The sequence below is a fragment of the Pleurodeles waltl genome, chromosome 6 (assembly GCF_031143425.1).
Source record: "Pleurodeles waltl isolate 20211129_DDA chromosome 6, aPleWal1.hap1.20221129, whole genome shotgun sequence".
Classification (NCBI taxonomy): Eukaryota; Metazoa; Chordata; class Amphibia; order Caudata; family Salamandridae; genus Pleurodeles; species Pleurodeles waltl.
In genome coordinates, this window is record NC_090445.1 from 1,669,576,902 (window position 1) to 1,669,865,259 (window position 288,358).

General features: G+C 43.7%; 1 protein-coding gene and 1 long non-coding RNA gene across 5 annotated transcripts; one reads left to right on the forward strand and one right to left on the reverse strand.

Moving 5' to 3' along the window:
- Positions 1–24,425: 24,425 nt before the first annotated feature.
- On the forward strand, positions 24,426–212,353 carry LOC138301320 (uncharacterized). 2 transcript variants are annotated; one of them, XR_011205084.1, is made up of 3 exons: positions 24,426–24,529; positions 183,920–183,991; positions 210,613–212,353. It is a non-coding gene; the product is annotated as an uncharacterized lncRNA (long non-coding RNA). The 2 variants fall into 2 exon arrangements; XR_011205083.1 differs by lacking the exon at positions 24,426–24,529 and adding an exon at positions 92,099–93,635.
- Positions 98,115–227,168, reverse strand: TRAF1 (TNF receptor associated factor 1). Of its 3 annotated transcripts, none has more exons than XM_069241652.1 (11): positions 226,648–227,168; positions 195,755–196,247; positions 184,660–184,744; positions 169,764–169,862; positions 167,412–167,573; positions 151,297–151,368; positions 141,853–141,921; positions 122,825–123,271; positions 119,624–119,801; positions 116,485–116,633; positions 98,115–104,906 (listed from the first exon to the last, which is right to left on the reverse strand). In XM_069241652.1, exons 2-11 carry the CDS (start codon positions 195,961–195,963, stop codon positions 104,688–104,690), a joined length of 1,689 nt encoding a protein of 562 aa, XP_069097753.1. In that variant the 5' UTR covers positions 195,964–196,247; positions 226,648–227,168; the 3' UTR covers positions 98,115–104,687. The 3 variants fall into 3 exon arrangements, with proteins under 3 accessions (XP_069097753.1, XP_069097754.1, XP_069097755.1); XM_069241653.1 differs by lacking the exon at positions 226,648–227,168 and adding an exon at positions 226,292–226,439; XM_069241654.1 differs by lacking the exon at positions 226,648–227,168 and having other exon boundaries at positions 195,755–196,591.
- Between the last annotated feature and the right edge of the window lie 61,190 nt (positions 227,169–288,358).

Consider the following 288,358-nt stretch of genomic DNA (forward strand, 5'->3'; position numbering starts at 1 on the left):
GTGGATGAAGGGGGGTGGGGGTGTCTGGGGAGTGTTGGGGGAGGGGGCCTCTTATCAGTGACAGGGAAGGAATTCTCTGTCACTGATAGGGCCTACCGCCATGGTTTTTGTGGCATTACGAATGTCGGCAGGCAGTCAGGGTTATGATACCGCTGGCAGTACAATAGCGGCCCCTGGGCTGGAGATTCTTATCTCCAGCCCGGCGGCTGCTACCGTCATAGCGGTGAGAGAAAGCCAACCCGCCAATGTCATAATGTGGCGGTAAGTACCGCCAACTTGTTGGCGGTACTACCGCCACATTATCTCCAACCGCCAGGGTCATAATGACCCCCCTATGTGGCTAACTAGCAACATATCCTCTGAGTACCTCTTGCACCTCAAAACTGTGCAATTTTTTTTCCTGACGTATGACTTTTAAGTAGAAGTTGAAAATCATTCACTGTTTCCAAGATAACTGTTGATTAACCTGCTTTTTCCTTCTTTTGCCCTTTCCCTACAGCTCTGATAGAACTCCTCTGTCCGAAAAATCATATTCAATCCTTAAAGTACTTGTGACACAACATGTAGCAGCCCATCCCGTGTTGACTGCCTCTCTGTCCATACTGATGTGACATTTCATTGGTATTTCTTTGAGACTAGACAGCTCTACCTTACTCCAGTCATGACCGCTCCTTGATCAAAGGCAGATTTTCAGTCCAAAGTATTCCTCCTGCACAAATGCAGTGTGGGACTCACTCACCACACTCCACACAAATCCTTTATTCTGGCACTTTAATCAAATTTTTGATAGATATTGAGCTCTTGCTTTCCAACATCTTCAGTTTGCCTCTCGTGCCTTTGTTACTGAACACTATTAACTCAGGCAAAACAGTTCCAGCCTTCAAGCAGCCAGATCCAAATTACATAACCTGAATAATACACTCGAATTTGGAAACCAACACCTGTGACTTAATGCTTCTGGTACTGATGCATAACATTTTAACAACTCATCCAATAGCCTTGACTATTTAAAAAAACAACACCCACATAACATGAGCAAATAATAACAAGCAAATGTAATGATCTCCAGTGGTCAAAATCAGCCTCCATCTGCATCTTGTTCTTGTTACTCTTCTGACAGAAACATCTGCTTTATCTCTTCCTGACACCTAGAAAAATCTTCTGTATCCCTCTCAGCCGCAGGTCAGCCAACGAGGATGCAGACCACCAAAATTGCCATAGAAACCTTTGAAGACTTCCTTTCCCTTTACTAACCTCTTATTCAATAATAGTTCAAAAGGATACATTTTTTTACTATTTCATGGAATGAATTTGTAATATTGTGCTCCTTTTTGTTAGCGTAAACGTTACTGGAGATGAGCTTTCAAAAAAGCTTTACTTTGCTTTTTTTTACCTGGGCTAGAGAAATGCGTTCAATAGCGCTGAGCCCCTGAGAGTAATCCTCTTTTTACAATAAGCTTCTCCATACTTTACAAGTTCACTATATTCAGAGTAAATTAGACATTACATTAATCAGGCTTGCTCCATATATTTTATTGAAACCTATTGATAATACACTTAGCGGTGCAGATGACAGTCATTTTACCTTACTATCCCTCATTCTGCGATCCATACTTTACTTTACCTCTCCCGTTCCTTTTTTGCAGAATTTTCTATTTAATTGGAATATACTGCAAAACAAAGCAAGTTAATTGTCACAATATAAATTGTCCTTTATTTGGTCTGCGTTTTTTTACCCCTTAGAGAGATTTCTTTGTGGCACTTGTTGAAATATGAATTTGGTATTCTAGCCCTCTTTGTAGCTAAGGGAGAAAGACAATTTTAGTTGTCTCTTCTGAGCTTTTGTAAATAATACACAAAGAAATTATACTTAGAGGGTCAGTTCACTAGAACATAATTGAGTAACCCAATCATGCATCAGGAGATGTGTGAATAATGTGAACAACAAGAAACTGCTGAAGAAATTATTTTAAATTATTTGTATGTTATTTTAGAACTGTTGGGTTGATCTTTCAGGATCCAATCAAGCCTATCAATTGATAAGTATCATTTATGTGGAAGAATCTTTCTAGGGCATATTTGATACCATATGAAAAATCAATACTAATATTCTCATAGTAACCATGTATGTATACATTCCATACAATACAGAGAAGTTTCAACAAATAAATTTAAGGTCACATATATAAAACAAAATCCACCAAATAAGGCCTTCAAGTGTCTGGAATATTTGAATTTACAAAAGTTCCTATCTGGTGAAAAATACAGCTCAATCTTAAGAGTAAAAATACAAACGATTGTAATACAAAATGACTACTTTAAATGGGCTGATGTGTGTAAGTTGTCAATGTTTTGGGCACTAAATGGTAAATATCCATGAGACTATCTTCAGGACTATAGTTGTTTAGAGTACCCATTAAAAAACATTTTTAACAATTTGTCTTCTGGTTTGTTTTACATCCTGCGTAGATTTGTTAGTGTACGTTTCTTTCTTGCTGATGGCTTCTTTTCTACATGCATTGTTATATGCACATTCATTTTACTTTTTTGAAGTCGGTTGCATATGAGACAAGTTACATCTGTAAGTGAAATAACTACTTCACTGTAGCAATAATGAGTGTGTTTATTGAGAACTGTTGCTACGGAAAGCCCGGGCAGGTTTAACTGACTTTTTTGGAAAATGGCATGAAGTGTCACGATTCACCCTGGGCTTACCGTTGAGGTTGGAGAGAGGTGGCGAGCGGCCCCGGTTCCTGCAAGTCCTGCTCTGGCCGAGGTAGGGGCAACCCCTTCTGGTAGCCACGGTGTTGTTTGACAATAGTAAGCCACTACAGTCCGTGCCCTCCAGAAGGAGTCCCAGAGGAAAAACCCCAAAAGGGTAAAAAGCCTCCAACAGGAACTCCCTGAAACAGAAGGAGGACACAAGGACGTTAGGACATAAGATTCTGGAATTCAGGAATTCTGGAGACGGAAGACAGATCAAGAACAACTGGCGCCACAAGAGGAAACCAGCCGGAGCATGCCTACCACCACAGGAGTGTTGCAACGCAATGAGAAGAAAGATAGATTCCCCTTATATACCCCTAGACAGGAAGTGGAAAACAGGAAGTAGTAAAACCACCATCTTGGTTTGGGGAAAAGATCATAACTAGAATAGAAAACATGCTCCTAAGAAAAGAGAAATAATGCATGCAGGGAAGAGAGGAAGTGAACAGCATGCTTGGAAGGGGAAAAGCATGCATAAAAATGAGTCATGTGCAGGTATACGGCTTTTGGCCGTGTAGAAGGTAAGTGGTGGCAAGGAGGGGTTCCCGGGAATCCCTGATGTGTTTTAATTAAGTAAAAAGCGATGCGCGCGCTGAGCACGCTGAGCGCGTCAAGGATCGAGACCCGACTCGGGGTCTCCTATCCTGCCGCGCCTTCCCTGGAACTGGCGGCCGGAGAAATGGGCCGCGGCGTGTGCCGCGACCCTTAAGCCGAGCCGCGGCTTTCCCCGCGGTCTGCCCACGGGCTGCCGCGTTCCCAGCATATTGCGCCACAGCGGACCTTGCACGCTGCTGCGGCGCAACTGTAGGACCCCCCCCGAGGCCCCACGGCTTGTGAGGAAAACGCTGGAAAAAACGACGGACCAAAAGAGGGGCATGAACCAAAAGGGCATCTTCCCAGGAACACTCACTCATAGGGTAGCCCTTCCAATGTACAAGATATTGGAGGCGCCCATGGAAAAACCGAGAGTCACAGATTTCATGGACCTCGTATTCAGGCACATTATCAATCAACAGAGGGGGAGGACAGGAGAATTGTCTGTGAAAAGGATCAGGAAGGTAAGGTTTGAGTTGTGAGACATGGAACACAGGATGTATTTTCCAAGTCTGGGGCAGACGAAGACGCACAGACACCGGATTGATCTTCTGGAGAATCAGGAATGGACCATAATAACGAGGTTTAAATTTGTTCTGGGTAAGTCGGAGAGGCAAAAATCTAGAAGAAAGCCAAACTTTATCGTGGACCTGATACTGTGGACCCTCACAACGCTTTTTATCAGCCATCCTTTTCATGCGTCTTAGTGGCTACAAGGTTAGAATGGATAACGCGTTGGACACCCCGTAGTTGCCGAACATATGAGGAAATGGCAGGAAGATTAGAAGTATCTTTCAGAGGAGTTGGAAAAGCCTTAGGATGGAAACCATAAGAACCATAGAAAGGGGAGACTTTCGAGGCACTGTGTACTGAGTTGTTGTAGGAGAATTCTGCAAGTGGTAAATAGGTAGACCAATTACTCTGCGTAGCATTGCAGAAGCTGCGCAAATATTGCTTGAGACCTTGATTTAGTCGTTCCGTCTGTCCATTAGTTTGAGGATGGAACCCTGATGATAAGGCCACTTCTATTCCCAAGGTTTTACAGAATTGTTTTCAGAACCGGGAGATATATTGAGGACCCCGATCTGAGATAATGACCTGAGGTAGACCATGAAGCCGGAAGATCTCCTGCGTAAAGATTTGGCTTAGTTCCTTAGCCGTTGGTAGTTTTCTTAACGCCGTGAAATGTGCCATCTTAGTGAAGGAATCAACGGTCACCATTATCACTCGATTTCCAACTGAAGAGGGTAAAGAGCACATAAAATCAGTGGAGATAGTGTGCCATGGACCTGGGGGAACAGATAATGGGCAAAGTAATCCTACTAGTTTAGTACGGGGTGCCTTGGCTTGTGCACATATGGGACAGACAGTCTTCAGTATCCGTCTTGAGAGTGGGCCACCAGAAGGAGCGAAGCAGAAGCTCTTGGGTAGCTTTCACTCCGGGATGACCTGCAATGGGGGAATCGTGGCACATACGTAGGGCTTCTGTCTGGACAGACTTAGGCGGTCATTCTGACCCTGGCGGTCAAAGACCGCCAGGGCGGAGGACCGCGGGAGCACCGCCGACAGGCCGGCGGTGCTCCAATGGGGATTCCGACCGCGGCGGTAAAGCCGCGGTCGGACCGGCACCACTGGCGGGCTCCCGCCAGTGTACCGCCGCCCCATTGAATCCTCCACGGCGGCGCAGCTTGCTGCGCCGCCGAGGGGATTCCGACCCCCCCTACCGCCATCCAGATCCCGGCGGTCCGACCGCCGGGATCCGGATGGCGGTAGGGGGGGTCGCGGGGCCCCTGGGGGCCCCTGCAGTGCCCATGCCACTGGCATGGACATTGCAGGGGCCCCCGTAAGAGGGCCCCTAAATGTATTTCACTGTCTGCTGCGCAGACAGTGAAATACGCGACGGGTGCAACTGCACCCGTCGCACAGCTTCCACTCCGCCGGCTCGATTCCGAGCCGGCTTCATCGTGGAAGCCTCTTTCCCGCTGGGCTGGCGGGCGGCCTGAAGCCGACCGCCCGCCAGCCCAGCGGGAAAGTCAGAATTACCACCGCGGTCTTTCGACCGCGGAACGGTAAGCTGACGGCGGGACTTTGGCGGGCGGCCTCCGCCGCCCGCCAAGGTCAGAATGAGGGCCTTAGTGTGTAAGAACAGGGCTTTGTTATGGTAATAGTATCCTTGATCTATATAAAGTTGCGGGCGCAACTTGTTCATTTCTGTAGTTTCCAGATGGGAATATTCGGACTTGACCTGGTCTAGAAATGTCTGTACTAAGCCAATGATCTTGTTACTTTCGAATAGGTTCTGTACAGGAGAATCGCTACACTCAGGGTAACACCGAGACAAGGCATCGGCCAAGATATTCTGAGAACCAGGGATGTATGTGATGTAAAAATCATATTGACTGAAAAAGAAAGCCCATCGAGCTTGCCGGCTATTCTGACACTGAAAGTTTCTCAAGCATTGTAAGTTTCGGTGATCTGTCCGGGCTTCAAAAGGTTCTTTCGAGCCCATCAGGAAGTGTCTCCATTCCGTGCACACGGTCTTCAAGGCGAGTAACTCTCACTCTAACACTGAATAATTCCGCTCTGAATCGGATAATATGTGTGAAAGGTAGAATACAGGATGCTCTAACTCATCATTGTCTTGTTTCTGTAGTAATGCAGCCCCTATGGCTCTTTCTGAGGCGTCTGCGACAGTGATGAACTGTTTGTTGGTGTCTGGGTGTCGTAAAATGGGAGCTTGAATGAAGGCTTTCTTCAATTCTTGAAAAGCCAACTCTGCGTCTTGTGTCCAACAAAAACCCTTCCTTAGATTGTCTTTCTTAAGGGTTTGAGTAATATAACTGGTTCTCTGGGCAAAGTCTGCTATAAATTGTCGATAGAAATTGGCCAATCCCAAAAAACACTGAGTTTCTTTGATGGAAGAGGGGGACGGACAATCCAGTATAGCTTGAACCTTATCTGAATCCATGGCAACACCTGTTTGGTTAATGCAATATCCCAGGTATTTTACCTCTGTTCGATGAAACTCGCATTTTTCTGGTTTGCAGAATAAATGGTGTTGTCTGAGCCTCTCTAGGACTTGGAGAACATGTTTAGTGTGTTGTTCTGGGTGGACAGAAAATATTAAAATGTCGTCTAGATAAACAACCACTGTTTGATGTAGAAGATCAGAAAAAATAGAGTCCATGAATCTTTGAAAAATGGAGGGGGCATTGGTGAGCACAAATGGCATTACTCAGTATTCATAGTGACCGAAAGGTGTTCTGAAGGCGGTCTTCCACTCATCCCCTTCCTTTATCCTTAAAAGATTATATGCTCCTCTAAGATCCAACTTGGTGAATCTCTTTGCCCCTTTGACAGCTTCTAAGATGTCCTTAATAAGAGGTAGCGGGTACCGATTCTTCGTAGTGATCTTATTTAATCCTCTAAAATCAATACAGGGATGCAAATCTTTCATCTTCTTTGGCACAAAGAAGAGAGGAGCCCCTGCAGGTGAAGAGGAGGGAGCAATCAATCCACTCTGTATGTTCTCCTCTAGGTATTCCTTGAGGATCTGCTTCTCAGGTTCTGTTAGAGAGTACATTCGCCCAAAAGGAACCTCGGCATCTGGTTCCAAAGGAATGGCGCAATCGTATTCTCTATGGGGTGGCAGTTCAGGTCTTTCTGGTTTCTGGAATACATCGGCATATTCTTGATAATGTCTGGGTACTCCCTGTAAGACGTTAATAGAACATCCCACCTTAGGGGGTGCCGTTAAGAGACTCTTTGGGGACCAATAGTCTCCTGCTAAGTAGCAGTGGTGTTGGCAGAAGTGAGAGGATAAAGAAATGGTTCTTGTTTCCCAGTTAATGTAAGGGTTATGCCGAGTGAGCCATGGAATTCCCAGGATCATAACGTGATGAAGAAATCAAATCAAAAGAAAGGTTTTCTTAATGTTTCCTGAACTGGAGACATAGGGTAGGGGTGGTATACTGTACTGGTCCTGAGGCCAAGAGTGATCCATCCACCATGTGGACTTGTTCTGGTACTTCCTTAGGTATCTGAAAATTCTGTCTTTCCCTGGCCCATGCTTCGTCTAGGTAGATACCACTGGCTCCACAGTCCAGCAAGGCCAGAGTCCTTTCTTCCCAGCCATCTGTTAAGTGGAGGATAACGGGTAAAAGAAAAAGAGCAGTTCCTTCCTCCCTTGAGGAACAAATGGAAGGTATTTCGCAATATCCCGTCCTCACCCTTCTCACTGAGGACGGGAATTGGCGTTTCCCAAAGGCTTGGCTGGACGGACGGGACATGTGCGAATTAGATGACCAGCAGCACCACAATACAGACAAAGTTCTTTCCTTCGTCTGTTTTCCCGCTCACAGGATGATAACGGCCCTCGAGCTATATCGATTTGCATAGGTTCTTCATCGGTAGCACCCTTAGTTTCAGAACGAACCTCCTCGGAAACGATGAGGAAGGGTGCGGGACGTCACTGAGTGTGATGGTAAGCGACTCTTCTTTCTCTCCATTCTTCGCTCATTTAACCGATATTCTATCGTCAGGGTCTGATCCATTAACCCCTTAAGATTCTCTATTCTGGCAGAGTGCACTAGTTCGTCCTTAATGTCCTCTCTGAGACCCCTGCAAAACAAGGTCACCAAAGTACGCTCCACCCAGGAAGTCTCTGCTGCTAATTGTCTGAAACGAGTGATGTATTGTAATACGTCCTGATTTCCTTGTTGAATATCGCAGAGAGCTTCTTCTGCTGAAGACTCAAGTCCAGGGCGCTCAAACATCTGCTTAAAGGCAGTGACAAAGCTGGAATAATTAGACAAGCTAGGGTCGTTGCTTGTCACTAAAGGAGTTGCCCATGCTAAAGCTGGGCCAGATAGGGCGCTAATCAAATACCCCACCTTGGTCTTGTCTTGCATAAACTGTGAGGGGCGGAGTGCGAAATAGACCGTCAAGGCATCCAGGAACTCTCTTAATTTGTTAGGATCCCCGGAGAAGCGAGGCGTAGTGGCGGAGACCGTAGGAACATCAGTGGTTCTAGAGGCGAAGGCTTGTCGGTAGACAGTGTTTTCGGTACGTAGCTGTTGGAGTTCTTGGGCCTGTTGTTGTATAGTCAAGAGCAGGATTTGGCTTGTTGGTTCTGTACTCATCATGGGACTCTCCATGGTTCCGGACAGCAACTGGAGTTTTGGGCGTTGCAATCTGTCACGATTCATCCTGGGCTTACCGTCGAGGTTGGAGAGAGGTGGTGAGCGGCCCCGGTTCCTGCAAGTCCTGCTCTGGCCAAGGTAGGGGCGACCCCTTCCTGTAGCCACGGTGTTGTTTGACAATAGTAAGCCACGACAGTCCGTGCCCTCCAGAAGGAGTCCCAGAGGAAAAACCCCAAAAGGGTAAAAAACCTCCAACAGGAACTCCCTGAAACAGAAGGAGGACACAAGGACGTTAGGACATAAGATTCTGGAATTCAGGAATTCTGGAGACGGAACGGAGATCAAGAACAACTGGCGCCACAAGAGGAAACCAGCCGGAGCGTGACTACCACCACAGGAGTGTTGCAACGCAATGAGAAGAAAGATAGATTCCCCTTATATACCCCTAGACAGGAAGTGGAAAACAGGAAGTAGTAAAACCACCATCTAGGTTTGGGGAAAAGATCATAACTAGAATAGAAAACATGCTCCTAAGAAAAGAGAAATAATGCATGCAGGGAAGAGAGGAAGTGAACAGCATGCTGGGAAGGGGAAAAGCATGCATAAAAATGAGTCATGCGCAGGTATACGGCTTTTGGCCGTGTAAAAGGTAAGTGGTGGCAAGGAGGGTTTCCCGGGAATCCCTGATGTGTTTTAATTAAGTAAAAAGCGATGCGCGCGCTGAGCACGCTGAGCGCGGCAAGGATCGAGACCCGACTTGGGGTCTCCTATCCTGCCGCGCCTTCCCTGGAATTGGCGGCCGGAGAAATGGGCCGAGGCGTGTGCCGCGACCTTGAAGCCGAGCCGCGGCTTTCCCCGCGGGCTGCCGCGTTCCCAGCATATTGCAACATGAAGTCGCCCATTCAAGTGGTGATTGCATTGCACTTATATTATCTGGTAAGCGGTCGCATGAAAATAGTGATGTAGCTTGTTAGGTTGAGCCAACCAGACAGAGCAGATGACTGGTTGTGAAAAATATATTGTGGGCTTACCAAGAACATACAGGGGACTTGAAGCTCAACCATTGCTTACCATTGTTGGCTTTACAGTCACTCTTATGTGCTGGCTTTCTATTTGATGGCTTTCCTTGATCCCGCTTGTCTATCCCTCCCATGGAGCATAACCAGCTCTCTAGTTGGCTGACTCTATGATTTCTCTGCTCACTTTCAGGGAACTATGTTTATCTTTTTGTTTCAGCACTCCATGCATTGGAGTACATGTGTTTCCAGCTGTTTCCCTCATGTTCTCTTCTCCCTGCTCCCACCTGCTCTCTCATGCATGTGCTTCTCTCCCTACCTGCATTTGTGCCGTTCCCTCACCCTTGTGTTGCTGCTTCTACAGCTCGCCATGTTCCTTCAATCCCACCCTCTCCCCAGTCTGTTCATCTTATTCCATTGTCTGTTTTTTTTAAAGTGCTTTTGTAATGTTATCACACTACTTTCCTTTTTATTTACCGAACCATCTCAAAATGATGCAGTGGGTGCCTTACTGTGCCTTTTTATTAATTTTATTTCATGCTATGTTGCCCAGCAGCCACGATGCTCTACAGCATGGCTAAAAATATTGGCGACAATAATAGGTCTCTTAGACGAGACCTATGGGTTTTGCCAATCCTTATTTTCTGTCGGCAGCTCAATGGTTTTCATTCAATCTCACAGCTTGGAGAGCACATGTTTTTATTATAACATAGTTTTAATTAAAACCCTTCAAAACACACTTCTGAAGATCACTGGCCTGACTCGGAAAACATGTATTTATGTATTTTTGGGTTTTGGTAGGGCATCGCTTGGAGGCACTGTGTTTCTAAATGACACTTTTTGGAGGCTGAATTACATTGTGCTTTGGAACTTGGTCACATTTTTCTTTGGTGAGGAATAGTATAATACATTATTATAACCAAAAACAGAGTAATTGGAATAAATAGATGCATTTTTTTCTTGAAGGCACATGACTAATGGCATTTAACCACTGGATTTACCACTAACCTTTGGATACAGAATAGAGTGTTTCTCACCCTAAAGCATTTTAGCGCCTCGTCAGGAGCAGTATGCGCTATATTAATAAACTTACAATTACAACAATACAACAACTCTCCTTTCCTTTTGTGGCACTATACTCTTCACTTGGTCCACTTTCTGTGACGTGGGCTGCAGGGTGTGGTTGCAGAGACACACACACACTGTTTGAGCATGGTTTTCTGTGCACTTATTTTGGGAAAACTTGAATAAGGGATTGTTCACATTTTCTTTTAAGGTGTTTTCTAAACAAATTTAGTCCTGAAGATAGTGTTGTGGATTTTTACGATCTAGTGACCGAAATATTGACAATTTACACCCATCAACCCATGTAGAGTAGACATTTTGTATTACAATTCTTTATACTTTTACTCTTAAGTTTGAGTTTTATTTTCCACCAGGTAGGAACTTTTGTGAGTTCAAATGTATCAGACACTTACAAGCCTTACTTGGTGGATTTTTGTATCTATGTGACAGTGCATTTATTGGTTGGTTCTTCCTTGTATTGTATAGAATGTATATATATACATAGTTACTATGAGAATATTAGTATTTATTTTTCAAACGATAGCACAAAATACTTACCTTTCTTTTTTCTATACCCTCAAAAGATTCTTCCACATAAATTATACTTATCAATTGAGTTGGTGTGATTGGAACCTGAAAAACCAATCTAAAAGTTCTAACAAAAATAAATTTAAAATAATTCTTCAGCAGTTTGTTGTTATTCACACATCTCCTGAGGCATGACTGGGTTGCTCAGTTATGTTATAGTAAACTGACACAAAGCCCTGTTTGTGTATTATTTTAAAAGCTCAGAAGAGACAACTACAATTGTCTGTCTCTCTGAGTTACAAAGAGGGCATTAAATATCAAATTCATATTTCAATAAGTGCCATAAAGAAATCCATCTACGGGGCAAAAAACAAACAAATCAAAGACAATTTATATTGTGACAATTAAAGTGCTTTATTTCGTAGTATCTTCCAATTAAATAGCAAACTCCGCAAAAATAGAAACGGGAACAGATTTTGGAGTAGTTTCAGCCCGCTGGATGTCCCAGCTCATATTCCACGGTTGAAGGTAATTGAAAAAACGATCCCTCTTTAGTTGTCAGAATCTGGCAACAGCTAAATCTCTTTCCCAAATCCCGGAGCAACTGTTAGCAAAAAGTTACAGGCCTTCCTCCACGCTACCATTAACCTACTCCCACCCTCAACCACGCCTTTTCTCAAACAGACAAAAACCTCAGACAGTAGTCACTGCCCCCATCCGTCTTGCACCCCCTTGCCTAATTGTCCCCTCGTGGGGCTAAACTCTCACTCTCTCCAGACAGACGAAGCAGCTCTCAGGAGTCCTGTCGCTTTAGATTTATGTGGGCGCGACATCTTTTTTCATTTTTTTCCTCTTGCGAAATATTTACTTTTTTCTTCCCTCTGCTTATGCAATTAACCTAGAGCCACTCTGCGCCTTCTCTCTCCTCCGACCCTCCCCAGAACGTGGAGACGTCTGCCTGACAGCAGAGCTGCAGCAGACACTGTCACACCCTGCCTCGACCCCCATTTCAGCCCCCTCACCCTCCTTCTCCGTCACACCCCCTAGTCCTTTCTCCATTCCTCCTGCCAGACCCTCTCTCAACCCACACAAGTCTTTCACGAGACCTGTCCAGGGGGGACAGTCCCACTGTTACAATGTGACGTACGTTAATACGCCTGGACCTAGAGGAAGCACGTCAGAATTCTTGCTCAACTTTCATTGGACACTTTCTATATATTTCGTTTTGTCCTGTTTTCGAAATTTATACTGCTACAGCTCATGCACTATTGCAGTGGTTCCCAACCTGTGATTCGGGGACCCCTGGGGGTCCGCTAAGCCTTCTCAGGGGGTCAGCGACTGTTCAAAAAATTTAATAATATTAACTGATTACGTCCTCAGCTTTCATTCGGGGGTCCCCGGAATCCAATATTGATTCAGTGGGGGTCCCGGGATTCCAGGAATGATAAAGTGGGGGTCCACAGAAGTCAAAAGGTTGGGAACCACTGCTCTACTGCATAGAATAAAAAGTTACAACTTTATCCATGCCTTTCTTTTTCACTTGGTGACGTTGGTGGATATGTTTTCCCGCCATGCAGTTAATGCCCTCCAGCCCACCACCAAAAGGCACAATTCACATAAAAAACACATATATTCTTTACTTTCTGTTTGTCCACATTTCATCAGGTTATATAATTCTACCTCCTTTGCAATTTTGTACAAAACAAATAGTTGAGACCCAGTACTCAGTACCGAACAGTATCTGCCCATTTAAAGCACTGTGCAGAGCTATCTTTGTGTTGCTGTTATATGTTGGAGTCAGTGTACTTGTCCGCCTGTCCTGTCGTCTGACTCTGGTTTTCTTGATGTGACAGTTTCTATGGATCGCCTTGTCCTAGGGTGCTTGCCCATTTTGCTCTGTTACTGTGTGTTTTCCAATGTCTCCTATTCCAGTGTGTATATCGGTGTCTTCCAGTTCCACTGTGTATGTGTGCATGTCTGTGTGTTGTTGACTTAATGCACCACTTATAGTCGTGTCTGTGTGTGTCAGCTGCAGCTCCTCCGTTAAGGCGGAGGAGCGTCACCCCACTGCTCTGTCAGCAGTGAAAACATGAAAATAAAATAATAATAATTCAGGTTATTGTCATTTTATTTTTGCTGCTGAGTCGATCCAAGGGCAGGGCCGGGCCGGGCCAACCTGATGACAGCAGCAGCAGCAGAGGGAACAGTGGTGGGCTCTGCTGCAAGTGCGCATGACGGTTTGACCAGCTGTCCTAGGGTGGCCAAACCGACATGCGCACTTGGATCTCTCCACTCCAGCTCTGGTGCACAGCCGGCTGAAACAAAGCGCCTTGAGACTCTTATGGGTGAGTAGTTGCACTTTATAAACCCTGATTTGATTTGAAAACACAGGCTCCCAGGGCCTGTCTGAGTGTCAAACCTATCGCTAAGACGGCCGGCCAAACCGACATGCGCACTTTGATCTCTCCACCCCAGCTCTGGTGCACAGCCGGCTGGAGACAAAGCGCCTTGAGACTCTTATGGGTGAGTAGTTGCGCTTTATAAACCCTGATTTGATTTGAAAGCACAGGCTCCCAGGGCCTGACTGAGCATCAAACCTATCATTAAGGCCAATCACAGTGCTGCTCTCTTGCTGATAAATAGTATTACCAGCATCAGAGCAGCATGTGGATTGGCACTGGGGAGGGGGAAGATTGCTCTGAACTACCAGGAGTCGAGAGTAGAGGTGCAGAAGAGCACCAATGAGGCAGCCAGCAGGTGTTTATTTATTTATTTTATTATTATTTTTCTCCCCTTGCTCTGCCCCACTCTTCCCACTGCGCTGCCCCACCACTTTTGTTTCACTGCGGCCGCCACTGGTGTGTGTGTGTGTGTGAAGTGAGGAGTTCCACAATAGCGCTGGAGTGAAACAGTCTTTAATATTTATAAAGACAAGCTTTAAGTATTAAAAGTAGTATTACAAAGGGCACAGAGGGAAGAGAAGATGTTCACCTCAGTCCGTTGGTATCATGTGGAATGCTGAGACATCAGCAAGCTGTGTCAGAGGATTCCACATGACACAGCGGCATTCTATGCCACATCACAACAACTCCCCCCTTTCTTTAATTTAACATTGTTCTTAATACATTTAGAATAAATAAAACAATACTATAAATATAAACAAAAGTGTCTTACTGAAATTGAACAAGAGTAACTTATAAACAGCACCTAATAAACTATGTGTAATCAGAGTGAAAAGTAACAAACTACTAAACAAATAATACACACATATATCACTTTCACAACATAATATAATCATGAAATTTAACAGGTTTGCGGCATTCCCGCTTACCCTTCTTCTCAAAACTTTTGTGTGCAATCTTTCTCATACATTCAGGAAAATGACTGGAGTCAACTTCTTTTCCATTGGAATGAATGGACAACTTGTGATTACTTCCAGACTCACTTCTAGAATGAACACTGGGATCTAACGCCAAACGCGAGACACCCCACCAATTCCCATCAGCCAGCCTAGCTGCATTTTTACGTACCTCTAGAATTTGCTGTGGTTCTCTAAATTTTGACAAGCCTTTTTTGACTAATAAAGGATCTTTAACTCTTACCCAATCTCCAACCTGGAGATCCTGATTTTTTTTTCTTAACGGTATTGCCCTCAATCTTCGCTTTCCCATTACATCAGAATTATTTTTTGCAATTTGCCACTCCTTCTTAAGATCACACCCCTCATGAAATAAATCAATCATCCAAAAAGGACATAATTCTGTCGTCGCGATCCTCCCCCTCATCAACTCAAAAGGAGTCTTACCAGTAGCAACATGAGTTGTGGTGCGATGAGACCAGATCAATTCTTTATTAGCTTGTCCAACAGGCATGTTGTTCCTAAGGGTTGCTTGTATACATTCCACAAGCACACAATTGAAACGTTCAACAACACCATTACTCTGGGGATTATAGAGAGGAGTTCTGATGTGTTTAATGCCACATCTGTGCAAGAATTGACACATTTCTGTGGATACAAACTGTACCCCGTTATCGGTCATTATTTGTTCAGGCAAACCTTCCCGGCTAAAAACTTCTTTCAGACATTTAATAACACTTTGAGAGGCAAAACCTCAACCCACCTGGAAAGGTGATCCACTATAACCATGAAATACCTCATGTCTGGCGGCAGTACATAATATGGTCCAAGAAAATCTAAGCCAATTTTCTGCCATGCCCGAGTTGGCGATGGAACAAAGGAATCAGTCATTCCCTGGGTAACAAGAACCTTGTCACTTACACAACACCTAGGACACTTTTTAACCAACTCCTCAATTTCCTTATCCATACTAGGCCACCAGAAATTTGATCTCAGTTTCCTTTTGGTAATAGTGGAACCAAGATGTCCTACATGTGCTTTAAGAATCAAATCCTTCCTGAGACACTCTGGAGGAATAAGTTTGTCACATCTAATGAGCATGTCGCCTTCAACAGATAATTCTTCCGATACCTTCCAATAAGGTTGTAATTCAGGCGGAAGAGTTCTTTCTCTTGGCCACCCAGACTTAACATATTGCATAACTTCACACAACCATTTGTTATCTCGCAATGACTTGATCCAAACATTTTCATCCAAAGTTTCAGCAATACACGCTATTAAGCATTCTTCTACTTCAGTCTCCCATTCTAGTTCTTCCTCATCTAATATGGGAAGACGGGATAAACAATCTGCTCTACTGTTTTTTCCTCCCGGAATATACTCGACAGAAAAATTGAACTCTAATAATTTAGCAGACAAACGAGCAATGCAAGCAGTGGAATGTTTAATTTTCTTACCAGATAAGATTTCCACGAGGGGGCGGTGATCGGTTTTTAAGACAAAGTGTCTACCCCAAAAGTACTGTTTAAATTTCTCAGCACTCCAAGCACAGGCAAGAAGTTCCTTTTCAATAACAGAATACTTCCGTTCAACCTCCCTCAAGGTCCTAGAAGCAAACCCAATGGTGCTTTCCTTGCCTCCATCAGAAACTTGTGTCAAAACAGCACCTAATCCATACTCACATGCATCCACTGTTATAATAGTTTTTCTTTCATCAGAAAAAGGTTGTAACACAGGAGAATTGACAATTTGCTGCTTAACCAGTTCAAAAGCGTCATTACACTCTTTAGACCAAAGAAACATTTGTTTCTTTTTAAGAATGGCTCGAAGACACTTAGTGGTCTTGGCAAAGTCTTTTAAAAACTTTGCATAAAATTCGCATAAACCTAGGAAAGAAAGAAGCTGCTCCTTGGTTTTAGGTGCAGAAGCTTCCAAAATGCTTTTCACTAACTTGGGCCTCGGTTTAACCCCCTATTCCGATAACAAATGCCCCAAGTACTCGATCTCCCGTGTCTTGAAGAAACATTTGTCTCCTCTCAAAGTAACTCCTCTATCTTCCAAAGTTTTCAAAACTTCTTCGACAACCCTGTCATGTTCCATTTCAGTGTCAGCAAAAATCAGGATATCATCCTGAAATATGACAACATTGGAACTATTAGGAAACATGTCAGTCATTAATCTTTGAAAGACAGCAGCAGCTGACGCCAAACCAAAAGGTAATCTACAAAACTGGAAAGTACCATCAGGTGTCACGAAAGCCGTGAGATAGCGTGAGTCAACATCAAGTTCAACTTGATGGTATGCCGATTTGAGATCTAACTTCGTAAACCAACTGGCTGAACCCGCTTTGGCTATGAGATCGTCTATTCTGGGCAACGGGAAACTATCAACCCAAATTGCCTCATTCAGGCTTCTTAAGTCCACACACATCCTAAGGTCTCCAGAGCTTTTCTTCGCTAAGACAATGGGGGATAACCATAGAGTTGCCTCAATCTTTTGCTGCTTTTGAAAGGTAAAGTATTCCTAGCAGGTGGAGAGCAATCTTGTTTTTTTTTAGTACGAAGCAGTCTCTCGTGATCAAGATTTTGTGTATTCATCACCGCACCTGAAATAGAAACGTTAGACATAGACAATTCCAACTGTTTAGCATCCTCCAATGAACATTCAATGCTTTTTGCTATATCAATAGCTTTGTCTAATGACGGGTCTTTACATGTTAATAACTTTTTTTGAATTCTTTTCGGAAAACACCTTGCTACCAGTTGGTCACGTATAAGTTGCGAAGTAAAGTTTTCAAATTCACATTTGGCCGCCAGTACTTTTAACGCAGTAATGAAAGAATCAACACTTTCATTAGGATTTTGTGCTCTGGTAAAGAATTTGTACCTATGGACAACTACATTCTTAATCTTAGTGAAATGTTTGTCCAGCTGCGCAACCGCCATCTCAAATTCATCCAACTCCTCATCCACACGTAATTCATAAGCTGGAAGATGATCAAAAATGTTCTGTCCTTCCACTCCTAAGTGATAGTACATAAAACTTTTTTTTCTTTCCGGCCTGAATTTATGACCGTCTATAGCTCCCAGGTATGCCTTGAATGAACGTAACCATAATTTCCACTCTAAAGGAGGATCACCTGGATCTTGCAAAAAAGGTGATGGTGGTAATACATTCTGCATTTTTTTTTTTTTTTAAAACAGTCTCTTCAAAAAAACAAAAGAAAAGGGAGAAAAATAAATAAATAAATAAATAATGGACTTTAATACAAATAATATGTATATGTATGATAGACCAAAGAAAGATGGCCGATTTCTATCTAGAAGGGACCAAAGTTGAAAAAAAAATAGTCCCCCATCTGTGTCAATGACAGGTGAAGTGTCCTTCTTCTATTTCCATTACTCAACAAATGACGTGAAAGCAAGGCAGCGTCGTTTCAATATTGATTGTGGCTCTAAGGTAGCTGAAATGCCGATTAACACAAGGTAGGAGACAACCTTATGCCGTGCGCGCAAACTGAAGAGCTCGCGTTTTAATGTACACGTGCACTACAATACTCGCGTCTCCTGACACGAGCAAAAAAACACCTGTGCCTCGCGTCTTCAAACACACGCGCTACAATGCTCGCGTCTCCAGACACAAGCTGAGGCACCTGTGCCTCGCGCAGTTTGCGCGAGCTGCGAAGCACCAACTGGAAATACCGTTATGCTAACGGTATTCTCCTTAGTACCCTCTGTACCCTTTGTGCCCTCAAATACATACAGGATCGTAGCGATGAGGGAAACACCAAAAAAACAATCCTTGAGATGCCGTTCCACATAAGTCAGTCAAAGAATAAACGATCCCAGGAACACCAAAGTCTTCACACAGCTGGAAGTGGGCTCTTCATGGACCAGAAACTCGTCACCAAACTTGAAGTGAGGAGTTCCACAATAGCGCTGGAGTGAAACAGTCTTTAATATTTATAAAGACAAGCTTTAAGTATTAAAAGTAGTATTACAAAGGGCACAGAGGGAAGAGAAGACCTTCACCTCAGTCCGTTGGTATCATGTGGAATGCCGAGACATCAGCAAGCTGTGTCAGAGGATTCCACATGACACAGCGGCATTCTATGCCACATCACAACAGTGTGTTTGCTTGTTTCTGTCCCACTGAGTGCATCAGGGTCTGTAAAGTTCTATAATGAAAAGAGTAGCATAACTGACATCACAGCCTTTGACCTTTAATGATCCCCTTATCCCACCCTTCACCCATCTAAATTATTTTTGCTACTGAGCATAGGGAAGGGAACCCCTCACTTCACCTGCTTAAGCAGGGGACTACCCCTGGGCCTGATAAGCTAGTAAACTGGGTCAGCATAACATTAATTAGTTGTTTATGGGCCTCTGATGTCTGCAGAAAAAACACTAATAGATAACACTGCTAGGGAATACCTTGAGAGGGCGATGGGCTTTCAGGTGGCATTCACAGAGGTAAACACAAAGAATACAATTAAAATAGGGAAAACAGAGAAAGGGAAACACATAGAAAAACAGTGAGCACGAGAAAGAAAGATATGGTAGAAAAAGTAAGGATGAGAGAAAAAAGATTGCTAGATAAAATGGGAAAAATGAAAGAACCAGAGGAGAAAGGAAGGGTGACAGGAATGAAGGAACATAAAAGGAAAGATGGAAGAAAGGTGAACGGAAGAATGAAAGGGTGAAGGAATGGCTAGATACAAAGGAGAAAGGATGGATGGAAGAGTGAAAAATTTACAGGTTAAAGTGTGAATGGATGGAAGTACAGAAGAAGGAACAGATGGAGAAGAGTGAATGGGTGGATGGTTAAAAGACGGATGGTTGCATGAATGTATTGAAGGGTGGGTGGGTGGGTGAAAAGATGAATGGATGCAACAGATGGACTGGACAGCTGGTGGGCAGATGAAAAGTGAAGTGATCAACAGATAGATGGATAGACAGATATATGGGAGGAGGGTGAAAGGAACTCTTCTAAGGAGGGTTGGGTTTGCTCGCTTTGTGCTCTCTTTCTGATTGGAAGTATGCTTCAAGTGCGGGATATTTCAATGTTTTGGATACTCCCTTGCTACCGAGGGAGTGTGGTAAGACAGTAAGATGTTCTGAGGCCATGGCCTTAATAACTCAGGAGACATACTGCTTTGTATGTTGCTGGGGAGTTACTGGACTCTACAGCCTCCCACAACAGTAAAAAATATGCTTAGTGGTGCCTGTACCTCTTGTAGGGACACCAGTAGGTTCCAGAAAAATCAGTAAAATACTCTCATAGAGAATTATGGGGTCTCCTTGCTTGGAGCAGTGATTAATGAATGAGCTGCTTATTTCTTTGGGTGAGTACTGATGCCAATCTGGGACACCCACATCTTTATTTTTGTTGGACCATGAAGAAAGCGCCAGGGCCCACATCCCTGCTGGCCCTCTGCAAGCATCCCCCATCGCACGGGAGCCTGAAATATTTGCCCTTATTTTCTTAATTAAACTGGGGTGCCCCTGTTGCCCCCTCAGCATTGTTTTTGATTCCCCAGGAACCCTGTGACCCCCCAGCTCCCTGCAAGTGGTCCATGGGATACAAAGAAGCCACCAATGTTTATTTTCTTTTAGGGTGGAATTGGGATGCCCTGGTGTCGGTAATTCAATGTACTCCACTCCTCTCCTCTCTACACCACTACATTGTACACTATTCCACTGTATGCCATTCTATTCTACTCCACTCTACTCTAGGCCACTCCATTGTATGCCACTGCAATCTATGCCACTCCACTGTACGCCACTCCACAATATGCTGTTCCACTGTATGCCACGCCACTCTGCCCCACTCCAATCTTCGCTACTACACTCCACAGCAAGGAACTCCACTATAAACTATTATACTATACTCAACTCGACTCTACATCGCTGCAGTCATCCACTCCACTGTACACCACTCCACTCTAAGATACTGTACGCTATGCTATTCCACTGTACGCACGCAACTCCACTCTACCCCATCTCACTCTATGCTGTTCCACACCATGCCACTTCACCATACACCACTTCACTGTAGCCATTTCAGTGTACACTACTGCACTTAATGCCACTCTACTCTATGCCACTCACCCCTACGCTTCTCCTTTGTATTCCACTCTACTCTTCCCAACTACACTCCATGCCATTCCACTGTGCTTCACTCAACAACACTAAACTCCACAGTTCGACCTTCCACTGTACCACACTATACTCCACTTCGTAGAAATACACTGTACAATAATGTACTCCTGTCAATACCACTGTACAACACTGTACTCTGTAGCACTTTTTGCCACTATACTCCTCTCTACACTTTATGCAACTCCCTCCACGCCACTCCACCCCATTTAATATACTGCACTCTATACGACACTACTCCACTGTACCCCAGCACTGCTCTCTATGCCACTCCACTGTACACTACTCTATGCCACTCAACTGTAAGACTGTCTATTCCCCTCCACTGTACCATACTCTTGTCCTCTTTACTCTACTCCACACCACTCCAATGTACAACACTTTAATCCACTCTGTGAAACTCAACTCTCCGCTCCACTGTACCACCCACCAGTCCACGCTACAACACTTTACTCCACTGTATACTATGCCATTCCAGTCTACTCCACTCCACGCCACTGTACTCTAGAATGTGTTACTCCACTATATGCTACCCCACTCCACTGGACTCCACTCAACTCTATTCCACAGCACAACACTTCACCCCACCCTGTGGCACTGTGCAATGCTCCACTCTACACTGCCCCACTGCACCACACTCTACTTTATGCAACTCCACTACACAAGATTCTACTACACTCTGTGTCACTATGTAACAGTGTACTCCAGTTCGTGCCCCTGCACTACACTGTACAACCCTCTACTTCATTATATAGCCCTAGACCCCAGTGTACATCACTCTACTGCACTCTACGACACTTTCCAACACTCTACAACACACCATTCTACCATACTGTACAATACACTACTCCAGTTTTTAACACTATGCTCAACTCTACACTATGCCTGCCTGCTGTAGTGCACTCCATGCCACTGTACTTTACACCACACCACTATATAACAATTTATTACACTGCACACTACATCACTCACCTCTACTCCACTCTATGACACTCAACTCTATGCCGCTCCACTCTACACCGCTGCACTGTCTGCTATTCCACTGTATGCCTCTCCACTATACCACACTCCACTCTACTCCACTGGACTCTACTCCAGACTGCAACTTTACACCCCACAACAGTGCAATGTGTAACACTCTCCTCCACTCTACTGTACCACACTCCACTTCATGACACTCCACTCGACAACAGTAAACGCTACAATTTCGAACACAATTTTACTAAAAATAAAAAAAAACGTTGTTATAGTTAGGTATACCAACCAAACTTAAAATACACAAACATTACAAATTCTAAATGTTACAACTCACCAGTCTACCATGCACTATGTTGTCACAACTATTTTTGTAAATAATATTATTTTAGATGGTATAAATGATATATTATAAAAGGGTATAAGTAGTGCATGGAGAAAGCAAAAGTTATAGTAAATGTAATGTGGCTACTGAGTTGAATACACTCTGTGTGAAGGTGCTCAGGTTCTAATAACTTGAAGAGTTGCATAAATTATAAATTGAAGGTATAAATATGTTTACAATTTAAATTGTGTGTCTTGTTTCAGGTTGTAGCTAAAGAATAAATAAAGGTATATTAATATAATGGTGGTGGGTGAATTATAAATGGAAGATATATCTATAATGTTAGAATTTGTAATATTTGTGTATGTTAAGTTTGTTTTTTATAGAAAGAATAAGTAAAGATTTTCTAAGTATAACCAAGGTTTACATACACACACAAACACACATATACACACACACACACCTATATGTGTATATATATATATATATATATATATGTATATATATATATATATATATATATATATACACACAGACACACATGTACATCTGCCTCCTTCTCCTAATCGTCCCTTGGGCCCAGAAAGACTGTTGGGGCTTTAAGGGTTAGGTGTATGGCCCAATGCCAGGATGGACCAGCATCCACTCCATTCTTTTTTTTAAAGAGTATAAATCCATCCTTGGCATCCAGTGAGGTAGAATGGACTCTAATCGCCCAATCTCTCCCCCCCAGGGGTTAGAAAGACTGTTGGGCCTTTAGGGATGAACTGTATGGCTGATTGCCAAGATGGGCCAACCCCACCTCAGTTTTTCCAATCAATCTCTGGTGTTGAGTGGGCATTGTGCCCCACTGGAGGAGGGCAGAAAGACTTTTGGGGCTTGTGGGGCCAGGGGGATGGGTGGAGACCCAATGTCATGTCATGTCACCCCCTACTCCTTTTTGTTTATCAATATCTCTGGGTATAGTGGTGTTTCTTCCACCCTCGTTTGGGGAGAATGAGGGTAGACCCCCACTCACCCTCCTGGAAGAGGGGAACAGGGAGCATCAGAAAAACTCAGTTGACATTTTTTGGGTTGGAGTTTTTGCCCATGCCTAAGGGACCATCCCTCCCCTCCCTGCAGGCTAGTGGGTGGATCACTGCTTGGGGATCGCTCCAATGCACAGGTCTCAGCAGGTTCATTAAGTTTCTGAGTAGTCTTCATGTACAATATACATATACAATGCTAATAACTTGATTAGAAAACATATGCAACTAGGTACTTGTTTAGATAATCATACTATTTAGAGTTAGATTTTGGAGCACAGCATAATTTAACTATATTGATTGTAGTTACCTAAACTGTCTCCCTGTGACCACCTCACTGAGAATTCACATTCAGATGCTCAGGGTAAATTAACGCCTTCTCAGAAAATGTGTTCTTTGTTCCCATTGTGCATGTGAGTGGCTGGCATACTTGGTCAACATTAGAAGTTGTCCCTCTGTTCATGCTTGACACATGATTGTGACTTCAGCAACCATGGCAGATCTAGGCTCACCATGCCCGTGGTGATAGAATCATCAGCAGTCTTCCTTTTGCATGTAACCATCTTTACTAAAAAGAGGTCTTTCCCTTGCAAATATAATCACATTCTATCCAAACAAACCTAATCCTGAGCCATCTACAGTGCTAAGCACATCCTCTGTGAATGAAAACACAAGCACCCCTCATATGCTTTAGCCTTGTTGCTTGAGTCTTCTTGGGAAAAACTAAATTGTGGCCTATTTATTGGCACCCATATGTCACTGCCGATGACTTACTTAAATAGAAACAAACTATGGATGGAGATGTTTGGCTCCATATGGCCAACTGGGAAGATATGAATCAATCCCTTCATGTCACGAACTTAACAGGAATGGGTCAAGGAAAAAGTTTATGAATTCCCATCATTTCATGAGTTTATTAGGGTGCAGAACCTATCCAGTATATCTTGACTCTTTAACATCGGTTCTCTTGCCCTAGAAAAAGCTTTACTCGTGTGCATTGTGAAACCATACCAGTGCTTGTGAATTAATTCATTTCACAGTCCATATTCACGTTTTGTGATCTTCAAAAATATATTTCCACTCATAAATCATGCTATTTGGGCGTGTAAATTCAATTTATACGAGCACTGGCTTTGTGGATGAAGCCACATTGCTACCAGCACTTAGTGCTCTGCGTTGGCCGCCTGTAGCAACACTGTTACATTTAAGGAGTCCAGGTTTATTTTCACAAACCTCGCCCTGCAGTAATTTGAGATAGGTTCATGTTTTATCAACCAGATTGAAACCTCTGCTCTGAATTCTACCCAGCAATGAGAATTCGTGGTTTCCGCCACAGCAGGATGGACAGGTGTTCTGTGCCAGGCCGGGGCTCATATTACAGAAACGTGGACTCATGCAAAAAAGCAGGGCAAAAATGCTTCGCAGTATTTAAATAACTGCTTCACATTGGAGTTTAGAATATTGGACCAAACTGAATTACTCAAATGCTTTTTGCCCCACGTGAAAAATGAAGGAAATGGATTGCGGGGTCATTTCTAAGTAAGAGTAACACGTTGTTACAGAATTACTTCAGCACAGGTAAAAAAATATATATGTCATTTTGTGTGTGAAACAAAGATTTAAAAATTAGTAAAATGCTTATTTTGCTGGCTTTTTTGGCTAAAATATGGTATTATTTCATTACAGTATAAATAGAGTGTAATGTGATTTGTCTCTTTCTTGCTCTGGTAGAAATAGTACTTGCCTCTTTCTCTACAGAAAAAAAGCAAGAATTGTGCAAATGGTTTTCCCCTGTGTTTTTTTTACACCGGTGGAAAACTTCTCCAATGTGGCCTTAGGTCTTCCTGCATTAGTGTGAGAATCCACTTCAGTTACATCCAGACCCTGGTGGGTCACCTGGTTACCTCCAAAGACTGCCCTGGCAGTCCACCTCCATGTATGTAGTGTCATCTGGTTAAGGTTATATCCGCGGTGTGGTGTCATTAGCACAATAAATGAACATGTTGGCATATCACGAAATAACATAAAATAGCAGAGAAAGTTGTTGGAATATCCTGGTTAGAATACAGGGAGTGCAGAATTATTAGGCAAGTTGTATTTTTGAGGATTAATTTTATTATTGAACAACAACCATGTTCTCAATGAACCCAAAAAACTCATTAATATCAAAGCTGAATATTTTTGGAAGTAGTTTTTAGTTTGTTTTTAGTTTTAGCTATGTTAGGGGGATATCTGTGTGTGCAGGTGACTATTACTGTGCATAATTATTAGGCAACTTAACAAAAAAAATATATATACCCATTTCAATTATTTATTATTACCAGTGAAACCAATATAACATCTCAACATTCACAAATATACATTTCTGACATTCAAAAACAAAACAAAAACAAATCAGTGACCAATATAGCCACCTTTCTTTGCAAGGACACTCAAAAGCCTGCCATCCATGGATTCTGTCAGTGTTTTGATCTGTTCACCATCAACATTGCGTGCAGCAGCAACCACAGCCTCCCAGACACTGTTCAGAGAGGTGTACTGTTTTCCCTCCTTGTAAATCTCACATTTGATGATGGACCACAGGTTCTCAATAGGGTTCAGATCAGGTGAACAAGGAGGCCATGTCATTAGATTTCCTTCTTTTATACCCTTTCTTGCCAGCCACGCTGTGGAGTACTTGGACGCGTGTGATGGAGCATTGTCCTGCATGAAAATCATGTTTTTCTTGAAGGATGCAGACTTCTTCCTGTACCACTGCTTGAAGAAGGTGTCTTCCAGGAACTGGCAGTAGGACTGGGAGTTGAGCTTGACTCCATCCTCAACCCGAAAAGGCCCCACAAGCTCATCTTTGATGATACCAGCCCAAACCAGTACTCCACCTCCACCTTGCTGGCGTCTGAGTCGGACTGGAGCTCTCTGCCCTTTACCAATCCAGCCACGGGCCCATCCATCTGGCCCATCAAGACTCACTCTCATTTCATCAGTCCATAAAACCTTAGAAAAATCAGTCTTGAGATATTTATTGGCCCAGTCTTGACGTTTCAGCTTGTGTGTCTTGTTCAGTGGTGGTCGTCTTTCAGCCTTTCTTACCTTGGCCATGTCTCTGAGTATTGCACACCTTGTGCTTTTGGGCACTCCAGTGATGTTGCAGCTCTGAAATATGGCCAAACTGGTGGCAAGTGGCATCGTGGCAGCTGCACGCTTGACTTTTCTCAGTTCATGGGCAGTTATTTTGCGCCTTGGTTTTTCCACACGCTTCTTGCGACCCTGTTGACTATTTTGAATGAAACGCTTGATTGTTCGATGATCACGCTTCAGAAGCTTTGCAATTTTAAGAGTGCTGCATCCCTCTGCAAGATATCTCACTATTTTTGACTTTTCGGAGCCTGTCAAGTCCTTCTTTTGACCCATTTTGCCAAAGGAAAGGAAGTTGCCTAATAATTATGCACACCTGATATAGGGTGTTGATGTCATTAGACCACACCCCTTCTCATTACAGAGATGCACATCACCTAATATGCTTAATTGGTAGTAGGCTTTCGAGCCTATACAGCTTGGAGTAAGACAACATGCATAAAGAGGATGATGTGGTCAAAATACTAATTTGCCTAATAATTCTGCACTCCCTGTATTTAATCTGCAGTGATGAATTAATGTAACTGCTCCCTCAGGTAATTGTTGATGGTAGTGCCGTGAGATACCAAAGTATCATTGTCAAACATAAATATTGTGTAACAAACATTAGCAACAAAAATCTTGCCTTGTCTTATCCACTCCAATATTATTAAGCTCACACATTGAGACCTGGCTCTGTGATAAGTAGCTCCCTCCTCTCTCTTCCTGTCCGTTGTAGGTAGTTTTGGCCCCTGTTGTTGGGTTCAGTGCTGGGAAGCCCCAATGTTGGGGCAGCTATGCGCTTTACAAGATATTTGAACATAACATAACCAAGAAGGTCCCTTTAGCCCCTATGGAAATACACCTTTTTTGGAGAAAAGTGGAAGTGACAGAGGTCTCTCGCCTCCTCTCCGGCGAGTTATGCTTGATTTTACAATCTCTTATGTGCAGGGAATAATGAAATGGAACCCCCGCCTTTTCCCCCTCCCCCAAAATCAGTACCACGCACAGTGGTTGGTATTTACTATGACAGTTTATTGTGCAGTATTATTCCACAAATCATACATATCAGAATAACCATAATCATTATAAACATCTCAGCGGATAATATGCAAATAAGGTCGACTTTTACATGAAACGCAATTATTTTTCACCACGCATTCATATCTCATTAGTCATATGGATAAATTAGTTTACCAAGCTTCCGTCGCGCCAAGCCGTGTGTAGTTTCCATACATACCTTATGCAGACGTGGGAGAAGCAGTTATAATTCAGCCAGTTCAGCATCATTCCTCTGCAACCAGTCTGTGTATCCCAATATCCCCACCATCACTTGTATTTTTAAAGGTGTCTTGTGTAGTAAAATAGGGACACCATGCTCAGCTGCTGCTTTCCTGCAAAAATGTGCAAACAATGCTGCTTTGCAGAAGCATATGAAGGCTACACTACCCAGTGCTATTTTACACTTCTTCCTTTGAAAATTGGGCCTCCCAGCTTTATCTTCTTTCTCAGCCCTAGTAACAACATGTGAACAAGACAACTGGAAAGTTTTCCTTCTCTCCATTATTAATGTGAACAGTGTCAGAAACGCTGGAGTTTCTAAACAAAAAATATGGCGATTGAGCACACAATGTTAACATTAACATTCATGCAGTAAGCCTCTAGGCCTTAATCTTATTGCATATATTCCTTAATATCGAATGTGGTCATGTTTCATGCAGTCCGGCCAGTCTTGAATGTAAAATGCATCATTAACATACAAAAGCCCTGCAACACGTGACAAACTTCTTGGGTTTAATGATAGAAAATGTACTCCTAATGGGGGTATTCAACCAGAATAGCTTCTGGCCACAAAACTGTGGTAAAATATTGTAACGACAAAAATACTTTGGCCAAAAAACACTGAAGGTACTGGTATAATTTGTCTTACTTTGTTACAGTCACATGGTCATTTATCATATTATTTGCTATCAAAGTTTGTGTTAATATGTTTGGTATTGTACATTATGCTTTCATTTATTTGCTTACTTTAATGTGACATCTAGTTTTAATGGTTTTTATGAAAAGTATAGCAATGCTCAATTTTTATCAGTTGCTTGGGGATTGGTTAGGTAGTATTTTAATAGTAGCAATACTGATAATATTCTAATTAATATATTTATTAATAACATTAATTGATTACTATGCCAATTACGGTAACTGTATTTTTATTTGCATATTTAACTATCTTTAAGTTGTTTATTTGTTTTTCCCTTTGAGTTGTGAAGTTTATTAAGGGACTGGGTAGGTATTATTTTACTTAAAATATGCATCATTTAATGTTACTTTTTAAAATAGGATTTAATATTCACCAGTTCAGTAACTATCTGTTTATTTTGTATTTGCTTGAGGAGTATGGAGAAAGTGTAATTACTATTTAAAATAAAAATTAAGTAATATGTTATTTTTTATCTGTAAATTTAATAAATTGCTGTTTTTAGTTGTGTAATTAGATTTAGACCATTATACACATTTTTAATAGTATTCCACTTTCCCCATGCTTGATGGACTGGAGTTATAATAGTAGGTCTGCCCTCCCCCCCAAAACATATATATACATTCCACACTGCTATTAGGACTCCAGTTAGAATAGTAAATTTGATTGCCTCCCAAACATTTGGACTTTCCCTAACGCTAATTTGGGCTGGAGTTCAATATTAAATCATCCCCCTAAATATGCACTTAACCTAATCTTTGACTGGTGTTAAAATAGTAAATCTTAAACCCTATACCCCCCAATGTATGCACCTTTCCTAATGTGTGTTCAATTGGAATGGAGTTAAAGCCCTAAATCGGACATCCCCTCACTCCTTTAAATATACGCCCTTTCCCCAACATTTGTCTTTTCCCTTTTTCACCCCGGGAAAGGGATTTACTGGATTGTCAGAAGTGAATCTTCAACCTTTTCCAGTGCAGTAATGAGTGAGAATGCAATGTGGAATGTACTGTGTTTGTGCACACCCATAAACTTGTATGTTTATGGGGGTGCACAGAAACAAACGGCATTGCTGCCTGGAACTCTGACTCCCCAAATATCCTCCCTCTTTTGAGAAGATCTACGCACAGAGCAATCTTTGTGTCAATAAATCCTTTCATGAGTGCCAAACCCACTTTTGTGAATTTCCAAAAGTAATTTTGTGCTCTAAAAAGGTTGTTTGTGTAAACCAAAATGACAAGCAAACAGTTCTGGGAATCAGGCCATATGTGCCTGACTGCAATAGCGCAAGATCACAAAAAAGACAAGCATTTGCAATGCAACAGGTCTCGCAATTGCTTGAGTTAGAGCTATTAGCTTTGTAAACTCCTAACCGGAGTTTTCTTGCCACATTATTGAAAGAAAAAAAACCGAGCGCGATCATGGTATGTAACACCCAGCGCGATCGCGCTGCGTGGAAAATAAAAAGATAAAGTAGTGCAGAAACCAGGCTGAAAACATGGAGCCTCGTATGTTTTCAGTACTTGGTCGGTGCGCTTGAGGAGGGCTAAACACCAGAAAAGGCATGACGTTTGCATGCCTTTCACTAATGAAAGCAAGTGGATTCTAAAAGGCAAGCCCACGAACCAATTAAAGTGTCAGGCGTGACATGGGTGTGGTTAAAAGCCCAAAGAGAGAATACAACAGGGAAGGAGCGCTTGTGTGCTCGACCCTAAAAAAAGACAACCTATGGTATGCTGGATGTGACATAACAGTGTAGTTCCTGCAGTGGCAAGGTCCTCTTTTCTGACTTGCTACACAGACACACAAACTCTACTCCATTTCAGGTCTGGCCCTGAAATGTCGAATCCTTTGCGTATGTACGTTTATTACAAACAAGCACTTTGCAAGCAACCTCTGGTTTATAGCGGTATTTTGTCCAACAATATTGTCGTTTATGGTAAACAAATTTTCAGAAACGCCACTTAAAATGCTTTTCTTACAATAAATCACTAGTTCTATTTAGTTCAGTTTAATTGATCAGGCTGGGCTAAGCTGCTGAAATTTAATTTAATTTGATTTCATATTCAGATAGCCACACTACCGCCCGCCAAGTTGTAACCGTCGCGCGGCCGCCAATGCTGCCGCACTTCCACGGTGGTCATCACAACATCCCTGCTGGGCTGGCAGGGATGTCGGCCGCAACACGGGAGCCGGCTCCAAATGGAGCCGGCGGTGTTGCGGCGGTGCGACGGGTGCAGTGGCACCCATCGCGCTTTTCACTGTCTGCTATGCAGACAGTGAAAAGCTCCATGGGGCCGTGGCAGGGGGCCCCTGCACTGCCCATGCCAAAGGCATGGGCCCCTCGACTCCCCTTTCCGCCAGCCTTTTCATGGCGGTTCCTATCACCATGAAAAGGCTGGCGGGAGGGGGACTCGTAATCCCCTGGGCAGCGCTGCAAGCAGCGGTGCCTTGGTGGATTAAAACCGCCGGGACCACTGTGGCGGTAAACTGCCGGTCCTGGCAGTGCGACCGTGACATGGATTGCACCGCCAGCCTGTTGGCGGTACATCAGTCGAAACAGCCCTGGCGGTCTTTGACCACCAGGGTTGTAATGAGGGCCTAAGTGTCTGACAGCCACACATTCCTTTTTACTTAAATCATGATAATTTGTAAAAACATGTTTTCAGTAAGGATTCAACTTCAATAAAATTTTCGATAACATTTTGTAGGTTTGATAGTTGTGAATGCCTATTTTAATAAAGGTAACTGCAGTTGAGAATGCAGTTATGTGCCACTATATTTCATTTTCCCCGATGGAAAAACGTGGAACTCAATACTGTTATATCCTGGGGCTTTTATGGAGTTCTTTCATTTTCCGCCAAATGCTCAGATTTGCGATCATTATCTTATTTTTCTTCTATTTCCATCTTAATGACTCATTTGGAACTAAAGGGTAATATTTTTAAACCTCTTACGACGACCGCTATGTAAAATATTTCCTTTTGAACTGATTTGCATCCAGGCATCACTTTGACATATCTTTGGTTTCCATGCTTATTACAGTATCCATGTACTAGCCCCACTCCAGTCCGTTATTTATGTTGTTACCTCAGCGGGACTGACCGCAGGTGGGGCATTTCTTTTAGTTTTTGAGTAGCTGGCCCTTGATTCGCTGTTGCTTTCCCTCTTCAGTTTACAGCCATATACTTACCCCTAGTCAGCCCTTTTATATCGTCCTCCCTCCTAACTGCCCCTTGTTTCTTCAACCTCTCCTAGTGGAATGTCTCAAAAGTCAGGAACTAAAGGCAGGAAACTTTAGAAGCATCCACCTGTTCCACCTTCCATGCCTAGGCCTGTAAGTATCAGGTGGTACCCAGGCCAGAAATCCTGGTCACTGACCTTTTCACATCTGTCCTTCTCTTGGCACCAACTCTTCTCCAGGTTTCCTAAACTACTAATCATATCCCTTCCGCCGCACTACCCTACTACCAACGCTACTACTTTGTGGCAGTGCCAAATGCCCCCTTAGTGCTGCCACCAGGTTGTGTGATTGACCCCAAAGAACACCTCCTCAGGCTGCGTACATCCTGAACTATGGTTTGCACCTGTGTCACGCCTCGTAGGACTCTCCAGATTATTTACCGTAGACCATTATCATGGATGCCTGCCTTGAGAGCGTGCCTTGGGTTGACCCTCTGCCACTCCTGGGTGGATTCCACTGAACATGTGCCCTGGAACCTTTACAAAGCTTCACGTGTCCCGAGTTGAAAACTCACATCATTTGCCATGACTGCCTGTGCCCAGCGGATGTCTGGTGTTGCCCTTTGTTTTGTTCTGCATGGACTCCGAAGAGCATTTACCACGACTACCTGTATTCAGTACAAGCATGAGGATTGCCCTTTTGCGTCTCAAACAAAATTGTAACCTTTCCTTAATGTGTCAAGGAGTGTAGGTAAGTCCACTTGTGCAGCCATCTTTGACACTGCATCCTTCCATTTTGTGGCAAAGCGACACAATCACACCTGCAGAAATAGTGAATTCCACTACTTTTCACGCACAACCCCTAGCCACTTCCTGCATATGCTAAGCCCACAACTATAAATTATTGTAAATTGTATGAATTCTCTCTCCCATTCATCTTTGCTTCACTACATGCTTAGGTACTGTGACCTAAGACAATATAAGTGCACCAGTCTGGTCTACCACCCACAACACCAAACACTTTCCACAGAGGTGCACTGAAATTCAACAGCCGTCCCACCAGTGGCTCCCCTAAGTTGTTGTGCACTACCCATCTACATGTCCTCAACAGGAGAATGAAGTGCTATACAAAATGCAGTACAATATTTTCAAAGATTGCAAAGTGAGCTCTTTAAACTTACCATATTACATAATCCGTATGTGTGTACCGCATATTTTTGGAGCCACTAACTCCCCATTTAAAACCGGTACTTATACAAAATGTTGTGATATGTAATTTGTGCTTAATTTGAGCCAGTGGTTTCTCGGGCTTGGCACAGGCACTTCATTTTTCACCACCGGTTCTTGCGACAGTCTGCCACGTGGTGGTGATGTTTATTTACTTTAGTGTTGAGCACAACAATAGCTGTTGATGAATTCATCCTACATTTAAAATTACTAATACCTGCTTCCCAAGCCATTCTTCGATCTCGGGGGCCTGGAATCGTCTGGATTGTCTCACTGGATGGTTTGCAATGTGAGGTGCAAGCTGTAATGGTGTCCTACAAGACCCCTGGCACTTTTGTTTTTAAGCAAATTAAGCCCTGCATCTACTTACATTACTGTGTTCCTCACTACCCTGGTCAAAGGTGTCACAATGTATGTGTCCAGGAAAGCATCATGTTCAGGGGCTGGTGGGGCATGTTGGGATGGATCAATTCTCAATGGTCTTTCTTTTTCTTAATACCTCCTGAAACACTCAAGAGCAAAAAAGGGCTCTGCAAAGGGCCTCTTCTTTCAGAAAAAATCATCTGTGCTCACAAGTAAGTGTGGAGTGTCTCTTACAAGAATTATTAGATGACTATAATACCCTGTGTTACTAAAACAACAGAGCATTCAGCGTCCGGTTTTAAAGACTCACACTGCAATTTAGTTAAGCTGTTTGTGAGATTTTTCTCCAGAATTCCACTCCTTAGTAACGACAATTTCTTTAGTTATCATGACCTTATCTGCGGAGAATGCTACAAAAAAAAGCTGTAGATAATACATAGAAGCCAACGCACAAAGAACCTCTTTCATACCAACATGGCCAAAGCACACAGATTAAATATTCACCCAGCAGGAAGTGCTTCCCATTGTAAAAATGCGCCTTTTGCACTGATATTCACGGCTGACATACTCTACGGTGCTATAAAACAGAAACCCTGCGGCAGTAAGCGCTCTACAAAGACAAGGCCCGGTTCACCCACGTTTTGCACTCTGCGTTTAAAGGAAAACATTTGAGAGTAGATTGTAAGTTTTATATCGCAAAATCAAAGAATCAGGATTTGTGGAATGGTGCCTTCATAAATGTAATTGACACCACTTGGATGGACGATTTGGATTTTGCACCATCCTAAATTCCGTAATGGGTCTGTAAGGAGACAATCCGTGGAAGTCTGGGCTGCCATGCCAAATGCAATAAACACCCACATGTGTGTGTTTCCCTTTGGTAGCATGCACATTTACTTCTGTGAGAGGCAGTAGAAAGTACCTTTGGACCTTTGCGGAGTTTGAGAAGGTGGGAGACACCAACTTTTGAGGATGAGGTATCTTCGTTTGCTTTTAGTGAAACACAAATAGAGTATGTGCAAATGCGCACAGTTTCATCATTTTCAGATGCAGAATGTCCACCTACTGGGAAATGTTCATCACTTGCAATGTTAAAGCGCTCCTGAAAACCTGACTATCAGAGATTATGAGCAATATTACAAGGAATAATTTTGACTCCCCAAAAACCGTTCGAAATCTGCTCCAAAGGTAGAAGTAAAACTATAGGAGGGGACTTGCAACTTTTCTAACCTATGTTGGTGGTTGATGAATGCCAAGTGAACGTTGATTGGTGTGGCTTGGAATGTTTGCTAACTTGTTTGATCTGAGTGACACTGAGTGAAATGCCATGAGGCTATTTGGGTTGAATGCAAGAGACAGGATTGTGCTGCTTGCAAGCCTTGGAGATGGTTGACACATCTCAATCTCAGTGGTGCAGTCCACATGGCTCACTCATGGAGTTCACACGACTGAAGATCACTCATAGAGTCCACATGGCTCAAGGTCACTGATAGAACCTCGATAAAATTGATCAAAAATTAGATTGCTTCCACTGCATCACATACCAGCACCTTGTGATGGTATGTACCTATCTACAATTTGTGTATCACCTTCACTCATACGTGCACAAGACTACAGTCAACTGACTATCGCTCACTCGTCAACTAATTCAGGAAAGGTAAATAAGTGTTAGGATAAAAATGTGCCCTATCTTTGGGTTAAATGATGGTTACCTCGCGAGGGGACTAGGGACTAATGAGATATATCACCCAGCGATATCACGTTATATCGCATGACAAAAACATTGCATCCACTACTTCGACCAAAGTCTAGGATGAGTGTGAGACGCTAATTGATGACATATACTTACCATGACGATGTAGTGGTAGGTGATGCAATGGAAGAAATGTTATTTTCAATCAATATTTTCGACTTCCCTGTGGAGACATACAACCGAGAAGGATGCTATCTAGGCCGAGGGTTCAGTGATAATGCACCCCCTGGGGCAGGTTGATTACAAGCTGCTTGGAAATAGTAGCATACTTCCATAGCATGACACAATATGACATAACATAACGTACACAACATTAATGGCATATTGCACACTACAAGTGCCTCTGACGTAACCCAACATAGCACACCATATGTTGCTATCACATTATGTGCTATGCAAATGCAACTAAAATAATATAATCTTATATAAGACAATATAACACCAAACAAGTTAAATTTTAAGTTCCTCTGTCAAAATGGCCAAACCTCTTTTAAGAAGGATGAAGTTGTGTAGGCTGATGAAGTAGCTGTGAGGGGTGGACTTTAGGGCCCGGGGGCACACCCCACGCGTCAGACACTCCACACCAGCTCTGACATTTAAACCCTCAGCCTTTCCCGGACCCCAGCGTGAGCTCGGTTATGTGTTTTCTTGTCCAATCTTTCTGACATTTCCTGCGAACACTCCTCGGGGGTCTGGAAAGAGAAGCGGCGCCCAGTGAGCACCGTGTGCTCTTCCGCAAAGGGCCGCCCGCTGCTGTGTTACGAGGCAGCCTGGAATTCAGGCCTGACCTATGACTCAACACTGGAGCTGGGAGAACTCCGACATCTTGGCAGCCGCGGACGCGTTCATTTTAAGTACTTTACAGAAACACAGCGGAGTGGGATCAAATATTAGACTCGCCGGATTCCAGCTATGGCGTGTTAGGACGTGTAACCCCAATTATGTGCACATTAGACCTTCACCTACCTCGCGGGACCACATTATTTTTAAACATCAATGCAGGATGTTCAGTCAGATCATAGTTAATTAACAAGACAGCACAGTGGGTTCTGCACTCACTCTTAGTAACCTTGAGGACATAACTCAGTTCCTGCGCCCAAGCCATGCGCAGTTTTCTCATCAATAATTTCACTGCAAAGAGATGATCTTATGAGTGATGTAATATGTGGGGTAATTAGCAGTGCTGGGGAGGAGAAAGTTCTAGTTACCTTGGGGTACAAGTTATAGTTACTTGAGATAACTAGAACTGCTGAACTTCTATGGTTTTGTTTGTGTAAAATCGTAACCTAACTATAATGTCCCTGTAAACTTTGTTTTTTTCCATTGACTTTCTAAGGTTTTTTTTTAAAGCTATTTCCCAACTATAACGTGCATTTTTTTAAATGTTTTTTTTTTTTTAATATAAGTTGTACCACGATTTGACCCGTAAAATCAATTTGCTAAAATACATTTTCACAAGTTTATAAACCCATTTTATTCACACATTTATTCTTATTGTATATTTTTAAACTCAAAATTAAAAAAATAAGGTCAGATAACTTATGTGCTCTTTCTAAAAATGCAATGTATCAAGCCTTTCTTTTTTTAAATTCATTTTATGGATCCACAGAACTGTTGTGAACCCTCAGACAAATAAGGGGTCTGCTGATTGGTTATGTTGCACACATTCATTACTAAAACACAACATACAAATATATGCTATTGCAATTTCTATAAATGTATCCCTGCATGTGTGTGTGTGTGAATGGCTGTGTGAGTGACTGTGTGGTTGTGTGAGTGGCTCTGTGGGTGTGTGAGTAGATGAGTGAGTTGCAGTGTGGCTGTGTGAGTGGTTTTGTAGATCTGTGAGTGGGTGTGCAAGGAGGTGTATGAGTAGTGTGGTGAGTGTTTGTGTGGGTGGATGTGTGAATGGCTGTGTAGCTCTGTGAGTGGGTGTGTGAGTGGTATTGTGGTTCTGTGAGTGGCTGTATGGGTATGTGAGTGGCTGTTTGGGTCTTTGAGTGGGTGTAGGTGCAGTTGTATTGCTGTGTGAGTGGGTGTGTGAGTGGTTGTGCCTATATCTAGTGTGCTGGACAGGGACAAAGTTGCAAGTTCAGGCCGACCGTGATGTGCGGGCCGGCTACAGGGACCCACTTAGGCTCGCTGAACAAAGTACCTTCTGGTTGTGAAGTGTTGTGTGGATCCGTGTAGAAGATACATCACGTAGCAGAGGTGATACGTCGTTTCCAAGATGGGGAGGAGGCTGCGGTACAAAGTCCTGTTGCGTCAACATCGAGGATCCTATTGACAGAAGTTGTGATATGAAGTCCAGTGTCAAGGATGCATTACGCAGTCAAGGCGCTGCGTCAGGTCCGATGAGTGGGTAAGTTGTGATGCAGAGTTTTATCGTCAAGGCTGCAGTCGAAGGAGATGTGAGAAGCTTGCACCAGGAAAAAGGTTGTGCCGTGTTGCTTGCAAAGGTGATGTGTCGAACCCAAGATCCTGCATGCGGCGACGATGCATGTCCTTTGTGCAGGGTTCGATCCACACAGCAGGGGAAATGCATCGGTTCTGCGCGAGGATGCGCCGGCCATGCTCAGGGATGCATTGGTCAGTAGAGAGGATGCGTTGGTTCCACTGGCAAGTACCACATGTCCACTTTGAAGGGTTCAGGACTGGGGTGGTACCACTTGGCAGGGAGACTTACAGCTGGCAGAGTCCAGGTGTAGAAGCAGAGTGGTTGGAAGTCTTTTAGACCCCTGAGACTTCTGATCAAGAGGGCAGTCAATTAGCCCTTGGAGTCACTATGGGTTCTGGGTTTCAAGTGATGCAGGTCCAGTTCCTCTTACTCAGGAAGAGGGCAGCAGGCAGCGGTTCAGCACAGCAAAGCAGCAGTCCATCAGAAGCACAGCAGTCATTTTACCTGGCAGAGTATCCACAGGTCCAGAAGTGTAATGAAGGGATGGTGTCTGAGGTCCAGTTTGTATACCCAGTGGGTGTCTTTTAAGTGGGGGAGACTTCAAAGACAGGCATTTGAAGTGCGCAGAGATCCTGCCCTTCCTGCCCTGGCTTCAGACTCACTACAGGGGAGTATGCAGCTCTTTGTGTGTTTATAATACATTTATATATATTCACTGAAAAAACACAAACTTTAAAGTGACTTAGTTAGATATGGTTATACTTTACATTAGTGAACCTGAGTAATTCTCTGAAAATACCAAGGTTAAATTGATGTTATAGTTAGGTGAAATTGTCAGTTAAATCTCTGTTAAATGTTACATTTTAAACAAAACAAACTAGAATCCACCAGTTATAGTTCACCAAAATACCTATAACTTGCGCACACGCCATGCACAGTCTAATCATCAATGATGTAATTTCACATGTTGCATTGATATTATCAATGATGTCACAGAACATGTTAAGAGTGATGGAATTTGTGAGGCAATAAGCAGTGCATGGCAAGGGCATGAGTTGTAGTTACTCATAGAGTCATAGAGCCCATACAGAGGGATGGGGGATCCACAGGTGGGAGAATGAAAGGTCAAGCGTAGATAGAGAGGGCTTCCAGAAACAAGATGGTGGAGGACCTAAATAAAGACTGCAGAACATGATAAAGAGAGGAGAAGGTTGAAGGAGAAAGGTAAGTGTTAGAATGGAAGAAAGAGAGCTCTAAAAGTGAGGGGAGAAAGTCTGACTGGAGGCAAGAGAGAAAGAGACCGAATGGAGAGGAGAGCCCAACTGCAGAGAGTCTAAATAGGGACAGTGCAAATGGCAGCTACATGTCACCCTCACTGCATGGAGTGTCACGGCAAACAAGGACGAATCATCTCAATGTGGAGATGGCACAAGGAGGTGTTGGGGATGTCACACGTTATTGGTCATCCCAGTGTAAGTGCAGTCCATGGAGGTGGCTACCTAGGGTGCCTCCAGCTGATGTGCTATTCTTTAACCCGTTGAAAATGGGTGTAGCTGTAAGGGTGTCAAAAAATGGGGTGGGGTGGGAGCACAGTGCCTAATTTGTACAAGTGAAGTTACCCAAAGTTTTATTCAGAAGCCACAGTTGGCAATATTGAATATTGGGGGGTGAGGAATACCAACCCCACACAGCCTTGATTCCACCTCATGCCTCTTTCAACCACCACCAGACACTTCCTGCCTCTTTATCTCACTCTTGCAGGTTACTTTATATCCCTGCTTTCTCCCTTTGTCAATGTTTTTCCATTTTTCACCTCCTCTTTTCCCCCTTTTGTGTTTTTCTCCCTCTTGCTCTGAGTGAATGTCTAATGAGGAATAATAAGTTCTAATCCCAAAAAATAAGTTCTGTATGGCTTCACCTGCAACCACTGACTCAAACTAAGCAATAGGCGGTGCAAAAATAGTGCTGTGCTTATCTTAAAATATCTCTGTTTCAGTGAGGTGAGCAGGAGACAACATGGATAGTTTGGATGCCAGGGGGAGTAATTTCTGACATGCTGCAAGGGGTAGCAAGAAGGCGATGTACAAAAGGGGGAACCTTACGGCATGGAGTAGGAGCATTATTCAGGGTATGAGACATGATTCCCTGAGTTTACAAAGTGAGCGAGGGAGGAGAGATAGTTGGATAAGAACATGAGTGGAGAGAGTGGCTGTTGAAGGAGATTGAAATAACATTTGATGAGCTTCTGTTGGGGACTTACAGTGACATAAACATGGCGGGCAGATTTCAGTGACTAGCGTTTTACTGAGCAGCAAAGAACTGTTGAGTGTTTGAGGTGGAGGGCAAAGAGCTCATAAGGGCAGATGAAACATTTACAAAGAGACATATCTGGATGAGTTTTATTTAGGGAGAACATCAGAGAAGATAGACATAGAGGAAGCTGGTAAATTTCTCAGTTGTGACCTTGACTGCATGTTAGGTAGGTAAGGAGATGAAAAAAGTATTGTAAGGCCCCGGATGACTGCCGAAGGTGGGGTAGGTAAGAGATATCAGGTTATCAAAGCATACGTTTTTTCTTTGCACCCAGGATCAGGAACAACAACCATATCCAGCAAGGGCTGCCCCAACATTGCTCCAATTTAGGAAGAAACTGAAGACACATCTCTTTCAAGAATCACACATCATGATGCAGCAACAGAACACGTTCACTTTTAGAAACCAGCCCCCTCACCACCACCAATCACACTTTGGCTGTGTCTTTGCCTTGGACCCACTACAGTGATCCACAGCATTTCATGCAGGTTTGCACCTTATAGATATCACTTACATGCATTGCGTTTGGAGAGCGAAGTTCCACCATTTTCAAAGAGGTAAGCGCATGCCACTCCTTTGACCGTCAATGGTGGGAATCAAGCACAAAGTAGAGAGAAGTGATGATGTTTGTTGTACTTGTTAAAGGTGGAAGCAGAACAATTCCATTCCTGGGTGTTTGACTCAAGTGGGAAGTTGACAAAGTAGAAAGAACATCCTAAGAGTCGTGTGAATGAGAGCGTGAAGCAGACGAGAGGACTGTGATATGTGTGGCCTTGTTTAGAGTGCCAGAGGGTCATCCAGGATACACATCTAGGTGTTTCTAAGCTACTGAATGATGAGCTAAGGTCTTGCCACAGTGTGTGCTGGAAAAGGGTCTGATCTGAAATCAGAGATTATACGAGAAGGAGCTACTGGGTAGCTGGTGGATTAAGGGTGGGCTCTTAGTAGATTATGGGTAGACCAGGGTTCAGAATGTGGATGGACAGGTGACGGGTTTCGAGGATCATATCAAGCTCATTGAAGAATTTTTTCCAAGGTAACTGGGGGTTGAAAGAAGACAGAAATATTTATTCATAGAAGTAGGGATTTTCTTTATTATTTAATGTAAACTTTGACAAAATCATACATACATATACAATCTTTACAAAATTTAATGACAACTCATACATTTATACTTTAAAAAAAGATGTTAATAATTTTCAAATTGTCTAATAAACATTTACAGTGTCTTAGATATAAAATAATTTAACAGCATCAGTAAAAGTATTGATTCATTGATTCAGAATCAGGTCTCAAATCAGTGAGCTTTTGTAATTCAGGGCACATTTAATGAATGTGGAGGCCAGAATTTACCAGTGATTGGGAGACCTTCCTTTTTAAATTTTGCAAAAAAAAGGCACACCTCATCGTACAGATTTGCCTTAAATAAAACTGCATTTTCCTACGTTTGCTGACTGACATACAAGGTCATTTATCTTTATACAAAGTGCTAGATCTAATTCCATGGTTTTCAGCAGGGAGATTTTTTTGTGCCAGAGCCTCAATTAAGCACAAATCTTTTTCCACCGGACGTCCTGGTCTGAAATGCCAAAGGAGTATGTGGTTATATACTCCAGTTTATTAAAGGAATAAAACTGAACATCATCATTCAGTAGATTAGAATTCTAAAGGCATTTCAAGATTTCTGGTGGGGCATAATTTTATGATGAACTACAAATTACCTCCTTAGCTACTGAGGATTTTCCCACCCTGTGATGAGACCTTTCTTTGATGTTTGGAGCACTTATCTGGGCTAAATTTACATTGATTTTTCCACATGTTGGGGATCGTAAATGTACCCATGGTTTGTGGATTCCCCCTGGAGAGAACTGAGAAAATAGCCAAAATGCAGCAACATTTTTTTGAGAATTGGTAAAAAGTGATGTGCGAGAAAGAATGCTTATTGTGTTTTCGAAACATGGAATCAACAATAGATTTGCTAGGCTAAGATATCATCTTCCCAACTTTCAAGAACAATCAGGGTTGTAAAAAACTATTTTTCCTACCACAGGATTTGTATTTTTCTATGTTAGTCATTTGTTTCCATGTTTTATGTGTTGCTACTTCTAGTTTGTGATGGAAACAGGTGTGAAAATTATTGGTGTACCTGGAAGGATATCCTTTTCTCAAAAGTAGGCAAAATTTCATATTCAGCAAAAAGTCATTTGTGGAATTGCTCATGGTTTTCCCAAAGAAACTAATCATTGACATAAAAAAAGGAAATGGCTGACAAACGTTTCATCTGTAATTCTTTGCCCTGATTCTCATTTACAAAAGTAATATACTGTATACTGTTATCCCGCAAGATACTTATAGTCACATATAGTGTTTGCTGGTTGTCCAAAAACAAATGATACCCAAAGTCAACAACCAAGCTACAACTTATAATAATAATTGATTGTGTACCAACCATGTATCAATTCCTAGGGTAAAATATAATTAATGACAATTGAGGATTAAGGAGACCTACATATTTTTTAAATGTGCCAAAAATGAATTTAGGAATAATGCTTATTTTCACAATGTTATATTTGCTATTGCTGTAATATGTACTATTTAAGTAAATGACTTTACTTATGTTTACTTGTTACTTGGAATGCCACTGTGGATTCTGGAGCACCCTTGGCATCGTGGCTTGACAGATGGCAGGTCGCTCCTGACCTTGGAGTTCATTTTCTTGTCACAGGCTCATCCTTTTTGCCAATTAAACTTTAATCATCCTATGAAAGACATTGTGGTGTGTGGTGTGTTACTCTCCACACCAAAGTTACCCATGCTATCATGTGATTCACAGGGCCTTTTTCAAAATGTGTTTTTCTTTAACACTGGCTTACTTTAGAAACCATAACATAGAGAAATCCAATTGATAACAAAAATGTTCTATCATAGAGAAATCCAATTGATAACAACAAATGTTCTACTATTCTGTATTTCCACACTCCTCCCTATCAGAACGGTACCACAGTTGTGTGGCTGTGCCTATCACCAAAAACATGAAAAGCACCAAAATGTAACGTGGAGACATCAAAATCTTTACTTTGCAAGATGACTTGTTTTGACAATGTATTTAGCTGTGGTATTTATCTCCAGGCTCAGCTGCAGCATAGGGAAACTTACTGAACCTAGACATTTCTGAAATGAGAGTCCAGGGTGGTGTTACTAGTTTGAATCTCATGAGGTTTTCTTACCAAGAATGCCCTGCAAACCTCAAACATTGTCTAAAATTACAAATGTTCCTCTCATTTCTGTGAAGGAAAGTTCTAGAATCAGTGGGGATTCACCAAATTCCTCCACCCCTGAGTTCCCACACTTCCCGCAATAAAAATTAGGCCTGGGCAGAACTCAGAGTTTCCCGCTACATAATTCCATGGAGTTACTGTTATATTCAAGTTCTTAGAACGAGTGTGCGTGTGGTGAGAATGTTGGGGAGAAGCATGAGCGTGCGGTGGAATGAAGAGTGAAGGACGGTTGCAGAGGGAGACGGTGGTCGGGATGCTTTCTCTTGGTATGAACCTGTTCTTCTTACAATAAACACACAAACTTAAACTACCGACCTGCTTCCAGCGTCCACTTACCATTCACCGCTATGATTGCAATACTTACATAAAAATTTGGCGAGATTCCATAGAGTTCAGCGAGCAGGCAGTATTCGGGCAGGCCATGCTGCACATGATGATTTTTAGTGCCGGGAGCTTGTTCTGCACTGTAAGATCGGCATGAACTGCACCATTAAGCGTGCCGAGAGGGTACTGCTTCTTTCTGCCAACTGAGTAGATTTTCTACTCGAGTGGCAGCTTTCTCAACATGAACGTCGTGACCGCCTGTGTTTAGAAATCTGACAGGGAAGCGTTCTAAGGCCTGAAAATCGTGCTAGGGGACGAAAATTCTTGGTTGCGTTCACCAACTTAGCGTTGATGAGCCGTACACGAGGAAGATCTCCACCACGCGGCGGTTGGCAGAGTTTTGTAGGAGTACAGATGGGGCAAAACCCTGCAAACTCCACTGGTGGAGGGGAATTTTTCCCCCACCCCTAAGAAAAACGGTACCACACGTGTGTGGTCTTCTCTCACAATATCGATAATGTTACTGTGTGTAAGGGTTAACATCTGATGTAGAGGCCAGGGAGGTGAAAAGGGTTTGTTAAGGATTAACCCAGCCCTGTCCTAGTAGGGGGTCAAGATGCTGTGGACACATTAGGGATGCAGAAAATGACTGATGCACTAATAGATATATGTTTGCTTGGCCACTGTTGACAGGTTGTTAAAGTCTGGACAGATCTTCCTCCAAAAATAGTGGAACGTGCTACCTTCTGACAGTGTGAGGCCCCTATGGTGGTTCAAGACAGGACTGATTCCTCAATTTCATTTCTCCACCAATAATGTTTTTGTACTAGTGAGACCCTGTGCACATGGCCTCTTAACCGAGAGTGAAAATGGAATCTGGGTTCTTGGTGCCAACAAAGGGATTGGTCAAAGGGCATGTCTGGTCTGGGCTATTATATGAAATTATCTGGATGTTGGGAGAGTTGAAGTGCAGTTTCAGATCCTCCCTGCTTGTCTCGTTTCCCCTGTCCCAAGGTTCCAATGTGCACTGCACACTTCTGGATTCCTGATTCAGTCCCCTTACGATCTGTAGCACCCATTGCTTCTCATCAGTTGGGGAGAATTTGTGGCTTATTTCCAGAGCTGCCAACTATGGAACTGGTGAACCAAGTTCTTGTTCCGGCATTGCTAGGCATCCTGAGCTTCTATGCAAATCACTAATCTCTTTGTGCCTAGAAAATGAATCTGATCTTGTGTAATGTAACTGATGCTCAGATAAAGCGCTCCAATGCATTTGGGCCACATTCATGCTACAAAAAAGAATTAAATAAATACAAATGAATTTCCTGACTGCACGCCGCCCGGTGTGGAGGCTAGCATGCAAGCTATGCCTTTCCCTTTGATCTCGAGTCGGGACTGCTGCATCCTGCCCTCTGCTGACTCCTGGGGCTACCAGCAATGGCTCATCCCTGGAGCCAGCCTGAGCACAAGCCATGCAGTTTCAGTTAAAGGGCGATTTTGTTAAGAGAAAAAAAAAAATCTCTTAACCTAGTTCTGTATTGAAAACAATCACCAAAAATAGGCATTCCAGAATGTTCCTTTGGTGATGGCTCCTTGACTTTGGCGACATAAAATGAGCGAACATTAATTGGACGACCCCGTTACCTCCATTTTGAGTGGTTTTAAGTCCAGTAAAAGTAAAGAAAAAATGCTAAAATATTAACCAGAAAGTCAAAGACGTCCTTAAACTGAAGTGTATTTTAGATTTGCAGCCCTTGAAGTATTATTAAATTGAAGACGTCTATTTCCCCACATTGATTGCTCCCCCCGTAAACCCCCCCTTAGGTCCCTCTGCTTAAGGTTGTACTCTTGGACATCCCAGTAACTACCGTGCCTTCGGTTTCTCAAAATTGAAAAAATTGGACCCCAGGATTTCTTCTGTCACCTCGTCTGACTACGCAATAACATCTTTGTCCGAGTAGATTTTTTATACTTTAAATTTCAATCATGGAAGTAATTAGACTAACAAAAAAAGCAGAATGGGTTCCACACTTTTAGGATTGCAATCGTGCACCTTCCTGTCCAAAAAAGGTAAACTGGCATTTGGAAAGCTTACATCATGTTTCTCTGCAAAAATACCTTCAGATGCCCCCCGCTAGGTCAGAAGTAGGATGGATTAGAGCATTGGACTGAAACCATCTGCAGAAAGAAAAATGTCCCTGTGCTCTATTACGGAGACAGCTCTTGTAAAAATCTTTTTTTCCATTCAGGCTAATTTTCTCAAATGTCTTATCCAAATCTTAGCAAAAGGGAATGTATTTCTTTGGCAAGACCATCCTCTGGCTCTAAGGTTCTTCATAGCAAATTTCATTTGAATGCGGTAGAACATTATTTTTCCAAAAGTAACTTAAGACTGAAACTACAAAGCATGTGGAATTGTGTTCCTCATTAAAACAAGCATTTTGTTGACTGTAAGCCCTAGAAGAAAAGGGACAATGCTTTGTTGAACGATTACTTTAAATGTCTGTATGCAGTTTGTAGATCAACCTTGCAAATCCCAGTTGACAGGAACTTGAGATGGTTTTCTGAGTTTCAGGCAAAATAGTATTTTGCCATGTGGAGCGCTCCCTCTACACAGATAACAGGCTGCTTTCAGAATTTTACAGTAATTTACCAACATCTTCAGATGGGACATTAGACTGTTATATCTCATCTTGTGCAAGTGCTGTATTTGCCAGTTGGGAAGATATCACGCACCATTTACTTTCTCTGAAATCACAGAAAGGGACATCACATGACTTATGATCTGGGTCTTTAGCTTTTTAATGATACAATCTTCATCTAAACGTTGAGGCTTCATCATGTGAATAAACAATGATTTATAACAGTAAATAAGCAGCTACTAAACCTAGGTTAACCTAAAGGCACCCTTAATTTCAGATCTTTTAAACCACAGAATGGAGAAAAGCTTCCCTCGTCTCCCAGATAGTGGGACCCTACACATCTTCATATTATTTTAACATATAAAACTAGAATCATAGCTAGGGGCCTCAATAGCTGAAGATAGCCTAACCCTCTCTTCACCTCCGATGGCCAAGCAGCAAAGTACAGTAGGTTGTAAGCCTCGCTAATACTCTGTACTACTTTCAGATTTATCTCAAGTCCTGTTGCAAACCCAACTCAGGAGAAATTTGAATTTCTACCCAAAACCCATATTACAGGTTTAGTGGGCGAATCTTCTCTTCTGACATATTCCCTTTTCATAATTTAAGACAAACTAGTGAAATGTTGATAGGGATAATTACCCAAAAGCATAGCAGTCCTGGCTCATTCCAAAGGTGAAAACTGGCAATAGAGTGATAGAACCGGTAGTGGTGATTTCTGCACTCTTTAGTATTGGTATTTTCAGGTGCCTTGATGGTGTGCTATTTTAACACAGGATTCAAATTCATCTGTAGGTGACACAAATGAACAAGTGAATGTAAGTATTTTCATATTCGGTTTTAAAAAATCGCGACAACTTTTCTATGTATTGTAACTCGAAATCCAGTGTTTGTTCCATGCTGACACTTCTTTCAAAGTATCTGATTACACTATGCAGAAGGTGATTTAAAAAGATGTAAAAGTGTGCTTGCGTTTGAGATAAGGATATCCCTGGGGGTGAGAGCATGTTCCAATACGTGTCATTTTAGTTTTGATTGTGCCCTCCGTTAACGGATCTCTCTAATTTACCAACCACAAATCCACGCCCACCAACATTTCGAAATGCGTCTGATTGTCGCCAGTGAATCCTCTCCACAGCCATTACCCAATGTCCAAGAATAAACAGACCGAAGAGAACACGCACCGCGTGGACTGGTGAGTAATGGAAAAGCACCAGGCTGCAGGTCACTGCGACCCCGTGTCGCAACTAACTTCCCGCCCACGGGAACAGCAGGAAAGACAACTATTGTTGCTTCAGAGAACTTTGTTCTGTGACCTAAAAGGCTTTGCCAAGATATCCGTAGATGTAGTCCCCATTGCCGTTCCCCTCAGCGGAATCTTTGATTTATCGCTTCCTGTGAAAGAGATGTCACTCACAAGGTATGACGCAGAATAGTGACTATGGAATCGCTGCCAACTGGTGCATTGCCACCAGAGGGTTCGGTGGTTTCTTTTTTCTAACCCAACTTATTCACCCAGCCCAAGCAATGCATTGAGTTCTGCTAAACATGCGGGATGCCAATAGCATGGCTTCTTGGTGTAGACAACAGGTTTGGGATATGGCATTTTCAGAATGAATATCTTCCAACTACTCATTAGACATAATCAGACATATTCTACTGAGCTACCACTGTACCTCTGCAATATGATTTGTTTTCTCTTTTGTCACCTTTCTGTAGTTACATGAACTTCCAACAACATCGTTACTTTTTAGGTCTCGACTTCTTGACAGACTATTTTTTTCCCAAAAAATCATGAACAATATACGTAGGCAGGCTTCCACCAATAGTCGAACTGGCGATCCCATTTTGCTTCCACCGATCACAGATTGGGGCAATTGGAAAGCTCCATTTACTCTGAGTGACTGCACAAAAATTCTGGACATTGTTCACATCCACTTAAAATAGTTATTTCTCTTCAGTGACAAAAATATGCCAGAATGTGCTTTTTTAATTTTATTCCTTGATGTTATCTTTAAAAGATGGCTATTTATTTTGATTGTAGTTCAAGTGTCTGGTTAGGTGGTGATTTATTTCTTGCCCCCTTTTTAAAGTTACTCTTATAAATCACTTCGGTGGTATTATGACATTGTAGCTGCATGCAATTTGAGTGCTTCGTTCAGTGATGATTTCCTCTCGTCTCCTTCATAAAACATAATAGCAAAATTCATGGCACACCTGTCAGTGTTATTTTGTTTTAGAAAAATTTATAGTAAAACAGCCACATTAGTGATTTTTCAAAAATGTAACGCTCTTATTGCAAACATTTGTGGCCACAATTATGTGGCTGTCTGTTTTCTTTTCTTTTCATGGCATATGCCTGCATTAAAAAAAAGAAGAAAAAAAGAAAAGAAAAGTAACCATTGTAATTGCATGCTAAGGCCAGCTCTGTTGGCTTTGCCAATGCTTAATAATACTTTTAAAGAACACACATCTTGTGATGGTATTCCAAGTCGGCCAGTAATTAGAGATGATGAAACTGGGCCAGAGATACCAATTCCAGGTTGTGTCTCCACATCAGTTACCACCTGCTTCGCGTTTTCTGTCTCGTAATGAGGAATACCATGCATGACCCGGATTCCAGTTCCAAATTCACATGTTCTCCACTGATTCCAGGTCAACTTCAATGCACATTTTCTTCCTGCTGAAATGTGCGTGAAAACGCTTGGTTTTACTGGGTTAGGAGGGCCGCTGGTTTACGTTTTGAACTTGGTGTGTGATGGCTTAAGTACTAGTTTACGTGAGCACGATTGCTCATCCCAGTTCCTCATTATTTGTATGCTCCCATCACAAAAAGAGACAACCAGCAATTCAGAAAATCAAGAAAAATCTTTGACTTTGCATTTGAGAACCAGATCCTAGCCAGGTTTTCAGGATATACAGATGAGCTTTATTTACATACATTGAATTTACATGGGAATTATTTACATTGAAAATCTAGAATGGATTTGGGTAGGTCAAGGAGCAATAACCCTTCCTTCTAAAATTGATTTCTTTCAATTCGTATTCTCTGAAGTAGTAAGAAAGGGACAGACTCATGATCACCCAAAATATGAAGTAGTTTTGCAGGCAACTTTAACTTGGACCCCTCATGGTAACTAGACTTGTGTAGCAAGAATGCATAAAATATTCAACAAACAAGCATTGGCAAAGCCAATAGGCCTGACATTGCTCAACAGCATTTTGACTTTGTGAGTGCTTGTTTTCTCATGGTTTATGCAAAATATTATCGCTGCTGGACACTGATCAACTTTAAAAAATGCATTGGATAAAAGCAAAAATGTTTCTGGTCTCCAAAAAGCACATATTGCCATAGGAGCCCCTGGCAGGAACTACTTTGTGGGTGGGTTTTCTCCTAGTGAAAGGGCAGAATGCGGTCACTCACAGTGTAGTTAGCCAATGGCGATGTGGAGTGCCCCATGCTAAATACTGTGGAAAAATATGACTGACATTACAAACCAATGGATAAAAAATGCTGGCTGAAAGCCCCTAGAAGTAAAAAAGATATTATATGTACTATATACATGCACACACACACAAACACGTATATAATTTTCAGGCACTCAGAACACCAGTTATAAAATAAATGGTTTGTTACTTGCCAGCTGTATACTTGAGTACTGAAGATGGCATGATGGAAATAAGGGTGAAATAGCAATTGATGCTATTCCGGGAAGGCCACTCATTCCTTCTCCAAAGTTAATGTTCAGCCTTCCTGGCATGTCTTTGACTTTGTTACACAACTTCAGCTCTCATGTTTGCTGTGAGTCATGGTGGTGCCTGGCAGTAGCAACTGTGCCATGTTGCTCTTGAGCGAAGGAATGCAATTTTTAAATTTCGATGAACTCATGCCAACCATTTGCAATCAATTAGTGGGAATTCTTGGAAAGAGGCAAGGCCTCAGCTGTGAGCTTGCATTGTTAGGGGTATTATCTGCACATGTACGGCATATGTGTTGTGTCAGGGTTGTTCTGAAGTATGCTAGTTAAGAACTATTTATCCAAATTTAATAGGAGTACATTAATTTTATATGGCTATTGTGACTGATAGATTATTGGTGGAGCAAGTAATATGACATGGTGGAGAATTTGCTAACCACAAATGATGCTGTCAAAGGCCTCCAAGCCCTCAAGCAGCAGTCATATAGGCCCTGTTACATCTTTTAACCCTATGTTTTGCCTGTTTTAGAATGTAACGTTGTAACTGAGAGATTCACCTAACTATTACGTGTTTTAACCTTTGTGTTTTTCAGTGTGGTCATTAATGATGTCATTTCATAGGTCACACTGATGTTATCAGTGATGTCATAGTACGTCATGAGTGTTTATTCAGTAAATTTCTGAGGTTTTTTTAACGTAAAGTAACATTTTCCTAACAGACCTAAATATAATGTCACTTTAACTTTCTGTTTTTCAATTAATTTCTGAGGTTTGTTTTAACCGTAAAGTAACCATTTAAAGAGATGTCAATTAAAATCTGATTTGCCAGTGTTGATACATTTTATAATGTATAAAGCTAAACATCTATGCAACTATCACAAAACGAACAACAACATTGCTGTAAGCCTTATAAAACAGTTTTATTTTCAGTTGATAAATATTTCCCACCACTTGGTCAGGGGACTCCCATCACCTGTAATCGTAACACTTGCGTGGGCTCCATGGTAGGCGTGGCCAGTGTGCCTACTGTCCCACTGCACCCAAGGAAGCCATACAGGGCTTCAAGACATTGATTTATGTATTTACATTGTCACATATGATATCAGCTGGGAGAGTTGGAGATCAGTGGTTGCATAGTCCACAATAACCAGTGAATTTGAGGGGTTTTTATGTGTTGGTCATAACCATAAGGTCTCATCAACTGAGGTGTTTGTACATGTTTTGTAAAGAGCCAGAAGTTCTCTTCAACAACTTTCCAGAGAATGAATGTTGTTTCTGTTCCTATGTCCTTTGTCCTCTGGTAAAGTATTCCCTGGATGCAGAGCACGGCCTCACCGCGCCCTGTCCCCTTCCCAGCTCACATCCCCAGAGGACACAACATATGTAACATTGCGCACTGGGTTCAGGCACCAGGCGTGGTCGTGCCTCATGCCTTGAGCTCAGTCCACCATCCCTAAACCCCTTGCCCCACAGCTTAGAAGCCGCAGAGCACTAACTAATCAGCTTTGGTAGCGAGCGAGCCCTTGTGCCATGTACAATGCCCAGTCTCCCCGGTGCCCATAGTCTATGGCCTTTGCCTTGATACTGCACAGCATTGGCTGTAATTGAGGATAACAATTTCCTATGTCACTTTGTAAGGAAAAAGGGAATTTCAAGAACCTACCCTCAAACTCCACACCCTCCACTGAATCTACATTACATTAAAAAAGGTAAAAATAAAAATGTTCATTTCTCGATTGAATGTTTTATAAAGATGTAATTAGGAGACACATCCTCAGTCGTGGAAATGAAACTAGTATTCGTTGCTAGATTGTCTTCGGTGTGTCACACTTGGAGGGAGAGAAGCAGAATGGCACATTAGGCATATGTTAAATATTATTAAATGCAAGAGAGATGACATACCGTCACAGGCACGTGAATCAATCTCCTAACTGACTATAATCATGTTTAATTCCACTACGTTAAATGCTCAATGCTAACATCTGCAGCAGGGGGCAAGCTAGCAAAGTCACCGTCTATCACCGGAAGTTGTTAATCACCATTGTGTGAGAAAGTAGCCTCTTTCTAGCCTTGTTACCCCCACTTTGGGCCTGTTTGTGAGTGTATGTCAGGGTGTTTTCACTGTCTCACTGCTATCCTGCTTGCCAGGGACCAGTGCTCATAGTGAAAACCCTATGTTTTCAGTATGTTTGTTATTTGTCACTGGGACCCTGCTAGTCAGGACCCCAGTGCTCATAAGTTTGTGACCTATAGGTATGTGTTCCCTGTGTGATGCCTAACTGTCTCACTGAGGCTCTGCTAATCAGAACCTCAGTGGTTATGCTCTCTCATTTCTTTCAAATTGTCACTAACAGGCTAGTGACCAATTTTACCAATTTACATTGGCTTACTGGAACACCCTTATAATTCCCTAGTATATGGTACTGAGGTACCCAGGGTATTGGGGTTCCAGGAGATCCCTATGGGCTGCAGCATTTCTTTTGCCACCCATAGGGAGCTCTGACAAATCTTACACAGGCCTGCCACTGCAGCCTGAGTGAAATAACGTCCACGTTATTTCACAGCCATTTTTCACTGCACTTAAGTAACTTATAAGTCACCTATATGTCTAACCTTTACCTAGTAAAGGTTGGGTGCTAAGTTACTTAGTGTGTGGGCACCCTGGCACTAGCCAAGGTGCCCCCACATTGTTCAGGGCCAATTCCCCGGACTTTGTGAGTGCGGGGACACCATTACACGCGTGCACTACATATAGGTCACTACCTATATGTAGCTTCACAATGGTAACTCCGAATATGGCCATGTAATATGTCTATGATCATGGAATTGCCCCCTCTATACCATCCTGGCATAGTTGGCACAATCCCATGATCCCAGTGGTCTGTAGCACAGACCCTGGTACTGCCATACTGCCTTTCCCGGGGTTTCACTGCAGCTGCTGCTGCTGCCAACCCCTCAGACAGGCATCTGCCCTCCTGGGGTCCAGCCAGGCCTGGCCCAGGATGGCAGAACAAAGGACTTCCTCTGAGAGAGGGTGTTACACCCTCTCCCTTTGGAAAATGGTGTGAAGGCAGGGGAGGAGTAGCCTCCCCCAGCCTCTGGAAATGCTTTCTTGGGCCCAGATGTGCCCATTCTGCATAAGCCAGTCTACACCGGTTCAGGGGACCCCTTAGCCCTGCTCTGGCGCGAAACTGGACAAAGGAAAGGGGAGTGACCACTCCCCTGACCTGTACCTCCCCTGGGAGGTGCCCAGATCTCCTCCAGTGTGCTCCAGACCTCTGCCATCTTGGAAACAGAGGTGCTGCTGGCACACTGGACTGCTCTGAGTGGCCAGTGCCACCAGGTGACGTCAGAGACTCCTTGTGATAGGCTCCTTCAGGTGTTGCTAGCCTATCCTCTCTCCTAAATAGCCAAACCCTCTTTTCTGGCTATTTAGGGTCTCTGTCTCTTGGGATTCCTTAGATAACGAATGCAAGAGCTCATCCGAGTTCCTCTGCATCTCTCTCTTCACCTTCTGCCAAGGAATCGACTGCTGACCGCGCTGGAAGCCTGCAAAACTGCAACATAGTAGCAAAGACGACTACTGCAACTCTGTAACGCTGATCTTGCCGCCTTCTCGACTGTTTTCCTGGTGGTGCATGCTGTGGGGGTAGTCTGCCTCCTCTCTGCACTAGAAGCTCCGAAGAAATCTCCCGTGTCGACGGAATCTTCCCCCTGCAACCGCAGGCACCAAAAAGCTGCATTACCGGTCCCTTGGGTCTCCTCTCAGCACGACGAGCGAGGTCCCTCGAATCCAGCAACTCTGTCCAAGTGACTCCCACAGTCCAGTGACTCTTCAGTCCAAGTTTGGCGGAGGTAAGTCCTTGCCTCACCTTGCTAGACTGCATTGCTGGGAACCGCGACTTTTGCAGCTACTCCGGCCCCTGTGCACTTCCGGCGGAAATCCTTTGTGCACAGCCAAGCCTGGGTCCACGACACTCTAACCTGCATTGCACGACTTTCTAAGTTGGTCTCCGGCGACGTGGGACTCCTTTGTGCGACTTCGGGTGAGCACTGTTTCACACATCCTCGTAGTGCCTGTTTCTGGCACTTCTCCGGGTGCTACCTGCTGCTAAGAGGGCTCTTTGTCTTGCTCGACGTCCCCTCTACCTCCTGGTCCAATTTGCGACCTCCTGGTCCCTCCTGGGCCACAGCAGCGTCCAAAAACGCTAACCGCATGATTTGCAGCTAGCAAGGCTTGTTGGCGTTCTTTCGGCGGGAAAACACTTCTGCATGACTCTACAAAGCGAGAGGGATCCGTCATCCAAAGGGGAAGTCTCTAGCCCTTTGCGTTCCTGCAGAAACCGCAGCTTCTTCTGTCCAGTAGAAGCTTCTTTGCACCCGCAGCTGGCATTTCCTGGGCATCTGCCCATCTCCGACTTGCTTGTGACTTTTGGACTTGGTCCCCTTGTTCCACAGGTACCCCAGATTGGAAATCCAGCGTTGTTGCATTGTTGGTTTGTGTCTTTCCTGCCTTATTCCCCTATCACAACTTCTTTGTCCTTTGGGGAACTTTAGTGCACTTTGCACTCACTTTTCAGGGTCTTGGGGTGGGCTATTTTTCTAACCCTCACTATTTTCTAATAGTCCCAGCGACCCTCTACAAGGTCACATAGGTTTGGGGTCCATTCGTGGTTCACATTCCACTTCTGGAGTATATGGTTTGTGCTGCCCCTATCCCTATGTGTCTCCATTGCATCCTATTGTAACTATACATTGTTTGCACTGTTTTCTAAGACTATACTGCATATTTCTGGTATTGTGTATATATATCTTGTGTATATTTCCTATCCTCTCACTGAGGGTACACTCTGAGATACTTTGGCATATTGTCATAAAAATAAAGTACCTTTATTTTTAGTATAACTGTGTATTGTGTTTTCTTATGATATTGTGCATATGACACTAAGTGGTACTGTAGTAGCTTCACACGTCTCCTAGTTCAGCCTAAGCTGCTCTGCTAAGCTACCATTATCTATCAGCCTAAGCTGCTAGACACCCTATACACTAATAAGGGATAACTGGGCCTGGTGCAAGGTGCAAGTACCCCTAGGTACTCACTACAAGCCAGTCCAGCCTCCTACATTGGTGGCAGCGGTGGGATAGGTGCTTTGAGACTACTTACCACTCTTGTCATTGTACTTTTCATAAGAGAAAAATATACAAAACAAGTTCAATGTATATACACATTGCCAAAAAGTTTTGCATTTCCTCTTTTCACTCTTTTCTAAGTGCTGAAAAGTACTTCTAACTTTCTAAAAAGTTCTAAAAAGTTTTAAAAGTTTTTTTCTCTGTCTTTCTAAAAGCTCTGACAAACATTTTTCTCTTTTTCTATCACTTTAACTCTCTCTAAAAATGTCTGGCACAGGCCAAAATGTTGATCTGTCCAAACCTGCATATGATCACCTTAGCTGGAAAGGAGCAATGAGTCTCTGCATAGAGAGAGGTTTGAGTGTAGGGAAGAATCCTTCCTTGGAACTGTTACTTAACATGCTTAGAGAACAGGATAAGGCTAGAAGTGCCCCATCTGTAGAAAAAGTAGCTAATGGTTCCCAATCTGATCCAGGGACTCCCCCAGGAAAAGGTTCAGGAAAGAAACTTCTTAGCCTGCCCATTACAAGACAGTCTAGCATAGTTGGTACTGAGGTGGAGTCACATCACACAGATGATGTGCTCTCACATTACACTGTCAGCCAAGCTGTTAGGGTGCCCTCTGTAAGGGACAGGTCTCCTTCTGTCCATACTGATATTTGTTGCACCTAGATATGTGAGCATGGTGGTAAGATACAGTGCAACACGAGTGGGGGGCTCCAGTCAGCCATCAGTCCTGTGTATTCATTCCTACTAAAATGGTGACGGACTGGGATAGATGTATTTTCATAATCATTTAATTATTTCACCAGAGTAAAACTCAACACGTAAAAACACAATCCGGATACAATATTTAAGCAAAATGTTTCACTCTTTCTCAATCCAAATCTCGGTGCTCTCACTAAAAAGTTCCTTTTCAAACAATACTCATTTCAGATAAATAAGATGACAAAAACTCATGCAGTTTTCATCCGAACAAAATAACAAACAGAAAGCAGCATCAATGCATTATTCATTTCCAAGGAACAACTATGAAGAACTCTGTACTTAGTTTGGTATGGTAACTGGCACGAGGCGCTATGTATTACATGATGCTATAAGGCGCATTGATAAAGAGCACGAAAATATTGGTGGCATAGGTTGGTCATTACCAGCTAGTCCTTACCGGGGGCAGAAGAAGGAGATGTGTGTCAGGCAGTGAATATACCACCCATGCCGGGTTAGCACGGTGCTGGCCCAAAGCAAGGCAACCTCGCGAGACTTCCAAGAGATTTGTATAGCGGTGTGACTGTGCTGCCATAAAGACAAAAAGATACTAGAGGGAAAAGCTTGAAGGAAGGATTGATAAATATTCAACGACCATTGTGGTGGGTGTTGACACAGGAGCAGCTTGCTGGGCCTGCTCCACCATGTGGAATGTGTAAAACCTTACCGCCTTGAAGCCACAAAAAGGAATTTAAAAAGAAATGAACCATTCAATGTGAAATGATTGGGTGCAGGACAGGTACTGGATAAGCTAGAATACCCCTGGTTGGCACTACGGGCATCATCAACATGCAAGGGGAGAGCAGCAGAAATGAATGATGCTGTGGAGACAAATCGTAGGACGATGACAACCCTATGAACAAAAATGCATATGTTTACATGAAGAATTAGTTACAGATTTAACCCTGTAGGCCAGTGGTTCCCAACCTTTTGACTTCTGTGGACCTCCACTTTACCATTACTGGAACCTGGGGACCCCCGCCAAATCATTATTGGAATCCGGGGACCCCCCCAATGAGTCATTACTGAAAGCTGGGAACCTAGGTCCAGATGTAGCAACCCTTTTGCGAGTCGCAAACGGCGATTTTCGCCGTTTGCGACTCGCAAACGTGGGTTTGCAATGCACAAATGCATATTGCGAGTCGTTACCGACTCGCAATATGCATTTGCGACTCGCAAATAGGAAGGGGTGTTCCCTTCCTATTTGCGAGTCGGAGTGGTATGCAACTCCATTTGCGACCGCGTACGCGGTTGCAAATGGAGTCGCAGTTACCATCCACTTGAAGTGGATGGTAACCCACTCGCAAACGGGAAGGGGTCCCCATGGGACCCCTACCCCTTTGTGACTGGACCCCATATTAATTTTTCAGGGCAGGGAGTGGTCCAAGGGACCACTCCCTGCCCTGAGAAATCCGAAACTAAAGGTTTCAGATTTTTTTGAAATGCAGCTCGTTTTCCTGTGAGGAAAACGGGCTGCACTTCAAAAAAAAAAAAATGCTTTATTTAAAAGGCAGGTCGCTAACATGGAGGCCTGCTGACGTCAGCAGGCCTCCATGTTAGCGAGTGCCTATACTCGCAATGGGGCCGCAATTTGCGACCCACCTCATGAATATTCATGAGGTGGGTCATTGCGACCCCATTGCGAGTTGCAGTCGGTGTCTCAGACACCGTACTGCATAGCAATTTGCGACTTGCAAATTGCGAGTCGCAGGGACTCGCAATTTGCAAGTCGCAAATTGCTTTTTTTGTACATCTGGCCCTAAATCTGTTAATATTCTTTAATTTTCTAAGCAGTCACGGACCCCCTGAGAAGGCTTTGCGGACCATCAAGGGTCCCTGGACCACTGGTTGGGAACCACTCCTGTAGGCAGCAGTATGATTAGATTTAGAAGTTCCTCGCCAGGTAATCGCCATCCAGGGCCTACAAACCGGACAAAATGTAAAAAATCGAGAAGTGTGAATCCAACTTGACACATTTCTGGAAAGAGTCTGGATGTTCTGACTCCTTAGGTGGAGCAAGATGCTTATTTTAATGGAGCATGGAACTAAAAATCAAATCAAGCTTGTCATGGGGCAGTCCTTAGCTTTGGATGCAAGACCCACGCTCATCATCAGTGGATCCACCCTATTAGCCCAGGGTATATTTGCCCTTTGTCTTCCTTGGCACAAGAAGCAAAAAGAGACAACCTAGAAGGCTTCTCTTCTCCTCCATTAACTGGGATTTGGCATGTATTTACTCTGTAGATGGCCTTTGTTTACATAATGACAATGATGACATCTGTCTGCATTATTGACCAAAGAAGACCTCAATATGGAGTTGATTTAACCAAAAAATGAGATATAAAGGAACCAAGCCAAAACTTCAAAATAAATAACATCCCCAAATCAGACAGAGGTTTCAGGTTAAAGACACAAAAGCTATAGCAATATAAAATGTGTACTAGACAAAGCAAATTTAGGAGGCTCTAATGCAATGCTACTGTTCAGAAGATAATCCTGGTTTGCCTCTGTTTAGTAATAAAGGTAATCCACCTCTAAAGACCAATTTGGACACACCAACCCCAACAGTTGTGCTACAAAACATGGAAATTCATAGAGGAGAAGCTTTGTGTGTTTCTTGTTTGGATTGTGGTTCACATGCAGTTTCATTAGAGGCTTTTGATTTTCTGAATGTAACTAATTTATTCAGAGGTTACAAATGAATAACTGAGAGGACATAAACCGTCTCAGACTTTTTATATGAAGTTCAAATTTTTTAAATAAATGATGCAAGTGACCCCATGGCTTCAAGACCACCTCCGATGAGGCTGACTGATAGCAGAAGTTAAAAAGTGAATAATGAGATTTCGAGGACCTGGTAAGACTAAATATATTTTTCAGTTTCACAAACACTGAGAGTCAAAAGTAGAAACCAAGAGCTGGACAGACCAAACTCATTTTGGTTTCTGCATAGAGCCCAATACCTTCAATAGTTTGAAAGAATATATTATTAAATTGCCATGAAACTGAGTCATGTAAATGGTAATCTGACGTCTAAAGGAAAGAGGAAGAAGGCGTGAACACAAGTGGCATTTGGCAGAAGCCACTAGTCTTCACCAGGGTCTGAAAATCAAAGCAAACCTTTGATAAATGCTCTGACCCTGCAGCTTGGTTGGCATCCAAAATGATCAGCTTCTAGCTTTTGGTTGGCTTGAAGTTGTAAAACTCAACCAAGACAGCACAGGGCACCAAACAACTGCAACATATATGGCATATATAGATGATGGTGGTGTCTGTTGGTCTTTTGTTTGAAAACTTTTATGTGTATTTGATAAATTGGTTGGATATGAGTGTTTTAGGTTGCAGAGAGCAGTGTGTTCCCTGACAAGCAAAGCGTACGCTGTGTTTCTTGATGCTCTTTATGTTAGTGAGACAGACGTTAAGTGTTTTGGGGTGCTTAGACTGGGCTGCTGAAAAGGTTGATGCAGGCATTGCAGTGGTTGGCTTTAGTGTTTAGAAATTCTGCATTAGATAGTGAGCGAAGACAGTTACATAGCACTTTCACACTTCTCTCTGTGTACTGACATAGCCCAAATGGAGCCACATTTTCAGAGGAAATTGGAATGATGTGCATTACAGTGACTGCCAGATTTCTAACAGAGGAGTCCAGGCTAAGCTCCTAAATGATCTAAGGTGCATGAATTGCCAGATGTTTAACAGCTTGGTGCAAGATAAACTCCCAGCACCTAAAGGACTCAAGGTTCAGAGACTGCCAGTTATATAACATAATTCTAACAATATGATCTGGTTTAAAGTTTCAGCTCCTAAAGCATCCAAGATTTAGAGATTGCCATATGTATAAGAGTATGGTCTGAGCTAACCTCCCAGCTCCTAAAGGATGTCTAACATCATGGTCCGGGCTAAGGAGAATGCCCGATGTCTAGTACCACAGCTCAGGCTTAGCTCCCAGATCCTAAAGGATCCGAGGTTCAGAGATTGTCAGATGTCTAACAGCTCAGTGAAGGCTAAGCTCAGGAAGGATCCGAAGTCCAGAGATTTGCACATGTGTAACTGCTTGGTGAGAGCTAACCTCAAAGCTCCTTAGATATTTAACTACCTGTTCACCTTGATAACTAGATAGGCAGTAGGTATTTCAGCCGAGACAGCAGATGTTCCCCTCAGTTCCATGGTAGCCAAATTAAGATTAGCTTTGCCATAAGGTGACAATAGGTCATTGAGTACAGACATTTAAAGTCCAGGCATGCTACTTTAAAGCCAGCCAAGCCTCTCCCAGGAGGCCAGTAGAGTTTGTCACAGTGATAACAGGCAGTATGAAATCTGTGGCACATTGCGGTCGACCAGCAGGTTTTCGAGAGGAATCGCAACGAGATGGACACCAATATACAGCTACACCTAGCGCTAAGAGCAGATCTGGGACTAGGTGCTCTCAATATTTCAAACAGAGCTTCATCTGAGATTGAAGCTCTGCAGTGGGAGGGACATGGAACCTTCCCACAGGAATTCCAGGATTTTTACTGTACAACCTGAAGTCTCTACTTTGCCATACATGGTGGGAAAGGGAGAAATCCTCATAAGATTAACACAGTTGTTGGCCAAATGCTAAGAAATTCTTTGAGAGAAATGTAGCTGCAAACAGCTGGGCGACACTTGCTCAAAGCCACACAGCAACCAGGCCTGCATGCAGCACATCCAGGCCTTTTTTGGGAACTTGAAACATGCATGTGTATGTTTGTGAAATTCTCCCTGAGTGACACATGGAGACAGTTCCATCAGTGAAAATAGAGGCACCACGTATACTTTGATACATATTGCCACTAAAGGAGATACTTGGGAACCTCAAAGGCTCCTTGTGTCTTGGAAGGCATCAGGTAAAGCCAGGGAGCGGGGCGGGCTGCATTGTGGCCCATTCCCAAGGTGGTTTTATCACCTGCATTGCAATGTGTGGAAAAAAAGGGCCCACCCATGATTGGGCAAACCAGGGTTCCACGCAGGAGTTCTGCTCCGCAATACTTGTAAACTGGGACCTAGGAGAAGAACAGGTGTGAGTGGTTGTTTTGAAGTTTTGATATGATTAGGTGGTGAGGATGAGGAGATTTTCAGTTTGTTGAAGCAACTGTTTGCATTGCTGTGAGGTGTGTGTTTCTGAGTGGTTAGAGGCATATGTGTTTTTATGTATTAGCCTAATGGAGATGATTACTACTGGGGTATTTGGTTGTGTGTGTTTTTTTACGCTGGGTGTGCGCGCTAGGGTGTTTGGAAGTTTCTGAATAGTTGTGCCCTGTTGACAGTGTGATGGGTGATACATTCTTGATCGTACTAAGTTGTTTGTAAGGTGAGTGTTTCTGGGATAGTCTAATGAGGGTATCGATGACGAATGAGAGAGCTGCAGCGTTGTTCAAATATTTGTGTGTTTTTTTCAGGTTGCTGTTGGTGCTTGATGTGTTAATTTGTTGGGGTGACGGCATTTGCCATGGTATGAAACCACCAAGGGCAACTGACAGGTGCGGTTTTGTTGCTGTGGCGGAGTATTACTCTGTTGGATCCGTGAGAGGGCGAAGTGTGTATCGTTCAATTGAAGTTGTGTAGCAAGCCTGTGTAGCCGGTACTCTCAAGTGCGTGCTATTTGAGAGATCGCACCGCTCATCTGGGCAGAGTGTAATGTCATCTAGACATACAGGAAGCGAGCTGCCCACAAAGCTACACTATAAATAGCTTCCAAAAAGCCCCTGCTACGGGCGTTCGCGAAGTACCAGAGCTTTTATAAGAGGCTGTCTAAGAGGTGGGGGGGGGGGGGGGGCGGGGGCTCTTCATCAGCAGATATGTCACACAGGCCGGGCATGAAAGAACACACAGTATTCAGCATGGGCCTCAATTCAAAGGACCGCCAGCAGTAGCGGAAGTGACGTCACTCACACGTTGACGTGCCAGTGATGTCACGTGGTTGACCACTTGTCCCAGCTGCGCCCGGCTTTTGCCCAGCAGAAGCCACTGTTTGCTCCTGAATGACTCATGTAATTCAATGGAGTGGAGAGCACAAGCATTAAAGGCGGCTTCCAGAGCCAGGTTACTTTCCATCCTGTTGCTGCCTCATGACTCCTGACACAGGGGCAGCAAGGGGTAGTCACTGCTAAAAGATGCTGAGGGAGGGATAGCAGCCACTACTTCTAGTGACCCCTGGATGATGCCTGTGGTACAAATATGATTGAAGTAGTGCTCATTGCTTCCCTAAGGATGGGGCTATTCTACTTGTCTGATTTGTAGGCAGGTTTCCCGTCCTCCGATGGTATGTTCTGTTATGCAGATTTGTAGAGTGCACTTTTACCCTGGAGAGTATCTTGGCCCTGACCGTGTGTGTGTGCATACCCACTAACCCTTAGTGTCCCTTTAAGAGGCTGATGAGCAGCTGGAATGGCCACTTGGAAACTCCTACAGGCGTCCTGGGGTCAAGCAGGAAGACTACAGATACTGCCATGAGAAGTTGACTGCTTCTGAACGGGCGCTCCACAGTGGCAGTTTCTCTGCTATGGCGGAGGACCGTTGCCCCCCCCACCAGCAGCAGCAGCTGCAAACCTTTTACTACAAAACGATAATAAACCATGTTTATTATCGTTTTGTAGTAAAACAGGTGGGCATTAGGGATGACAGCCATGGAAGGGAGTGCACAGATCACAACCCTCAGTGTGCATGTATGTTTGGCCGGCCGTCTTGGGCCGGCCAAACACACATGCGCACTGTGCTCTCTCCACCCCGGCACTGTGTTGCTGGACTGGGGAGAGCAGGCACAGGCTCCCAGTCTCCCTGGTAGCGCCATGGCTGGGCTCTCCCAGCCAATCCTAACGCTGCTCTGAGTAGCATCAGGATTGGCCGCAGGGCAGGCTGGGAGCCTGTGCCTGCCGCCTGAGGAGACGGAGGAGCAGAGCACGGAGCAGAGGCAAGTTTTTTATAATATTTTTTTTTGTATTTTATTAATATTTCTCCCCCTTGACCGCCCGTGCGCCGCCCGGCCCCTGTAACCCAGGCGAGCTACGACTGGTGCTCCAGTAGCACAGTCCATCAATATCTTCTGTCTATTTGTTATAAGAAAAAAAAAAAATTCAGCCCAGTTTGTGTGGGGGTTAAATGAGGTCCTTCAGACCGCTCAGACCCATTCCCATGGAATGTTCTAGAAGGTCAGTCTCAACACTACCCCCTTCATTCCACAGTACCAACGTGCTCTGATAAACTCAGGGCTTTAAGCCCGATAGCGACCGGTTCCAAGGTCAGATTTTAATTAATGCCAGTCCTGCGACCCGTAAGGCCCCGCCCCCCCTTAAAGCCCTGAACAAACCCCTTGAAGAGTGTCCACATTATGATTAAATACCCCCACCCTGGGTAAACACCTCCTCTTCTGAGTTTCCCCAAGCAAAAATATGGAGAATTACATTCAGGATTAGTTCTTTGACTTGCCAAAATTTACCGGTTACAACATAAGAGGGGTATGGTAATGACAGCAATACTCATAATGTTATTATGAGTAGTAAAATGAGTTAAATGCCATACCAGGGTTTAGCAGTGCACTCATAATCGAGGGTAAAGTCTAGAAAATGCGTCAAGTGGCCATGCCTTCATCATTTCTCACCAAATTTGGACAGCTACAACTCCAAGTCACACCTTTTACCCACAACTGTAAATCAATACAATATGTAAATATACATTGTTACCTATCTAAGATTCACTACTCATAACTTGTCACTCTACTCTTACTTACCACGATCCAAGGTACCACGTCCATACTACTTATAGTAAGTCTAGAGGAAGGGCTCCCAAATTTTCAATAAATGCTAAAAAAATATACACCAGAAGTATTTGTTATTACATTGCATTAATTTTTTTATCAATTTCCTGTAAATTTATTAGGTTGATGCCTATTTTTGTGAAGTAGCCAGAATCAAATTTTATGTGACATCACTTCCTGTGATATCCTACTTTTTTTAATAGAAGGCCGAATAGTGTGATAATAGATATGCATGACAGGACCACACAGGAAAACCTAATCAATGCACTCCCTTGGAGTGAGACAGATAATTTCAAGGCCAAAGGAAGTTCAAATAAGTGTTTGATGCCATACATCTCTGGACACATGAGCATCTTTGATTCAAGGGATAACATGGAATCTTCAGCCACAAAGGCAGTCAATGACCTGAGACAGTCCTGGTCAAGGCATTGACAAATTAAAAGTGTGAGCAAAAAAGGGTCGACAGTCGAAATAAGATCCCTCAATGCATGTAGCTTCCCTCCGGCACCGCATGTTTACTGAGTGGGTGTCATTTAAAGTAGCTGCTAGACAAAGTAGGAGTTTATTTATTCAAAACAAAAATCAAATGTCTCAGGTGCTCAAGGAGCTTTCTTTTAAGGCAAGAAGTAATTATGCATTTTCCTTGTTCATGTCCACCGTGCACAGCATACCAGACACGGCCAGGGATTATGAGTGACAGTCGTCTCATCAGCAGTAGGGTGGGACAACCATAACTGTGACTCGGTGGCCCTCTGAATGACGGGCCACCAACATAGATGCCAACATTTTAGACCAGGAAATTGGGATATTTGAAAAGAAAATTGAGGGTATATATTTTCTCCACTGACTTCTATTAAAGCAGAGAAAGCTAAAATAATACAATATTTGGCTTCAAACATCGGGAGTCTCCTGCCTGAATTGGGTCTGTTGCGACCGCCTCAATGGTTTGCACCAGCGGTGACAACGAAGGCTCCCCCAGCGTAAACAGTTCTTCCACTGGCTAAATAGAGTGGGGAAGCACAATTTGGCGGGACAGGATTATGGGCAATTTACGGCTTCCATTTTCATACCTCTTTTGCATGATAGCTGCACAGAAAATTGTTTGAGAAGTGCTTTGGGTAATCAAAGACCATTATGTTGTGCCAAATAGGTATATATCATGAAAAAATACAGTAAAACACAAGAATTTTCTAAAGTTATCTAAATCCATCATGCATCTCCCCTCCTGAGGGCATCACAAGATGTTGTGTGAGAAGAAGTGGCAGCATTTTCTAAAATATAAAACGTTTTACCAATAATTTTCGCTAGGCAGTTCATGAGCTGATCATCTGTCTCTTTGAGGCAGTGGTCCATGGTTTGTTTTACTGTGCTGATCTGCGATGGTTGAAAAAAACATCTCAACAAACACTTTCAGATGGATAAGTATTTCCAAACTAAGGGCTTGATTTAGATTTTGGCAGAAGAGTTACTCCGTCACAACGGTGACGGATAACCCCCCTGCCAAAATCTAAATCCAGTAGGATATAACGTGATTTACATTTTGGCAGACGGGATATCCGTCACTGTTATGCCGGAGTAATTTGTCCGTCAATATCTAAATTAGGCCCTAAATTGTGGTATAAACGTACCTGAGATGAGTGCAAGAAGAGATTCCTATGAACATTGTGAAATGTGGTGTCAACTGCTCAACTCGACCAGATTATGTGGAGCCTTCTTTAGTAGAGTCACTATAGCTTGCTTAATGGAGATACAAATCATACCATTTTTAGCATACCAGGATTTAGCGGTGCGCCCTATAATCCAGGAATTAACTCTTGAATCTGATGCTGTTTGACCTGTCAGCTCTTGGCATGGTTTCCCCTGTCTTCTTGGCTTCTGACCTCCTGTTTTGATCCTATGCTGAACTTAGTTTTTGCTGGCTTTAGGACTTTGGGCACTTTACCACTGCTGACCAGAGCTAAAATGCAAGTGCTGTCCATCTAAATTGAATTAGTGATTGGTTTCTCCATGACGGGCATATTTGATTTACAAGTAAGTCCCTAGTAAAGTGCACTAGAGGTACCCAGGGTCTGAAAATCAAATCTTACTAGGGGGCCTGCTGCACTGATTGTGCCACCCACATGAGTAGCCCTGTAAACATGTCTCAGATCTGCCACTGCAGTGTGTGTGTGCAGTTTTAAACTGCCAGTTCGACCTGGCAAGTGCCCCCATGTGCCAGGCCCAAACCTTCTTTTTACTACATGTAAGTAACCTCTAAGGTAGGTCCAAGGCACCACATGGGCAGGTTGGAGTGTATTTAAAAGGTAGGACATGCACTAGTGTGTTTTACATGTCCTGATAGTGGAATACTGCTCAATTAGTTTTTCATTGTTGCAAGGCCTATCTCTCCCATAGGGTAACATGGGGATTGCATTGAAATATCTTTTAAGTTTAGTTTCCAGTTGGGAGCAGATGGAGCTATGGAGTTTGGGGTCTCTGAACTCAAAATTTAAAAATACATTTTTGTGAAGTTGATTTGTTTAGGTTGTATGCTTGAAAATGCCATTTTTAGAAAGTGAGCATTTCCTTGCTTAACCATTCTGTACCTTTGCCTGGCTGTGGAATACACGTCTGGGTCAGAATGACAGTTGGGCTGTTTGTGAATTCACTCTAGACAGTCACACAAAGGAAGCTGAGGTGTGTCCGGCATATCCTGTTGGGTCTTCCTGGGCAAGAGTGGAGGGAGGAGATGACACTTGCACCTGAATAGGGCTGTGCCTGTCCTTACACAAAGTTGTCTCCAACCTCCTGGAGTGTGTCTGGGGCCAGGACAGGGAGAGGTAGGGTCTTGTGCACTACAAGGACTTTTCTTTGAAGTTTGCCCACTTAAAATACAGAAACGAGAATAAGTATTGGACTGCTAAACACACAACTTTAGAACAGTTCTAGACTGAGGATATTCTGCCAGGGAGAAGAGCTGGATGCTTGAGGAGGACCTGCCACTCTGCCGGTTACTTTGCTGTGCTGGCCTGCTGTTGCTACTTCTGCCCTGGGAGTGAAAGGACTGGACTTTCCTTTCTACATTCTGCTTTCCAAGGCTCTCCAAGGGCTTAAACTGAGCTTGCCTCCTGTTGTGAAGTCTCAGGGACATCAAAGACTTCATCTGCCAGTGCCTGGGCTCTTCTGCTGAGAGTCCTGACTTGCTAAGTGGTGCCAAACCCAGTCCCTGGCCCTTAGAAGTGGAAGCTGGTAACCTGTGGGGGGAAAATCCACCCAATGCTGTGTGCGCATCAGAAAAATCAATGCAGCGCGTCAACATTTTCCACGCATTGACCCTTGGCATCAAATCTTCAACATTGCAGCAAGAACCTGAAGCTTCATGTCTGACTCATAGTCCTCCTGAGTCGGAAAGAATTGACACATCACCTACCCAACGGGGAAAGACTCGACACAGGGCCTCACTTGTGAGTAAAGGATCAACGCATCGCTTGCTTTTCTGACACATCACCTCTCCTGTGTCTTTATTTTTGATGCATACCAGGTATGTTGTGCTAAAACAATGCATCCATTGATTCCTATGGATTAAGACTCTTTTAACTTTATAAATTGGTATCTTTCTTGTACATGGTGAATTTTTGGCATTTTGGTCTTGTGTTATTCAGACAAATATTGGCTATTCTTCTAAACTGGTGTGGTGTCCATTTGTAGTGTTTTCGTTGTGTTACTGTGTGTATGTGTGTGTACAAATACTTTGCACATTGCCTCTGAGATTAGCCTGACTGCTTGTGCCAAGCTACCAAGGGTGTGAGCAGGTGTTATGTTAGGTTTATGACTCCCTTACCCTGTCAAGAGTGAGGGTCCCTACTTGGACAATATGGAAACTGACTGCAACTAGAGACCCCATTTCTAACAGTTGCCAAGTAGCCATGTCGTCATCATTTCTCACCAATGTTGGACATCTACACCTTCAAGTCACACTTTTTTACCCACCACTGTACATACAGGGAGTGCAGAATTATTAGGCAAGTTGTATTTTTGAGGATTAATTTTATTATTGAACAACAACCATGTTCTCAATGAACCCAAAAAACTCATTAATATCAAAGCTGAATATTTTTGGAAGTAGTTTTTAGTTTGTTTTTAGTTTTAGTTATGTTAGGGGGATATCTGTGTGTGCAGGTGACTATTACTGTGCATAATTATTAGGCAACTTAACAAAAAACAAATATATACCCATTTCAATTATTTATTATTACCAGTGAAACCAATATAACATCTCAACATTCACAAATATACATTTCTGACATTCAAAAACAAAACAAAAACAAATCAGTGACCAATATAGCCACCTTTCTTTGCAAGGACACTCAAAAGCCTGCCATCCATGGATTCTGTCAGTGTTTTGATCTGTTCACCATCAACATTGCGTGCAGCAGCAACCACAGCCTCCCAGACACTGTTCAGAGAGGTGTACTGTTTTCCCTCCTTGTAAATCTCACATTTGATGATGGACCACAGGTTCTCAATGGGGTTCAGATCAGGTGAACAAGGAGGCCATGTCATTAGATTTCCTTCTTTTATACCCTTTCTTGCCAGCCACGCTGTGGAGTACTTGGACGCGTGTGATGGAGCATTGTCCTGCATGAAAATCATGTTTTTCTTGAAGGATGCAGACTTCTTCCTGTACCACTGCTTGAAGAAGGTGTCTTCCAGGAACTGGCAGTAGGACTGGGAGTTGAGCTTGACTCCATCCTCAACCCGAAAAGGCCCCACAAGCTCATCTTTGATGATACCAGCCCAAACCAGTACTCCACCTCCACCTTGCTGGCGTCTGAGTCGGACTGGAGCTCTCTGCCCTTTACCAATCCAGCCACGGGCCCATCCATCTGGCCCATCAAGACTCACTCTCATTTCATCAGTCCATAAAACCTTAGAAAAATCAGTCTTGAGATATTTCTTGGCCCAGTCTTGACGTTTCAGCTTGTGTGTCTTGTTCAGTGGTGGTCGTCTTTCAGCCTTTCTTACCTTGGCCATGTCTCTGAGTATTGCACACCTTGTGCTTTTGGGCACTCCAGTGATGTTGCAGCTCTGAAATATGGCCAAACTGGTGGCAAGTGGCATCGTGGCAGCTGCACGCTTGATTTTTCTCAGTTCATGGGCAGTTATTTTGTGCCTTGGTTTTTCCACACGCTTCTTGCGACCCTGTTGACTATTTTGAATGAAACGCTTGATTGTTCAATGATCACGCTTCAGAAGCTTTGCAATTTTAAGAGTGCTGCATCCCTCTGCAAGATATCTCACTATTTTTGACTTTTCTGAGCCTGTCAAGTCCTTCTTTTGACCCATTTTGCCAAAGGAAAGGAAGTTGCCTAATAATTATGCACACCTGATATAGGGTGTTGATGTCATTAGGCCACACCCCTTCTCATTACAGAGATGCACATCACCTAATATGCTTAATTGGTAGTAGGCTTTCGAGCCTATACAGCTTGGAGTAAGACAACATGCATAAAGAGGATGATGTGGTCAAAATACTCATTTGCCTAATAATTCTGCACTCCCTGTATATGCATTTTGTGAACATACAGTGTCATGCTATCTAAGTCCCAGTACTCATAATTTGGCATCTTACTTTTACTTATACAGTAGTTCCTAGGTACAACTTTCATACTATTTGGAGACTTTACTATTTTGAGTCTAGCAGTAGATGCATGAACGTAGTTCCCCAGCCACCAGCCTCTTGGGAAGTTCCATGGGCCGTGTCATGATGGGTGTTGTTGGCTCAGTACAGAGCTGAGTTCCTGTTTTATGTGCTTGCACTGGTAAAGTGAAATTATTTCACCCAATATTTCCCTAAGTTAGCTCTTTATTTTCAAACAGTACAAATCAGAAACAGTGAGCCAGGTTTGTCTCGTTCTGTTTCTGAGCTGTCTAAAGTAATGCACTAAAGCAGAGAAATATCAGGATAAATTAACTGACATTAGGCACTGCAGGTGCATAAAACAGGCACTCAGCTCTCTGCTGTACTAGCAAAAACTCTCATGATACAGCCCTGGTGCCATATTACATACGGTGCCCCAGGGGTACAACGGGCTTGGGCTCCCATTTTCTGCATACAGGATGTACTATATTATTACAGAAGGGACCACAGATAATTGTGCAGCCCCTTCATTAATACAGACAGTGCCAGCACACATTTAGAACAGGAGTTATCTTAATGGGATATTGCTTAATTTGCATGGGGGCTTTCACTAATGCGCTGTCCCGAGGACAGCACAAGTTTGCAGCTGCTCTGTGGCAGCTCGTTAATTGTAATAGGGCACACTATTGCCTTTTACACCCAGCACACATAGTTAAAGGGACAGAGCCCCCTATCTATAATATCGGGCGATAGTCAATTTCATTGAGGAAACTGGCATTCATTGAAAAGCTAGCTCTGGAAAATATATGCTGTGGTAGAGAGCAGAGACTAAGGGTTAGAGTAGGAAGAGTTTACTTCCTCTGAAAGTGATCCTTAGGAGTTTACTCAAGCGCAGATATCAATTCCACCTTCCTATTCACTCCTGCAGTCACAAACTTGCTCATGCAGACATGCAGAAATGAATTGCATACCTCACCAACAGGCATCTTGAATTAATTGAACAACTGCACGTACGGAAGTTGTACAAAAAAAGAGTGCACTTAGTTGGATGCGAAGGTGCACAGATCGTGATTAAATATGTTCGACTGAGCATTATTTTCGATTCAATTGAATTTACACACCTGCCAAAATGCCGCACAATCAGAAACAGTGAGGACAGAGTGATCAATATATTTGCACAGTCAGGTTTGCACACCACATCATGGCACAAATCTCAATAGCTGTTTACCTTGGCAAGTGGATATAGACTAAAAAAGGCGACAGACTTGCACAGCGCATATCTGCACAGCACACATTGTCCAGGGCCACTGGAATTATGTGATTGTGCAGTCACGGCGATTTTTGCGTAATTATTATAGTTTGCCGCATTTGCCACTTAATCCATCAGTTTGCGCATATTCTGCAGATTTTAACAAAAACGTTTTGTTTCTAGCTCAAACGGTTCAAAAGTTACTATAAGAGCAACAGCACGTATTGCAGCGCACTGGAAGGCCCTTTTCAACGCCGGACTGATCACCTTTCTGTTGATTATTGCTATATGTGGATGTTAAAATGGGACTACTGAGGTGCAGCCAATGCCCATACAGTGTTACTAAGTTTAAAAATGAGGAAATACTGGAGCAATACTGTATATAAAATGTGCCACGTCATGCCACATAATTTGCCTTTTCTTGCGTTCATAATTTACACAACCCTGCCGCATAATTTGGCCCTCCTCTGCCGCATAATTCCAGTGGCCCTATAGCACATATCTTTCATACACAGCCTTTAGTTCACTGGAGCTGGGCTTTTGATAAAATGCCAGGAAACTAACCCAAACGAGAAAGTGGCAATCGACATATTTCAAAAAAGATTAGGCCAATTACACGTATGGCAGCAGGGGAAGTATTTGTAAAAGACATAATGAGCCGTGCATCTTGGAAAATGTGCAATGGAATTCCCTTGCTGAGCTCTGCAGAGGTTTGAATAACAGCAGGAATCAATTATCTATGCAGGAAGGCCAATCAAAGGGGAGGGGGGCGGGCAAGCGTGGGAGGGCGGAGCCTTCAGAACAAATAGAGAGCACTAATGGGCTCTTTCTAAATTCAACAAGTCAGGGACACAAAGCGCATTCAATAAAATTGGACTGCAGACATCATATCCCTTCCTGGCCTACTTTCCCCAGAACCCCGGCTACTCCGAGGAAAGCAAAGCATGTGTCTGACGACAGACTTCCAAGCAGGGTTTCACCGCACTCCCACAGTGCAGGCAAACTGCACATATTGCCACAGTGGCCTCGTGAAACACAAGGCATGTTACTGATTTGTTTCGTGAAATACTGTCCCCTATTCCTATTCGTGAAAACATTTATAAGTATCCGACTCTCAATTAGTGAAGGTGCAATGGAGCAACAGACAATTATTTGGGGTGATTATATATGAATATTTATTGACTTTTCCCATTTTATTCTCATTTCAAACATTTTGGAGCTAGTTCACAAAGGCAGATAAGAGTACATCGCGTCTCAGCGTCTTCTCAACATATTGTGATTCTGGGCAAATTACTTAATCTCCCCGCCCGTACCTAGAACAAACAAATCAAGAATTTGCAATGCAACGGGTCTCTCGGTTGCTCGAGTTAGAGCGATTAGCGTTGTAAATTCCTTACTCGACTTTTCTTGCCACATAAATTGAAAATGAAAAGTAAAACAGTTGACATAAGCATGCCAATTAGAAGCGCCACGGTCGCCATGAGCGGCAAGGAGAGACACAAAAGGAAAAAGAAGTTCACTCACAGCCAAACTTATCGGTAAACGTGCAATTATCCCTGTAACAGGGTCGATAGCCAAGGCAGTAACAAAACTGCCCCAAGGAGGGACAACTGTAAAGCACTTACCAATGATAACCAAGGATTTTTGAAAGGCAAGCCCACAAATGACAGTGATGGGCGTGCAGTGGGCATAGTGAAAAGCCCACAACTAGATTATAACATGTCAGCGCGCTTGCGCGTTCAATCTAAAAATGAATGTGACCTTGTGTAATGTAGCTGGTGCTCATATCCATTTATATAGTGCACATTATCCTTTGAGTGGAATGTGCACTATATAAAACTTAAAAAAGAGTTTTACAAGAGTACTACTTTAAATATTATAAAATGCCCCCCGGGTGTCAAGCTTTTCTAGTCTATTATATTTATATAGTACAAGCCACAAGTTTCCTCTAGGCACAGAGGCATTATTAGCCAACTCAATATAGCTCATGTTATCAGCCACCTAAAAATGAGAGGAAAATTTGGCCCCACTGCACTACGAACATTAAACTCACAGGTTTCACACAGGTTTCTGAAACGAACACTAAACCCAGGGAGCTATTTATTTCTTTAGGATGATTATATGGCCCACGCTACAACAGAATAAACTTTGGCACACAGGGGTGTGCACAGCAGGAAAGGGCTAGTCTAGTGGCACCCGCTAAGGCCATCTCATTGAATTTTTGTACCATGGATCAGGTACACCAGCTCATACATCGCCCTCCCACTCCCTCTATGTTCAATGTATTCCTCATAGAGCAGATAAAAAGAAGGAGTTGGCTGGATAAATTAAGGTTATATCAAACATTACAACTTACTTGTTTATGTATGCCTACATATATACTTGATATATATGTATATAAATAAATATATTCACTTAAAAAAAAAAAAAAAAAAGGTTACGGGGACGTTATAGTTAGGTTTTGAATTTACTCGTACAAAACCATAGAAATTCAGCAGTTACAGTTAGAGTTCTTTCAAGTAACTATAATTTGCTCCCTAAGGTAACTATAACTCGCGACCCTGCCAAGCAGCGTTATCGGATCAATAATTTTACTGCAGCTGTTACAGTGACATTATCAATAATGTTATCAAAGATGTCACAAGTGTTGTATTTTGTGGGGTAATTAGCACTGCACAACGAGGGTGCAAGTTATAGTTACCCTGGGGCGCGAGTCAAACATAAGTGACTATTCCAAACAACTTAACGTGAAATCACAAAGCTCTCAAGTGACCCTAGTTTGAGTGGCTTTGAAAGCCATACCACCGTCCTCTTGTACAATTGTGGGCTGTCATGTTCAATTTTCCCCAGAAAGCTGGAGGCAGTCTATTTATAAAATGTTTTTGATGAATTTCCTATATTATAATTTGTTAAAGAACACCATAAAATCTGTACAAGAGTGCAACGTAATTTGCTGCAATACCTGATAAGCTGAGAGATTTAGATTGTGTAAAATAATAAATGAGAATTCCTTTAATCGTTGACTGTTACAGCACAGAGAGTCAAGAAGACGGAATATTCAAACAAACATTCAAACTTAGCATATAATCATCTAAGAAATAAAACAGCAGCACTACTATTGAACATTAATTATTTACTCTCATCCAATATAGAAAAAGGCGCCCAATAATCAGTAAATAAAAAATAAAGTCTGGAAAGAGCACAAGGTTACAGCATTACACACTTTGGCCCTCATTTAGAAGAAACTGACGCATCGTCATAGATGCGTCAGATTTCCTGTGCTTGCCGCATATCCCCTAACAACACCATAGATGCATTGTATTTACAGTACATAGCTCCACAGCGCACTGTTTCACAGATGCATAGGGAATTCGAACACAAGCCCTGCGTCAATTTTACGCCGGGTCTAAGCAGGCGGTAACATTTTGACACAGTGAAGTCCTGGGGTGACATAGTGAAAAGTTGTGAATCTCACTGCATCAGTTCTACATGACTTTTTCCATGGGAACGCCTGCCCTGCACACATTATACCTGGCTCAGGTATAATGTGATGCAGGGCTTACAAACTGATGCATTGGGCCCAAAGTGCAGATTGTAAATATGAGGCAGTGTAATGCAGTGCTTGCACTGTCGCTACATCAAAAAAAATGACCCCGCGTCAGCACAAGGGGCTTGCAAATGAGGCCTTTGTTCTCAGCCCCTAGGCTCTCCTAATATAGTGTGCAATGCTGCATTCGACAGCAGGGATTAAAGAGTCTTTGTATAATTTGAGTTCCTCTTGTGTTGGGGGCACCCCATATTGGTTGAATACATGCTTAAGTCCCAGTAACTCCTAACTCTAGATAAGTATGAACAAGAAAATAGAAAATGGAGTTTGAGCTGATATGTACCAAGACCACCATCATAGCCATGTGGAGACATGTTTTGCCTAGACCACTTGCTTGTGATTTGTTTTGTTTTGTTTGGACAAACCATAGCCTAGATTGCGTGTGAGGAAGTCATAGTTTAGTCGGCGCAGTCCAATCTCAACAAGCGACCATTTAGTGTGTATGTTGTATTATGGTAGACCAGGAGCTGTAGTCTGCATTCAATAGTAATCTGCTACCACGATCGCCGACCAAAAGGGAGCTTTGAGAGATATTTGTATGTTTTTCGACATATATCCTAAGGATGTAAGCAGTACACTTGGTGAACAAGAGTGGTCAGACCAACAGCACATTATTGCTGGCCCTTCTGCTTAAAAAAACCATGATGTTGTGCTACTTTGTTTCATTTTTAGGTCTTGCCGTAGAGAGCTCACATACTCTCGCCAAAGATATTGTATACAACAAGGGGCTTTAACACATCCCATTACTTACCATCCACTGGCTTCATTGTGACTCTTACTTCTTGGATCCCAATTGGCCAGTGTGTGCCTGCATCACTTCCTCTCCTTTCAGGTGAAGCATGGACTAAGCACTGATTGCTTCATCTCGATTAGTGCCATCTGTTTGCACCATGATTGAGGTACTATTTTTCTCTTTCTTTCTCCTTTGTGTTGGGCTGCTTCTTCCCTCCCACCCACCATTGTCTGTGGTGCTTACTTTAAGCCACTCAATTCCCCTTTGTCTCTGCTGCTTGCTTTAAACCCCTGCTGCCACCCAATTGTCCATGTTACTTGCTACAAACTTCTCCTGCCCCAGTTGTCATCCACGTTGCTCGCTTTACACCCCTCCCATACCCTGTTGTCTGCGTTGCTTGCTTTTAAACCTCTCCCAACCCTGTTGTCAGTGTTGCTTGCTTAAAAACCCTTGCTAACTTTAAACCCATTTCACACTCCCTCCTGGTGTTCATGTTGCTTTTAACCTCGTCACTCCCCCCATTGTCCAGGTTGCTTTAATAACACAATCCCTCCCACCACTTTGGCCACGTTGTGTTTAATCCCTACCATCTCTCCTTGTCAACCAGCGTTAGCGGAAATCATACTGCTCGTTTTACCATCTCGTAGCCTGCCACACTTCCTCCTGTCATGTGTGCTGCCCACCCGCCATAAGAAAAGAAAGCACTATGGTGTGGGCAGTGCTAACCGCCTCATAGCACTTAAAAAAAAAATGTTTAGCCATACTGTGCAGCAGTCACGCTGCTTTAGAACATGGCTAAAAGACATTGGCAATGTCAATGGCTCTTGCATAGGCAATACTTATTGGCTTTGTAAATGCTTGTTTTTATTTACCAAACTATTTCGGATCTGTAAATAAGAAAAATGCCACATACAACATTTTGTAGGCACTTGCACACATGGTGATGCTTACACATGCCTATGAACTGACGCGGCCAGGTGTGTTTACTGAAGTTGAACATGTCTCTCTGCTGCAGTGGGAGCAAACACTGCTGCTGAATGCACTTCTTCCAACCAGTACCCGAAATAAGGCAACAGTATTCACAATAAGAAAACGACCTTTAAAGTACTTGCCGAGTGACCATTCTTATGGACAAATATTAAAGTTCTTTCCAGGCCAATGACGTATTATGTTACTGGCCAATTACCTGTTTTCTTAATGTCTTGTTCCACTGAAGAATGAAAGGCTATGTCAGCCACCCACAAATTTGCCAGCACAAATCACAGATTATTGCATCCCCACAAATGAATGCCAGGAGTAAACAAACTATTATTAGATGATAAAAATCTGTAATCCTGTGCCAAGGACTCTGAAGCTACTGGTTGTGGGCCATCATTGAAGAATGTACGAAGACTCCCTCCATGAGGCCCTATGCGGATCCTCGATCAAAAGGGCTCAGATTATAGCTCCCAGTAGGGTGCCAATGAACACAGTCCCAAATGGTCAAAAACATAATGGGTACTTATCTGTACAGCGTCTTGTCACAATTTAATTGCATTTTAGAGAGTCAAACGTATGTAATCAAGCATACAGATTTTATTTACGCAGCTCAGAAAAATGGTTAACTTCCATTCGAGGCATTCCTGAAATGTAACTCTGATCCCAAGAGATTCTGTACCATTGAAAAGATGCCCAAGCAACAGTATTCTTTCACTTCCCAAAATGGCTGCATCATGGTCAGCAATCTAATTGATGGTCGCATAATACCGGTTTTGGAGTCGTAGAAACACAGTGCCTCACGAGGGACTGTGGGATCCTCACACTTCTGGAGACTGTGGACAGTGGGTGCAGAAGGAATTTTCTCCTAGAGGCTGTTGCAGAGCCTCACACCACCAAAATGCAGGCACATTGAAGTGGCTTTTATCAATCACATAAATCTTCCTTTCTGCCTCTTTCCACATTACCTTCTGGAGTGGCCTCTATATTTTTAATTCTTGTCTTAGGGTTCACAGTCACCATCCCTTTAATCCTGCTAGCTCTGGCCCATTACCTTTTTCATTTTCGTTAAGCGCTCAATGAGCCCCCATGCCCACTCAAGGTTTCTCTGCCCCCATGCTTCTCCCTCGCTGCACGCACTCTGGTGCACACCTCACCAAGAGCAATTGGCAAAGACAATTGGTCCCAAAGGCAAGAGTTATTGGCTTTGCCAGTGCTTGTTTCTTTTACCCCAGTGGGGGGCTGACAACAAGACTGACTCTGAAAATAGGTCTATTTATTCCCTAAAGCCAGGGTCTTTGGCCTTCGCCATAATATGCATGAAGAATGCCTGTAATTGTCAGTGATGTTGAGTACTGAGCGGCCATTGTTCCCCACCCCTCCTGTTTCCTCTCTTGTGGCCGTATCAGAGGGCAACAAAATCTGCAGAAGAGGAAAATATGCATCACACCTGAGCTAGATCAAAGTTTCTTCATTGTGGACAGATGGTCAGAAAGCTTGTCAATTTGTCCAGTGAAAGTGGAAAATAAAGCACCACTAAATTGAAGGACCCTTGAGACATTTCTATAGCACCTTAGATTGGCTCTGGCAGTATGGGTCTGGCCATCAGATGTCAACCCATATACATAGGAGGATTGCACAAGTTTAAAAAAGAACTATGACTCTTAGACTACATGTAGGCCTAAGTCCAACAAATCTGCAGAATTGACCTGCCCCTTGACCTAGAAGAAATGAAAGACCCACCTGCCTGCATGAGCAAGTTGACTGTACCTACCAGATTTTGGAAAGAGAACACATTTAGCTGACAGCATAGACCGTCCCGGGAACCGCTTAAGGAAATAAGACTGCCTACGAAACATAAGGGTACCCCAGTCCAGCTGCTCAAGAGAAGCAAGTGAGATAGCTATCTTGAGGAGCAGCCCTTAGGGTTCGCTACCTAACTCCTTTGCCTCTCCAGCAGGATCAGAAGGCAGTCAGTCTTCAGCTTCTGCCATGTTGTCCAGCTCCATTAGTTGGAGTACATCATGCTGATTTAGAAACACTTGACCCATCATTCCTCCATAATTCCAGAGTTATTGCTACTTAATGGAGGGGTCCTCTTTCATTCCCTACCTGATCAGTAGTCAGCAGCTACCAGTGAAACATAGGACTGCTTTGAGTAGCCCTGCTCACTGAGGGTGCCCCAACACCAGAACATTTCTACATGACTGCAGGAAAAGACTATTGAGGCACATGAAAATGTGTTCTACATTGATGCAGATTGAGACGGGTACCATATTTTTCTGCCTGTTCCCATGTTAAAGCTGAAGGGACCAGTTCAGTGGCCACTTATAAAATGCTACTTTGACTTTAAAAAAAAGCTGCCAAAGATCCTCAAGAGTGGTAACCAGGTTGTTTGGTGATGGGTTTTGGTATAGCCAATATTGAAACCTTTTCCTATTTGTGGGTTGCCTACTATTTTTATTTTACAGCATCTTTGGGTACTGAAGACCGTAAATCAAATTAAGCCTTTGGTGCCATTATCCCTGCCTGAATCCTATAATTCAAAGCTTGTTTTTAGAGACGAGATCCCACATCTTCTGAACATTACTGAGCAGACAAAAGATATTTCCAATGGGTTAATTGTCCATACAGCTAAATGTTGACCAGAGTCTAGTGCCTTGTCAGAAGGAGCTATGAGATTTGGGTTGGATTTTTGGGCCCAGACATTGCTTGGACCTTCTGGTTTCTGATATCTCGATGTGTATGCTGCTTTTAACTTTTCTGTTTTACTTATCTGTTATAAAAGTCAGTTTATGTTTCTAACGCCTATAAGTGACTGGGACTATCAGACATTATAATGCAGGTCTTTACTCTACATGCCTCTACTATGATGACATAATCCAAGGAGTGCATTAATTTTATAGTTGACATAGTGACGGATAACTACCACATTACTTTTCTACCTAATTTTGTACAGCCTTTGTCCAGCTGATAGGTCTAAGTGTTTACAAAACAAATGCATGTTCTCCGGATACATCATTGGTGTGTAGAGGTATTGAACACATTAGAAATCTTTGTATTGAAGAGTAACTCTGTGTGGAGATGACAGTTGACAATGTGTGTCCAGTATGCCCCACACACGTTAGGTAAAAAGAGTTTGCAACAGGGAGATTCTATGTATTAGCTATTGTGGGCCAGATGTACGAAGCTTTTGTGTGTTTGCAAATGATCAAATTCGTAGAAATGAGCCATTTGTGAACACATAAAGGCATTTTCAAATTTCCAAAACCCAATTTGCAATTTATAACCTGTTACCGAATCACAATTTGGGATTGAAAATCGATATATGCAAGGGGCGTGTTTAGGGTGCCCCTTCCTACTACCGATTGGCATTGGTATTTAAAAATGGTTTGCTACTGAAATGCGATTTCAAATCATACTCATTTTATTTGCAAAAGGGGAGGGGTGCCCATGGGACCCATTCCCATTTGAGAATAAAAATATATTTTTTTTAATAGGAGGTAATGGTCCGCCAGACTACTGCCTGCTCTTAAAAACATGAAACAGAAAAATGTTCATGTTTTTTTTTTTTTTTTTAACAATGCATCCTGTTTTCCTTTAAGGAAAACTGACAATTAAAAAAAAAAAAAAAAACCTTTATTGAAAAACAACCACAGGCATGGTGGTCTAATGACCTCAGCAGGCCACCATTCCTGTGAGTTTTGAAATTTCCAGTAGGTCGCAAACTTAGACCTACCTCATTAACATTCATGAGGTAGGTCTATTTGAGACGAACTGGGAATCGCAAAAAGTGTAAAACACACTTTTATATTTTAGTGTCTGAGATTACCAACAAGCGAATCACAAAAATTCACAATTTGGTAATCATAAACACTAAGCTTTCTACATCTGGCCCTAAGTATTGAAAGCAGTCTTAAGCTATTAGACAGAATTGTCACAACAAGACAGTTTAATCATAACATAGAAAACTGTGTGCACCGGGTACTAACGTATGTACATGTGCTTCTTTTACTTCAGAAGATGGGCTATCTGTAAAGCTTTCATGACAGTATGAAGGCTGCAGGTAGTTTGTTCTTTAGCACCTTAAGACCCTGGTTATTTAAGGCTAATAGTGTATTTTTTTGACAATTGTTTCATAGAGTGTACACTGTTCTTACTCAGTACTTTTTAATACACTGTGGTGTATTTCTCATGAGAGTTTCATTGTCTGCAAACACAGTGGTGCAAAGTACACTTGCTCCATATAGTAAACACCGTTTACAGTACCCGCTTTTATTTATGCATTTCAATATTTAGTTTTAAGTGACGACCATGGAAGCTGAAGTCCCCAGGGATTATTAAGGCTCAGGAAGGGGAATCTATGTGTCACTCCCCTTATTAAACACATTGCACATTGGGCCCCCAAAGATATGATCCCTGGGGCTGAAAATAGCTAAGGGAAGTGGGCTGCAAGCCCCCCTCTCTTTAAGCAAGACATTGGGCACTGAGGGATGGGGTCCCTGAGGATGAAAACTGCTCGGGGGGGCACTCCCCCTCCCCTTAAACAATATAACCAGCACATAGGATGCAGTCCCCAGGGCCCATAATTGGCAAGGAGAGGGGAGCCCTAGTCATGCCCCCTCCCACATATACTTCTAAAAAGAGTGTCCTGTGCGATTGCAGCAAAACAAAAACACAGAATTTGTATTTATTTCGGCCCAGAAGGGAGTACTTCTGGGTCCCCCCATGGGGTCTAGGGGGCAGGATATCCTTACCCGGCCCCCTTATATTATTTTTAATAAGTCCCAGAGTCCTTTAATGGCTGGCAGCAACACTTTTCAGCCACTCAAAGCGCTCGCTGCTACAAGAAATGTTTTCTGCAGAACCAAAAACTTGTGTGGAACATATTGGTCACAACTCATCAACTGTCATCTGCACACAGAGTTACTCTTCAGTTCAAAGATTTATAACATGTTTAATACCTCTACACACATATAATGCATTAGAAGCGAATATACGTCGGAACAATGTATGCTGGAACCACGCACGCCGGAACAACAAGGTCGGAACAACGACCTCGTTGTTACCGCTAATGCCTTTGCCACGAATGCCTTAACAACAATTTATCGTTGTAAAGGCATTCCTGGTAAGGGCATTAGTGAACGGCATGCATGGTTCCAGCATGCGTACCCCCTCACCCCCCACCACTAAAATTTACCGCGACCCCCCACCCCTAAAACCACCCCAATCCCCGCCCCTAAAATTACTGCAACCCCTCACCCCACCCCTAAAACCTAAAACCACCCAACCCCCACCCCTAAAACTTAAGGCACCCCAACCCCCACCCCTAAAACACCCCAACCCCCACCCCCAAATACTAAAAATATCCCGACCCCCCCACCCGCCCTTAAAACTAAAAATGCCCTGACCCCCCTCTCCCTGCCCCTAAACCGCCCGATCCCCTTACCCCTAAAACTAAAAATACCTCGACCCCCCGCCCCGTCCCTAAAACTAAAAATACCCCTCCCCCCAAATCTAAACCCCCTGACCCTCACCCCTAAAACTAAAAATACCTAGAACCCCTTCCCCTGCCCCTAAACCTAAACCAGCCCTAAAACTAAAAATACCGACCCCCACCACACAAACCTAAACCACCCCAATCCCCACTCCCAAAAAGTAAAAATACCCTGAACCCCCAGCCCACCCCTAAAACTAAAAACGCCCTGCCCCCTCCCTTAAACCTAAACCACCCGACCCCGCCCCTAAAACTAAAAATGCTGACCCCCGTCCTTAAAACAGCCCCAGCCCCACTTACCTCCTCCTTGATCGTGTCGTCCTCCTCAGCCGACTCCCTTCTTCTGTGCCTTAACCACGCATGTGTGTGGTTAAGCACATGCGTGGTTAAGGCCCCTTAACAAGGAAGTCGAGGTTAACAAAAGCGTTGTTCCACTTTGGTTTTCCACAACTTCGTTGTTAAGGAGTCGTTGTTCGGGATGCTTCCCATTAGAAGCACATGCATTTTGTAAACACTTATACCCATTAGCTGGACAAAGGCTCTAAAAAATAAAGTAGAAAAATAATATGGTAGTTACCTACCACTATGTAAACTGTAACAAACTCATTGGATGATATCATCACTGATGTCATCATTGATGTAATTTAAGATGTCATCAGTGATGTCATTAAACTTGTCCTGAGTGATACAACATGTGAGGTCATAAGCAGTGCATTGTGGGGGTGCAAATTATAATGAGATCTTCTAAGTATAACTGGTGAATTTCTGTGTTAAGTTCAAAGTATTAATGTTGTCGCTAACATATTCACCTAGCGTTACCTGAAGCTTTGTTTTTATCAGTGAAAGATATATGTGTGTGTGTGTGTGTGTGTGTGGCCACTGGGTATTTATAGTTAGGATTGTGCTTCCATAGGAAATGCCTTTTTTTTGTGTTGCTAATAACTCCCAAAAACTTTCCATAAAAGTGCTACTTTTTGACTAGTTTGCACACAGAAATTGTCAGGGGGATCCATCAAATGGGGGCTGAGAAAAGGGGTGGTCCCAAAACGTGTTTTCCACTTTCAGTTTTCTATATGAACTTTAGAAACAGTTACAGCCAAAACTGCTGAATGGATTTACACCAAATGTGTCAGAAATCTAGATCTTGAGCCTGAAAGAGTGCTTTTTGTATTTGGTTGTTAATCTGTTCAGTAGCACTGGAGGCATTAATGTTAAAACAACTTTTACGTATCACACAGCAGAGGCTCTGCAGATCCAACAGATCTCCTGCTGTGATCTGATTGGTTTGCCTGCCACCTCCTCAACCAGGAAGTGGTAGAAGACATCTTAAAACTCAGAACTCAGTCTGAGTCTTAAAAGCACAAAAAATGGGAAAAGCCCCAGGAAACCAGTGGTAAACGGCTGTCATTGCTAGAACTACAAAAAACAAATCGATATATAAACTGGCTCTTTAAAGTCGGCTCATCTGCCAGTGGTGGAGTGAGGAAATGCCCTACAACCCAGTATAACACTCCTAGATGGGTCAAAATAGAAGACAAAGAATATGTACATACATCTTCCTCAGGGCACAATAATCATGGGATTGCACCAGCACTAATTAACAGAAAGAAAGATTGATTATGGAGAATTATAAAAAAGACGTGTGGAATATTGCAGGACTATCCAACTGTAAACAAAGGACTGAAAATTCCTTATAGTCCATCACATACCCTTACAATGCAAAAGAAAAGTTTGCTTCCATTGTATTGCATGGAATTGAAGAGTCCGCTCAATGCAATATCAATGCACACATCCTCTTTATTTAAATGGGGCTTCACTATGTTCACTCAACATAGTCTTGAACCTGACAATCCTGCTTGTTGATCCAAGACATATGATTCTATGGAACTGTGTTTTCAGCTTCAAGTTGATGCTACACCAAGAAAGCCTGAGATGAGATTTCTAATGGGAAGAATTTTAAACTAAAGAAAGTTATGTGCAAAAATGAAAAAGAAAATAATTTCAAGATAGAAATACTTTAAAGTAACTGATTAAGGGCCAGATGTAGGTAGAACACAAATTGCGACTTGCAATTTGCGAGTCAAAGTGTCTCGCAAATTGCAACTCACAATTCGCGATGCAGAAAGGTGTCTCAGACACCTTCTGCGACTCGCTATGGGGTCGCAAAGACCCACCTCATAAATATTTATGAGGTGGGTCGCAGTTTGCGACCCCATTGCGAGTCTGGGCACTCACGGGGATGGTGGCCTGCTGGAGACAGCAGACCACCATGTCCGTGACTGCTTTTAAATAAAGCAGTTATTTTTTTCTTTTTGCAGCCCGTTTTCCTTAAAGGAAAATGAGCTGCAAATAGAAAAAAATACCGAAACCTTTTGTTTAGTTTTTTTCAGAGTAGGCAGTGGTCCACTGAAAAAATAATTTTGTGAGCATTCATAAAGGGGAAGGGGACCCATAGGGACCCCTTCCCGTTTGCGAATGAGTTACCATCCACTTCAAGTGGATGGTAACTGCGAGTTGATTTGCGACCGCTTTCGCGGTCACAAATCAACTTACATCGTGGTGCGAGTTGCAAATTGGAAAGGAACACCCCTTCCTATTTGCGAGTCGGAAACACATTTTGCGAGTCGGTTCCGACTCGCAAAATGTGTTTCTGCATCGCGTGAGGGCTTTTGCGCCTCGCAAACGGCGTTTTTCGCAGTTTGCGAGGCGCAAAAGCCTACCTACATCTGGCCCTAAATTCATACTATGCATTTAAATGATCATTAAGAAATGCGATAATCATCCTGCATGCAGTGACAGAAGCTGTTAGCAATCCGATATGGGATGGTGATGAACACCGATTTGAAATTAAGAGAACTGAGTTACATACACCCTTGTACTCTGGGGATTGAGAGATAAATATAGTGTTTGGCGTCCAGAAATAGACACTAATTTGAGACTAAGATAAATACATCCTTATACACTACAATGTAAACAGTCTCTTCGATATGGAAAGAGGCATCTCAAGGGTAAGATATGAAAAATGAGAATTGAGGATGAAACTACGATGGAGTATGTTGCTTCCAAATGAAAGTGTAATGTTTGAGTGGGAATTTGTTAAATTTGACAATTTAGTATAAAATCTAAACAAGACATGATATAATTCCTTTGATTGATATACTTATTCGCTCAAATAGGAAAGTGGCTAAATTACACTAAATCTTAACAGTCCTGGTGTAATATATCATATCATTATAATTATTTACAGATTTAAAGAAATTGACAAAATCTTTAGGACAGGGCCACCATGGATACAGACTTTTGCAACTATTCTGCCATTTTTTCTCTTCTTTTCCTTTCTTCTCTTTTTTGCTTATTATTATTACTATAGTTAGACTCTGTATCTTTGCAGTTTCTTCTTTTTTCTTTCTTCTTGATCTTCTTGTTTCTTCTGCTTTCATTTGTTCATGTTTGATAACAATTAGGGATAATAATTTACAGAAATATTATATATTGTAGGTGAATCATGTAGTATTAACCTAATAGGAGGTGTGTAAGGAAATTTATACACATTTATTTTTAGTTATCAAATGTGAAATGATATAGAATGCTTAAAGTATTTGTTTTGGATTTTGTAGACTACCAGCTTTGATGGTGTTTTTAATATCTTCTTTTTCAATGTTTTATGTACATACAAGATGTATTTTTCCTATATCGCTTACATCAGTGAAAAACAAAGTTTCTTTGAAACACATGTTGACTGTCTGATGAATTGTATCAACTATAAAGAAGAAGTTAACAATAATATTGGATTATGGCCCATCTATGAAATATGTACTAACTGAGAATATTGAACCAAGATACAGATAAACAATTAAAGGAAATTCAGACATCCTATTAAATGTATTTAATCTGTGAATGTACCAGTGGGTACTAGTGCCGAAGGATCAGGCACTGGGCTACCTATCTAGTCTATACCCCAACTAGGTGTATATTAACTTTAATATATATTGCTTACACCTTAATATATTTTATATACCTTACACTTTAATATATTAGTTATACCTTAGTGTGTGTGTGTTAGACTTTTCATCCTTGGCGTGGTCTCCCTTAACTTTTTGCCTCTGTTCCCCAGGTTGTTGATGTGTGCTGGACTCTGATTTTGCTGTTTTTGTTACTCTGGGCACTTTACCACTGCTAACCAGTGCTAAAGTGCAAGTGCTCCTGTTTAAATTGTATGTAAGTGGTTCATCCATGATTGGCATATTTGAATTACTAGTAAGTCCCTAGTAATGTGCACTAGAGGTGCCAGGGCCTGTAAATCAAATGCTACTAGTGGGCCTGCAGCACTGGTTGTGCCACCCACATAAGTAGCTCTGTAATCATGTCTCAGACCTGCCCCTGCAGTGTCTGTATGTGTATTTTTACACTGTAAATTCGACTTGGCAAGTGTACCCACTTGCCAGGCCTAAACCTTCCCTTTCCGTACATGTAAGGCACCCCTAAGGTAGGCCCTAGGTAGCCCCAAGGGCAGGGTGCAGGGTATGGATAAGGTAGGACATATAGTAATGTGGTTTATATGTCCTGACAGTGAAATACTGCCAATTTCGTTTTCACTGTTGCAAGGTCTGTCTCTCTCTCATAGGATAATATGGGGGGCTACCTTTAAATATGATTAAAGTGTAGATTCCCCTAGAGAGTAGATGGACATGTGGAGTTTGGGACCCCTGAACTCACAATTTAAAAATACATCTTTTAGTAAAGTTGATTTTAAGATTGTGCGTTTGGAAATGCCACTTTTAGAAAGTGAGCATTTTCTTGCTTAAACCATTCTGTGACTCTGCCTGGTTTGTGGATTCCCTGTCTGGGTCAGTTTGACAGTTGGGTTGTTTTTCACCTCACACCAGACAGTGACACAAAGGGAGCTGGGGTGTGATCTGCATTTCCTGATTAGCCATCTCTGCTAGGAGGGAGGGGTGGAGTGGTCACTCTCATCTGAAAGGACTGTGCCTGCCTCTGACAATGCTGTCTCCAGCCCCCTGGTGTGTGTCTGAGGCCTTGCCTGGGCAAGGCAGGATTTCGCAAGAAGGTGTGAGTCCCCTTTGAAGAAAGGTGACTTCAAAGACTAAAATGGGTATAAGAAGGGCACCCAAACTTACAAACTTTAGAAACACTTCTGGAATCAAGAGGAACCTCTGCCTGGAGAAGAGCTGATCGCTGAGGAACAAGTGCTGCCCTGCCTGTGACTGTGCTTTGTGGAGCTTTCCTGCAGTGCTGCTTCTGCCAGAGTAAGAGGGCAAAGACTGGACTTTGTGTGCCTTCCATCTTGAAGAAGAAATCTCCAAGGGCTTGATGTAGAGCTTGCCTCCTGTTGTTGAAGTCTCAGGGATAGCAAAGACTTCTTCCTGCCAGCACCTGGAGTCTCTGGAGAGACCCCTACTCTGCTCTGTGGTGCCCTTCCAGTTCCTGGGACCCTGAAAGGAGAGGCTGGCAGCCTAAGGACAAAAATACACGCACCGAGCACCGTGCGGAGAAAAGATCGACGCGAATCCGATCGCGGCTGAGAAAACGACGCGACGCCGGTTCCGCAGCTGAGAAACGACGCCGCAGGAAACGCGACCGAAAAACCGACGCCCGGAGCAGGAGAAACGACGCGCAGCATCGCTGACGGAGGCTGAGAGATCGCACCCTGCGCCGCGGGACTTTCGGATCGTCGTGTGGCTGGCTTTTTCAACGCGCACCGCCGTGCCGAGTTGTTTTCGACGCACACAGCCGTGCAGGATTACTTTCGACGCACACCGCCCGTGCGGGGTTATTTTTGACGCAAACCAGGTACATTTTCACGCTAGCAGCGCTAGTGTGGTGTTACAACTACCTAAAGACTCTTTTTATTTTAAACCTTTAAAAAATCATAACTTGACTTGTGTATGTTGGATTTTTGTCGTTTTGGTCTTGTTTTGTCTAGATAAATATTTCCTATTTTTCTAAACTGGTGTTGTGTCATTTTGTAGTGTTTTCATTAAGTTACTGTGTGTGTTGGTACAAATACTTTACGCCCAGCACTCTGAGGTTAAGCCTACTGCTCTGCCAAGCTACCAAGGGGGTAAGCAGGGGTTAGCTGAGGGTGATTCTCTTTTATCCTAACTAGAGTGAGGGTCCTTGCTTGAACAGGGGGTAACCTGACTGTCAACCAAAGACCCCATTTCTAACATTGGTGGCAGCGGTGGGATTTGGACTTGTATTTGTACTTGACATACAGTAATTGAGTGTACACTACTGTTTTGATCTCAGACCACTACGTGACCACATACTACTAGTCTTGTGATTTTTGTTTTTTACTTGGACTGTTTTTCTCTGCATTCAGTTTCTTTTTTTTCGCTGATCCCGTGATTGACTTTTCTGAAACTTCATTTGAGAACTTGCTTTTCTGTTTTTGGAACTGTGCATATTTTTTTTTAACCTCTCATCATGTCTCAGTCTGGAGATGCCCTAGCTGAAGCTGCTTTTGACTTGGAGAAATTGGAGAGCTACAAAGTGGCTCAGTTGAAGCAGTTTTGTAGTAATGTTGGCTGTCCCATTAAGAGCTCATCCAAGAAGGATGAGCTGCAAAAGGCACTGAGGGCCTGGGTGACAGCCAAAGCAGCTGAGGGGCACACAGATGAGGAGCCAGAGGGGGAAGAGGAGTTGCAAGTCACTCACACTGATGTAGTGGGTGGGCCTGCTATGTCTCAGGGGAGAATCTCCAGGGCAGGTAGCAGTGTGTCCTCCAAGAGTCTGACACCTGGAGAGTTACAGGACAGACAGGCAGAGAGGGAGTACCAGTTGGAGCTGAAAAGGCTCAGTCTAGAGGTGGAACAGAGAAAGCTGGCCCTTGAGGTGGAACAGAGAAAGCTGGCCCTTGAGGAAAGGAAGATAAACATGGCTCATGAGCTCAGTTTAAAAGAGATGGATCAGAGGAGTCAGTCCAGTAGGGATGGTGGCAGCAATTCTACAGTGCAGCCTGAGAGAAGGGTACACATCCCAAAAGACCTTGTGAGGGATTATAAGAGGGAGGATGATATCTACTTGTGGTTCAAGGGTTATGAGTCAGCTCTCCACATGAACCTGGTCCCTGAAGCTCATTGGGGGGCAGCCCTGTGGAAGCATTTTGAGGCAGAGGGGAGGGACACACTGACGGCCTTAGGGGATGCTCAGAGTCTCACCTACCCTGCCATGAAGGAGGCCTTACTTACCAGGTATGGTCTCACCCCTGAGCAGTACAAGGAGAAGTTTAGATCCTACAAGAGAAAGGAATCCCAAACATGGTTGGAATGTGTTGATTCTTGTTGCAGGTCACTGGATGGTTGGGTGAAGGGCAGTAAGGTAAACACGTATGAGGGGCTTTACAATTTAATTGCTTGGGAGCACTTGTACAGTTTATGTTTTCCAGAGCTGCGCCAGCACCTCATTGACAGCAAGCTGACTGACCCCAGGAAGCTTGCACAGGAAGCGGACCGCTGGGAGAGCACCAGGGTCCAAAAGAGGTATGGGGGAGACCACGCCAAGGGTGGGCAGGGTCCCTCTCAGACGAAAGGGGGGGGGTAAGGGCAAACAGGATGAGTTCTCTAAAGGGCCCCAAACTGATTCCCAGGGTAAGGATTCCCAACCCCCCAGTGAAAAGAAGCCATGGTTCTCCAAAGGGAAGCCAATGGCAGGTGGTCCCCTACGTAAGTGCTATTCATGTGACCAGGTGGGTCATGTGAGGGGGGACCCCAAATGCCCCAAAAGTACACCGGCACCCACTGGTGCACCGTCCCAGGGTTTGGCCAGTGTAGCGCTTGGGGAGGAGTTGGTTTCAGGTGGGTGGGAACCAGCAGAAATGACCCTTGTCTCACTAGGGGACAGTGAGATGGTCCAGAGAAACCTAGTGCCTGATAACACTAAGAAGTACAGGCAATGGGTGACCATCAATGGACAGAGGGTGGAGGCTCTAAGAGACACTGGAGCCAGTGTGACTACAGTGAGGAGTCACCTGGTGTCTGAAGAGCAGATTGATCCCCGGGTACTTCACCAAGTAGTTGCAGTAGACAATTCTGAGCGCCTCTGCAGAGTGGCGCAGGTTCCCTTTGAATGGGGGGGGGTCTCAGGTTCCTGGAAAGTAGCTGTGAGTCCAACCATGCCTGTTGATTGTTTGCTAGGCAACGACCTGGAAGATTCCCCTTGGAAGGAGGTGGAACACAGGTCTCACTTGGAGATGTTGGGTCTGCCTGGGTGGGTATGCGTATCCACCCGGTCTATGGCAGCCAATCAGGGTAGTCAAGAGCCCCTGGAGCCTGAAACAGTGGCCCAGGGGACCGCCAAGAAGAGGAAAGGCAGGAGGCGCGGGAAACCCGCCCCAGAAGTTCCCACGGTCCGGGAGGAGGCAGAGCCTGAGGGTGATGCCCCGGAACCTACAGGGGAACAGGTGGCTGAACTGGGGGAGGTCCCCGAGCTGTCGCAGTGGCAGCAGGAAGGGGGACCCACCAGGGAAGTATTCTGCACAGCGCAGAAGGAGTGCCCTACTCTTGAGGGACTGCGGCAGCAGGCTGCAGCCCAGGCGGCTGGCGGGGCGCCAGGTACTCACCTGATTTATTGGGAGGATGGCCTCCTGTATAGTGAGCCTAAGGTTCCTGAGCCGGGGTCAGCTCGTATGCTGGTGGTACCCCAGGGCTTCAGGACCTTCCTACTGGGTTTGGCTCATGATGTGCCTTTGGCAGGACATCTAGGGCAGGACAAGACCTATAAGAGGCTTGTCTCCCACTTTTACTGGCCCTTGATGAACAAGCAGTCAGCTGCTTATTGTAGATCTTGTCAGACTTGTCAGGCAAGTGGCAAGAGTGGGGGGAAATGCAAAGCTCCCCTCCAACCTTTACCGGTAGTCAGTACTCCCTTTGAAAGGGTAGGAATTGACATTGTGGGGCCTCTGGATCCCAAGACAGCCATGGGCAACAGGTTCATCCTGGTCTTGGTGGACCATGCCACACGGTACCCAGAAGCTATTCCTCTAAGGACGGTCACCGCCCCCGTGGTGGGACGTGCCTTGATGGGGGTTTTTACCCGCATGGGGTTCCCCAAGGAGGTAGTATCTGATAGGGGTACAAACTTCATATCCACTTATATGAAGTCTCTGTGGAAGGTGTGTGGGGTAACCTACAAGTTCACCACCCCTTACCACCCCCAAAGTAATGGTCTGGTTGAGAGATTCAACCGCACCTTGAAAGGCATGATTCAGGGCCTGTCAGAGCCCTTGAGGCGTAAGTGGGACGTCCTCTTGCCATGCCTTCTGTTCGCTTACAGGGAGGTGCCTCAAAAGGGACTTGGCTTTAGCCCCTTTGAGCTCATCTATGGCCACCCTGTGAGGGGACCGCTCAGTCTGGTGAAGGAGGCTTTGGAGAAAGCTCCTAGTAAACCACCCCAGGATGTATTTAGCTACATGCTGGCACTAAGAAACCAGACTGCCCGCTTCAGGAGTCTCGCTCAGGAGAACCTGGAAGCAAGCCAGGAGGACATGAAACGGTGGTACGACCAGAATGCCACTCTGGTTGAGTTTCAGCCTGGACAAAAAGTGTGGGTCATGGCACCAGTGGAGCCTAGGGCTCTCCAAGATAAGTGGACTGGGCCTTTTGAGGTGGTGGAAAGAAAGAGCGAGGTCACCTATCTGGTAGACTTGCAATCCCCCAGGAACCCCTTGAGGGTCCTACATGTCAACCGCCTCAAACCACACTTTGAGCGAACTGAGCTATCCATGCTCCTAGCGACAGATGACGGGGTGGAGGAAGAGAGTGAGCCTCTTCCTGACCTCCTGTCTGCAGGAGAGAAAGATGGGTCTGTGGAGGGAGTGATCCTCTCCCCCTCCCTGACTGAGGAACAGCAGAGGGACTGTCGCCACGTGCTGGGACAGTTCGCCTCACTGTTTTCCCTGATCCCAGGAGTCACACACCTGTGCACACATGATGTGGACACTGGGGACAGTACACCTGTTAAACATAAGGTTTACAGGGTGACTGACAGGGTGAGGGCTTGCATTAAGGAGGAAGTCTCCAAAATGTTAGCCCTAAGGGTTATTGAGCACTCCAGCAGTCCTTGGGCCAGCCCAGTGGTCTTGGTCCCAAAGGCTACTGCTCCTGGTGCCACTCCAGAACTTAGGTTCTGTGTGGACTACCGGGGTCTCAATGCGGTCAGCAAGACTGACGCACACCCCATCCCCCGAGCTGATGAGCTCATTGATCGGTTAGGAGCTGCCAAGTACCTCAGTACGTTTGATTTAACATCTGGGTACTGGCAGATTGCCTTAACTGAAGGGGCAAAGGAGAGGTCAGCATTCTCTACCCCCGATGGGCACTTCCACTTCAATGTGATGCCCTTTGGGATGAAGAATGCCCCTGCCACCTTTCAGAGGTTGGTCAACCAGGTGTTGGCAGGACTGGATGAGTTCAGTGCCGCCTACCTGGATGACATTGCTGTGTTTAGTTCCACATGGGAGGAACACCTGCAACACCTCTGGAGAGTGTTAGAGGCCCTGCAGAAGGCAGGCCTCACTATTAAGGCGAGCAAGTGCCAAATAGGGCAGGGTTCTGTTGTGTACTTAGGACACCAGGTGGGGAGTGGCCAGGTGGCACCCCTACAGCCTAAGATTGACACGATTCTGGCTTGGGAGCCTCCCAAGACCCAGACTGAAGTGAGAGCCTTTTTAGGTCTCACAGGATACTATCGGAGGTTCGTTAAGGGATATGGTACCATTGTTACCCCCTTAACTGAGTTGACTTCTAAGAAGCAACCCAAGAAAGTGATCTGGACAGAGGCTTGCCAGAACACTTTTGATGCCCTGAAGGCTGCCATGTGCACAGCACCTGTGCTGAAGGCACCTGACTACTCCACGGAGTTTGTTGTACAGACAGACGCCTCAGAGTATGGTATTGGAGCAGTACTCTCACAGCTGAATGAAGAGGGCCTAGATCAACCCGTAGCCTTCATTAGCAGGAGGTTACTACCCAGGGAACGTAGGTGGAGTGCCATAGAACGTGAAGCGTTTGCTGTGGTCTGGGCACTGAAGAAGCTAAGACCCTACTTGTTTGGGACTCACTTCCGAGTTCAGACCGACCACAGACCCCTCAGATGGTTAATGCAGATGAGGGGTGAGAACCCAAAACTGTTGAGGTGGTCCATTTCCCTACAGGGGATGGACTTTACGGTGGAACATCGACCCGGTACAGAGCACGCCAATGCTGATGGTCTGTCCAGGTTCTTCCGCCTTAGTGATGAGAACTCCCATGAGGTTGGGTAGTTGCTCCCCACTTTTAGCTGGGGGGGACACGTGTTAGACTTTTCATCCTTGGCGTGGTCTCCCTTAACTTTTTGCCTCTGTTCCCCAGGTTGTTGATGTGTGCTGGACTCTGATTTTGCTGTTTTTGTTACTCTGGGCACTTTACCACTGCTAACCAGTGCTAAAGTGCAAGTGCTCCTGTTTAAATTGTATGTAAGTGGTTCATCCATGATTGGCATATTTGAATTACTAGTAAGTCCCTAGTAATGTGCACTAGAGGTGCCAGGGCCTGTAAATCAAATGCTACTAGTGGGCCTGCAGCACTGGTTGTGCCACCCACATAAGTAGCTCTGTAATCATGTCTCAGACCTGCCCCTGCAGTGTCTGTATGTGTATTTTTACACTGTAAATTCGACTTGGCAAGTGTACCCACTTGCCAGGCCTAAACCTTCCCTTTCCGTACATGTAAGGCACCCCTAAGGTAGGCCCTAGGTAGCCCCAAGGGCAGGGTGCAGGGTATGGATAAGGTAGGACATATAGTAATGTGGTTTATATGTCCTGACAGTGAAATACTGCCAATTTCGTTTTCACTGTTGCAAGGTCTGTCTCTCTCTCATAGGATAATATGGGGGGCTACCTTTAAATATGATTAAAGTGTAGATTCCCCTAGAGAGTAGATGGACATGTGGAGTTTGGGACCCCTGAACTCACAATTTAAAAATACATCTTTTAGTAAAGTTGATTTTAAGATTGTGCGTTTGGAAATGCCACTTTTAGAAAGTGAGCATTTTCTTGCTTAAACCATTCTGTGACTCTGCCTGGTTTGCGGATTCCCTGTCTGGGTCAATTTGACAGTTGGGTTGTTTTTCACCTCACACCAGACAGTGACACAAAGGGAGCTGGGGTGTGATCTGCATTTCCTGATTAGCCATCTCTGCTAGGAGGGAGGGGTGGAGTGGTCACTCTCATCTGAAAGGACTGTGCCTGCCTCTGACAATGCTGTCTCCAGCCCCCTGGTGTGTGTCTGAGGCCTTGCCTGGGCAAGGCAGGATTTCGCAAGAAGGTGTGAGTCCCCTTTGAAGAAAGGTGACTTCAAAGACTAAAATGGGTATAAGAAGGGCACCCAAACTTACAAACTTTAGAAACACTTCTGGAATCAAGAGGAACCTCTGCCTGGAGAAGAGCTGATCGCTGAGGAACAAGTGCTGCCCTGCCTGTGACTGTGCTTTGTGGAGCTTTCCTGCAGTGCTGCTTCTGCCAGAGTAAGAGGGCAAAGACTGGACTTTGTGTGCCTTCCATCTTGAAGAAGAAATCTCCAAGGGCTTGATGTAGAGCTTGCCTCCTGTTGTTGAAGTCTCAGGGATAGCAAAGACTTCTTCCTGCCAGCACCTGGAGTCTCTGGAGAGACCCCTACTCTGCTCTGTGGTGCCCTTCCAGTTCCTGGGACCCTGAAAGGAGAGGCTGGCAGCCTAAGGACAAAAATACACGCACCGAGCACCGTGCGGAGAAAAGATCGACGCGAATCCGATCGCGGCTGAGAAAACGACGCGACGCCGGTTCCGCAGCTGAGAAACGACGCCGCAGGAAACGCGACCGAAAAACCGACGCCCGGAGCAGGAGAAACGACGCGCAGCATCGCTGACGGAGGCTGAGAGATCGCACCCTGCGCCGCGGGACTTTCGGATCGTCGTGTGGCTGGCTTTTTCAACGCGCACCGCCGTGCCGAGTTGTTTTCGACGCACACAGCCGTGCAGGATTACTTTCGACGCACACCGCCCGTGCGGGGTTATTTTTGGCGCAAACCAGGTACATTTTCACGCTAGCAGCGCTAGTGTGGTGTTACAACTACCTAAAGACTCTTTTTATTTTAAACCTTTAAAAAATCATAACTTGACTTGTGTATGTTGGATTTTTGTCGTTTTGGTCTTGTTTTGTCTAGATAAATATTTCCTATTTTTCTAAACTGGTGTTGTGTCATTTTGTAGTGTTTTCATTAAGTTACTGTGTGTGTTGGTACAAATACTTTACGCCCAGCACTCTGAGGTTAAGCCTACTGCTCTGCCAAGCTACCAAGGGGGTAAGCAGGGGTTAGCTGAGGGTGATTCTCTTTTATCCTAACTAGAGTGAGGGTCCTTGCTTGAACAGGGGGTAACCTGACTGTCAACCAAAGACCCCATTTCTAACAGTGTGTATATATATAAACTGTAAACTTTGCATTTATATAGTGCACTACTCACCCGTTAGGGTCTCAAGGCGCTGTACGAATACCACTGTGGAACCCCTCCTGGCTTTTCCCTGTGAGGCACCCACTCCAGGACAGCCCCAGGGTGAAGCCAAGCATCCATGGCTGTGAGGGATGTTGTGGAGATGAAGCAAGCTATTGCCCAGAGTGGGACCCATTAATTAGATTAGGCAACAAGGTGAGAATTATCTGGTCCAAGGGAATTGAACCCAAGACCCGCCGAGGTGGGAATTGAACCCTGGTCCCAGACCAGATCTCTGCATCAGGGTCTGCCACTCTAACCATTGTGCCACACTTCACTATATATATATATATATATATATATATATATATATATATATATATATATATATATATATATATATATATATATATATATATATATATATATATATATATATATATATATATATATATATATATATATATATATATATATATATATATATATAACCTAGTGGCGGTCACCACTAGGTAGTCATAGTTAGGACCATGTTTCCATACAAAAAGTGTTTTTTGACTTGCTTATATCTTTGGCACCATTTGACGAATATTCACAATTCTTTTTTTTTTTAAGTGCCCCAGTGATTCTTGGTACGCATGGAATGTTTTGTAATGATCCATCAACAGGGGGCCGAGCAAAAGGAAGCTCCAAAAACGTTGCAGTTCCCATGTTAATTCCCATTGGATCTGTCAACACGTCTACAGCCCGAACTGCTGAACGAAAATACACCAATTTTGGCAGAAAGCTTGCTGTCTGTACGCAGATTGTGCTTTTAGTTAATTGGTGTAAATCCATTTAATAGTTTTTGAAAAATTTAGGGAAATTCAAATCTCTGGCCACGAAGTATACCCGAACAAAGATGAGCTTGTGCAGGGAAATGCACAGCTCTGATTGCCGGCCAACACTTCAAGCCAGAAGGTTTTGGCAGCCATCTTGGGACTCTTCTTGAGCCGAGTCCCAGCAAAAAAATAAAATAAAAACAAAATGGGCCAGGGTCGAGACACCATGACCACTTAAAATCCTGCGGGGGAGGGGGCAGAGGGACACCAACAGAGCAAAATGTTTTTAAAATTATTTTTTTGCTGCAAGTTCACAATATTTGTGACTTTGCAGCAAACATTTTTAAAAAAACAAGCACGGGCCCCTGCTAGGTTTTTTTTATAGGCCCCAGGGCGGGCTAGATCACAAGGGCTTTAAAAATGTAGTGTGGGGGGTGCTCCCGGCCCCCTCCACAGCTCCAGGAACCACCACCTCCCTGGAGCTTTCATATTTTTATATGTGAGGGGCCTGCTGTCCTGGGGACCTCCATCTCCCCTGGGCTTTCCTTTTTATCTATGTGGGGGCCTGTGGCCCCCGCTGCCCTGCGGACCGCCACCTCCCCATGACTTTTTTTTATGAATATGCAGGGGCCCCGCATCCCTGGGTACTGCCACATCTACAGGGCTTTCCTTTTGAAATATGTGGGGGGCCCCATACCCCCCCCGCTGCCCAGGGACCACCACCCTCCCATGCTATGTCCGAGTTGGAGGGGGGCCATGCAGCCCTCCTCAAGGAGCCACTGATGCCCCTGAGGACTGCCACCCCCGAGGGCCAGCTCCTGCTATGTCCCGGGTCCCAATCCCTGGGACATAGCTGTTTGCTGTGGCTTGGCTGCAGCTTTGCAGCCAAGCCACAGCAAAATTTCTAGTTTAGGCACGATACCTGCCAAAATCTGAAATGTTATCTTTGTCCCATGCATGCGTGAAATGCTGTCATAGCAGCTTCCTGCTTGCTGAAGCATTGGCATCACAAGGGAAGTCTTAAGGCTTCCCCTGCAGTGCCAGGTAGGCCATAAAGGGCTTTTTGTTAAAAAAAAAAATAATAATTTTAAAAATTGAGGACTCCCTTGCGGTCCCAGAAAGCCCATAAAAGGCTAAAAAGAAATAATTTTTAAAAAAACATAGTTTAGTGTGAATGTCTGTGACCTCCATACTGAGCTTTGGAGGTTTGAATTCACATGGACTCATCTCCATTTTTTAAAAATAAAAAATGAATTATTATATTTAAAAAAGAAATACCTTTTTTATTTTAAATTGGAGACAAATAACTCATTCTAAGTATATCAGACATCAAAGGCTAAAAAACACTCTCTCTGTCCCTCTCACTTTCTTTCTCTCTCTGTGTCTCTCCTTCAATCAATTCTCTCGTTCACACACCAACTCAGACACTTACGCACCCACTCACAGATCCACTCAGACAGTCATGCAACCACTCACAGACCCACTCAGACCTTCATGCACTCTCACAGACCCAGTCAGACCCTCATACACCGCCTCAGACCCACTCAGACAGTTATGCACCCACTCACACACCCACCCACTCCTCCCTTTCCCCGCCAAGGTTGCTGAAAAAAAAGTCAACGCCCGCCTATCCCACTTCCTCAAAGAAAACAACACTCTTGACCCCTCACAATCCGGGTTCCGCAAGAACCACAGCACGGAAACCGCCCTCATTGCATGCACTGACGACATCAGGACCAAAGTCGACAAAGGCGAGACCGTCGCACTCATCCTCCTAGACCTCTCCGCAACCCTTGACACCGTCTGCCACCACACACTCTGCATACGCCTCCACAACATAGGAATTTGCCACAAAGCCTTAGACTGGCTCACCTCCTTCCTCACCGACCGGACCCAGAGAGTCCGTTTTCCACCTTTCCACTCCACCGCTACCAAGATCATCTGCGGAGTCCCCCAAGGGTCCTCCCTCAGCCCCACACTCTTCAACATTTACATGATCCCCCTAGCCAACAGCCTCTGATCACGCGGAATCACTATCCTCTCCTACACAGATGACACCCATGCATCCTCTCCCTCACCTGCAACTCCACCCCCGCCAAAACCAACCTACACGCTGCTCTCCTTGACACCGCCAACTGGATGACAACTAACCACCTCAAGCTTAACTCCAACAAAACCGGGATCATCATCTTCGGACCCAACAAAACCACATGGGACGACTCCTGGTGGCCCACTTCCCTAGGCCCCGCACCCACCCCCGCAAACCACGCACGCAACCTCAGCATCATCCTGGACCCCTCCCTCTCCATGACACAGCAAATCAACGCTCTAACCTCCTCCTGCTTCCACACACTCCGCACTCTAAAAAGATCCTTCAAATGGATTCCCCCAGCGACCAGGAAGATTGTCACCCATGCACTCATCAGCAGCAGACTAGACTACGGTAACGCCCTCTACGCCGGCAGCACACTCAAACTCAAACTCCAGAGAATCAAGAACACAGCTGCACGCCTCGTCCTTGGCCTCCCCCACCACGAACGAATCTCACCACACCTCAAATCCCTTCAATGGCTCCCCATAGACAAGAGAATCACATTCAAGATCCCCATCCACGCACACAAATCCCTCCACAACACCGGCCCAACCTACCTCAACGAAAGAGTGAACTTCCACACTCCCACCCGCAACCTCCGATCAGCCGACCTCGCCCTAGCCACAGTCCCCCGCACCCAACGCACCACCACAGGAGGCAGGTCCTTCGCTTACCTCGCCCCCAAAACCTGGAACTCCCTCCCCACCAACCTTCGCAAAACCAAAGACCTCCTTCCCTTCAGAAAGAACCTCAAGACATGGTTGTTCGAACAGTGACACTCCTGCCCCACCTTGAATTCCCCCCCCCCCCCCCCTTGGGGAGAGCGAATTTTAGACACTTGAAAGAACTCTAACTATAAATGCTGAATTTCTATGGTTTTGTACGAGTAAATTCAGAACCTAACTAGAATGTCCCTGTATCATTTGTTTTTTCACCTAATATATATATATACATATATCCTTTTGAATTTAATATATATTTCTTGCACTGTAATATATATCCCTTACACCTTCATATATATATCGTTTACACCTTAATATACACTGCTTACACATTGATATGCTTAACCAAACACTTAGGAGCCTTAATATAATGACAGAAGTATTTTTCTGCTCGATGTGTGTGTGTGTCACAAGTTAATAACTATTTTCTGTAAAGTAACTTGAGGTTTCACGTCAGACACAATTCACTTTAATTTTCTAAATAAATAAATGTTAAAATACAGTTTTGCTTTACATCTTGACATTGGAGTTAAACATGCATCCAGAGAACTTGGCATGCACTTGGTTGCATGGCTGCTGATCAGTTCATTGCATTTGCCTGTCCCCAGTGGCCCAGTTTCACATTGGTGGACATTCTCTCTTAGAAGCTGCTACTGAAGAGTCACTCGCCAAGGCTTGGCTTGTAACCTGCTCTTCTCTCAGTCAACCATGGCTGCTCACAATCTGATAACAATCTTGCCTTTTAAGATTCTTTCTGTTTTGTGGTGATTGAATGCCACTAAAAGTCCTGCATTGATCATTCAGGCAATGGGAACGAGTTATGACGTCATCAGGACGATTTCATTTGCAACATTAACATGCAGGAACAGAGCAAGGAGCCTACTTTTGCAGCATTGATGGACAAAGGCCCATTGACCATACAATGGCTGGAGTCTGGATTCCATCTTAGAATAGGTGGCTGATGTTTGGCAATTCCAAATTGCCCATCCGATAAACATTCCCGGATGCACAAATGGAACTCGCACATCTTGTTAAATGCTCCAGAGTTCCCATAACAAAATGTCATACTATCTTCCAACAAGAGTCTTGCCCCGTTTTATTTTTCAGTCAAGGTGTTGGCAAATGGCACAGGATATATTATTCAGGCGTGGATAAAAATTACAAGTTCAAACAGTGCACTGGTAAATAGCGCCTTACTTAGAATCCCATTTTTGGTGCAAATTGAATTTTGCATGCAAGCAGAATTAGCCCCGTAGTCCTAACTAGGGCTAAAGTCTGCCCATGAGTTGCAAACATGTTTAGACATAAGACTTTAGTGCTCAAATTGGCGTAATTTATGGCTGTTAGGAAAAGCATGTGTAGCTATCATTTATGAATAAAGCAAACCTACATTTTTTCCTAATGTTATGTTATTATTTTATACATTACATAAAGTATGTCATCGGTTGGGAAATTAACACATTTTTTTCCAGTTTAGTATTTTCAATTCTATGTTTTTTTACCCTAGCATCCTCTGAAGGGGAGAAATGGGATATTGGCGCAGCTTTCCTAACAGTCTGCAGCAGATGCACCTGAATCTTCCAGGTGCAGCTCCATGTGCCGAAAAGTTTGAAAGCAATGCACATGTACGGTAGTGACTACCTTGAGAGGATGTTCAGCACATATGCACGGGATTCGCTTCATCACTTCACTGGGCGGTCCACAGAACCTCCATAATCTTTGGGTACAAAGTGTGTAAGGTTAGGAACCTAAGCATGTTGTACTGCTAGTCCCGAGACTTCTATCTTAACTTAGAGTTTGGCTGGTGGACTTTCTGCGCACAAGTGTACGAGACAAACCACCCTACCAAGGCAATCACCACAATCAGAGAATAGAAACTTATCTCTTGATTTAATTTGACTGGTGGACTTTTCACCCACCAGTGTGGGAGACTAACATTCAACCAAGGCAATTTGTCATAGGAGATGTCACGAATGGGTGGAAATCTCTGGTGGAAAATCAACCAATGCCTGCCACACTAGACAGAATGTTCTCCCCCAAATAGTGCACCGAGGTTAGGCTCCTGAATACCAATTACTTTAGGGCAGCTAATCAGATATTGGCACTCACTTCTGTGTGTGCCCGAAAACAAGAATCACTGAAGGCCAATTACTGTTGTTGGCTCCAAGGATTGCAGCAGGAAAACTTGCTGCAACCTTCCAGAGCAAATTGCACAAATTGGATGCGGTTCCCCATTCCTGAAACACGGAATAGAAACCTGGAAACGACAGTGCAGCTGGGGGTATCATAAATTAGTGGGTGTGCAATTTGCACCCTTATTTTTTTACAGCCCTGGCATGATCTAGTCCTCAGCATTTTGTAAACCAGAAACAAATACTCATTCATGTAACACTTTTTTTCCACACATATGTACAAGCACTTACGGGTGGAAATATGTTATGGGAGTTGCGTTCCTTGTTTTCTATTCTACTTGAATGGATTTTATACTGAAAACTACATTGACAAAGCAATGTAGAAACATTCGTATGATTTTATGTCATGCAAAACTTAGAATCAATAAAAGAAGTATACTTTTGTGAATGTGGTTCTTGCTGCCCTGTTGAAATGAAGTCGGAGCCTTCGCTCTTAACACGCACCCAGGCAGGCCTACATTTTAAATAATCAGCCAAGTTTCTGCTTTTAACGCTTCTATTCGGGCTCCTCTCTTGCTCGGTTTCTCGGAATTTGAGCCTTGTGCTGACGCCAACAGGGCTGTATGCTGCTTAGCAACACTGGCTTTATCTTTCCTTTTCACACTGACGCGCTCCCACTTCTCACTGCCCACAACAGCCAGACATAGCTTAGAGTTACAGAGAGCCATCTTGATAAATTCGTACACTGTAGAAATAACCCAAGGAGGAGGGAAACGGGCTCATCTTCTCTAACGGGTCTGATTAATAAAAGCCGAACAAAACAAGCATTTACAATGCAGTGGGTCTCGCTTTTGCTCGACTTAGAGCTATTAGAGTTGTAAAGTCCTAACTGAACTTTTATTGACACAAAAAATGAAAACGAAAAGTGATACAGTTTTACAGAAGCAAGCCGATTTAAAGCGCCACCCCATGAGCGTGAAGGAGCACACGAAATGAAACAGAAGTTCGCTCACAGTCAAACGTATCGGCAAATGTTCAGCGAGATGGCACTGCGTAGGAAATAAATAGAAAAAGTAGTCTAGAAACCATGCTGAAAACATGGAGCCTCTATGTTTGCAGTAGTTGCCCGGCATGCTCGTGGAGGGCTAAACACCGGAAAAGGCATGATGTATGCATGCCTTTCACAAATAAAATCAAGCAATTTTTAAAAAGGCAAGCCAACAAACCAACAAAACTGATGGGCGTGTGGTGGGCGTGGTTAAAAGCCCACAGAGAGATTCAAGCAGGCTACAGCACTTGCGCGCTCAACCCTAAAAAGTGAGAAATATACTTGCATAAGTTTCATCATGTGGAGGAGATTTACCAATTTGTTTGGGATTCACAAATACTCCCGGGAGTAAATGTTCGACAGTGGTGAAGTTACAGGAGTAAACCTATTTTGTAGAAATGCCTTGGTGAGGATTTTTCACAAGTGGCAAAACGTACATGAGTAAATGATGCAAAAATGTGAATTTGGACTTGTAACATTTTTCCTTTGCATAAGGAAATTGTTTCTCATATGAAGGAACACTGTTCCCTACACCCCTTAGAGATATTGAGGATGTCCTTTTATTTTCCCAAACTGTATAACCACTTATGCCTGCCTTGCAAAGGACTCACTTTGTATATATTGCTAGGGGGATGGGTGTCCACTGCATTTTGTAGGGCTAGTTCTAGTAATATCCCCATTTTCACACTAAAATGTGGCAAATACACCATGCTAGAAGATTTTCCACCTTTCTAAATGCCATTTATGACTGCAAAAAAATCTAAAATTCTAATTCACTGAATCAAGATGTGGAAGAATATTTGGGAGCCTATGCTACAAGTAGGTGCACAAAAAAGATTACTTAAAATATTTTTATGTTAAAGCAAAATAATTAAAAAATCTACAGTATTAGGTTTTAAAATATATATTTAATTTATTAAAATTATTTTTGTAGACTCATTTAACAAAACCCCACCTAGAGCGAACTGTTTCTATGCAGTTATTATGTACTAGAAGTTATATGTATAGAATTCATTTAAATTAGTAAAAACATTTTTCATGACATTCACAAGTATTTTTAAATTGAAAAGGGTTATTAAATAGTTTTAATAAACCAATATTTATTATTTATATCTGACTATTAAAATAAATGTACATATATTTTCAAAAAGTTTAAATAAATTAACTTATTTCAACATTATTTCTGATGGTTTTATTTTAAGTCACTACTGCCATTATTTTTCATGGGAGGGTGTTGCAATACCAGTGAGTGGCCATGTGTGGTGTTGGACCTACTCCACGTCTGTGCTGGAGTACATTTACTACTGTTTCTGGGCCATTCTGGCCACAGTTACTTTAGAAGTGCAGTTTCTGAATAAGAAGGGCCTTACTTCTTTCTAAAACCCTCTCAATTATTTGTAAATATTCCCTATTTTCCAACCACTCCCCTCGTTCCAAATGCACTTAATATTAAAATGTAGACAAATGTGTGCAGAGATTGCAGCGGGGCAGAGATTGCTGCACATAAAAGATAGGAGAGGCGGAGATGTAGATTTCTGCATGTAGATTTGTGAGTAGCATTTTGTAGGATGGAATTAGAACTATTGCAGTACTACTAACGGTGCCACAAAATGCAGTTTGTGCACAGGCCGCTTGGACGCGGCCCCACAGTGACCTGCTTTGTGGAAACAATAGAACACTCCACCAGTAATTATGCAGCAAGATGCTTAGTTGTGTACAATTCCTCACTGTGGAAATGCCATTGCCTGAAAAAGTCATTTGATTTTTCTGGTTGACCATCAGAAAATCTGTGAACAGTGCAGTTTATTAGGTGCGCGCCTTTAAAGTTTTGTTAATTAGAATAAAGGGATACATTATCTTCAGGAGCATGTTTGCATCTCCAAAGTACTTTTTACTATTTTTGTAAATCGAAACCCTTGCACCTCAAATTCCCACTGTAATGGATTGCAGCACAAGACTAAAGTCACATGGAACGCAGACTGAAAGTAAACAAACATTAACATTTGGGGCAGAAAAGGTGTGGTTCATGAACCATACAGGCTAAGGATGGAATCCACATCCCTCTATGGGAAACCAGGCTGCTGATAATGTTTCCCAAAGCAGAAAGCACTGCTGTTGCAAAGCCCAAGTGGGCACATGTGCCAGTCGTGCAAACATCCTCCCAAGTGAAGTGATGCTGTTATTAGGTATTGTCCTCCTAGTCTGTGCATTTGAAAGTTCTATTGCACAGGCTGCGGACGTTTTGATTGGCATTCCACGCATCACAGAGGTTCTGTTTAATATTGCCATACATTCTACAATCTGTCCACCACAATTAATCACTCATTTCTGTAAGGCTTGTATAAGAGAACAATTTCTAACGAACTGTTCTACTGCAGCCAGTCCTACACAATTGACATGTAAGGGGTGAATGCGCAGAAGCAACCTACATAGTAAGTAGACAGTATCAACCAAGAATGGTTGATATGACTGAATGCTGATCTCAAAATTTGGGTGTGATCAATCTCCAATCCGATGCTGCCCTGCAGTTTTCTGCATCACAAATCAAGAATGACAGTGGGATATGATATTGACCCAGAACAGCACTTTGACGTCTTTCAGATGGATGTATGTCTGTAGCGCAAACCTAAGTATACATATGAAAGTCCTTTGCACAAACATTTACATAAGAAATTATTGTCTACATCCATTGTCAACTGGAGTCTACCCACAGGCGTCCTCCTTTATCTGCAGAGCTGGCAGCTCTGTTTCCAGGTTCACGAAGTCCACTACATCACCTGTTCCAGTGAAGTTGTGCCCTCTTCTTGGTCAGTCCTCTTCTGGTGGTAGGTGGAAGTACTATGTCCAGCATATATTGGGTTTATGGTCAATAAATGTGTCATTGATTGCCTATGGATGATCGTAAGGCTGCTACTTCTGATGGGTCACGATCATTATATTATCTCGCCAACACAAAGCCTTTGAATCTGCAGCACAATGAGTGAACTCCTCTGCCCTTCCTGCTGCAGGGTATGATGAGCAAGGTTTGACCTTACTGGTGAAGTGCATTGAAAAGCGCACATATGCGATTTCCTTTCTCAGGAAACTGATATACTTATCTCTGGGCTCTACAGTAGAAGCACATTCTCATCAGTGCACCGCTTGCATAGCTCACATAAACAGAGATGGTTTCAGTCATTCTATTGTAGTTCAACTAATAAACGTCCCAAGCGCCAATAAAAATATTTCAATTTGGCACCTATAAGTGGCTATCTGAAGATTTGTCTTAATAAATAGAGACTGTGACATCCATGCCAAATGTTTAAGATATCAGAATAAATTACTAGAGTGTGCTACGTTGATTTGTAAGCATTACAGAAAGAACAGCAAAAGAGGTATGGAAATTTCTTAAATAGTGTGCGGAAGCTAGGGTGATGCACCCTGCCCATAGGACATTTGTGGTTTTTGCTGACAGCCATATTATAAAGAACTGTTTTCAAAGAAGCCATTTTAAAGACAGGCATTTTTCATGTTACTTTCTCCTTTTTCTTGGGAACAGTCCATGCGGCTCAATTCTTTCTGATATACAGTTTCACTGCCACAATACAACTTTTCACCATTCTAATGCTGGTCCAAACGATGTTCATAGGAAGTTTGCAGATGTCGTACTAGAAGATTGGGAGCCATAAGACCACAGAGTAAGGCATGCTTCGCAGTTTTTGATAATTGTCAAAGAACAAAGTCATAGTTTCAAGGACTGCTGGTGCCCTGGTGGGAACCTGGACTTATGAATAAACTGGAATTTTTTCATGGCGTGATGTTTCAGAAGCCTTGCACTAAGATGTTTTAATTTCCTGTTTCTATGAGTTTGTGTCTATGATACACTTGAGAAAAATGGTATCGTCCTTAATATAGGCGTGCTTAGGTGACTGCAGCTTGGATAAAGGTAGGAACATGGGGCACCCACTCGCTACATTCATGTCTCCAACTGGCCGCAGGAATGATCCAGAATTGAGATCAGGTCGAAATGCATCAATCACATGTTCTCTGTTGTTTTGGTCTAGAAGCATAAATGTGACCTGGAAAAAGAGGAAAATGCAAAATAGTAGCACAGGTCAGGTTAAGAGTAAACATTATAAAAGAAAAGTAAAGATAATAGAAGATTACTTTTCAAGGGTCATAGCGAACATTGGTTTCTAGTTTAAATCAAGAAGTTAATTTCCACAAACTGTATATGTCACTAGCAATGAAGAGAGTAAAAACATGTTTTTAACGGATGAATAGTTCTGATTGCAGGGTCCCACATTGGGTTAAAGTGAAATTAGTGGAATCAGATGTTGTTTGAAAACCAGAAACTGCCTATGAAGGTAAAGAAATGAGAGTAATCCTCTTAATTTTGAAAATGACACACCTTAGAGAATAATTCTCCGACATTTTATTGTGGCGAAAAATATTGTGATACAAAAATACTGCAGCAAAAACATTATGGGCATAAATATTATATATATATATATAGATATATATCTATATATATATATATATATATATATATATATAGCTTGGCAGAGCAAGTGGCATTGGGATTTTTCATATGGATAAACTGACAGAACACAATGCATGCTATACCGGCCAATTGAAAATTGGGACATTACTAAATGGAACAGTAGAGGTCACTAGACCAGTGCTGTCGGGTGCGTATGGTCAATAAGGCAAGCGTGGTTACGAGGAGAGCAGACTTTTTGTTTTATGACTGCAAGTTTAACATCGGATATAAGCACATTTCTTAACAATGGTATGCCTTTAAAATGTGGACATTGAAATGCTGACTAGGGCTATATCAACGAATCTCCAATGGGAGAAAGGCAGGCCTGACTTAAAAGCACAGAAGGAGCACACACCCACGTGAAACTCATTTATAAAGAAATATTGATGTTTGAAGCAAGCCAATGTTTTGCTAAAAAATCATCAACCTTAAGATACTTTCCTCTGGGCAGCTTTTTTACAAGAATCTGTCATGCTCCCAGTACTTGACATATACAGAGACATGTATTAAGCATTTTGAAAAGCCTTCGTTGTCAAATAATTTTGGACCATTAAAAAAGAAATCAAATACAAAAAAAATACTACCCCAGTGCAAAAAAGCAGTACCATAAGGAAAATAATACAAACAGTGCATTAACATTATTAGCATTAAATCATAGGTCAAACATCAATATTTCTTTGTAAATGAGTTTCACCTGGATGTATGCTGCTTCCATGCTTTTAAATCAGGCCTGCTGGTCATTTTAACCCCAATTAATGTGAACATTTGGGTGTGCTCTTGTAGATAGAGCTAATTTAAAAGCACATCATTTGATGTTATTTGCTGGATTAGCATTGAGAAAGGCAAATTAGAATGGCCAAACGCGTCTGCTGTTGAAATTAAAATAACCGGACGGTGAAACTCAGTGTGCTCTGAGCTGCTTTCCTTTTGGGAACTTTGTTTGCGAATATCATATATATATATATATATATATATATGTATATATATATATATATATATATATATATATATGTATCATTATAAGAGGTTTAAAAAAGCAATTAACTTAAAAACATTACATTTAAAAGTATTGATTGATAGATAGTTAGGTAGATAGATAGATAGATTAATAGATAGATAAATAGACAGACAGACAGGTCAGGCTGGGGTGGTCATCCCACAAACATTTTGCCTTTCTCCTCCATTTTTTACTGATCTTGGTTTGCTGGGCTTAGGACTCTGCACTTTGCCACTGCTAATCCTTGCTAAATAACGTGTGAGAGTTCACTCCTAAAACACGTTAAAATTGGCTTACACCTAAATAACATATTTGATTTAGTTGTAAGTCCCTTGTAAAGTGGTACTATATGTACCCAAATCCTGTAAATTAAATGCTAATAGTGAGCCTGCAGCACTTATTTTGCTATCCACTGATGTAGCCCTTTAAACATGCCTCAAGCCTGCCATTGCAGCCTGTGTGTACAGTTGTAAACAGCTATCAGCTATTTCTTTTTTAAATTTTTTTTTTTTATGTTTATTGAGTTTTGACCTTTTAAAATACACAGGCTTGATACAGAGCCATCAATATAATAAAAATGAATCTCCACAACGCAATACAATGCCACAGATTAAACCCCACAGCCACACTACAGCACAAACTTAAGCATAAAACATCAATCATTCCCCAGAAAGTCAACATGATGGGGCTTTGAAGGAACGTATCTTGCCCCCCAGGGACCATGTCCAAGGAGGACAGAACTCAAGGTGAATCCCCTGGTGCAGGGCCCAATTCTTCCAAATGTTGTAATGTTCTGCGGGTACTCCCTGGCCTATGGGCATATCAGGCCCATGCAGTACTCCATACCTTTTGTCCACCTTTCTAAGAAGGGGTACACATCATCTTTCAATGCCTTTGCATTGTCTGGTTGTCCTAGCTAAAGCAGCACCCTCTTACATTTGTTATCCCTTAACATTCACCCTCTACGTCTTCCGCTATGTGTGGGAGAATAAGTTCCAGTTCTCTGAGAATCTTCCAACCCAATAGCATTTACAAGGTTCCCAACACACCCTCCTAGAAGTGTGATAGAGCAGGGGAGTGCTAAAAGATGTGTAACAGGTCCCCAGTGGGAATCACTGCAGTGAAGGCAGCATCCTGAGCTAACTAGTCCCAATCTGAACAGCTGTGTTCTTATGACGTATGTGCAGTGCAATAATTTGAACTGTATCAGCTGGAAGTGAGAGGCTACTGTCATCCCCTCATTCCAGTCCTCAACATCTTGGACTTACGCTTCCCTTACCTTGACCATTGGATCCGGCAGATTCTGCAGCAGCATCTAATGGAGGACAGGCAGTTTGTTCTCTTTAATGTTGGTAAGCAGGATTTTTGCCTCTAGTGGAGTCTATTCTGGAATTACTACATTGGTACGTCGGTATGGTGTGAGTGTGTGTCTAAGCTAAAGGTAGCGAAAAAACTGAGTACGGCGCATGTTGTACTCCCCCTGCAACTCCTGAAAGGATTGAATAGACCCATTGTGAAGCATGTCTCCCCGGGTTGCTATTCCCATAGTGTCCCACCTGGCAAAGCCTCGAAGCTCAGAAACCTGGGGGAGTGTGGTCTCCTTCCACAGCGTAGTCTCCAGCACGAGTCTGTCCGTCCATCCATCCCATGGCCCTAACTGGAGCTGTCCAAACAGACAGTACTACTTGGGTGGGAGCATGGAGGGATTACAGAATTTCTTTGCCATACAAAAAGTGTCGGGATTATCCTGGCACATAACCCACCCCTCCACCACACACTGCATAGGCTGGGTCTCTAAACCCCTCAAACTACCAGTCGCTAAGCAGCAAGAGATGTGCCGCTCTACAATAAAACAGCAGATCTAGAGTGGCTTTGCCGCCCTCGAAAGGAGGCCTACACCACTTCTTAAGGGCAATCCGGGGAACAACCCTACCAGCCTCATAGGAAACCTTGTATATGCGCATTGGTCCTGGTGAAGAAGCTGGGAAGGTGTAATTTTGAAACTGATATAGAGTAGTGGGAGGGAGACCATTGTAAAGATGACCGAACATCCAAGCAGGGACAGTAGGAAGGAGGACCAAAATTTCACATCCTTGGACAAACCCACCAATTGAATTGAAGGCTGGCATCATTGGCCAGGGCATTGTCGTAAGTGATGAACACCCTTGCGTAGCTGAACCCCAATGAGAGCATCCACATCTCCAGTGCACATGACATGACTGTTGGGTACTTAGTGATAGGGTAAATGGAGCACTTGGCCCTATTTATGAGAAGACCGGAGGAGGTCCCAAAAATGTGTAGTATTTGCAGGGCTCAAGAGGTCACCTAGAATTAATCATTCATCTAGTGTAGTATCAGCTTAAGTGATAATGTCAGTGTGCTGGGCTTGCTGTGTCTGTGCAGTAGTGAAGTGAATGTGATGAAGCGTACCCGCACAGTGTCAAAACAAAGAAACCCTCTCCTCCTCCCCATCTACCATCCCATACTTCGCCAACTAGACGTGCCCGTCATGGTGCAACTAGGGACAGTAGCCAACTGGGCTAACCTGAGAAGTCTGTCTCCCCTGTCATGCAACCAACCTCACAAACCAGTCTGACCCCTTCCTCCTCCATCTCCAGCAAACACAAAACCATAAGTTAAAACTTGGATTACCAGCCATCCCTGAGCCACTCCACGCCTTCCTGAGAGTCTGCCAGGTCCAATTAGGACTACTCAATCCAGAGGTTCTTGTGATGTCACCAGCAAGATAGAGTCCGCCATCTTCTGCGTAAGCCTCATGTCCACCTCCAAGGTCACATGTCCTGCTGGAAAACTCTCTGGATCAAGCGAGTATGTCCTGCACTTTTGTCAGCGAGTTAGCACCATTGAGCCGTGTGGAATTCTCCCAAAGGCCCTCCATCTCCTCCTCCCTGCCTGCCTCCTCTCTCTCAACTCTTCCCCCCATGAAGCATGCCACTATTGCGCAGGTTGGGCCACTCCTCCACCCAGTCTTAAGCCACCTCTGGGGTATCAAAACACTGGATCTTGTCTTGGAAAATGACTTTCAAGAGGGCAAGAAAAAGGAGCATGTATTGGATGTTCATAGTCCTCAGTTTTTGCATTATTTCTTGAAAGGATCTCCTCTGCCGTTGAATGTTTAATATATAATCAGGATAAATCATCACTGAGAAGGGCTGAAACACAAGAGACCCAATCCTGTGTGCCACCCGAACGATGGCATCCCAATCGGTGTAGTTAAGGACTCAAGCAATGAAAGAGCAAGGCGGGGAGCCCACAGGAGGCTTCGCGACTAAGGCTCTGTGCCCCATCTCTGTTATAAAACAGGCTAACACCTCAGAGGCCGGTACCCAAATCTTGCACCAATCAGAGATGAATGAAGTTGGTGTGGTCCCCTCTACCCCCTCTTGGATGCCCACAATGCGCAAGTTATTTCTCTGAGATCATCCCTCAGCATCTTCCAATCAAGCTGACGGACCATACATTGTAGGAATGCAATTCAGGACTTGTGTGATCTAACAGTATCCTCAGTTTCAGAAACTCTGGCCTCTACTTCCCTGACCCTGGCCACTGTGTTCCGTAGGCCTTATCTAATAAAGTATAGGTCCACTTTCAGTGCCCCTATTTTACCTTCCATGGCTTCTTTGAGGTCATGAATCACCTGCAGGATGGAGGTTGTTTGGAATCCCTCCGGCCGTGTGTCCTCTCCCCCACAGCACCAGCCTCATCTGCCAATGCCGCCTGCTTTGTGTACTTGTCTTCTGTTGCACCGTGGAGCTGGAAGGTATCTCTCATGCCATGGTAAAGGTTGTTGTTAGGCGAAAAGGAAGCAAATGTCCAGGGTCCAAAGGGGTTATGAGTGGCAAGCCCTACCTTGTGTCACTGGGCCAGTATGGTTCAGAAGAGGGCATCTCAAGAGACAGAGGAGCACTCTTAACCACAAGGGCCCTGTGGGCCCTCCCATTATCTCCGGCTACACCAGACCCCCTCCTGAAGCACAGGCCACTGCAGGTGGCTTCCACACTGAAGATAGGCTCAGGTTTCGACTCCATATGGTTGCACCCAACAGTTTCATAGAGCTCCCCTACTGCCAGTTGGAGCTTGCCTCTCACAAGGCAGTCATGGTAAGGGCCAGTCAGTGGGCGTTATGCGGCTTTATAGTGCCACCAAGTGAAGGTGTCAAAGCAGGAGCAATGAGGCCTCGGGGTGTCCTTCTGGGCAGGGGGTTCCAATAGTGCAGCGTGGGCTAAGGCAAGCAGGTCAGCACCACCGGGTTTAGGGGAGGAGAAATGTTTGCATCTCTAGGTATCCAGGGGTCCCCTTGCTTTTCACTGGCAACGTATATGTGTGGGGCAGGGTGTAGCAAATTCAGTCTTCTGTGCCTCACCTCAAGAAGGGATGTCCAATGTCTGACGGTGCAGTAATTGCGGGGCAGTTACAGAGACTAAAAGTACTCAGGTTCTACCGCCTGCCCTGCGAAAATAGCCACGCCAGTGCCTTGAGTTGCTGGGCTACAACTTAAGGCTAGCATGTGGGGGGCCAACTCCACGTCAGGGATTTCCCCTGCCCACAGACACTGCAAAGGGCCCCAACCAGGGCTCGTCCAGCCTTAAGCTGGGTGAACAGGTGGCAGAAGGCCCCACATCCATCAGCACAGTCCCGGCCAGGCTCACTGCTCCAGTTGGGACTCATTGTACCTGCGCAGCTAGCAAGTATGGGGTACCGATAAAGAGGTGGCAGTATTACTGCTCCCGGCCAACAAGACAGGACCTCTGGTGCGTGCCTTCGGGTGACCAAAGCCTCCTGCCTGCTCCAGGAGCAGCCACCTGGCCCTTCCTTCAGCCTCCGTTGAATGGGCCACTCTGCACCGGCACCAGTTTTTGGGGGTCCCCTGGTGGTTGCCATGATGTTGCCACAGCTAATGGATGGACCCGGGCTTAAATGCCCCAGGGATCCCCCAGGGATCAGCGGATTATGTGCGAGGTGCAGCAGAGCTCACTCACAGAGCATCCACTATTGATTGCTCCCAGGCCACCTAAGCTGCCATTTCAAACAAGCAAAATAAGCCTTTTGCAAGTCATACACCTTACTTTTTAATACATAAAGTGACCCACAGAGTAGGCCCTAAATAGCCCAAAGGATGGGGGCAATGTATGTAAAACGCTAGAAATACACTTTTAACTTTTACATGTCTTGGTGGTGAAAAGCTCTTAAATTTGTTTTTTCACTACTGCAAGGCCTACCTTTACAGAAGGATAACATTAGGTTACATTATTACATTTCAAAAGTGATAACTTCAATTGGGAGCAGGTAGGAATATAGAGTGTAGTGTCTAAGGAATTTTAATTTAAAACCTTATTTAATGGTAAAGTCAGATTTTAAGTCACAGTTCTGAAAAAGGCACTTTTAAAAAGTTGCCATTTTCTGTCCTAACCATTTTCTGTCCTAACCATTGGATGCCTGCAGAAGTACTTGGGTCACATGACTAGGAGTAGCTGGCAGTTGGTCTTTGTGTATTGCTCCCAGCCAGTGAGACAAAGGTGGGATAGGTGTTGGCAGAATGGGCGGGCCATATCTGACATGATGAGGGAAAAGACCCGTCACCTACCACACTTGCACATCTCAAAGCCTCTCCCTGAGCACACTCACTAAAGGTTTGACACTAGCCTTGTGTACCCCAGACAAACTGGGTCCAGGATAGGTAGGCTGGAAATTCCAAACACCTCTAGGGGTGGAAATCTCCAGAACCTTCTCCTACTTCAAAGTGGGCACCAGGTTTAAACAGTGGACCCTCAGTCCCAACTCTTCAGTACACCTCTGAACCCGGTGAAGACTCAAAGGCTGCTGTGCTACTCTGCTACGCTACAAGAAGGACTACTACTCTGCTGCCTGAGTTAGAAGGACTGGACTTGCATCTTGAAACCAGGACCACCAGAGAGACTCCAAGGGCTTGTTGGCTGGGATCCTGACCAAAGCTTCAGGCACAGAAAAGGCTCCAACCACCTTGAACCCTGCACCGGGATTCTGTCTACTGTCAGTCTTGCCATCCAAGTAGTGCCACCCAGTCATAGACCTAAGGAAGTGGACCTGAAGGTACTCAGTCCAGCTGCTGTCAAAGCAGATCTGACAATGCGATGCATTGTGGCCTTGCATCGGAACCACCACTATGTGACACATGCCCAAAGCATGACCTCACAGCACCTTAGAACTGCTACGGCATGATACATCCTTGATGCAGGACCTTGCATTGCAGCCACACAGCTCCTCAGAACCGCCACGGCATTTGCATCCCCAATTTAGGACTTTGTATCACAAGCCTTCATCTACGACATCCTCAATGAGGATGCAGGACCTCGCATCACAAGCCCCATCAAAGGCTGCATCAGAACTGCAGCTGCATGGTGCATCTCTGATGCAGGGCCTCACATCGCATCCCACAGCTTCTATGGAACACCCACTGCATGATGCTTGGATTAACACACAGTAATAATAGTTTCCTTAGGGCACAAGTTATAGTTACTTGAAATAACCCTAACTATAACTGCTGAATTTCTATGGTTTTGTATGTTTAAAATGTGAGCCTAACTATACTGTCCCTGTAACTTTTGGGTTTTTAAGTGAATATGTATAAAGTTAGACTGTTTGTAATTTCTTTTAAAATTTAGGATTGAGAGACATATATTTGAACTGTCTAAGCGGTTTCCTACTTTTGCTTTAAATAACAGCTCCCTGCTTGCTGGAGCAATGGTTTCTTCCCTTTCCCTGCACGCATGTTTGAGAGAGACGGCATTTTAAAAAAAAAATGCTTTTTAGCCCTGGTGCGGTCCCTAAGGGGCCACATGCACCAAGACTAAAGGACTTGGCTGAAGCCGAGTCCCATAATGGCTGCCTTGTTATTGTGTTGGCAGCCAATTAGATATCAGCACGGGGATAGTTGGATCCGTGGATCCTCCGCATCCCTAGATATCAATCTTATTTAACCTCTAATATATTAGACACTACTGAACGGATTTACTCCAAATCACAAACATCAAAATCTGCACACTAAGATCTAGCTTCCTTCCAAATTCGGTGTAATCCAGTACAGTGGTTCGGCTGTAGCCCTGTCAAAAAGACCATATGGGAAAATGCATGGGGAAAATGCATTTTGGGACCCCCTTTTTCACAGCTCCTGCTTGACAGATCACCCCAAAACTTTCCAGACAGCTGCTGAACTGACTGTTGTATTAATTTAGAAAATTCCATGATGATTCGTCAAGCGATGCTAAAGGTATTGGCAAAATAAAAACGCTTTTCCTATGGAAACTAGGTTCTGGTTTTTGTTTTTTTTTTTGTTTTCTCTCTCTCTCTCTCTCTCTCTCTCTCTCTCTCTCTCTCTCTCTCTCTCTCTCTCTCTCTCTCTCTCTCTCTCTCTCTCTCTCTCTCTCTCTCTCTCTCTCTCTCTCTCTCTCTCTCTCTCTCTCTCTCTCTCTCTCTCTCTCTCTCTCTCTCTCTCTCTCTCTCTCTCTCTCTCTCTCTCTCTCTCTCTCTCTCTCTCTCATGAACACAATTTGCAATAATAATACACCATAAAACCAACTAATGCTAATATATAGTTTAAAAAAAAAACTCCATATTTCTCTACAAACCCAACTTTAAAAAAACAATTAGTAAAGTGCAGTAAACACAATACACATAATATAATTATACATATTAAATAGGAAAAATATATACAATTAAATAATGATATAGACAATATATTAACACAATCTAATTAAGCAATTAATTAAAAAATAACTTATTGGAAAAAATTTTATTAACAAATTAAAAATTATGTACCATGTAAAACCTCAAAAAAATATATTTAAAGAGATTCCCATTCAACTTCCCTCCATAGTCACAAAACCCCTCTAAAAAAGTCAAAATAATAACCCAAAAAATAAATCACTATAAAATACAAACTATGGGGGTTATTACCCCGTCCCAAAAGTGACGATAAAGTGACGGATATACCACCAACCGTATTACGAGTCCATTATATCCTATGGAACTCGTAATACGGCTGGTGGTATATCCGTCACTTTACCGTCACTTTTGGGACGGATTAACACCTCCGCCAAAGTTGTAATAACCCCCTATGTTTTTTTAATTAATACATTACAATTAATGAAATCAAATACTTTAGACACTCAAATAATGTAAATAATTAATAGCTAATTAACCAATTAAAAGAGAAAATAATTTATAAATAATTATAAAATGTATACACTAGCCGCCATGCTCCCTTATAAACTCAACATCCTTTCACATAATTTAAATAAAATCAAAACAATTTCTTAAAGATATTACCAAAGCAAAAACATGAAATCTACTAAAAATACAGATAATTAACAATAAATATTAATAACAGAAACTAATAAAATCCTTCCTTACAGAATGTCTGCAGAGTGCCAGCCTACCACCCTTCACCTCTAAACCTAAGAACATCATTTCCAGCGTACCCCAAAGATCATCCTTCGGCCCCACCCTGTTCAACACTTACATAACCCCCTTCACTGACATAGTCAGATCCCACGGTCTCAACAACATATCTTAGGCAGACGACACACAACTCATCCTCTTGCTCACCAAAGACCCACCACCACCACCAGGACAAACATCTGCGACGCCATGACGAGTGTCTCCAACTGGATGAGAGGCAACTGCCTCAAACTTAATTCAGACAAGATGGAAGTACTGATCTTTGGGAGAAACACATATGTATGGGACGACAGCAGACAGCCATCCAAGTTCTAATCCACACCCACTCCAATAGACCACGCACGTATCTCCGCATGATCCTCGACAGTGAACTCGCCATAAAGCGACAAATCAACACAGTCACCTCTTCTTGCTTCGACAGCCCCCGCCTGCTCCACAGACTCTCGAGATGTATCCCCCTCAACGCCAGTAAGACCGTCACCTAGGCCCTTGTCACCAGTCACTGGACAACACACTCTGCTCCAGCACCTCCACCCAATTCCTCAAGAGACTCCAGACCATACAGAAAGCAGCAGCCAGGCTCATCCTACACCTCCCCAAAGGAACCCATATCAAATCTCATCTCAGAAACCTCCACTGGCTCCCCATCCAGAAGAGATCCCAGTTCAAGATCCTCACGCATCCCCTGAAAGCCTTAGACAATCAAGAACCAACATACATCAATCATCAACATACATCAATCATCCCCTGAACATCCATCAGCCTGCCTGACACCTGAGCTCCACCTCTCTAGCCCTTGCACACAAACCCTGCATCTGTGGCCATTCCTTCTCCTACATTACCACCAAGACCTGGAACGATATGGCCCTCCACCTACAAACAGCATCCTCCCTTGCAGACTTCAGAAAGAAACTCAAGACCTGGCTCTTCGACTGAGACCTCGCACCCCCAGCGCCCAGATACCCCCAGGGGTGATATCGCTTCGCTTTACAAATACTGATTGATCTTTCTCTATTTGACAGGGCAGAAATTTTGGTCAAAGATGGATCTGCACCCTTAACGCAACAATATGATTTGGCAGCAACTTTGGTTAGAAACTCCATGAGTCTGATTTACAGAAAATGCCCAAATCTAATCACATTAGATGTACGCCTTCAATTTGCACCAATTTATCCATTTTCAGAGTACACTATGGAAATGTATGCATATTTTACATTTTCATACATACTTATTATATGTTGGCCAAAGGGATATCTGCATGGTTGACAATCTGCTGAATGTTAAATATGCAAGTTCACAAAGTACCAGCAAAGCATCTGTCAGTACTCCTAAGCGTATGAATTTGCAGGTGTTGAGTAACATTTTACTATGCAATCACCACTGAACATTGATTTTCTGTCTCCTGTTTCAGATTTACTCCAACAGACAAGCCACAAAATTGAAGGATTGTCCGTAGGAGAAAATCCGACCTATGGGCAGACATATTTCCTGATCTTCTTGCTTTGCATCAGGCTTATGGAAGTTCCTCCCACAGAAGTCTTTTGTGCACATAAGCTGCAAATACAAAGACTTTGAGAATCAATCCTATGACATAGTGCATCAAACTCCTCAAACACGTTTCATGTGCAGTCACTGATTTAGACAAGTGCATTAAATTTACCTTATGTTTAAAGGGCCAAGAAAGTAAAGCATCATATTCTCCCTTCATGATGGCGAAGAACAGGGATACGTAAGTTCCTTTTCCGGGTCCATCCCCATTTAAATAAACCCTTAGGCAGACCTTGTAGCCATACCTGGCAGTGTAAAAAGCTGAAAGACAGAGAGAACATTAGAAAAGTTAAATGCATTACATTGGACACCATTTGTAAATCTATCAGAATGCGCAATCATTAAATGAAGGAAGTGTAATAAAATGGAAATATATAGAAGTAGCTATGAATATCAAGTTAACTTGGTAGGTTTATAAGTGAAACATTTGGCCAGAGCTGTTCTCAACACACCATTTAACATTGTACAATATTTATTTCTATTTTCATTCATTTATTTATTTACAGGGTTTCTGATAAAGCATGGAACAGGCCTTAAGGGTATTGGAGCAGTCTACAAAAAGAAGTAACTGATGTAAAGAGAAAATAGACTCAGCGGAAAAAAAACAATCTAAACAGCTAAATGTGCAGTTCATAAAACTTTATAAGCAGCACCAGGAACATGAGAATATATATATATATATATATATATATATATATACAAACACACACACACAAAAAATCAGGGGCGGCTCCTCCGCAACAGCGGGGAGTGTTGCCCCCTGGCTAAAAGCCAGCCGTTGAAAAATAAAACAATAGTTTACTATCGTTTTATTTTTCATCTTCTGGCTCAGCCAGCAAGGAGGGGCAGCCAAACACACATGCGCACTTAGGTTTCTCCAACCCGGCTGTGTTGCACAGCCGGGCTGGAGAAACTGCACAGACCCCAAGGCAGTGCCTGAGCAGCAGTCCGAGCAGCTCAGGCCAATCCTGACACTGCTTTCATGCTAGGTTCAGCCGGTGCTGGTGTCTCAGTGTATGCTGGGACACAGTCAGGAGGATAGGAGCGAGGCAGCAGGAGGTGACAGTGGCCAGAAAGGTAAGTATTGTTTTTTATTATGGTTTCTCTGCCCTTGCCGTCCCCGTCCCTCCCCCATTGACATTTGCGGTGGTGGCTGCTTTATATAATGAATCACTTGACATGTAGAAATAGGTGACAGGTCTTTGCGCAGAATAGGGTGAGAAGGTAGAACCATAAAAAGATATATATACAATATCGAGCGTAACATACAACAATTCAATCTGTTGGTATCAATCAAAAATAGCAAGTGCTAATATTAATAGTCTAAGAGGGCAGGAATTACAGGTTCTATTGATGCTGAAAAATACAACATCAACCCTGAAAACAGACAAGCAAACTCTTCCTCAGCTTAACCAGGCCAATTTGATAATAATTTGGAAATATTACCTGTTTGTTAGAAAATGTTTACATTCTATTTTGAATTTGTTGAGGGGGGGGGGTTTCCTGGGGGCAGGGAGTGTTCCATCATTTAGGGGCTTCTACAGAGAAGGGTCTCTTTCATTGTTTTGCTTTTCAGAGTTTTAGGGTTTTAAAAACATAAAGCTCTTCTGTTTCTAGAAAAAGAGCTTCCCAGATATATCACGTTTTTGTAAGAGGTACTTTGGTGTGTAAAGATTTGCTTCCTTAGAGATGATGCAGGCAGCTTTTAAAAAGTATCTCTCTTCCAGCGGGAGCCATAGGACATCACTTAGCAGGGGTACCATGTGGTCTCTGCGGCAGGTGCATTGAGTCTTGCGTCTAAAGTTTTAAGCCTAGCAGTTTTTTTCTGACGAAATCTGTCAGTGCAAAAAATGTGGGTGGGGAGGTATTTATCACATGCATTAAGTAGACCATATGGTAATTATTGCAAAGCTCAGAATTACTAAATCCCACAGGGAGCAGAAGCGAAACACTTTGTAGGAAGAATACAAGCGGAGTCTGACCAGGAAAGGGTGCTTGTACTATTAATAAAGACTGCAGCAGTCCTCCTCTACATTGGTCTTTGCAAGACACAAATTCCACAACCCCTTGCAGCCCATGTGTTGAAAAGGATACGTCCCATATTAGAGTCCAGGAGAGACTCCACAACCAGGAGTTGTCTTGTTTTGTCCGTTGTTCTGGAACTGCAACTAAACCATGCAGGAAAGACAAGAGACTGTGGTCCCGAACAGAATAGGAGACTGCAAATATTGCCTTTACAGTCTCCTAATAAAGTTTCTTAAGTGAAGAACGAGTTTAGAACAAACTACTCAAGTTAGTATCTTCCAGTTCTGGATTTTTCCAGGACAGCTGTCAAACTGACCTATTTCTAACAATATTAATAGAGTGGCTTCCAACCACTTGCTTTCTGTAACAAGCCTCTTTCAGCCATTGCCTTGAGACTTTGTCGATTAAGTCTTGGCTAAGCCCAGAGGAGTACTCATCTGACATCTAATGCCAGTTACTGTTTGAGCGTATCCTTCCGCCTCCACTCAGTGCTTGTGCTGAGGGACTACTTTACAACCATAGCCGTGTACGTCTCTCATTAAGAGTCAGGCAGAGTAGTACTCCCAAGCGGGATGCCACTGTGACTGATCTCGATCGGCCCAAAGTTCCATGCTTTTCCTGGGTGGGGGAAATTCAGAGTTGATTCAGGCTTTGGCTGCAACCGCAGCCATACATCTCTCCCTGGCCTGAGCATGTTTCTAGGTAAGGTGGGAGTATTTAATTTCCCCTCCCAGCCAGGTCTACTTTTTCCCTTCCCTTCCTACACACCGCCCAGCACCAGTCTCCCAGCTCATATTTACCACTTGCTCAGAGCAGGTAGCAATGTCAGGGTTAATACCCCTAGAACATGGAAACCTGTGTTGAAATCTGCCCGGAATATCAGGTATTCCCCATTCCATGACGATTCATGCTTAAATGCACGGTACCGGCACAATGTTACTGCACTGTAGCATTAATTTAATGTGCTGAGTTTGCACCTCGCTAGTACTGTGCAACAAGGGTGTCTGCCTGCTCCTGCTGGGTCGCTTCTGTGTGTCTGGCTCTCAGATGCTAACCCTATATGCATTAGCACATTAAACCCAGACCTATTGGCTTTACCAACGCTTGTTTTGAGTAAGAAGTCAGAGGTCATGCTTCTAAAATGTGGAGTCCCCCTTCCAGAACAGAAGTGGTTGGGTCGCCTTCCAAGGTGGCCGCATTGTGGTCAATTAGCTGCCACTTTGTACCTGGTGAATACAAGCTCGTTACTCTTCCAGTGACGGCGTCATGACACTTTCGCGTAATTTCGGGAATCTTCCAAAGAAATATTCCATCATACGACGTCTGTTCGAAGGAGAGAAGGCGCACGTGCAGACCATTCAGGACAACGTCTTTGAGAGCCAGCGACCGCTGTAAGTCAGTGATCTGAAAGAAAGGGCCACTCATGGTCAACTCTTACACAAAGGGTGTAAATAATCATATTTAAAAAACTAGGCTGTAATTTATTATTTTACACATTATAGAAGTATTAGCTATCATTTCTAAACTGTATAATACCATTATGCTTACAACAAACTACATTTCATGCTATCAGCTTCAATACAAATCACAAACCTGAAATAAAATTACTAAGGATATTGCAGGGATAGAGAATAAAACTGTTATTGTCACATCCAGATAATGGAGCAAGCAGGAGTACTAAAATCTATGGAATATGAACACCTCATTTATAAACAAAGATTACAATCCTGAATTTGTTGTAAAAATTGGCGTGAACATATATTAAAGCAGCAGAGTAAGGAGGCTGGCGTATTAGATGGAGGAAACCCCCAGAGTAAGGAGGCTGGCGTATTAGATGGAGGAAACCCCCACATTGTCATATTGTGTGGAAACACTGCAGCTGGGGATGTATTTACTAACAAGCACTTGATAAAGGGAGCCTTAGTTTGGTAGGTTGCAAATTGTGACCCACCACAGTTTGCTGACATCACAGGGATGGTGGCATGCTGCGTTCAGCATACCATCAAATTTGTGAATGCTTTTACATACAGCAATACTTTTTTTGTTTTTTAATGCAGCCCGTTTTCCTTAAAGGAAATCCGGATTTGTTTTTTTAAAAAAGATAAGCAAGATTACACATGCCTTTTTTTTTTTTAGAAATACACAGTGGTCCCATTTTGTCAACACTGGGGACCCTTCCACAGTGCTTAATTTGTAAAAAGAAAAATAAGTGCCAGGGTCCTCGTCAGGAGGCGACTGCAGCTCACACCAACCATTGTCCCTGCCAGCGCCACCAATCTCAGTGCCAAACCAACTGATAACTATCGGACTCTACAAGTGTGACAATTCAGATTAGTCCACGCCCTAAAAGCTTCAGTAATGGTTGGGCTGCAGGTGTTAGTCATTTTAATGTATATTGAATTAACAAACAATGGCTGTTGTGTTTGTCTCTAATTTAGACAAATAGCGCCACCATGTGGCAGTCTGTCATAAGTGCTGGTGTTGACATTTAAGTGCCATTGCGGCACCGGAAGCCACCAGCACAATTTAAGCACTGCTCTTCCACTTTATGAATGGGTTACCACCTCCTTTGATTTGGTGGTAAAATATTAATGTTTTGCAGACAGATTTTGGTCACAAAACATTAACACATACCATAAGGAACTGGTATTTGGAAGGAACGCTTTAAACATGCCCTTTGAAAATACTATTACCTTATTGTTTTCCTAACCCCTTTAATGATCCAAAAAACCTTTTAATTGGGTTTAGTACCTTTCAAATAGTGTTTTAACGATTACAAAGGTTCTGATTTGTGACTCTTAAAACACTTTGGGCCTCATTAGGAGTTTGGCAGTCCCACCACAGGAACACCAAACTCGCGGGGAGGACGCCACCACCGTGGCGGTGGCATCCCCACCGCTTTATTACAAGGATTCCGCTGTCTGACCTGGTTGACCAGCGGAAACCTTGAAACAGAGCTCCCATTGGTCAAACCGGCAGGAACAGTGCTAAAAGATAGCACTTGGATACCTTAATGGAGCCGAGTGCTGTCTCGTAGCACAAAGGGGGCTGACCAGCACCTTCGGAATGCACACTGTCTGCTAAGCAGACAGTGTGCATTCCGACACTGCTGAGCAGGGGGGACCTCTGCACTGCCCAGGCCACAAGTCCATGAGACCATAGATTGCATTTGCATCTAAAAGAAGCCACATCTAAACGGAATAATAAACCCTGTGTTAAATAGTGTCTCATACCACATTTCTGCTCTATGCTTTAAGATATATCCATGGCGAAACTTCCATCTTCTTCATTTACAGTATTTTCTGAGGTGCTCATGATGCTAGAGGGCCGTAGGGCAGGAAGTTTACTCTTTATGATCCCAGAACTCCTTACTAACTTGCAATATCCTTATAACATGTGTTAAGGTGTATTTTATCTTTTGTACAATATGTATAGTATGTGAGAAGATGTTATGCACGTAAAACCTGCTGTAATTTATTTTCTTATTACAGGTGTCATCTGCATTAAGAAAATTACATGTTTACTCACTAGTAATAATTTGTTAAAACTGAGTAGTGGAGACGTCACAATGTCCTTGTCCTACAGGTAGCAGATAGTGGGTGCCTGTCTTCTTTCAGACTGCGAGTGAAGATGGTGAACACTCAAATACACTGGGCTGGAAGAAAGGAGAAAGACCCTACATTTTCACTCACACAGAGGCCTTCTTTGCTTGTTTGCCACCTCTCTGACACAAATAATGAGGGAAACCATACATCTTTCTTTATGTGGAAAGCCTCACAGCTTAGCCATGGAATGGAAGGCAGACACAAGCAACAGCTTGCGATATGATCTGGCTACAGTTCCATGGCTTCTAAGCCTCCCATATCATGTGTAACAGCCATCTTTGATTTGTTAATATTACATAGCTTTATGGAACTTGTACCTTATGATTTAATATTGAGAAATTTGGAAGTAGCCAAATACAGCTTGCAACCTGTTCCTAGTTAAAAAGACGGGTTAAAAATCTGTACAGGACCCAGAGCTGCATTGCAGCTGTAAATGGAGAGAGGGAAAGCACAACATTTTATAGGAAATAAATTGCCATCAATCAATAATAAAAAGCATATTGAAAGTAAGTCCTCTTTAAGTTCCATGAAGGGATAAAGGGACACAGACTATAGCCTTGTTCCTCAATATGGTCACTCCACTCCTCGGTGATTTGCACTATCCCTATAATGTACAGTTTTGAGGTGCTCTCATATAATATTGCACACATTTCACTCTTAAGTTGACCCTTTAGATTTCATGTTGCGTAAAGTCCACCTGACATTGTGGCCTCCAGGTTTGGACAGAGAAGTCTACAAGCCATTCTCACAGGACCTTTATCTGAAGAAGCACACCTGAATCTAGGACCACCTGTGTAACCCATTGAAAGATGCAACCCTTACCTTCTGTTCCAAGCTCCTTTTCATGTCCTGATCTATGGCACTCTGCCTCACAAAGGCAGCAATGGCCACACTCGATGCCTCCACCTCTCGGCCGAGGACCACAGCAATGTTCTCAAACACCCGTAGCTTCTCTTCCAGGTCAGACAGTCTCTTTTGCTCTCCCTGCCTTTGAGGACTCGGGTCTTCCTCTGAACTGGAAAGTGACTGGCTGTAGTCCACGTCCAAGTTACAGGTCACCTCCTCAGCCTCCCGAACTTTGAGACTTTTGAAGCTTTTTTCCAGACTACTGAATTTGGCAGTACCAGAGTTCAGTCGGTCATGGAGGCCATTTTCAGTCACACCAGCCAGTAATAAGTTAGTTTTGCACTGTCTGATAAACTGAAGCATCATTGCTAAGTGTGTAACTGTGGCAAACTTCTCATGGTCCTTTATCTTCTCCTTGCTTCCCTGTGGGAAAGAGATCATTGCATCATCAGTAACCTATTTCGTGTGTCTCCTGGGAAGGCTTCCATGAAATTATTTTTCTGATGCAAAAGACCAGTATCTTTAATAAAATTCAATAATAACATTGTTTTGAGCTATAGTCAGGGGCACTGGAATTATGTGTTAGGGGAGGAACAAATTAGGCAGCAGGATTCAACAGAAAATTCAACAACGAAAGGCAAATTATGCAGCATAGTGTGGTGCAGTTTATGATAGAATTACATATTATACTGCCATTTTTACACCGTCACAGAACCTCTTTAAAACCAATGTTACAATAATCAACTGAAAGATGACCAGTCAACTGCGCGCAATATGTATCACTGCATTTTTATTAACATTTGATCTGTTTGAGTTAGATACATTTCTTTGTTAAAATCTTCAGAATATGCAGCAATTGATGGATTATGTGACAGATGCAGTAAGTGCATAATTATGTGAAAAAAAGCAGCGGACGCAGTGTGACATCAGGCCAGTGGCCCTTACTGTAGTTTGCTAGAAATCTGACATAGTAATGTAGCATTGTTGGTGATTTTTTAATATGGCCTTAAGTTAAAATGGACTTGTAGTGTCCAAATTCAGTTCTGGTGAAAAAAGCAGGACTAAGATTAATAGAGATTAAGGTCTGACACCAGAAGCTTGGTCAAATAGGCAACAACAGTATAGCTTTTCTTTTTCTTCTAAGGAGGTATGTTCGGATTTTATGGTCAATCAAACTCTTTTGAATTAACACAAAACAGCTTGTGTGATAGTTGTTTGTGCCCACTGAAAATAAAACTTTACAATGAATCCTTGTAGGATAATCTGTGAAAGAACAACATGTAGTTGGTACATCAAATCTTAGACAAAGTGTATTTGCTGTAACACTAAATATAAATGAATTTGGTCCTTACTACACATGCCACCATATCTATGGACAATGCTCGCAAATAATTTAAGGGATTAAAATAAGCCTTTATTTGAGCTATTCCAAGGACTTCCTTTAATAAATAATCTCTTTTATTAGAAAAAGTAAACAAAATGCAGTTCTGTAAAAATAATTCATCTAATCCTATGCGCTTCCATGGAGATTAGTACTCATAAATCCTGATTATGGCTTTGATGTCGTTGGTGCTAATTGTGAATAGGTGCAATCAAGTGCTGCTGAATAACAAAGGTTTTGACAGCGTTTCGGTTCAACACCATGTTCAAACCACCCTTCTTCAGGGCCAACACTCTTGAAAATATGCACATTTTAACAAGCATTCAAATTATGGATCTAGTTTCTCAGGTCATAGGCAAACAAAATGCACCTCTAATATGGAAAATGAAATAATTATACTACCCATTTATTGACAGTATCACTATACTACTAAGTCACTTGTAAAAGAAACATGAGCTTCATATGAGGCTGCAAAGGTCGAGTCCAATTTTCCTTCTTGAAAAATATCATTATCTATAATTAAAAAACTGCTGAAGGTTTTAGGATAGTAACCATTTCTATGCACTTATCTAAACCTATACTGTAAAATTCAAACCCTGCCCTTTTCAGAAGTAAGCAACACCTTTATAGAATGAACACCACTGATTTTGTTGCTGCCACTCGAGCCACCTAATTGCAAAACATCTTCTGTATTTAGTGTTAATGCAATTCATATTGTTTTCAGACGGTAATTGAAACTGTAATCACATACATTTTTCATCTAAAAATAAAATACCAGAGTCACTCTGAGGGGTCGTCGCCTGAGTGTTCATTTATTACAAACACAGTGTGGTTTGAAAGCTTTAAAGAATGATCTGTTCCTGGCCAAACACTCACCTATGACTCTTAGAGTTATGCTGCATGGAACACTTATGAACTTGGAAAGGATGATGTGAAGGAGCATCCCAGTAAGTGACATTCCCAGCAAGGAGGCATTTTGTGTTTGCGTTTTACTGTGACATCTACAGAGAACCCATTCATAGCAGAAACTTAACATCGCTTTGAAAAAATAACAAAGCTCAGCTTATTAGTCTGGTACATTCTTTTGTGTTTGAATTTACAGAGCAGTAAGGATACAGGTGCACCTAGGGCATGTGTTTCTAGTTGGAAATCCACCCGTTTCTACTCAGCCTCACCAACCACAGCCATATGATTTATACTTTCTTAAGAATATAGGTGGGCATGCCATGCAGTGTTCTGGCCTGGCTTAGTCCATGTGCATGCCTCTGACCAATTCCATGGGGAAACACAGACTGCAAAAACATATTTTAAAAAAGACAAAGATTCCAAAATACAGATTGACAAAATATTAACCTTACATAATTAGTTCCCTACAAAACATCTGATCAAATCCAGTCAAAAACATGTCCTATATATAATACGAATGGGGTAATTTGTTGTTCCCAATACATCTAACACATTTAGAGCACATTCTTAATAGTATGTTCAGGAGCAGGTAACGTTTTGTGGCGAGATATATATTTGAGGTCACAAGTTGGGTAAACTATATTTTCTTTGCTTTCAAACACCTGCCTGTGGTCCCACTCTTGTATCATCATGGGCCTGGCCAACCATACCAGACCTGTTTCAAACATCTACCATGCAGTATTTGAAAGACAAAAACTGCTTAAGGAAGGACAGCTGTCAATTATGCTCTATATGGGCATACATACAATATGCACTTTTTCCATTGTGACTCGAGTTTAATTCAGAAAATGTAAGGGAAGCTGTGTTTAAATTATGCATCCCAGCCATACTTTGCATTTGTGACACATTCAGTGCCCGCAACTCAAAAGCAAACTGAGTAGATTTCTGTGATCTCGTTTATTTACTTTCCTCCATTAGGTCAAGGGATACCATCAAAAGTAACATAATACACTACCCTGTCTATCCTTACACTTAACCTTTTACTGTTGAGAATAAATTAGATGAATTTTTAAACTATTATTTGAATTTTTTATTGATCAAGAAAATAAGCATTTCAACAAGAAATGCTATACATTACAACAAAACCATGCTTCAAAATGGCATCCTATACAGTGCGGAAGGTAATACGCTGTTTTTATATGTGAGATGCATGATAGGTGTTGAAGGAGAAACAAATACTTAAGAACCAGTTAACAACAGAGAAGCTAGACAAATTTAACACATCCAATCTTTTGGAGAATGCAATTGTTCTACAACTTCAAACTTTTTCAGTCTACCACCCATTCATGCAGGGTTCAGAGCACTCTATGACACTAAGATTGCTCTGATTGGGTTTGGATTGACACCTTAGATTTCACTGATGAGGGTGGCACTTCACTTTCAATGGTGCTGGGTCGCTTCCAAATTTTCCACTAGTCGCCTCAGAGCATTCTTTCGTCATGACCATGCACCAGGGAGAGGACCTCTGTGGGAGCTATCATATAGTCCCAAACATTCTTGAACCAGCAAATGGTTGAAACATGGCAGTTCTTACCTGCCACAAGTTAGTCAAGTTTACGGAATTCCTCAGAAATGAGCGACTCCCCACTTGCTCTATGCATAATATATCTTTGACCAATATTTTGTCAGGACTCAAGAGCAGAGATAATCCGCTTCTATCCTGTAACTTATCAGGACTTCGTAAATTGATGTCCTAACTGGCTCAGAGTGTCTTTTTGTAGGCCTGGTCCTTTGAGAACTCAGTGCCACAGACGGATTTCTGACATGATTGATCTGGCAAATGACACCCAAAGTATCTGTTCAGTCATGTGCAGATGACATGAAGGTATACATTAGGTTCTGCTAAGATCTAAAACTAAAACCTGGTAAGGTTCTTCAAAATCTATTTGGTGTCATCCAGGCTATGACCAAAGGGAATTATCTCCAACTTAACCAATCCAAAACAGAGCTGACTGTTCTTGCCGCTATGGATTGGTCAAAGCTATCTATGTTACAAATTATTAACATTTTCAACTTACATTTCACACCTGCAGCCAAGGCAAAAGACGAGGGACCCTGTGTAATGCTGACACATCACTTTAACCCCAGGGCAATGCAATTATAGAGAACTGCTATAGAGAACTCATTAATGAACTTAAACTTATTTGGTCATTTATTTGCTGACAAAATCATGCTCTGCAGTTGGAGCATCAGTTAACGCATGCCTCAACTACTGGAGTGGCCAATACTTTGGATTGCCTAAAATTCTTTAGGCGAATCCAACAAGTTCAAAATGTTGTAGTTAGCCATTTATGGGCTTCAAATGAAAGGTCATTTCTTCAGAATGCTTAACCGATTGCCAGACTTTGACAGCATAAACTTTAAGATGCTATGCTTGGTTTACTTACGTCTTCATAGATTGACCAGCAATACTTGTGTAGAAAAACATCAGGAGGCTCAGAGACATTTATGTAGCCATAGTAAACTCATGCTACAATTTTCCAGGTACAATAAGCCCGCAGCAGGGGGCACTCATATCTGTACCAGGCCCAAAACTATGGAATTCATGTCCTTATGGCATCCTTCTTCCTCAGAATAATCTTCAGGCAAAATCTGAAGTCATGCTTGTTTGGCTAGGTGGTTCATAAGACCAACACTAAGAAACCACAAGTGGTGGTGGGCACTTCATGGATGAGGTCAATCATTCATTCATATTTACATTAGTGGTAATAGAGAGGGAATAGGAGTGCAAGAATGAGTTGGTAAGAATTAGTGGTGACCACTTTCAAGAATAATTAGGCTTTCACTCAAATTTGATAGGAGGAAAAAGGAGATGCTGCACAATTCACCTTAGAGTTAATTCCAAAGGCATCACAGTAGTTTACATGAGCAGAACTGTGAGGCAACAAGATGTTTTAGGTAAGCCAGGAACCTTTATGTTAGCCAAGCAAAGGCTAGGATAACTCACATACTTTGTTAGCATTTGAGATAGGTAGATTGGGGGAAATAAGCACATATAAACCAGAATTACCAGTTTGTACTGACCCTGAGTTTTCTAAATATGCTAAGTGGTTGGAGGAGTGCACTTACAGTATTATTTTCTGTAGAAAAGTGAATGCTGGGTTGAACTCTGGAGATATGAAGTAGTTGGTATCTGGCAGTAGTGGAAGTGATGTATGTTTGCAGGTTGTTGGAAAGTTGAAACACATACCAAAGATTCTGACTGATGGTATGGGGATGAGAATGTCAGGAAGGAACAGAATAGGAATCATTAGATCTGTGGTCTCTGACTTGGTAAGGAATTAAATAATTTGTCTTAGAGGAGTTTAGAATAAGGAAATGGCTTGCCATCCACTGTTGAATCACTGGGAGGCAGTCTGAGACTTTGGATTGGAGCTCAGAGGTCAATGTTGGGTGATAGAAGGACGTTTGCATATCTTCAGCATATAGATAAGAGAATTTGATTGGCAAGATGTCCTCTATTGATATTATAGTATAAAGAGAAAAAACAGAGGCCCAAAATGCATGTGAAAGCCTACTGCAGAAGACTTGGGATAGAGGGTGATCAACATCATGACAGAACGGGATGCGATCAGAGACATTTTTTAATGAAAGACACGGTATACAGTGTCAGTTTCATTTAAAATGTGTCTGGTGCCTTCAGCAAGTTTCCTTGATTGAACACAGTGCACTTTCAGATCTTGAAACACAATACAATAGAAAGAATCGTTCTTTGGTTTTAAACTGGAGTGAGTAGAAGATATCAATGAGATGACTGAACTGCACAATGTATAACCAGCAAACATGGGATCAGACCTTGGCACCTCTAGTTGCAGGGCACATGAATCTACTTCACTGTGCCTCATTATTCCTATTTGTCAATTTGAGAGTATGCTGAAGTTATTCACTTGTATACAGCCGAGCATACTGTATTGTTGCTCGTTGTATAACAAAATTGGTCATGCGTTCAGTGCACAGGACAAACTAACTTGACATTTGTTACACTGATTGCTCAGTGGTCAGTTCATATTTACAAACTATTTATTTTAAGAAATGTTATTCAGTGCAGTGATATAATCTAACGTAACCAACTGCAAGTTTTACAAGTTTTACAAATGGTAAAAAACTTCTGAACTTAAAGGCAAAATCTTTTGATGGCTCTGCTCGTGCGTTGGCACTTAGGACTTAACAAGACCCCTGATTCCACTGTACCTCAGCTCTCTCTTTTTTTAATTTGCTCTCTTGCCCACTTCTAGAATAGCACAATCTGATTGAGGCATACCATAGACGAAAACCAAACTGGCCATTAACATTCCATTTGCTGATCAATAATATTTGCACTGGAAACAATTTGCTTTGCCCTCAAATAGTTGTTCTCAGGATAAAATCACTCTTGGTGCCTTGCCTGGTTTCCATTCTTACTTCACTGTCGAGTCCTCAGTCCCGGTGAGACGATGACCCCTACGAACTATCCCAAAGTTCACACCTACATAGGGCTGGCTTTATCCCTATTCAGTTGATCTTAAAGCTCACATGCTGTTCTCGGATTTAAAGGGCATGTCCCAGTATTTACCAAACTTTTCCCTAAAGAACGGTCTCAAATGCATTGTCTGCACCTAGTTAGCAGGGATGTCAGACAGATGGTCGTATCACACTATATAGAGAAAAACAATATTGAAATACACAAATATCGCCCAAACAATATAGGAAAACAGATGTATTGTGAATGTAATCACTAAACACACAAGTATCAGTGACAAAATATATTGCGGCAAAAATAAAAGAAATATAACAATATTATTTGCAAATCTAAATAAATAACAAATATCGCCTATACAGTAAAACTAAGGAAACATATAAAAATTAAGAAAACCAAAATATCCAGCATGGCAAATCTACATAATTCTTAAGCAAATAATATTACATTAAATATATATATGCACATGTAAAATTAAGTAAGAAACATTAATATGCATAAAATACATACCGAAAACGCTAATTAGCATTTATCATGAAAGGTGCAAAAGTAAATCATTGAACAGTTAAGAAATAAAAATGCAAAAAACTTTATAAAAAGGCTGCAAGAAACACAACAACATGCTTCCTAAAATGAACTACAGCAGGATATCATCGCTATGCCAGATAGGAAATCTACAAAAGAAGAGTTTAACACTTCAACAAACCACTAAATACTACAATCAAAGCAAGTCTGACAGTAAATGAATGCTAATAAAAATAATAATTTACTAAAACTGTCGTTGCAAAGTGACCCCTTTGGGTGGTCACCCCCAGTTTTTCTTTTTTGGGGGATTTACCTGCTGGTAAATTTGAACTCTAAGGGCTTCATTATGAGGCTGGCGGTCTTGAGACAGCCAGCCACGCCAGGCAGTCCGAACGCCACATTATGACCCTGGCGGTCGGACCGCCGGGGGCCCGCCGTCCCCACCGGGAAAATGGGTCCCGATGGGCTGGAGGCGGTCGGAGTCATGATCAGCCACAGCGGCGCTAAGTTCAGCACTGCCATGCTGATCACGAGTCCCCTTTCCACCAGCCTTTTCATGGTGGTTTAACTATGTTGTGGGCTGTGCAAGTGCCCCTCTGCGCAGCTCCCTCAGAATGTGCACTGTCTGCTTTGTCTTCCCGCCGGTCAGCCCCGTGGGAACATCATAATATGACTGGGGTGAGGCTGACGGCGGCGCCATCCTCACGAGTTTGGTGGTCGGCTCGTCCGACTGTCAGACTCGTAATCAGGCCCTAAGACTGAGAAACTTCTGTCCAGTTCCCTGTGTACTCTGACCCCTAAAACATTTCATATATGCTTAAAATCTGATTGCCACAGTTAACTTCCCTACAAAACAATTGTATATGATGCAGAAATCCACCCTGGCATGGAAAGGTAAATCCCACTTGTGGACTGTAGCACCTACAGTACCACGAACTATTGTGGCAGTGAAAACATGGGTTCAGGCCTACCTTGTGTGGTCTGGCAGCAGCAACTTGAAACCTCTGCATGGACCTGTCAGGATCACCCTTTTGACAGGTAGAAAAACCTGATTTTGAATAATAGATAAGTGGCCCCTAAGTGCACACTGCTGCCCAAAAGGTAGGGTGAAAAATATTTAAGAGTCTAACATGTGTGACATTACAAATGGCACGTTCCCCCAGAGGCTAGGACCAAGGCGACATTGTCACCAGCCAGGCTGTAACTGGATGATAGAAAAAGTCAAAGTATACCATTTTACCACATGAAAGCCTCAATAAGGATACAAGAATTATAGTTTGTGCAGCCAATTGTTTTGTTTGTTTTGCCCTCCAGCAGTCAGTCAAATATACATAATATATGGCCAATATCAAAATACAAGTATCCCATTAGTGTAAGCACTGTTAACTAACAAACAAAGTTAAAATTATGAAATATATTAAGCAACAAGTTAATAACCATAACCCATAAAAAATAAGCATAGGTTTTGAACAGGCAATTATTCCAACCATACTCAAAATCTACCAACACATTGTAATTCAGATGTGCTACAACGTCCCTTTAACCAGAGCATATGGAGGCACCTACAAAAATACACCCAGAGTACAGAATATGCAACTTACCTAGAATTTGTACACAAAATAAACAAGCTAGTAGCTTTAGCATACATTCCTGTAACAGGACTCAGTAAACATTATAATATGCTAATTAAGTCCCCCTATTTCTAACAACATGAAATCAAACTAGCCGCACTAATGTTTTATTTTGAGGATAATTTGGTTGGTCGCTACAGACGCCACCTCAAGGAACAGACTCCACAGCGGAACATCTATGATCAGCTCCGCGTCCCAAGAAGCAAAGACAAATGATGCAGTGAAGGGTAGCACAATTTGTTCCAAGGAACACTTGGAAAAAGCCGCCCTACAATCTACCAATTCCTAGAAATGCTTAAAAAAAGAACAAAGCTACTAGGAGCCAAGAATGGAACAATCTCTAACCCAACTCAAACCAAAAACCTCCAAACAAACTAAACAAATGCATGAACTCACTCCTAGCAGTCTAAGTAACTAACGAGCCAGGTTACCACATCCAGACTCAATAGCAAAAGCCCAACTCTACAAAACCACACGGAACAACAACACTGTTTAACCTTTCTAACACACAAACAGTCATGCTTTTTGATTATTTATTTCTAAATATTATAAAAGCAAATTTAAAATACCACTCTGAATTTAAAATTTAAAAACAAAACTTGAAAAGACAAAACCTCAGACTGGTGATTAAAGTTTACTTTAATTATTTAAAAATAAATAATAATATGATACCCAGTAACTAACATTATCTCATATAAACACTTTTCTGTTACCTATAAAAATATGCTAACACTGTATAAAAACGTACATAAACAATAAATAAGCAATCATAGCATCAAAGAAACACTGCCGATCCAATAACATAAAATTAACAAAATGAGATAAAGAGATTTTGTAGTCGAAATCTCGATCAGTGAATGACTATTAAAAAAAAAAAAAAACAATGCACAAAATATCAATTAAAAAAAGACAACAAAATGCACAAATATACCCCCATAAATATGGTATCCAATTCAACTCTAATAATCCAGGAAATCGACCGTAAAAACCAAAAAAAAAAAAAAAAAAAAAAAAAACACACTGGAGGAAAACCAAAAAAAATCAAGTAAAAAGTAAAAAATAACATTGGTTAAAAAATAAACCTCTCTTTTTCCATGGAATAAAATGAAAACACATTCAGAGTAAAAATAAAGTTCAACATCCGCAAACTGCCGAAATAAAAACCTATGAAACAAAAAATATATAGACTTACTCAAAAACTTTTACAACTCTACTATAAACCAAAGCACAGTAAAAACACATTTAAATCAATATTAAATAAAGGCCCCTGTGGCCCTCGGCACTGGCTTTCCGTCAGCCTTTCCATGGCGGGTCCCCATCATGGAAAGGCTGGCGGAAAGCTGAGTTGTAATCAGCCAGGCAGCGCTGATTTCAGCGTACAACTCAGGCCACCGTCACCCTGTCGGGAACCATGTTCCTTGTGGGGACGGCGGTCTCCTGATGGGCCTGCCCACCAGGGTGGTAATGTCGAGGTCGCACTGCGACAGATGCGGCGGTCAGACGGTGACAACAAGGCTGCCGGTCCTTGGACCGCCAGCCTCGTATTCAGGCCCTAAGTCTAAACACCTTCCCCACCTCTAAATCCTTTGAAAATACAATTGCAATAGTCTTACCTGAAGGAGAGACCAGCAACATAAAACTGTGACTGCAAAGTCCACAAACAGCTCAAAATGATGAAGAAAGACTACAAAATCACAGAAACTGGGGGAAAATGGTGGAAAATATAAATAAAAAAGTAAAAAATATGTATTTTATTTATTAATATTCACAAAATGAACAAATAGTTAAAAATGTAAAAAATATATTTAAAAGTATGTAAATAACTATATATTAGAAAATACTGATAAAAATTAAAAACAATTTTCTCAATACTTTTTAACATATTTTAATGTGAAAAAAGGTAGGTAAAGTAAAACATTATATCTGTATTCAAACTTACTGTACGTGTTTCTGAAAATTGTACAACTATAAATAAAAATCTACAACTATCATATGTGTGACTGTAAACATTATGAAGTATAAAAATGATTTATTTCTTGAAATATTACAAAAACGTGTAATTCTACAACCAGCGGTAGCCCTATGTCTACTTGTACATACATCTCTACCTCAGTCTACTCCTACTCTTCATCTTCCGTACCCTTCATGTTTTTTATTACTTTCAGCAAGTGGGATAATAATTGGGCAGGAGATACACTTAACACTTTATTAAAGACAACCTGGTTTGATCTCAACAGCGCTGAGTGAACTCTGATCAAGCCTTTGTAGCTATGGTGAAAGCAGCAGGCAATTCCACAGAGAAATGTATGTTAAGTTCAAATAGCGCCAACAATTTTAAAGTCAAGAAAACAACACAATTATCAAAACAATGTAGAAAAATCTGAAAAAAATGTATTGAGCACAAATGTACGAAAATGATCAAAATCAGATAAGGGGAACCAGAGATATGTTTTTTTTATATTTTATGGCACAAAATGCCTAGAAAAAGTAAACACCACCATAAAGTGTCATTCTGTAGGTGACCGTGACCTAGATGCAATTACAGGCTGATTGTGATTGAGAGGATGGCTGGCGATGCAAAGTTCCTCACACCAACCAAAGTTTTACAGGGAGACTTAGGGGGTGATTCTGAGACTGGCGGGCGGCGGAGGCCGCCCGCCAGTCTTCCCCCGACAAAATACCGCTCCGCGGTCGCAAGACCGCTGAGGGTATTTTGAGATTTGCCCTGGGCTGGCGGGCGGCCGCCAAAAGGCCGCCCGCCAGCCCAGGGCAAATCTACCTTCCCACGAGGACGCCGGCTCCGAATGGAGCCGGCATAGTGGGAAGGTGCGACGGGTGCAGTTGCACCCGTCGCGTATTTCAGTGTCTGCTTTGCAGACACTGAAATACTTTGTGGGGCCCTCTTACGGGGGCCCCTGCAGTGCCCATGCCATTGGCATGGGCACTGCAGGGGCCCCCAGGGGCCCCGCGGCACCCCCTACCGCCATCCTGTTCCTGGCGGGAGACCCGCCAGGAACAGGATGGCGGTAGGGGGTGTCAGAATCCCCATGGCGGCGGAGCGCGCTCCGCCGCCATGGAGGATTCTCCCGAGCAGCGGAAAGTCGGCGGGAGACCGCCGACTTTCCGTTTCTGACCGCGGCTGAACCGCCGCGGTCAGAATGCTCGACGGAGCACCGCCAGCCTGTTGGCGGTGCTCCCGTGGTCGGTGACCCTGGCGGTCACCGACCGCCAGGGTCAGAATGACCCCCTTAGTCTACTTTTTCGTATGCATAACATTCCAGAGGAGCAATGTCCAAATCTGAAGAAGTCTACCAAAAACAATGTTCCCCTAGGAATCACTTAAAGAAGTATTCTGGCCTTCATCAGATATGCAATAAATGCAAACAGTACAAATTTATCATCCAATTCTGTTTATCTTTTCACAATAAAATCGTCAAAAAGATAACAATATAAACACTGTAGGTGCTCCAAGTGATTAAACAGTGCAAGTGTGAATAAGTGAAAAAAGTGAGTCACACAAGATATAGCACAAAAATTTACAAAATAGATACAGTCAAGAGATCACCTAGATGGGACAAAGACATTTTGAACAATAAGATAGTTCCACTATTCAGAATTCACTAGCCCATCACTGCATGATCTGGGAGTAGCCCTTATTAGTCGACGTTTCAACCTCTTACAAGAAATCACACAGGTTCTTCATTCGGACAAAAGCAAATTGGTAGCACCCTACATGAATTGACATAATAGTTGGTCAAAATTGCAAACAGTAAGCAACAAAGTACCTTCTCTATAAGAAATATTGTTGACACTGGGAGGTAAATCTCACCTAACCAATAGGACTCTGGGTGGTTCACACCCATTAATTCATGTTAGAACATGTCTACAAAAATAATACATCCATCAGCAAATAAAGAAACAGACCCTCAGAAAAATTCTATGGGAAGTGAGGAAAAAGAGAGAAACTTCAGTGCAAGGACGCTGGTCCAAAACAAGTTACCTCCTTTATAATTGTCAGAATTAGCACCTGAATCATCTCAGAGTGACAGAAAAAGATTTCAATCACTGCATGAAATTCAATAACTTTTATATCAAAAAGGAGAAAGAGATTGCAATACGTATGATTTCAATTTTTTACTACTGTCAGACTAAGCACCTGAATCATCTCAGATTGATGGAAAAGGAATTCAATCACTGCATACAATGTAAACCAATGACTACTTCCTCCGAGAGGGGAAAGAGGTTGCAACTCATCTGATGTAAAAAACAAAAAAAACAAAAAAAAACACAACCTGAATCTGGTGAATCATATCACTCTGACCGAATGTTAGTCCAAATATCCTGTGCGAGACTTATGCCACTCATGGAGGTGATCACAAATTGCGTGCATCAATCGCAAATCACTCTGACCAAATGTCTGTCAAAATGTTCCATGCGAGACAACACCGATCATCGTGGTGATCAGAATGGCATGCCTCTAACACAAGTCGGTAAGGCAAGGGACAAAGCCTGTCTTCAAGAAGCCGCATATAGTTGAAGCGTATGCCTGCTGGGCTCACTGTCAGGGGAAAAGGAAAAAACCTTAACTGACATCAAAACTTGTAACAAAATGGGGCAAATACAACATGCATATCTCTATTGTACCAGGCTGAAGCTAAAAAAGCGTGGGTCCATGGAGCTCGGCTGACTTGGGTAGAAAAAGAGGGAGAAGGAGAGTGTCAACGGCATAACACGTTCCGGGACGTGTAATGAGTAGACTGTTGACGTAAACTCTATACTTCACTCCATCAAAGTTAATTCAGACAACCCAATCACTGTGCTTCCTTTTCAGAGGTGAACAACAAAGATAAAACTCTGAAGCAGGAAAGTATCTTTCAAAGTTGAATACATCATTGACCTCCCACCAAAGCCATTGGTTTTGGCGGCAAAAGCTCTGAGCAGGAAAATCTGGACTTTGTAACCACTGAGGTCGCCTTACAGCTGGGACAGATTTGCTGTTTCTCCCCTCTGCAAGGTTGCACCTTTAGATTTGGTTACTTTTTTGATTCTCAAAATCCATGAGGTGGAAAGGCCATAATGTCTTTAGATTTGTAGGGTGCCATAAGGATGGATACTTTTACTGCGAGGTCCTGCTAAACCATTTTTCAGTACAGAAGAAAGCTCAGAGAAGGGTAAACCTGGCTTACTTACCCACCGAGAATGCGCCCTCCCTGGGAAAGCTTCAGCATTATGTCCTGGTCCTTCAGATGTGTAAAAAATAATTGAGTCCCACTTTTGTCCATCTGCTGGGAACAATCCTCTTGGTCACTCATGGGGGTCAGTGTAGGTCAGGGGGTCAGTGTAGATCTCTGAGTACTAGGCTTCTCTTAAACGAGTACATCTGCGGAGTCAGGAGTCCTTCTGTGTTTTGTGTCCCTGGAGCAGTCAAACAAGAGGACAACCACATGATCTTTGGTGAGCAGTTCCAGTCCTTGCCTGCTAGAGGGGATGAGGGGTCCATGGTTTTTACTCCTTTCAGCTTTCAGGCTACGTCCTGTTCCATATGTTTTCCTCCCAAATACAGGAATGTTCTGAGAAGGTGGTGATCAGGTGACAGTCTTATTCTGTTGTCAGGCTTTAAGGGCAAGGAGTCAGCTACCAAGGTCTTTTGTAACAATTTTAAAATGAATACAGTCTGACAGGGAGGAGAGTAGAGATTGTGGAAGATGGGTTGCTGAAACGTTAGACGCGAGGCTACCGCAAGAGTGGGACTTCTGCGTTATCAGGCACTTCTGGGTCAAATGAGGGAGAGTTCCATAAAACACCTGGGATTTGGACCCCTTTGCCAGGTAACGCTTCACAGTTTCATTGGCTTCCCACTTCAGTGGTTTATTCACCTACAACTTTATTGTGTTCTTGTATTTCGGTTCCCCTGTTTTCTTTGTTTGTTGTAGTGATTTTTTTCTTGTTTGTCCTGAGCTGATCAGCTGCCGCTTCTTAATCTCCAGTGCTTGAGTGTCCTGTGGGTTATCACTGGTATCTAGGCTAACGTCTGCTCTCATGCCAGCATCACCCACTTAGGATTCAGGTAAGCCTGTGTGCTGGGAGTCTGGAATGCTCAATGTAATACTTCACACCTCAGTTATCGCATTGAATCATACCTCCCTTAAGTCACACTCGCATAGATCGACTTCATATACTTACCAGAATGAGTGGTATGTCCACCTGGCCGTATCCTATCCTCACCTGAGATTTACCATACCAGAACACTAACTCGGACTCCAGGCCGCATATTGCCACCGCCAACCTACAAATGGTACGAGCTATTGTGGGTTTCTCTCACACCTTTTCTCTCATGTGTGATTTCTGTCTACCGGACACCTCGGTGAATCCATGGCTTCTGCAGAAGTCTGACACCTGTGTATTAGTCAGCGATTGTAGAATTGTATTTACCCAATCCTAAAAATGAGTCTGACAAATCCCTTATCTCCTATTGCAGCCTTCACTTAAGCACCCTCCCCATGAAAAAACACAATGGTTCCCGTCAGCCTCCACCCGGGCGAGCTCTGGTCCTTCCCCTAGCCAGCCATGCCCCTATCTCAATTGGTTGTTTTCCCCTTTTCCTCTCTATCAAGGTCAGAACTGGGTCTCCCTCCTGATAGAACTGGAGCCAGAAGTCTGCCAAGGCTCTGAGAATAAATGGGTGAATTGGAGTAGTTCCCGACTGTCTCCTTTGGTATCACCAGGACAAAGGTACTAAGATTGTCCTGTGTTCTGCCAACAGCTCCTATCCACCCTCCCCAGGTGACTAATCCCTCTTAAGTGACCAGTTGCTGAGAACACCCTAGGCTTCCTGGGCCCAAAGCCAAACCATTATGCTGTGGAATGAAGGTTAACACCCACCCTAAAATGTATATTGATTGTCTGGTGTAGGGCTGAGCGACAAACTAGTTCTAAACAGTTATCTCTCGGATAGCACTAAGAAGTTTCCTTATAGTTATATTTGACTAAAATGTACTTTCCCCATTGAATTATAATTTTTAAACGAAACAAATAATAATTGCCCCAAGCAGATATATAAAATAATGGTAACTATTTATAGCTAGATTTGTTCATGGAAAAAATAGGTTTATCTATAGATTGAAAGCAGTTTTTGTGCATTTGTTTACTGTGAGGTCATATTATTCCTGATATTCAGTATGCTATATTTTTATGTATTCAGCACTTAGCATTGTGGGATTGAAAGGTACATTTTAGATGTGCCTTATCTAATATATTAAAATAGGATTTCCTACATGGCATATATGCAGTGTTCAAACTGCAGCTCGGAATACAAGGGTGTTCTCTGAAACCATGTATTTTTCTAATGTATGTGGGTAAGATAAATGAATAATAGAGCACACACATAACATTTAACTTCCATATCATTGGTGCATGTCTTGAACCTTATAGAAGATGTATGTTAGCCAACAGATGCAACCAATGCACAGTACATGTTAAGGGACAAAGTAACAGCACTTCATAACTGTTTAGCAGTTCTAGAGCCAGCAAAGACAGACAGGCAAAAGTGGGTGGTACCTTGACCAAAATGATGCCCTTCTGCACTATGCTGCTTTTAAAAATAGTGCAATTGTGCATTGCTTTAATGTTGTATTAACCTAAAAGGAATTCTTTGCTATCACATTTGGATTTTTCATAGTGGTTTGTTTATTTTCTTTATGTTCACTTCATTTCTTCAATTATGATTACTATTTGACAAGGGCAACTTTGTTGTGTTCCAAGGAAATCTTAGGTAATGAAGTTCTGAATGTGTATATTGTTTAAATGGTTTAAACTGATTTTGTTATGTTGTGTTACATACCTTAGTTAAAGGGAGCTAAGAGGAGGTGATTTTGCAATTAGTTGCTGATTGAAATTCTCCTTTAGTAAAGAAAGTTATGGGTGGAGTTCTTGAATTAATCTCAGCTACTGGTAAATACTCTGGGCAGCATTGCGACCCATCGTTTTTCATCCCCTGCACCACTCCAGAGATTAGCCGTATGCAAATGAGTCTTGGTTTTGCCCCAATAGGAGCAGCCCAGCCCAAACCACCAAGCCAATAACCCTCCTAACAAGCAACCAAAGAGAATCAGGTGAAAAGAGGTTTAAGTCAGAATTGGCGACCTGTTCTTTAAAAGATTTGAATCGCCTAAGCAGGACGATAATTACAGATCCTTACAAATGACCTCATCCATAGCAATTCAGTCACAGTAACTTTAGCCCAAGGATTAGACATTCACATATGATAGTTTGATTTATGCTGCTGCCACTAAGGGCCTCCTTCCAACTTTGGCAGTCAGAAAGACCAGACTCCCAAAGCCGCAGGGAGGAGGCTGGTGTCATACCGGTGGCCTCCCGCCAGTCATATTACAATGTTTCCACCGGGCTGACCAACAGAAATATCGTATTATGTTGTTTCCGCTGGCCAGTCCGGCAGGAACAGTGCCACGGCATTGGCCTTGGCTCCCTTATGGTAGCCAAGGCCAATGCCATCACACACCAGCACCCCTGGAATGTGCACTGTATGCATTGCAGACAGTGCACATTCTGAGGGTGCTCACACGGGGGGCCCGCATTGCCCATGTCATGGGCATCAGCAGTGCAAGGGCCCCCCCAGTGGCCCTCAGCACTGGCTTTCCACCAGCCTTATCATTACAGGGACCACACCATGAAAAGGCTGGCGGATATTGGACTCGTGATCAGCATGGCGGCTCTGAACCCACCGCCGCCGTGGCTGACCACAACTCCGACTACCATCATCCCGTCAGAAACCATGTTCCTGGCGGAGGTGGCGGTCAGACCGCCAGTGTCGTAATGTGACTGTGGGACCGCCTGGTATGAGGCGTCCCACCGTCGCCGTGGGTTTGCCAGTCCTCAGACTGTCAAACTCATAATGAGGTCCTAAAAGGAGTGCAGAGTTTCTGGGTTAAAACTATAGCAAAAAATGATAGCCAAGGAAATGCATGGACATAAGAAAACATTACACATGTGCTACCATTTTGTGACCTGATTAAAGTATTTAGTGATTTTGTATTAAAATGATCATATTTGAAGTTGGCACCATGGCCATTAAAATGTATGTTTTAAAAGTGAATCTAATGTTATATGTGTTTGGTACATTGAATTTCTATGGCTCATGAATGCGCCATTAGCAAACCCAAAGCAACTGTCATAGGCATTATGATGATACATTTCATGGTTTGCTGTGATCACATTTAATTTATATTTGGTACGCTGTGATCACATTTATTTAATTTATACCTGAGAGCCAGCAATCTTATTTTTTTTAATGATTTTTATGAATCAGCCTGTTACTATCTTTTTTATGTTTTGACACTACAGGGCCAATGGGCCTGCTTCTGAGATGTTTAAGTACACAGGCAGTTTTAGGGAGGCAGGTGGGGAAAGGCCCAGAGCTACTAAAGGGGGTGCTCTTTCACACACTAGATGCTCACCACTGTAACATTTTATGCACTACAAATAACAAATTACCGATGCACCTCCCGATTGTCAACATTGGACAAATTAACATATAATCAAAATGAATCTCATGGTCTTTGACTTTTCTTCTTATGTGTTGAGTACGTTTCATAGCTAATCTAAATCTCACACAATCCTTTCTGAATTTACAGTTATATTTGGCACTAGCCCGTAGGCCTGGGCTCTATTGCTGATGACTGTAAAGGTCAGAGGTCATAAGCAGTGGATGGGATGGAAGCAAGTTATAGATAGCTCAGTGAACTAATTGGTGAATTTCAGTGTTTGTGTTTTTTAAACCTTTGTTTCTATCTTTTTTCAACACCTAACTTGAAGACCACTTTAACCCTTGGTTTTTCAGTGAGTATACCGATATATTCACAGATTCACTAAAAACCACTGACAGCCTATAGGTGTCAAAGGTGAGACCTATTAGCTTTGCTGGCAAGTATACTCTCCGCCAGTGCTCCCTAACTTACGTAGGCACTGCACATTCAGTAATCTATATATAAGCCCCCCACCCCGGTCCGTGAGACTGACCCCTACTTACTCGAAAGGAGCAGCCAATTTCCGAGAAGCGACAGCCTTCCCTGCTCCTTGACACCGCAGATGTTTGATTCTGTACATGGAATGGAAAAAAACGAGACAAGTTGAGACATTTAATTTTCTAAGAACCCCATCGTCTTATAAATCAGCCCTCTCTGTGTCCCAAACATAAACTTACTGTATTTCACAAGCAGGCAGTTTCCGAAACAGCCATTACTAATCATTTCGGGTTGCTAAACACAAAGGCCGTATTACACAGAGCGAAAAAAGGCGGTAATTTGTGTTACTCAGGCGGCGCCCGAAAAGATTCTACGTGCTATGTTGTCTTAGAAGAGGGATCTCATTGTTGACATTACCTGCACGCGCACACAGCATAATTTACGACTGCAAAACCTCTTTTCAAATTAAGAAAAGTGTGGGTCGCTTTCCTACAGGGATGTACTCACACATAGGAGTGAGTAGGTTTCCTCCTGCGGACAGAAAGTGAAGGTTTACTTGTGAGCCTGGGCTGGAGGTTTCTGTATGAGTAAATTTACTCCTTGTCTTTGGAAACTTGTGGCAGCCACAAACAAATATTTGTGAATATTCCCTAAACATTTTTCTCAATCTTTTCCTCCTTAGCATTGTAAAATATTTACTCCTGTCAAGGGCAGGAGTATTCTTTTCTAGGGTCCGAAGGGGAATGAAACAACCACTCATAATTGTTGAGGAGTAGTACTGTGGAGAAAAAAAACAAAAAACATTATCAAGTCTATTTCTACTTGCACTTTTTTGCATGCAAAACTATACTGCTGCGTGAAAAATAAATTCACTGTTTTTTTCAGGATTGCTGGTGTAGGTTTTTGTGGTAACCTGTAAAAGATTTTAGTTCCTGAAATGATTCCAGGCATGATTATGACATTCAGACACCACGCTCCAGGTCGTCCGACCGCCACATTACAATCCTGGCGGTCAGACCACAAGGGGACCGCCGTGCCCGCCAGGAACATGATTCCGAATGAGCTGATGGCGGTCGGAGTCGTGGTCAACCGTGGTGGCACTGAGTTCAGCACCACCGCCTGATCATGAGTCCAGTTTCTGCCATCCTTTTCATGGCAGGGACCCCACCGAGAAAAGGCTGGTGAAACAGTGCAGGAATTCACAGAGGGCATGCACTGCCCATGGCACGGGCACCGCACGGTTCCCCTGCCCAGCACCCTCGGAATGCGCACGGTCTGATTTGCAAACAGTGGGCATTCCGAGGGTGCTGGTGTGCTACGGTATTGGCCTCCTTAAGGGAGCCGAGACCAATACCGTAACACTGTTCACGCCGGTCAGCCCGGTGGGAACATCGTGATATGGCAGGGGGTTGAGGCAGCTGGGTTGATAGCCTCTTCATCCCCGCGAGTTTGGCGGTCGGCTCGTACAACCGCCAAAATCATAACGAGCCTCTAAATCTACAAACACGGAAGTCCTAAAACACCAGTGCAGATTTTTCCAATTCTGTCCAAGAGAGGTCTACGCTGCACTCCCTAGCCTTATGTAGCAGTGAGGACGTTTTCCTGACAAATGATGTGAACCTACAAATGCCTTCCTTGACCCTGGAATGGGACTTAATAAGCCACACAAGGTTCTGACCTAAAATACTGCTCTGGAGCCATGCCAGTGGTGGAATGTTCACCATGTAAATTCATATAGCAAAACAGAGCATTACCATGATATAACTACAGCACTGGAATTAGGCCACAGTGAAGAAGGGTTGACTAAATTATGCAGCAGAAAGGGGATTTTGAGGCATAGTGCAGCACATTTTATGCTGACATTATTTCGTTATATTACATGGGATTCTGCAATCCCTTTATAAAAATTCTTCATAACCCTCAACTTGTGAGGCACCAAGTCGCTGTAAAGAAAGTCAGAACTCAACTGTAATAACAGTCGAGATCTGAGGTCACAAAGCCTGCTACCAGGCACAGCACCTGAGGAGAAAGGCAAGGCAGGTCACTGGGCATAATTAAACAGCTGTTTAAAGCAATGAAAACTTATAGATGCTTTTCTTTCTTCTGCTCTGTTTTTTTAACTCTCCGGGGCCAAGCCGAAAGTAGCTGTTTAAAGCAAGATGTTTAGTTTTTGCACTCCTTGGGAAATTAAAGAAATGTAAGAATATTTCTGCATGTTTCTGCTGTGCTTTGTTTTTGAACTGACATATTCACCCGCTTCTAATATCTTTTTTCAACAACCAGCTGTTATTTTTTTTATTGTTTAATTTTGCACTTGTTGTTTTTATTCTTCAAGTTTGCAAACATGCTGTCTTTGATATAAAAGAGATACTCACCAAGAATTGAAGTGGTTTGTGGGAAAGGTGATGGTGTCACCATGTATTATAAGGCATGAAATACTCCCTGTTGTACATGATAAGGATATTGCAAGTCACCTCAGAGTTCCATGACCTTATAAATAAACTCTGCATTTGGCCTCATTCTGCCACCTGACCATGTAACTCCTCGGTGACTTACAATAATGTACGGTAGGGGGTACTTTATTCCATATATTTTGACATTTAAAAAACATGAATACTTTATGGGTGAAATATTCACCTTACTCCTAGCAGTTTAACACTAAAACAGAGACAATAAAAACATAGTTGGATAGTTAAGTACACAGAACCATGTTTTGCTCTTATTTAGTAACTTTGCCCCAGAAACTTGATTTTGGGATAGTGATTTCAAAATTGTGATTTTCTGTGAATTACAAAAAGGAAATCACAATTCTTAATATATGAAACCTTTTTATTTTAAATTAGTTATTGGTAATGGCTCACAAATCGAACCTCCTCATGAATATTAATGAGATTGCAGTTTGCAAGCCATTAGGAATGATAGCCATCACAGTGATGGTGGCCTGCTAGTGTCAGTATACCTCCAAGTCTGTGATTGCTTTTAAATAAAAGCAAAACATTTTTTTTGAAATGCAGCCAATTTTTCTTAAAAGAAAACAGCATGAGTTTCAAAAACTAAAAAAGAAATATTTTTAGGAGTAGGCAGTGGTTCGTGGGACCACTCCCTGCTTTTAAATTATTTTTATTAACATTCCCATAGTTGAATGAGGTCCCATTAGGACCTCTTCCCATTTGTGAATTGGTTACCACTTCCTTTGAAGAGTTGGTAAAATATTAATGTTTTGCGACCAGAATTAAGTCGCAAAACATTAATACATAGCACTACCTTTTGGTGTTTGGAAGGTACGCCATAAACATGCCCCTTCCGAATATCAAATTGGTATTGAGTCTCAAACCCAAATTGTGATTTGGTAACTTGTTACTGAATGCAATATGAGGTTTTTACATTAAAAATAGCATTTTTGAGGTTGCAAACAGCCTGATTCTACGAATTGGGATGTTTGCAAGGTCACAAATGCTTTGTACATTCTGTCCCTTTACCTGTTTGAGCTAACTCCTCTTACTAAAAAAAAAAGGTCTTTCAAACCATCTTATTGTAGTGGAACATATTTTTTTAGCTCCAGTGAACACAATGCTTGTATTTTACTCAACACAATAGCTGAAGTGATAACTACATAATATCAGTTCCTCATGAAAGACACTCCAGGGAACATTTTAGCCTGGATCTGAAGGCAGGATCCATTAAATTCAAGAGGACAACATTAAGTTCCCATGAAGGCGTTATCCGAGCTGGTGGAAAGACTATTCCTGGCACTCTAAGAAATCCATTAATGAAGCACTGAAAAGAAAATCTGAGAGGGACTATTGCTGCAAACCATGAGCTTGCATAGCTACTGAGTGGAAATTTCCAATCCAGTATGGCGCCAGAATATCATGGACAAAATATCAAACGACAAAAAAATTGTGCCTAAATGTTGTTTACAAAAATATCACCTCACTGGAGTTAATAAATAAAGTGCACATATACCATGCAGATCTGCCTTTTCTGCAAAGTCAACCAATATTATTTGCTTTGTTCTGGTGCTATTTTTGCTGGATTTAGCACACAGAAGTAAAGTGCCTGTGCCTCCCATCTCAAACAAGTGATGTACGTTGAAACTCCCTCGTTAGCCTAATTAGTTTCCTTTAACCCCTTTGTAAATGTGCCTATGAAATGGAAAGTTAAATGTCATATGTGGGCTGTAGTATATATTTACACCACCCACATATGTGAAGTAAATATATTTTGGTCAGGTGCACCAATGCGCTTTAGCTAGGCTGTTGTTTAAATACATGTAGTGACACATGACAGGGAAATGACTTTGCTATGTAGGAAAAGCCTATTTTAAATATTCTTAACTCGCCCATTAAACTGTGTTTAGTCAAAGCGTAGGGTGACAATAAGGCATATTACATATTGGGCTTAGTGTGCTCTCACATTGAAATAAGACCAAAAAGCTATTTCACTTTGCAAACCTGGTTACCTTTTCCCCTAAATTCTTTATCTTTCACCTCCACTTAAGAAAGAGCTAGTAAAATGCTTCAAATGTATTTCCTGCTTATTTTTTAAATTCTGATTTGATGGTGAAATCGGATATTTGATAACTTACACAGAAAAGTAACTTTTCAAATGTATACTTTAGGCTGCTGGGCCAGAACTGGCTTACAACCAGTTCTGCTACTCAATAAACCTCCAAAGCTAGATTATACATGATTGACTACCGGGAGAGTTAACAACCTTGGCTCAGAGAACAATGGCCTGCATCTGAGCCCAGGAAAGGCCAATGGGTGTTTACTGCTGACCACTTATCAGCAATTAACTATAGGGGAGTGGCAAGGAGCAGTAGCAAAACAAAAGCCCACTTTAGCACAACTTCTTTTCACTTGTAGATGCCACATAGGGCATTTCCTATTTTTTCTAGGACCCTGCAATACAGCTAGTCACACAGGAAAGAATCCCAGTTCTGTCCCTATCACACTTCTAGAACTTTTTCAGGGGACATCTGCATGCCTTTGTCCCAGGAAATGCCAATGGGTGTTAATTGCCGACCACATGGCATGGATTAACTATCTGGAAGGGTACATAAACAACAACAAAGGGTAGATTGAGCACTACCCCTTTTCATTTTGGGGTGCTAAGGAGGGCTTTTTGTATTCATCACCAGAATTCTCCAACCACAGTAGAAGGGAAAACCATTTGTAACCCTGTCTGATAGGGGAGTGGTCAAGAAGCTAAATACAGGCATGCCTGGTGGCAACTGGATCCTACCATTTTGGAACTGGTGACCCTGGGTAATTTTACAGTAAGGCAAAAAGGAAATGTTGCAAAAGAAAGTTGAGGACTGTGGCAAAAGGGTTCGGAATGTGTGGTGGATTTTCACCAGTCATTCGCTAGTCCCTAGGATAAAGCTGCCAACTCACCCACAACCTCCTTATAACATTCCTGGAACAAGGAAGACTCCATCCGAAGGATAATGCCCTGCTGAAAAAATGATCCCGACCACTCGATGAAAAAAAAGAGGACTCACATTAGGACTTAAGGACCCCTGAGTCCTGCTGTCACCCAAGGACTAGGACCGCTCCCTAATGGTCACATGGTTTGCCTCCCGTTTACTTGATTCAGGGATGCAAAAATCAAAAAACACCTGATTTCAGGAGGACCCAGCTATCTAAATAGGAGTAGATCATATAAGAGAGCTGATGAGGTTTGCCTTACAATTTAAAAAATGAATATCTCTAGTTTCCCTTAACCTGTTTTGATGCCTTTTTGCTCGCTTAAGTTTTCTCTGTTTTTCAAAATTGGTTGGAGAATTTTATTGTATTGTGTTCATTACTTTAAAATTATTGGTACTGCTTGAATGCAGCACACCTGTGTGGTCTTCTCTCATACTTTTGCTTTCTATAGCTGGTGTTTTTGTAGACATTAGGACTCTGTGCACGTTATCTCTGCTAACCCGCGGCACAGTGTTTGTTCTCTCCCTTCCAAACATGGTAAAATTGGTATACCCCTAATTGGAACACCTATGTTAATAGTATTAAATCTACCCACGGCCTGGGCATTCGATACCACTGTTGGGCTGCAACACTCATTGGTCCACCCACTAAAGTAGCTCTGTAAAACATGTCTCCGGGTCTGCCATGGCAGCCTATGTAGGCAGCTTTAAACTGCCATGTTAACATAGAAAAATTGAGCCTTTGCCAGGCCTAAACCTTCCTTTTTAATCCATTCAAGACACCCTAAGGTAAATCTTAAATGCCCAGGTGGCATGGTGCATGGTATTTTAAAAGGGAGTACATGTGTACTTACATTTTACATATCTTGACAGTGATAAACCTCCAAATTAATTTTTCACTGCAGCAAGGCTGGCTCATCTGCAGAAAAGCACTGGGTTACATTATAACTCCTTACAATGCGTAGCTTCAGTTTGGGACTTTGGCTAGAAAAATTATTCAAAGACTCATAGTAATAGGAATTTGAAATCCAACCTAATGGTCCAGTCTGATTTTAAATGCCACTTTTAGAAACTTGTATCTCATGACACAGGGGAAACCCATGGAATCCATTTGGACCTGGGTAAATTGACTATTTTAAATGGACAAGGGTTCCTAAGAAGATAGTTGTTAAACCACTAACAGAAGGAAAATGTGTTGCAAAACCATGTTTCAGTAATCAAAAGTTACAAAACTATGTGTATATACATACAGTGACAGTGGGGTGCAAAACGTGCTCGGTGCGCAGGCGGAAGTGATAAGAATTGTGTGATATATGTATCACAATCATTCATAACAGTGGGCAGCCTGTATTTCATAGTTAAACATATTGAGTCTGTCGACTGCTTCATTAAGACCTGAACTACCATTAGGCAGAGACAGTAACAAGCAAAAGTGATGTCAATTATGTACAATATCCACTGAGTGCAGGTGCATCAAAAGGGATGCAAATGGTTAAGAGTCAGGTCACAGGGATCCTTACAAGCGATTGTGTTCTTTTGCCGATACTGAGGCCCTAGTTTTTAAAGTTAGGTTATTTTGTAATTCTGATTGGACTATTTTCTAAGGAAACAATAAATATATTAAGGGCCAAATTACAACTTTGGCGGTCCGACCGTTGGACTGCCAAAGGCCTGGGGAGGAGGGCGCCGACAAGCTGGCAGCCTCACCCCATCTTATTACAATGTTTCCACAGTGCAGACCGACACAAACATCGTATTACGCCATTTTTGCTAGTCACCACAGTGGAAACTGAGCAGCGGCAGTGGCCTCAGATCACTTGGGGTGCAACCGCCATGAAAAGGCTTGCAGAAAATGAAGTTGTGATCAGCATGCTGGTGCCGCCATGGACACCACTGTAGCTGACCACAACTTCAACTGCCAACAACCTGTTGGGATCCATGATCCCGGCAGTGACGAGTCGTCTGGCGGTTTGACCGCCAGGATCATAATCTGGCGGCCGGACCGCTAGGAGTGCAGCGGTCTGACTGCCACTGCCAATTTGGTCGTCCGTGGACAGCCAAACTCATAATGAGGCCCTAAGTTAGTATTGGCATTAGATATGTGTATTAGAAGGCTCAACGCTGAAACTTTTATAATTTATCCATAAATCCGTTTATCAGATCACACCTCAGACATACATTTTCTTTCATTGGGATCAGAAAACAATATGTAGATGACCTACAAGCTTCTCTTGGAAACAAAGTGAGAAACTTTCTCCAGCGAAGAAGGCGTTTACCCAAGATGCAGTCTGGCATGGAATGAGAAAACATGAGAGGTGGTGCGGAGGGGTGAAGGAGGCACCAACTGAGTAACTCCGATAGCATGTTGTGGAGGACACCTACATCCTAATTTGTTACGGGCTCAGGCACACATGGGCTCTGAGCAAACTATCAATAATCAACACAACATATAGTAGTTAGAAATGTGGTTCTAAGTAAACAATAGTTTAACACCTGCAACTCATAGGGATGGAATTTTGAGACAGCGATTAATACCAGAAAAAACACTGGATTTATAAGTATCATCTAGGTTGTACTTTTGCTCTTTACAAACCACTAGAAGTTAAGTATAACAATGTATCTTCTCTTTTCATATTATAGTCTAGTTGTGACCTCACTGGTTACTTGTCATAAGAAGCTGACACAGGTACTTTACTGTAATAAGTAATTGCAGTTGAATTTCGACACCACAATATCAGAGCCAGCAGACAAATTGATAAGGAAGATCACTACCCAGAACTTCAATAACTCCTTAAACAAGGAAAGCTAACGTATAGATCATCTGAAATCTCGCCACATCAAAATGAACAGTTGCACAGCTAGATTACACTACTCAAGCAAGAAGCTCTCAGCATGTTGCCACAAATTCAGAATTTAAATTACTTTCAAGCACTTACATGAAATCACTTGTTGACTTTTTGCAACGAATAAAATAAAGTTGCTACAAACTATTAAAACTGTATATTGATGTGTTTGTTTTTGCTTACATTTTGTACATGTATGCTATATAGATGCAAGCAACAGAATAACGAGCAGGAGACAGAAGGGCTATTGAGTGATAAAATATTATAAGAAACAAAATAGCCTCTGTCCTACATTAAAAGGCTATTGCTGGCTAACTCAAAGTTCCAAGACCTTGTGAGGTTTATCAGTCTTTTGCTAGTTTCTCTAATGGTCGGTGACTTTCTCTGTGGTCTGCAATATCATAATGTATGAAGGATGAACTTTATACAAATTTCACCAAAAACATGACCTCAATATAGCATGTCAACACTTGCTTATCCACTATGCATTCAAATACCGGCTGAATCACAGCTCTCCACAAGACACTAACATTTGTTAGCACATAAAATAAAGTTAGTTCACTTTTTATAATCAATTGCACTCCTTGACACATTACTCAGGTCCTGTTAATGTTGTATTTCTGAATGTATTCATCCTGGTGCTTTCAAAAGTAGTATAATAAAGACATGTACATGTGAGATGGGTGGACCATAAGTATTCTACTGACAAAGCCCCTGTTGCCTCTCGATGAAATACTTCCTCCAACAGCCCAAGAGAGTAGGGGCCATTAGAGGAGGACATTTCACCACCAGCCCTATAACAGGGTGGACGGTGTAGTGTCTTTATTTCCTGTCTGTCACCACCAGGGACATAAAAAAAATTTAAAAAAAATGCTCCCACAACCTGGGAGAAAACTCGTTACTTTTATGTGTTTCAGAAGCAAACTCCAACTTCGGGAGTTTATTTCTGAAAAACTATCTAACATTTGGTGAACGGCCATCACAACCAAAAGCAGCCTTCTACTAAACTTTTCGTACAATGAGAATGGACCGCTGTGACAGCGGTTCCCATCAATGTACACAGGTGACCACTGGGCCAGCCTGTACACGAGAATGGACTCTTTTAGCCCAAACTGGTTCCTAGCCCGCAAAATGGCTGTACAGCAGCCAGTGGATCAAAATAAACTAAAACCATCTTGAATTTACAAAGTCTTGCTTTGACAAACAAATGCCCCTCCCTTCTTTCACTGTTTTACCTTCTCCTTGGATGAGGAGTCTGCTTTCAGATGCTTTCGTTCCTTGAAATAACTGCTTTCACACGCGTGCTTCTGCAAGGGAGATAAGAGCATTGATTAATTGCTGGCATAAAACTTACCAATGCAACTTGGTTTTTAGACAAACTAAGGTCCATATTTAGAATTTTTTCATGCAGCACAACGCAGCAAGCCATCTTGCTGTGCTGTGTGAACCGGAAAGGGCAAGAATGCACCATATTTAACATTTTCCGTCAAATTCCTTCCCTTTACTACCGCTTGCGCTCTTTTGGCAGGCTAGCGCCAACGCAGGCACCGTTGGGTCATAGTGCAAGGGTAACTGCATTGTAGGCAGGATTGTTTTTGTGCCGGAAGGAACACCTCCATCCTCCTCTTCACAATGAAAATTACAGATATGCTACGAAATTTGTTTTTAAAAAAATGCCTGCCAGCCTTTAGCTTCGTACCTTTCCTTGTTATGCCACTTTTCCAGAATCCCCAGACTCATCTCTGACCCAAGGTGGCAAGGTTTTCCTCCTCCTTTTAATGATTTTCCTCCATGCTAGATTGTAGTCTCCAATGATATGCAAAGAAACTGACTCATGCCTAGTGGGCATGGAGCAGGCTTGGTTAATGGCCAAGTGCATGCTGGGTATTTCGAGGGAGCCAATCAGAAGACAGTGGTGTTGAATGAAATGAGCTGAGAGCATGGGAAAAGGCCATACAACGCCACGAGTACCAACTGAGCACATCCGGAAGGCATGCCCGGTGCTTACTGGGGAAGGTAGAACTTAGCTTTTGCAAAGAATCTCATTACAAAACAGGGATTAAAATCACTAAACAAATAAAGTTACCTACTGAGATCAGGGACTCATAAATTACAAGCTTAAAAACACACACCAATCCCAGAAAAAAAAACTGAAGGTTCAATACGTATACAAAAACTAAAAAAATGCACTAGTTATTGTACCCTTCACAACCATAACTACTGCCAATGCACTGCTTGAATGGCAATATCACTGACATCCTTGGTCTCATCAGACATGGAGTGACCAGTAACAACATCCTTAACACGCTGTTTCATATTTGACCTGGCTTGTAAATGTAACATTGCAGTACTGATGGTTGCTATAAGGCACCCCCCTGGCAACCGTATCTCGAGAACAAATTCTACAACATCATTAATACAATAGTTTATTTTTATTTATAAAAATGTTATATAGTGCCAACATCACCCTTGATTGCTATTATAATGTACTGTAGCACTCATTTGGTGCTCAGGAACGTAGCTTAAGGGGTGTGTTTGGCGTGTTACCCCCCCCCTAATGTGCTGGGATCAGGCGCTTTCAGTACGGTATGGTGAGATGTCTGGGATTTCACTTGGGATTTGTACTTACACACACAAACACGCACATGCACTTTCTTCCTCTCTCGTCGGCTTTGAAGATTTTAGAACATGTTGCTTAATTTGCAAAATATTGTATTTTAAATGCCCTACCAATCTGCATTCCTGTCCCATGCCTTTAAGCCCCCCTCAGACCCTGCTTCTCATATAGTATATTTTAATAACATATGTCCGCATGATTGATGGGAAATTTGAAGCGCCCTCTCCCCATATTACTGACTAAGCTACAGGCCTGATGGCGCTTCATGGCCCCACTGGCTCTGGACACTGCTAAGTGGGTGATTGCGGTAAAGCTACGTGGCAGGGGTCGGATCGGATGCATGGGATCTGGAAATGTTCTCTGTACGAGGTGCGGTGGGGCTCTCTGCTAAAGCAGGAAGGAGTCTTTCTAGATGGGCTCTGGACATCCACAGGCCACAGTCTGTAAAGTGCATTCATCTCACCTGATATTTTATTTTCAGCACAGCCATACAGGCTTTTTATTTAACCAGACTGACTGGAGCCCTTAGAGGCTCGTTTTGAATGCGAGGGCCACTCTTGGTGCCTCTGTCTGTTTCCCCAGCTCCCCGAGACAGCAGGAAGGGGGGGGGGGGAGGGAGGGAGAGGGAGAGAGGGAGAGGGAGAGGGAGAGGGAGGAAATATGGCTGGATGAAAAGAGAGAGATTGCACGAGTAGACAAAGGGAGCAGGGCTGGCTTGAGCATTTTTGGCTGGGCTGCTTTTGGTCCCTAGTCTGGTCCTGATTCCGTGCAGCTCGGAAACAGTGAGGAAGGTTTGCTTGTTTCTGATCTGCGCCGTCTAACGCATAAGAGTGGCGCTCGGCTCGCCCGCTGTACCAGCATAGCCCATCTTGATACAGACCCTGATGTTCTACAGGGTGAAAAAAGGCACATCCAGACAAGGTGACACAAGGTCATACTTGCCATCTTTATGGTAGTCTTAACCAGGGGAGGCTCCTCCATTAGGGTGAAGGAGCTTCAACCCCGCCAGCAGCGGCGGCTGCAAACCTTTTACCATAAAATGGTAATAAACTGTGTTTATTAAAGGGTGGGGCCACGGGGGTGACGGGCAGTGAGGGAGAGCGCTCAGCAATACCCCTCAGAGCGCATGTGTGTTTGGCCGGCCGTCTCGGGCCAAACACAAATGCACATTAGGCTATCTCCAGCCCACCATCACAGCTGCCGGGCTCGAGAGAGCCTGCACAGGCTCCGAGTCTGCCTATGAGCACCCTGTCTGGGTGCTCCCAGCCAATCCCGACGCGGTCTTGAGCAGCGTCAGGATTGGCTGCAGGCTGGGAGCCTGTGCCTGCAGCGAGGAGACAGAGAAGCGGAACGGAGTGGTGCGAGGCCTTCAGGTACGTTTTTAAAAAAAAATATTGTTTTAATTTAATTTAAATTCCACCCATCAAACCCCCTACATGCCGCCCCCCCCCCCCCCCCCCCCCCCTTCTGCTTGCTGCGACTGGTCTTAACATCAAGGAGAATCTACCACTGACGCCGATCAGTGGCTCCACTTGGCTCTCTACTGGATAGCATACAATGTGGGGTCCACCCAGGAATTCACTGTTAGTACATTCGATGTAATTGGATCAGACATTGCACCCATTTAGGTGTAAACAGGTGGGGTCGTATCCACAGTGATCGCCACCTAACGTGCTGTGACATGTACTGGTTAGGATGATGCGACGCCTGTATCTCCTCCTTATTCCCAGATGGGGTATGTTAGGTTCGCGGATCCAAGACTTGGGGTCCATTCACACTGCAGTTCCGGGGTACAATTCGTCCTGTATGTACACTTTCTGCGGACCAGAGTGCACTCATGGGTGTGCCCATTAGGGTGATACCTGTCCTCCGGGTAACAGAGCATGGCAGGTATGTGTGTAGGTGAAGACAAGCCCACAAACCAAATAAACTGATGGGCGGAGTTAAAAGCCCAGTGAGAGATTACACCATGGACAGAACGCTTTGCGCGCTCGACCCTAAAGAATTAAGCTTTTTCACGAAAGAGATCGTTTGTCAGTTCCAGAAGGGTGAGAAACAACTCTGAAGGGGGTGCACCACGTTCAGGTGACACTAGTGGTGAAATATTTTAGTGACCACAACTTCCCTTCCTGCCTCAGTCACATACTTCACCTGATGGGTGAGGCCCGCATTCATCCTTCATGCCCCTCCAAGGACACAGATAACCGAGGAGTCAGTGACACACTGACCACAACGCTTGGAACCGACTCCTGCGCAGACTGAACAGGTGTCTCCGTGCAACTCATGATTCGAAGTGACCGCAGAACAGAGACGCCAAAAAATGCGTTCCGGGTGATGTGGCGAGAAGTTTTCAATCTAAGTAATTCATTTCTGGAAAGACATCACTCGCCCCACATGCTCAGCTTAGGAAAGATTTAACGACGCATCTCTTCAGAGGACACAGCATCAGGACACAGTAACGCTACACTTTAGGGGTTTAGCTTCCATTTGTGCAGCAGGTGCAGCAGCACCGGGGCAGGGGTGCGAAAGGGTCCCATGATTCCTGTATTTTACAGTTCAAACAGCGGCCGGGGGGGGGGGCACATTTCCATCCTTGCACAAAGGCCCGTGACACACTGGCTTCGCCACTGCTCCATTTCTGACATCAGAGCCCAGCTACCCCTCCGCTCACTCGCAGACCGTGGGCAGGCCTTTGACCCTTTCCAGTGGTCATCTGCCTATGGCTACTTCCTCGCCACACAAATAACAAACACGCACATTGAAATAGATAAACGGGTCTGCATAACAACACACTCCAGGTAAGCAGTAAAACGTTTCTTATGACCTAAAATACATAGGGGTGAAATTGTTTCTATTATGGAATTAGTGCTTACTTTGTGCATTTTGTTTCCGGGGCTGAGCACCAGCACTTATTTTTGAAGGCCGGGGCTTATTCTTCTGCCTCAAGCATTTGCTGCGAGAAAATGGCACATATGGGACGAAAACGCGTCACAAAGGGAGAAAGCAGAAAGCTGGAAGAGTGGGCTGAAGGGGCAGGGAGTGGCTGTAAATGGATTGAAGAGGACCGGGATGGCTTCAGGGTTACGCTGCCTCAGTATTCCATGCTCACACATTTAATTGCAGCAGCCACCTGTTTAAGAGGAGGGCTTTAGGCCCTGACACCTTTTTCTTTACAAATTAAGCGCTGTATGGAATCGTAAATATAGTGTATGCAGTTCAAATCAATCCGCCTAAAATTGATTCACAAAACTCTATCTTCCCACTCTGTGCAACTCCCTTTTGGCTCACAGAAGAACTTCACATTTTATTTCGAAATAAAAAGTGAAAAAAACATCCTTTCGCACATTGAATGGTTAACTTTGCTTTGGGGGGCAGTGTTTCCTCTCTCTTTCCTCGCACCTAGAAATGGTCTGGATACTTTTGTGGGCTTTTCAAAACATCTTTAACAGAGAATAACATATCAAATACAGTGTTGTGAAAATAGTCACTCTATTGGTGTCTGGTGCCAGCAGGCGGCGATAGAGTTTGTTTCTCTAGAATGCAGTGTCAGTGCAGATATTTTCCAAAGGCCACTCTCCGTATCTGTCGAAGGAAAGCAGCAGACTGAAAAAATAGTACTAAACTGAAATCAGGGCCACTGGAATTATGAGGCAGACGAAGACCAAATTATGCGGCCGGGTTGATTAAATTATACGGCAAGAAAAGGGACATTGGCATAATGCGGCATATTTTGTCATAGTATTACTTCATTATTATGTCATTATAAAAGTTGGTAACCCTGTCTGGGCATTGGTTGCACGTCATTAGTACCCGTTCAAAACCCAAATATAGCAATAAGCCAACAGAAAATTGACCAGTTCAGCTTTGCAAGGGACCTTCCACCAGGCAGCAACACGTGTCGCTGCATTTTTAGTAACTTTAGAACAGTTTGAGCTAGAAACAATTAAAAAAAAAATCTGCATATTATGTGGTAGATGATGGATTTTGTGGCAAATGCAGCAAATCTATAATTATGTGAAAATCGCCGCGGCAAACAAAATTCCACTGGCTGTGACAAATATATTTTAAGAACCTGCATGTCTTGCCAGTGCTATGGTGCAGAAAGTTATGCAGTCAGAGGCGGAAGGCAATAAGCCATCTTCACTGTTTCCGAGGGCTATGTTTCAAGCCAGTCTGGGAACCTGCATGCAGTGTTTTGATATGGCAGCAGGAGTATGCCCTGATTGAGTGCTACGGCCTGCTGTCCCAGCGGGACTGAAGCAGCACCTCTCTGAACTCAATGAAGGCGAAATTTATTAGAGGTGCTTGTGTTCCCGGGGAAAGGGTACATGGCCTTGTTGATCGGACTCATCTTTCCCTATTGGAGACAAGCCTGATTTGCAACTATTGTTTCTCTTCTGTAGGGACACATATGAGCAAATATTGGTGGAATGGAATGCAACCCAGATTTAAATCTAATAAATCAGCATAAATTAATAATTAATTCAAAAACATTTTGTTTTTTACAACAAAGGTGTAATCCTTCTGCCAGGATTTACACTTCTCACAGTTCCTAGGATCATAGAGTCAGGAATTAGACTTCCTAGAATATCCATGGATAGGATAAACCGTAGCCTATTTCTAGGCTCAGAACTCAGAAGGTTCCCATCTGACTAATTTTTAAATTTGTCCAGGTCATGCTCAATACATTCACTCCCAGCAAGAGATATGGGCCTAAATCCATTGTTTTTTTGCATGCCACACCATTCCAGTTTCGATCCAGCCTCCGCATGAGAACAGTCCTGCCCGAACTACCAGGCCAGGTCCTCTCTGGACCAGAAACACGCATCATGGGACTGGTTACAGCATTAAAGTGCTCAGGATCCTTATACCAGCAAACACAAGGTCAGAAAAATGGAGGAGAAAGGGAAAAAGTTGGAGGGAAGACCACCCTAAGACAGGTCTATTGAACCTCAAATGGAAACTGAAATACTTATGCATAGAACAAACTCCCACACAAGTACTTTAAATATACCTACACCTGCTATGCATCAACTAGCGAAAAACTGAAAAATGCATGCATGGAATTCATTCCCTCACAAGAACCTTTAAATACACCAGCACATGAAATGAATTCCCTCACCAGAAACAGGAATACACATGCATAAAATGCATTGCCTCACAAATACCTTAAACATATCTGCACATAGTATGCATGTGTCCAAGAGAAACTGAAATGCACATGCAGAGGATTACTACTCTTACAATAACTTTAAATACACCCACTTGTTGTGAATCCCCTAACAGAAACTGAAATACATATGAGTAGAATGATTTCCCTTACAAGAAACTTAAATAAACTTGTCCATGGAATGAATCCCCTCACAAGAAACTCACATGGAAACTGAAATACTTGTGCAACGATCTAACGCCACAAACATAACTTTAAATGTACCTGTACATTAATTGAACCCCCTCTCCCAGTGCTTAATTTGTTAATAAAAACGTGCCGGTGCCCAAAGCCCGCCTCTTAAACATGCAGCTGCTGCAATTAAATTTGTGAGCAGGGACCACTGTGGCAGCGTTATCCTGAGGCCATCTCAGTCCTCTTTAATCCATTTACAGCCACTCCCTGCCCCTTCAGCTCACTCTTAAAAAAAGAAGGGTTTTTTTACTAAAATGGACTAAGCTCGATGCTGAGTGGACAGGAGAGGTGCTTTTCTATTATGTTGATTTTATGTAGCGTCCACTCCACCTAATACTACGTCCCATAGCAATGGCTTATGACTGTCGTTGTGGAGTTTCTACATTTAGGGTCAGTCATCGGGCTGTCCATGTGCTGACTATGCCTGATAGATTGATTTTGACATTGAGCTGGATTTTGGGTTTCCCATGAGGCTGTTTTCTAAAATTCATTGAGATCCAACAAGTTAGCTTGTGTGAGAATGAGATGTTTCAGAGTTATTGCTGTAGAGTTAAGAGATGTTTCTCTTTGATAAATATTTGAGCAGTATCCCTTAATACTCTTCTCAGGATATGAAGAGGCGGTTACAGTCCAGGCTGCGCCAGAACTCAATCTAGTGACTCCTCTTTCACCTTTATGGTATCATAAAAGGAGCACGACCAAGGAAGATTTCAGGACAAAATGCTTGTTAACTTTTATTATCTTATGGGCTGGTGGGAAGGCGTGGTTCAAAGTACGAAAATCCCCTACAAGTTGGTTATAGTTGGTTTTGTTTTCAGGGTTACGTAGAGAATAAGCATCTCAATTACAATTGAGCAGCAACAGAAACAATTCTGGTTCATTGAAAAAGGATTAAACCCCTATTGGACGAACCTCCCCAAACTGAAATGGCCTCCACCATAGGGGTAGGGAAAGGGAATGCCAATGGAAGATACCCTAATGGAGAAAAATTATCAAGAATTATCCAGAAATTCCTCCAAGAAATACTTGACTAGGGTAAGTGCTGCTAATGGTGGTGGAAAGGCCACCTTGCACTGGGCAGCTAGTCCGATTCCACTTCTGGTGGCATCACGACTGCCCACGTCATTCCTGATCAGTCAACAGGTCTCAGACGTTATGAACGCCGCTTTCCTCCAACTTCAAAGTGGGGTGTCATGTGAGCCATGCTTCGTTAAGTTGACAGGTTTCGTTGGGTGGACAGGTTTGTTGCTGAATGTTCTGTTACCACCACCCACCTCTAAGACATACACCTGGGGTACCATGCAAAGCCTGATCAACTGTAGCGACACTGTCAGCAAACTTTCTGGAATTTCTGGAAGTTAACCAGCTCTCTCGTGATGGACCGAAGTTGGCGTGATGGTACACATCAAAGCCACTGCCAGGGAGGCTGGTCCAGAGTCTCAGACTGGCTTGTGTACCATGAATAGCACTTGAACGTTAAAAGCAGTTCTTTGATGGTGAAGTTATCATCGGACATGGGTATATACTGGGCACGGGGACGTATTTTCCTATTGCAAGCGATGTGGCTACTAGAACTATTGCATTATGTAAATACTCATGTCTGTTCATAGCATGGTGAAGGAGATAAATGCCAAAGAAATGGGCTTTTCAACATAAAATTATGGCAGTTGGCACAAAGAGGCACTCAGATTGCCGCAGAATGGAAGACACACACTCATGAATCCTGAGCTGACACAGGCAGGGATGCCTGACCATGACATTGTCAGGAATGATCAGTCCTAATTGGTGAAATGAAAGTGCAAAGTGATCACATAACAATAGCCAATAAATAAGAGGTCCCCAGCTTTTTATTGACCCATGACAACCTCTGCTTTGCTCCATTTAAAGAAATCATTCTTGAAGAAAGGAAGTTCCATCTACTAATCCAGGAAGTTAGGACCAGATCCATGGGTGGTCACTGTAGGTGGGATGGTGGTATTTATTGTGCAAGCCAAATCTACAAAATATGGCACTGGCATAGACATTGAAGAATGGTGGACAGAAAGATGATCCTTGGGGGACTTGGCAAGCCAGTGGCTTTGACACTTCTAGTGACATCACATTTGAGTAGTGGAATTGATATGTCTGAAGAGCACACCTCAGATACTGAACGAGGTTGGTTCTCTGCAGGGATCTATTGTACTCCACTGTCCACATCACCACTGTTCCCCAAGACACACCACCTGATTGCCCACCAGGCAACAATAAATCAGCTTGCATGGAGAACCCCAGAATTGACTGGTTTGCCTGCATTTGCTTAGATCTTTGTGCACACATGCTACAGCGCATCTGGGAGTGATGTCACTCACTACAGTAGCCTATCAAATGGCATTATTGGTCAAAAGATTCATGTTAGATAAGTCACTTTCTAGGCATTAGTGAAATATCATGGTGAAAAAGGGAAGGAGAAGTGATCCTTTGTGTCTGTTACTTTAGCACCTGTGTTCATATGATTTAATCACAATAGAAACTTGTTGCCAGAGCCCTGAAGCATTTCAGAGGTCTATACCATAGGTATTATTATCTCAATGGCACACATCGTGGTGACCTCAGAGGGATAAAAGTGTTTGTCGACCTCACTAGGCTTTGAACGTGTAAGCAGAAGGTAGTACAAAGACTTCTGTAGCAGATGCATTCACCCACTGAGATACAATATAGAGAGGTATATTTCCCTGGTCCCATGGAAAATAGATTGTGTTGGAGACCTCTATCGCCAGCTTTAGGACACTATGGCAGAACAATTACCACTAGCCCTAGTACTGGTAACCCATCTGCTGTCTATCATTTGAAAATATCTGCCCTCAAAGATGTCAGGCTGAATCTTATGGTGCAACCATTATGCAGCTGTTTAGAATTCTTCTGTTTGCAGGAAGATCAGTCAGAAAACTGACTCATGCATGAAAGGAAATGAGTGGACTTACAAATGCAAATTAAAGCATTTATATCTGTGCATCATCCGTGCACATATTTTCCACCAGCACAGTGATGTAATTCACAAGAGCAATAGAACTTACTACTCAGTTTCATTAACACTCATTATTGGCAACCAGTAATTATGGGATTTCCAAGTCTTCTCTAAAGATTTAGGGACTTCCTAAGGTACACCTGAGCTGCAGGCCACCAGTGCAGCATCTATGGTTTATCGAGGCCAGACTGCTGCAACAGCCCACCTGTGGCTATGCTGTCATGCCTTATGTGCGAAATGCAGTCTCTTCTAAAGATAGGAACTCAGCTGGTGGGTAGTGCATGAGATCATATCCAATCAAGCTTAACATTCAGTTCATGGCCGGGTGGGGTGAATTTAAAACAGATTGCTCACTAGGTCATGCCCCCGGGGCCACAGCGTACTCCCTACTGACTCTCCCACCTTCTGAGATTCCTTAGGGAGAAACCTTTTAAAGAGGTCACCTGGTGAATTATGTCACATTAGGCCTCAAAACCCAGACAGACATTATTTAATAACAGAACATTCTGGAATGGTTATGGTTGGTGATTGTTAGTGATGCTGGATTGGGTGAAGAAAGCTTTTCTTTTCAATGCGGAGTTATCCTTTAATAATTCCCAGAGTACGCAAAGTAGATTGGGAGGCCACGCCTTTTTTGGCTGTAGAGTCACCCTTTGGAACACCTTTGAAATATAAATCACCTATACTTTTGAAATGCATCAGAACATGGCCCTTCCCTTAGAAACAGCTCTCCTGTGCACTTCAAAGGCATGCCTCTAGAAACTTATCCCCACTCCAAAGGCACAAATGGGTATACATACTGGACCTCAGACACCAACTCTTCAGTACACCTGTGGATACTCTGCCAGGAAGAAGGACTGCTGTGCTGCTACAAGGGCTGCCATTCTTCGTGCCTGATGCTCTGAAGGAATTGCTGCTTACTGTGCTGACCAGAACCCCGAGTGACTAAAAGGGCTAGTTGGCTGGCCTCCTGATCAGAAGTCTCACGGACAAAACTGGCTTCCAACAACCTTGAACCCAGCACCTGGACTCTACCATTTGTGTGTCCTCCCCTCCCAAGTGGCGCCGTCCAGGCCTGGACCATTGGAAGTGGGCCTGAAGGTGCTTCTGCCAAACTCAGCTGTGGTCCCCATCAAAACCATCACAATACACTTCAAAGCCTCCGCGAACAGCTGCTAGCCTAATCGGGATCAATGCAGAGCGATGCAAAGCCTTGCTGCCCAGCTGCTCGTTCCATACGAACAGACGCCAAGCGATGCAAAGCCCAACCAAGTTTCACTGCACATCCCATCAGAGCCAATACAAAACAATGTCAAGCCCTGCAAAGCCTCTCCGCACAGCTTCCCCAGAAATGACACCAAACGACACAAAGCCTGGCAAAGCAACCATGTGCAGACCCGCACCAGCATTTAAGGTACTTTGTCCAGAAGGCCTAATCTGGTCCCTGTAGGTAGCCTGTGCTCTATCGCAGTCAGGCTGAACTTGTGACTTTGTCCCAGTCCCGTGTGACCAGATATCCATAGTTGGTGCTTTGTGCTTTTTGGTGCTATTTACACTGATATTTTTACAAATGCATATCTCCGGACTTTTGTCATTTTGGTTTTGTTTTATTTATTCATTTTTTTCTCTAGTTTTATACATTGGTGTGCATTCCTTTTTGGGTGTTTTTTTCACGTTATTACTGTTTGAAGTGTTGCAGAAATGCTTTACAACTTGCCTCTAAGTTAAGCTTGACTGGTTTGTGTCAAGCAACTAAGGGGTTGAGCACAGGTAAACGTGGGATTTGCTTGTGCTTACCCTGACAAGGACTGTAGTTTCTGCTTGACTAACCCCAGTCAACCAACAACCCAATGTCCCACAGAAACCAATCCTAATAATAACTTTTTCTTCTTATGGACCCGGGTGCCACTGACTTGCTCTCTCATTGCACGGGAAATAAAAGTGTTATGATAGCCCGATTCAAGGGTGCTGCTTTCATCAATTTCAGAAATGTTATGGTTTCCATCATTCATAGAGGTGTTCAAATGGAGGGTTCAGCAAAAAGGGCTAAACTCGATGAGTCACTAACATTGATAAAGGTTGCCATGTAAGTGTGGGATTAATGCACTGATGGTGCCAATCTTTCAAGAATATTTTTGGGAATACAAAACTGCTCAGATGTCTCTTTAGAGGGCACTGCCTTATCAGTATAGAAAAGACAGTCCTGCCCCCGACTTCCACAAATTGTGTGAGTGAAAATGCAGCAACAGAAAGAAAGGAGTGACACATCAGTTTGTTGCGTCCAAAGGATTCTGTTGAAGATACCATATAACTTTCATATGCTATGTTTTGGAATCTACATCTCGATGTGTAGTAGGTAGAGTTTGGCCGCATTTTCACTCACCGAAAGCACTGCATTAGTTTTCGAAACACTGAGAGGAGGTAGATAAAGAGTAGGTCCATGCTGGATGTCTTGGGCTAAATTTGGTCCACCCATGAAAGACTGCCAGGCCTTTGCTGGCTTGAAGGAAGCTTGTAGCCAGCTGGCATCGCTTTGAAGGCACTCAAGGTTGGGTGGTGACAGTGCCCATTTTGTACTCACTGGAGACCTTGTCAGTAGAGGGATCAGACGTTCTTGCCATCAAACGTGGATCAAAGTTTTCTTCAGTTCGCTCACCAACTTGGAGGCCTCCACTTTCAACATTTCACCCTCTATGCAAAGCAAATTTTCTAGCAAAAACTTTTGTAAGCCTCAGGGACAAGTTCAGGAATCATGGAGAACAATCTGTTGTTGTAAGGTGCAGCTAATCCAAGGACTAGTGCTTGATTAGATCACATATGGAGCTGAGTAATTCACTGCTAATCTATTGTTCAGTAACAAGACCTTTTATGGTGAAAACCATGTTCCAGCCATGATATGCGACAGAATATATACATTGCAAAAGAAGTGTAAGTGGCTGATACAAATGTTTTGGTTTCAATACTTGAATGGTTTTCTCTGCTAAAGTAGAGTCCCCAGAAAGGAGGGATATTAGATATTCAGGAAGCTAGCATTTTTAATACCCATCACAGCGGGTCATGGGTCCAACAGGGTGGGATCCTGGCTCATACCGTCACACATGGACATGGAGGTATGCCTTTTTCATGCTGCTCATACACTCATGTTGCATTCATGCAGTTGGCTTTCCTCATACATTGCCCCCACCATGCTGTCAGCCACAGGAGTTAAAAAGAGGCCAATCGGAAGGCTCGAGCCTTACACACCTCTCACAGTGGTGAGGAAAGGTTAATGGAAGCCTTACTGACCAGAGAAGAGAGCAGAGAGTGGCATAAAAAGTTGAGTCATTAAGCTCTTGCATAGCAACCCGATGCAGGTATTAATTCAAACAAAATCAATGTTACTAGTTGCAGTAAAATCAATGCACAATATAAAATGTAAACAGAATTACATATTCATGCACATCAGCCCTCGCTCAAGTTGAAGCAGAAATTAGAGTAGCTGAGATGCTCAAGACAAGCCGCAAATTTACTTTTGCATGTGACAGCGATAGTGACTCCCTCACCAGAGGGAGGCCCTGAACAAGGGGCCTTGCAGCCTCAATGACAGGTAAAGAACTTCTTAGTGAGCCTGGTTTCTTTGCCCCATTGCTCACCTCTTGACTCTAATTTGTAGTGATAAAGCACAAACCCTCCTACCAGATATGCGTGCATGCACACCAGGTCGTTCATGGGAACCTTCTACGAGTGGTAGTTTATGGAGCACGGGATACACTGGATGACTATTGCCGGCGCAAGAGACACTGTGGGAATGAGGCCAGCTTCTGTAAATGGACACCATCACAACAAGTAAATAAACTGGCCGATTCCTGTATAAGCCACCCAAGCAGAAAGAAGAGGAGACCAGAGCTGTTCAGAAAAAAGATAACTGGTAAGGTTGCAACTCACTGCAGGCCATAGCGATAAGAATGTGTTTGCTGCACAGCACCAGAGCACAACTCATTGCTTAAATAGGTATGAGAAGAAGTTTTCGGTTCCGCCAGATGGATGCGCTTTAGTGTGTAAGAGATTTTCTAATTATAAGACCACCATTCCTTTACAAAGTTTGGGTACAGAGTGGACTGATGTCTTGCAATTCTCCACTCATGACAACCCAGGCAAGGCAACCATGGAAGCAGAGTATAAAGGCAATCAGCTTGCTCTTATTTGGGAAATGCCATGTTACTTATCTAACGGGGAAAGTCTTAAAGGACAATGCAAATGTACGAAATCCTGTAGTTCGAGGCCCTACACTTTCATCTTTTTAAAGCATTTTCCCCCCATGTTGTTGAGTTTTTATACTTAAATGATTTCTTGGTTCAGCCCTCTTGATGTTTCTACGGAGTGAAGATGAAGGCTGTTTGTTTACGAAGAGAAAAAAAAAACAGTATATGGGGGGGATCATCATTCGTACTGACATGATTTTCTTACATCCTGGACGGTGTATAGGCAGTCCCTTTGGATGAGAGACTTCATCTTCACAAAGACCTGTACATATTTTGTCTGACAGTCGATGGCTGAATTTTTAGCTTTAGGTAAATCCCAAGTTATTTAACAAAGCACCAACTAGTGCAGGGAGGTTTTTCTTTCCAGAACCTGACTTGTCCCATTATCTTGATAATGCTTTGCAATGAGGGAGCTGGAGATTTGGCATCAGATGAGCCTACTATTGGTATGACCCAAAGGTTTCTGTCATATTCCACATCTGATAACATCCTGGAAAGAGCTGAAGATGAAAAATGTATTTAATACTTTGGATCAGTGGTTCCCAACCTTTTGTCTGCTGATGACACCCACCGAATCGCTACTGGAATCCAGAGACACCAGACAATTTGTACAATTTAAATTTCAAACATTAAAACAGTAATTCACAAAAAATACACAAACAAGTATACACAAAACAAATACTCGAAATACTCAAGATATAATTATTTTATATAAATAAAATATACTACTGCACAGTAACAAAGAAATCTCTGTGACAAAAGCAGTAAGCCACTGTGCTATGCACATTAAATACTGCCCTTTGAAATGCATGTTACACGACCTTTGCAGCAGGCATATTAACAATCTGCGCTACCTTAGATGAGTCAAAACTCCCATCTCTCTCCAGCAGGTACATTAATCGCCAGAGTTATCTTGACACTTTTATTTTTGCTCAAAAGCTGCTCGATTTACAAAGAACTTTGCAGTGCTTTCAAAACTACAGCACAAATGAAGTAACAAATATAAAAACAATCATGTGTTTCTGTCAAGAGACCCCAGCTGTAGAAGTGCCTTCCTGCTGGCCCAGGCACTGAGATGCCTGCGGACCCCCTGGGAATGTGTCACTAGCCCTGTGGACCTGCAGACCACAGGTTGGGAACAGCTGCTTAGGATTAATATGTTTTGCACTCCCCTCAAACTGTCTGGGGAGCAGTGGCTTTTGGGAACTGGGACAGACTCTCCCAGACCCACCTGCCAATGCTGGCTTTTAATCTTAGCTGGTTTACCTCAACCCAGGCAGCGTATATTTACCTTTGTATGTATTGTATTGTAATTGCATTACTACCTCTGACGAGACACTGAAGTGTTTCATGATAGAAGGCGCAGTACTCTGGAACAACTACTGGTTAGTCCAGAGCTAATAGTTATTGTTGTTTATTGGGATCAGCCTTGTGTTCACTTGAAACTGTTCCATGCATTTTCTCCAATGTGTATGTGGTAGATTAAGTTTGCTGATTGCTGGGAAAGGGATGGCTTACCTATAGATGTGCTTTTGAAGAGGGTGACAAGTAATGACTTCTCTATTAGCCAGTTTGCGTGAGTAACTTGTTTAAAGATATATCATGCAAAATGGAGGCCTGTGTTGTTAAACATCTGTGACTATTCTGCAAGGCCCTATTTTCTCTCAGAGCATCACTAACATCTGCGTAAATTAACATAAATTTATGATTTCACATATTTTGGGATTTCACGCTTTTGTTCAAAGACGAAATATGCTAAGAACCTATTATGTAATTTAAAGAATAATCTGCGTAGGCAGTACATTTATTGGGAGAAAGACATTATATGGACACACATTCACATTGGGAGCATATCATTTAATGGAATTACATTTGTGAAGATTTAAGAAGGTTTTGGCGATGCCTCACATTTATAATTACATTCATAAGAGCATAGTCAGAATAACTTCTAATTTGGCTCCAAAATGTTATCAGTTCACTCCATATGTATGTAGAGAATATTTTTACACCACAGTAACCTGTTAAAAAATACACTGTAAGCACAAAACCTCAGAAAGGAATAATAAACCAAACAAGGATCTTACTTGGAATTCGTAGTTGGAAAGCTTTCGTTTACACTTTGGGCAAACCATCAAATTATTTGCACATTCTTTGTCCAAGTGATCCGCCAATTTCCTTCGCATGACCACATGCCCACAGCCAGTAGGGCAAGGGATTAACGCGTGTTCACATAAACTTTGGTGGTCCTAGAGGAAAGGAAAACCGATTTACATGGGTGTAAAGTTACACAACGTTTTATGTGGCTAAAAGAAAGACTAATGAGAAGAAAAAAAAGAGTACTGGGAAGGGGGAAACAAAACTGAACAAAGAGGTTATCAAAGAAAAACAGAAAAAGATAGAACTCAAAAGTGAGGAAACCATCAAAAAAAGAGAATGAGAGAGAAATAACACATTCAATACAAAGAAAGATGAATGAAGACAGAAAACAGAGGAAAAGCAAAAATTTAAAATAGACAAAAAAGAAACAAACAAACAAAGGAAGAAAGAAATGGCGTCACTCATGCAGTTAAGCCTTCTAAAGTTCATTGCCACAACTCTGATATCCCCATCCATATGCGCTTACCAAAGCTCAATGCCACCAAACCTATCATCCCCCATGAATGGGAGCTTATTAAATCCTTTGCCTCCACCATGGACGTCCCCAATTGATGTGACCTTACTAAAGCCCAATACCTTCACTCCTGACATGGACCCTGTAAAGCAGCTTAATAAAGTTCCACAACTCCAACACTGGCATCCACCATTTTTATAAGCTTCCTAAAGGTTAGTGACTCCAACACTGATATCCTCAATATATATGAGTTTACTAAAGTCAAATGGTTCCAACGGGGACATTATACATGTATGTTAGTATCAGATACCTCAACAATTAGTGTGAATTTTTCATCCTTGAATTCAACTATGTTGGGCACACGCTGCCTCCAGACAAAGAGGTAAAAAGTCTTGGAGTAAACTTGGACCGTGGCCCATGAATGCAAAAATAACCCATATTATAGACCCAATCAAAATAGTATTTAAATGACTTGCGGTCTTTCTTCATTGTCAACAATGAACTACAAGGACCCCAAAGCTTCAAGCTTTCATTGGTGGCTGCAGAAACTGAGGAAGAAAAACTATAGATGATACTCAACATGTCCCCATAGGAAAAGGCGTGCCATGTCTTTCCACCACCACCCCTGTTGCTTTCCAGTGCACAATATCAAACAATCAATGGTGCATCCAGTGGTTAAGGAGACCTACAAATACAGTGAATATACCCTTCATTGCTCTAAAATCACAAGATCTAGATTTCTGAAATGGAGCAGAAGCTCCCTTTCAATTCAGACACTCTGAGGAGACTTCAATTGGATAAAGGACAGCACCCCACAGTTCCCATGTCACAGTATTTCTAAAGATGAGTTCCTTTTAATCCTTAAGAAAGCCTGCATCTATATGTTTTTCTGTGGCTCCAACATCATACATGAGATAAACGCAGGCCATCATCAACCATGCTTTCTCCGCTTTAGCTTCATATTAATTTTTTTAGAGATTCTTTTGAAACAGGTGGCTATGTAAAGAAGTATTAAAAGTGCTTTGCATTCTGTGGTAGAGGATGAGGAATGAATGAATGAATGGATTAAGGAAAGGCACAAACAAAGAAGGTCAGATGTAAGTTCAGGTGGAAATAGAGGAAGGGGGAACATGTAAACTATGAGAAAGAAAGACAGAAATAGAGGTAGGAGTGATGAAGGAGAAACAGAAAAAAGAGATGACAACAGCAAAAAAACTAAACTGAAAGAAAAAAGAAAGATTGTAAATTCAAAAGAGGCATTAAGGAAGGTAGTGAAGAGAATAGGGAAGAAAAAAACAAACAAGAAGGAAGACAAGATATATATATAGCAAAAGAGAGGGAAAAGTAGTGGAAAGGATAAGGAAAAAGAGGAAGAAAGACAAAGAAAGATCAGAGAAAGAAAGACAGAAAGAAAGAAAGGAGAGAAAGAAAGAAAATGTTAGACTATAAGAAATGTAACTGGCCGAAAGAAAGACAAAGAATGAGGCATTGTTAATTGCAAGGTAACTGAAACAATCAAATTAAAGATATATGGATGTTAAATTAGTCCGTATTAATTGAAGGTCTGAGGAAAAAGGAATACAAATAAAAAAAGAGAATGAACAGAGGGAAGAATTAAATGGAATGATGCAAAAAATAAGAGAAGGAACACTCCCATAACCTTGGCTTTGACCTGCCCACCGAAGATCTTTGCTTTTTGGACGGGATAATTAAAAAAATCTCTCAGTGTGCGTATATGTATATGTGTGTGTGTGTGTGTGTGTATTTATAAATCCTCTTACAAGTATCTCAAAATTATTTGGAAGTGTAATATCTTGAGACTCACTTCATAGGTCTTCATAACACCAGTCCAGCTGCATCCGGGCGTGTCACAGTGCACCTTTAGTTCTGAAATCTCTTTGTTTATTGCAGCATCACTGAACGCCTGTGGGGCAACACAATCAGTAACACAATGAACAATTGTAAAAAGAACAGCTATTGCAAATAAATAACTCAGGATTCTGAAATACAAATACTGACACCCACTGAGGCTACAGTGCGCCTTGAGGCATTCACTACAACACAGTTTTGAATAGGGCAGCGAATATTTACAGAACTGGGGGCCAAATGTACTAAACTGTTTTACATATTCAAAGCAGAGGTGCCATCATGCTCAGATGGCCATGTTAGACATGTAAATATAAAATAAAAAAGGTAAAACAAGCTGCACAAAGCACGAAATAAGCAAGCCAGCAGCCAAGGCCGCATGTTCCAGCTGTGGGTCCCTGGTATGCCCTGAGTAACTTAAAGTTGCAAACATTATGTTTTCATCCCCACTGGGGACGGGTCATTATGACTTCAGCAGATGTAAAAGCCCTGCCACCGAAGTCCCGACTGTCAGGTTGCTGCCATTATGGCCTCCTTCCTGCGGGTCAGTAGGCGGAAACCGGGTAATGGCCTACGGCATTGTCTCCGGCCCATAATAGAATCGGCGGTAATGCCGTAGTGCGTAGAGTGCACCAGCACCCGTTGCGATTTTCACTGTCTGCAAAGCCACCGCCACGGTCATAATGTGGCAGTCGGACCGCCACACTGGCAACGGTCCAATCGCCACAGTGGCCTTGGCGGTGTTAAGACCGGCAGGGTCGTTATGACCCCCTAGGTGTCTGGACAAACCTATCCATCTCTAACAAGTTGTAATGAGAGTGAAAAACGTGTCAGGTGCGGCTGTTACATATTTCAGGTTTCCAATCCAAAGTTGTAATACTGTACCTGAAAAGGTAAAATCCTTTTGTCATTTTTCAGCTCGGCATGGAAGCCACTAGCATATTCTATGCCATGATGGTGCCCTGGTGTTTCTAGCTCTTAGAACTAGATTGTTTTTGACTGGAAAATTGGTAGTAACTCCGCATACCACAAGTCACAATGTCAATTTTGGTCAGAATTGAGTTGAAGGAGACTTATCATCTATTCATTGATGAAACAAAGACATTTGACAAGTCTTGGCAAGGGTAGGTCATTAAGGTGTTTGAGACTAATCTGTGTCTTTGGCATATCTGTAGAATGATGGTTGAATGAGATGTTCAGGTTTGATAAGGGGGGTGAGGTAGAAGTTAAATAGAAGGGGAGGGAGGGGTAAGGTTTGTAGAATGAAAGATTGTGAGGAGACAAGAGGTGACGTGAACAGCATTATTGATACTACATTTGCTTTCCTTTGCAATAGGAGTTCCAATATGTATACTGCATTTTCTACTCTCAGTAGTACAGTATGGTAGTGGACAGTGTCACAAGCTGCTGCTAAGTTCAAGAGAAGCAGTCCTAGGACATTATTACTAAGCCCTGATACTTTCAGGTAATCCTAGGTGGATATCAGAAAAGATTCTGTGTCTTTGCCTGTAAGAACCCAGATTCCTGGTCTGAAATTAGACTGTTCTCTTACAAAATACTGGAGATTTGTGAGACAGCACCACTACCAATTAATTTTCGTAAGACTGGAACACATGAGATAGACCTTTAGTTGAATATGTCAGATGGATCAAGGTTTATTCTTTGATATTTTGATAAAAGAGGTCTGGAGATCAGAAGGGAAATAACCTGTAGCCAGTGATTTGTTGTGTTCTTCTTAACATATCTGGGACTTGCGCTTGGGGGAAGTTTTGGAACATATTTGCTGCGGTTATGGTCTGAAGGAGACCCAGATGGCCTGTTTGCTTTGACCAGTACACTCAATTCAGCATGAGAAAGGAATTTGAATGACGCAAGTGAATGTTGTCTGTTTGCCACCCTTGTTTACATTCTTCATAGGCAGTTGTTTTGGTTCTGATGTAATCTCCTGGTTTCTTTGTTTAGTTGACACGCTTTTGATGATGGCTTCCCAGAACACTGGTTTGTGAATGTGGCATCTTGATAGCAGTGTATTGTAGGATGCTAATTCCATGTAGTTCTTTTAAAGGGCATCCTGCATTTACTATCTATGTGAAATAGAGAAATCTATGTTTACATTTTTGATTATCAATTTGTGATATCCAGGTTTTGCCCTGGCACATGTACCCTCAATGAATAACAGTACACAAATGTGTTAGCCGAAAGTGGGTACATTCCCAGTAACCACCTTGCAAGTTCTCTGATAATGCTGACAGTTTTCCTCCAGGATGCCAGGGACACCAGGGAGCCGACACCAAAAAGAGAAAAACCTATTGCAAGAAATACCAATTTCAGTCTTTCCTTGATGTGACTGACACTATAGAGGGTGGTTGGGGCTTTAACTCTTTTTATGGTACTCCTGTTTCCGACCTGCTATAAAAGAACAAGTCCATAGCCTTCTTCAGGCCTGTGAACTCCAGTGAAGATGGCACGCATTGAGATGAGGGCGATTCTCTTGTTACTTGTTAGGTTACAGAAAAGAACCAACGACCTGCAACAGCAAGAAACTCAAGGATACAGAGCCGCATGCAATAAACATACCTCGAAATGTAGAATATAAGATCAAAAGAAAGACAGGCAAGAACTACTTAAAGATGCTTTCATCATGTTGATAGGGGTGGAAAAACCATTCTAAAGAGGTTGCTAGTTGAGTAATATTTTTGAAACTGAAAGTGCGTGATGGCCAAGAAATGTTTCAAAGCTGGAGAAGTTGTTTCCTGTAGATGGCACCTGTCCTTAGGGGTAACATCAGCCGTAGGTTCCGTACTTTCCTTCTGAGGTTATTCTAAAAACATTTACAATGTTTCACCTTTATACAAGTGTCATAGTTGATTCATTTCTGTGGTCTGCAAACTCCCCGTGACGGCAGAGTGAACACAGGACTGGAAACCCCGGCCTTTCTGAACGCGCCGGTCCTGTGACTCAGTGGTTGGTCCCAGCGTGACTAGTGAAACCCCACGGTCCCCGAGCTCATTGTGTATCAGGGGCTTTTGTAATTGAAGGACATAACGAAATTACCCTAGTGTCGAAGCAGGAAGTACTGCAATAAACAATAGACTTCCTGTAGTGAGCGCCAAGAAATAGGTTGATTCACGGTACACTCTGGATTAATGGATCTGATGCATTTGTGACAAGTTCCAACACCACTGTGGCCAACTCGGTATTTATGCTCCTAAAGTTAATACAAGGGGGTCAGTTGGGTTAGGACATTGGCAAAGGCATTAGGTCTTCTTTTTTACTGTAAGAGTAGGCACAAAAAAAAATAGAAAGAAAAACAAGAAACAAGCCACCACCTAAACCTAGCTACCCACATTTTGCTTGCAATAACATTTTTTAAAGTAAAATGCATTCTTGCAGCTGCGTTACTAGTGATGCTGTTTAAACAAGCATTTCAGTTGTGTCAAGCATTTTATTGTTATTGTTTTTTAAGGAGACAAGTATAAATTACCATCTACCCAAACAATCGAATTGAAGGCAGCTGTAATGTTACAATGCCAATTAAAACGTTCTAACACATTTTAACAACCATTCGCAAGCCAATAGGTCTCGCCTACGTGAGATGCTTTGGCAATGTTTTGTAGCCATGCTGTACTGAAGCACGGATGCTTTGCAGTGTGGCTAAAAGCAATTTTAAAAAGCGCTATGACGCAGCCAGGGCTAATGCGCTGTTTTTTTTTAAAATGCATTAGCGCTAGATGCATCATAGTCCTTTTTTTATTATTATTTTTAGTCAAGCCTCACAGCATCCATGCAACCATAGGGCATGGCTACAAATCGCTGCCAAAGTCGGCAATGCTCATGCTTTAACTTTTGAACAAAATACAATGGCAGAGCCAATAGTCTCAAAGGTAAGACCTATTGGCTTTGCAAATGCTTGTTAGGTCTCGGCAAGGCACTCTTGTGATTCTGAGCAAACCAGTAAATCTCATCATGTATGGAAAAGAAAAAAATAATATGGCATTTGGCAAAAAAAACTATGAAATAAAGAAAGCAATTGAGCCCATTTTCATGTCTAAGTAAAAATAAATTTGGAAGCGAAATAAATGTGCAGTGCAAACGCTGGCACAGGCGAGACCTAAAAAGGAGTGTAGGCAAAATAAATAGCCAGGATTTGCAGTAAATATAAAACAAATGAAATAAAAATTCACACTTGATGCAGATATGTCACTGAAAAGAAAGGAACTACTTTTGAGTGGATGTGAACAATGAGCACAGGATTTGTGAGGCCACTCAAATTGAAGGGAGCCAGTAGGTAAATTGGGCTGTCCCGCTGCCCCATGCTGTGGAGGGCAGAAAGAAAATTGAATGAAAAATGTAAACAATCAAATTATGAAGCCCAACAACCAAAGGTTCCCCTCCGTATCTACATTATGTATCATTTTTTGGTAAGACATCTAGAGCTGTCACCAAGGCTAGACGTAAAATATGTCTCTCCTTCTTCCTCACGAGAGTGATACCTACATACTAAAGGTTTAATTAAGCAAATCTAAAAAGTAAGCCATGTAAGAACATCATGTTAAATTAATATTATTTTAAGAAATCAGCTGTGGACCTGCAGCCAGTTTCCCCCTTACATTACATCACCATAGCCAATACCCACAGCATCCTTCTGGGTCTGTAGTGTTGTAGCTACATATCTATAGTTACTGTACATTGAGCAGTATATTATGATGTTCGATATTAATACGGTGGCAATCAGATCCATCCTACGAAAAATGCAACTAGTTCGGTGTGGATAAAATTTGGGACGGAACATACATTTTGAGTAATTCACCCTTTCAAAATGTCTGTGAGTGGAGCTGAATTATTTTGTACCTACAAGAAAATGTGCTTCATAGAAAAGGGGAGTCTGAGTTTGTTTTGCCAGGGGTGGAATTTGAGACGCAGTAGACAGGAACAGTGTCCCTTTTTTGAGCTAACTGTTAAATGTTGAGTGGAGGTCACTGGGGCCATAATTCGCAGACTTTGCCTGACGCGTGGAACAGTCCTGAGCTTGCCTAGAATGCTGAAGTCCAGTGTTGGATGACTGAGGGACAGTGAGTGAGTGTGGCTGAGTGCTGGGGCAGTTTGGGGAGTATTTGAGCTGATGGCACATTAGCCTACTTGTGAATGTGAGTCTTACAGTATAATTCCAATTACTGTACACTCCAAAGACCTATACTGGCTTAAACAAAGTATTTGTAACACGCTTGCCATTCCAGTGTGGATCACACACAGGATGAGTCAATACTGCAGGTTTTCCATTGTGCGGCTACTCCTAAGAGATGAACAAGAGGTAAAGTGTAATAATTCTGCATCTTGGAATCATCACCTCCAGTGCGGTCAGACTAATCATTAATTCAATCCCTCTGTAGTCAGCAGAAAGGATATAGTCCCTCACTTCATGACTAACGATCCCTTTGAAGTCATCAGAAAGGATGCAGTGCCTTAGGTCCCTACTAGATATCCCTCTTAAGTCAGCAGAAAGGGTTCAGTACCTCAGCTCCTTACTAGATATCCCTCTAAAGTCAACAGAAAAGGGTATAGTCCCTCAGCTCCTTACTAGATATACCTCTGAAGTCAACTGAAAGAGTATAGTTCCTTAGTTCATTACTAAAGACCCCTAGGAGGTCAGCAGAAAGGAAGCAGTACCTCAGGTCCTTACTACCCCTTTGAAGTCAGCAGAAAGGGTGCAGGTCCTCAGCCCATTAGCAATGTTTCCTCTACTTCAGAACTCCTCCTCAAGCCCTTGCACATACGCATCTGTATAGTGGTAATGCCCTACTCAATGGCCTCCCAATCTCCACACTGGCACTCTAGAGGAGCATTCTACATGCTGCAGCATGTCTTATCCAGGGCCTGAAGAAATAAGATCACATCGCCCCCACCCGAATCTAACTCCATTGGCTCCCTTTGCCAGGCTGCACTACCTTCAAAACCAGCTGCATCGTTTGAAAAGTCATCATACACAGCATCTCCGCTTGCCTTGTGATCAGACTGCAGAATAACAAAATACAGGACAACAGGCCTTTTCCATCTATGCACCCAGGACCTGGAACAACATTCATGTATCCATCAGGACCATCCCAATGTTGATCCAATTTAGGAAAGTGGTGAAGACTCACCTCTCCAAAGAACACAACATCACAGTGCATTAACTCCCTACAAATTAGCTTCCTCTCCTACAGCAGCCGACTTTAGGCTTGCCTTTAACTATGTGCAGCACTTCACCGCTGTTGGCTAGGTCTGCACTATAAAAATACCATAAATACACACAGGTCCCTCAGTAATCAGCAGAAATGATGCAATCCCTAGAGTCATCACTATACGTCCCTCTAAAGTGAGCAGAAATATAAATCAGTTACCAGACACCCTGGGCACTCAAGTGCTTCCCCCTCCCACAACTAGAACAATATCTAAGTGCTTTCTTTTTGCCTCCCACATTGTACAAAGTGACACATTTAGGATGTATTAAAAGCTAGGTAAACTCACAACAGGAGTACTTAGAAAGGATAAATAAAGTCCATATTTTTCATTCAAATGTCACATTTATTTACAGTTGGTTGTCATTATGAGAGCCCTGCAAAGATTGCTCAAGGATCCGTGAGCACAAATGGGATTTAGCTTGCTGCTATAAAAAGGCAATACTGGGATTGAAAGGTTACAACAACCACACTTCGCACAAATGAAGAATATTACAGATATATATATATATATATATATATATATATATATATATATATATATAAATATAACCTACTGGCGGACCATGTTCCATAGAAAAGCATTTTTTGACTTGCCTATGTCTTTAGCACTGTTTGATGAATCTTCACAACATTTTCCCAAGAAGTGCCCCAGTGATTCCTGTTGTGCATGGAAAGTTTTGGGGTGATTCATCAAGTAGGAGTCCAGAAAAAGGGTATGGGTAAAAAAAGTGGTGTTTCCCATTTTAAATACCATAGGACCTTTGAACACGACTACAGCGTGAACCAATGGACGGAATTACACCAAATGTGGCAGAAAGTTAGCTGTCAGTACGCAGTTTGTGCTTTTGGGTGATGGGTGCAACTCTGTTCGGACGTTTTTGAGATATTGAAGGGAAAATAAATGTGTTTATCTGAGGTAGTCAATACTTAGAAAATATATGTAAATATTCGTGAATGTGCACGCAAATAGAAGCTGGCCACAACCTGAACAGAAAGTTGGGTCCGTCATTTTAATGTCCCGAGAGATGGTTCCTGGGCCTGAAAAAAAAAATTAAAGGTAGCATAAGGGGTCAGAGTGGAGGTACCCTGACCCCAGGGGTGTGATATAGGGGTGTTTGATGGTCAAATTATAGATTTAAAATGCTTTTTCTTCACCATGAGCGATTAATCGAGATTAATCGTGAATAAGCAAAAAAAAACATTCACAGACTCCGCCATAAACTAATTAATTCACTCATACATGAACTCAGAGACTCTTGCACCCACTCACATACCCACTCAGACACTCATGCACTCACTCAGACTCACCCATAGACTTACACACACACTTTTGGACCCACTCAGACACTCACGCACCCACTCACAGACCCACTGACAGAGACAGGCCCTGTGGTTAACCCTCACTGCTCATGGCCAAAAGTCATGCACGGCATGGGATTGGGTGGTATTAAGGGCTTGGCTGCAGGGCCTGGCCGCACCCTGTGGCCAACCGTTGCTACCCAGGGCCAAACGCTATGCTGCGGTAGTTGCATTAATGTATAGTTAATAAAATTACGTGACATTAACAAAAAACGAATCTTTTGAAATTAAGTGAAAGATCCAAATATTATCTTTCTTTGTTTCTGGCAGACTTTTTGGTGGCTGGTTCAGGGCTCAAGCTCAAGGCTGCTGCTGCATGTTATTGGTGTTTTACAGGGCCCTGTAAGAGTTGCAGCCTAGCCCGCCCCAGCAGTAAAGGAAGTGTTTACACTCGGAGGGCCTTATTACAAGGCTGGCGGTCCGAACGCCACATTGCGAGGTTGCAAGGCAGACCCGCCACCCTACTGTCGTCCCAGACAGGATCAGCGATCCCGGCGGGCTGACGGCAGTCCTGGTTGTAATCAGCCAGGGCAGCACTGAAGTTAACACTGCCATGCTGATTAAAACCTTGTTCTCTGCCAGCCTTTTCAGGGCACCATCATGGGGCCCCTACACTGCCTATGCCCGTGGGTCCCCCTAACCAGCACCCTTGAAATGCACACTGTCTGCTGTGCAGCGTGCATGTTAAGGGTGCTGGGGCTCCCTGTGTGTGGCAGCATTGCCATCTGCACTATTATGAGCTGCTGACAATGCTGCCACACCTTTCCCAGCGAGCTGACCAGCAGAAACTTTGGTTTCTGTTGATCAGCCCAGTGGCAAAGTCGTAATAGGGGTGGCGGGGAGGTCGCCTGCACCATGGTGTCCTCACCGTCGGTAGTTTGGCGGACAGATGTTTCCTTCAGCCAAACTCATAATCAGCCCCATGGTATGAGAGTTGGGTGCGACTGTCACCAGCTCCTGCTAAGGTCGTTGACTATTCAGTACTGCAGCAGCTCCTCCTGTTCCCACCACCCCCTAAATCATTGTAAATGCAGAAAGAAAGCAGGTGCAATTGAAACATTCAATCAAATCAAATGATGTGACCACAAAATATGTTACTTTTGTGGGGGGTGGTCCCATACATTTCACAACAATGTTCTCTCCTGTTGGTGGGGCTCTGAGGAGAGCAGGTGCCAGCCCAGGTGTTTAGAGGTGTCATCATGTTTGAAATGAGCAGCAGGGAAAAAGCCTTTCCAAAGCCACCTGGTCTCCAGCGATCCAGGCATCAAGGTCATCTGCTGGGGGTTTCCTGTCTCTTAGCAGGATTTGTGGTATTGAGGTAGCGGGGCTCAAGGCTGCTGTTGCTACCACCTCTTGCTGCCTTGCAGGGTGCTGAGGGAACAGGCAGCCTGGCATGCTGTTGCATTAAGGGAAGTGTGTAGATATATAGTTGGCATGCTACAAGCCACGATTTCCTTTTAAACTCATTTACTATTCAATATCCAGCGATTCCTTGCTCTGTCGTGTCCAGACTGTACGACAGGGACAAACCAGGGGAGTCTTCTTATGATACAGGACTACTGACCTTGTCCTGGGACTTAATCATGCGTGGTAGCATACAAGACAGGTCTCCTTTTCCCTACCAGCCTACGCAGGTAAATTTCCACTACCACGATGTGCCCAAGCCCTCCGTTGATAACCATCCATGCATAGGAGGTATATATGTTAGGAATACTATGGCTTTATAATTGTTCACTGTGTGTTAGTGCAACTCCGTATTAAATGCAAGGATGTGACTGTAACGTCAGTGGAATCCACTTTGGATTGACCCTCAAAAAGAGGGACACAACACAGAGGCAGAGGGACAGTGTACTTCTGGCTTCGTGAGCTTTGGCTTTATTGTCAAGCAGTAAAATGTTGGAAGATGAAGAAAGGACTGCGATAGATATGCAGCAGTGAACGTTTTAGCAGATGCCTACTGATTGCCTCTTTCTAAGAACCTGATGGAGGGTGTATGAAAGAAGATACAGGGTTTTCTTTGTGTGGAGGAAATTATCCAAGCAGGGCCTTCCCTATGTCTCCCACTGGGGACAGCCCCAAAGGCTAATGGCTGCCAGGTGCAATGTCGTCATGCACGACTGTATACATATTTTGGTTGCTCCAGTTGGAGACACCCCTGGTCACTACCTGCTGCAGAAACCATCACCTGAATAAGGACTATGGCCCTCATTACAACCCTGGTGGTCAAAGACCGCCAGGGCTGTTCTGACGATTGCACCGGCAACAGGCTGGCGGTGCAATCCTGCTAAGGACCGGCGGTTTACCACCACGTTGGTCCCGGCAGTTGTAATCCCCCAGGGCAGCGCTGCTTTACATAGGGAAGGCCCTGCTTGCAGCGCTGCCCAGGGGATTACGAGTCCCCCTCCCGCCAGCCTTTTCATGGCGGTAGGAACCGCCATGAAAAGGCTGGCGGAAAGGGGAGTTGCGGGGCCCCAAGCCACGGCCCCATGAAGCTTTTCACTGTCTGCATAGCAGACAGTGAAAAGCGCGACGGGTGCAACTGCACCCGTCGCACCGCCGCAATCCCGCCGGCTCCATTTGGAGCCGGCTCCTGTGTTGCGGCTGACATCCCCACTGGGGCGGCGGGCGGAAACTAGGTTTCCGCCCGCCGGCCCAGCGGGGATCTCGTAATGGCCACTGCGGGAGTGCGGACGCACGTCGGTTACAACTTGGCGGGCGGTGGTTCCCGCCCGCCAATGTTGTAATGAGGGCCTATGTCTGCTCTGCAAAGAAAAGATATACTAAGAAAGAGAACAGCTTTGACAGTGAAATCAAATTTCCCTGTCCAAAACATGGCTACAAATGCGGAACTAAGACTTCCTCTCTTGGTCGCAGAAATGAAATGGTACTCTATAGATCAGCAGAGAAATTCCTGAGATCGAGGGTTGTTGTCCGTGGCAATCAATCTCCCGGAGTGGTGCGAACATCGTCTTGAAAGTCTGCAAGAAGCTGCTGGGGCAGCTTTAAGACTGCCTTGGTATAAGAGCTTGTATGACCTACGTAGAGAAGGGAACTGAAGATACCTCTAGATGAATACACGGACCTGAGGGGAGAGTGAAACTGAAGATACACCTGCAGAAGCGACTTCTCAGAGGAGTACCGCAACTGTTTCCAGAAGCGTATACTGTAGTGGGTGTGAGGCAGAAGCGGACTCCAGTGATGGTCTGGATTTCCCTGCTCACATCTAAAATCATCCTCAGTACACTGCAACCAAGGAGAGGTAGGGGCACAGGAGCTGAGCCCAGGGCTGGAGTTAGATTTCCTACCTTCCGATCACTGCTTAAACCATAACCTGTGCACCGTACCAATCGAGGAGAAGGAGAGAGCAAAAGATTGTGACAATGCCTGTGGCTTTCTAAGACTGTGCCTGACACCCAACATACTTGTTGACTCTCCAGGTGAGCAGAAAATCATCACTAAATTACCAGCATCAGAGAGTACGCTCTTCACGTGCTTCGGAGCGGGGCTTTCGCTTTGGGACTGTTCCCCTTCTGGAGCCTGCAGCCTTACAGGCTGACCGGATGTGATCTACACAGAGCATCCAAATGATATTGGAGGTAGGCAGGGCTGTCGCAATCACACTCCAGAGTGAGTGTCTTGCACCGAGGACTTCACTGTTGCTATGCTTTGGTAGTTCAAACACCCTAGCATTTGTGCTCAGCAGTCATTGGAATGCTTATGACTTTAGAAACAGCCCAGGTGGGAGCTGCCAGTGACTAGGGCATTGAAGGACTGCTCTGCAGGCCACCAACTCATACGCCTGCTTACGCTAAGGCTGCGCCTGTGTGATTATTCTATATCCGATACGTTTTTGCCTAGTTTGCTGTTGTCCCTGTTATAGGACCCTGTGCCCATTGGCATATTCCTTTGTGTGGCATTTTGAATTTGTTGTATGAAGTACTTCTCTTTTATAAAAGATATTCATTGGTTTGGACAATCATTATTGCTTTGCTATTTGGTAAATGTTGAGTTCTGAGTCTCTGCCCCACACCACCTCTTGTAGATGCCTTTCGGCTGCTCATCATGGTTCCCGGATGGCCTAGTGTTGAAAGACTGGTGTTCAGATGGCAGTGCCATTGCAAGCCTGCACTTGAAATGCAGTGATAAAATACTTTACCCATCATCCTTGTGTCCTGGACCATCTACTTGCCAATGACCCCGAACGGGTTCTGATGCCTTTATATCAATTTTTTGTCTTTGACTGCAAAGACGTGGGTGCTTTAGAAAAGCTGGCATTTAAACCAGAATCCATGCACTTATAAACAAGCACATGAAATTATGTATATACTTGATGCACAAATGAGTACAAAGTAGAAGAATACAAATATTGCTTAACATAGAATTCGCTATTAACGCTGTGACCTATATTTGGAATCACTGAAGTTGGTATGAGAGCTGATATTGCAAATTAATGGCAACTATTTGTGATACATTAAAAAAATCTTACATGGTGCATGAGGTTTGTATTCTGATCCGGCTTCTATTCTGCATGGGTGCCTTGCAAAAAGAACAAATTATTGCACTCATTTGGACATTTGATAATAACATTTTCAAATCAATTTTGCTTTTATAAGTCACCTGAATGTTTTTTATATATCAGTCTGAAGGGGATCTTAGAAGTGGCTGCCAGTGACAGCATTTTTATACGCTTATGTGGAGCTTGGCAATTACATGTTTATACTGGGGTTAGATAGCAAATCCAATGTGCTGGGTGTATGTTTTTAAGAGTTAACCACTTGCTGTGAATGTGTTTCCTTCCCGCAGCTTGTTAATCCCTGAAAGTGTTAATGGTGTACAGGTGAGAGATCCAAAGGTAAGAACCTGCTGGACCAGTGTCACAGACAGAGGACGCTGCCAGAAAGATTGAAAACACCCCGAGGCCACATTACAAGTGCATGTGATGCCATACACTACTAAACCTTCTTGGCACCCCTGTGGCTCGGGCTAAAGGGGGGGGGGGGGGGGGGGGGGGAGGAATCCACCCTTTCAAAATAGCAGGGTGGACCCGTCCACCCACATCTGCCCCCTGACTTGTGCCCTGCGTGCGCCAAGAGAAGGAACAGGCGTGGTCAGAAATCGAATATGCTATGCCATCTTTTTACCTCTTCTGTTGGTACAATAAAAGTTACCTTCCCAACCCACAATAAATAACATTCTTTCTTGAACCACGATAAATACAAACCACTGCACTGAAAGAAAAACAAAGAGAACGTGACAGCAGACCTCCATGGAAGAGACAACACCTAATTATTGAAAGAACAACAAATACCAGATGGTCCAGCGTGGGATATGAACAAAGCCTTTTCACTCACAACAAAAGCTTTGTCAATAAGTGGAGTAATAAAAATCCACAGCTGCAATCGGGGCAGGATGTTCCCCGGCAAAGAGAGACAATAAAATTACGTAAAACACCAGTAGTCATTTTAATAAGACTGGAAAGTCCCCAGCACTTCTTCAAACATCAAGATCGTGGGATTAGAAGAAATTGTGAATAAGTGAAGAAGAAACGAGGACTGTAAAACTATTAAAAATTCACGACACCTTGTGTTCAGTTTATGTACTGCACAGAAGCCTGGATTCTAGGGGCATCTGGGCCTTGATATAAGACTGGCGGGTTGGTGGAGGACACCAGATGGAAGTGCAAGTACAGGCATGAGAATGTCCTTGTCCCCTCTGGCGGAAACTGTGCTTGCCAGAAACCTCTAGTCCATGGGAACTGGAGTTATCTCACCCTCCCAGGGACTCGGGGACTTTCTTGTCAATTCTTCAGGTCCGCCACAGATGGATAAGGGATAATGTTGGGACTTGAGATAGACTGAGGGCTCGGATATTTGGGACTCCCATTGAAAACTGAAGGCTTAGGGGACGCAACTACAGAGTTTACCACACCATTTAAAAGCTGCACATCTCGAGTCTTCCTCTGTTAAATGTCAGTAGGACAGAAGGTGAGCTAAGAACTTGGACATGTGAATTGAGTGCCTAAGACAACAAATCAAAATGTTATGCCCCATTTGAATGGGGTAACTTGTGATGAGCGATAATTATATCACCTAGAAAATTGCAAACCTTGAGCATAGAATTTACTGTGTGCAATAATTATCCCACAACCCTCAGAGGCGCACTTGATTAAGACCTTATGTTTTACATATGTGGAAGAGACACCCCATAAAGTAGGGGTAATTTAAGGGATACTTCGAAGCCTATGTTTACTATCAGAGTTGGGGTATCTCTTACTGGTTAGGTTTAGGACTTGAAAGAAAGCAAATAGTTACAGTCAGAGGTTTCAATTGAAATCGAATAAAGTTGATTTTTTATTTTTTTACAATCCGAGTGTATTTAGCCAAGAAAACAAATATGTGATGTTTTTTTATATGAAAATTCTGAATACATGTTTTCTCACATTGCATTTGCCATTTAAATTATAAATCCCCTCATTACAAGTTTTTTAAGTTTCTCACAATGGCTTTTTTAACTTTTTTCCTTATTTTGAGTCTAGACTCGCATGGGATCACCGGCTGCTCATTGGATATGCTGCGTTTTCTGAACATAACTAACCTGATAATGAAAGGTAAGGCACAACTCCAGTACTTCAGAGAGGAACGACCACATTTGTGGAAAAATGTCTCTTTTACAATAATTTATGTAGGATACACCTCCTCAAATTAGTGGGGGTGTAGGAGTAAGAAAAATACATTTGCACTTATTCTATTGTTTTTCAGTTTTGTTTATAAGGAAGCATATATATTCACAGGCAAAACTGGAAATCACAAAACATTTCCAGAATTACAGCTGGACAGCAGCCACTGGCGTAATCTTACTAGTGTAATGCGGAAAAGTTTTGTAAACTTTTGACGCACATCTGCACCCATGAACGGTCAGAAAGCTGCAAGACAGATTTTCAGCTGTGTTGGAGAATGGGCCATAAGAAATCTCTGCAAAAATGTAGCACTGCAGAGAAAAATTCTGCATACATTTTCTAGCCTGGGATTATGTCACAAATATGCAAGTTACACCAATTGCACACCGTGGGTTATTTTTGGCTTGACTAGTTTCTAATAGGGCAGAAATGAATTGAAAGCTTTGGGTGGGGAAAGATGAAAGAAAACCGGGAAACTTTGCAAGAATGCAGAATACAAGAACTTTGCAAAGCTCTGTGGACAATACATTTCACAAACCTCTGATCAGCTGATGCTGAAATGAAAATGACAACTAACCGAAAAGTATCACACAACCTACCCTTTCTTCTGTCAACAGGCTTCCTTCATCCACATTTTTAGGGTCTTCCTCTTTGCACTTCTGGCAAATTGAACTTTTGGTGTTTCTGTTAAAAAATAAAATAATGGAGTGTCAAATCACTTGCATTTTTCAGAATGTTTTTTTAAAACATATATTTAGTTTAGGAATTTCTCTTACTCATTATGTTATCCAAGCATATTTGAGATTTAATTCAAAGATGTTCCCCTACTAAGAACTGGTTTCCCCAGAGCTGCTTCTTACTACATTTGCCAAGAGTATCATAGGTTTCCCTACTTAGATAAACAAAGTTGATATACTACAAGAGTCCTTCAATATTACTAAAGATACTGGGCTTAGAGCTCATGCTGTATGAATCCTGTCAAGCCGCCTCTAAGTCCATATAAGATACAGATTTAAATGTAAGGTTACTCTCGTGCTACACAAAGACTTCTGGGGAAATGGACGTATATATGTCAATATATGTCAACTACAAAACTTTGTTATAACCAGGTGTGAACAGCATTAAGGTATATGAAAAAAGCAACCCACCAGCAACAGAGCACACCTGTTAGAGTGAGACCCTATCTGGGGAATAACATCCCACCCCTGCTAGTTAAGACAGAAACACGTTGCAGATTGCCAATAAGAGGAACACAAACACACCATTTGTGTAAAGTTTACATTTCTGCATTCATCATGTGCACTTTTATTGAGTCTTTCACCTTCACCCCTATTTTTTGAATCACCTATACCTTTTTTCCCCACCTTTTCCATGTTGGTTGATATTAGCTCACTGAAGCACAGAGTCAGCAGCATGGGCCCCTCCGATAACTGGATATGTTTTTAATTTGTACTCAGAGTAACAAAAATGTACTTGTTTGGTCTGCCCTTCAAGACACCATCAGCTGCTTTGCTAGACTATTGGGTCTCATTACGAGTGTGGCTGTCTACAGACCCACACACACACACGTGGTAGTGGTCAGGACTGCCGCTGTTGCGGCAGTCCGACCGCCATATAACAACCCTGGCGGTCAGACAGCTGGAGAACCTCCAGCACCGCCAGCATCCATGACCCCGGGGGCCTAGGAGAGGCAGCGCTGTAACAACACCATGAAAAGGCTGGCACAGAACAGGTGTAGGGGGGCCACAGGGGCGGCCCTGCACTGCTCACGCACTTTCGGATAAGTTGGAATGTGTGGAAACAGGAGGATGTGACTGAGTTGACTTGGCGGGTCATGGTGAGCGAAGAATCCAGGATGAAGTAGAGGTTGTGTGCATGGTTAGCTGCGATGGGGGGGGCTGCCGAAGGAACAGGCCACCAGGAGTCGTCCCATGCAGATGAAGAGGGTCCCAGGATGAGGTTCTTGGTCTTATCAGAGTTCAGCTTGATGTAGATTTACTTCATCCAGTCGGTGACGGCTTCCATCCCATTGTGAAAATTCATCTTGCTAGTTGTGGAGTTTTCGGGGAGTGAGATGATCATCTGGGTGTTGTCGGCATAGGAGATGATGTTCAGTCCGTGCTTCTTTACAATGGATCGTAGCAGGCCATGTAAATGTTGAAGTATTGGGTTCAGGGCGGAGCCATTGGGAACACAGCAGCTGATCTCCGTAGGTTCCGACAGGTAAGGCGGGAGTCTGACTCTCTGTGTTCTGTCAGTCAGGAGCATATCCATTGTACAGCCTTTCAGCAGGTGTCAGCTGCATGGAGTTTGGAGCAGAGGGTGTGATGCGAGACTGTGTCCAAGGCAGCCGATTGGTCCAGTAGGTTGAGGGCTGCTTTTTGGATGCGGAGCAAATGTCATCTGTGGTGGAGAGGAGAGTGGTCTCTGTGCTGTGGTTGCTCCTGACACCTGATTGGGGATGTCAAGGATTTTGTTGTCCTCAATGTGTTTGCGGAGCTGTGTGTTGAAGGCCTTTAGGATGGCTGGAAAAGGCAGCAGAGAAATGGGGCAGTAGTTCTTGAGGTCCATGGGGTCTTCAGGAGCGGGCGGATCTCGGCATGCTTCCAGTGCTCAGGAAGGTAGTCATTTCCATTGAACAGCTGAGAGTGTGGCGGGCTGGAGTGTGATAGAGGTATCGGCTTTGTTGAAAATGTGGTGAGGACAGGGGTAAGTTGGGGCTCCGGAGTGGATGCCAGTCATGATGGAGCCAGTCTCCTCCATGGTGAGGGTGGTCCAGCAGTGTAGGATCTGCGAAGGTTCGGAGGGTCTGAGCTGGAGACTCTGGTGTTCTTGGGGTCCGAAGCTATTGTAGGTTTTTGGTGAAGTTGGCAGGTCTGGCCTTGTAAAGGCAAGATCGACTGGTTTTGCCAATGCTGGTTTACTAATGTCATTTCAAAAGACATACTGCAGACGTTTGTGGATATTAATGGATCTCTAAGCAACTCTGCAGGTGGCCATGTACATGCAGCATGATAACACTAGGAGTATCAAAGTTGAGGGAAAGTGAGCTACTCTTATGCTTTTAATGATAAAATTGTCATGTGAAATGTATTATGTAATGGCTTTTCGATTTTTAGATGTATGTGTGATTATCTGATTTAATTAGGATTTGATTACCTCTTCCTTTTGATCTGAAGTTGCGTCTTCTCTTGATGTGTGAAAGAACATTGCAAGTGCCAAATGCAAAAGACCCAAGAACTCAGTAGAGAATATTTGACAATCGCATTAATTAATGGGTTAATGTGTCATGCTCAAAATTGGTGGTCTATTTGATCCAGGAGCCTGTTTATGAAAAACAATCTGCTTTTTTTTAACTGTTGAGTTCTTGCTTCCGGTCTCACGTCAGGGTGGCATAATCTTTGTGCTGTGCATTGACAGTCACTTACTGGAGTCATCAGTGTGTTTTGACATTCATTAAGGGTCGGAGATTGAGGGACTCTGATCCAATAGTGCGCTATATATGAATAAATAAGAGATGAATTCTTGATGGAATAGAGTGTGCATCCAGAAGGTTTTTTATATCCTATTAAGACACTAAAGAAGCTCTGGGTTACCAACAGCAGAGCCTCAGCTGACTCCATTGTTAGAAATCCTTCACCTGGTGGCCGACCTGCCAGAAGGCCACTAGCTGATGATGGTGGTAGCTACGTCCTTTGTAGGACAGGGCTACAGCCAATGTTCTACTCAGCCCAAGCATTTAATGTTCTTAAACCTGACTCCATCCCAACACCACCTAAGAAGGTACTAAGACCTGTCCCCTCCAACTTAGCTCAACAGTCTCAGAAATTGTGACTGAAGAACCATTAGTAAAAAGAAAAAGAAAACAGACTTTCACATCCACCCAAAATGTGGTAGACATGAATATAAAAGAATATATAAATAGCAATAACAAATCTCAGTAAAAGTTTGCTGTTTGGAAAAAAGAGGTTGTTTCGGATTATGAGTTTGGCGGTCCGTGGACCACTGTACCCACAATGGTGGTCGTACCGCTGCAACCTTGGCTGTCCGACCTCCACATTACAATGCTGCCGGTCAGACCACCAGCACACCGCCGCCACCATCAGGATCAGAGAACCAGACAGTTTGGCGGCGGAGCAAGTCATGGTCAGCCACAGCATGCAGAGTTTGGCACTGCTGTGATTATTAGGACTTGCCTTTCTGCCAGCCTTTTCATGGCTGGGACATTGCCATGAAAAGGCTGGTGAAAGGCAGGAACAGGGCCACAGGAGGGCCCTTCCACTGCCCATGATCATGGCATGGTCATTGCAGGCAACCCCCTGTCAGCACCCTTGGAATGCGCACTGTCTGCAATGCCAGACAGTCCGCATTCCGAAGGTGCTGGGGCACCGTGTGTGCGACGGCATTAGCCATGGACCTCCATGTGAGCTGAGCTGAAGCCAATGCTGTTGCACTGTTTACGCTGGCCAGCCCAGCAGAAGCATCATAATACGGCAGTGGGGAGGGCGCCAACTTGACAGCTGCTTACCCACAGTCGTATTGGCTGTCTGACAGCCGGACCATCATAATACGGCGGTGTGGAAGCTGCCAGCTTGGTGACGGCCTCCAGACCTCTGTATTGGCGGTCTGACGGTCAGACTGCCTAACTCGTAATCAGGTGTCTGCTATACAAGATCCCTAATATACTGCTGGGTAATATCTGCACACTAGTGTATGGAGGTTAGATCACTCACAAACAGATATTCCAGCAGTTCCATTTGCATGTCAAATAAAGTTTTACATGCAATTAGATCATGGGGGCACAACACAATCTACAGTGACATAATAGCAATTGGAAGATTTTAATTTGATAAACTGTCTTCAACCAAACATGAAAGAGTGAATCCATTCCTTGAACCTGACCTCCCACCACAATGCAGTTGGACAAGGCAATCAGTGGCAATTGCTTACCATATCAAATCAAGTTGAAAGATCAAGGCTGCAGTCGTATCTCCATCTACAATGGAGGGAACTTCACCCATGATGTGAAACTAATCTACCTCTATAGTAGAGAGAAATCAGACAAAGTCTAAGGAAGGTGTAGATGACATTCAGCTGTCAGCTAAAGCGGAGGTGCTGCCAACAACATTTTTCCCAGGTAAGGAAGGGCAGAAATAAAGAAACTATTCTGAAGGACAAGGCAGTCCAAATGGGTTTCCTCAAAAGAAGTGGCATATGGCCATTTTTAAGGCACAAGAGATATATACCCTGCTCATCTGAAAAATTAACAATGCAAAGAATGTGTGAAGAGGAAAGACCAACTTTCAAATCCGAGACAAAATCGAGAATTAGACGAAGAGCCCATAGATTTAACTACACTATATAACTAAGTTACACATAAATGGGATAAAGAAGTCCACAGAGAAATATCACTAGAATTCAAAAGAGAAGGAAGAACAGGAGAGAGATTAATAATGACACTCAGAGACTGAAATTTGTTTATCAAGAATTAAGAGATGAGGTAACAATTTCAATTGAATAGGGGTTGTAACTACGACGTGCTCTTAGATACTCCTCACTTCAACTAGAAGGTAAATTGAGGGAGAGATGCATATTCTTTAGGGACGATTGTCAGTAACAGGTATGGAGGAGACACTTAGCATGGATGAGGAACAGAACATGGTTTATACATTTTCAATTTGTTCTTTTTAAATCATACAAATTTAGTCATACTTTGGAAATGAAAATCTGAATTTCTTTTTAATTCCCACTCCAACAGGGGAGTAGAAGAGGCATTCCTCATAACAAGCTCACATCATTACAACACTTAGGTAACTGACTCTTGTGAGTGATTTACATGTGTAATTTACTCTTACGCTTTAGAGTAAGGTTACTACTTTTGGCTAGTCACAAAATCTGAGTGTAAAGTTACTAAAAAATGTTCTCTGGTACACTAGCCTCAATGCTGGTGCAGTGTTCACTTTGTGAGGGTAACAAGTGAGTCTACATTTCTGTGGGCATTCCTGGTTTGCAGTCTATGTAATAGTAAATCAACCTTTAGCAGCATACAACCTGTCCTTTAGCAGCATTCAATCTATTGTCTCGCTTGATGAGAGAAACTTTTCAGTGAGACAAACAGAATGACGCATGCATTAACACCTCTAGCAGGAACCCAGAGTGCTCAACTCTATGTTGATAGGGTATCAATTTGAAGGTTTCCACTTCCTGTTACTGCACGGAGAGTGTGCCAAGTATGCGAATCAACAGGAGATCTCTATTGAACCTGTTATCCATCTTCAGTCAACACATCTGTAAATGGATGACTAGATTGGGATTGTTTGAAAAGCCTACTTCAGTTTCACACCACTCACACCTGCAGAGTTCACACATGCCCCTGGCAGGGCAGGATGCCAGCTGAAGAAGCCTGTCCTGATAAGCAGAAGAGTTTGATCCCTACACAACCAGAAGCTGAAAAAAAAGGGCGTGGGGGATTCTTTCCTGATTTATCAGAGGGTTATGAGGAGGCTTCAAGCAACAATTACGTTTTACCTTATGCGGAGTATTGTTGGGAACGAGAGGATATGTATGTTGTGCGTTTGTGTGCGTTTCTGATTATGTCAGTATGTGTATGGTCTATATATGCATGCTGGTGACATGTGTTCCTGGTCTTGGCTTTTTTAACCAATTTACCTTACGTATATGTTACCAAGCATTGAACTGATCCTATCCAAAAACAGATAAACTTCATAGTACATTCTTTTGCGCGATCATACACACAAAAGGAACGTACAGTGCACCTTTCCTTAGGAAAGACTTTGCTTTGCCAAAGCCAAGAAACATAGCAATGTACCCATTCAAGCTGAGTAGAAGATCCTCTGCTTTCAAAATAGGGTTGTATGAATTTGTGATAAAATAGAGACCATGTCTTTATGCAAGCAGGGCGTCCACAAAGAGCCAAGTCAAGTTCTTTAACATAAACAAATTAGAAAAAAGTTGAAAAAATTGATAGAACAGACCTTTCCTTAACTTGAAATCATCTCGTCAGGAAAGCCCTAAATGTTTCCAGTACACCATCAATGCTGCAATTTGTTAAGTAATTTATTTATAGTTGTGTATGGACACAACCTAAAGTTACAAGACATATACATCCTAACACGATATGCACTTCAAGGTCTAAACTACCCCTGGTTTGTTGTGAGTTAAAGGAATGAGTGTACACTACACAGAAACCCATGTAGAAGCTGAAATAAGAACACAAATTATTAGGTTGAATTATAATTAGGGTGAAAATGAAAACATTAAAAAGGAAAACGTGGAAAAATATATTTTTCCAGTAAAATCTTGTTTTGATGATATTAAGTGTTTTGTCATTTATTTCAAATCATCCTTGGAACCAATAGGAAAAGCAGAGTAGACAGGGTTTCTAAAAAAGTAGCAAACTATGTCAGCAGAAAGAAGGTGCTTGCTACTCCCTCCATCAGCCAGTGTATGTGGCAGGCACCACTGGTCTGCCTATAGCACTCCAAGGTATACTGATGCAAAACATTACAATTAGCAGAACAGTGGCTGTAGTATAAAGTGCCCCCTTGCCATGGTAATCGATAATGTGGCTATTGGTGGCATAATTCTGGTCATCGAGAGCATAATGGCTTTCCTGGCATAAGGTGCCCATCATTCACATATTGTGTGCATCCCTTGCACATGATGAGGATTCATAGGCATGTGGGCACATTTGGTCTATCTGGAGAAGTAGCACCTGTGTGTACTTGATTAAAATAATAAGCTAACACTTAGGGGACAAGAATTGTCTATGCACTAAAAATAAAAGAATGATATGGAGACAAAGCAAGTGGCAGGCTTTTATTTTTGGGGGAAAGGGAGTTCAGTACGTTATCATGAACAATTTGGCATGTGGGAGCAGACACAGGGCCTGATTACAACTTTGGCGGAGGGGGTTAATCCATCCCAAATGTGACAGATATCCCGCCCACCGTATTATCAGTTCCATAGGATATAATGGACTCGTAACACGGCGGGCAGGATATCCGTCACATTTGGGACGGATTAACCCCCTCCGCCAAAGTTGTAATCAGGCCCACAGTGTTTTTTAAGGACTTGCCAAGCTAATAGTTGGGAATGCAATCAGGCACTGCCATAATATATTTAAAGTTGATATTTGAATGAAACCTGTGTCCAAATGAGGCCACCCATTGCTAATGGCTTTCCTTGGCGATACAGGGCACTTGTTCTTAGGGCTATTATTTCCTTACTTAACGTTAAGCATTTCGTAACCTTTATTGATAAATCTTGTATGCCATTTCCACCAACATTTCTGCTTCTGGCCACTTTGCAAGAATGGTGGAACACTAATCTATGGCAAGTTTGCTGTCTGAGCCTGTAAGGCTTCTGTAAGCTAAGGGGTAGCTCTCATGTGTGAGCCAGTGACAGTAAGATAACTTGAGCAACAGATACGATGTATATGACCTGAGAATGGAAGATTGTCTATCTCTCACTCATTTTTCTCGCTATAACTAGCTCTATATTTAGCTTTCTCCCTTTCTCAGACTTCACTCACTCTCTCCCTTCCCTAGCAACGTCCTCCCTCCATCTTCCTGCGCAGCCCTGTATCCCCATGTTAATCTATTCCCTCCCAATACCCGCCCCCATCCTATGGGAAGATCTCTGTGCCTTCAGTGAAGCCACTGTCGTTGCACTGAAAGTTTGCAAACTGACCGCCATGTTTTAGGTGGCTGCTCACCAAACTATTTTGTTTTTCAAAAACAAAAAACAATAACCCTGTCACCCTGGGATTTCTGTGGCAGGGTATGAGGGATATTTTCTTTAGGTTTGGGGCCCCCAGGATTCCCCTGGAGGCCCAGAAATGACAAAAAGTACATCAGATATTCCAGTCTACATGGAGTGGGTGGCTCGATAAACCGACACCAACGTCGCCAAATCCGTCGGGCCTTAGGTGTAGGCTTTCTGCAGGCGGAACAAGTAGGGGCTCAACATTCGGAAACATGACAATCCACCAAACTCAAAATAGAGTGAGCGGACCATCAGTTTTGCAGACAAGGCACTCCACATTTGTTGCAGAGTACCCTATTCGCCAACATCTACACCAGGCGCAAAACTAGCAAAATTAAATGCATTTGTTCTAAAGCATGACACCTAAGTACACATACACCCAGTGCTGGCTTTAGCGCTGGTGGTGCCCTGTGCAACAATCTTTTTTGGTGCCCCCCACCCCATGACCACCTCTTCGGATTCCCTTACTACCACCCGGCAAATGTGCCCCTCATCTCTTCATAGCCCCCCTTTCATGTACATTAATTTGTTTTAAAGAGCTTGTAAAGGCTGGCTTCACTAATCCACTCCCCTATCCACATAAAACATAGTTCTGTTCTTTGCAGCAGGCACTTCAACCCTCTGTGCTACATTATGGTGAGTCAAAGCTGCCCCTAGACAAAACTCCCATCTCTCTCCCTAGCAGGAACATAAATAACAAGAGGTATCCTGACATTTTAATTGTTTCCTGAAAGCTGCAAAGGGAACTTTTCAGCAGGTGCTTTTAAATCTCAAGTTTTAAAGTTATTGCCAAACACAGCGCCCCCCGCAGGTCAGCGCCCCCCAATTCAGGTCAGCATCCGGTACAACCGCACCTCTCGCACCCCCCTAAAGCCGGCCCTGCATACACCACATATATATTTACGCATGTGTAAGTAAGTGCATATAGTTATGAGTATTCCATCCTTGACAACCCATGTGGTTAAGCAAGGAGGATGCTGCGTCTTTCTGCAAAACCACAACTAGCATATCTATCTGCAGCCATCCTTCTACTTCTGGAGAAGGTGCAGACCAAACCATTAAAGAGGAAGTTCCCTGAATAGGAAGCATCTGAAAGACATGTAGTGTTCTAAATTGCATGTCTCACTACTGTTCCTGGAGGTAATAACTGCACAGATGTATGTATTGGCCAACTCGGGAGTGTTAACAGGGTTAAAACAGCCCTGCAGTTCTATTTAGGCAGGGTACACTTAAATCAAGCAAGAAAGCATTATGTGCATTTCGCCTGAATATTGCTATCATACAAAAGTCTGTCGTTTGTGACATTTTTTGTCACAAGTTTAGTTTTTGACTGTCTGTTCTCAGGAAAAAAGGATGTGTTTGGCAATCAAAATGCAAAACCTGGCGGAAAAAATGTGCAAGCATAATACAAGCATTGTATCTCTGTCCTGCGACAAATAAAATTATGCGCTGTGTGTGCACCGTTAATGGATACATTCATGAACTACAGGTACACCCTGCGAGGAGTACTGTGTGACATTAGACCTGAAGTCTAATGGCCCGATTCACAAAGATAAATTTAGATTTCAGGTCTAGGTTTACCTTTGTGAATTGGGCCCCAAATGAGTACAAGTAATGAGGATAAAGGCACCGCTGTGACAATACACACATCTAATACTATACACAGATATGCAGGAAGCAAATTGCATATTTATGTTACACGAGGGAAGATAAGAAAGTTGTCCTTTTTCTTTCAAGCTGCAGACAGTAATTATTTAGGACTTTTTTTAAAGTCCAGCTGAGATGGCTGATGTGGATGCATTCCAGTGCAGCGGTCAAGGTAGGTCGTACAATGGAAATTTAGATGCAGCACATGGTGGTTTGGCCGAGACTAGAAGCTGCGATTGGCAGATCTTAATCAGTGGGTACAAGGGGCAGAGGTATGCTGAGGATTGGTGAAAGCTGGATTTAAATACCTGTGTTCATAGCTTGCAGGGGGCGTTTGCTGCATAGATCTGTTGACTTGGTGTTGAATGCTGAAGGCAGGGATGTGTCCTGGGAGTAAATAGAAGGTTTAAGTGGCAAAGTTTAAGACCTTTTCAAATGAGAGAATAGTACCAGTGCAGTCCTACTACAAGACTATTGCCATAAGCCAGATTCGTGGGCACCAGGGAGTTGATCGGTGCATTGACTGTGGAATGAGCAGAATATTGGTGCGTTTAGGAAATGTCCGCATGTAGCAGTGACTGCGAGGACAATGAAAGATTCCATAGAGGGGTAACCAGTTTGATGAGACCTCTGTCAGATGGGGTGAGTGACGCAGGAGGACAGTGGATAGAGTTGGAAAAAGATGTTGATTGGGCAGGGGAACTACAGCACCTCAGTGTATGATTAAATCATCCAGAGTCAGAAGGCCACCTGGTCCTTTTCTCTGACATGTGCCCATAATATGCCATGTGATTTCCTGTAACGTCATCATGGGACCAAAATCCGTGTAATGCAATTTCCAGGGCTATAATCGTTCCGCTAATTATCCTACCTCGTTTTAGTCTCTAAATGTAGGCATATTTGTTACTCCTGGAAAACTGACAACTGGAGAACCTCTGGAACTTACAAATTATCATGGTAAGTAACTAATAAACAGCCTTAAAGTTAATTCTAATTTATGAGAGTTCAAAGAAAAAAAAAACTTTAATTTAGCCCAAACATAGGTGTAAATCTACATGCACAAATTTCTGACTTTTGTTGTCAGTCGGGCTCACTGCAGCAACAGTTGTAACAGTGTTTTACAACGTCCTAGAACTTTTACGCTGAAACGCCGATTCAGCAATTTCCATTCATCCTCGCAAGCTTCTTCGACATAAAATAGCATCTATTTACACACAGCGACTAGCATCTGCGGAAAGCAGGCATCCGGAGGTCACCTACCTCAGGATCCAGGCGAGGCACGCGGAGCAGTACCGGTGCCCACACAGACTCTGCTGCGCCTTCTTCAGGACGTTGTTGCAGTTGCAGCAGAGGTATTTTTGCCCGGGTACCTCATCGCAGACGCTCGTCGGGTATCCGAATGGAAACTCGTTCTCATCGGGGACGGACGATGACCAGCGCTGTGGTACCCGCATGGACTTCTCGGCCATGGCATGTGAAGGCTGAAGGCCACCCCCTGCCAAGGATGGGGCCAGTCAAAGAATTGGAAATGTACCGCCCTCCAGTACACTAGACAAAAAGGACCGGCGGCGACGTGAAAAGTTAACTTTTCTCCTCGGTACCGTCTGTAGAACTGTGTCCAAAAGGCCAGCTTCTGGGCTGCATGTTTATAAATCACTCGACAGGAAACTATTCGAAGTTCCCAGGGCACCCACGCACTAGTTCGTATTTTCTTTCTCACTGTTTACGGGTAGCTGAGGGGGCAGCCTGGTGGCTAGAACCGTAATAAAAAAAAACAAAATAAAAAAAAACATTTTCTCGTTAGTATATTTATTTATCTCTAACAGGTGCTGTTTAAACTCATAAACGTTACTGAGTCATGCCACATAAAATGTATACAAATTCCTCCCTGATCTGCATAAACACTGCTGTCACAAATAATTCCAAAGAAAAAGAGCATGTTATGCACTGTACATAAAAAAAATAAAAACAAATCAACGAATAATCACGAGCTGCCTATAACTAATTGTACTGCGAAGGTTAAATAACTTTACATACAGAACTGAGATCATTTCTTACCCCTTTATCTCTCTCACTTTGAGGTAAAAACAGAGCATGGTCTTTCTAGCCCATGATCCTTCCTGGATCCCAAAAAGGCTCAGTGCCCCATAGTGGCCCGCATACCTGGCAGCTTTAAAATAAATGTTTTTAATAATGTAGACTGCTCTGGAGGAGGTTCTGTCCTTTAGTAAAATATTCTATGGGCCACATTTATCAAACTTTTCCGCAGCAAGCCACCTTGCTGCGCTTCGTGAAAGGGAAAGTCCTTTTGGCTGCTTAGCGCCAACAATGGCACCCTTGTAGGCACTATTTTTTACGTGCAAGAAGGGGCAGCTTAATGCACAAAAACAATCCTAAGAGGCATTTTCCTCTCTCTAAGTGTGCTGCAGAAAGAGGAAACACCAAGGAGAAGTACAAATAGTTCTGCTCGTTGCACCTCCCCTGGGAAGGTGTAACATTTCAACACATTCACAGGTTTACCAGTGTTGGTGAATCTGGGAATGGGCCAAAATCCATGGGTGGATGTGTGGGCACACCCTGACTCTACCCGTGGAACGCCCCCTGGAGCAGAATAATGCAAGACAGTGATTTGAGCTGCCTTGCTTCACTCTAGATTTATCAAGCCACACGGGGCTGCACAAGGTGGCCTTTCGTGGCTTCATAAATCTCACTTAGGTTTGCGTCACTCTTGTGCCCCCTTGCGTGGCACAAGGGTGACCCAAAACCCTTGATAAGGATGCTCCAAAGTCCTATGCTGACCTCACAGTTTCAACAAGCTTTCACAATACTAATATGTATGGCTAAAACTGAAAGAGCGTCTGCTGTCACTGGTGAGTCTAGGCACTCAACAGATCATCATATATGCCCACTGTCACTCATTCTTACACTCATTCATCCAGTCATTTACCCACTGACTCATTTTCGTCATTCACCCTTTTCCACTTCCACAACCTAAAACATATGCAAACCCAACAAACATATGCAAGATAAATTGAAAGAACAAAAGTAAAAAAACAAGCACTGGCATAGCCAATAGGTCTCGCATTTGGGACATTATTAGTACTTAGCCAGGCAGCACTTTAAACCTTTATCAGGAATAAACTGTTTGTGCATTCCTTCATATACTTGGCATTAGAATGTAATAGTCAGAACACCCTCTAGAGGGCACCACAATAAAAATAGCATTTATAAGAAACATTGTCATGTACCCATATTGCCAGCGCTAGAGGGCATAACCATATAAAAAGAAAAGGCCAGAGAGCACTACAGTGTAACCATATATTCAGCCCCTAGAGGGCATATTGCATTACACATTTTCAGGCCTAGCAGGCCTGCTAGAATATTATTAAAAACAAGACCCCGGAACACAAACTACTCTCAGCTGTAAAACAAAAGCTCTAGCCATGAGAGAGCTTAAAAACATATTGAATGGTGGCAGAGGTTATGATTTTAGCATCCCCAACCAAGTATGGGGAAGCAGAAGATGAGCTGAACAGAAAGAGCACACCATGCTGACCGTTTTGATGGTGGTCCCATTGTCCTAGGACTACCACAGGCTGAGTTATAGACAAAAATGTGTTGTAAAAGGAATGCCCAGCAAAGCATTATCAGCGATTTTCCCAAGTGCAGTGGATATCATGGTATTGGCTCTCCCACTGTGCCGGAGAGAGCCACCTTGAGGGTTTCCCTTGTGTTTTTTCTATTCAAAAGGCTCCAGTTTGCATATTTTTCAACAGCTAAACTTGTGAAGAATGTAGGAGTGGGGCTGCAAATTTAACCTGTGCTCAGGTAAAGTGCTCCAAACTTCCATTTGAGTTTGCGCTATATACAACAGCAGAAAAATAAATAAATAAATACAAAATAATCCTCCCTTCAGCTTGCAGCCTTTGTTTGGCGCAAACACATGAAGAAACAGCATGATGCCAAAGGAAGAAACAGCATACCTCCAGGAGCACAAAGCGGAGAGGCAAAATAAAAAAGTAGTGCACCGTCACTAAGGTATATGGCCGATCATGCAATAATCCATGTAACGGGGTCAGTCTCCAAGGCAGTGACAAAATAGCTTCAAGGTGGGACAAACGTAAAGCATTTACCTAACAAACCAAGGGAATTTTGAAAGGCAGGCCAAGGAACAAATGAAAGTGATGGGCGTGTGATGTGCATGGTCAAAGCACACAGAAGCAGATTACAGCACGTATACAGACAGCGAATGTGCGTTGCATAGTCTCGATCTAAAAAGACAACATACCACCACCTAAATGTGGCAGCCATACACTTACAATAAAAAATAAAATGAATCTTTGCAGCAGCAGTCTTGCAATGGTATCGCAAATAGTGTATTGTTGTTTTAAAGTTCTAATACTGCTGCCGCGTGTAGAAGCAAAGTGTTGGCCATCTAGAAGTTGTAAAATAATGACACACTTGTAATAGGCCTCAAGAAAATTAAATAAGGCCTACTCTGGTCAACACACGACTTAGAAGGGAAACATGAAGAGGTGTACATTGTACGAGAGAAATACAGGCCTCAATCTGGGTTCGATGTTGGACTGGAGTGCAAGGACAAGAAGGAAAATGAAGGAAGAGGCCAGGTGCAGGGCAAAGCAGTTAAAGTCGGCCTCCGCATACCACAGATAATTTAGAAGGACACCTACGCAGGGGAGAGTCTGAGCCACTTTCTGATACCAGGGTTAGGAGAAGGTGTCAATCCCGACAGGCCTGAAAGGGAGACACGGCACTAGATGTTTGTGTTTCAAGACTGGCAGGGAGTGGGAGACAGACCGTACAACTTCAAGCCTGGTAGACGTGCAGGGAGGGCATACTGATAGAGTTCAGAGGGTAAGATCGAAGGACACTGTGCACGTTAGAAGATGTATACATATATTATATATGTTACAGCTGCATTTTTGTAACTAGCAGTCAGATGTTTATTGAAGAATTATTGCCTTTGTTAATAGTAAGTATTATGAAGGAGGTGGAACTTAAACGTCGACTAAGACAATAGAAGAGCTGAGTTGAGTGTGTTGAGTGTGGTTTTATTTACAGAACTGGACTGTACTCCGGGCCGTATTGCTTATAAATATACTTAATTGTTATCAGATTCGTGTCACTTCTTTGTTTCTGAAAATTTGACTACATTTGGCGAGCCAGAGCCAGGAGTCCTCAATCTCCTAAATTCCCTGGACCACGGCTGAAGGAGACATCGCCTGCGACGCTTGAATAGAACACTGCGCGCAAATCAAGTGAGCATTACACCTGCCTATTCGAGTGGACGGTCGGGGTTCCAGAGGCTGCTGTCCAAAAGGGAGAGGAGGGGTTGGGCTTCAAAGTATAGTATTTAAAGTGCATGATTCTGTGGCAATTGTAGTATAGGGGAATTAAGTGCATGTGGGATTTGTGTGGTTTTTTAAATATAAGGGGGTCATTTTGATTTTGGCGGGATACCCTGTATCCTGCAAAATAATGACGCATGGAGCCTCACCACCATTGATGGCGGTGAGGACACCATGTGCCATACTGGCGGTCGGTGGCGGGGTGGATGCTGCTCCACCCTCACTGCCATGTCAGTCCAGACAGCGCCACGCCTATATTGATGCATTCATAGGCACGGTGGTGTATGGAGAGGCGACAATGACGGCGGAGCAGCATCCAGAGAGCCCGTTCCCTCCCGGAGCAGCCGATGGAAGAGGTAAGTGCTGTCCATGAGGGAAGTAGGGGGTGTATGTGAGTGTGCGAGTGCATGGGGGTGTGCGTGAGTGTATGTGTGGGGGGGATGTGTGTGAGTGTATGTATGTATGCGTATGTGCATGTAGGTGAATGGGTGCATGAGGATGTGGGGAGTTAGGTTTGGGGTGACCTGTATGTAGGGGTGGGGGAAGGTGAGGGTCAAGCTGGGGGGCCTACAAGGGATTTTGGGGGTGGGGGGGTTGGTTTTTTGGGGTTCTAGGGGTGGGGGCAGCTGTAGGGACTTTTGTAGTGGCAAGGGGGGGCCTGGAGTGTCACACAGGTGCCAGAAATGAGTATTCCTGTCACCAGTATGCTTTCCGCAAGGGATTACCTGGCTGGGTATCCCACCAGGAATTCCCTGGTGGAAATGTGATCATAATCCCACCGCCAGTCCGGCCTCCACTGCCAGGTCGAATGTGCGAATAGTCGGTCTGGTGGTCGATTCTAGCCTGGTGGTGGGTGGGTCGTAGTGAACTGGCTGCTTTGCAGTCACTTCACTACCGTGTTCAGAATATGGCAGTCTGGACCGCCATGTTCATAATGACCACCATAATGTTGATGTAGAAATGAAATGTGATTTCCCGGCTAGGCTGGAAGATTAGCTAGTTGGGATTTGGATTTTGAGATAGAAAGGAGATAATGGGTGTTAGTGGATTACCCAGGAGGCAGCACCTGGAAGAAATAGGTTTATACTAGTGAATTACCCAGGAAGCACCTCCTGGAAGACACACTGTGTGTTAGAGGATTACCCAGGAAGCGGCTCCTGAAGAAATAGGTTTATACTAGTGAATTACCCAGGAGGCAGCTCCTGGAATACATACTGTGTGCTAGAGGATTACCCAGGAGGCAGCTCCTGGAAGACATAGGGGTATATATCAGAGGATTATCCAGGAGGCAGCTCCTGGAAGACATAGGTTTATATTAGTGGATTACCTTGGAGATGGCTCCTGGAGAATATAGGTTTATGTTACAGCATTACATAGGAGGCAGCTCCTGGAAGAAATAGATAGATACTAGTGCATTATCCAGGAGACAGCTCCTGGAAGACATACTATGTGTTAGAGCATTACTTAGGAGGCAGCTCCTGGAAGAAATAGATAGGTATTAGTGGATTACCCAGGAAACAGTTCCTGGAAGGGGAAGTTCGTGTCCATCAGGTATCCCGGTTAGATCCGGAGGGTTAGGATACAGAAAAGTGGGGTGAATCATGTAACGTATAAAGTCTGACGTGACAGGAGACGGTCATTTTACCGGCGCCGGCAGTCCTCACTCTGAAAAAGTCAGATACCCGGTTTGCTGATTCCTCGATTTAGAATATCGGGAAGGCGTCTTTAAGGGAGAGCAATCGAGGCTGAGGCTGAGGCATCAGTGAAGAGTCTGACGTTTAGGTAAGGGGACAACAGAATGGTCGGTGTCAATTGACTTTACAAACCTGAAAAAGCACAAATAGAAATTAATAAGTATTTGATGTAAATAATGAGCAATAAGAATGATAAAAAGAGTGCGATTTTTCATAACCATAGCGGGCAAATTATAGAAAAAAGGCAAAAACTCTTGCCAACAGTTATAAAATCTGAAATAAGTGAGGAAGAGAGAGTGCGAGATCTCTGCCATATTTTTGATATCCCAATAAAAAAAACTTGAAGCGTCCTGGAAGTGGGGAGATACAAGGGCAACCAAAACCTGAGAAGTAAAAATAGATAATATCAAGATTAGTGGAAATAAATAAAAGGTCATATGAGTGGGAGTGATAATTCCCTGAGGCAGGAAACAGACACCCTTGACATAGTTCTAAAATTTGAATGGGTTCAGGATCAACTCCCATGTTTGTGTGACACTCCTCGGTTCCACATAATAAAGCAGGAATCCATTGTATTAGAAGCCCTTCTTGATGCATTTTTCACAGATTTGTATAATTCTGGGGTTTTAAATGATGGATAGGACGCCACATCCCCAGACACCACTACTAATAATTTTCATTCATGATAATGTTATAACCCATATTACGTCAGGTAACAATCCACTTCGCCCCCTATAAATGCACCCACACCCGTCATTGACATAGAAGAAGTGCTACAAATGTTAGCGATTAGTATCGCTGATGTTCACCAGTACGGCTTTACAACGATGTATGTCAAGTCAGGTAACACTCCATGAGAACACCTCTTCATCAAGTACACTGCCATAGGTTAATGACATTGATAAGGAGATATATATACATTGTGGTGAGGGAAACAAAGAGCAGAGAGGGGACATAAAGAGTAGATAGCAATAAAGAGTGTATAGATATTTAGGATGCGCATGTCCTGGGGAAGAATGGATGATCCCCTGGAACATATGATAAAAACTTTCCTGTTAGACAAAAAGAAAATACAGAAATATTGTAAGCAATGGTATAGAGATACTAAAGACCATGCTCCGTCATGGCCAAAGGAAGGGACATTTGATGAAGACATAGTTGAACATACATTGAGTTACACTGTTGTGTAGCCATTTTAGTTATAGCTCTGTGTACATTCTTTTAACACACTAGGCCACTGTGCACTTTAACCTAGATATCATTTATTCAGCTTTGTCTTATTATTGTTACAATAACCATTTTTACGGTCTTGTTTTATTTTCTGTTTATCTAACTGTTTTTGCGTAGGCCAGCACTCTGTTCTCAAACAAGACATTCTTGATCACTCTGTGCTTCTTCCAAGGCTACAGCACGGTACATTGCCGGCGAACATGGTAGAAGTTTAGTCTCCAACATTTGTAGAAAACACACATTCTTAGGTAGGGACATTTTCTCAGAACATCAGCTGTGTTATTATAAAAACACTTTCTTGTCCCTTACACGTTAGAGGGAGATTCCGGCCAGGGAACCACGACTGTATGCTGATTGCTTTCCTACAGATGTTAACGCAGATCGCAGGCCTTTGCTCAGGTATGGGGGTTGATGTCTTCCCAGGGGAACCTGAAGGGCAGAATTAGAGCTTAAGATGCTGTGCTCTATCATAGCCTAGGTAGGAGCTAGTCCATTGATTATAGTTACAATATGATAGCGTTGTTTTTATGCTTCACTCTTCTCGTAACAATTCTAATACTGTCATGTTGTGTAGTCTTGGTTATTGCAGCTCACGCTTAGCTATCTAAGATGCAGTTGTTCTACTAAACTCATTATTGAAACATATACTGCTTCTGTTTGTCATTTATATATGAGACTGGATTGTAAGTGAGAGAAACGGAGGAGACCTGGTGACCACGACTTCCCTGAGAAGCGAAGTATGTCATGCGCTCGGCTGCCCAGTCATCACTATCCTTGGGTGGAGATGAGGCACTGCTAGTTAGCCGGAGCAAAATCTGGATTGGAACGACAGGTGTCGCCCGCAGAGGGTAAGACGTAGTCTCCCACACCGCGGGCCATTCTGCCGCTCAAAATCCAGTAGTCTCATTAGAATAATGAGAGCCTACGCGACAACATCCAATCTAAATATCAGAGGTAAAAGGGAAGGAAGAGGGAAGCTTTTCTGTCATTATGGCGGGTCTTCTGTGATACAAAGACAAATGTAAAATCGACAGAGTCAGAAAAGAAGGTGACACAAGCACAAGAAACACCTCCAGAAGGGGCACCAGAGGTACCCCCAGCGTATGGGCTTTACCCTATTCTGCCAGTGTCATATCATCAGGATTCAGTACGGGTTGAACCTGAGGAGGATGGGACAGATGTGAAGGAGGCGGGCGCCTGGCTTCATCCCGACAGTTCCTCGGGCAGGGCATGAACAGAGAAGAGAAGGGGCAACTCCTAGGTTGCAGTCCACCAGAGAAAAGGCAGAAAGATTTGAGAACCTTCACCCTCTTTGAGGGCAATGGACTAGTGGGCAGGTTGTTCTCAAGTTGGGAGATACCTCTGCGAAAACACTGAGAGAGGCAGCAGGGGAGTGGATGCTGGATGAAAGGGATTGGGAAGAACAAGCAGAAAGATCACGGCATGACAAATACCTAGAAGAGACAGGAAGGGAATAGGGTCCGAAGCGGCAGATGAGGATTGGGACGAAGAGTCTGATATGAATAAGCGCGCAGCAGGGAAAGATAGAAGCCTGTATAACTTTCGACCGCGCCCTATATGAAGTCTACAATTAATAGCGCGAGACCTAGGAGAGACAAAGAGAAAGTCGATTTTAAAAACAACCAAATTGAGTCTGACACCCACAGAGACGATAGAACGGGGAGAGTGTAGGTATTATTGCCAAACCTTTTCTGCTGAATTGGCAGAATGGACTGAAAAAGATGGGAGAAAACCATGGCCCGACAGGGGTCCTTCCAACCCTGTGATCTAGCTATGAAAGAAGATTTTATACGGCAGGGACAGGATGACCCGGGTTGGGATTATCCATACATGCAAGAGTACCTTGCAGTCTGGGAGATGTACGCCAAAGATAAACCGACTGAAGTGATACGCAGTAACAGACCAGACCCGAGGTTAAGTTGCAGGTTAACAGGTCCCCCCCATCACTCAACTGCCCCTCGTTTTTAAAGGGAGGACAGGCACCAACATATGTTGCCTGGCCACAGATGGACAAAGAAAACAAAGAGAGCACTATCCCCACTTTCGGAAGGTGCAGGAAAATGGATAGGGTGTTTTGCAAAACACACTGCTGGAGTGAACCTCGCTCTGGACGACGTTAAGAGTTAGCGGAGTTCTCTAGCAGGAGATTAGGTAAATATCATATTTGCGAGAGCAGGACTTCCTCAAGTCACATTGACAAATACACAGTTTGACGGATCGTCCTTTAACAATGTCTGCCAGCATGTTTGGGATGCGCTTTGGGGGACATATCCAGACAGACCAGATATTGGAGCTCTTATGGCAGAAAGTATTAAGCAGACTGAGGACATTGCAGAGTTCATTACAAAAATGAAAGCAGAATGGATACAGGAGGTAGGATGTAATTGGGGAAATTCGAGAGGAAATGCACTTCTATTTTACAATGTGTTAAAGAGAGGTCTTCCAACCGAAATACAGGCAAATTTAGACAGGGTAGTGGGAATTGAGGCTAAACCATGACCAGAAATACAGGCTCACACAATACATTATTTTAAACGTAAACAAGAAAAGGATAAAGAGAGAACAGAGCAGGTAGAGAGATCTACAGCTAAGTTGGTGCAACAGAAGCTTATGGAATCAAGCACGGAAAGAGCACTTGTGGCAACTGTCACAATACCAGTGCAGGAACAGATATCAGGAGGGCAGATAGAAAATTATATGGGGAAAAGACAAGGAGGAAATCGAGGGGGTTAGCAGTGTTATTATTGAGGCAGGATGGGTCATTTTGTAAGGGAATGTAGAATTAAGAGAAATGATGAATGTATGCTGGTGTGACCTACCTCGTAAAGACAGGCAGCGAGGCTGCCGCGAATGCAATGGGGACCACAACAATATGTAAGACAAGAGTACCCCCAAATTCCTCAAGCTCAGTGGGTGGCACCACAGGGGCCACCACTACAAAATGGGCCCCAAGGTGGTAGCAACAACATGGGAAGACAAGCGCAGGTGCAAGTAGGAGGCGTATTGGTGCAAGGAGCCAACCCCTTTTATGCACTTTTGTGCAATTCACTGGACACACAAGGGTTCTCTGGGGCTGTCAGATGGGTTCCTTTCACTAATCCAGTAAACATGACTGTGGGTGACGCACAAGTGGACGGGCATTGTTATATTCCCCAAAGGCACCCATCGACCTTCTTGGGAGAGACCTTATGAGTAAACTGAATATGACTATCTCGTTCCTGGAGGATGGATTGATGTTACACACCCGGTGTCACGCCAGGCAGGATATTGTCCCCCATAGCTCATGAAGAATCAAGGCAACAGGTCAGAGCAGTACCAGTGGATACAGAGGCTTTTATGCAGGGCATATATGCCCTGATAGCGCACAGACCAGCACTGAAGGGGAAGACAGTGCAGTTACTGAAATTATTATTGTTTAGACCTTGCGAACCGATGGACTCAATGACAGAGCAAGATATAATACTGAATATATCAGTTCTTTAAATAAGACTCACATATGCGGTGCTTATCGCATTTGACAAGAGAAAGGTAATTTGGGCATGAATAGTGTTCAATGACCCGGAGGTCAAATTAAGGGATATTTCAGATGAGGAATTGTTTAGTGAACACCCTTTGACTGAAACAGTCGTGTTTGAGATGGATATTTCCATTAGAATGCAGTTGCAATTCAGGACAGGGTCAAAACATGCACAAGGCACTACAATGAGAGAGAGAGAGAGATTTGGCAAAAGTACCGGAAGTACTGTGGACGAAAGGGCCACATGATGTGGGACTGATTAAAGGAGCTGAGCCTGTGAGAATTACATTGAAACCTGGAGCCATATTGCCCAAGATATGACAGTATCCCTGGTCAAAAGAAGCAGAAGAAGGTATTTTACCTACAATTCAGGCGTTACTTGAGCAAGGAGTGATATATGAGAGATCCACATCATGTAATTCGCAGATTTTCCTAATAAAAAAGGCCAAGGGAGGAACCTGGAGAATGATTCAAGATTTGCGCTCTCTGAATGATATAGTCATTCCAGAGTTTCCAGTGTTACCTTTTCCATCAGTTATATTGACAAATATTCCCAAAGATGCTTCTTTCTTCTCTGTAATTGATTTGAAGAACGCGTTCTTGAGCATTCCATTACATTCAGATAGCCAACATTTGACCGGATTCATATTTAAAGATATCCAGTATTGCTACAGGAGGCTCTCACAAGGTTTTTGCGAGTCTCCGAACATTTTTAACCAGACAGCTAAAAAAGACTTAGCAAACATTCAATGTAAGAGTATGCTTTTACAATATGTAGACAACATTTTGATTTGTAGCACTACTGAAGACATATGTAGTGAAGATACAATTGGCCTCCTCTGCACACTTGCAGACCAAAGGATACAAAGTTCACAAAAATAAATTACAATATGTGCAAACAGAGGTCCATTATTTGGGACAACTGATATCTACATAAGGGAGAAAAGTGACACCTGACAAAGTAGAAAGTACTAGAAACATCCCTAAGCCTAATACTACCAAACAGATGCAGCAATTCCTAGGACTCTGTAAATATTTGAGGCAGTGGGTATTTGATTATGCTAGGTTGACCACTTCTCACTTCATTATAGGAGTCCCACGCAACTGCAAATAAAATACATTGGACAGATGAAGGACAGACAGCGTTCCTGGAGCTAAAGAAAGTGATCACGAATGTTCCAGTGTTAGGTACACCTGATTATAATAAACAATTCTACCTCTTTTGTCATTGCAATGGAATGACGATGACGGCACTACTGACTCAAAAGACATCTTTGGGACATAAGCCAATTGCCTACTACAGTGGGCTTCTAGATCCGGTCTTGAACGGTCATTATCCATGTTTGCAAGCTCTGGTTACAGCAGCATTTGCAGTTCAAAAAAGCACTACCATAGTGATGGGATCACCTTTAACACTGTATGTGGAGCATGCAATATTTGCTATTTTGCAAAGAAGTAAGAGCACTCTTACGACTCAGAGTATCTGGGTACGAAGAAATACTTTCATTACCATCCTTGCAGGTGGCTAGATGTAACACAGTTATTCCAGCAACATTCTTTGCACACCCAGTTACTGATGACTAACAAGTACATGATTGCTTCAATTATGTGCTGGAAGAGGAGAGCAAGGTGGGAGGAGACCCCATCCCTGGGAGCATATTGCTCTTTGTGGATAGTCTTCTTTCATAGACCAGGAGACAGGAATTAGCCATTCAGGAGCAGCAGTTGTAAGAGCCGAACAACAGGGATCGTCTGATGCCTTCCAGATAGTGAGTAATATACCATTACCCTCTCATTTCTCAGCACAATCTGCAGAATTAGAGGCTATTATTGAAGTGCTGCAATATGCTGAGGGGCTAGAAGTCACTATCTATTCAGATTCAGCATATGTTACAACCGCTGTACATTCAAGCATACGCAAATGGGAAAGGAGAGGATTTCTCAAATCTGACAGGTTCCCTGTGATGCATAGAGATTTACTGGCAAAGCTGATACATGCTCTAGCTCTACCATTCAAGGTGGCAGTAATAAAACATGCTGCACACACAAACAAGCAAGATCTGGTCCTCAGAGGTAATACTCTGGTAGACTGGGCAGCTAAAGAGGCAGCTAAAACATCTCCAAGTTTTACAGAAGTAGAAGAATACACATTAGAAATGATGGTGAACAGGCAACAGAATGATACTGAATTACCAACCCTGTACACTGAGACAGCACAGTTACATCTACGTAAGTTGCAGGAGCAGGCACAACCACATGAGACTTGTGAGAACAGCGAGGATGTATACAATCACCAACAGATTTCAATTATAGGAAGGAAAGTACTGGGAAGCCTGTGATGCCACAAGCCCTGATATATACAGCGATAGAGCAATTGCACCTCCCCGCACACACGGCTAAAGAATATCTTCTTGCTACATTACAGACAGATTGGTTTATCCCACAACTATCTGAAATGATTAGTACGTATATTGCTGAATGTGCAGTATGCCAACAATATAGCCCAAGACCCAAGTTAAAAGCTATTACATCAACAATTCCCCACCCAACAGGTCCATTTAAACATCTACATTTAGATTTTGTTGACATGATTGATAGATGTAACAACTATAGATATCTAATAGTTGTAGTCTGTCCTTTCTCAACGTGGATCGAGGCAGGACCTTGTGCACATAATGATACCAAACCAGAAGCTAACTTTTTGATACGATAACTAATACCTAGATGGGGAAATCACAGAAGAGATCCGTTCAGAAAAACTGGACTTATTTTGTTACTGCTGTTTTCCAGCACATCTGCACCTCCGTAGGAATAAAACATAAATTGTCATCTGTCTATCATCCCCAAAGTAATGGTATAGTGGAGCCCCTCAACGGCCTATTGAAAAACAAAATAAGCAAATTGTGTGCTACATTGCGCAAGAATTGGCTCCACTGCCTTCTGATAGCCTTATATGCTCTTAGAAATCAGCCAGGAAGTGATCATCACTTAACCCTGCATCAAATAGTGACAGGGCGTCCTATGCCAACTCCCTTAACAAAAGCAGGCCAGAAGACAGATGCTCATAAAACAGCTGAGGCTGAGGCTTTGGGGAATGAGATGGGTTGTTATTTGTCTCTTTTGTTGAAGTCTGCTAAGTTCTTCTTTATACAGGTGACGCAACAGCAGAAGTGCCCAGCAGATCAGTCCAATTCCATGTATATTCGCAATTTTGTGAGGCAATGGAAAGACAGCAAGTATGAGGGGCCTTATCTGGTTATTCAGAGCACCCCCACATCAGTGAAAGTGGAGGGCAGGAAACCGTGGATACATTTGTCGGACATTCGACTGGCCCCAGCTCTGTGTCAAACATTGCCACTGGTACAGGAACATTCAGGGGAGAGCAAACAGAAGAAAAATAACGCTGTTTTCTTTTAAAGAGCGATCAGAGTACCTTATGGGCTCTGCCAACAGATATTTATGGATTATTATTTTGTTTTCTAGTTTATGTTTTATAATATTTACATTAGTATTACAATGGTATTTTCATTTATGTGTAGTATCATGTTCAAATATTGTGCGCTTGTAAAAGGAAGCATATGAATATAAGAATGTATCATAATATTCATGCTAGCTTATTAGATAATATCTGGCACCAGCATATGACAGAAGTAGGTATGCAAAGCACTAACAAATCTTGCCTAGTATGTTAATTCCGCATGCCAGTGATTCAGATAGATTACATTCATCTAAAGAAGTATCTCCTAATGTCACACAGTGCCTTTTAGATCTTTTCCTGTGTAGAATGAGGGCATGGATACAACCTTTGCGAGAACAACTGGGAATATTTTAGTGAACATCACACAATATGAAAAAGAGATAGCTGACAATGAATGTTTTGACTGACCATAAAGAAATAGAAGTGAAGATAGAGGCAATGGCTAGATTGGGGATTTTAAGGTACAAGGGGGATAGGTGGAAGACTAGAATATTAGAGCAGGGATTGTTAGGGGTTTCACGACCCACTCTTTTTTTAAAGGACTATGCAGCCACACCTAAGCCCAATGATTATCAGGAGAGGCCATACCTCAGGGTAAATGGCTGAGTATATGCCCATGGTCAATGGCACCAAGGCACAATATTTGAATGGAGATCTCTCTCATTATGGAGTGAGAGTAGAAATAACACTAGTACACAACTGAACTGTCAGGCTATATGGGATGATAACATACAAAGCTCAACATGGATAGAAACACTTTCAACCCTTTGAGTGGGTCGAACATACACTGTCTTTTCTTTATGTTTCAGAGGAAATGGAACAGTTTCAGTAGGGAAGAACGTCAAATTGCACCACCAAAAGGTATAATGCTGATATGCAATGGGGCACCTCAAGTCTGATGGACTACTATTGGCAGTGCGGAGAATGGCTATAAACAACTTCCTGCAGGATGGGGTGGTCTCTGTTCTTTAGTCACTGTGCACACCCCTTCCTTGGTGATTCCAGGCGTGGACGTTTCAATGTTACATGACCATCCCATGAGCCTTCCAACTACCTTGTTACATCATCATCGGAAGAGAAGAGCAGCTGTGTATTTTGGCACTGCAACTTGGGCAGAAATTATACAGGAGTATTGGTTGTTCAATGATGCTCAGTTGTTTTTTAGTAGCTTTCTCCCATTTCTCCAAGCGAAAGCCACTGCTCATTGACTGCAAATAACATGTTGGGAACTGATGAAAGCCATCAATGCCACTGAAGATAGTTTCAATGCAATCAAAGAAGAGTTGTGGGCAGTGCGAGTAATGCTCATGCAACATAGGTATGTGCTGGACTTGATGACGGCCAGGGAGGGAGGGGTTTGTGCCAAGATCGGTATGGCTTGTTGTACATACGTGCCGGCTAATGATGTGGACAATGGGACAATAACAGAGGCCATACAGACTTTGCATAATCTGCAGAGGAGAATGATAGAAGAGGGGGGTGCCTCTGATGAGTGGTTTCCAGGGTTGTTTTCGTGGAGGCCATCATGGTTACCACAATTGCTTAAAGGACTTCTTCCAATCCTTATGGTGATCCTTTTGATGTATTGTCTCATTCAGATTACTGTAGGACGTTGTAAATCCAATAGCCAGAAAATGGGAGGTTCACTATTAGACTAGTTAGTAAAGTTTGGAAGGAGAACCAGAATGCATACACTGAGATAGGTGCATCGGACAGGAAAAGTGAGCAAGTAGTTGAAAATTCAACTAGAGGGGGGAATGTAATAGGCCTCAAGAAAATGGGAGGCGGCCTACTCTGGTCAACACACTACTTAGAAGGGAAACGTGAAGAAGTGTACATTGTAAGAGAGAAATACAGGCCTCAATCTGGGTACAATGTTAGACTGGAGTGCAAGGACAGGAAGGAGAATGAAGGAAGAGGCCAGGTGCAGGGCAACGCAATTAAAGGCGGACTCCGCATACCACAGACAATTGAGAAGGAAAACATACACGGGGGTACTCTGAGCCACTTACTGATACCAGGGTTAGGAGAAGGGGTAAATCATGACAGACCTGAAAGGGAGATGCGCACTAGATGTTTGTGATTCAAGGTTGGCAGGGAGTGGGAGACTGACCAAAAGCCTGGTAGATGTGTAGGGAGGACATATTGATAGAGTTCAGAGGGTAAGATCGAAGGGCACTGTGCACGTTTGAAGATGTATACGTATATTATATATGTTACAGGTGCATTTTTGTAACTAGCAGTCTGATGTTTATTGAATAATTATTGTATTTGTTAATTGTAGGTACAATGAAGGAGGTGGAACTGAAACGTCGAGAAAACCATAAAAAGACGCTGTTTGTAAGAGCTGAGTAGAGTGTGGTTTCAGTTACAGAACTGGACTGTACTCCCAGCCGTATTGCTTATAAATATACTCAAATGTTATCAGATTTGTGTCACTTCTTTAATTCCGTGAATTTCACTACACGCTATACACAAAACTAATTGCTGACTGAGCACCCATATTTAAAGTGTGTGATTGGGAAAGCCAGCCTGTCATGAATCATGGTTGCAAGGTTGATAATTATTCATACAATAAATGTTTACCTAACTACCAATTGCAGATGGCTACTCAGTAAACAGTGTGCTAGGTGGCCATCTCAGAAAGGTATTGTGTATAGTGTATCGTTGCAGATTCACTCTGGGGCTCCGGGCGCCGCTCCCTGTCTCTCTCCGTCCGTGGCCACGGAGCGGCGGCGAGCGGCGCCCGGAGCCCCAGAGTGAATCTGCGTCCATCCGCCCCGCTGTGCGCCACCCCTGCCCCCACACAGCATGGAACAAGAGCGCGAGGACCGCGTGTACCAGGCCAAATTGGCTGAACAGGCCGAGCGATATGACGAAATGGTTGAATCAATGAAGAAAGTAGCAGGAATATTGATGTGATCGCAATAAATCAATTATTGTGCAGCAGTACAGAGTGCCGGCGTTCTCTTTCAAGATTAGAAACTGAAGGAAAAAACTGGGTATAATTACGGAGCCTGCATCCGGAGCCTGGCACCGGCCCCCTTGGTGGTTGTAGTCAGCTGTTGCAAGATATATATATATATATATATATATATATATATATATATATATATTTATTATCCACTGGTGATAGCCAATAGGTAGTTAAAAACATTTTTTCCAGAGGCCAAGAGTTTTTTTTGTTTTGCCAATATTGTTGGTGCAGTTTGACAAATCTTCACAAAATGTTAAAAACTGATACGACACTCACATTAGCTGTTATCTTGAACGTTTCGAGGCGACCTGTTAAACAGGTGCCAAGAAAAAGAAGGGGGTCCGAAAAACACTTATTTTCTCCATTCTGTGACTATGGGGATTTTGCATTCTTTAGACACTGCTACAGTCTGAACCGCTGCATGGAATTACATCAAATTTGGCAGGAAGCTAGATCTTGGTCCACAGATTCTGCTTTATGTGATTTGGTGTACATCTGTTCAGTAGATTCAGAGTTATTTACGGTTAATATAATATATAGATATATACGGATGAAGATCCTCTGAGAATTCACCCGTGGTGGATCTGTGGATCCAAGGGATAAGCAAGGCCCTGATTGGCTGGCCGCAACCTGACAGAAAAGTTGGGGCCCCCCCATCTTGTTTGTTACATTGGCTGGGGCGCTAGGGAAAAAACTGTGCAAAAATACAGGTATCCTGACCCAATAGGACACATACACGGGTCCCTTAGGGACCCCTCATTGTAAAAAAATTGCCCAATTTTCTTTTTCTACTGATTCGCGGATCCTCTACGGGTCCCAGCATGGCCCCCTGTGTAATTCCACAGTGGATCCATGGATCCACAGAATTTTGTTTTTAAAAACCCACCCACTTCATCCAACCCATGCTGCACATGGCCAAAGGTCACGTGCAGCGTAGGTTTGGGTGCATGCAGGGGGGTTGGCCACATGCCCCCCATTTCTTGCACCCCAGACATGCACAGTTTTCTTCTCAATAATTTTCCTGCAAATGTTACATTGATGTTATCAATGAGGTTACCAAAGATATCATGAGTGAAGTAACATGTAGGGTAATTAGACGTGCACGGCGAGGGCGCGAGTTATAGTAACCTTAGGGCGCATGTTATAGTTACATGAGTTAACCATAACTGCTGAATTTCTATGGTTTTGTTCAAATAAATTCAAAATCTAACTATACCATGCCTTTAACCTTTGTTTTTTAAGTGAATTTCTAAGCATTTTTAATACTATTTCCTAACTATAACATCCCTGTAACCTTTGTTTTTTTCAGTGAATTCCTATATTTTTTAACATAAAGTAAATGTAATTACTATACGTTAATTCATCCCCTATTACCACCTGACCCTGTGCCACGCAGGGCCTTTGGCCGTCCGCAGTGGGGGTTGGCCCCATGGTCTGGCCTAGGGCCAGGCCCTGTGGGCATATCCCCTTTAACCACCCATATCCGCGTCATGCACGGCCTTTGGCCATGCGCGTCAAGGAGTAGGCAGCGGGACCTGCAGCCAACCCCCTATAATAACCACCCAACCCCAACATCAAGGTTTACAAATAACTTTTCAGAGTGAAAATGCAGCGAAAAAACACTTGCATTGCCTTCACCATGCACAAGAAATTTGGATCATTAGTACTTTACAGAAGTGGAGCTTCAAATTGGGCACCTGCTTTTTTTTTTTTTTTAATTTCTGTGAAATGAGCACTGTGCCAATGTCTACCCAAATGGAGTACTTTCTACTGGCTAATTAGTAAGTGCTACCTTGTTGGGTAAGTGTATAGTACATCTCCTACAATACACCTGCCTAAAGGATGCTGAGGAAAGATCTCCAGTGATTTTGTATGTCTGTAACATGGCCAATCAGATTATTCCTCGAGCGTCTCCATCAGATAACTTTACGAGGTGGAGCTGCAGAGAAAACACAGTTTCCTTTAACCTTAATTTATAGAAGAAGGGTCTGCGGGAGAAGCCTCAAGACCCACGCGGTCCCAGCTGGCACCCCACCTCCTGCGAGAGCCAAAATTTCTCCCGCAGGCAGGGAGCTGCAGCAATAGTTTCACCTCTTTCACTGCCCACATGACAGAGATGTCAAAGGGATGAAAGGTCTGCTCTCAGCATTTTTAAAGCTCCTGTTTGCTGAAAGGAGAGATGTTGCTATTTTGTGGCGGTCCCCAGGGCCATATATGACTCCAGGAGGATGGCCACGCAGCCCCCCTTCCTATATTCTATCTGCCTCAAGGAGGTGATGGTCCCTGGGGTCGGGAAAGGGAGTCCCACATGCATCCCACCTACTTGTATTGCCCGTGAGGTGGCACTACCTAGGGCAGTCCCCAGGGCCTGGGCACTCTCTTCCCCCACATACTTGATGTATTGCCCCAGGTAGGTGGCGAACCCCAGAGTGCGAGGGGGCCCATGAGGCCCCCCCTTCATACTTGATGTTTTTCCGCAGGGAGATGGTGTTCCCTGGGGTGCATGGGGGCTCACATGGTTTCACTTCATACTTGATGTATTGCCCCAGAGAGGGTGCGGTCCCAAAGCACAGGGGGGTGGGGGGGCTGTGGCTCCTCACATACTTAAAACATTGATTGTCCCAGGGAGGTAGCGGCCCCAGGGCATGGGGGCCACATGGCCCCCCTCTGTATACGTCATACATTAATTGCCCTGGGGAGGTGGGGCCACGTGTACCCCCACATACTTCATACATTGATTGTCCCAGGGAGGTGGCAGTCACCAGGGCAAGCAGGGCTGTGTGGGCCCCTGAATACTTAATAAGCATAGACCCCAGGAGGTGGCAGGCTCCGGGGTTTCGGAAAGAACTAGGAAGGGAGCCCCGTGCACTCACCTCCTATTTTTGCATAAAATGCCCAAGGGACGTGGCCCACCTGGGGCCAAAATCAGTTAGAAATGCATTGACCGCATTGTTTTTGGTTTCTTTAAATCACAGCGAGATCCACGGATTCAGACGTGGATTTCTCCATGATTTAAAAAGAATACTTTTAAACCATTGGGGGGGGATTCCAGGGGGATCCCTGGACCAAGGCTAGGGGCTTAGGGTATACATACCCTGCCTTTTTTTTTTTTTTGTTTTTTTTATTTAGTTTTATTGTTGGGACTCGGCTGAACCCAAGTCTCAAAATAACTGCTAACTCTTCTTGTTTGAAATGTTGGCAGCCAATCAGTTCTCAGGAGGAGATCTCCCTGGATCCATAGCCCTAGATATACATCTGTCTTTTCCCTTCAGTATCTCGCAAACTACTGAATGGATTTATACAAATTATTGAAGGATGCTCTGCAAATCAAAAGCTACCTTTTTGCCAGATTTGGCGTAATTCCGTCCAGTGGTTCGGGCTGCAGGTGTGTCTAAAGAGTCTATGGGAATTAACATGGAGAATGCACTTCTTCTGAACCCCTATTTGTCTTGGCCCCTGCTTGATGGATCAACTCGAAACTTTCCATGTACAAGAAGACCCTTGGGCACACTTTTTTTGGACAATTTTGTGAAGATTCTTTAAAGGGCGCCAAGTCAAAAAACGCTTTTTCAGTGGAAATCCACCTGTAGCTACTAGATACTGTGTATATATATATATATATATATATATATATATACATATACATACACATACACATACACATACATATACACACACACACACACACACACTCACATAACCGCCTACTGGTGGTCGCCAATAGGTAGTTATAGTTAGGACGATGTTTCCAAAGAAAAAGCATTTTCTGACTTGCCTATATCTTTGCTTCCGATTCATGAACCACCATTAAATTTTCCCAAAAAAGTGTGTCGGTGATTCTTGTGGCGCACGGAAAGTTTTGAGGTGATCTGCCAAGTGGGGGGCCAAGAAAAAAGTGGGTAAAAAACATGTGTTTTCCATGTTAAGTCCCTTAATAGTTTTGAACACGACTACAGCCTGAACCGCTGGAGGGAATTACACCAACTTTGGCAGAAAGGTACGTTTGGGTACACAAATTATGCTTTTATGTATTTGGTGGAAATTAATTTCGTAATTTAAGAAAAATTAGGAAAAATCCAAATTTGTATGTTTAGGGTTGTGAATATTCGTGAATGCTCGTGCAAATAGAAGTGGTGTAATTGGCTGGCCACAACCTGAACAGAAAGTTGCAGCCGTCATTTTAAGGTCCCAGGACCACATGGTCCCCGGGCCTGAAAAACAAAATGAAAAGTAGCATAAGGGGTCAGCGTGGAGATACCCTGATCACAGGGGTGTGATATAGGGGTGTTTGAGAGTCAAATTATCAGTTTTTTTTTTTTTTTTCCACCATGAACTATATTTGCACATATTCACAAATTTCAGGATATCGATGGGATAATGTATCTGCCACTAGATTCTGGGACCCGGGTATGTAAGTTATCACAAAATCGTATTGGCTAAAAAAGAAGGCCCATCTTGCTTGGCAACTATTATGGCACTGGAAGCTTCGAAGACATTGTAAACTGCGGTGGTCAGTCCTGGCTTCAAAAGGCTCTCTAGTGCCCATCAAGAAATGTCTCCATTCTTTACATGCTATTTTGAGAGCAAGTAATTCCATTCTATTACTGAGTAATGCGTTCTGCTTCTGTCAGAATGTGAGAGAGATAGAAAATAGGGTGTTCCAATCCATCATTGTCTTGTTCCTGAAGTAGAACAGCTCCTATGGCTCTTTAAGACACATCAGTCACTACTATGAATTTTTTAGTAGTATCAGGATGTCGTAAAATGGGTGCTTGAGTGAAGGACTTCTTTAGCTCCTGAAAGGCCCGTTCAGCACTTTCGGTCCAGACAACTCCCTTCTTCAAATTTCTTTTTTAATAGTCCAGGTGATTAAACTTTGTTGGTGGGCAAAATCCTGAATAAATTGTCAGAAGAAATTTGAATACCCAAGAAAACATGGAGTTTTCTTTACAGAAGATGGAGAAGGCCAGTCTAGGATGGCCCTTACTTTGTCTGGGTCCATGGATATTTCTGTTTGATTGATACTGAACCCCAAATACATCACTTCGGTCTTGTGGAATTCACATTTCTCTGGTTTGCAATATAATTGGTTCTTTTTGAGTCTTTCCAAAACCTGTAGTACATGTTCAGTATGGTGTTCAGGATTACTGGACTATATCAAGATATCGTCCAGATAGATTACTACGTTGGGATTTAACAAGTCAGAAAACACAGAATCCATGAATAGTTGGAAAACAGAAGGTGCATTGGTTAATCCAAAAGGCATGACTCATAGTGTCCGAATGGAGTACAGAAGGTGTTTTCCATTCATCTCCTTCCTTGAATCGCAAAAGATGATAGGCAACTATTAGATCTAATTTGGTGAACATCTTGGCTCCTTGGATGGTGTCCAGTATATCTCTAATTAAAAGTAAGGGATAACGATCTTTAATTGTTATTTTATTAAGTCCATAAAAATTGATACATGGACGCAGATCTTTCATCTTCTTAGTTACGAAGAAAAGAGGAGCCCCAGCAGGAGATGATGAAGGGGCAATTAACCCATTCTTTAAATTGACCTCTAGGTATTCTTTGAGTACCTTATTTTCTTGATCTAAAAAAGAATACATTCGACCAAATGGAACAACTTCGTCCGGAACCAAAGGAATAGCACAGTCATAGATACGATGAGGAGGTAAGATAGGACTACTTGGTTTCTGAAAGATGTCAGAGTATTCCAGGTAACAATTTGATACTCCTTGAATCGTATTTATAGTGTTATTGGTATTCTAAGACGGCTGAGGGAATCCTTTGGGAGACCAATAGGAGTTGTAGAATAGCAATTTTGCTGACAAAACTGCAAGGTCAAAGATATTGTTCTCGTTTCCCAATTGATATAGGGGTTGTGTCGGGTTAACCAAGGTATTCCTAAAATCATTGTGTGGTTCAGCGAGGATATAAGATCAAAAGCAACATGTTCTTGGTGCCTTCCAAAATTCAAACAGACTGTGGGAGTGGAATCAACCACAGGCCCTGAAATTAAAGGGGAGCCATCAACAGTGTGTACTTGCTCTGGGGTTTCCTTAGGAATACGTGGAATATCTTTATCCTTAGCCCAGGTCTCATCTAAATAGATTCCACTGGCTCCATAGTCTAAGAGAGCAAAGAGCTGTTCTTCCTGGCCTTGTGAACGTTGTAATGTGACCGAAAGGATAAACAAGGGGGACATATTCTCTCTGGAGGAACATATTGACAGTACCTCAGATCCTCCTGTCCCCTTCCTCCTTACAGGGGACGAGAGTTGGTGTTTCCCAAAGGTCTGGAAGGAGGAACAGGACAACTATGAATCAGATGACCAGTCATACCACAATAAAGGCAAAGACCCTTTCGTCTTGCATCCTCCTTTTTGGACTCAGATAACGGGCCTCAGACAGGATCAATCTGCATGGGTTCTTCTGTAGAAGGTGGAGAAGTTTCAGAATGGACTTCGGTCAGTTCGCCGACTGATGGTACGATTTGCTCCAGGCGGATATGGTACTCGAGTTTTTCTTCTTTCCATCTTGCGCTCTTGTAATCTATATTCTATGTTCATGGCTTGGTCCATTAATTTCTTCAAGGAATGGGTTGGAGTACAATGTACTAATTCATCCTTGATTTCCTCAAGCAGTCCTCGGCGGAACACGGTTACAAAGGTGCGTTCCACCCAAGTGGTTTTGTCTGCCACCTGTTTGAAGCGGGTGATGTATTGCAAATCGTCCTGATTACCTTGCTGTATATCACATAAGGCCTCCTCTGCCGCTGCTTCCAACCCAGGCCTTTTGAACATCTGTTTGAAAAGTTTCAAGAAAGCAGGATAATTATTCAAGACACGATCTTCCGCGGAGACCAAGGGAGTCGCCCTAGCTAGTGCAGGGTCAGTCAAGGCACTGATCAGATAACCCACCTTAGCCTTATCAGAAGAAAATTGTAGTGGACGAAAGGCAAAGAAGACCATTAGGGCGTCCAGAAACTCTTAGCTTCTGAGGATCCCCAGAATATTGAGGTGAGCAGCAGACACGTGTGGTACATCCATTGACCGGGAGGACAGGACTTGTCTTAGGGCAGTATTTTCAGCCCGCAATTGCTGTAATTCTTGAGCTTGTTGTTGGACTGTCTGCAACATGGTTTGTGCATTTTTTACTTTGTCTCCCTGTGGTCCTTCCATTGTAGTCTCACAATGCATATTCTTTTGGCGTTGCAGTCTGTCACGATCTGCACAATGCTTCTCACCTCTGACTGAAGGATTTGAAAGAGCACTCAGTCTTCTGCTGGTTCTGGACTGACTAAGATAAGGGCAACCCTTTCTAGTAGCCACGGTGCTGCTTGACAGTAAACGCCTAAGCAGACCTTTCCCCCCAGACGGAGTCCCAGAGGGGAAAAAACCCAAATAATGTGGGAAAAAACCTCTAAACAGGAACTCCTGAAAAAGGAAAAAACAAGAGTGAAAAAAGGAAAAGGTTTGGAAAAAATCTCAATCAGAGCAACAGGAACTGGAGAAAAAAACATGACGAACAGGAGCGAGGATCACCACCAGAAGGAAGTGTTTGCAACACAAAGCAGATCAGGACTGAGTGACTTATATACTGGAAGACAAGAAGTGATAACACAGGAAATAGAAAGCAACCCCATTTTGGATTGGGAAAGGCACACAGAAAAGAATGGGAAAAAAGTAGCAGTATAAAAGAAAAATGCATGCTGGGAAAAAGGAACCGAAAGAAGACAGCATGGAAACCAGGAGAAAGAAAAAAATGAAGTGCACAGAAAACAGAAGAAAAGAAGGGAAAAAAAAAAAAAGAAGAGGAATCCACCACAGACCAGAAAGAAATGTCATAGAAACAGGTAAGGACGACCGACCGGAAGCACGAAATGTGCTTCCTGAAACGCGTCGTACGTCACAGAGCTTAACTATAATGTCCCTGCAACCTTAGGTTTTTAAGTGAATTTCGATGTTTTTTTTAAATGTAAAGTAATTTTTATTAGTAAGCATTAATTCTACCACTGCCGCACAAGGCCTTAGACCTTCGTAGCAGGGTTGGCTCCAGGGCCTATCTTGCGGCCAAACCCTCCAGCCAACCCCCCCATAACCACCCAACCCTGTGCCATGCACGCCCTTTGGCTTTGCACAGCCGAAGTTAGCCGGCCAATCCTGCGCCAGCGGGAGCTGTCTGCAGGTTCTCTCTCTCTGGGTGTGAGAATAGGTCTGAGAGGATGTCTCTGTGTGTTAAAGTGTCTGACTGTGAGAGGGTCTATGTGGGTGTGAGAGTGGGCGTGAGGGTGTCTGGGTGTCTCTCTGTGTGAGTGGTTGTGAAAGGGTCTCTGAGTGGGTGTGTGTCTGTCTGTGTGGGTCTGTGAGAATCTGAGTGGGTCTGTGAGTCGGTGTGTGAATTTCTGATGGGTGGGTGTGTGAGTGCCTGAGTGGATCTGTGAGTGGGTGTGTGTGTCTCTGAGTGGGTCTTTGAGAGAGGTCATGAGTCTCTGGGTGGGCCTGTGAGTGGGTGTGTGTCTCCGAGTGGGGCTGTGAGTGCATGCGTGAGGGTATGAGTAGGTCTGTGAGTGGGTGAGTGAGTGTCTGAGTGGGGCTGTGAGTGGGTGCATCAGTGTCCGAGTGGGGCTGTGAGTGCACGTGTGAGAGTCTGAGTGGGTGAGTCAGTGTCCGAGTGGGTCTGTGACAGGGTGCGTGAGGGCCTGAGTGGGACTGTGAGTGGTTGTATGACGGTCTGTTTGGGTCTGTGAGTGGGTGTGTCAATGTTTTTGCCATTTTGTGAACCCCTCCAGGTTCCCTACGTCCCTCAGTGCATCACGGTCCTACAGCAATGTTTGTACCATTAAGATTTTTCTATCAAAGATATGCTGTCCCCCTCTCTCCAGAACGCCACCACCTGTATGGGTTTTGTCTTATACAGCTTTGCAGGGTAATCTCTGACTCCCATTATGCATCTGTCCACCCTGACCCTTGACTCCTCCTGGGCTGCAAACACCCAACACCCAATCATTAATTACCCTCAACTGGGTGACCCGGTGATATATATTGATGTTCTGTATGGCTAATCCTCTGTCAAACACTCCCCTAGTTAGCTTGTGTAAAGTAATGAGAGGAGGACCTCTATCCCATAGTAGCAGTCACAGCCTGGCATGCAATTTTCTGAAGAACTCTAGAGGAATACAGAATGGGGTTTTCTGAAACTCATAGAAAAACCTATCCAGGGCCACCATTCTGAACAAATCAGCTCTGCCCAGGAGCGACAATGGCAGTGCCCGACAATATTTCACATCTCTTTTGAATCCTTCTAAAAGATTGCAACAATTTTTTGCGAGGAATCTTCGTTGTTTCTGGTTGCATATATGCCAAGGAGGTTGAATCCCTCAGTTGGTATTGGCATCACACAGTTTGATGGAAGCTGAGGTGTCCCCCCATGAGATGGCACATTTGGGGTATTGACCAAGCGTCGTAAAGTTCCTAAATATTTGTAGTATCCATCCAGCCACACCCCTTGCCTATAGAGGGGATCAAAGCCCATTTCCCTCCAAGTCCACAAACATGTATGCCCATTCAAGCATAACAAAAACTATTCTGGCATTGAAAGACATCAATAAATTATATTCCTGTGTTATGATCTCCCAGTCCCAGGACCAAGCTGTGCTAAATGGATCAAATTATCCTGCTCCAAAACAATTTCCAATGTATCTGCATATTTGTGGGTTATGGGACAACTGCCCATCACATTTCTGTGGCTCTCACAACTTGAACGCCCATGCCTTTCTCTACTCATTATTGTGTTTAAAAAAAACTAAAATTATTCGCTGTTTTTTAAGAAGCAGCTTATATTCTCACCTTAGACACCTGCATAACCATCCCTTTCCACCCCCCACACTGAGGCCATCATTAACTTGTCCCTTAGTCACTTTTGTTTCAGCACCAGGGCTGTGAACACACTGCCTAATATCTTATCTCTGCACAGAAAACCCCTCTACTTCTCACTGAGCACAGGAGGAAGTAACAACTTCACCAGTCAGTCCTTGGTAAACGGGAAGGCCCAGGCGGCTACTTGTTTAAAATAACAAAGCCCTTAGTGAGTTCCCTCTGCAAATTCCCCTTTCCATCTCTGTGGCCCCCGCTTCTTCCACAAGTAAATAGAAAAGGAAGGGGTAATCGACGGTTATCAAAAGACTCCAAGTCACCAGGAACACCAAGCTGCAGCACTGAGTTCTCATTTAGCAGCAATACATTCTGGGAGTTTTCTTAATTCACCTTCAGTGCTCCTCTTGGATTGAATGAATAAAATTACAATTATTTGCATAAAGGAAGAACAGAACTTGAAACATGGTAGTCCAGTGACTTGGAGCCACAGGGTTTGCTCTTACAGTTCAGAAAAAAGGCCACAGCTGTAAAACTCAGAATCACTCATTCATTCGTTCATTCTACCAAACATAAAAGCAGTGCCATGCCATTTCCAAGCCTTGCAGACTTCATACGGAGGTTTGACACACTTATCATAACTGTTACCCATTTTTAAGGATCTACAAATTCATTTTGACATATTTCTGGACTAGAAAAACATTCTGGTCTTGATCTCATTGAATCCTTTGCAGCAGGATCTGACTATCATTTCATTCTTGCTTCTTGAACAAGTTTAATTAAGTGACCCTGTGAAATTATCGGTGCCCAGTGGAAAGCAATGAAACATTGCATCTTGACTGATGTTTCAAGAACCTGCCTCAGAGTTTTTTTTTTAAAAGAAAAGTACTGTGCCACTTAAGTATAAAAAGATGCCCTTCCATGAAGAACCTTCATATTCCAGAAATCTCAAATGAAAGAATATTCTGGGTGACCGTAACACTAAATGATGTTTTAACATAAACAATGTGCCTTCAAGATGTGACATTCAATCAAAGGCAATTGGGACATTACAACTCTAAAACATTACAAGTTGGATTGGATATGAATTCCGGGTTACCTTACTGCACCACCATATACCACCCAGAGCTCTAAGATCAGCATATTTTCACTAATTACTCTAGCAGAAAAAGATAATTACTGAAGCATGGGTACAGAGCTCTAGGACTCCAAGGCACACAAACTAGTTGCACCTTCAACCTGACCTTGACAAAACCCTCTAATTATCTTAGCGTCAAGAGGTGGTGAGAAGATGGTATTAAATAACAATTATCAATTTATCTTAGACCAGTCAATGGCTGGTGGTAAATGGATTAGCACATTCCCACAACAAGGAAATTTTATACCCAGGACACATATCTACTCAACACCCCCTTCTCGTGATGCCAACCAACTAGTTCAGCTTAACAACAATGGTCCTTCTGGGTGGGACCCTAACTCCTGGTCCCATCACAGAGGTAACTCTGATGGAGTTACAACAAACCTGAGGTTACATGGCCCTTATGTTTACACTGAAGGCCAATGAGAGATCACACTTCAAATTAGGGCTGTAATCAAGCTGCTAGAGATAGTTGATTTAAGACAATCCTTCCATTACTGCACCCTCTACAGACAGCTCCCAGGTCTCTGGCAGTTTTGCCCTGGAAATCCAACTGCATTCTTAAATTGTTTGTTCAATTTCCCATGAGAAGCAGGCAGAAGAGAAAATCTATGTATACAGCATATTCTGCTCCTAAAAGGATTAAAGGGCACATTTAGGAGCCCCTAGCACCACCGAAGCGTCACTTTTAGTGTAGCTGCGGAGGCTCTATGCCCTGCGCCGTATTTACAAGGTGGAGTTAAGCCACTTTTTGTGGCTTAACACCACCTTGTAAATACGGCCCCTTCACACGCAGCTCTTTGTGTGGAGGGGGCGTGCAATGGGTGTGGCTGTGGGCGTCCCACAGCCACACCCATTGCATTTTGCCGCTGCCTGAGATTTATGAGATTTCGTAAACCTGAGGCAGCACCAAAATCTAACGTCAACCCAGGGGTGGAGTTAGCAAGGTGGACTGAGGAGGAATACTTTTATTCCACGTTGTTTTGTGTTTTTTCTACGCATGCTGCATTCTGCAACATGCATAGAAAGAGCAAAATACCAGACTTGATTGTTTATGTGCCGGGTGGTGTCCCTTCGTGCACATAAACAATCACTAATTGCGATTTGGCACTTCTGCGTGTGCTGCACAATGCAGCACGCACAGAAGTATCACAGCGTAATTTTTAAATGACTGTTTATGTGCAGGAAACAATCATTTCAACATTACAATGTGATACTTCTGTGTGTGCTGCATTGTGCAGTACACACAGAAGTGCCAAATCGCCATTAGGGATTTTTTATTTGCAGGAAGAGACACCTTCCCGCACATAAACAATCACACCCCTCATCCCAGACATCCTTGCACGATGGTGCAACGATACCTAAGTTGGCGCTAGGCAGTTCAATTTAGCGCCAGCGCAGGGGACAACACAGAGTTGTGCCCTATTCAATTAAATAAGGCGCATCCCTGCGTTGTGAAAATGACGGGGTAAATCAGTGCTTAATTTGTGCTTATTGTTTCCAGTGCTGAGCACTGGCACTTATTTTTGAGGGCCGGGGTATTATTCTTCTGCCCTAAGCATTTGCTGCGAGCAAAAGACATATTTGGGAAAGACGGAGAAAGAAAAAAACGAAAAATCGTCACAATGGGAGTAAGCAGAACACTACAGGAGTGAGCTGAAGGGGCAGGGAGAGGCTGTAAATGGATTAAAGAGGTCCTAGATGGTTTCAGGATTACGCTGCCTCAGTATTCCGTTCTCGCACATTTAATTGCAGCAGCTCCGTGTTTCAGAGGAGAGCTCTAAGCACCGGCACGTTTGTATTTACAAATTAAGCACTGGGGTAAATACTTTAAAAATCCAACTAAGGAGTACAACTGTGCTCTGAAGTGTGAAACCCACATCCAAAAAGCGCAATTTGGTGCGTGATCGCTGGTTTACTCCACGTGCGTTGGGTCATGTGAGGCACAAAACACAATGTGGGGGGTCGCCATAAAACGATAAGCTCTTTTGGAAGACAGATGGCAAATTTTTGTTGCGTTTAGCAATTTTCATTAATTTCAACATATAACCCGGGCAGAGAGAAAAATAAACACATAACATAAATTGATGGAAAGTGAACGGAAAAAACCCCGAGAATAAAGAACAGGGTGAGAGAAGAAAGTGAAAGGCAACATAAAATATAAAATCTAGAAATGTATGTTTCAAATTGAACTATCCTGTAAAAAAACATATTAAATTTAGAGGACAATTACAAACTGTCTGATACACTGGTGCTATTCATCAAAAAGAAAGAAAAAAAATACGAGCATGTCCCTTCAAGTAGAGCCCTGGTCAGATTACTGCATTTTGTTAAAACAAAATATTTTGGTAGCTTTGCGTAGGCGTGTTCTGAGACACCCCATCACCCAGAGCATCCCTGTGCCTGGCTCTCACTCAGCAAATGATGGCGTGCTTTTTCACCCATCAGTAACCTGTGTGCGCAGCAGAAACCGAGCCTCTGCAGCGACCATCTTCTTACCTCGGAGTAATCCTGCTGCCCCTATCGACCACATTGTTTCTCGCGGCTGTGACCTCATTTGAGCCTCTGACACTGGTAGAGTACTAAAATATACACCCACAGCATCCGTTTCAAAGAATTTTTTTTACTGGCACATTAGTTGGCGTGTGCGTTGGTGGGGGCTGGTCACCCAATGCGTCACTGAAACCCCGCCCTCTTTTTTATGGTAAATTTTGTAAATATCCCGGTGCTGCCTGCCATAAAACACATTCGTTCACATTTCCACCTGCCGAGGCTTCCATTTTCCAAATGCCTCCTGGTTGTACCCGCGCGCACGCATCCTCGGAATAAGCTACACGGCGTTTTCTGGAACTTACCAAAACACTGGCGATGACGTCACTCTTGCCCCCGGGCAGGACTCGCTCGTTTCCATCTCCTCCGTTGCGAATTTAGCGCCTTTTCTCCAGTCAGACGTTTGACATTCAGCGGGTAACCAGGCTCTGTGATTTGATGTTTTGCTCGCCTTCACTTTCGGTTTCTTTTCCCCCCGAGGACCGCAGCTGACTTCAAACCAGCACACCGCAGGGGACTCGTTCTCTCTCTCTTTCACGTACACACCCCATTCCGCTTAAAGGCCACTGCAGCTGTTCGGACTGTGCCACCAAACAAATACTAAAGCTATATGGTGAGCACCGGGAATTACAAGTGATGGGTAAAGCGTCATGTTTAAAAAACAACAGTGCTGTTGTGATGCCGCAGGTTCACGCGTGGCCTCTCTGGTTAGCGTCTGCCTCGGATTTTTAGGGGCAGTCCAGTGCTTAATCTGTAAATAAAAGCGTGCCGGTGCTCAAAGTTCTCCTTTGAAACACACTGCTGCTGCAATTAAATGTGCGAGCACAGAATGAGGAGGAAGGGTAATCCTGAAGGCATCTCGGGCCTCTTTAATTTACTTACCGGCACTCCCTGCCGCTCCAGCTCACTCTTGCAGCTTTCAGCTTTCTAACTTTGTGACGTTTTTTCGCTTTTCTCTCCTCGGTCTTTCCCATATCTTTTGCTACAAGAGCGCGCAACAAATGCTTGAGGCAGAAGAATAAGCCCCGGCCTGCAAAAATATGGGCTGGTGCTCAGCACCGGAAACAATAATCACAAATTAAGCACTGGGGCAGTCAGATGTTTAGCAGACATGTTTCCAAATTTTCAGTGTCCGAAGCTTCGAGGTTTTCACTGAACTGATGTTGACTAAAACATTAGGAGCTCTGTTCAAACAGGTCATTTAGAAGTGTTGGATGGGCAGCACATCTCAATATTATTCTACAGCATCTGACAGGCAGATTATAAGGCGAGGAGTTCACCACTTTGTTTCTTTATATCACGTAGGCACTAGTATGAACTAAGAAACAGATTGCCATCAGAACATCACTCAAAAAGTCAACACAACACACAACTTCTTCGGAAAGTCTACAATGACTTTTATTTGCCTAATCTACAAATGGGAGCTGGCTTCAGAGTGCGGGACCCACCACTAAGGCCCCATATTAACACACGATTTACATTTTTCCTGGGTGCTAATAATAGGATTCAAATAATAGAATTTATTGGAGGAACCTAGTGCCCTGTTGCAAAACCTGCTGGATTTGTTAGTCAGATGGGCTGCACCCATCTCCTTCTCAGTATGGCCCTGTTTAACCCAGAGCTTGCAACATCCTCTGTCTGCCCTGCCTGCTAAATTGATTTTTTTTTTACTATACTCATTTGCATTTTTCGGGCAAACTATTTTACTTGTGCTCAATTTTTATGAGTACTCGCTCTATGCTCGCAGTGTTGTGACTCCCCTGCTGCGCGTGGGCTGAATAGGTTCTCATACTACACTTGTTTGCAAGTTTTAAGATTCTTTTCATACCTTGGCCTGCTCCTAATCCTAATCCCTCTAACAATAGATTAAACAAATGTGCCAGTTTTTTGTTTAGGAAAATATGTTATCCCTAGCACCAGCAGTGGGAAAAGGAGGAACTGGTCGGATGAGAGGGAGGAATGGCAGACAGGAGTCCCTGCTGGTGGCGGCAGCATATTACCTGCCAGCCTCATAACCTTTCCTCCTGATGACTCCCATCTGATTATGTCCTCCCCCCTCAATAAAGAAGTCAGCTGTTTTTCCATCCTGCCTTTGTCAAATGTGCTCTGATGAACTGATGTGTGAATACATGTTGGAAGAGGCACCAGTATTCACCCTGATAAAAAGAAAAAAAAAGTTGCACCCAGAGCAAACTCGATTAAACCATTTTCATCCCAGCATTAAGCAAATCACTGCCCTTGAATTGCATGAGTGACTGACAGTTCACATCCGTACACAATACATCTTGAAGTCGTACTCAGCAGTACACAATTGATGCAAACCCCTTCATGTCATAGTCAACCATTGGGGAGTGAGTAAAACCTCTCAACACCTACTACTAGGTGTCTGCCTCTGGAAGTGCTAGTCAGGATGTCATCTCTGAACCTTGAAACCATTTCCCTAAATGGACCTTTGGCATTCAACTTGATTGAATCGTTGAACATTGGGTCACAGTGGCTCATGTTGATAAATGTTTACCTTATTTGTGAGGTTTACCTTATAATAGAGACGATCGAGGTCTGAATACGTTTTAATACAAAACTGATGTTTCTCAAATGATTGCTTTCCATTTTAACCAGATAAAGTTTTATCGAATTATCTCTACTAATCAATTCAGGTCTAGATAATTCTCTCTCTTAATCAACCAAATTCCAGACTGAAATTTGGATTAGAAAATTCATTAGTTTACAGAGATTTGCTAGTTTTAAATAGCTACTTTCAAACTCTTACAAAAATAAATGTTGAAGCTTATTTTAATATTGATTAATTCAATATTAACGACAATATGATCACAGTATCTCTACACTACGCAGACATTACACAGTGAGTCACACCTATTCCTACAAACACTTTGCATTGCCATAAGCCTTTAGAACAAAAATATAACAATTACTCCACAACAACCTAATTTCTCATCAGACATACAGTTGTTTGTCAATCTTGATATTTGTAATTTCCATCAATGTTATACTGTTAGCTTCACATTTGATGTTTCTGGCTTCATTCACCAATCTTAGTAGCCTTCTTCAGGACAACAGCCTTCAGGACAACAACTCTTTCAGATGCAGGTTGGTGTGGAAATGTGAATGTGTACATCCACATTCATCAGCAATACTTGCCAGTCGGAAAATGTGTATACCACATTATCCTGTATGCTCCCCCACTCCTACCCATTATGAACAGATTAGGAACTGTGCACACAGGTTGCAATGGGAGGCTCGAGCATGTTTAAAGGGCTACTTAAGTGGGTAGCACAATAAGAGCTACAGGTCCACTTGTACCATGAAATTTACAGGCCCTGGGTGCATGTAGTACCACTTTTCTAGAAACTTCCAAGTAAATTAAATGTGCCAGTTGGATAAAAGCCTATTCTGCCATGTTTTAAGGAGAGAGCATAGGCACTTTAGCACTGGTAAAGTGTGCAGAGTCGTAAGACCAGCAAAAGCAAGATCAGAAAAAAATGGAGGAGAAAGGCAAAATGTTTGTGGTCAAACCGTCCTAAGGCTGATAAGTCTAACAGTACCATACTGGAGATACATAGCCAAGACACTCACAGGGGTGCTGGGCAGACATATGGACCTCAGACCCAGAGTAGTTCTATTGGGGATCCTAGAAGACATCGTGGGGAAGGAAGGGGGAGCAGGTGCTGGTGGGAGTCGCAACAGTGATAGCAAACCAGATATTGCACGGAAATGGAGTTCTCCCAACCTCCAACAATCCAAGAATGGTAGAAGGAAATGGACTGGTGCTTGAAGCTGGAGGAGTCCATATACAGGGTGCGTGACTGTCCAAGGTAACACTCCCAGGTGTGGGTTAAATGGTGAGACTATTATGTACTGCAAGTTATCGTCAAATCTGATAGGGCCATACAGAATGCCCTCTGGACTTCTATGGCGTGATGTTGGGAGGTTGAGAGGTGGTTGTGCAACCCGGTGTTTGTTGACAATGCAAAGAAAAATGTGGTTATAGCAAAAAGATATATTTGTAAATTGCCATGAAATCATGCAAAAGTAAAAATCATGGATTCAAAATTAAAAGGATAATTGAATTAAACTTTAAGGATGACATCTGGTGATTTTGATTGTTTATTTGTCAAGTTGATTCAAGCTAACAGTGCATCTAAGAGACTATTTGTCAACTGATGGATAGCTTGTTCTTTTGACTAAGTTCTGACACCCTGGGGCAGAGGATGTACCTTGATAACACGCCAAAAAATGCAAAAAAAGATTGGTAATTCATAAAAGTACTTCGTAGTGCACTATAAGAACTTTAGAAAAACTATTGATAAATCATCACAATTTTGTGTCCATTATTTGTTTTTTGTTTATTTGTTCATGTACAAGTCAAACAAAAAAAACAGTTTTCATTTAATGGCAATCCAGACATTTCCTTTTTTAGATGACATGGAAAATACTGATAGGATGGTACATTTTTTTTGGACACAAATGAAAATTAGTTACAAAATTCTATCCGTTACTAACTACTTCACCTTTGCCTATCGATCTATGATAATATTTCCCTCCCTGTTTCTGGGTAACATGTTCTTGAATGGACACTTTTATGCATGATATTTATGAATTAATTATTGTACAGCAATAACATAAATTATTTACCTAATACAAACCTTTTTTGTATTGCAAGACAATCTTCAAAGAAAAGAGGATGACAACATAGCCTACAAGCATATGAGATTGCATCTTCATATATTCTAATGACAGAAGAAGTACATACAATAAATGAAGGTCAATCAATCTGATCACACAGAAAATGAAATAAGAGTGCTATATTGTACCCCAGTGAAAAAAGAATGGGATAGCATTAACTGATTTGCCTAGGCTATTTCTCATACTTTTGTTACAAGATAAATACAGAATTTTGTGTCGCAGTGGGAAGGGGACGACAGCATGGATGGGGCTTTACCATAGCCCCTACCTTCTCTTTCCGCCCCACAAGATGTGCCTGTGTTTTTCTTGAAGACTGCCTGGGATGCCTGACACTTTAAGGGATAGAGGTGGAGGAGGGGTGTGGCCTTGTGTGTGACGCTGAACAGCCCCTTGATGAATGGTGGCCTGGAGTAGGAGGCGGGACCGACCCGGAAGCATGGAGTGCAGACGAATGCGGGAGAGAGGATCTCCAAAAGAAAACGCTGTGGGAAACAGATCCAGAACAACGCCTGCCAGTGCAAGATGACTCGGGAAGCCCCAGCATCCCATTGGAGGTCTCCAGGGAGCTGGACGCGAGTCAGAGCAGTACACCGGGAGGCCACCGTTCCCTCGCATCACCCCGCCACGCTCCAAAAGGAGCATGGCTACCCCAGGGGTGAATTGGTGGGTGGGAAACGGGTAGCTAGGGAGCCGTGATTGATCTGACTGGAGAGGGGTCACCCATCTAAGCAATGGGTTCTCCATTTTATTAAGAAATTAGTAATAAATAGAAGAAAGGAATAAAATTACGACAACACAGTGGCGGGATAGGGCAACTAGGTGATTGTATCCATCACACCCCTTCCCCATATTACGGCTAAAAATAAGGAATATGCACTTACCTGTGGCTCTTTCCTCCTCTCTCTGAGGGGTGCACCAGCCATGGTGGTCCAGTCCTGCTGATACTAGAAGGAAGAGGAAAACAAAGACGATTGCGACAAATTAAAACACAAAGGAGGAAAGCACAAGAAATACAGCCAAAAATAAAGAGACCAATAAGCAAATAACTTATGCGTGGAGCATATCATTTATTATTCCACACAGCTGTTTGCTAGACCATATGACACACAGTTCATAAATTTATTAATATGAAATATTATATGTCATAAATTAAGGCCCTCAGTATGAGTTTGGCGGTTCAAGGACCGCCACGTTGACAATGGCGCCAGTCTGGCGGAGAAGACCTTCATACTATGACCTGGGCGGTGTTCCCAACAGAGCACAGACAAAACACCGGCTGTACCGCCAGTGCAGACGGACCGCCACGGCTGGCGGTAGGCATCTCCAGGCCGGCAGAGACCATGTTCCCACCGCCCATATAACGACCCAGCACACCACCTCAATTTCCGGGGCGGTCTCATCACCACGAAAAGCCTGGCAGAAACGAGCAACATAAAAGGAGACACTCACCTTCAGGAACACAGACACGTTTGCAGCCGCCATGGAACCCGAACTGGAAGTCTTCCCGCTCCTCCTGCTGGCCATACAGCTCCAGAACCAGTGACGAAGACAACACCCATAAGTACACACACCTGGCACAAACTGGGGGGAAGGTATCAATACACACACAACACACAACCCAGGCACGGCTAGCCACGCCCCCTCACACACATGCAAACATACACCTGTATCAACACACAAACACATCTACATACACACTCACACATAAACAACACACACACCACCGCCACGGTCATACACATCCACACACAACACTACCCAGTCACACAACCACAACACCATCGTAACCACACAAACGCATTGGCAGAGGCACTACACACACCTCGACCGGACAACACATACTGCCAGCAACACTTAGCAACAGCACACAACCAATACAAACAATAACTTTACCAAGCATGTCACATCACACGCCACGTCCACTCAACACACAAAGTACATAACAGATTCATCACAACACACATCACTGCCACACAATGCCACACAACAACACAGAATTTCACAACAAGTCCATAGCACAACTCACCCACACAACTCATGCTGCTAAAGAAACATATCACAAACACAGAAGACACACCCCATATTTGGGTTTGGGAGGGGGGTCCTTTGGTTTGGGAGGGGGGTCCTTAGGTGTGGCTTTGGGAGGGGGCCCTTCGGTTTTGCTTTGGAAGGGTGTTCGTCAGATTTTGACTTGGGGGGGGCTGGCATTCCACTTCGTATCGCCCTTTGGAGAAGGCCCCTTGTCCTTTGGGGGGTGGTAATCTATGCTGGGGGAGGGGGAGGGGCAGTACCTGGGGGGCATGGGAGGACTGGGAGGGGGAAGGACTGGGTTTGGGGCTGGCACAATGGCCCCTGGGGGAAACAGGGACAGGGTCACTTGGAGGGAACAGGGCAAACTCGTATAGAAATCTTTTTTTAGGGACACAGGGGGGGTCATGGGAAAAATGGGTGGGAGTGGAGGGAGAGGGGGTGGTATTACAAAAATAAATGTTGAAGCTTATTTTAATATTGATTAATTCAATATTAAAGACAATATGATCACAGTATCTCTACACTACGCAGACATTACACAGTGAGTCACACCTATTCCTACAAACACTTTGCATTGCCATAAGCCTTTAGAACAAAAATATAACAATTACTGTCCACAACAACCTAATTTCTCATCAGACATACAGTTGTTTGTCAATCTTGATATTTGTAATTTTCATCAATGTTATACTGTTAGCTTCACATTTGATGTTTCTGGCTTCATTCACCAATCTTAATAACCTTCTTCAGGACAACAACTCTTTCAGATGCAGGTTGGTGTGGAAATGTGAATGTGTACATCCACATTCATCAGCAATACTTGCTAGTCAGAAAATGTGTATACCCCCACTCCCACCCATTACGAACAAATTGAGAACTGTGCACACAGGTTGCAACGGGAGGCTTGAGCATGTTTAAAGGGCTACTTAAGTGGGTAGCAAAATAAGTGCTACAGGCCCACTTGTACCATTAAATGTACAGGCCCTGGGTGCATGTAGTACCACTTTTCTAGAAACGTACAAGTAAATAAAATGTGCCAGTTGGATAAAAGCCTATTCTGCCATGTTTTAAGGAGAGAGCACAGGCACTTTAGCACTGGTTAGCAGTGGTAAAGTGCGCAGAGTCGTAAGACCAGCAAAAGCAAGATCAGAAAAAAATGGAGGAGAAAGGCAAAATGTTTGTGGTAAAACCGTCCTAAGGCTGATAAGTCTAACAGTACCATACTGGAGATACATAGCTAAGACACTCACAGGGGTGCTGGGCAGACATATGGACCTCAGACCCAGAGTAGTTCGATTGGGGATCCTAGAAGACATAGTGGGGAAGGAAGGGGGAGCGGGTGCTGGTGGGAGTCGCATCAGTGATAGCAAACCAGATATTGCACGGAAATGGAGTTCTCCCAACCTCCTACAATCCAAGAATGGTAGAAGGCAATGGACCGGTGCTTGAAGCTGGAGGGGCCATATACAGGGTGCGTGACTGTCCGAGGTAACACTCCCAGGTGTGGGGTAAATGGTGAGACTATTATGTACTGCAAGTTATCGTCGAATCTGATAGGGCCATACAGAATGCCCTCTGGACTTCTATGGAGTGATGTTGGGAGGTTGAGAGGTGGTTGTGCAACCCGGTGTTTGTTGAAAATGCAAAGAAAAATGTGGTTATAACAAAAATATATATTTGTCAATTGCCATGAAATCATGCTAAAGTAAAAATCATGGATTCAAAATTAAAAGGATAATTGAATTAAACTTTATGGATGACATCTGGTGATTTTGATTGTTTATTTGTCAAGTTGATTCAAGCTAACAGTGCATCTAAGAGACTGTTTGTCAACTGATGGATAGCTTGTTCTTTGACTAAGTTCTGACACCCTGGGGCAGAGGATGTACCTTGATAACACGCCAAAAAGAGCAAAAAAAGATTGGTAATTCATAAAAGTACTTCAGAGTGCACTATAAGAACTTTAGAAAAACTATTGATAAATCATCACAATTTTGTCTCCATTATTTGTTTTTTGTTTATGTGTTCATGTACAACAAGTCAAACAAAAAAACAGTTTTCATTTAATGGCAATCCAGACATTTCCTTTTTTAGATGACATGGAAAATACTGATAGGATGGTACATTTTTTTTGGACACAAATGAAAATTAGTTACAAAATTCTATCCATTACTAACTATTTCACCTTTGCCTATTGATCTCTGATAAGATTTCCCTCCCTGTTTCTGGGTAACATGTTCTTGAATGGACACTTTTATGCATGATATTTATGAATTAATTATTGTACAGCAATAACATAAATTATTTACCTAATACAAACCTTTTTTGTATTGCAAGACAATCTTCAAAGAAAAGAGGATGACAACATAGCCTACAAGCATATGAGATTGCATCTTCATATATTCTAATGACAGAAGAAGTACATACAATAAATGAAGGTCAATCAATCTGATCACACAGAAAATGAAATAAGAGTGCTATATTGTACCCCAGTGACAAAAGCATGGGATAGCATTAACTGATTTGCCTAGTCTTTTTCTCATACTTTTGTTACAAGATAAATACAGAACTTTGTGTCGCAGTGGGAAGGGGACGACAGCATGGATGGGGCTTTACCATGGCCCCTACCTTCTCTCTCCGGACCACAAGATGTGCCTGTGTTTTTCTTGAAGACTGCCTGGGATGCCTGACACTTTAAGGGATAGAGGTGGAGGAGGGGTGTGGCCTTGTGTGTGACGCTGAACAGCCCCTTGATGAATGGTGGCCTGGAGTAGGAGGCGAGACCGACCCGGAAGCATGGAGTGCAGACGAATGCGGGAGAGAGGATCTCCAAAAGAAAACGCCGGGGGAAACAGATCCAGAACAACGCCTGCCAGCGCAAGATGACTCAGGAAGCCCCAGCATCCCGTTGGAGGTCTCCAGGGAGCTGGACGCGAGTCAGAGCAGTACACCGGGAGGCCACCGTTCCCTCACATCACCCCGCCACGCTCCAAAAGGAGCATGGCTACCCCAGGGATGAATTGGTGTGTGGGAAACGGGTAGCAAGGGAGCCGGGATTGTTCCGCCTGGAGAGGGGTCACCCACCTAAGCAATGGGTTCTCCATCTTATTAAGAAATTAGTTATAAATAGAAGAAAGGAATAAAATTACGACAACACAGTGGCGGGATAGGGCAAATCGGTGATTGTATCCATCACACCCCTTCCCCATATTACGGCTAAAAATAAGGAATATCCACTTACCTGTGGCTCTTTCCTCCTCTCTCTGAGGGGTGCACCAGCCATGGTGGCCCAGTCCTGCTGATACTAGAAGGAAGAGGAAAACAAAGACAATTGCGACAAAATAAAACACAAAGCAGGAAAGCATAAGAAATACAGCCAAAAATAAAGAGACCAATAAGCAAATAACTTAGGCGTGGAGCATATAATTTATTAGTCCACACAGCTGTTTGCTAGACCATATGACACACAGTTCATAAATTTATTAATATGAAATGTTATATATCATAAATTAAGGCCCTCAGTATGAGTTTGGCGGTTCAAGGACCGCCACGTTGACAATGGCGCCAGTCTGGCGGAGAAGACCTTCATACTATGACCTGGGCGGTGTTCCCAACAGAGCACAGCCAAAACACCGGCTGTACCGCCAGTGCAGACGGACCGCCACGGCTGGCGGTAGGCATCTCCAGGCCGGCAGAGACCATGTTCCCACCGCCCAAATAACGACCCAGCACACCACCTCAATTTCCAGGGCGCTCTCACCACCACGAAAAGCCTGGCAGAAACAAGCAACATAAAAGGAGACACTCACCTTCAGGAACACAGACACGTCTGCAGCCGCCATGGAACCCGAACTAGAAGTCTTCCCACTCCTCCTGCTGGCCATACAGCTCCAGAACCAGTGACGAAGACAACACCCATAAGTACACACACCTGGCACAAACTGGAGGGAAGGTATCAATACACACACAACCCAGGCACGGCTAGCCATGCCACCGCACAAACTTGCAAACATACACCTGTATCAACACACAAACACACCTACATACACACTCACACACAAACAACACACACACCACCGCCACCGTCATACACATCCGCACACAACACCACCCAGTCACACAACCACAACACCATCGTAACCACACAAACGCATTGGCAGACAGGCACTACACACACCTCCACTGGAAAACACATACTGCCAGCAACTCTTAGCAACAGCACACAACCAATACAAACAATAACTTTACCAAGCATGTCACATCACACGCCACGTCCACTCAACACACAAAGTACATCACAGATGCATCACAACACACATCACTGCCGCACAGTGCCACACAACAACATAGAATTGCACAACAAGTCCATAGCACAACTCACCCACACAACTCATGCTGCGAAAGAAACATATCACAAACACAGAAGACACACACCATATTTGGGTTTGGGAGGGGGGTCCTTTGGTTTGGGAGGGGGGTCTTTAGATGTGGCTTTGGGAGGGGGCCCTTCGGTTTTGCTTTGGAAGGGTGTTCGTCAGATTTTGACTTGGAAGGGGGTGGCATTCGCCTTCGTATGGTCCTTTGGAGGAGGGCCCTTGTCCTTTGGGGGGTGGTAGTCTATGCTAGGGGAGGGGGAGGGGCAGTACCAGCGGGGGCATGGGAGGACTGGGATGGGGGAAGGACTGGGTTTGGGGCTGGCACAATGGCATCTGGGGGAAACAGGGACAGGGTCACTTGGAGGGAACAGGGCAAACTCGTATAGAAATCTTTTCTTAGGGACACAAGGGCGGTCATGGGAAAATGGGTGGGAGTGGAGGGAGAGGGGGTGGTTCAGAGGTGTGTCTTGGTAGGTGCCTTGGGTGCAAGTGAGTGGGTGGAAACCATGTGTGTGCTGGGTGTCTGTTGGGTGGGTGAGTGTCAGTGTCCTGGGAGGAGATGCAGGGAGATGACAGGGTAGATGTGTGAGCATGTGTTGGGGTGATGCCTGCAGGTAAGGTGGATGTGCTGCATGTGTGGGTGTCGGTAGTAGTGGTGAGTGCGCATGTGGTGAATGAGGTGGATGTATGCTGGTCTGCTATTGTGGTGATGGTGGGCATGAGGGAACTTGTGGATGGATCTGGGAGTGTTGATGTGGTGAAAGCAGGGGTAAGTGGAGTAGTGTCTGTGAGGGAGGAGGAGGAGTCTGTGTAGGGAGTGGATGTTGTTGTTTCTGCATGTGTCTGTTGTCTGTGTGCATGGTGGTGGTGGGACTTGTGGTGCCTGTGTTTGACTTTGCAAACCGTGTCTGTTGAGGTGGATGAATGCTGGTCAGACTGTGTGCTCTGGATGGTTGTGGAGGGAGGGGTATTGGATTGGGCACATGCAGCAGGAGGGGGGATGGAAGATGAAGGGACACTGGCTGCCGTCAACGAGGAGGCCAGAGCCTGAAAGGATCACTCCAGGCCAGTCAGGGCACTGTGAATGCCTTCCAGGAAGGCATTGTCCTCCTCCATCTGTTTCCAGACCCTGGATGGTATACACAATGGTTGACTGTCCCACAGAGATGGACCTCAGGAGGTCAATAGCCTCCTCATTGAGGGCAGCAGGGCTGACTGGGGCAGGGGCAGAGGTGCCTGTGGCGAAGGAGACGCCCACCCTCCTGGGTGACCGAGCACGGGCAACTGGGTGGGGAGCTACAGGGTAAGGGGTGTGCTGGTAAGATAAGTGCTGGTAAGGGGGGAGGTGAACAAGGATGAAGCTGGGCTTGTCCCAGATAGATCCGCGACCACCAGGGAGCATACATCAGAGGAGCATTCAGAAGAGGATGTTGTAGATCAGATCTTCCCTGTGGCACTCCCCTCGCCCTCCATCCCACTGGTCCCCTTGGCTCTGCCGGTATCAGCCTCCTGGGTCCTGTGGGCTGCTGCTTCCCCACTCGCTGGAGCCCCTTCTCCTTCACCTGATGATGCTGATGCACACAAAGACAGAGGAGGAAAGGGAGGGAGGATGGGATAGAAAGAAAGGGTGCAATAGGTCATACAAGCACATCATTCACGCACACTGACAAACAATAATCAACTTCTGGTATGCCATGCCATTGCATGCCTATACATTGATATGCTCAACTTTGGGAAATCAGAGGGGAAGCAGGAGCTATGCACTCAAGTACAAAAAATTTGGGAACATTATCACTTTTGACTACATGAAGGGTCATACAATGCACTGTAGCACAGTACTTGGCACACACCCATTGTCAGAAACATAGACCTACCCTGTACTCCTTACTCTGCTGATTCCTGCATGGCAAGGTAGCATGCCAACAAATCCATAAACAATGTGGCCAGTAACATTTTGTTCCCTGCAGCCATCTACACCTACAGTCTGAGGCAGCTGATTCAGATCACACCAATTACCACGGTCATAGTGGCAGACTATTATTGATGGAAATGCCTTGACACCTCAGATATACTGATGCTAATGGGAGGAGCTGGTGACTCAAAAGATGACAAATGCCAGGAGACAATATCCATAATTAATTTCCCTACCCTCATGAGTCACCGTCTGCCTGCTACTGGCACACATAACCGATACAATTCCTGCCAGTGTGGCTCAAACCCATAGCCGATGTTCAACTACCAATGATCTACACAACATCTACAAACTAGTAGCCTACCCAAACCCATACATGCCTACCATTAGGAAGGCGTGAGTCCGTACTTACCCCTTGAGGCTTCTCCCTCTTTGGGAGGACGTCCCCAGCTGGGCCTCAGCAGTCTTCCAGGCCCAGCATCTCAGGTCCTCCCACCGCCTTCTGCGGTGGGTGCTCTGCCGTGCATGGACCCCGGGGGTCTTCTTCTGATTTGAGGATTTGTCTGTTCTACTACAAAAACTTGCTGCACGTGCCTCCCCCTTCTGTCCATCTAACAGACTTTTGCTGGTCAATGGTTTAAGTAAGCTGACATATTGTACAACAGTTAATTCATACATGTTACAATAAAGACACGTAAGCAGTAGCTGTGCACAATTATGTTTATTGCGATTAACAAGTGCAATGGGTGATGAGTGGGGTCATGGTGGATGAAATCACAGAGCAGTTGGCCCAGCTGTAGGTAGTACAGGTCCAATATCCAAGTGCCATGGGAAAATGGAGAGATGACATTGGACAGTCAACAGGGTGTGTTAGTGGCACCCAAAGGAGAATGTTCAGGAGAGTCTTACTTCCTGGCAGTGTTCTTGGCGTCCTGCAGGATGTCTGGATGCACAAACTCGTTTGCGTGGGGGTTCCTCAGCTACAGGGGAAGGGGTGCTAGTGGCCTGTGGGTCCTCTGGCAGGGCCTCCATTCCACTAGCTGAGGCGGAAGTGGATGGCACAGATGGTATGTGGCTAGTGGAAGGGGCCTGCTGGTGGCAGGAGTAACACAGGATGGATGTGAGTTCCTTTAGCACCCCTGCAATAAAGAACCTGGTGGCATTGTGTGCCTGCCACTTCTGCATGACCGCCGGGCGTTAATCCCTCTGCAGCCTCTGGTCCTCCTGCAAGGTGGAGAGTATCTGGCCCATCTTGTCCTGGGATTGCTGATATGCTCCCAGGTCTTGGGAGATTGCCTCCCGGCCAGTCCTTTCTCTTGGGTGCCCCCCCTCATGGCCCACAGGTGCCCTCCTACTTGCCCTGGCCCCCTGCACATGTGCGCCTGGCACGGTGTGCCCACTCCCAGCTACACCAGGACCTTCATCATCTTGGGTGTGAGGGATAGACTCAGTACTGTGGGGCACACTGCTGATTGAACAGCCCTTGGGACACAGGTTTAGGGACGAGTGGTTGCCTGTGTTGTTGTTTCCACACAAGTGGGGGGGCTCAGATGTGGGCAGAGTGTGGCTGGTGGTGATGGACTGACCAGATGTCCCAGATGGGCCACGTAAGTCGTCAATATTCAGATATCCAGAGCTGTAGTCCTCACTGAGGCCTTCATCCTAGGGAGGGCTGTCTGTCTATGGCATCCTTTGCAGGGTGGCAGTGGCACTGGTACCTGTGGATGTCTGATCACATCCTTCCTCTCTGGCAGAACTCAGAGAGTCCGCCTCCCTCCGTTCCTGTCAAAGCCACCAAGACCATCTGCGGAGTCCCCCAAGGATTCTCTCTCAGCCCAACCCTTTTTAGCGTCTACATGGTGCAGCTCACCAACATCGTCCGATCACACGGCCTCAACATCGTCTCCTACGCGGACGACACCCAACTGATCCTCTCACTCACTAAGGACCCCACCACCGCCAAGACCAATCTCCACAATGGACTTCATGCCATCACCAACTGGATGTAGATAAGCCGCCTCAAACTGAACTCGGATAAGACTTGGACGACTCCTGGTGGCCTGCCACACTAGGAGCCGCTCCAACTCCTACCACGCATGCACGCAACCTCGGCTTCATACTGGACTCATTGCTCACCATGACCCAGCAAGTCAACGTCATCTCATCCTCATGTTTCAACACCCCCTGCATGCTTCGCAAGACCTTCAGATGGATCCTCATTGAAACCAGAAGAACGGTCACCCACGCCCTCGTCAGCAGCAGACTGGACTACGGCAATGCACTCTACGCGGAAACAACGGCCAAGCTCCAGAAGAAACTTCAGCGCAGTCAGAATGCCTCCGCACGCCTCATCCTCAACCTCCCACCCCACGAACACATCTCAGCCCACCTCAGAGACCTTCACTGGCTCCCCGTAAACAAGAGGATCATCTTCAAACTCCTGATCCACGCTCCCAAGGCTCTCCACGACGCAGGCCCTGCCTACCTCAACGAGCGTCTCAGCTTCTACGTTCCCAACCGCTAGCTCCGCTCCGCCAACCTCGCCCTCACCACCGTCCCCCGCATCCGCCGTACCACAACTGGCGGCAGATCCTTCTCCCACCTCGTCGCCAAAATCTAGAACTCCCTCCCTGTCAACCTATGTCTGACCCAGGACCTCCTGTCCTTCAGGAAACGTCTCAAGACCTGGCCATTCGAGCAGTAGCAACCCATCCCCCCTAGCACCTTGAGACCCTAACGGGTGAGTAGCGCCCTTAACAAGTGATTGATTGATTGAGTGCTATCTGTGCAAAAGGGGTGGACTGTGTGGGGATGGTGGTAATGGGGTGGTGAGGCATTCAGGGGAGGGGCATTGGGTGATTGTGTGGGGGAGGAAGTGTGAGATGGGTTGAATTAGGGAGTGATAGGGTGGTGGGGACTCATGCTGTACAGGAGTAGTTGGTGGCAGGGGAGTGTTAGTGACTTACCGGAATCCAGACCTCCGATTATTCCAGTCAGGCCCGCAGGATACATGATGTCCAAGACCTTCTCCTCCCATGATGTGAACTCTGGGGGTGGAGGTTTGGTCCCACTGCCAGTCTTGTTAATGACAACGTGGTGTTGTGATGCCATGGAAAGAACCTTACCCTGTAGTCCTTCCACCTCTTCCTGATATCCTCCCTTCTGCATGGATGGTCGCCCGCTGCATTGACCCTGTCGACAATCCTCCGCCATAATTCAATTTTCCTGGCTATGGATGTTTGCTGGACCTGTGCGCCGAACAGTTGTGGCTCTACCCTGATGATTTCATCGACCATGACCCTCAACTCTTCGTCTGTGAACCATGGATGCTTTTGTGGAGAAACATGGTGGCGGTGGTACAGTGTCTTGTGTTCAAGGGTGTTGTGTTTGGTGTGGTGGTGGGTGTTTGTGTGCAGTTGTGCTATGTGTGATGTGTGTGTGGTGTGCCAATGGTGTATATGTGCTATATATTGGGTATGGCAGTATCTCTGGGTCTGTGTGAACCATTCCTTTTGCAATAGATTGTGGGATGTGTGGGGGGTGTTTTATCGTGGTGTGTGTCTGGTGTATGTATGTGTCTCAGGCGTGGGGTATTCGTACAGTCCAATGTGGCTTTGGGTTATTTTAGAGGTGTATTTTTGAGCGCAGTGGGTCGCTCCGCCAATGGTTTACTACCCTAGAAAGACCGCTCTGTTGATTTGTGGGTCATAATTTGGAGGGTGGGATGTTGTCCGTGTGGTGTTGAATGTGGTGGGACCGCCTCTCTCCCGCCCTCGGCCGGCCTGGCGATGTCGGATTTGTAGCAGATTTGTAGCTGTTTTTGGACGGTCTTCAGTATGTGACTCGTAATACGGCGTTTGGGATACTACCAACACTTTTGGTCTTTTGGCTGCCGCCACCACGGCGGTCTTCTGAAAAGACCGGCAAACTCGTAATGAGGACCTAAATGTTATATATATTATATCTGTAACAACCAACCTGCTGCAGTTCAGGAAGCCATTTGAAGTCTATCCTTCAAACTGAATAGTGTTACTAGGTTTCAAATTATGTTTCAGGGGCTCAGATTTCCTGAATGAATGACTATCTGTAGTTAAAAGTGTTTTAACCAAACTGTTGCAAATTCACAAAATGTTCCTGTGTCTTTTAAAGTTTGACTATTTTGCTATTTTGATAAATCCAATAGCATTCTCCATATTCATTGGCTTTTTAGGTATATCATTCAAATGATTTAACCTTCTTTCTGTTCTGCTGACATTTTGAATTGCAGATGTGAGGCTTTTGATTGGGTATCCCCTGTGTTTGAATGTATTATAGCCCATCTTCTTTTCAATGAAGTAAGCTACTGGATCACTACAGTTTCTCTTTGTTAATAGCAGTTCCCCAAACTGTACATTATCCCTTTGTTTGTTTGGATATCATGACTGTAACTTGAATTACTGTTAGATGGGATTGGCTTTATGATTGTTTTACTATTTGGCCTGTTGTTACTAACATAGGTTCCAGCATCAAGCAATGGTATTCTATGCGTACTGTATTGCAAAGTTAAATTAACATTGACATGATTATCATTCAGAAATGTAGGACAATTCAGCAGTTCACTGATCCATTCCATATGATTAGAACATCATCAATAGATCAACGCTAGAATACTACGTGATCCACCATGACAATTCTCAAAGGTCTCTTATAATGTAAAATTAAGTCATCAAGTTAAATTTGGTTGAATTTATAAAATAATAGTTTGCATATTCTCCAGAGTGGAATTGAAAAATATTATCCAATATGACTGTCTGCATTAGTCATTTATAGAAATTTGCATATCTATATCTTCGATTTGTGTCTGACATTGAATAATACTTTTGGTATTTTATACTTTGAAAGGGGTCCTTGAGATTTTTAGCGTTGATTTACGAAATATTGTCTATAAATTTCAGAGTTTATTGTTATTAGTTATAGACAGGTAATTTCAACAAGGTTGGTCTGGTTGTGAATTGTAGTAGCTCATGTGTTTAATGAGAGTGTTTCTCATGCCTAAAAGTAATGACTCATGACTCCTAATCTACTTTTTTCCTGTAAGCAAATCAGCCCATAAACAAGGGCTCAATACATTAATTAATTTCTTTGACTTCCTTATTTTTACTGATAGCTTTTCATTTGAAGGTTTTGATTGCAACAATGTGCCTTCTTCATCTTGCATTTTCACTCATTGAGAGTGATAGTCTTATCTTTAACTCAGCGGGGAACAGCCCACAACATTGACGCCAGCTCAATTATGAGCCGGTGGAAATGTTGTGGTGCATAGAGTGTAACAGCACCCGTCGCGCTTTTCACTGTCTGCAATGTCAGACCGCCACCGCAGCCCTTGCGGACAGAAGTCCGCCAGGGTCGTAATGAGGGGCTAAGTCTTTTTTTTAAACAGAATGGAATATAAAGATTTAAACTACAATTTATTTTATGAATAGTTTTCTGGAACAACAAAAGACACTATAGATACTGAGAGTTAAACATTTGGCGTGAGTTGACTAATTTCAAACATAGATAGTGATGTGAGATGCCAATGCTTGTCGCTTCGCTATTAAAGCAAGTTTGAATCTGATGCAAGTTCCTTTATTTGTCTCCACCTCAGTTCTAGTTAGTACTCTGAAATGTGAGTATTATTCTCATTTTCCGTTCTACTTAGATACGAAACAGATTGTTCCAAATGTTATGACTAAAAGCAAATATTTGTGTTATTTATTTTCAGCTTAGGCCTTATTATGAATGATTTTTTAATAATCTGTTGAACGTGCAACCATTGAAACCAGACAATACACTACATTCTTGGTAAATGTATCCTGTTCTTCCTATTATTTGTAATCTACATATGATAGAACACATTTTGTCTTTCTTCTATTAATAATTGTACAACCCCCTTTTGTGACATTTATTGAATGATGTAAGCTAATTATGACATCATCAAAACCTATTAATGTATTCCAAAGTATGTGGTATATGATTTTGGTAGTCTTTATCAGCTTTACACTTATGTTCTGGACTTTACTTGTTTTATCGTTTGATAATCTCAGTACCTCTTCACCCTTTTCTTAATTTATTGAAAATAAAGTAGATGAGATGGTCCATCAGTAAAAATAGAAATTATAGTTCAAAGGTTGAAAATTAAATGAAGTAGAACCCTTTACATTACAAGATTCAACACTGATCTATAGGCATGTTGTGGTTGTGGAATAAATCTAATTGTAGCTCAGATGACTTGTGTAGTGACATTCCATTAAAAATGTAAATACTGGACTTGGAGGAGTAAGGAAGTTTGAGTTACAGTGCAATTTAAGTTGAAAGAAAACAATATGAAAGTAAGCAACTTAAATAACCTGCTCAGAAAACCTATTCTATACTTTTATTTTGATACTATTCAACAAGTGAGTAATTTCCTAAGTTTTTATTAGTTATGATTTTGAACTTGTATAGATGTTTACGTTTTGAAAATAAACCTGATAATGAGAAGTTTTGACGGAAAGTATATTTTGTTGAAAACGAACAGGGTGTTCAATATCAGGGCAATGATACAACATTCTGTGCAGTTGGTAAATAAATAGGGATATATTGGATTTATTATATATAAAATGTTCAACTTTAATGCATAAGATTTTGTAAGAGATGCTGGAATTGTTAATAATGACTTATGATGATAGAGCAGTTTGTACAGTAAACCACTGTTTAGATTAATGTTGGCCTAATTTAAACAGTTGCCAAAATATCATAAATGTAATAGAATTTTGTTGGAAATAGCCTTTCTGCAGGGTCACCCCCAAATATTTGCCGGCCTCCTTCTCTTTTTCTAACCTAATGTTTGCTGGCTTTAGGACTTAAAACATGGTGACATTGGCTCATACCCAATTGGCTTATTTAATTTACTTGTAAGTCCCTGCTCAAGTGCACTACATGTGCCCAGGGCCTGTAAATTAAATGCTACTAGTGGGCTGCAGCACTGGTTGTGCCACCCACATAAATAGCCCTCTAACCATGTCTTTTTTTTTTTTTATTATATTTTTATTAGAACACACAGCGGGTTACATGTTTGCAACACAAAAAAATTGTGAGTACATCAATGTTGTCATACAGGAGAAACACGCATTCTAATCAATAATCAATAATCAAAGTTTCTGCTTTTAGAAATCTCATATAAGATTACTTATTTAGCTAACATATTCTTGGGGCCCAAGAGCCATGCAGAAAAAGGTGCCCAAACTCTATTGAGTCTTTTACCGGCCACTGCTCCTTTTAGTTCATACAGGCTATTCTCCAAGTGATACATAGATAAAAGTCGTGAAAACCATTGATTAAATCGTGGGGGGTCTGCATCACGCCACAGAGATGCTATGCAGCTGCGAAATACCGACATTGCTATGAACAGGAAGTATTTTTCTCGACTATTACAGACTGAATGATCAACTCCCAACAAAACCATTTGAGGTGTCAGATAGATAGCCTGTTTCAAGATTTTCTTCAATATATCGGATATCCCAGTAACCAAACTTTCCAGTTTTACACATTGAAAGAACATATGACAGAGATCTGCTTTCGGGCAACCACATCGTGGACACATGATTCCCACTGTTTTACCCCAGCTCGCAATCTTAGCAGGTGTGTAATATAGATTATACAATACCATAAAATGTTGAGCTTGCGGGCCCGCAGACAATAAAACAGTCTGTGCCATTACCATAGACTCACAAACCTCTGTCTCTTTAGCTCCAACCCGCCCTTCCCATTTTTTAACAAGTAAAGGCAGGTCATCCTGTATAACATTTAAAAGCAATGGATACAGGTTTTTAATGCCGCAGCTAGTGGGGTGTCGTGAAACTTCCATTAGCTTAATCTTGTCTATGTGCCAACCTTGGGTCATACTGGTTAGTAAAAAGGCTCTAATCTGTAAAAAGTTAAAAAAATCTATTTTTTCCAGCGCAAATTCCACACTCAGTTCCTCAAATGATTTGAAGTGGCTGCCAGAATGGAAAAGGTCCCGACTTTATGAATGCCCCGATTACTCCACCTCAAACAATAATGGTCTTTAAATATCGCTGGAAGCGTGGGAGTAATCCACAGGGGAGTGTAGTAGCAGATTCGTCCTATACCTATCTTGCCCTTAACCTGAGTCCATGCCTTAAATGCAGCATAAATTACCTTAAATTTAACCTTCTTGTAGTAGCTGGGTTCCAGAATCCGCAGAAAAACTGCATCTGCTTCTTTGCCCAAAATCAGGGTATACATCGGAGGGAGAGCATCTTGCCCGGATCTATCCGTAACATAAAGTGTCTGTGCATACTGCAGCACTGCTGCCAGATAATAAAGTTTAAAATTGGGAGGTGCCCACCCCCCTTTCTCTCTTGGAAGAGTCATATAGTGGAAAGCCCGGCGCAGCTTTGTATAGGACCAAATGAAGCTATTAACCAATCTCTCTATTAATTTGAACCAGTCTTGCCCAATCTCTAGGGGGATTGTTCTAAAGAGATAGAGTACTTTGGGTAGAAACACCATTTTTATCACGTTGCAGCGTCCCATGAGTGACAAGTGTAGATTGTTAATGCAAGCCAGATCTTTCCTAGTCTTTGTTAAAATCGGACCCATGTTTATTTTCACCACTTCTTCAAGGTTTACTGTGAGTTTAACACCTAAATATTGTACCTGTGTCAGCACCCGCTCATCCTTGAAATCTACTGATTCATTCACCAACATTTGGCATTTGCTTTTGTTCAACAAAAAGCCAGATCTTTTCCCAAACTGCAGGGCTTCCTGCTCTATTTCCAATATAGGAGTCCTGGGGTCCGTGGTCACCACCGCAATATCGTCTGCATATGCTAAAATCTTAGTACACCCTCCTTTCAATGAAACTGGAATGATCCGATCATTCCTGATCATTCTCCTGATCAAGGGGTCAATATATAGCGCGAAAAGCAATGGTGAACACGGGCACCCTTGTTGCGTGCTTCTCTGAATACTGATTGAGGTCGACTTTAGCCCGGCAACTTGTATCGTAGCCGTTGGTTTGTGGTAGAGCTGTTGAATTGCTTTAACAAACCCAGGACCAATGTTGTTTTTACGCAGGACAGCCCATAAAAAGGGCCAGTGAACCCGATCAAAGGCTTTTTCCGCATCTAACAAGATTACTGCCATGGGAAGCTTGGCTGTTGCACTAACGTCAAGAAACGTGATGACTCGTCTTATATGATCTGCCGTGCTGTTCCCCGGGATGAAGCCATGCTGCCATGGAGATACTAAACCTGAGATTACCAAACTCAGACGGCTAGCAAGTATTTTAGCATAGATTTTGGCATCGCTATTAATTAGAGAAATTGGGCAATAGGAACCAGGCTGAGTGGGTTCCTTGTCCTTTTTCAGAAAGACTACTATCTTAGCCTCCCCCCAGGAGGCCGGTTGAGGAGCCCCTGTTTGTACTTCAGTAAATAAGTTAAGTAGCTGTTTACATATCTCCACAAAAAAAACGTTATAGAATTCTAGTGGAATTAAATCCCCCCCTGCCGCCTTCCCGCTTGCCAAGGAGCGAGTTGCTATATCCAATTCTTCCAATGTCATAGGTGCTTCTAAAGCTGCCTTATCTTCCTCTCTTAACTGATCTGATATCTCATTGCCCGTAGCATCGATCCCTTCCTCTTCTTGGGGCTGTTCTTCCTGGGTATATAATTTTGATAGAATCATCTAAAGACTTCCATAATCTCTGGACCGTTGTGTACCATCCGCCCCTCTTCATTCACTAAGCTTTTAATGCTCCTAAATACCTGCTTTTGTCTTATTCTTAAGGCCAGCTGTTGGCCCACTTTCCCACTATACTCATAGCATTTCTGACGATATACTAAAAAGTTTGCAGCAACCTTATCCATAAAAATCTTGGTGGCTTCTGCCTTAATGATATTCACCTCACACAGAATGTCTGAGATCTCTACTCCGCTGCAGATCACTTCCCCTAGTCGCTGCTCTGCTATAACCAACTTTGTCTGAGCTAATTTTAACTGATCCATGCGTATTTTCTCCTTTCTTAACCCATAACTCAGGGTTTCTCCTCTGACAGCAGCTTTAAATGTATCCCAAACTGTCTGGCAAGAAGCAGAGCCCTGATTTATCTTAAAAAATTCTGGGATCCATTCCTTCATTTTTTTAATATACCCTGGATCGGCTAATAGTGCCCTATCAAATGTCCAAGATCTAGGCTGCGGGCCCTTTCTCCCAATCTCCAAAGCCAAAACCAATGGGTTATGGTCTGATATGATTCTAGGAAGCCTGTTGACCCTTATTTGGTTTTGTAGAGAGGCTGTCACAAAAAAGTAGTCTAACCTGACTAATTTCTTATGCGGGAGGAGAAAAAGGTGAACCCTGGATCCTGCGGGCAACACAACTGCCAGACGTCGATCAAGCCATCATTAATGGCCAATGACTGAAGTGCCCTAAAAACTTTATTCTTTCTACCCAGGTAGAGTGTTTGTTCCTGAATGGGTTCTTTATTATCTAAATGTATATTGAAATCTCCACACATTATAATAGGCGTTGCCCAAGTCGTAAGTTCTAAATTAAGCCATTCCAGTATCTCTGGATCATCTGTGTTGGATCCATAAATAGAACATAGAGTGAACTTTAGCCCCTTAACAGAACATTCCAACAGAACCAGCCTGCCGAGTTTATCAGCAAATTGTTTATGTATAACCAAAGTACTGATCCGAGTTAATATCGCGACCCCTCTAATGGTTGTATGTTGTTGTGTAAAAAACGCTAGATTCCACCCATAAAACTCCATTAGCTGCTTTTGTGTACCTGGAATATGTGTTTCCTGCATACAAATAATATCGACATTCCATGACTTGAAAACCTCTCCTACAAGCTGCCGCTTTTTGTTATTATTGAGCCGACAAACATTCACTGTGGCAATACGTATTTCACTTTGCTGTGCCATTTTTGTGGATGTTGATCCTTCTGGCTCTCCTGTATGCCCCATTCAACTTTGCTGCTTTCACACCCTGACCCCTTTCCACTGATAAGAGCCATCCCCACTCCCCCTGCTGTGTGTCCCATTATCCTTTTTGTCCCTATGACCCCCCCACCCTCCTCTAACCCACCCCCCAACCCTTACCCCTACAAATGGAATCGCCAGGCTCCTGAGCCTGTAAGATGGTGTTTGCCAGTCCCGTTAGCCTACCCATACGTAAAACACCTTCACACATCTATGGCTTGCCAATCCTTACCCGCGGCCCCTCGTCTTCACCCTCCAGATCAAAACCCTTGACCAAAAACAATCGAAAAAAGGCAAAAAAGAGATACATAAATACAAAGAAAGGAAAGGAAAAAAAAAATATATATATATATATATAGGGGAGTAGAGAGAGGAGTGAAGGGGGAGTTTGCCTACCCCCAATCAGTATCACATACATTTGCATATAAACAGCTTTTTACGACAATCCCTCCCCCCCTTCTCCAGTACCCCCTGCACTTGACCGGTTTTCAGTTGCTGTACATATTCACCTGCCTTAATTTCTGAGAGAAAAAATCTTGTAGTTGTTTTGTAGACAACTTTTAGACGCGCAGGGCTTAACAAGTAGGCTTCCGCCCCCAACTCTTGGAATTGAGCAATCATCTGCCTGAGTCGCCACCGTCTCTCTACAGTGGCATGTGCAAAGTCTGGCCTACTAAAGAATGATACACCTTCCACCATCACCTTAGAATTAGGGCGAGCTTTTTCAAACACAGCCTGTCTCAATAAAAAATTACCAAAATACACTATAATAGCCCGTGGATAACTCTGGTCTCTACCGGTAGAAGTCAAGGCTTGTTTTTTCCTCATTAACAGAAAACGGTGTGCTCTCTGAATCTCCTTTTCCCAATCCCACCCAATCAGGTCTGGGAATGCTTTCTTAAAAAGTGAAGCTATGTAGGCCCTAGTAACCTGCCCCTCAAGGTCCTCCGCTATACCCAAAATCCTCAAGTTATTCCGGCGCTGGCGGTTTTCCGCATCTTCCAGTTTCCATTGAATATCCGAGATCTGCTGCCCTTGTGTCGTCGTCTGTGCTGTTGCTGCTTTAACTTCGACTTCCAGCTCCTCAGTTCGAGTCTCCATGGTGGCAATGCGTACACCAATGTCCTGGCAGGATTTAACCACTTTTTTAATGGATAATTGTAACTGTCTGTTTGCTGCTTTCATTTTCCTGCTCTCCCTCTGAGCCTGTTCATGATTCTGAACCATTGTCCTGTAAATAAGATCCAACGAGGGAGGCTCTGCAGGGCCACCCGTAGGAGGGGGCACTAGAGTACTACAGGCCGAATCACTTTTTCGAAAAGGCCTGTTGAGTGGCCGTATAATCCCACTGCATTTCACCATCCTCCTCTTGAGGCTTAAGCGGGTCTCTCCTAAGCTTGGCCCCTGAGCTACTCTTAGCATCAATTTGCTCGACTGATTTTCTTCTGCATGTTGAGTAGTTAGATACCCAGATACTTGCTGCAGAGCTACTCTCAATATCTGAATCTGTTAAAGGAATTTATTCGTCTAAATCTGAGTCTCTAGACTGATCGGAGAGAGAAAAAAAGCTTTCTGCTGTATCGAATGGCCCCTGATCAATGTTTGCTGGTTTCGCCTCTTTCCCCCTCTGGACTGGAGCTGGGGTATAGTCTCATATATTGTTGAGGACTTGGCCATACTGTCAAATGCACATATTTGCAGATACTTACAAATGCATTTACAAAGGAGTTTGACACGGAGAGCCGGAGTGAAAAATCAATGACCAAAGGTCTGTTTATTTTTGCTGCAGCAAAGAGGACAGGTTTACCACTGGCATCCCAGGCCCGAAGTAAAGTGTGCTGACATAAAGCGTTTAACAGTGATATTTATACTCATACATCAAAGGATACATAAAATGTGTAACTAATGATATACGTCATACAGATATTTTTAAGGAGTTAATCAGTATCCACACACTTGTTCCATTCCCAGCCTTTTCCTTGCCTCCCTTCTGCAGCTGCCTGACTCCCCACATTCTTGAGACCCTTCAAAGGATTACGTTGTTCAAAGGTATAGATATCAGCCTTTCCCTCCCCAAAATACCACAGCCGAGGTCAGTTAGTTATTTGAACACACAATTATAATGAATACAGTGCCCCAGTTAGGGAAAGAAACCAGCTGCAAGCCCATGGCGTGGAACCAGGCTTATTTTACCTAAACAAATATACATAAGATAACATATGTGATAGACAGTGCGTTCAGAGACAACAAAAGCTCAAACTTACACGTGTAAAAGAAACGAAGCAATTCAAAATGAATTCTAACAATACCCTCAGCCTGTTGCGAGTCTAACTTGCAGCTTAATGCACGAGGTTGTACTTCGCATTTCTCTGGATTAGACTCCTGAGGCTGATTTAACTTTTTGGGTTCCTGCTCAGATAGCTTCTCGCACCCCATTGGGGGGGGACCACCACCTCCCCGCAATTTCCTGGACTTGTACTGGCAGTCTCTCGACTGGGTGGCTCCCTCCCCCCTGCATCGCATATAGGAGTGAGTACTTCAAGAGATGTAGATGCAACAGGTACCTGCTCATCATCGACTCCTAGCACGTTGGATTGCGAATCACATGCTGCCTTTTCCGTGGACCTTTGCGTAAGCCGCATCATGCTAGTTAATATTGTTGGAACCGAATACCTTGCGTCTTTTTCCATGTCAGTTGTTTTATGCAGGCCCCCTTTCACATGAGGATTGCTGTGCTCCTTCAATCCGGGGACCGGTAGCTTTTTGTCCTTTCTGGTTCCTCCTGGATCTTGGTTCTGCCGTGCCCGTAAGGAGCGAGGGGTCCTGTTTAACTTCAGCGCCATCCGGGCGTCCCACACACCCCACACGCCAACTAATGTTGCCAGGAAACGGCGGGGATCGCGCTCGGTCGAGAGGAACAGGAGCGTGGATCTAGGGCGAGCGCCGCGCTCGCATCTTCTTGCGGGGCCCTCCAGTGCTTGCCATCGTGGCCACGATCCTTGCGGGGGCCACCAGAAAGCCGTGAAGCGCCCGCAGCGGTCCGTGCTGCAGGCGCACGGCGTCCGCGGCATCCGCGGCTTTCGCAGGTGAATGGAAGCCGCGTGCGGTCTGGGGATGGGCTAGAGCGGTAGTGGCGATCAGCCGGCAAATCCGGCCGCCATCTTGGATTCCTACATTGGGTCCCTCTAACCATGTCTCAGGCGTGCCATTGCAGGGCCTGTGCGTGCAGGTTCACTGCCAATTCAACTTGGCATTTAAAAGTACTAGCCAAGCCTTAAACCCCACTTTATTTTGCATATAAGTCACCCTTAAGGTAGGCCCTAGGTAACCCATGGGGCAGGGTGTTATATAAGTAGCAGGCAGGACATGAACATGTGTGTTCTATATGTCCTGGAAGTGTAAACCTCCTAAATTCGTTTTACACTGCTGTGAGGTCTGCTTCTTTCATAGGCTAGCATTGGGGCTACCCTGATAGACCGTTTGAGTGGTAGATCCTGATCTGAAAGGAGTAACCAGGCCATATTTAGTATGGCCAGAATGGTAACAGAACACCCTTCTTATTGGTGAAGTTGGATTTAATGTTACTATTCTAGAAATGCCACTTTTAGAAAGGGAGCATTTCTCTACACTTAAATCCTTCAGTGCCTTACAATCCACATCTGGCTAGGTTAGTTGGCAGCTCCCTTGTGCATTTCACTCAGACAACCTCAAACACAGGATGCTCAGTCACACCCGCACACATCTGGATACTGAATGGGTCTTCCTGGGGTGGGAGGGTGGAGGGCCTGACACTTACATGTCAAAGGACAGTGGCCTGCCCTCACACAATGGACTGCCAAACCCCTACTGGGACCCTGGCACACAAGATGGAACTGAAAGGGGACCTTTGCACTTATAAGCCACTCTTTGAAGTCTCCCCCACTTCAAAGGCACATTTGGGTATTTAAACAGGGCCTCTGACCCTACCAACTCAGAAACTTCTTGACAAGATACCTACTGGGAAAGGAACTCTGAACCAGAACCTGCAACCTGCTAAGAGAAGCTGCCTGGCTGCCCAAAGGACTCACCTGACTGCTTTTCTGCAAAGGACTGCTGCCCTGCTGTTGCCCTGCTGCCTTGCTGCCCTCTGGCTCTGCTGAGAAGTGCTTTCCACAGGCTTGGATAGAACTTGCCTCCTGTTCCTTGAAGTCTCAGGGCCAAAAAGACTTCATCTCAGCAAAGACCTCCTTGTGCGGCGAAAATCGACGAACAGCCTGCCGGAATCAACGCACAGCCTGCACCGCGTTGAGAAAATCACTGCATGCCGAACCGGAACGACGCAGCCCGGCTCCCTGAGTGAAGGTTGACGCAGCACCAGCGTTGCGACCGGAACTTCAATGCACAGCACACTGGATCGACGCATTGCCAAGCCGGAATGGCGCAACCCAACTTCCTGTGAGGAAGAACCGATGCAGCGCCTGCCGTGCAACAGAAATTTCCCCGCATTGCCCACCAGATCAATGCAGCTCCTGTGACTTCGTCCCGCGCACCCAGGATTTCTCCGCATCATCCCTGGGGCGCCCAAATACCCCGCAACCCAAAGAGGATTCAAGCCAACGCAAAGCCCTTGCTGTGTGGAAAAACATCAACGCATCGTCTGTGTGCACCCAGAGAAACCGATTAACACCTCCCCGTTTTCCACACATCTCCTCCTCTGCGGTCCCTTGCGGATAATTTAGACACAAACCAGGTGATTTGTGCTATTGCTTTTTAAGAACTTAAGACTCTTTTTATAATTTTTTTAAGTGATATTCCAATGTGTACTTATCAAATCTTGATTGTTTTGACTAGCATTTAATCAGATATATATTCTATATTTTTCTAAACCTGTGTGGTGTACTTTTGTGGTAGTTATACTGTGTTATTAAATGATTTATTGCACAAATACTTTACACATTGCCTTGTAAGTTAAGCCTGACTGCTCAGTGTCAAGCAACCAGAGGGTGGGCACAGGATAGTTTGGATTGTGTGCGACTTACCATGACTAGAGAGTGGGTCCTTGCTTGGACAGGGGGTAACCTGACTACCAACCAAAGACCCCATTTCTAACATAGGTGATCAGCGGTGAGTATAGGACTTGTATTTGTGCAGTGACATACAGTAGCTACGTGTACACTACCTACGCACAGTTGAAGGTCTACTTGATGTTTTATCTTTTTCTGCAATTTCGTTTTCTGCCTGACATTTTAACTTAATCCTCATTCAACATGTCTCTGGCTGGGTCTCAAACAGGAGCTGAAGATCTTGACCTAGCCATTCTGGAGACATACACTATAAACCAGCTGAAGGGGTCCTGCAAGGGGATGGGAGTACCTACCCGGGGTGCCTCCAGAAAGGAGGAATACCAAAAGACGTTGAGGGCCTGGGCAGAAGCCCACACAGAAGAGAATGTTGAGGAGGAGGAGCCAGAGGGTGACCCCTCAGAGGATTTTTTTTGCCTGCAGTGGGGGCTGTTACCCCTGGAATTGTGCCCCCTGGTAGATCAGGGAACAGAGTCTCTAGCCATGGCCTGACCACAAAGGAAAGGAGGGAAGAGAGGGAATTTCAACTGCAAATGGCAAGGTTAAGAATTGAAGCTCAACAGGAGGAGAGGAGGGCAGAGAGAGACGCCAAACAGGCTGAAGCTGAGGCTGAAAGGTCTTTGGCTGAGAAGAAAATTCTTCTGGCTCATGAACTGAGTCTCAAGGCACTGGATATCAAGACAGTCTGCATCCAGTAGTGATGGTGGCAGCATACATGCAGGACCTGCTGGGGAAAGGAAGGTTCGTATACCCAAAAATGTGGTGGCAAGTTATGTGTTGGGAGATGACATTATAAGTGGTTGGCTGCTTATGAAGTTGCACTAAGGGCTCATGGGGTTTCCGAACAGCAATGGGGGACAGACTTGTGGTGGTATGTACCAGTAGTGGGGAGGGACACACTCCTTGCACTGGATACAAGGGATCAAAACACATACGCACACATGAAAACTTCTTTAATTGCCAGGTTTGGGCTGACACCTGAGAAATACCGTCAGAGGTACATGGACAGCACCAAACTATCCACACAGAACTGGGTAAACTTTTCTGATTTCTCCAGTAAGGCACTGAATGGATGGGTGCGGGCAGTAAAGTAAATGATTACACAGGTTTATATAATTTGATCCTGAGAAAGCATATGCTCAGTACTTGTTCTACAGAATTGCGCCAGCACCTAGTTGACAGTAAGCTGACTGATCCTAGAAAGCTTGCTGAGGAGGCAGACCTCAGGGTTAGCACCAGTATGTCCAAAAAGGTACCTGGGAGTGACCCCGAAAAGGGTGGTTCCAGTTCCCCCCAACAGAGTGAGGGAGAGGTTAAAGATGACCCAGACAAGTCCCAGAATAAGGGGGGAGTAAAGGGTTCCCATGCCCCATCTGAGAAACAGGCGGTGGCCCAAAGCATCCCATTCCCAACCCCGCTGCTTTGAGTGCGCCCAGATAGGGCACAGGAAGGGAGACTCTGTCTGTCCAAAGAAATCACCCACCGGTGGGACCTCTACAGGGATGGCCAATGTGGCCTTAGGGGAAAGGAGTCCCCAGGGGCAGGTCGTAGACCATGTCTTCATCTCCTTCAGTTGGGAGATAGACTCAGAGGGTAAGCTGGTGATCCCTGAGGGTGAGAGTCATCACTTCCACCAGGTGGGAGTGAATGGGGTCCAAGTCACCGCTCTGAGGGACACAAGGGCTAGTCATACCATGATGGTGGAGAGACAAGTTTCCCCAGAGCAGTACACCAGCCAGGTGTATAGGGTGACTCCAGCCCATGGGGAGGATTTCTTCTGCCCCATGCCCCTCATATCCCTGGAGTGGGACGGGGAGGTGACCCAGAGACGGGTCATAGTTAGTCCCCAGATGCCCATTGACTGCATTCTGGGGAATGAGTTAAGCCTAGTGGCAGGAGAACTGAGAGAGGTGACTCCTAAGGGTGCCCTGACAGTTAATTTGTCTAGCAGTAGCACTCCCTAGAGGAGGGTATGTGAGCCCAAATGTAGAGGCAAGGTGGGGAAGGACTCACCCTTGTCCCCGTTCAGCCTCAGAGTACAGACCCTGGGTTGATTGACCAGTGTCAGGATACCACCCCTGGACTGGTGTGAGGTAGAGTGGAGAAGGGATGCCAGACCCCTGGGACTACTGCCCCACATTCTGAGATACCTCAGAGGGCATAGAAACCTCAGGCGCCCCTAGGAAACCCCCTACCAGCTTCCAGGATGGAGGAGAAGCTTGCCCAGTGGCCCTGCTTAGGGTCTCCACTTAGCAGTAGATGGTCTGGGGCTTGGCTACTGACACTGACAGCTGTCAGTGGCCTCTTTTGGTTGCTGTGCTTGTGGACAGAGTTCTTCCTGGGTTGGGGACAGAAGTCAGACCCAAGGAGTGGAACGGGCCATATCACTTTGTTGGCCATGGTGGTACTGTCTGCATACTGGGATACATCTGTGAGCAAATTAAAGTTAGGAGCTTCACATATGGGGTCCTCAGATGAGGAGACGGGTTCCCCATGGGTCAGTTAAGTGGCCCCAGAGAGTATAGACAGAGGAGCCTCCCTGAGTTCAGAAAGCCATAGAACTGGCAAGTGCCCCTGCAGTAGTGGGCCATGTCCATGTTCTATCGCCTTAAGCAGGGAAGTCCATCAGTGTGTTGATTAGCTTCCTCTGGCTTTAGGCTGGAAGGGGATATGTTGGAAATGACCCCCAAACTTTTTGCCTTTCTCCTTCTCTTTTTCTGACCTCATTTGTCCTGGCTTTAGGACTCAGTGCACTTTACCACTGCTAATCTGTGCTAAAGTGCATATGCTCTTTTCTTAAAACATGGTGACATTGGCTCATACCCAATTGGCTTATTTAATTTACTTGTAAGTCCCTAGTCAAGTGCACTACATGTGCCCAGGGCCTGTAAATTAAATGCTACTAGTGGGCTGCAGTACTAGTTGTGCCACCCACCTAAGTAGCTCTCTAACCATGTCTCAGGCCTGCTATTGCAGGGCCTGTGTGTACAGGCTCACTGCCAATTCAATTTGGCATTTAAAAGTACTTGCCAAGCCTTAAACCCCACTTTTTGTGCATATAAGTCACCCTTAAATGTGAGGGGGACTCCCCACAATGTGGAGGGAGGTCAGGGATAACCGGGATGACTGGTGTTGTACCCGATGTCATCTGGCGCCGAGAAGCCGATTCCTCGACGTCGATTCCTCAATGTCGATTTCAACTGCAGATGGGGAGGAGTTCGCTGTTGATTGGCGCCGCCACCGGAGTCGCTGGAGTCGGCTGATCAGATACAGGTGCTGAAGGTGGAAACCGTGAAGGGCCGTGCACTGACGCCGTAACAACATTGTCAACTGAAGCAGAAGGCCTAACTGAAGCCGAGGGCGAACCCGCCAGCGGAGATACAGTCAAAGCATCTTGCACCTCCTTGGGACCAGCAAGCGCTCCAGAGGAGGGTGGCTTTCCAAAGATAACGTGATGGGAAACATAATATTCATGCATCTAGTTTAGAGTCAACCCATGCACTGGAAAGGGAGGAAGACGTAGGGTAGACTCAGACCCTGACTCCTCAATTTGGGAATAGCGGGAGGCCGTACGCAGTGAAGTTGGCAACTTCCGCAAATTCGACTGCTTGCTTCATGACTTACCTCGTGAGGTCGATGGAGAATGACATCCATGAGAACGACTCCTTGAATGGGCCCACGAATGGACCTCAGTACGAGGAGGAGACCGTAGTCGATGAGAAGTCTGGGACAGCTCCGATATCCACGCTGCCAGAAGCTTCATACAACACTCCTGCAGAACTTTTGGCCGAAGTTGACATCATGAGTCGCACTCTTCAGCGTCATGCTGCTCGCCCAGGCGCCACATACAAATAGAATGGGGGTCCGTGGCCAACATTTGTCGTCCACAGGACCCAAAGGGTTTGAACCCCGAAGACATGGATATTGTTCTGTCAATGAAAACGTCGAAGTAGGCTGAAAATGGCCTAATATCTGTTACTGGATGCGCATTGCAATCACGGAAAAGAAAGAACTGATGCCAGCGCATCAGCAAGGGGATTGTTTGGACTCTGCTGACATTACTTTCGGTGGATGCCATCGATACGGAATCGCACAAAAAAACCTCTCCCGATGCACAGACATGCTATGGGAAAAAAGTTTCCGGAACCAGCTCATGCCTGGGGAAGATTCTAAAGTAAGGAATCTGTGGCTAGATGTCTCCTTCAGATACTCAGGAGTTAGAAACGGTTCCACTGTGTATTCCATATATAGGTGATTAAACAGGTAATCTGTCTCTCATATCAGTAAGTCCTCAAATAAAAAACAGCAAGGTATACCAAACATTCAACCTGCTGGAGGTTGAAGAGGGTTAAGATTCAGACAGTACGAGGGCAGGGGAGGTGTAGCATGCTGTACTCTCTCAGGAGTGAGTGTCGGGGGGGGGAAGAAAAGGCCCGGTCAGAGGGAGCAGTGTCTTGGCATTGTGGTAAATCTGGGCATTGGAGGCTTATTGTATCTGACTGATCTGCTAGGCTGCCTTGGGCTGATAGAAGAACACCAGACTCATCTATATGGAGGCAGTCATGAAAAATGGAGACCCATGCTTATGAATGCTGCAGTGAACAGAGTCCACGACTTTCTTCTCTGCGTTGGTTTGACCCCCCCTTCCATGCTGCCCACTTAAAGACCTCTGCACGCTAGTGCATAACAGCGTGTCCCCTTATTGCCTTCCAAGCCATTGCCAACCGGCGACACATTGTCATCAGTGATGTTATCAATGATGCCATAGAACATGTCATGTGTGTTATAATATTTAAGGTCATAAGCAGTGCATGGCAGGGCACATGTTAGAGTTACTTGAGTAAACTACAACTGCTGAATTTCAGAGTTTTCTTTAGTTTTAAAATGTTATATTTAAACTGACATTGAAATAAATAAATAATGATTATTAGGGTGTGTATTACCCTGGGACCGTATGGAGATTTTCGTGCCTGATGCTTCAAGGCTATTTTCATTATTGTTATTACTTGGTGTAGAAATGGTAGCTTTCCACTTCAAGTTTGTCAATGACAGATTTCCAGCTGTTTGTTTCTTTTGGTACTTAACGATACCTGATATAAAGGTGATATAATTTTCTTTATTCTGAAGAAGAGCTTGAGCTCAAGAGTTGATACCTTCATGGTATGTGCCTTACTCTAAGTGGAGTATTGTTTTTTTTATGCCTGGTGGGCATTTATATACATGGACATATGAGATTTAGTAACCCTTATAGGGAACTTAAGCTCCATGGGAGTATAAGTCTATTATTTTCTTTCTGTTAAGAGAGTTATTTCAGATAATTATTATTATTCATGGTTTTTAAGAAGAAGAGTTTCTGCTGTTATTAAGACAATTGACATCACATCCATTAACACTGTTATTTTAAGTAGGACTTACTGTTCACCAATTCAACACTGTTGAATTGACGGGAATATCTGCATTTGAAATGTTATATATGTGGATTTGCATGATATTACTATCTCGACTGTCTTCTAACAACCTATAATATATGGTTTAATACATATTGCATAATTCTTTCTTTCCATATTTTCTGTTATAGGTCTACTTCTAAGAGTTAATGCACAGTTGGATGCCTTATAAATAATCTCATATATTGCATTTATTGATATATGTATAATGTTTTTTTGTTTTATTTTGTGTTTAGAAATCTGAGAAGTTAATATTTCAAAATATTTTTCATATATGGCCATAATTTGATGTATTGTTTCTCTATTTAACACAGTCTGTATATTGACATGTACTTCTCAATAAACATATACCAAAAAAAAAAAAAAAAAAAAGAAGAAGAGTTTCTTGTTCTTTGTGGTAATTGGTGAGAATTCATTAATAGAGTAATATCCAAAGAGTCAGATTATACCGCACTAAGGCTGTATACTAAGTCCTTCTTGTACTTTCAAACAAGGTAGCCTTTGTCTACATTGTTTGTTTCAGGGGCGTTTGCCTTATCCTTTTGATATTCACTAGTAAAAAGTTTTCTCCTTTTGCTAGATTTGATTCATTATAAACCAGAAGGTAACATTCTGTGGACTTTATGGCTTTATTTGTGCTTAGTCATAAAGGTTTACTTGCCTAGCCATCGCAGTCTGGTATACATTCTTCACCTTCGTGTAGACATTTGTATGGTTTCAACATGTACTTTGAACATTATTTTTTTGATTTCCTGGCATTATGTCACATTATCATGGTCCTCTATTGAGGCGTAGGCTCTCGGAAGAGTCCATTCACTCATCTGTTAAAGTAATTAATATTCTTCATTCTTTTGGGGTTATCCTGATGCTTCTGCATTATTATTTAAGATTTCCTTCTTTTCTGAAGGAATTTACCCTCTTACGAGATATGTTTTCTTCACTATGAAGATGTTCATATTCATTGTGCATGAGGACAATAGGTGTTGCTTTATCAAGTCTACTTGTGGTAGAATACTTTTATTTCTTTATTAGAAGACTGTTGCTCTTCTAGGTGACAACTGTTTCCCCATTTGACTGCCTCTACTTGTTTGTAGTTTGTGCTCCACTTTGTGAACTGTTGTCCTTAGAGGGAATATACCCATTTAAGTTGGATTCTTTTTCTTACAGAATCTTTTAAATTTTCTGGTTGAAGTATGGAGACCTTTTCTAGATATTCGGTAGATGGGTCACTGTTCATATAGTAGGGTCATGTACTAATCTTGGTCTTCAACAGACTACTGAGTCTTTTTTGTACCTACTATCTTATTCACCCGTATGATACTATTACTTGATGATGGTGTCTCAAGCAATTTGCACTACTCTGACAGTTTGGAGTGCCGTTGATTTCCTAAGCAGTATGATACCCACTTTAGGTACCATTCTGTTATGTCAGTATTATCTGGCTAATTACTCAGTGGTTTGTTAATATCTTTATATATATATTCATTTTCTTTTGTTTCTACAAAAGAGTTTATTGATTTTCCTCCTATGTTAGTATATATATTAGGGATATCCTAAATGTATTTGTATTATCTGTACCTAATTTCCCTATGGAAAAGTCTGCTTAGATGCTAATGGTTGCTATGGTTTTCTTCAACTTCTTTTAGAAGTGAGCATTTTCAGGCTTTCTCCACAGGAGATGGGCATTCTCTGCGTTAATGGAGTAGGTCTGGTTGAACTACACCTTTATATGACAAAGAGGTATTGCTCAATGGCAGGGCCTGCTGCTCTGTGTTCCAAGAGTGTTACACACGCAGTTTGGGTCTGAATATAGAGCAAATACTTTTATCTTCTTCAGGTCAATTGGCAAAATTGTCCTGTCAGGAGTAATGTTTTTTTCTCATCTTATCATTGTCTTTATCTTTCATTGATGTGGTCCTTTCCACTGTTCTTTTTGGGATGATCATGCATAATTTGCATCCCATTAAATGTGTGAATAGTTTTGTGTTCATGTTGTTGGTTGGTTGCTGACACAGATGAGTCACACTATCACGGATAATTTTTATTCCCATACTTCTCAATGTCTTATGGCTTTATTTACCTGTGGTTTCTTCCATAAGTTTTATGTTGTTTTATTAATCTTTTTCTAGACCGGTATTGTTCTAGTTAGAGACTTTTTAATGGTCTCGGTCATGGGTGATGTTAATCTCCATGTTTTCAATGCTTTTATGACTTTTCTAACTGTGGTCCTTTACATAGTTCTTTTAGTAAAGAGAATGTGATTACTCATATGTATTTTCATAAAGCACGGTCTATTTCTTTTAATCTAGACCGGGTTTCTTCTGGTTAGAGACTCTCAATAGAATCAGTTTGCAGACCCTACTCTGTGGGTGGTATGTCTTTGGTACCTGATTCTAAAGAAAGGAATCTGCGGCCAGATGTCTCTATCAAATGAGCAAGTTATTTACATTCAGCAACGCATTATCTGGCAGAGACAGGATCTAGCCGCAGATCCTTTCATGTCCCTCCCATCCTTCCCGCTCTGAGAACTGAGTCATCTTTTGTCTCAAAGACTTTGTTATGGAAACTCACATAATGAATTGAGAATTCAGTGACTATTTGACAGAAAGTTGTTTTTTATTTTAGCACACTGTTTCGATAGACAGTTTCTATATGTGGCTCTACGTTTTGAATGTGGAAAACAGTCACAGAAGAAACTGACGTTGGCTCACGTCGAGGTGGGTTATATGGACTCGAGTGCCATCATATCTGGGGGAAGATGTTGATACAACGTCCTCTCCAACACGCAGACCGGCTATGGGAAAAAGTTTCCGGATCCAGGCCTGCACCTGGGGAAGATTCTAACGCAAGGATAATGCGTTACCAAATGTAAGTAACTTGTTATTCTGTGCTAAGCCCCCTCCCGTCCCTCCCATCCCCTACTTGGAAGATCCTTTCTTGGATGGTACACTGATTATGGAGTAGTGGAAGGTGCACAGGATGTCATACTTTGCACTGTATCTGCAAGCATATGCATAAAACAAAATCAAATGTGTTTAAAAAACATCATACATGACAAATGAAATGACATAATTGATGACATCGCTGTGCATTGCGAGGATGCGTTATAGTTATGTGAGTTTAAACTGTTCTGACATTAACTGACATTTTCACCCAGCTACATATTATTATGTATATAACTGAAAAAAACAAAGATTAAAGAGACTTTATAGCTATATGACAGAATGAGACAAGAACTAACATTTAAAATTCTAAAAATCACTGATTTATTTAACTAAACATAACTTGCTCCCCATCACTCACTGCCTATGGCCTCACATATGACACTCATGACATGGTAAATGACATCAGCAATGACATCACCCACTGATTGTGACAGCGTGCTCTAGGGTCTGTGAACTGGTAATAATTTAACAAACTAACCCTGGGCACAATTTTCTTTTACCAAGAAAGAAGTCATAATGGATTTAATCATTGACAAGATGCAACACACAAAGGAACACCCACTCATGGTGGCAGTCTGGAGCGCAGCACCAACTGCCACATGAAAACCCCAGTGTGCGGACCGCCAGGGAACCGCCAGCACCGTCAGGATCTTGGAACCTCACGGTCTGGAGGTGGTGGGGATTCTAATCCGCCAGGACAGCGCTGCAAGCAGCACTGCCCTGGAGATTACAAGCTTTTCATGTTGGTAAGAACTGGTGCAGGGAGAGACGGGGGGCCCTGCACTGCCCATTCACTTGGCAGCCTGTAGCCTAGCAGGAAACTTGTAATGGGGCCAGCAGGGAGGTAGCCTGTGTGGTGGCAACCTCCCTGTCTGAAGTTCGTCAGACTGTAAACAATTTCCGCCAAACTCGTAAGGACCCTCATAATATGTTTGTCAACTTATAACATTGCTTTAATCTTTGTTATTTTCTGGGTTTTTTAAAACATAAGTTATGAGCTTATTACCATACCTAACTAGAACATCACTTTAACATTTGTTTTTTCAGTGAGGTTATGGAGCTTTTTTTTATCATATTCTAAATTTAGCATGTGTAACACCTTCTTCAGGTGGCGATGCATAATGAGGGTTGGGCACAAGGCATGCCCTTTGGCCACAACTTCCGCCCAACTCTCTGCAAGGATCCAACCAGACCCCTTTTGCACACAACCTGACGGTGTGTGCAGAGAAGATTGGGTATAGGGCTTTGCCTCTAGCCAATTTGATATTTTTAAAAAGTTTTTGTAAATTTATTTGTAGTTTGTTTATTCATCGTCTTCATCCAGTTTTTGCTGCTACACTTCAGGTGATGCAGTTCCATCTTCATCAGCTCCCTTATGTCCTTTTTTCCTGTCTGCCTGAGCTATGTGGTTGGGGTGCATAACCTGCAGGTCTCCCACTTGCTCTTACTACCCAAAGAGTACTGGCCAGGTAGACCCCTATGCAGCACATAGTTGCACAAGGTGGCAGTAACCTTTTGGCATTCATTGTTTTTGGAAACATAAATAATTTTCTGACCACTGGTTACCTTTCGTGTCTAGTTGTAGCTGCTGCTGCACGTTATTGGCAGCACTATTGTGTCATCCTGTGATGATCCATGCAGATGTAGGAGATGGGGATGTGGTGGTAGGTAGCTGCTGCTGTGGAGTTTGTCCTGAAGCCAATTTGGAGTTGGATTCTCTGGACAGCATTCTCCCACAGCAAAACAGCAATGTGCATATGGTGTTCAAGAATTCCTTGGGTTTTTCAGAACCCTGTGGGCATATTTTTGAGTAGTGACCCTGATTAGCCAATCAAATGGCTGCTTTCAATTTTATTTTTATCTATTTGGCTGCACTTTTTTGAGTGAGCTGCATATTCTGTTGACTGATGGAGATTCGTCTTATTATTTATTAAGAAGGTATTTATTTTTAAGATTGTATTTATTAATTTTTATTAAGGCTCGTATTCTTTTTCTAAGATGCTAGATTATGGTATGTTTGTATGGTATTGTTTTAAACTTGCGGACCTCTTCTGAGTCCCAAATCATGAATAAAGAATTGAATTGAATTGACTCATAGGAGGCTTTTACTTCTTTTTACACAGAAAAATGCTACGAGCCCCGGAAGGTTTAAAAAACAGATACGTTCACAATGAAGGGGTCATTTTGACAAGTATGCACCTAAGGGTTGCCGGACAGGCCCAAGTACCTAAAATATTTTGACGTTTTTATTAAAATGCCTACTTTTGTAGGTGCTGTGGTACCTGGTACCCAAAAAAGGTTCTACTGTACCAATAACGTCTGGTAAACCACAACTGATTGGTTGGCATGATTGTGTTCATGCAGTTTGAAGTAGTTCCATCCCAATTCCCGGCATTACAGACCTCAGTATCACATGGTTAACACCTTGGTCCCCTTTTGGGGATTGTGCAAAAGATATCTGAAAGAGAAAGGCAAAGGCTGTTCCAAACTCATAGTTTGGGAATGTTTCAAGTTTCCACAGAGTAGAAGGCCTCTGGCAAGAGAGTCAATTGCAAAATATGTAACAAGGAGATCAGCCGAGGAACGGGTAATAGCATTCAATAGTTCCAGGATGCATAAGCATCTTAACACATTGCATTTCCAGCAGTTAAATACTGCAAAAAGGAGAAGGCAGAACCGGAATCTTTTGTCTGCAATACAGCAAAGCCATCTCTGTTAGAAAACTCAGATCATCCAGGTAGAAGGCCATTAGACCACTTGCAAAACGTGCTTTCTTTTTTTATTACTCTTCCTAAATTCAGAAACCCTGTTTTTCAGGTATTTGTAATTTAAAACACAAAAAGGAAAGTTACAAAAAAATATAAAATTGCTTAGAAATGTAAAAAAAGGTACTTTTAAATCGTCCTTTATTGGTTTAAAGGTAGACATTTTTTTTGTCATGCCTGTCCATATGCTATTATGAAACTACGAAACTGCTCACAAATTAGTTTGAGTTCAAAAAAGAGTTGTAATGGGGGTACCAATGTTTTTTGCATATCCAATAATATTTTGCGAAATTACGTATGTACTAATAGGTTGGTGCACAAAACATTGAATCATAGTTGCTCACAATCCTACCCCCCTCATAAATATTCATTAGATCAGTTACAGTTTGCAACCTACTTGGATTTTCGGTCCTGATGCAGACGGTGACCGACCCGGGGTAGTATCCCACCATGTATGTGATCGCTCACCAAGATGCACAGTGGTGGTTGGCCAGGCCCTGCATCCACCGTCTCAGGTGAGGCCAACCCCCCAATGGCCTTCCTAATGACGCTAGGTCCTGGCCATATGCCTCTGAAATACCAAGGCCGTGCACAGAGGGGGGAAGCTAGAGAGTCTGCACACAACATGCTGGGTGGCAACCCCCACTGCACACAGTCTTTGGCCATGTGAGGTGGAGGTTGGCCGCAGGGCTTGTCCTATGACCAAGCCCTGCACCCAACCCGCTGGAGTGAAGCCTTCGCAGGGTGGCCCGCTCTTTTTTTCTTATGTTTTATGGTACTGTTAGTACAGCAGTGGTTCATCAGGGCCTAAGAGGGTCCTGTGGTCGAACTGGCAACAACAAAAAGTAATATTTAGTTTTTTTTAAATACTAGGAGTTCCCTATGTGCCCCCGACACATTGGTCTGGGGGTCAAGGTGTACTCACCCTGCTTCCTAATATGCCCTTTTGTTTTGTTATTCAGGACTCGAGGATAGTGTTCCCAAGTCAAGTAATGGTGGCTGCAACATTTTCACAGATGGTGGGCCAGGAAATCATATTGCTTTGGTATTGGTACCAAGGTGCTGAAATGGCAGAGGAAGGGCATAAAAAGCTCCCATGGCCAATGATAAGTGACTATTTTTTGCATCTTTTAGCACTGTTGGAGCACCATGGTGCGCTTAAGGAACCACCATCCAGATATCTCTGAATTGTTCTGAAGGTAAACACCTTCATGCCGGACCCGAGCTCCTCTTTAGATGCTAATTTCTCAAAAATGGCTGAACAAATATTTGCCAGATCACAAGAAGCATTCCTTCTGGGTAAATATCTGAATTGGTGCCAAATTTGATGTAATTCCTTCCTCTAATTTTTTTCTTTACGGGAGATCAAACTCTCCTATTGGAACTAAAATGGGAAATCACACTTTTGAGATCTCATGTTTCTCTTGGCACCTGCCTGACGGATCAGCCCTAAACTTTGCATGATGGAGCCAAAAAGGAGCAACTTTTCTTTTGAAAGGTTTTGTGCATTTTCAACAAATGGTGCCAAAGTTAAGAAAGACAGAAATGCCTTTCTGCTGAACGTTTGACCTAACTATAACTACACTGGCGCAAAGTTTAGAGTTGCATTATAGTTAAGTCTTGTAATAATGTAAACACTAATGTTTAAAAAACACACTGAAATTCCCCACTCCTACTTAACTGACATTATCAAAGATCAAATATTTTACACCCAGGCAGGCTTGCCTCCTTTTAATTCTATCATTTTTCATCTATTAATCATTATATGTTGAAGGGCTTTTCCTTTGGAAACATCATGCCAAGATGCTCATGAACTGGCCCAGTTTCCTTCTGGCTATGAAAAGCTCTTTATTTTGTTCAAATAGAAAAAAAGTTAATCACTCTGTCTGCTTTAACTAGGTGTGATGTCTGTAATCTGACTTCCCCTATTCCATCTGGCTGTCGGAGTGAGATTTCAGACGGCAGAGGCAGCAGACAGACTGAGTTTGGAAAACTGTCACTCTGTCTTACTCAGAATACAAATGGCAGACCAGGGGTTGTAAGTCAGTAATGGATCAATATTATCACTAACTTAGTCATAAAAGCATTGGCAAAGGCAATAGGAATGGCTGTCGTGTAGTAAACCGTGCAATCACTGATATGCTTAAATGCTGCTGTCATGATAATAGTTAATAGTGGTGATAATGACCCTAGTGGGAATGGTGGTTGTGTTGGCAATGATGGTGGTAACAGTGGTGGTGTTTAATAATGGTAGTAGTGATGGCGGTAATAATACTTACAGCTGTAATGGCTTGCACTTGAGTTCTGACAAAACATTTAAAAAGTAATACTGCAGTAAAAATACAATGAAAGATTTCTTTCAGTATAGGATGCATTTAATAAATCAATAATTGAAAGCATGATGATTGAGTGTATTGTTCAGATGTAAAGTAGGCCCTCATGCAGCACAATGGAAACACTTCCATAAGAGTTGAAAGGATACACTCAACACTCATTAGCCTGATGTGAAAGAGTTATGCTATTATGGGTGGAACAAAAGCCAGTTCTGTGTACATTTTAAGGAACTGGTAAAAATATCTCCTTTAGACAGCTTACGCTGTGAAGGAGACCTACAAAAATGTCTCAGTTTCTCTGTAGCAAGTTTTTCAGTGTCATTGGTGACTAAGGGCCTCATTATGAGTTTGGCTCTTTAGGTCGGAAGACCACCAGTTCGGTCTTCCGCCCGCAGGCCCTATTATGAGTTTCCCGCTGGGCCAGCAGGTGGAAACAGAGTTTCTGCCCGCTGGCCCAGCGGGAAACTACCCACAACATTGACGCCGGCTCATATTCGAGCCAGTGGCAATATTGCGGATCGTCGGGTGCAATAGCACCCGTCGTGCTTTTTACTTCCTGTAATTCAGGCAGTAAAAAGCACAACAGGGCTGAACATGGGGGCCCCTGCGCTGCCCATGCCAAATGTATGGGCAGTGCAGGGGCCCCAATGGGGCCCCCTGAACCCTGTCTCTGCCAGCCTTTGCATGACAGTGGAACCGCCATGCAAAAGCTGGCGGAAACGGGAGTCATAATCCCCAGGGCAGTGCTGCCCTGGCGGACTAAGACAGCCAGCACCGCCAGGCCATAGGCCAGTGAAGAAGTGGCACTGCTGGCAGTCAGACCTTGGCGCTTTCCATCTCTCACCCTCACTCCCATCGCTCCACTCCATCCCACACACTACACCAATGCAGATGACTAACCCCAATGCCGAGCCCTGCATGCCATACCAAAGCATGGACAGCCCTCCCAGCCCTGCATGGACACCCATCACCAAAGCATGCACAGCATAGGAAAAATAGCAATTACACAATACATCACCATACACAAACAAAGGTGGCAAGGCAACAGCAACGATAGAGGGGAAGCCAGGGATGTACAATATGTCACAGACATGTAGCATAATACATCACTTACATCCCCACAGGTGCCCCAATCAATCCCAGCGGAGAGGAGGTTCCACGACTATCCAGTCCCCAAACAGAAGATGCTCCCAGTGATGGCAGTAACTCTGGACTTCTGGATCTGTACCAACAACCTGGCCCATCAGGGACCCCTGGACAATCGGTCACCCAAGCACTCTCACAGTTCAACACAGAGCCTCCCCCATCAGTATCCACCACCACAGCACCCACCCAGCGTACCCACACCTCTGTCCCCAGGACACATCAATCAGCAGTATGCCCACCTGTACAGGGACCCCAGTCCACACCTCACACCCAAGACAATCAGGGACCAGGGGTCAGTGGCAGTGGGCACACCGTTCAGGAGACAGAGGCACAGGGCAACAGGGACCCTGGGAGGACCGCTGTGTGCCAGGGGCAGGACATGCCCAGGGAACCGACTGTCCAGGAGGCACTCACCGAGATCCTGGGAGCCTACCAACATTCCCAGGACACGATGGGCCAGATCCTTGACTACGTGCAGGAGAACAGGCGGCTGCAGGAGGAACAGTATCAGGGGATCAGGGAGGACTTGCAGGCCATTAACACCACCTTGATTTCCATTGCAGGGGTGCTGGCAGACATTGCCAACATCATGAGGGAGGCAACAGCACAGCAGCAGGCCCCTGACACTAGCCAAACCGAAGAACAGCCCTCCACCTCCACCGACGCTAGTGGACAGGAGGCCCCCCCATAGGACCAACAGGCTACCAGCACCCCACCCCCTGCAGAAGGAGAACCACCCCGCAAATGGTCCCTGGATCAAGGCAGAAGCCAGAGAACATTGCCAAGACCCCCACCAAGAAATAAGACTCTCTTGATTTGTCACCCTTCTGTCACACTCTGTCACCCTATCCACCGTGGACTGCCATTGCTCCCCTTCCTATGCCCCCTTGGACAATGCACCTGTGATACAAATAGACTGGACTCTACCCTGGACTTTTCTCCATCAGCAACCCAGCTCATTGCAATAGCCCCTCCACTTATTAGCACCAAAATAAACACCCTTTGAACAAATTCAAGTATGGATTATATGACACATGTATTAGTTTCACAGACTGTAAACATTGCATTTCCAAACTACTGTAATATTAACATAGGTATAATCTGTAGTGGGCAGCAGTAAACACACCAGGAGCCAGAGTGGGGCACAGAGATCTGAAAATTGAAATACCAAAGGGTACAGTAAGTGGCCATAGACATAGGGAAATCAGGCTGCCATGTTCAATGTCAAACACAAAACTGCAACGGTAGGCGAAGTTACAGTGTCCTACCTGTGTGTCACTGGAAGTACTGTTGAATGCGTGTACTTATGTTGTCCACATCTTCTTCCTCTGCCTCCTCTTCATCACTGTCCACAGGCTCCACCGCTGCCACACCATCTCCAGGCTCATCCTCCTGCAGAAAAGGCACCTGGCTTCTCAAGGGCAGGTTGTGCAACATGCAACATGTTACGATGATCTGGTACACCTTCCTGGGTGAGTAGTACAGGGATCCACCAGTCAGATGGAGGCACTGGAATCTGGCCTCCAGGAGGCCAAAGCTTCTCTCAATTATCCTCCTTGTTCTCCCATGTGCCTCATTGTAACGTTTGTCTGCCCTGATCCTGGCATTCCTCACTGGGGTGAGTAGCCATGAGAGGTTGGGGTAACCAGAGTCACCTGTAAATATCGAGGGATACCTGTTAACCACACACTCACCCTTAGGGCCAAACCCATATACCTACATCAACTGGGTGGGGACCATGGGCTCACCTATTAGCCGCACCCGGTGCCTCTGGAGTTGAGACATCACATATGGAATGCTGCTATTCCTCAAGATAAAGGCATCATGCACAGAGCCAGGATACTTGGCATTCACATGGGAGATGTACTGGTCTGCCAAACACACCATCTGCACATTCAGAGAGTGAAAGCTTTTTCTATTCCTGAACACTTGTTCATTTCTCCGGGGAAGACACATGCAATATGTGTACCATCAATTGCACCAATGATGTTGGGGATATGTCCCAGGGCATAAAAGTCAGCCTTCACTTTGGCCAAATATTCCACCTTGGGGAATACATTGTAGCTGCGCATGTGTTTCAGCAGGGGAGATAACACTCTGGTCAGCATGTTGGAGAACATTGGCTGAGACATTCCTGATGCCCTGGCCACTGTCGCTTGTAAGGAACCACTTGCCAGGAAATGGAGCACTGACAGGACCTGCACTAGAGGGGGGATACCTGTGGGGTGGCGGATAGCTGAAATCAGGTCCGGCTCCAATTGGACACACAGTTCTTGGATTGTGCCTCTATCAAGTTTGTAGGTCAGGATAATGTGCCTGTCCTCCATTGTCGCCAGGTCCACCAGGTGTCTGTACACAGGGGATGTCTCCATCTCCTATTGATCCTCAGCGGTTGAACTCTAGGGTGAAAAACGGTGAGCAGAGGGTCATTTTCACACATATGTGAAAATAAAAATTCATTTCTTCCTTTACAGACCCAGTATGTGAATTTGAGAGTCAGTTTATGTGCCAATGTCTGCTGTGACGCAGTTAGGTGCCATGGCCTGTGCCCCCCTGAAATGGCGGCTGCCTGACCTGTGAGGAGAGACAAGTGGAAATGAGGTTATTCCGCTGGTGTTGTGCGCCGTTGCGGTCAGCGGTCGATGACCGCCGCACAACTTTGCATTGGTTATCATTGGTCCCTATGGGTTCCAGGAGCCAATGGCGATGTACGCCGGCTGTGATGGTACGCATCGCCGCGGACGTGACCGCCATTTTCTATCTGTTCACTCTCTTGCTACCTGACCATCAACAGGAGAGGACCTACACTGCACTCGATGTTCCACATCCTGGCGGTGGCCTATCCGAAGTTGGATGGGCGCTTGAAGGCATCACAGCAGCCACAAGGGGGTGAGTACAGATTCAGAATCATGACTTTGTGCGAGTTGATGTTTTACCTGGGTGGGGCATGTGGGCTGTGGGTGCCCCTAGGCCAGGGGGAACATGGCAGGGGAGGTCCCTTGTTGGGCAGGCTCTGAAGCACTCCAATTCCAATAGTGTTAGTGGGCATCTACTACTGGGCAGGGTCCTGTGGGTTTCAGGTGTGCAGCTAATGGCGTTAGGCAATGTACCCCATGGGCTGGTGACTAGCTTTGTAACTGGTAGTGCATGGCCTAGTGCATAGGGCTGATCCCTGTGTGTTGTGTACGCCAACGGTAGTGTTGTTGCTGGCATTGACCAAGTGTATCCTCTGTCTCTCCTCCCCCTTCTTGTTTTGTCACCCTGTCCTTGTGTGCATTAGCTTAATCTGGCAGATTAGGAGCAGAGGCACCAGCAGCGGAGGGAGCTGCATCCCACATGGGCCTGGAGTCCGAATCCACCAATTGTGAAGGCACCTGTGGGACTGAGGGTGAGGGGAGCACCATGACTGAGACAGGAGGGGACAGTACCGACAGCAACTCCTGCTCCGATGGAAGCTCCCTGGCAGTGGCAGACACCTCTGTGCCCACCCCAACAGGTACAGCCGCCACCCCCGTACCAGCACCGCCCTCCCAGCAGCCCCTCAATGCCCGCTCACCTAGGAGGGTGGGCATCTCCTTCACCCCAGGCACCTCAGGCCCTGCCCCATTCAGCCCTGCTGCCCTCAGTGAGGAGGCTATTGACCTCCTGAGATCCCTCACTGTTGGGCAGTCAACCATACTGAATGCCATCCAGGGTGTCTCAGGGCATTTGCAACATACAAATGCATACCTGGAGGGCATTCACTCTGGCGTGGCGGCCCAACAGAGAGCATTCCAGGCTCTGGCCTCCGCACTGATGGCAGCCATTGTCCCTGTCTCCAGCCTCCCCCCCTCCAACTTCCTCTACCCAGTCCCATTCTTCTCAGCCCCAGCCTATCCCAAGCACACCTTCAGACCAGCAATCACCCAAATCAACACACAGAAGTGGCTCAGGCAAACACAAGCACCACACTTCATCTCACAGGCACTCACACAAGCACCATCCCCATGCAGACACACCAACATCCGCTGCCTCCCCTGTGTCCCCCTCCTCCTCCTTGTCCACCCCCCACCCAGTAGTGTCTCCACTCACACCTGCATGCTCTACATCTTAATCCACTACCTCCATCACCAGCACGCCTATCACTACACGCCCCTCACTGGCAGTCACCACCCCCACATCCATGCACACAACACCTGTGTCCTCTCCCACTGTGTCTATGACCCCTCCTCCCAAAGAACACAAATGCAAGCACATACCCACCCAACAGCCATCCACCTCCCAACAGCATCCAGCTCATGCACCTGCACCCAAACACAGCAGACTGACACCTCCTACACCCACTCCCTCTTCCTCCATTCCCAAACCATCACCCTCTACCCGCCCCAGTGTCCCTAAGAATCTTTTCCTCGCCAACATTGACCTCTTCCCTACCCCTTTCCCCCCCTCCGCCCTTCATCTTGGGCCATGATGGCCAGAACCCAGCCCAGCACCTCAGCCACCCAGTCCACGGCGGCTGTGGTTTCTGCAGCTGTGATAGGCTCCAAGGAGGCACCTGTCAGCCCAGCCAGTGTGCCACCAACACCTGCCAAGGCCATGAAGTGTCTGCTACCTGGCAAGGGTAGGAAGGGGACAGCATCCAGCAAGGGGAAGGAGGCACAACCAGCCAGCAAGGCCAAGTCAAAGACTCCAGCTGGCAGAAGCAAGGAGGCACCACCATCTGCCAAGGGCAGGAAGGGGCACTGAACACCAGCCATGGCACTTCAGGCGTCTGAGGCTGCAGGTGAAGGCCTGGAGGCTACCAGGTGAGAGACTGTGACCTTGCTCTCCAAAACATCTGCATCACAGGACGCAATGCCCCCTCCAGAACCAGTGGAAGAAGCCATCCACTCAGCCCCTCCTTGCCGGGTTGAAGCACACTGGGCACAAAGCCCCCTCCAGAACCAGTAGAAGAAGGCATCCACTCAGCCCCTCCTTGCCAGGTTGAGGCACACTGGGCACAAGGCCCCCTCCAGAACCAGTGGAAGAAGACATCCACTCAGCTCCTCCTTGCCAGGATGAAGCACACTGGGCACAAGGCCCCCTCCAGAACCAGTGGAAGAAGCCATCCACTCAGCCCCTCCTTGCAGGATGAAGCACACTGGGCACAAGGCCCCCTCCAGAACCAGTGGAAGAAGACATCCACTCAGCCCCTCCTTGCAGGATGAAGCACACTGGGCACAAGGCCCCCTCCAGAAACAGTGGAAGAAGGCATCCACTTGCGAGACTGTGGCTTTGCACTCCCCAGGACCAAGCAGTAGGCAAACCACCCACTTGAGAGACTGTGGCTTTGCACTCCCCAGGACCAAGCAGTGGGCAAACCACCCACTTGAGAGACTGTGGATTTGCACTATCCCCAGGACCATGCACTGGGAATGGAGCCCCCTCCAGGAGCAGTGGCGTCGCATCATCTTCCGGCTGAGGTGCCCCCCAATTCCCCGTCCCCTGAGGTGCCTGTGTTTTTGACCTGATGCCCCTGCAGTGTTCTCTCCGTATTGAGGCAGGAGTCAAGTGTGCCTTTGGCCTGTGTGTTTTGGCCCAGTGGGCCGCGGACAATTTTTGAGTGGCCATTGTCCCGCCTTTTGTATATATTGTATAAATTGTACATACCGTTTTTTCTTTATTAATGTATTTTCAAATATTACTAATGTTACACTCATTTGACTCCATTCCTTTTGCCCTTGCGTTATTCCTGAGGGTTACGGCATGTTGTTGCATGTGTTTGTGTGTATAGTGTTGTGAGTGAGGGTGGGGATGTTGTGTGTTGCGTGTGTGTCACTCTCTTTTTCCTCCCCTCCTCCTTTGTGTGCTAGGTGCAGTACTCATCGTGGTCGTCGTCGCCGGCGTTCATGTTCCTGGTGTATGAGAAGATATACCAGCATGGGGAACACCTGCAGCTCGGGCTCCATGGCGTCCTGGTTCCTCCTTGAGTGTCGAGAGGTGAGTCGTTTCCCTTCAGAGTACTGTTTCCGTCGTGCTTTTGATGGCGTTCGTACCTCCCCGGAAAAGCTGGCGGATGGGTGGGTTGTAATGGAGTGTGCGGTACATTGTCTTCCGCCTGGCTGTTGGCGGATACCGCTGGGTGTTTGTTGCTACCGCTGTGGCAGTCGGTGTGGTAAAGTGGCTGTATGTGTTGGCGGTTTCCGCCGTGGTCATGATTCCATTTTTTTTACCGCCAGCCTGTTGGCAGTATTTACCACCGCTTTAACACCGACTGCCATGGTTGTGATGAGGGCCTTGTGCTTTGCTCCTCGAGTGATCATCGTGCTGGTCATATGTCCTGGATCCTGCTGATACTGTTAGCAAGTTGTTCCCTACCAGTTTGGTATCCTTGTGGGTTTCCCCTGTGGATTACGTTTTTTAAACCATGTGAACTTGTAGAGTGAGAAAGCATAGCTTCATTTAGCTATATCCATGTGTTAGTCCTTCATTTTGGACTACAAATTTGAAGTTGGAGAGTGTTTAATCCAGCCTGTAAGGGATATCTAAGTTCTTTCATATCTAAGGCAGATTACAAGATGTACGTATGCCAATTATACTGAATCATAAAGTCCTGTTGAAGGTGTATTTATATTTTTCTTCACTCACCGAAACGCGCGTCGGCTTGTAAATTGGCATGTCTTGAACATTGACATGAAGTGTTTGAAATTGGCAAATTTGAAGCCCTGACCAGGATTGGCTACCATCAGGCCTGTAACACGAGAATTTGAATCAGGAAATTATAACCTAGAATTGGCTGTTATTATGTTGAATTTTATACAATCCAAACTACAACGCATAATTGTAGCATCAAAGCAGTAACTTTATTGTGCGGTTTAAATATCCTCTCATGTATGAGGCGGTTGTAAATTTGTATGTATACTATTTTGTGATTTTGTTGGTTCTGTGTTATTTGTTTATTTTTGCGTATTTACTGGTATGTTATTTATGTTTTCATATATGTATGTTTCATTTAGGGTAGGGGGTTGTATTATATTTTTTTGGTTGATTCTATGTTCATTATATTATGTGCGAACTGAATGTTTAATTAGCTATAATAAATATCTAAATTGAAATATATTGTATGTTGTATATTTGAATTTAAGATTTCCATTCCTATGTTTGCTATGTTAATGGAGAGTAAACTACGTTATACTCATGGCCTTGTGCTTTGAACCACCTTCAACCGACAAGACGAGGGTGTTGTGTAGCCATTTTAGTAGTAAGCTTCATGCACGTCATTTTAGCATACTAAGGGCCATATGTACGAACACTTTTTCCCATAGACACAGAATGGGTAAGAACCTTTGCTGCATCTGGCCCTAGGCCTGCCGCTGTGCACTTTCACCTAGATATGTTTTATTCAGCTCTGCCGTATTATTTTTACAATAGTGACTTTTGCCGTCTTGTTTTATTTTTTTCTATCTGACTGTTTTTGCCTAGGCAAGAACTCTGTTCTTAAACAAAACATTCTTGCTCACTCTGTGCTTCTTCCAAGGCTATAGAAAGATAGGTTGCCGGTGAACGTGGTATGAGTTTAGTCTCTGACATTCATAGAAAACACAAGGACAGTTTCTTAGAACATCATCTGTTTTATTATAAAAACACTTCCCTGTCCTTTACACGTTAGCGGGAGATTCCAACCAGAGAACCACGACTGTATGCAGATTGCTGAATGCTTCGCTACAGATGCTAACGCAGAATTCAGGCCTTTGCTTAGGTATGGGGGGATGATGTCTTCCCAGGGGAACCTTAAGGGCAGATTTAGAACTTAACACGCTGCGCTCTAATATAGTATAGGTAGGAATTAGTTTATTGACTTTAGTGACAATATGGTAGCGTTATTTTTATGCTTTACTCTCTTCATCACAATTCTAAACCTGTTATGTTGTGTCGTCCTGGTTATTGCAGCTCATGCTTTGCTAAATAAGATGCAGTTGTTTCATTAAAATCGTATTGAAACATATACTGCCTCTGTTTGTCATTATGTATATGAGACTGACGTAACTGAGAGAAATGGATGTGACCTGAGTGACCACGGCTTCCCTGAAAAAACATTTATGTCATTCGCTCGGCTGCCCAATCATGCCTGCCCTTGGGTGGAGATGAGGCCCTGCTAGTTAGCCGAAGCACAACCCACATTGGGGCGAAAGGTGTCACCTGCAGTGGGTCAGACTCAGTCTCCAATACGCAGGCGATTCTGCCGCTCAAAACTCAGTAGTCTCATTAGAATAATGAGAGCCTATGCGACACAACCACCTGAGAGACTGTGGCCTTGCACTCCCAGCACTGAGAAATGGGCATGGAGCCCCTTTAGAAGCAGTGGGAAAGTCACCCACTCCAGAGACTGTGGCCTTGCACTCCCCAGCACTGAGAAATGGGCATGGAGCCCCCTCCAGAGCCAGTGTGAAAGTCACCTACTCCAGAGAATGTGGTCTTGCACTCCCCAGCAGAGAGAAATGGGCATGGAGCCCCTCCAGAACCAGTGGGCTTGTTCCCGTATACGGCTGAGGTGCCCCACACCCCCCAGCCACCCGAGGTGCCTGCCCACTTGCAAACTGATGCCCCTGCAGAGTTCTAGCCGGAAGAAGTCAGGATTGGAGTTGGGCCTTGGGCTGTGCCCTGTGGCCATGTGGGCTCTTAGTACATTGGACTGGGCATTGGCCCTTTGTGTACATTTGTACATATCTGTTTTTCGTACAGTTGGTTCATTTGGTAGCTGTTTATATCAATACATTCTCATTACTGCATTCTTGTTGTCCTTGCATTATTCTGCTGTGTATTGTGTGCCATTGTTTTTCATCTGCAGCTGGTTGTGTGTATGGCGTGAATTAATGGTGTGTGTTGTGCGTGTGTGTGTCACTCTCGTTTTCTTCCCTCCCTCCCTTGTGTGTTAGGCGGCTGTCTTCACCGTCATCGTCTTCATCAGCGTTGGTGTTCCAGGTGGAGCAGGACATAGATGAGCATCGGGAAGACTTGCAGTTCCGGTTCCGTTGCGGCGTTGTTCTTCCCTGTGTCTTCAATAGTGAGTCTTTGCTCTTCTGTGATGTTTTTCCGCCAGGCTTTTGATGGTGTTGGTACCGCCCTGGAAATCTTGGCAGATTGCAGGGTCAAAATATGGTGGGCAGTACTTTGTCTTCCGCCTGGCTGTTGTTGGCTACCACCGTGGTCAGTGGTGTTAACGCCCTGGCGGTTGGTGTAGTACATCCGCTGTCTATAGGAGTTAGCTCTGCCACAGTCATAATTTGACAGTAATTACCGCCAGCCTGTTGCCGGTATTACTGGCACTTTATCACTCACCGCCAGGGTCATAACGAGGGCCTTAGTTTTCTCAGTCCTAAAGCAAGTCACATACTGAATAGTGTGTAGAAAAACACCAGCCTCTTTATGCAACCAGTACGATTGTATTTTTCTTACAATTTCGTTTTGTGAAACTTCTTGTGAGTCATGTGAACTATTGCTCCAAGTCCAGGCATTTCTGGATTTCTCCACGAACGGGGGCATTCTTACATTTGTCCTACAAACAAGGAGTCTCGGAGTATGAAAGATGTGCATGTCCAAGCGATAGACCATGTTCATGTGAACAAATTAGCACTTAATTAAGAGTCAAATGATAATTATCTAAAGGAGTCAAGTATATTGGAGAGAGCACTCTGGATAATTCTCTTCAGCTTCATTTTGCTCACCATCATTAAATTACTTGTATTATCTGTGAGGCCCTGAGTTAATGCACAGTGCTGTAAATGTCCCATTTGAACCATTTGAGTGCAGTGGATGGGCTGATCATGTCCATCCACCACATTACTTAATATAAACCTTCTGATGCAGTCACAAGAAGGTTTATCTTTTTTTAATTAAAAAAGGTAATGTTGGGCCGAAAGCAAGCACTTCTCTGGCATTCCAATTTTTTTTTGATCAGCGCTGACGTCACACTGATTGAAAGTGGCACCAGTTTGTGCCATTAGTACAGACTGGCTTCACTTTGACTGGTAGTCAGGGGGCATAAATTTGCCCCTCGAGCACTGATCCAAGCAGGAGAGGTACCACAGGAAAAGGGACAGTGTCTACTTTATAGCATAGATCCCTGCGTGAGGATAACAGGGATCCACCCACTAGGGATGAGGAAGAGGGGTGCCCCCTCACAAAAAAGGGAGCAATCTATCTGCATCACAATGGAGAATATAGGTAAACAAATAGAAGAATGGTGACCGTGGCCTCTCCTGGTACTGGGCCATGCTCTCGGCAATCTTTGTGGCATCCTTGGGAGCAGGTTGGTGGTTTTAGCCACTGTGCGCACTGAGGCAGAAAGGCCATTAGACATCAGGAAAAGTTTGCTTTGTTAAAAAAGAAGAGTGGGAGTGGACTGCCCAGGCCTTGTGTTGTGCCTCCACCCCATAACAAGGAATGCATACGAACTAATCTCAACAAATGGCACAGTGAGCACCAGACCCATATCTGGGCATACCAATTGCACTTATGGAATTACACTGAGGAATATACAAAAAGTGATGGATGGAATGTACAAATTAATCTCAATGACTGGCACAGGGCTCACCAGACCCATATCTGTGCATACCCATTGCACTTAGGCATTACACTGAGGAATACAAAAAGTGAAGGATGGAATGCTTCAATTAATATTAGCAACTGGATATTACTCATGGCCACATCATTTTTTTCCCACCATTCCTTCTGAGATTAGACCCAGCCATACACAAATGACCCGTGCTTCTTCCCCAGTAGGAACAGTCCAGTTGAAACTGCCAAGCCAAATCCTCTTTGAACCACACCGCAAGCAACCCAAGACCAGTTTCATTATAATTTGGCCTCTTCAGTGAGGTTCAGCTTGGTTTAAATGGTACAGTGACCACAGGATAAATTTCTGGGCATATCCATCACATTAAGGGCGTCGTGGTGATGGAATGCATGAATTAATCTCAACCACTGGTAATTACTTCCCTCCACATCCCAGTCCACTGTTTTTTGCCAGCCATGTCACATCAGATTAAACCGAGCCACATGCAAAACAACATTGGTCCTACTCCAATAGAAGCAGTCCAGCCCAAGCTTACCGCAGCCCAACAGTCTTTCTGCTTCTAATGGGAGTTCACGCCCGATTCACAATTGTAAAAGTAGTGTAAAAACTGGAGTATCTATGCAATTGATGTGAAAAATCCACAACCACACCCATATTTCCTAGAAGTGTACTGAGAAGGTTTTTTCCACTTGGTATCATATGTAGAAAGTTATTTTGTGGTTGCAGACCCTTTGAGTCACAGAATCACAGGGTTTGCAACTTCAAAAGGGCTTTTCATTATGTACAGAAGCCCTTTTATGAGTTTGAAAACTCATTCCGATTTGTAAAAGGAGCTTTTGTGCCAATCACTTCCAAATCACAACTAGGAAGGAACATGAAAGGGAGTTACGTATCCTGTTTTGGATTTGGAAAATAAGCCATCAATGGTTTGTGTTCACCGTTGCAATCGCAAATCTTTGATGAGTTACCAACCTAGAGTTGGGGTGTTTGTGATTCTCAAACGAAGTTTACCGAGAGAATCATATTGGTAGGCTCAGGGGAAATAGGATGGTCCAGTGAACCACTGCTTCCTCCCCGTGATGTTTTCCAGAGGGAGAAACATGTGCCTTTTAAAGGACATGGGCTGCTTTTAGAAAAAGTATTTCCCCCTTTGAAAAGCTGATGCAATGATGAATGTTTGATGTGCCTTGCAGGCCTCCATTCCCTACATTGGCAATCAATCACAATGGGGTCCGTTGTGTTAATGACACACACACACAATTTGTGAAGTACACAGCTTTATTGTCTGGAGCCAATGCATACACGTCCTCTCCAGTGTGGTTCCCTGTTACTTAACCCCCTAAGTGTTCCATACCGTCATGGTAACAATGAAACACATTCAATAATAAACACAACGGGTCCCAAATTTTAACCTACCTAATTAATATTCGTTTTTCAAGTTGTTTTGAGACCTCGGTGAGTGGGCAATTTGTGATGCAACCAATTACAACAGAAGTTGTATTACAAATTGCATTCCCATTTGAAAATTGATTGCACATCCCTGGTTTGTGGCTGGGACTGGGACTGGGACATACAGCTCAAAATAACCTGATCATGTGTACAATTCCATAACACTTTATCGTCTATATTGTCAATACAACTGCAGAATATGCAAATGAACAAAATTAGATACAAGCATGTGTATGAAATGCACAGCATCTGAGGATTTTTGGTGGTATGTAAAATGTCAGAAACTGAATATGAGTCGGAACCACGAATGCTGGATCCACGCATGCCTAAATAACACGTTCAGAACGACATTGTTGTTACCACAAATGCCTTTACCACAAATGCCTTAACAATGATTTTTCGTTGTAAATGCATTCCTGGTAAAGGCATGGGTGGGACGGCATGCGTGGTTCCAGCATGCGACCACCCAACCCGACCCCTAAAACAATCATACCCTAAACCCCATCCCACCCCTAAAAACAATTCTACCCGTACCCCACTACCCTGACTAAAACTAAAACTACCCCAACCCCCAGCCATGCCCATAAAAACTAAAACTACAGCACCCCCCCACCCCCCCACAGCTACCGCCACCCCCCTACAACCTAAACTACCCTCACCCCACTAAAAATACCCGCACCCCGCCCCTAAAACTACCACGACCCCCCTAAAACCTAAACTACCCCGACCCCCATCCCACCCATAAAAACAAAAACTACCCTGACCCCCTCTGCCCCTAAAACTACAGCGACCCCCCCCACCCCACCTCTAAAACTATTGCGACCCCCCTAAAACCTAAACTATCCCAACCCCCACCCCTAAAAACTAAAAATGCCCCAAACCCCCACCCCTGGCCCTAAAACTACTGCGACTGCCGACCACCTCTAAAACCTAAACTACCCCTACCCCCAACCCCTGCCCCTGCAAACTAAAAATACCCCAACCCCCATCCCTTCCCCTAAAACGGCCCCAACCCCACATACCTGACCACGTCCTCCTCAGAAGCTGACTCCCTTCTGTGCCTTAACCACGCATGTGCATTGTTCAGCACATGCGTGGTTAAGGCACAGAAGAACGAAGTTGTGGTTAACAAAAGCATTGTTCCACTTTTGTTGTTCATGACTTTGTTGTTCCGGAGTCGTGGCTGGGGATGTTTCCCCCCAGAGAATAGCCAAATATTGGGTCAAAGTCCACATATTTTTCTGAATAAGTCCTAAAGGTTTCTGGTAATGGTAATTACTGCTACATATGAATAATGCTCTTTGGTACAATGAGAGATGCTTTAGTTTTGGATTATTTCAAGACCTCTCCTTCAGCAAATCTTTATTCACGGTCAAGGAATCGTTTTTCTCAGTTATGATGTTCTTAGGAATACATGCAATACACATGACGTATGTATGGAGGACATGATGCGAAACAAATGAAATGAACCTGAAAAGTTGCAATGGCGATCATAGGGGCTATCTTCAATGAGTAGACAGCTAAGACGGACAGTGGAAAGACATGTCTGAAAGAATTATGCACATCCCCCTTAGGAACGACTGACTTGCTTCCTGCACTCCCTGGGTGACTCAGTAGGTGTCCGCACCTAATCTAACTTGAATGACATTGCGAGGGGGTGATCCGTCACATTTGGACTTAATTGTTGCTGCATTCATTTTGGACCACATTTCTGCTACTGCTCCATCTCAGGTCTCCATATGAATCTTGTGACTCGGCAACTACTACTTTTAACACTTTTAGTTGTTTGAGATATATTTTACCTACACCCGTCGTGACCACCAAGTTGATGAGAGAGTAGTTGGGTTCTTTGCATGAAAGGTGTTCAGCAGTGCTTAATTTGGACAGATGGTGGCACTCCGATGTGAGAATCAGGAATTTTGTTCTTTCTCATCAAACTTTGACCCAGAGCAATAGACGGAGAATCACAGAAAGCAAGAAAGAAGGAGGAAAAGAAATACAGGAAAACAGTGATAAACCAGGAAAGCAAGGATGGAGAAAACCTGCAAGCACAGGATAAACAGGGAAGAAGCCCAAGGTGGTGGAATAAAGAGACAGGAGCTGAAATCAAATCTAGGCAACCACGGTATCCTCCAACCTTGGCGTTCTGACGCCCTAAACTAAACTAAACATCTGGGCTTCATAGCTTACAGATTATGTACTAACTCTGAAAGACAGATCTGTTTCACCTTTTATAGTTTGAAGCACAGCATGCTTGAGACATCAGGAAATGGGGATTGGACCAATAACCTGTGCTTACTGTACTCCTACCTCCACACAAGCCCAGCACAAGACTATCTCAGCGAAGAGATATGAGTACATTCTCAAGTTTCGTCATTTTGCAGCTCAGGTATTGACACCAACCTGCATGTTCATTCTCATCAGGTTAATGTTCAGTGCTTATAATGCCCTCATCATCGCTTTATGGCTTTGAGCAGTGAAAACATATCTTCAGTTTCATGGGCAGTGGCATTTTCCAGTCCACGCTACTGATGTGTAAGTGGAGATGGCCAGGCTTATGTACTTAGTTCCAAGTAACCTGAGCACCAGTGTTTACCATTGTGATCATGATACGAACTCTTCTGCGAGAATAATATACAATTTTTCGAAAATAGCCGTTGGTGGTGGCTTTTGGACATCGAATAGGATAGTATAGGTCTGCCAGGAGTTATGTTAAATATTCAAATCAAATCAGTAAAATTGGCAAATGATTCACCCAGCGGTGCAGTTCGGTTTCTTGCTTTCAAGGTCTTGCAAGTTTTCCATTTCTGTGACGTACAAGACTGGCTGCAGGGCAAGTCAGGGATGCTAGCTGGGCAGGCCTATTGCCAGGCTTGTATCTTTTGGAGACCTGTCAGTAGCATTAACAAGAGTCCATGGGTGGAGGTTTAGCTACTATTATGGGTTTAAAGTGAGTTATTGAAGAACACAGCGCATGTTTTATATGTGTTTCATTACAGGGACCATTCTACCACGGGGAACATCTGGAGAAACATCTTAAGAGTACTGCAGTCTGAAACATTTGTTCAAGAAATAATTGAAAACCGAATGATTAAAAACAGAATAGGATTTCACAGTTTATATGGGAACTCCACCCAAGGGATTTCTGGCAAATGTGTACCTTTAATAGCCCACTGGAAAAGTGCATGGAAGAAAACTGGATGGCTTTTAATTACAACTCCGGGGTTGGGTGTGTGTGGGGTTGGGGAGGGGGATTTTTCTCAAACGTTTTGGTTAGGGGAAAATGAGCAGGAGATTTCACGAAACTTTACTCCACTGAAGTGACATTCATGACTCTGCCCGACCTTATTGGGGTATTCAAAATATTCTCTCACATTTATGGAGACTGAAAAATATTTAAATACAACTTTAAAAAGTTACTTGAAAGTTCTCCAAAAGGTGGGTAAAATTTGCCTCTCAACCACATGTAATCAAAACTATCAATTAACATTTGATGTTGAGCTGATGTAGTTAAAATAATTTGGGCAAGCAGCAATGGACAATCATGTACACACCCTCCCATATCCATTTCCTGGAACATGAACAACATTTACACAACATAACTTTAAAGATGTTAGTGGTGATTAAATCCTCATAAACAGAGTGGATTAATGAGTTAAAAATTATTTTGCCACTTAGACTAAACGAGAGACAAGGTATTAGATAGTTTCAGTGACACCCTCATTGCAGGACTTTAGAATACAAAGAAAGGAAGATGATTCCTTTCTTTTTGAAACTTTGAGTTTTGGGTCGCTAAGTAATTACCAAGTATACCAATGAGCAGGAGATTTTGGCACGGAATGATGGCCCAAAACTGTGATGACTTTGCTATTTGAATTTCTACAACAGATTGGAAACCGAGGCATTCCAACTGAATGGAGACGTAATGGAATTTGCTGACGTGCAGTGGTGTGAGCATCCATGCACTGTATCATATCATTACCATTTCGTGCATTAAATATTCCAACAGGGTTAAAACATTAAGGCCCTCATTACGAGTCTGGCGGTCCTTGGGTCGGCAGTAAAGACCGCCATATTACAACTTTGCGGGTTTGGCCGAAGCCAAACCGCCGAGACGCCGCCCATACTGCCAGGGTGGTCAGACCTCCGGCCGGAGGTAATAACCTCCGGCCGGTGGTAGCCGTACGGACTCGGCAGACTGCCAGCATTTTCGTGGTGGCAGACACACCCCCACACGACCACACACCTACATTCACGCACCCCCACTCACCCATGCATTCGCCTACATACACCCCCACACACTCGCACCAAAACACGCACTCAGATACACCCATTCACTCGCACACATGCACTCAGATACACCCATTCACCCACACACACTGTCAAACAGACACTCACTCACATGCACACACTCAAAGACACATACACTTGCATGCACGCACTCAAACTGACACCCCTTTCCCCCGGCTGCATTCCCACAAACATACACACACTCACTCACACACACACACACAAAACACTCCCCTTCCCCCCTCAGCATACACGCACTCACAAATGCACATACAAACACTCCCTTCCGCCTTCTGCATTCATACACAGACGCAGACACCACACACATCGATACTAACACTCCCACCCGCTCTCACACTGACATTCACACACCCCCACTCACACATATGGACCCCCTCCTCATTAAATGAACACCCCCACCCACTCCATGCACGCTTACATTCACACCCCACCTCCATCCACACACTTCCATACAAACACCCCCACCCGACCGCACACATACACAGACACACCACCCGACAGCATGCATACATATGGACACCCCCAGTCACTCTCAGACTTGCACACATGCACCCCCACTTGCAAGCATCCCAATACACACAAACAGTCTCTCGCACCCGACACACGATCTCCCCTCCGCTTCCTTTCTGACACACACACCCTCCACGCACACATACATACACACACGCACTCATGCACACCCATAGCGCTACACATACATGCATACACCACACACATGCACACAACATCCTCTCTTTCGGACGATCCACCTACCTGTCTTGGTGAGGCGGTCATCCTGCAGGGGACGGGTCTCAGTGTTTCCCCCGGCACCACCGCACTGCAGTTCAGGAGACAAATGTGCTGTATTACGTCGGGCGGTGTCCTGGTGCCAGCAGTGAACCACCTTTATTACTATGTCAGCCAGGCCAACGGTGTTGGATTTCCTCCCGAAATCGGGCAGAAATCAACACAACGTCGTAATAGGACAGTCTTCGGACCGCCAGCACTGACAGTCTTTTGGCCCCCGCGGCTTCAGTGGCTTTCGTAAAGACCGCTGGAGTCTTAATGAGCACCTAAATGTATTTATAATTTGGTTTGAATTGGTTAATATTTATTTTGTTTATGTTCCTTAATCTCAGTTTTATTCTATGCTGCTTAGACGTTTAGGTCACAGTCTGGAACCTATATAAATATAGTATTAAAACAATATTTTGTTTGTATTCGAAAATGCTATGGTACATTGCGGTATATATTTAAACCTGTGTGCATATTATTTGGGGTTTAAACTTTGAGTCAACTGTTAAATGGTCTTTCTTTCTTCGGAGAGTGGCTTATGTAGGAGAAGTTATGGTCCACAAAACCGAGTGATAGCAGATACAGAATAGTTTAATGATTTTTGCTTTTTATTTAGTTAATAGTGCTTATGACTTTCTCTTTAGGCCCAGCTATAGACAGAATTAGCTATTTTGAAGACCTCATGACACTGATTCTTCAAAATGGAGAAGTGAAGAAAGAGAAGGATCCTTGAGTTATTAACTTTCACGTGTTTCTCAGAGTTGTCATAGCCTGTGTGGTCTCCTGACATTTTGAGGATGGTTACAATGTCTAATTTGTGTTCTTCTTAGGTTTTTGAGATGTGGCATCAGGTAGTATTTTTGTTAGGCTACAAATGTATCAGGATTTGCAGGACTTGAACATCAGAGTCTGATGACAATCTGCCCCACTTCCCAGGACTTCTTACTGTCCTAAGCATGGATTGCTGGACCAAACTCTGGAGGGAAAGGTGAATGAGAGAGAAAAGGGACAGCCAAAGTGCCACAGTCTCTTCTGGTGGACATCTCTGAAAGTTCAGGGGACTCATGGTAGTGTTCTTACAGGTTAACGTAAAGTGTTTATTATAAATGCCAACAACCAAAAATATTTACTAATCAGAAGCAATAACAAAGCAAAGAAAGCAATAGCAAAGATGTTTTTTATTGTTAGCTTACTGGCTTCATAATGGAGGGT

Excerpts from the sequence above, each read along its gene's own strand:
- TRAF1 (XM_069241652.1), bottom strand. The coding sequence starts at position 195,963 with ATGGCCGAGAAGTCCATGCGGGTACCACAGCGCTGGTCATCGTCCGTC. Across the intron at positions 169,863-184,659 it reads GCCTGTTGACAGAAGAAAGG|GCGTTCAGTGATGCTGCAAT; the intron begins GTAGGTTGTGTG and ends GTTGCCCCACAG. Across the intron at positions 104,907-116,484 it reads CTTGGCCCTTTAAACATAAG|GTCACATTTATGCTTCTAGA; the intron begins GTAAATTTAATG and ends CTCTTTTTCCAG.